Genomic DNA, 243,793 nt, shown 5'->3' with positions numbered 1-243,793 from the left:
ACAACATAACCCCTATACCTATAGCTTAAGGGGCACTGTAAGAGAGGGAGGTGGAAAGATTGTAAGTACCAGAAGACTAGGATGTCTTACTTCTGAGACAGAGCATCTTCTCTATATGACAGGAAAGCTACACCCTTGAAATCCCAACAAAATGGTCACCTAAACAAGACATGCACAACAACACCACCAGTTGACATGCCCATGTGGATGGACTATAATATGGAATCTATGAACTGAAAATATACTGCCTTGAGAATATTCATGAAATTAACAAAGCTCTCAGTATGTCAATGTGAAAAACAGAATGAAGACACAAAATGGCAATATTGGGTATGAGAGGGTCAACATTACTGCGTGTTTGTATTGAGATAATACTGTAAACAATGCTGTGGCAATGAAGACAGCAATAGATAACTAATCCTTTATAAGAATAAAAGCTACCAAACTGTCTTAACGAGAATGAAAGAACCTGAATAACGTTACACTTGTTTTTAGAAGTCAAATTTTTAGTGAAAACTTAATATTTAGGTGGCTTCGCTGGTAAATTCTACCAGATAAGAACAAAATATTAAATTGTATAGGAACTCTAATACGATGTAGACTGAAGGAAATATTTCTCAACTCAGTCTGTGATGAAAGAATCAATTACTGAGAAACTAAAGAAAAGAGTAACAGAACCTTTCCCTTAAGAACATCTACATGAAACTCTCAAACAGAATTTCAGAGAAGTTACTGCAAAAATGCATTACAAACTGCCAAAGAGCATTTATCCCTGGGTTTAAGGTGGGTTCAACATTCAAAATGCATGCACTATAATTCTTCACATTTACAAATTGCCATGGGACCACCACAATGAAGATTGAGAAAATTTATTTTCCCAGAAAAATCCCTGGATGTCCATTTGTAGTCAGCCTCTTTTGAGATTTCAGCCCTTTGGGGTCTCATATAGCCCATGTGGCCTAGAACTTGCTGTGTAGTCAAGGACCTTGGTCCTCCTGCCTCTGACTCTCACATGCTGGGGTTACAGAAGTGTACTGCCACTCCAAGCATGCTTAGGGAAGCACTCTGTCAACTGAGCTACATCCCCAGCCCTAATGTCATGTATATGAATGCTCACATATAAATACACAATGTTTTGAATTTGGTTTCACTTTCAAGATTTGTATATGTTGTGTCAACTAGTGCTGGGTTCATTTTACTGTGAAATAGTGTCTGTGCATTCACTATCTTCTTGAAGAAGATGTGGGGTTGTTTGTACTTTGGGGTGACTATTAATAAAGTTTCCATAAACACTCGAATGCATGTATCTTAAGTGTACAGTTCAGTGGATCTTAATATTTACCTGCCCTTGACCTCCAGCCTAGTGAATCTTGTATTTTCAGAGTTTTCTCTCCTAATGAATCCTTGGATTCCCAGCACCCTAGCCTTTCCATCCTGTTCTAGAGTTACATATAAAAGAAACCTTTTAGCGTATCAGGAATTAGTATTCCTTTTGGTCCTAAAAGAATAGTAAACAGTTATGCTTTCAAGAAGAAAACTGACAATCTAGTTTACGTTTGTTATTAATATTTTTCAGCGTGCGAAGAATAATAATGTTCTTTTTACTCTTGTTTTCTGGACAGGATGAAGGGGGAATTTCTAGATTTCTAAGCGGGCTCCCTCCTGTTGGCAAAACCAGATTGTCACCGCGCAGCAATGGGACCTGCACACGCAGTTCCCAGTTCTCCACAGCAGATGGCCCCAGAGCCCAGCGCCTGACTTCACGGAGTTGCTCAGGTTTTGCATCTTAAAGACCTCAGCAGGTTTAGCAGCTTGAGAATCACTGAAGCGAGTGACGTCCCAGGCTGCTCCAGCATCGAAAATCCTCTCGGAGTGTCACATTCCACTTCGGCTGCACCCTGAGCTGGTTCCGGCTGTGCTGTCGGCTCCAATTCTCAGCAAAGGTGACTTTAACCTGGAGAAGCCGAAGTTCCAGCGGACACTAGAGTGTCCCACAATTATCTTCTCCTTGGTGACATTAGACGAAACCTACGGGGTGGGTCCCCGGTCTCTGCTTAAAGGCTGCTCAGCCAAGAAAGCTGGCTCCAGGAATTCGGAGAGAGGGGAAGAAGAGGGCGCCTCTATGAGGCTTTAGGAAAAGCTAATGGGTAGGACTGAGACTACAGGTTGGATGTCTCGGAACAGAAAGAGCTGCGAGGCTGATCAAGTGCAGCAAGCTGGCTTGTTTGGATGGAGAGTTGCCTAGGCAAGCTGAGTACTTGAGAGCCTCTCCTGCCCTTCTCCAGAGTGCTTTCCAGCGATGAGGTCACAGGCCCTCGGAACCCTCCTCCTCCCTCCAGTCCCTCCCGCTCCCCAGTCTCCTCCAGCTTCAGGCGCTGGGCACTGAGAATGAGGCGACAGTGCGCAACCATGAAGTAGCGCAGGAGGTCCCTTGGAAAATGAGGCCAGGGTACCTGCTGCAGCTTGCGCTCCTGCTTGCCCTGCCCAGGAGCCTGTGGGGCAGAGGGTGTGTGTCTCCACCCTGTGAATGCCACCAGGAGGACAACTTCAGAGTCACCTGCAAGGAACTCCACCGCATCCCCAGCCTACCACCCAGCACCCAGACTCTGTGAGTAGCCAAGGCCAAGGCCCCTAGATAGAAACTCATGGTGTGTGGTGGGGTGCGCCGGTGGCTGGTTAGTCCCGGAACAAACTCAGTTGCACATACTTGGGAAGGTCGTCTGCGCTGCTGACACAGGGAAACAGAACCCTTAACAAAACTTGGGTACAAGATGACATTGAGAGTTGTATTTTCTGAAGAGCTACTATTTTTTTTTGAGTTAAGCAATCATGTAGGGTTTCTTGTCTTGGTTTTATATTTAATAAAGAATATAAAGGGGGTCAGAGAGATGACTCAGTGGGTGAAGGAATGTTTCATACAAACCCAAGGACCTGAGATCCGAACCCGTGTAAGCACACAGTTTTTATACTATGTATGTTCACATTTGTAATCTTAGAGCTCCTAGGAAAAGAGGATATGAGTAGACAGGAGAATTATCCAGAAGCTCTTGAATAGCGAGCCTAGAGTATTCTGGGCAACAAACAACAATAAAGACACTGCCACAACACGGTAGAGGTTGAGAACCAACTTCTGAATATTGTCCTTTGATCTACACAAAGGCACATGCATGTGTGTGCACACATGTATACACACACACACCACAAAAGACAAAAAAATATGAGCAAACTAGCAGTGTAAAATAGCATCAACAATTATAATAGACTTGATGACAAAATTATTTTATGTTAAACTAAGATTGACTTAATCCTGTGTCCATAACAGATTGGCCATAACAGTTTGGCTCAAAGCAGTCACTGCACATTGTGAACTCTATACTAGCTGAGTATGTACATTGAAACCCTCCTTAGGGGCTACTCCATATAACTGAGGAATTGAACTTTAACTAATCATAGCCATTGAATTGGCAGTCAATATGAAGCTGAAAGCTACCAGTATTACAATACACAGTAAACAGTGATGGCTGGTCATTAAGTTGTTTCCAAATGTCACTTGCTTTTCTCTGGCTACAACTACAAGGAACAAAAGTGAATATTGGGTAGTAATGAACCATTGTCAGTCCTCTCTAATTTCAATTATTTTGTTGCTCAAAAATAATTGAAATTTCTGCTCTCTGGGGAGGGTGACACCTTCCATAGGGGATCTTCAAAGTCTGTCATATCATTTGGAGCAGGGCTGTGTGTCTAGGCTGAGAGAGTATCCCTCTATGTGGAGTGGGCTCCCAAAGTCCATTTGTGTGCTAGGGATAAATACTGATCCACTACCAGAGGCCCCATAGATTAACCAGATATTCAAACTGATATCCTCAGGGGGTCTGGAACAGTCCTATGCTGGTTTCCCAGCTATCAGTCTGGAGTCCATGAGGCCCCCTTATTCAGGTCAGCTGTTTCTGTGGGTCTCTCCAGCCTGGTCTTGACCCCTTTGCTCATCACTCCTCCCTCTCTGCAACTGGACTCCAGAATTCAGCTCAGTGTTTAGCTGTGAGTGTCTGCTTCTGCTTCCATCAGCTACTGGATGAAGGCTCTAGGGTGGCAATTAAGGTAGTCATCAATCTCATTATCAGGGAAGGGCATTTAAGGTAGCCTCTCCACTATTGCTTAGATTGTTAGTTGGAGGCAGCCTTGTAGTTCTCTGGTCATTTCCCTAGTGTCAGATTTCTCTCTGTCTATATTTTTACTAACTCCTAGCATCCGTTGAATTTTAGTTTCACTCTAAGTAAAACAACTTAAGATGTAAAACAACTTAAGAACTAACTTTAAAAAATTATCTTAGATAATGAAATTGCTCCTCTCCTTTCAGTCTCCCTAGGTGAGAAATTACCTTAGCCATTTGACTTATCAAATAATAGTTAAAAACTTAATCAGAGATGGGCAGAGTGGCTCTTGCCTTTAACCCCAGCAGTCAGGAGGCAAAGGCAGGTGGATCTCTGTGAATTCTGGGCCAACATGTTCTACAGAGTGAGTTCCAGGACAGCCAGGACAATGTAAAGAGATCCTGTCCCCAAACAAACAAACCAAACAACAACAACAAAAACTTAATCATGAACCCATTTATAAATGTATCTGTGGACATATCGGAATAAAGAAGGATTCCAGAGAAAATTGGAGGACAATAAGAAAAGGGAGTTGGGGAGAAGGGATGAATATATATATATATATATGAATATGTGTGTGTATGCATGTATGTATGCATGTGTGTGTGAAATTATAAAAGAGTAAATTAAATTTCTTTTACAATAATAAAAAGTAGAGTGTACCTTTCATCCAATATGTATAGATCCTAACTGTGAACTGCCCAACCTGTACCACCACTTAGCATATCCAGAATTTCTTTTTAATACACATGAGGAAAGAGATGAGATTCCATAATTTTAATACACATGAGGAAAGAGATGAGATTCCATAAAGCACATTTTCATCTGCGTTATAAATGTTAGGTTCTTAACCAACATTTAAATCAGTGATCAATAAAACGGATTGGTTAAAAATACCTCAGAAAGAATGTTAAGATAAAGGGGCTGCTCACCCCCAGAGGATGTGGAGATAAATTAAAAGCAATCCTACTTTAAGATTTTCTCAAGAATGTTTCTTGTAGGAGCAGTCATCAGATGACTGCTTCACAGGTGCACGTTTCTGTATTCTTCTGCGTCCATTAGTTGAAACTCATCCACCACCTTTGTCTCTTATTTCCCATGGGTGTTACTCCAACAACCTCTGAGTAGCACTTCATTCTCCATACTGTCTGCACAGAATAAAACACATAGTGATGAAACCCTACCATGGGTACAGATAGTTTCAACAATGAAACTCTTGTTCAAACTTCAAAATCCAGAAGATCATCTGTTTGTATGCTTATCCAAGAAGGCTGAATACCTGCAACCTCGAATTCCAAACCAGCCAGCCCACAAAAACAACAACAACAAAAAAAAAAAACCTCAAGTGAATGAGACTGTCAGAAGCAGAAAGACATCCCTTCTTGACAGAGTTATCAGGAATGGGGAGAAACGAGTTTCTGTGAGTGCAAAGGAACTCCCTATCACCCACAAAGTGTTGGGAAAGGGAAATGCTGGAAGTTAGATCATTCATTAACAGGACTCAGTTTTTCTTCTACTTAAAAGAGGCTTCTGATGCTGTGGTGGGTGGGAAGGAAAAAATCACTGACTCACAGGGACTGATTGCACAGAAACAGGTGGATCTGACCTTGAGCGTTGTAGAGGTCAGGTGCTAGACCCTGAAGAGGGAGGACACTCTGAGATGGGGAAGATGCCGCTGATTTTATTTTTAAGTGCGGGTGAATGGCACTGTATGTTTGCTCAATGGCCTGAGCGATGTTCTCTCACAGGATTTAAGCTGTTAGAGTGTATCGCTTCTTCAAACTTTGCTAGTGCTTTTTGTTAGCATATATTGATGATACATAATAATGGAATTCATATGACATGTTTATAATGTATATAAATGATCACATTCAGCCCCGTTACTCTCTCTTTTTCTTCTGAACTGGTCTCCTACCTTCGTGTGTGTGTGTGTGTGTGTGTGTGTGTGTGTGTGTGTGTGTCCCAACAAGTTTAACTACCATTAGTTACAAAACATGAATGAGGAGCGTAGACACCTTGCTGTGATAAGACCCCTAAAGAAAATGTCTCTCCCTTCCCAAGTAAACATCAACCTCCTGTGAGTTCTCAGGTAGGAGTGGGGGCCTCACGAGCCCCTACCCACTTTCATGGTTGGATACTGACAGGCTCAAGTCATGGGCAGGTAATCATAGCTTTTATTAGTTCAACAGTGCTGCAGTCATATCACGCCCAGACAGTGTTCTGCAATATTCCACCCCATCCTCTTCTAGCATCGGTAAGAGCCTTTTGGCTTGTAACGCAAAGCCTTGTGCTCTTGCAGAGCCGTCTGCCTCACTCTGCAACATCCATCAGGATGCTATCCAAGGATGGGTTAGCCGTCTCACGTTCTGCGAAGGTGCTGAGGACATGCGCTACGGCGGTGAGGGTAAAGTGCATCTCCTCTTTCTCCGCTGCCCATACACCTGCACTGTGGTCTTACCGACGGGAAGGGAACAATTACTGCGTGGTTCTGGATCTTCTCCTTACAGGCTTCTCCAGAGGGGAACAGTGAAAGCTATTAGCTATAAGCTGTGACAAGGTTGGGGGAGGGGCTGTTATCCTTGCTTCTCATTTGCATCATTCCACAGTCTTTGATGTGTGAAAGATCTGAACATAACTTTTACTCCCCTTGCTTGAGAATCACGTTAGGAAGCTTAGCAAAAGAATGCGATTCAAGACGTGGGCACACAGGGCCAGTGGGATGGCTCAGCGGGTAACAGAGCTTGCCCCACTGCACAGCAACCTGAGTTTGATCCCTGGAAAGAGAGAACTGACTCTCCCAAAGTTGCCCTCTGACCTCCACTTGAGCAGCAAATAAAGGAGTGAATATGTACCTCTCTGGAGGATTTTGGAAAAAAAAAGTGGAAAGCAAAGCAACAACAACAAGATTTTGGCGCATAATTATGTATAATATTCCCTCCAAACCAAAAATACCAAGCTGGGTCATCACTCTCCTCTATTCAAAAGGTGGCCCTGTGTTGCCTCTCTGCATTAGAAAAGTGCTGGCTCACCTTGCCTTGTCCTTTAACCCAGCAGCATGGTAGAGCAGGATATATTCTCCCCATCAGTTCCATGGTGGCAGTGATGTACCCGCTGGCACTTCCTACATTGTCTTGGGTCTTGGGCTTCAGTGCAGTAAAGAGCTTGTCCATCTCTCAGGAGTGTGTTCAGAAATGCTGTTGAGATTTTAAGGTTCTGCTTTTAACTGTTCACATGCTGCACCAAAGGGTTTACTTAGTGACTATCTTAGTGTTTTCTAAACTAAACGATCTTGTTCCTTCAGGATTTGGGCCACAGCTTCCATTTGTGCTATTTACCCCTCAGTGTGATTAAGTGGGCTCATTTCTTCAATTAAAATAAATTTACTTAGATCATAATGCGTCTAGGGAAGGGAAGTCAGACTTGCTACATAATAGGTGACAACCAGAAAGCAAGACAGAACAAATTAAATACTATAATACATCAAGATGGTGGGGTAGTCCATTGTCTACAAATACCCCCCAATCAAGACTGCTTCTCTGACTGTGGAGGGCACTAGCATTTTCCCTTCAGCTACAGAAGTGACATCTGCTTGTCATTGTTTGACATTTCGTAAAACCATGTCCAAGATACTTTGAATATCACTCTCCTACGACTATCAACTTGAGACGTGCTTCTGAACTCTTCTGATACAGTACTCCTGAGATGGATCAGGGGTTAAGAGCACTAGGTGCTCTTCCAAAGGACCCATGTTCAATTCCCAGCCCTCACAGAGTGGTTCACGATTGCTTGATATAGTATTCCTCTAAGAAAGGAAAAAAGTAGACACTCAAGAATGGAGACTCGCCAAATGTGGGACATTCCTTTGTCAGCTCCGGTTTTTCTCTTTTGTGCCACTACCCCAAACACCACCCTGCACAAGTATTGCGTGGTGCCATGCAATTTCCAGAAGTAATGTCCCTGAACCTGTGTGCTAATACAACTCTACTCAATTATCGAAAAACTTGACTCAAAGAGATGAGTTGAATTTCTAGACTTACAGGCACTGTGGGAGGACAGTGAGGGAGTTTGGGAGGCAGGAGCAGGTTCATTTAACAATGCAGTAGCATCATAGAGCAAGGTGCCTAGCATCCTCCTCTGGCTTCTGCACACATGCAAATGTGGACCAGCACCTACCTGCACATGCATATGCACATACAATACAAACTGGATTCTGAGATGAGTGAAATGCCTCACTGGATCTCTCCATTTATCTGGGTTCTTTTTGTGTATGCATATGCATGTGTACATGTGCTTTGTGTGTACATGTATGTACATGGGTATATGGGAGAAGCCAGTGGAGTATGTCAGGTATCCTTCCTGAGTCCACAGTTTTTAGCTATTTCCATTTCTGCAAACACAAGTGATAGCTATGATGGAGAATAATTCTATTTTCTTGTGCCACTTCTAACCAGACACCAAGCACAGATAAAACTAATACACAATGCTCAAAATACGTCGCTAAATAAGTTACTCTTGTGTGAGTTTTATTGGACAATTTATCATCAAAGTGCTTTGTTTCCCTGTGAAAGACCAGAAACTGACTCTGTGAATCAACCTACTTGATCGTTGTTTTCTGATTGTACAGGGTATGCTATTTTACTTTTCAAATTCAAGCTTATTACTCAAGAGGTTCAGAGGTGTCCTAGAAATCTACCACACTGCTGGAAACCTGCAATTGTATGGATTTTCATATGCATACAAATCAGCAAATTTTTTAGATTTTTTTAAGAAAAGATATCCTTGACCTGCCAAAAAGTTGAGAAATAGCGTATTGAACTAACCTGCCATTTTTGTGGGGCTACAAGTACACATTTGGTGTCTGCTATGACTCCATCTATTATAGAAATAAACAAAACTGCCTGACCTCAGAAGGCTTTTCCTTCTGAATGTATCATGACGATGATAACTTTTCCTACCTGTCTCTTGAAAACACTTTCACACAGTTCACCAAAAGCCCTCAGTCTTTGAAGTCAACGATATAATAACATATTTTGCATATCTGGTGCATTGTATCTCATACTAAATCCTTAACATTGGACTGAAAAGATGGCTCTTCAGGTTAAGGGACAGCCAGAGCTCCATCTCTGGGATCCACATAAAGGCAACAACTCCTGAAAGTTATCTGCAAATTTCCACATATCCACATAAGAGTCATGACACACACACACACACACACACACACACAAACACACACACACACACACACACAGAGAGAGAGAGAGAGAGAGAGAGAGAGAGAGAGAGAGAGAGAGAGAGTTAAATTAAATACAGCAAGATATCCTTATCCCTGAGCATTTCCACATTTACTGAAACAGATCTACGGATTCAATTACTCTTTGACTTTGACTATTGCCATTTAAAAATAAGAGATAAAATTTTAAGAACTGTCAAATAGTCCCATTTGTTCCAAACTATAGGTTGGACTTTAATGTGTGTCATTGAGATGTGAGACTTGAGTGTATGAATTCTTTTTTTTTTTTTTTTTTTGGTTTTACGAGACAGGGTTTCTCTGTATTGTTTTGGAGGCTGTCGGTCCAGCCTGGCCTCGAACTCACAGAGATCTGCCTGCCTCTGCCTCCCGAGTGCTGGGATTAAAGGCGTGCGCCACCACCGCCCGGCTGAGTGTATGAATTCTTTAGAGGACCAGGATATTTCAAAACAAACTCTTGTTAAGATGTAAAGCAGCCTCTTGCGATTTGAAGGCATCCTGTAAGCACTATTCTGGTTCTACATGTATAACTATCCTGGATTTTTCTGATACAGTCTTAATGAAAGTACTTTCCCATCAGAATACACAGGAATCCAAATATTTCTTCATCATCATAAAGTAATCATCTCTCATTGCTTTTTTGCATGGAAAACTCTCCCTAGAGTCCAGCCTTCTCTTTCAGTAGATATGATCTTTCCAGTTATATAATACATTAAGATTTGGGAGTATGGTTTTCAGGCATTAGCTTAGTCTTACCCATTCCTGGTATTACAAATACTCAACTCCAAAGAGAGGATTGAAATAGTCTTTTTTTTATTTCCAGGTGTTGTCACTTTGTATCTTGGTATTTCTATCAGTTTATAAGCTGAGGAACTAGAAGGTCAGTTTTGGGGAGAGTCTTTGCACATTGGGTCTAGGGAACAGGTAAATGAGGGAGTGTCCTGGGAGGACAGCATGAGCATGAAGGACACTTGGGATGTGTTGTCTTCATCTCAGCACCCTTCTCAAGTACTTCTGGGATTACAGACATGGTCTAAAGAATGGAGGAAAACAGAAATTCTACCTTTAAATGAGCACATGTTATTGTAGCTGATTGCCTGCCTCTCTTCCTCTCTTCCCCCGCCCTCCTCTTTCCCTCCCTCCCTCCCTCCCTTCATTCCTCTTGTTTTTTCAGTAAATATTTATGCTAATGCTAGGCTAGCATTGGTGAAACACAATAAATGGCCACCTTGACCTTACATTCAAACAGAGGAAACTTTCAAACTGGGCAGGAGTAGGGCAGAGTAAAATATAAAGAATAGTAGGTGGAGGAAAGAATGTCTTCAGAGGAGAAATTTAAAGAGAGGAGAGAGAGGAGAGAGAGAGAGAGAGAGAGAGAGAGAGAGAGAGAGAGAGAGAGAGAGAGAGAGAGAGAAGGAATGCCTTCAAATGATACCAGCTGTCCTACCCTTGTTGTGTAAGTGGCTGGCCATTTTCTTGTAACTGCATGATAGAGAACTGGGCTCATCAGTACTGTTTCTTATTTTAAGGGCACTGACTTGGTCACAACAGCAAAAGCTTCACCTTCATGACCTAATTACAACCCAAAGAACTCACTTCCTAAAACTGGCACATTGGGGATTTCCATTTCAACCCAGTGAATTTTTTTTGAAAGTGTTCAGATGTTCAGTCCAAAACAGAAGGCCTCATTGAAAAGGTGGCATTCAAATAGAGTGCTAAATGAGTTAAATGGGGGAAAGAGTGAGTAAGCCTCATAGCCAGAGGAATACAATTATGAAGAAATTCAAAATCCAAAAATGGGAGTGATAATGGAGAAAAATGAGCAGGCTGCATTGAGAAACAAAGAAAAAAAAACAAAGCAAGCAAAGTGGCTAAAACAGAGAGAGTAAGGGGAAATTCAGTCCCCAGGGGCACATTGTGCTTTGTAGGTCATTATTACCATCTATAGGGTATGTATAGTGTATGTATGTATATTCACATGCATACATACTAACACATGCATGCATACATAATTATTTCCCAAAGGAGCTAAGATGCTCATAAGAATTTTGAAGAAGCCCCACACCTCCCCCAAAACATGCATGACCTGGCTTACATTTTGCTAGGAATGTCTTGACTGATATACACATCAGCGAGGTACCAGATAATAACACTTTGTACCAGCTCTAAGGGTGATGGAAAATGGTAGGATCCAAGGTTTCCTTTGTGTTTTGTTTTGTTTTGGTTTTTCTTTTCCTTTTATTATTATTTTGTTTTTTTACATTCCAATCCCAGTTTCCTCTCCGTCCCCTCCTCCTGCTGCCCCTACCACCTCCCATCTGCTCCTCAGAGAGGGTAAGACCTAAATCTGTCCCTTCATCTCATTGAGGCAGGACCAAGGCACCTCTCCACCCCCAAACCCCTGTGTCTAGGCTGAGCAAGGTATCTCTCCATATAGAATGGGCTCCACTAAGTCAGTTTGTGCATTAGTGCTAGATCTTGGACCCACAGCCAGTGGCCTCATATATTGTCCCAGTCACACCATTGTCACCTATATGAAGGGGGTCTAGCTCAGCCTTATGCAGGTTCCCCATTTGTCATACCTGAGTCAGTGATCTCTCACTAGCTCTCGTCAGCTGATTCTATGGGTTTCCCCATCATGGTCTTGACTCCTTTGTTCATATTATTGCTCCTCACTCACTTCAATTGTATTCTGGGAGCTTGGCCCTTTGGTTAGTTGTGGATTTCTGCATCTGCTTCCATCTGTTTCTGGAAGAAGGTCCTAGTTTCTCTGGGGTTGTGGATTGTAATCTGGGTATCTTTTGCTTTATGTCTGGTATCCACCTATGAGTAAGTACATACTATGTTTGTCTTTTTGGTTTTGGGTTACCTCACTCAGGATGGTTTTCTTCTGTTCTGTCCATTTGCCTGCAGATTTTAGGATGTCATTGTTTCTTACCACTGAGTAGTACGCCATTGTGTAAATATACCACATTTTCTTTATCCATTCTTCAGTTGAGGGACATATGGGTTGCTTCCAGGTTCCAGCTTTTACGAATATGTTACTATGAACATAGATGAGCAAATGTTCTTGTGGTGTGAGTGTGCTGCCTTTGGGTATATGCCCAGTGGTATTGAGGGATCTTGAGGTAGGTTGATCCCTAACCTTCTGAGAAATCCAGCACAGTCTTTTCTTAAAATAAGCGTAAGTCTAAGTAGTCCAAGGTGCCTTTATAAATGCCTTTCTCCACACTAAGCGTAGGTAGGCATGAATACGGGGGTAAACAGCTTTAAACATCCCAGTTGGTGGGTTTTCTCAAACATATTGGGTATGTTTTTTTAAGTTTCCATTCTTTGTCTCATGTAAGTTGGAATTCTACTCCAGTAGAAGTGGGGAAAAAAATCTGTATGTTCCAATACCAGTCTTCCCCCACGATGTTTCTTGTGCCTAGAGTTCACTGAATCTGTAAAAGTCTCCTATGCACTCATCTTCCATAGATGTTAGTGAAAGACAGGAGCCTCATCTTCATTCCTCCAAAGGCATTGCCATTTTAGATGTGCATCACCCAGGGCTGGCACTGAAGACGTCTGGATAGGGCAGCTGATCCGCAGGGGTTGAATGTTGAGGGTGACCATGATAGTCTCAGTGTTCACCAGAATCTGGCTGCTCAGTGGCTTGGACAAGTAGGCTAAGATAGCACACACAGAGCACTGCTCTATGTTAGTGAGAATTCTTGTTGTGGAGCTTGATTCCATAGAACAGAATGATGGAAAGTGGCAATGTAGTATCCAACCTCCACGATGAAGATGGCAGGGTGAGGAGTTTGCAGCTGTGTGACCCAGTGGTTGCTGTATCCTGTGAGATCACAGGTGCTAAGCATCTTGGGACTCTGTCTGTAGGAAGGAGGGTAAGGAAACACATATGCCCTGGTTCTTGTCCAGTGCAGGGGGGTGGAGGGGGCAACCGACTCTGCCAACCTTCCAGGTTTCTTGTTCACAGATGGTGAGCTACATGCTGGGCTATCCAATTCTTCTGTGTTTGCATTCCTGAAAACTGTCACGATGCTTATCTATGATGAATCATTAACTCAAGTAGGCTCACTCATTTTAACAGCTTTGTGTGAGTGTATGTGTGCACGTGTGTGTGTGTCGGTGTAAGTGTGACTATGTGTGTACACATGTAGAGGAGGCAAGAGGTCATATCACATTGCCTCTTCAGTTACTCTATTTTTTGTTATAGAATCTCTCACTGAGCCTTCAGCTCACCAATTCTATTCAGCTAACAAGACTGGTCAGCAGGCTCCAGTGACTCACCGCCCCACCCCTGCCTCCACCTCCCCAGCAAAGAGACTACAGCTGTATGCCCCTGTGCCCAGCTAGGGATCTGAACGTGTGTTTGAAACCCAAGCTCTTTACCAGCTAAGCCATCACCCCAGCCTCCATTTTTGATCATTTTTAACTACAGCAGGAATTAAATGTCCTTTTCTCTCCTATCTTTAAAGCTTACCACCAGCATGTTTTCTTTTGTTCAATTATGTGTGCTGTGTCAACTCTGTGCACAGACCCACATTGTTTTCATAAACACATATGCCTCACTTATTACTCAGTGTCTCTGTAAGGCTGGTATTTGACTCTAAGTTGCAATTTTTTTTTTGGTTTTTTGAGACAGGGTTTCTCTGTGGCTTTGGAGGCTGTCCTGGAACTAGCTCTTATACACCAGGATGGTCTCGAACTCACAGAGATCAGCCTGCTTCTGCCTTCCAAGTGCTGGGATTAAAAGTGTGTACCACCACCCAGCCTAAGTTACACTTTTAAAATAAAACCTACAAGTAACATCTTTCTTTCATTTTATATCATCACCAGTGAGAAAAATATTAATCCCACTGAACAAGAGTAAGACCCATTACCATAAGTTTTTAGCAAAATTTGAAATAAGATTTATTAAATGCTGGCTAGAATGATAGACACTGGCCAGGTCCCTACCCGGGATTCCCAGAGTGTGACACTGAAATATGCTAGTCAGAGGCTTATAAAGGCAAAATCTACAAGGCTAAGCTATTTCCCACCTTCATCCAGTTAGGATCAAGCATACATCCTGACCATGTGTGCTTCCTGCCTATGTGTGATCAAGCATATCCTGTACAGTTGGGACAACCAAGCTTGTTTACAGAAGCAGAACACGTGGTTTGTTATCTTCCATGAATGCATCCAGCATTCCAGGAAATTATCTGTCCCTGGGCAAGTGGAGCTTACAGGTTAGAAGCATATAGAGCTCTTATGCAGTGTAATTTATACAGAAAACATAACTTTAGCCATCACAAAAGGAAGAATTCAAGCACAGACCTCCTACTATGAACTCAATGCTCTCTCTACTCCACATCTATCATGCCAAATAGAGCTTGTTCTCTCCATTCCTCTCTCTCCCCCCTTTTTTCTCCCCTCCCCCATCCTTCCCTCCTCGCCAGCTCTGTCTTCTTCCTTCGCTCAACTGTGACATGCACACCACAAACACTCTGACATTTGCTAAGTAATAGCACTTGTTACATTGGCAATACAGTCTGATCATCGCTTCTATCTAGTTTCAAACTTTTCCAGCATCGCAAAAGGAGATCCTATGCCATTTAAGCAGGCGTTCAACAGCCCCCGCCCCTCTCAGCCCTTGGCAAGTGCTAACCGGCTGTCTTCTCAAGGGTTTTGCCTCTCCTGGAGACTTTTTATGTAAGCAGATATTAAGGATGTGTGTGTGCCCTCTTTGTGCCTTGCTTCTTTTACCGAGAGTGTCATCGCTCTCATTGTGAGTGATTGGACAAGCGGCCTGATGGAGAACTGGATGTAAGCAGACCAATCTAAAGAGTCTAAGACTTTCTAGGTCCCTTTAATTTTTAACACGCCAGCGTAGAGAGCATCCCCAATCTATGTCTCAGCATCTTACCTTAGATATAAAAATACAAAGACTGAAATATTCACACTTGTTTTCAGAAGCTTGGGCAACAAACTATTTTCCAATGGCAAGGAAGTCTTGAGTGCCATCTTTCGATGGACGGTATTTTTAGCCACTTGGTTGAAAAAGAGTGGACATTTGTTGTTTTTGAGCTTCGTGGTATTGTTAGGCAAGGAGACAATGTAAGAGGAAGGCAAATGTATGGTCTGTAATTCTTTAATGAGTCAATATTCAAGCAAAAGACTTTTTTCTGTTATAGAGAAGCTGATAAATAACATGTGACATACCACTTCTACTGGGTTTTTCTATAATAGTTTTGGCTTCTATACCTCATTTTATATCTCTATTAAATGTTTAGACAATATCCCAAGAAAGAAATTATGCTAAGAATTTTATTTTATGTATATGTGCGTTTTGCTTCATGTATTATGTGCACTATGTGTATGCTGAGTGCTCACATAGGTCAGAAGGGGACTTTGGGACTTTGTGAACTGTTTGTGGATGCTGGGAATTGAACCTTGGTCCTCTGGAAGAGCAACAAGTTCTCTCAATCACTGAGTCATCTCTCAAGCCCCCTCATGAAGAATTTTTTAAAAATTAAACAAGAGAAATATGTTGCTCTTCCTCTTAACCTTATTTTGTCTATTTGTTTCTTTTGTTTTGGTGTTTGGGACAAGATGTCACCATGTTACCCTGGTCAGTCTCAAACTCACTATGTGAACCAAGCTAGTCTTGCTTCTAACCCTGGTGTGGGGATCAAAAGGGTGTGACACCGCATCCGGCCATTATCAGTGCTTTTATCCCAGCTGTTTTTCCCCAAACTCCTTTGCTCTTAGAGGCAGAAGATGTAAGATTAAATTCTCAACTCCCACAGGTCACTTGGTTGTTTACCTCGATGGATAAACTAAGTAGGGAGACCTCTGAGATCTGCCATACCCTCCAGTCAAGAGGTTATAAGGAGTGCAGCAATGGTAGCAAGCATTGTATTACTATTTAAATATGAAATGTCTCACATTTGTTGAATTGCTGGCCCCTAGATGCTAGTACTATTTTGGCACTTTGGGAAACATTGGAAAGTGGGTCCTGCTGGAACAAGCTAGTCATTGGAGGTGTGTCATTAGGGACAGCATCTCGCTCTATTCCCTTCCTATAATCTCTTTTTCTGCTTCCTGTTCACTAGGAGCTAAAAACGTTCCACCATGTTGCATACTCCCCCTGCCATGATGTTCTGCCAGCCCAAGTTGGTGGGAGCAAGCAACCATGGGCTTGCATCTTCTGTAATCATAAGCTGAAATAAATCTTTATTCCCAGACCTTCTCTTGGGTATTTTGTTATGAAAAAAGCAACTTGGTCACCAGCTGGTGATGCTAGTTTGGAAAGTTCTGCAATCTTCAAGAAGTGGCTCCTATTGGAGGAAGGTACTGCAGGCATGCCTCTGAAGGCTATCCCTGCCCCTGGTATATTCCTTTCTCTTTGCTTCCTTTCCAGAAGTAGAACAGTCTTGTCTTCCACAGGATCCTTCTGCCATAATATTCTGCTTCACCACAAACCCACAATCAACAGAGTCAAGGATGGTGGGCTCAACCCATGAACCAAAATATGGCCTTCCTCCACTAGATATGCTACATCAGACATTTTGTTATGTCACTGAGAAAAGAAACTAGATGACCTAGAACATGCCATGGTTACAGTGGCAGGTCTGAGGGACTATGCCACTCAGTCTCATGGTACCTTCATTTTGAATATTTTATCAGTTCGTAGAGAGCAAGCTTCTACTTGGAGACCACTTGGGTATCTGGCATCAGGGCTGTGCCACTTTATTAAGGAAGAATTTGTCCACCTTGAAAAAGAGGTTTTATAAAGATTTACAAGAATAAATCAAAGATAATCCATCCTTAGGACTTGCCATCAGCAGGGGACAGTGATTGAAATGATAGTTGGCGGGTGTCAGTCCTGACAGAGCCCATAAATCTGTAAGAATTTACCAGCTCTGTGTCAGAATTTGGCTAACAAGCCTGGGCCCTCCAGATGCCTGTATTTAATGCTTGGCTGGCCTTCTTATGTAGCATAACCAAATAGGCATTTCACAACCACCCTCGATCCCTTCAATCTAAAACAACACAGCCAGAAGCTCTGAAATGTGCTCCATGAAGCATGAAGGAATTCATTAAGGCTCTGTCTGATTCGGTTCTGTGTAACAACACAAGGTCTGATGTTCTAATAAGGGTTCCTCCTGGCACTTTACAGAGAATCTGTGTCTCAGGACCAAAGCAAACAGGGTAGCTTGGAGGGGCTATGGCTACTATACTTTTCTATTATATCTGACATATTATATATATATTATATATATACATATATATGACACCTTCATTATTAATAGCAACAAAACGGGCAAGGAAAAATAACACACATAAACCTATGTCATCTAGAAGTCATGGTGATGAGCAGATGACGGGCTTCCCACCTAATAGCAAAATCTGTCCTAATATATGAAAATGGTACCAGTGAGGTGGCTAGAGCCAGTCTGCCCTTCCCAGATAGAAATTATGGGCAGATGAGGAAATGTTCTTCCTATGGCTGCAATTATGAGCCCTTGAGTGCCGGTGACCTGGTGACTGAGCTGGGAGACATAAAGGCTTTCTAGCTGCAAATCCCAAGAGTCAGGAGCTGATAGCTGCAGCTTTGGGGAAGTGTAGGAGCACGAGTTGAAGGCTTGACTGCCTGTGTGTCGCCCAGCACACTCACCACCACATTTAGCGGCTAGTGTAAGTGGTTTCCCAGAGCACAGAGCTACAGCAGTGGGCAGCAGCTAGCAGAATCAGGTTATCGCTTGCTTATGTTACAGTTTGCAACAGGCTTCAGGCACTAGGACCCTAAGCCCTAGAGTGGCAGCTCTTGAGATTGGTTTGTGTTACAGTTCTGGGGCCAAGGATATCTGAGCCTCTTAGTCCTTCATGGTTTGTAGCTCACTGGCTCTGTTTCAGTGACCGAGGCCCATGGTGTCTCCTGTCTGCTTCTTCACAGTCCTGTGTTTTGTTTTGCTTTGTTTTTCCTGTAGCCTCAGCTTTCTCCCTCGTATGCTTCCTTTCCACTTCCATATTTCTTGTAGTTCCTGCTACCTCTCCCCTCTTAGCGTCAGAACGTGGGCCTTGGCTACCCTAACAAGATAGACCCACCTACCCACTCAAAATACCCCAACTAAATAGGCCACTAGTAGTGAAGAGTAAAGAGAGGAGATTTATTTGGTGCTACCAGAGTGGAAGAAAAGCAAAGATGTCTGTCTGGTGACCTCTCAAGTCCATTTTGGGGGTTCTACCATATGGGCTGGAGTGATGGCAGATGGCTTTGTGGGTAAGATCACTGGCTGCCCTTCCAAGGACAAGGGTCAATTCCCATCACCCACATGAAAGCTCACAAAAGTTCCAAGGGATCTGATGCCCTCTTCAGGCCTTGGCAGGCACTACACACACGAGCAGGCAAAACATTCATACACTTATAAATATGTAAATAAATATTTTTAAAAAGAAAGGAAAGAAGGAAGAATGAATGAATGAACGAAAGAATGAGTGAATGATAGAGCAGTCCTGGCCAAGGTATGGTCCCGTCCATCACTAACTCATCATTATCAGTTCCAGCCTCTCATGCAAGGTGTTCGGAAAAGTAGTTAGCGTTGTGAAAAACATTTCCTTGGCAGAGTTTCTCCTCAACTAGTACAAGAGTTTCAGCTTTTTTCTTCTCCCAGCAAGAGATTCCTGGGGAAATTCCATCTCCTTGGAATTTGTTGTTTCAATAGTCTGCTTGTCAAAGAGAAGGGCTCGAGGGGACCCTAAATCTTCATTCCTGTCAGCACGTTTACACTGCCACCGTGGCCACCGCCACTAACCCACTGCCACTTCTATAGTCCTCCGTATTACCTGGTCATCCTGTTTTACTAGTGCCAAGGACCAAGAGTAGCCAAGAAAAGACCAAAACCTTTGCCTAATGTTACAACACCAGGGGGCAGTGCAGGAGGGTGTCTCTCAGCTGACTCCAGCATTTAGCTCAACAGCCTGCTACTGAAGCCAGGAGGGAGTGTGGCAAGGGTGTTTACGCCAACTATAGGAGACCTACGTGTTCCTGAAGGACTGTGCATCAGTCACAGCACAGTCGCTCGTGCAAATGAAGTGGTGTATTTGCAGACACTGAGGTCTTCTGTTGGGTCACCAGGGGAAGTACCCTTCCTCCTCTGCCTGGATGAAAATGATGCCAGTTGTTTGTGTTGACCCTGAAGACTGGTAGAAGATGCTTCAAACAACCATGGCTGCAATATAGCTTCCTTAGGTTATCCACAAAGCTTCCAGAGCAACCAGGTCAGTGTGAGGGAGGGCAGTCCTACCAGCTGCTTGGACATAGGCCTTCAACTCAAGTCATCAGGGACACTGGGGAGGGTATGGCCTAACAGCTGCCAATCATTCCAGCCTCGAACACTACAAGTTATTTATAGGAAACTACACGTTTAAGAGGGTCCTAAGAATAAAGGCTTATTATTAACAGTGATATGTCTATATTTAACACTGCCCTAGCAATGTTTAACTCTTGCCTCATTGCCCCAGAGAGTAGTGGGTGGCCCTTGCAATCTATCTCAAAAGGTAATTTGCATACATTTTAAAAGCAATGGAGGTTATAAATCAAGAAAGTTTTAATAAGTCACAAGCCTTTTACCAAAGCATTTAATCGTGCTGCAGCTGACCTTTGGAATCTATTAAATGAGAACCATAGTGGTTCTGGCCTTCAAAGAACTGCTAGGTAAACCAGGCAAGTCTTCAATGTTCAGGATGCTTTTACTCAACAAAGATGGGAAGTCATCATTGCATAAATATCTGCTTGTCTCCTGGCTGATCAAAAGAGTGACCCAAACAGCCAGCTCTCCTAAAGACTGCGTTTGAGAGATTTTTAGACTATAAAAGGTGAAAAGGACAATGGAAAACCCTGCCTGTTTGATTTAAAAGCCCCCCAGGTTCATCTCCTCCTCCTCTACTGTTATTAGAACAACAAACCCACCATTTTCTCTCTTTGCTTCCCCTTTGCATGCCCACAAGGAAATTTCTTTTTGCAAGTTGCTCTCTTGGTGCTTTTATTTCCCATTCACCCCTTACACAGTGTCATCTGACTCATGTCCCTGTTATCCAATGGTAAAAGTTCTTACTAAAGTCACTGCAATATTTGTTGCAAACCCCAATGATCATTTTTAGATTCTTTCCCAGTTTGAATATTTGGTGGCTTCGTCCTGCTAGTGGCTTTCCTTGGTTTCATTCACATCATTCCTCTTGACTGCCTGGTGCCTCTATGGGGCTTTCTGATCAGCCCAGGAGGCAGAGATGCTGATGTACAACCAAGAACACGTTGAGTTGCTTCAGGGTGCCAACTGCACCCTTGCAGCTACAGTAAGTGAACTCCAGCAGAATGCTCATCTTGAGACTGCCATAGTCCACTACAGATATGTAACTCTTTGCTTACATTTGAGAAAGATTGTCTAGGCTACCAATGGGTTTCTCTTCCCTAGGGCAATCTTAGAAGAGAGTGATGGGGGGGGAGGGGGCTCCAATTTGCTGCTGCAATTAGCTTTAAACTGAAAATTAGTAGTTATCACCTCTTTCACAACACTCATTCTAAACTTCCCTCAGTTTCCACCTTTCCTGGTTGGGAAACCATCTGGTGATATGGTCAAGGCATTCATTGCCAGGAGTTCTGCAGCCACAATTAATATGTGTTATGTAAGCTGGGAACCATTGCAGTTGTTTATTTATAGTTGGGTAGAGTGACGTGCCAAGTGGATCTTCTTCTGAGTTTCAGCATGTCCCTCTCTGCTATAATGGTAAGACAGCAGCCTATTGCTTCTTTTTTAGTGTCTGCTATTTCCCATAGGAAGTCAACTACTTCAGTCTCTGGTCTCTGTATACAGAATGTCTGAATTATCCAGATCACACCCATAATTTGTAATTCCCTGCAGAACCTGGAATAATAGGAATAGAAAGCACAGAGGCCTCCAGTGTACTGTTGGATATAACGGCCAGTGCGAGCACTCCTATTCCTATCCTTGATTCCTATATTCATATTTAGTCTAGTGGAGAAACAACACCCACATCAGAGGCTGTGATTCAGTGGGTAGCCACACAGTGGAACACTACTGCCTACAAATGGGCACGTCAGTGCTACCTTTGATCTTCTGCGTTATATGATTCCTGCTAGAAGCAGAGAAGACTCATGGCTGCAAGATCACTCCTTTATCTTCCGTAAAGTGCATCTCACAGTTGGCTGCTGAGTTTAGGATACTCCATGACTATGGATCAGATTCAGATTCAGAAATCTCTCCAGACACAGATGTTCCATGAGGGTCTACGAGGAAGAGAAACAGTCACCCAGAAGTAAGTGTTTACACCAGGGTGGAAAACACTGTCTCTCAGAAAAAGACTGATCTACTTGGGGGGAAAGCCACGCTGATCTCTGTTGCTAACTGGCTCAATATCCAGTGACTGGTGTAGCTTGACCACCTCTAAGTGGGAGAGCGTACTGTTAGCACACTTGATGCCTTTGCGTCTGTCACTATGTCAATGTATTAGTTAGATTGACTCTGCCAATAAGAAAGATTGGCAAATGCCAGTTTGCTGAGTCATCCTTCATTGGCTGTTCAATGTTTTTCTATAGTGGCTGTTTCTGGATGTTGGTGAAAATTTGATACAAAGGGGCCGGCGGGATGATTCAGTGGTTAAGAGCACTGGCTGCTCTTCCAGAGAACCCCACTTCCATCCCCATAGCTGATGCAACTCTCTCAGAACCTGCATAAAGGTAGAAGAAAGTAACCAAGACCACAAAGTTTCTGCTCTACCAGAGGACCCGAGTTCAGGTCCCAGCACAGGCTCCCAACCATCGGGAACTCTAACTCCAGAGATTCTGATACCTACCTCTCCTGGCCTCTGGGGATACCTGGACACACATGGCATGTACTCACACAGACACACAGAAAACAAAAATAAAACTTAAGCAAACCTCGAATCTCAAGTATAGTTTCTACTGAATGTAATAAAGTCAAAAACTGTAAGTGAAACCATAGTGTCGCCATGTGTAAGGGTTGAACACATTGATTCAGAAGGTGGGCAATACTCTCAGCATTTCCTGAAAGTTCAGTTATCAGTCTGTTAGGTCCCCCATCACTCAGGTACTTCCAGCTTTTCCTTGTTACCGAGTTCTTCCTTCTCTGTGTGTTTTCTCAAGTGTGCTCTATCCTCAAAGCAACACTACCTCCCTTAGCCCTTCTAGTGATGTCACTCAACCTCTTCTTCAATCCAGCAGTTTCCAGTTCCCAATTTCCTCAACTGTAAGTTTTCCTCCAATCAAACAGGCCTTGAAATTGGCTCTGCTGTCTTCTATTAGTTGCATGTTAACTTGGATTCAAGTCTTATGTGACATCTTACATCTTTTCAGAATACAAAATATAATTTGCTTCCTGTCTTTTAATTCGACAGGACTTGGAATTCCTCCACCAGCTTTCTGAACACTGAGAGCTCTGGGAGCTCTCTATTGCCCCCTGCTGGAAAGTGCAGACTAGTGTTTAGATTCTTTTAGATCACTGGGGAGACATTGTTACTTGATGTAACTACCCTGCAGGTTCTCCCTGTACTCTGGCCTCTAGTGGCTACTCTTTCTTCATCTTCTATTCATTTCTCATCTGTGTTTAGAATGACTTCTGAAGATCCCATACTCCCACCCAAACTTGGGATTCCATGGATACTAGGATACTAGGGTTTTTTTGTTTGTTTGTTTGGTTTGGTTTTTATTTTGGGGACAGTGTGTATGAGTGTGTGTGTGTGTGTTCTAGGTTATTCCTGTTATTCAAAAATTCTGTTATTCAAAAATTCTCTTTTTCCTATTCATTTACCTATGGGACAATTATTATAAAGATGAGAAGCTAGTTCAGAATTTACCTGCTCTAAGGGCTTTCGCATCTGTCATTTAAAGATTTTTCTGGAGAATTTATTTGAAATGATGCCTGGTATATACTCTTGAACATTCTCATATTACATATCTGAGATGTGTTATAAAATCTGGGGGCTGGAGAGACAGCACAGACTTAACTGGGGATGCTACTCCTACAGAGGACAAAAGTTCAATTCCCAACACCAACGCTGGGCAGATAACAACTGACTGTTGCTGCAGCTCCACAGACTCCAGCATCTCTGATCTCCCACGTTCATATGCTCACACCATACCCCCAACACACATAATCAAAAATTTAGCATTTTAAAAGAAGCTCTAAATCTATGTTTTAACATATTTCTACAATCAGATAAAACATGCCCTTGGTAAAAATTTAAATAGTACTAAGGGACAAATGCTAAATGTTAGCAATGGGGGCAAAAACAGAGCTCTATAAAGTTATCATTGGCAGCCTGATGTGTCCCCTTAATCTTTTATCAGAATGACTGGGGGAAATCCTGGATCCCCAGCTTTGAAAAGAGTCACGTCTAACAAGTTTGAAGCTGAATTGAAGGTTTTCTTTTCTTTTTTTAAAGATTTATTTATTATGTATACAGTGTTGTGCCTGCATGTATCCCTAAGGCCAGAAGAGGGCACCATATCTCATTACAGATGGTTGTAAACCACCATGTGGGTGCTGGGAATTGAAATCATAACCTCTGGAAGAGCAGCCAGTACTCTTAACCTCTGAGCCATCTCTCCAGCCCTGAAGGTTTCTTAAAGGTCATATAAATAGGCATTAAGCCAGGGCTTAAGAGAAAAAGAGGAATTCAGAAATGAAGACATATCCAAATGTTTCTTTGTGCTTCTCAGGAGTAAGTAGGGGAAAGGTACACTCACCTGTGGCCATGGGCTCCTCAAGGAAAGCCACTTAACTGCTCTGGCATTAGCCATATTCACCATTCTCATGGGTCTCAAGTTACATCTCAAGAAGTGGCTAAGAAACTTTTTTCTTTCTGGAGTGGAAGGATAATGTGGTTCCCGGGATGCCCTGGAGGGAATAATAATCTTATAAGGGGAACCCAGGAGCTGTTAGGGTTGCATACAGATTTAGCATGCATCCTTTCACTATAAAGGGGTTTTGGATAAGATCCCCAGAAAACTGCAGATTGGTAACTGGAAAGGGAGAAGGCATCAAGCAGTTGTAAATTCTGCTGGAATTCTTATTTCACTGCTGGGGAAGAGTCTTTGACCAGACTCAGAGTGAGGCATTCCTTGTCCCCATAACCTTCTCTGTCTTTCTGTCCTGTCTTACTAGGGAGTAAGTCTAGCCCCCTCTGGTTCTCCTGCCTCCCACAAAGCATCCTTTATTCAGATTCTAGGAGATCTAGGCAGACATGAAGTCGATGCTTTTGTAAATCTTTCCTCATAGACCCGGTCCATCAAGAATGTGGTGCCTCTGATCTGATTCATTTTTCTTAAGGTTCTTTCTTTTCTTGACATGGTTTTTGCTCATTGCCCAGCATCCCTGCTAATGGTGACACTTTCTTGTTGCCTCTACCAACATGGACATCACCTAAAGCCATTCCTCTTGACCCTTCTACCTACATTTTCTTCCTTGGCAATTCTCCCAGACCCACAAGATGCTCTTACAATACTCTCAAGCTCTCACAAGATTTCAGTCTAGCTACAGACTTTTTCCACTTGTTAGGTATTTTTAGCTGGGCTGGCTAGGAGTGCCTGAAATTCACTATCCAAAACAAATTGGTTTTTCAATCAATATAAGATGTCCCTACTTATCTGTGTCTCTCTCCTGCTGTTTTTAAGTCTCCCGCCATCAGTTCTACCCATGAAGGATCCCGTTTCCATTTCGTTTTTGGTTTTCCTCACTAAAGTCTCTCACATCTGTATCATTCAGGATTCCCACTCCCTATTTGCTGCTCATAAGCCCCATGTGGGTATCTTGAGAAAAGAGACTGTATCCCTGTCTATGTTCTCAGTACTCACTCTCTCTGTGATACATAGTTAAAAACTCTAGAGTGGTCTGAATCAGTAGATACAGACTGAAGGTTAAACTTTTTTTTAAGCAAGGTGGTCAATGTCTTTCATTCCACTTTGTCAACCTCTTTTATTTAGGCATCTTCGTTTACCTCCTGCTTAGGCCAAACTGAAATATTCATGGCTCTCTTTAGTGTTCATCTACTTTTTTATTAATTTATTTTTTTACATTCCAATTCCAGTTCCTTCTCCCTCCTCTCCTCCCACTCCCTCCACTTCTCCCCCACCCCTCCCTTCTGCTCCTTGGAGAGGTAAGTCTTCTCCTAGGAAGTCTATTAAGTCTGTCCCTTCATCTCATTGAGGCAGGACCAAGGCTCCTCTCCACCCCCACACCCCTGTGTCTAGGCTGAGCAAGGTGTCTCTCCATATAGAATGGGCTCCACTAAGTCAATTTGTGCATTAGTGCTGGATCTTGGACCCACAGCCAGTGGCCTTAGTCACACAATTGTCCCCTATATTAAGGGAGTCTAGTTTAGCTTTATGCAGGTTCCCCATTTGTCAGACCTGAGTCAGTAATCTCTCACTAGCTCTCGTCAGCTGATTCTGTGGGTTTCCCCATCATGCTCTTGACTCCTTTGTTCATATTATCGCTCCTCACTCACTTCGATTGTACTCCAGGAGCTTGGCCCATTGGTTAGTTGTGGATTTCTGCATCTGCTTCCATCTGTTTCTGGAAGAGGATTCAAGCTTCTCAGGGGGTTGTGGATTGTAGTCTGGGTATCTTTTGCTTTATGTCTGGTATCCACTTATGAGTGAGTACATACTATATTTGTCTTTCTGGGTCTGGGTTACCTCACTCAGGATGTTTTTTTCCTTGCTCTGTCCTTTTGCCTGCAAATTTTAGGATATCATTGTTTCTTACCGCAGAACAGTACTCCATTGTGAAAACATACCACATTTTCTTTATCCATTCTTCAGTTGAGGGGCATCTGGGTTGCTTCCAGGTTCTGGCTATTACAAATAATGTTGCTATGAACACAGTTGAGCAAATGCCCTTGTGGTGTGAATGTGCTGCTCAGGACCTGAGGTTCAGGCCTCCCTCTGAAGCTGCTCTGGACCTGAAATTACATCTATTTTTTGTTATTGTTTTTCTTTCTGCTTAAGATTTCCAATAACCCCATACCTGTCCATTTCACCCTTTCAAGTCCTTCCAGACTTGGATCCTGTATCTCATTCTTCACAAAGAACTCTTCCTAAATTCCAAACACTCTGAGTTCCCATAGAATTTGAATAGCACCTCTCGTATGGAGCTGGTTAAAATCTTCTATTGGGCTAAATGTATTAAATAATAGGGTTTGAATGTAGAAGGGATTTAGAATTTATCTAAGACAACTCTGTACCTAATGTCTAAAGACTAAATATCAGTCAAGCTTAGAACCAGATTTTCCCAAATTCCTTTCCAGGAATTTGCAATTATTTTATCTTTTCTTGTAGAGTATAGGGACAGAGGTTGAATTTTACCAAGCTCTGCTTCTTTCACAGTATCCAATGTGATCCCTTTCATATACTATATCCAAGAAATTTGTGGTGTTTTGAATAAGAATGGCCCCCATAAACTCATTGATCTAAATGCTTAGTCATTAGGGTGTGGTGCTACTTGACAGGGGTTAGGAGTTGTGACCTTGTTGAAGGAGGTGTGGCTTTGTTGAAGGAAGTGTTTCCCTGCAGGTGCCCTTTGAGATTTCAGATGCTCAAGCAAAATGTCTCTCCTGACTGCCTTCAGATCTGATGTAGAACTCTCAGTTACTCTTCCAGCGCCATGTCTGCCTGTGCCATCATGCTCCTCCTTCCACCCTCCCCCCCATAGAAGCCCCCAATGAAATGCTTCCCTTTATAAGAGTTGTTGTGATAATGGTGTCTCATCACAGCCACAGAAACCCTATTAAGACGGAACTATACTGGTTAAAAAGGAGTATTTTATGTGCTAGCTAACTGATATTTTCAACCAGTGGTATCCTAAATTCCCTGAAAAGCAGCATGAAGCAGAGATTTCTACATCAGGAGAAAGCACCGAGGCAAGAATAGGAAGCAACAGTATCACCTGTGATGGGGCAAGTCCTTCTGTGTATATATTTGTCTTATTGGTTAGTAAATAAAGCACTTTTGGCCAATAGGGAAGCAAGGTAGGTGGGACTAGGAATCAAGGAGGAGTCTGGGAAATGTAGTCAAAAGAGGAGGAGTTGCCATGTGATCCTGTGAAGAGAGGACACATGAGGCTGGTGTCCTTGGTAAGACAAGACCTTATAGAAAAAAACATATATATATATTTTTTAGTATTATGGGTTAATACTTAAGACAGAACTAGCCAATGAGAAGCCCTGGACATTGGCTGGCAGCACTGTAACTAATAGAGTCTCTGTGCGTTATTTGGGGTTGATGCGACTCTGGGACCAGGTTGGCGGGAAGAATGCTCATTATACACCTCTGCTTCCCAGGAACCATTGGAGACTCTGCAGATAATGTGGAGACAATCTCTGCACAGACCAACTATCTATTGATGGGGTACATGGGAAAGCCATTTCCTGGGTAGCCCCTGCACAAAGGAATTTACTGTCCTTTTTTCTTATCACTGTTTCCAACTGATTATGGCTACACCTCTAGTCACCTGGGTCTGTCCTTTGGCTCTTCAATGGCTACTTGGAAAGACAGCAGAAGAGGCTGCAGGTAGAATGTGTCTTCTTAAACATCCTTGAATTTAAGCTTATTTCTTACACTTTTTACCCAAGATTGTTCCTTTTTGAGTGTGGCGGTGTTGATTTTGGCAACATCAATCCAGTGACATCTGTTTTAAAGAAACAGGCCTGATGAGGGCTGGAGATGGCTCAGCAGCTAAAAGAGCTTGTGGCTCTTGCAGAGGACTGGGTTCATTTCCCAGTACCCATATGGCAGCTCACAACTGTCTATAACTCTAGTCCCAGGGGATCCAGTGCTCTCTTCCCACCTCTGCAAGCACCAGGCACAGGCATGGTGTGCAGACATACATGCAGGCAAAAACACTCATACGCATAAAATAAAAGTAAGTAAATCTTTTCAAAGCACAGACCTACACGGAGGATCCGTTTTAAATGTGCTATGAAAATAAATAGTGAAATTCATGAATGAAATCAAAATACAATTTGAACAAGTCCTAACTTTTTGTCTCTTGATTAATTTGTAATTCCATATATGGTTTTCAAAGGTAACCAATTTCTAGTGCTTCATAATCATATTATGTCATGATTCTACACACAAAACAATAAACTGCTCTCATTGCTCAATACAATGCAAATAAAGCCATTCTTTCCTCTCTGTAATATTTTTATAATATTAATAAGCATGTTTTTGGCAAATTCAGAATGCATATAGCACAGACCACTTATTATAACCCCTGCATCTCTCTCCCACCTCCTAACCCTGCCTTTTAGCCTTTGACTCTGTGCTCTCATAAGTAACTCACTCTTAGTGAAAATTATTCACCAGCAGACACTTAAGCAAGAGAGACAGTTTCCCCTTTCCAAGTAAGTAGTTTCACTACTCACAAAACAGATTTGAGAGCCCTCTTACACTTTGAGACACTCTGAATATTTTTCTTTAGCAAAAATCCTAGAACAGATGTTGAATAACCAGGTCTGGGTCCATTTAGAAAGAGGAAAAGAAGAAACGAACATTGTAGATGGAGAAGAAAGTTTGAAGGTAATTAATAGTGATAGATCAAAAGATTATGCTTTATGCCATTGTTAACACTGCGACTCTTCCCAGATTTTTATTGCCAGACTCTGGAGAGGAGAGGGGAAAGGAAAAGTGGAGGAACTAAGCATAAAATGAGGCATTGAAACCCTGAGTTAGAGCAGAGCAAGAGCAATTAAAGGATAATCTGATTGCTAGGGACACTGTAGAGTTAGCCAATGACTACAGATGATGAATACAAGGCTCAGAGAGATTCTTCTGACAGACTGCAAACTGACAGGTGTTCCATAGACCAGATAGCAGATGACACATGGTAGGGAATTTATACTAAATGAACTGATGCCAATTAGACTACATGGGCTATACCCCGTAGCCCTACAGTGATCCTGTAAGGGTACAGCTATGTGGAATCCTGGGAAATTAATGTGGGACTATGACAAGGGAGCACTATAGCCTAAGAACACAGATTTAGGTTAGGCCAGATTTCACGTTCCAGTGTAGATGTAGTTTCACGAAGTGTGTGTTGGTCTGTTTTGGTTTGGGTTGGGTTTTTTTGTTGGTTGTGTTTTATAAGCAGAGAAAGTCATAAACCAGGCCACTTTTCAAATGCATTTGTGGAAATATTAAGTAGGTGGTTACCACAAAGGGGAGAAAGCCCAGTTGTGGGCCTCAGATGTTGGCTGATGACTCTTAGCATTTTAGTTGGCAGAACCTATGGTTTTGTTAACATATTCCAAAAGGTTTTTTATCTCAGTCACGGGATGCTAGGTCCGCACAGAAGTAGATCAGGATTGGCTATTTAGTGGGTGTGATAGTTTGAATGAGAATGTCCCTCACAGGCTCACGTATTTTTATACTTGGGGAGGAGTAGAAGGTTGGCCTTCCTGGAGGAAGTACGTCGCTGGGGACAGGCTTCAAGGTTTCACCCACCTTAGAAAAGTTTTCAACCTGAAGGTGCCGCTTCGTTCTGGGAGCTTGAGTTCACAAGAACGATGGGTGTTTGCCCATCAAAGGGTTTTACCATATCCACCTCACAAGGCCGGATATTTTGGACCATTCTTGGACTGAGCAGTCTATATATAAATCTGTTTCCTGTTTCCCTTTCCCTATATAGAATGTTTTGCAAAGAAAGGAGCATGATTTTCTGAAATTTCTATACGCTTTATGCAAATCTTAAAACTATTCCAAAAGTCAGTTTCTTGTTGACTCTATTTGATTTGATCCAACTTCTCTATTTTCTGTTTTTTTTTTATTCTTTTGCTCTATTGCATAGCTTTTTTCAAACTTTCTTTTTATTTATTCTTGTGGCTTCCACATCACACGTCTCCTTCCCATCCATGTCCCCGTCCCTTTGTACGTACCCTCTGCCCTTGCAACCTCCCCCAAAAATAAAATAACAAAATAAAATTTAAGAGAAAAAAAGGGAAAAAATCAGTCTCACCATGGAAATTTAGTGTGACACAGCGAGTTGTGCAATAAACCCTTTTATCCATTCTATCTTCTGTTTTAAAAAGCTATGTGTTGTACCCTTACAAACCCTATATTCTGTACAAACAGTTGCAGTGTTCTGTCAGAAGGATAAAGCTACATGAAGGCATCAGCAGGAATTGAACCAACAACTCTTGCTCCTTTCTGTGAAAGTTCAATTAAATCCCAGGGCCCCAACACAAACCCTTATCTAAGTATTCTGATGTTTGCTTCATTTGCTTCGCCAATATATTACCACTTTCCTCTCATATCCGAATCACTTTTAAATGAATTACGGGGCTACACGATGACAGAGAGACCCAGGATTCTTCCTCGCTGTTCATTTTCTACCTCACTATGCCTCCTTACAGTGGTCATGACTTGTCCTTTTGCCAAACAGTCCGAAGAGCTTTGCTCGTCCATGTTGTTTTCAACTCACCAGCAGAGGGAGCGCCAGAAGACTCCCTGCGTCTTCCTAGGGCCTGGGTGCGCTGGAGCCTCTGGGCATCCAGGTGTGTTCTTGCAGGAAGAAGTGCTGTTGACGTGGAATAAGATCAACGATTAGATACTGGTTTACTGCTTTATTTGGTGATTTACTTAAAGCACTGCTCGGGCCGCCTATTCGCCAAGCATGACTTCCCTTGCTACCTGGGACGGAATGACCTGGAGAAACAGCTACACTAACGGCCGTTGCCCTTTACAATCCACGGTCAGCTCCTGTAAAATATTGCTTGCTTGCCTGCCTCACTTTATGGTTTTGTAAAATGAGAATAGAGACTGGTCTCAGCACCAGAAGCTTTCAGGCGCTGTCCTGGCATCGGTCCACTGGCGAGATCCCTTCCTTCCACTGTCACTGGTGTCAGGGAGGAGAAAGTGGGACCTCTGTGTGTGTCACCGTGAGGAATCTATTCTCCTGCCTAAGATCTTTAGCGGAGGGGGAAGTCTCTTTTACACAAGTTTCTCTTTATAGCTCAGTGACTGTTGTTTTTTGAAGCCCTAAATAAAGTGATTCTGTGGCTCCCTGGAGGATTAGTGAAATGGAGCGGAAAAAGAAAATAAGCTCTGACCTAAACTGTTTTTTTTTTTTTTTAGCATATTAAGACAACACTGGTTTGTAGAATCTCAAATTATTAAACTATCGACTCTGCTTCTTCCACCATAAAGAACATGTAATAATGATTGTAATACTGTTCCCTACTATCACTGTCATGGACACTCACCAATCTGTGTGTGTGTGTGTGTGTGTGTGTGTGTGTGTGTGGTGTGTGTGTGGTGGTGGTGGTGTATGTGTGTGTATGTGGTGTGGTGTGTGTGTGTAGTGTGGTGTGTGTATGTGTGTGTGTGTGGTGTGGTGTGTGTGTGTGGTGTATATGTGTGTGTGTGTGGTATGTGTGTATGGTGTGGTGTGTGTGTATAGTGTGTGTGCAGTGTGATGTGTGTATGTGTGTGTGTGTATGGTGTGGTGTGTGTATGTGGTATGTGTGTATGTAGTGTGATGTGTGTATGTGTGTGTGTGGTGTGTGTGGTGTGTGTGGGGGGTGTCTGTGTGTGTGTGTGTGTGTGTGTGTGTGTGTTTAGTCCTCACACTGGCCCTTAGAGACAGGTCTCATTGTTCCCATCTATAGAGAAAGAAATAAATGCATAGTGAAGAATTCATAATCTAGGTCACAAGCTAGAAAGGCCTTTCTGACTCCTAAGCCCAATGTCCTCACCAGTGTTAAGAAAAATGACAACACCCAATGTTGGTGGCACACACCTTTAGTCCCAGCACTCAGGAGGCAGAGGCAGGCAGATCTTTGTGAGTTCAAGGCCAGCCTGGTCTACAGAGGTAGTTTCAGGATAGGCTCCAAAGCTACACAGAGAAACCCTGCCTTGGGGAAAAAAAACTGACAGCATCTCATAGGTATTTTGTACTGCACAGATCACTTTAACCACTACGGTCCCCACTTCTAAATGAGTCTGAAGGTAAACACAAATAGTAACATCCAACCCCCTCAACACCTCTTTACCCCTTTAGCTGCTAATTTTAAAAATTAGGTTGGAACTGAAACCATGGCTCAGTGGCTAAGGGCATTCGCTGCTCTTGCTGAGGACCTGGGTGCAGTTTCTAGATCCCACATGGTGGTAACTCCAGTTGCAGGGGATCTGATGCCTCCTCATCTCTGTGGGTACCAGGCATAAGCAGAGCACACAGACACACATGTGAACAAATCCTCATACACATAATTTTATGAAAAATTAAGGAACTAAAGCTCACAAAATCAAGCACAGTTTCCTATCTTTACATAAATAGTAGAGCTGGGAGTGAGTAGGTGTCATGAGATTGGAGCGACACTCTGCCACCTACAACTAAGGGGACTCAGTTTTGCCCCCAACATCTTAATCCTAACATAACCATTTAAACCTTCAGTTCTGTTAATAGAAACGAAAATGCTATTATGTTATTCACAAATATCAAATGAAATAATGTATGAAATGTTTATCACATAAGTAAACAGTATACAAAGCCTTGTGTTCCCGTTATTAAGATGATCTTGGGTTCGAGTCAGGAACTAAGTTGCGTGTATCTTCTGGCAAAATGGCAAAACAGAGCGAAGCCATCTTTTACTTGCTTCTTCAGGTTCATGTTCAGGGTTACTCACCTTCTGCTCTCTGAATCCCCAGTTAACAACCTTTCCTGCTCGCTCTGTCCTGCCTCCCAGAGAGCAATGTTGCTTGAAAAAGTATTAGAGATATTTAAAGGGCATGTTTATTCTACTTAATTTTTGATGCATCTGCTTGTCTGGATATGCTATGAAGCACTATGATTGTATGTGGGAAGCCATTCATCCTCATTCTGCCCTCCAGGAGCCTTAAAAGCAGTCTCCTTGTACTTTGGAATGACATTCAAAAACCAGGTAAGTTGTCATCACTGAGAATCCCCAACTTCTATTGTAGCTGCATCAATCCATCTACTGCAAGTCAAAAAGATGACAGTGGAAAATGCCCTCCATGTGTTTCCTACCAAACATCACAGCCCCATGACACTGAGCTGTGGTTACTGGGTGTTGCCTCATCATGGCTAGTTGAGAGCTATTGTCTTGCTACTCAGAATTATGAAAAAGAAAAATCAGAGTGTGCAGTAGCCTGGAAAAAAGATAAAAAGCACAGTTTCTGCTGAATAGATGCTGCTTCCTTATTGTCGTAAATATAAAAATTTATAGGTCCAAACTCAGTCTGTCAAAGCCAACCTGTACATCATTAGGAACTTTCCTTATGCCCATGTGTTATACTTAAAACTAAGGAATTAGGCCGGGCAGTGGTGGCACATGCCTTTAATCCCAGCACTTGGGAGGCAGCGGCAGGTGGATCTCTGTGAGTTCACAGAGAAATCCTGTCTGGAAATCAAACAAACTAAACTAAGGAACTATGAAACAACTTAAAGTGAAGAGATGAAACCTTTGCACTGACCTCGGCACAAAGGCATGAGACAGCAGTGCTCTTCTCTGCAGTTTGCAACAAGGAGCAGGCTTCTTTCAGTCTCCTGTGTGCCATGGGCATTGTGACATGGAGATGTAAAAGGCACCGAACAAAAAGCTCCGTGGGAGCAGATGCTCTGGGCTTCGTTTGTTCAGTTCGGTGTTGTTTGAGTGCTAACATTGTTCTCGGTACCAAGAGTGGAACAAGAAAAATAGGTTGTTTACCCTGTTCCTTAACTATGCCCTCCAGACAGCTGATATCGATGAAATAATTACAAATTGGTGGGTGTTGTAGAGGTGAAAAATGACATTCTAGACAGCCAAAATTGATGCAATGATTACAAGTTTGGTAGGTGTTATAAAGGTGAAAAAAATAAGCTTCCAGTGATCCTAAGTTAATATTTTTAAAGATCAGGTGAAAGGTGCTGTGTGAACTCGGAATGATTTACAACATCAAAGACTATTGAATTTTTTTAAATAACAACCCTTACAGAAAGAAACTAGAATGGCTAATGTCAGCTCCATCTTTCCAGTGCTGACAGAAAAAAGAAATGAGGACTCATGAGATGGCTCAGGAGGTAAAGGGGCTGCCGGGCCTGATGACCTAAGTTCAGTTCTCAGGGTCCACACGGAGAGACTCAATTCCCAAAGGTTGTCTTCAGGCCTCCATGTGCGCACTGTTGACACATACCGCCCACCACAACGAGTGCAATGGAATATGTTTTAAAGTAAGAAAGCCCAAATTGCTTTTGAAAAAATGTCAGAAATCAGAGATTCACTGTTGCGATCTCAGAGACAACTAAACAACCAAAAATAAATAAAGAAATAAACAAACCCCTAAAGTGAATGCAATAGCATAAGAATTGAGTCAAAGGGTGTGTTCTACAAGAATAATGACTTCTACTGACTTTTCCTCTTCTTGGCTATAATAATTTTTGCGTCTTTTGTAATCATACCCTGCTGGAAAACCTCATGGCCTGGACAGATTTATGCCTACTACAGATTTTGGTTTCCAACAGTACATGTCCATGACTAAGTAAATAGGCAGTCTCAGGCTGACTGGCTTCATCAAGAACTCTTGTACATTGGCTGCATATCGCATAACCAACTGGGATATCACATGATTTGGGGAAGGAAGAGGTATAGAATAATTCTCATGGACTCACAGGATCTTGGAAGAGGAACTCACTAACTTTAACCTCCTCCTCAATAGAAGAATCTCTGGACCCCACTGAAAACCATTCTTCCTCTGAATGATTGTAATGAAGAGAGGGGGAGCCACGCATGCATGGTACATATGTGAAAGTCAACAAGAAACCTCCAGTAGTGTCCTTGTCTTTCTCCTTTACTGAGACAAGCTTTCTTTGTTCTTCACTGCTCTGAACGGCAGGATAGCTGGATTTCTGGTTCTGTCTCTGCTTCCCATTTCCTATGAGTGCAGAGTTTACAGATGCTTGTGACTGTGCCCAGCTTTTAGTGGATCCTGGTGATTTGAACTCAGGTCCTCATCCTCCACAATGATAATCACTTTACCCACTGGGCCATCTCCCCAGATCCTGGTATGCTTTCTTACAATACAGAAAATGTATAACTATTGGTCTTGAATCTATGAAAGTCCCACAGACAAAATCAGAGGGAATCTCACTTCCTCTTAATGATTTTGCTCCTCTCCACCACTAACAAGTCCCCCTTTACCAATCATTGTAGTTTCCACCACCATTATTTGTAACAAAAATCTCTGGACTGTAACCAGTCTGGGTGCAGGAAATTGAAGAGGTGGAAGGAGATGAAAACATTTGTGTCTGTTTCTTGATGTATTTTTTTTTCTTTCTCTCAGTCTTGTGACATTGTCAGATCTGATCAGCACAGAGTCTGATCTCTTTGTGAATGTTGCCACACAAGGGGGCTCCACGACTCATTCTCTTTGGGTCTAGTAAATTTTAAAGTTGTGTTTATTCTAAAATTAAACCTGGGTTTGAAGATACTGCCATGATGTTGAGTCATGAAGATAAATTATTGTTTTCATTTCTAACATACCATCATTTTAATAATGCTGGCAAAGGGAATATACAAACAAACTGTCCACAACTTACAGGGCTGTGTTCTAGATGTTGTTTACTTAGAATATACTTTACACAGATATTACATTTTCAGAGCAGCTTTCCAAAGTCTTTTAACTCATGAAATACCTGATCATTACAGAAATCAGCCACAAAGCAAATCGTAATCTCAGGTTTCTGTCTAGTTTTGATTTTGGTTAAGCTACACCTTATACATAAATAGAAATATTCTAGCATCCAGCACTCTGTCAAACAATGTTTTTCTGGGTTAATATGGCCAAGCATCTCTCTAGAGGACTCCAGCTGCTTCCTCTCTTCTATCCAACTGGGTTAAAGATGCCCTGGCTGCGTGCTCTGAACAAAAGTCCTAAGCTCCTTACAACCTGATCCCAGGGAGGGTGGGAAGATGAGTGCTGTCCCAGACGCTCCAGATTTTGTATATGAAAGAACCATCGGGTAGACAAGATGGCTCAGTGGGTGAAGGTGCTGGTTCCCAAGTCTGACAAAGCCTGATGACATCTGTTTAATTTCTGAGCCTCAAATGGTGGACAAAGGGAACTGACCCCACAATCTGCCCTCTGAATGTCACACACATGCCCACCCAGGATGTGTGTGCACACACGGATGTGGCATACATACATGCTCTAGTAAAATACATAAATAAATGTAAATTTTACAAAAACATATTGATAGCTGCTTGTCTAGGGCTTCGCTAGCTCCACTATCTTCTTCCTCCAACTTTTATCATAACAGTTTTTGATGTTTTTTTTTTTTCTTTCTTTCTATGCTTTTTTCTAGATAGGGTCCTGTTATGTAGTCCTGGCTGGCCTGGAAATGTGCTAAATAGACAAGGCTGGCCTCTAATGCACAGAGATCCACTTCTCTGCCTTCTGAGCCCTGGAATTAAAGGCACAAGCTACCATGCCTGCCCTTTCCTTCCATGTCAGCCCAAGTCACAGTGTCCTACCCAAGCTCACTCACCTTTCCCCCTGTTTTCCTGACAGCCACATCGCACTTTCAGTTTCATATCTCATGTCCTGTAAGCACTCTCCAAGGCTCTAAAGGGCTTCTAAGATGGTTCCCAAATGATGAAGCCACAAAAACAAAATAATTTAAACACCGCTAGTCACAGAATGCAAATGGAGCCAGAGAGCCTGCCCAGTAGGACCTCTGTGCCTCTTCTCTTGTCATTCTTGGTGCAACCTAAACCTGGCAGAGAGAAGCCACTGGTGGGTGAAGTAAAATGCATTGACTTTTTGAAGGAAAAGCAAGAACAGGCTGGCTCTGGACTGAGGGCGGTGTAGAACCTGGACTTGGATAAAGAAAAAGAACAGGCTCCTTGTGGGACTTGGAGTGAGAAGCTGATGTCACATCTGTTCAGTCTTGCTTTGACTTCTCTGTTCAGGAAGGAACAGTAATTTCAAAGGCCAACACATCATCCAACCCCCTTCTCCATCCAAGAAAGGCTTGACTGCTGTAAGAACACAGATCCTTATCTAACGTTTTAAAGTACTATCAGCTCCAAACAGTTTAAAAAGTGCTATCAGCTCTGAACATGGACGGTTTGTGGCAAGTAGCAGAGTTTGATGCAGGCTGACATGAGATGGCTACCATCTTTTTTCATTCAGACACTGACCACAAACATTTCCCTTATCAATGTGATTGTTTTGAAGTAAAGCCCTAGATCTGGATTGGGTGCTATATTAGTTACTTTCCTGTTGCTGCGATGAGACACCGTGAGCAAGGAAACTTAGAGAATAAAAGCTTTCTGTGGACTTATGGTTCCCAGGGGTTAGAGTTCATTTAGCTGAGGGTAGACAGCAGGCTGCAGGTGTAGTAGCTGGAGTAGATGTCAAGGCTCACATTTTGAACCATAAGCAGGGTGCAGAGAGAACAAGACACTGTCCACTGGCTTGAACCAGTTAATTTGAACTATTTTCTTCCTCCAACTTTTAAACATGATTGGTCACTAAGTCCCAGGAATGCTTTTATAGTGGTAGCACCAAACCTAATCACAGCTTTAGTCAGAGTGTCCATCAAACCTGTAGACTGGCTGCTTGACACTTTTAGCCACAGTACAAAATATATTTTTATCTTATGCCTCATGTTGCTTTATTTTTCTAAGTGATCTTCATGATAGGCTCAGTTGGTTTTATAATCTAGCAATGGGTTACAATTTACTATATAAAAAATTAACCTGGAATAAAGCTACTCCAGCCAGTCTTTCCAATCCTATGCTTCTAACAGTGACTTTAGAAGAATTTATAGGAATTCCCAAGGGCAGTAGCTATAATTTGACAAAATAAATGCTCCCCATGAGGTGATTCTTACACCCTGTACATGTTCTACCAAGTCTTCAAACAATTATGACTATTTAGTTGGCATCTGATGTTCATAATACAGTAAGTATGACTTGCTGACTTAGTATTTACATTAGCAATTAACAAAATCCTCACCACACCTAACACACCTAACACTTCAGGTACATTTACACCTCTATCCATTTACACAAATTATTTCTCCTCCCTTTCATTAGGCAAATATTTACATTAGCAAGTTCATAGAAATCTGTGGTTTTTTCCCTAGGGGTGGTGATATATGCCTTTAATCCCAGCACTCAGGAGACATAGGCAGGCAAATCTCTTGTGTGTTCAAAGTCAGTCTGGTCTATGTAGTGAGTTCCAGGTTAGCCAGGGCTACATAGACAGATCTTATCTTTAAAAGGGGGGGAAAAAGTCTGTGTTTTCATGAGACTGTATTGGCAATAGAGGTATTGTGTCTCATTCTTGGGCCTCTCTAGCTACTCTGTTTTCTGGTCACAGTGATCCTAACTGACAGAAATGGCACCAACCATTTCAGTCAGCTCACCTCAGTGACTTCTGACATAGTAGCCTGAACCTCACTTTTCTCTGATTTGCTTTGACTGAGAGGTTCTTGGAGTCATGATATGGTAGACATGGAGAAATCTGTATCTGCAGCAAACAACCTTTGTAGACACATGACTTTCTGGTAAAGAATGTTTCCATCCTGGGGACTCTTCTTGTTACCCTCTTAAGTGATGAAGCAGCCACTGCAATGACCTCTACCTTAAGGATGAGGGAACTGAGATAGAGAGATGAAGTTACTCACACACATTACTCATAGCAAGGAGAAGAGCCCCAGGGTTTGAAAACAGTCCTTGAAGTAAAATGTGCTCTTGTCTCTGCCTCTATATTAAAGGAGAAAATACTAAGAATCCTTGTTTGCCCACCTGCTATACTCATTTCTCATTAATTCTAGTGACATTATCTCTGAATCATATGTGAATAGTTGAAGTTATCGTACAAAGAAACTAATTTAATCTTGGCATAGCCATGCGTATTTTTTACTTTATTCTCATTCTCTTTCACCCTGCCTCCCACATACCTTTAACCTTTCTCTAGCTGGTTCCTCTCCCAGTTTTTCTTCTTTTCTGCTTTCTCATTATTCCATGGCCCTCTCTATTTCCCACTCCATTAATATCCCATCCTCTCCTCTCATGATTCCCTTTCTAGTTTTGTGATGCCCCCACCCCATATATCTAATTTTAAACCTAGTTTCCATATATAAGGCAAATGTGTTTATATTTCTGAGCCTAGCCCCCCTTTTTGCATAACATAATGATTTTTGGTTGCATCTGTTTTCTTGCAAATGTCATGATTTTATTTTTCTTTCGAGGTGAAGAAAATTCTATTGTGAATTTGCCAGACTTCAGTGGAAATCTTTGCTGGTTTCATTTTGAGTATATACCCAAGAACTGGTAGAGCTGGATCACGTAGGAAGCTCCATTTTCTGGGTTTCAAGGAAGTGATTTTAGAGTAGTTATACAAATTCACATTCCTAACATCAGCGAATAAAGTCTCCTGTTTCCCTACATCCTGGCCACATTTGTTGTCATTTCCGTTCTTGATGGTGGCCATTGCAATGGACTGAGATGGAATCTCAAAATAGTTCTAATTTGCATTTCCCTGGTTTCTAAAGATGTCAAGTACTTATTCAAGTATGTCTTGACCATTTCTATTTCATCCTTTGAAAACATTCTTCTATTCAGCACATTCATTGATTGGATGACTTGTTTCTGGTGGTCTCTATATACTTATTTAAGTTTTGTGGTTCTTTATATATTTTGGTTATTAATCTCCAGTCTGATGTGTATTAGGCAAACATTTTTTTCTATTTTGAAAGCCGTCTCTTCACTCTGGTGTTTGTTCTCCTTGCTGTGTTTCCAGATCTTTTAAAGCTTGTTTCCATTCTAAATCTGAAATTTAGACTGTAAGTCTATATATGCATTTAGTATAGGCACACATTACTAAATGATACTACATGTATTTTGTAAATTATAAACACATAAAACATAAATTCAGAGAGTATAGATTTTCAAAATTATTAGTATATTCTAATATTTTCTATACCTCAGACTATTGCTTTAGACACCATACTCTGGAGACTAACTGGAAGTATTATATTTAACGGGGGAGGGGGGAATAAAAACTGTTTTCTTCTTACACAAGAGTAACCCTGACCCACCATCAATGCTGTGTTGTTTGCGCAGGACTCCACTGATGGCAAGTGCTTGTAGTTTTAAATGGCTCAGCCTGGCTAGGAAAAACAGGTTGCCCCTACAAATAGACTATGACCCCTATGGCCCTGGAACATGGGTTAAAGAAGTCTTTAGTTATGTGGCCAGTAATGAGTGCTAGGCCTGTACTAAGAGATGACAAGAGTTCCTTTTAAAATCTCTACTCTTGCCAGGCGGTGGTGGCGCACGCCTTTAATCCCAGCACTCGGGAGGCAGAGGCAGGCAGATCTCTGTGAGTTCGAGGCCAGGCTGGACCGACAGCCTCCCAAACAATACAGAGAAACCCTGTATCGTAAAACCAAAAAAAAAAAGTCTAAAATCTCTACTCTTTGACAGTTTCATACATTCATGTAATGAATTTGAGTACATATAGCCTCCAATACCCTCTCCTATCTCCTTCTCTCTTTGGTTGAAATCTTTGTTCTTCCCTACAAGTCTCTGCCCACTTTCATGCCTTCGTATGTGATTCATTGAGTTCTGGGTTGTTTGCAAGTGCATGAGTAGGAGATTTAATGCATTATGGGTAATTTATTAGTGGCTATACCACTGAGGAAACTGATATCTACTCTCTCAGCAACCATTAGCGATCAATAATTTCTCACTATGGGGATGTTTCCATGATGAAACTAACATTGGTGGGCTCAATCCTGCACAGGTAAAGATATCTTTATTTTGCCACATGCCTTCTCATCCACTGGCTCTTATATTTTTTCTGTCCCCTCTTCTATAATGTTTCCTGAGCTTTGGAGTAGGTGATATAAGATGGGGCACTCCACCAATAAGGCATGAGTTCTAAATAATTTGACCTGTCTCTGCATAAACTATGGGCCTTGCACAAGCTATTTAATGGTAACAGATACTTTGATTAAATTGCTTTTGCCTGCATTAGTGTCACTAATACATTACTAACCCTGTGAAGTAAGTAGGGCATGTTCATTTTACAAATGAGCAAAAGTTTACACAGGATAAATGGCCAGATAATCAGAGTCCTTGGCTCATATACTGTCCTGTTTAACCTCATTAGATTTCACTTCTTTAAGATAAGTATTTTTTATTTTAGGATGTTTGATTTAAGAGGAAAATTGGGAAGTTAACATAGATATTTCTCACATTTCCTATACTCTAGTTTGTAACGATAACAACTGCACATAGATTAGGAGCCCCAAGCAACAGATGCATATTTTTTTCACTGTGTGGGAGGCTAAAATTCCAAGATCAAGGTATACATAGAGAAGGCTTCTTCTGAAATTTCTTCTTCTCTTCTCTTTCTTTCTTTCTTCCTTCCTTCCTTCCTTCCTTCCTTTATTTTTTTTGAGACAAGGTTTCTCTGTGTAACTTTGTACACCAGGTTGGTCTCAAACTCACAGAGATCTGCCTGCCTCCGCCTCCCCAGTGCTGGGATTAAAGACCTGCGCCACCACCGCCCAGCTCCCAATTTCTTTTTGTCATGTACTCTTTAATGTTAGTGTTGTACATTTGTTATAATCAGTAACCCATGTTGATACATTAATATTGTTCATAGCCTGTACTTAGATTCCTACATTTTTCATCCAGTAACCGTTATCTATTATAAAATACCACCTAAAAAACAATTTTAAATTTTTGTCATTGTTATGGACTGAATGTGTCCTTGCCAAATTTATGTTGAAGACCCAAAAGAAAATATGGTGGCATAGGACTGGAGTGAGTTAAGAGTCTCTACTATTCAAATCTGAGTTTGATTCCTATGACCTGAGTCTGATTACCAGCATCCGTGATGGGTGGTCCACAATTGCCTGTAACCTCAGCTTCATGGGAATCCAATGTCTCTGGCCTCTGAGGGGACCTGTACTCACATGCACATACCCACACACATAATAATTTTTAATGTTACAATATTTAGAGATGAGGTCTTTGGTGGATAATTAGCTTCATATGAGGCCATGAGGGTAAGACCTCCATGAGATTTGTGTTCATACAAGAAGAGAAATAACAAGCAGAACTGGATTTTCCCCAGTACATGAGTGTGGAGGACAGAGGTTACAAGCAAAGATGTGGACCATCTACAAGAAAAAACATCCTTGTATCTGGATTTTAACTTTTTACCTTCCAAATCCATGAGAAAGAACTATTGGTTGGTTAATTCAGCAAGTCTCTGGAGTTTTGTTTTGGCAGCTTGGCAAGGACAGTCAGTCTGGACTCCTCTTGTCTGACAACCTCAGAGTTTTCCAGATTTAATGGCTCTCATCATTTTTAGAATTACTGGTCTGGGATTTTGTAGAAATGTCCCCCAAGTGGGTTATATACAATGTTTCCTCATGATTAGACTAGGAGTATACGGTTGGGGGGGGCAGGAGACATATAAAATGTCACTCATCACATCTTCCTAAGGATGCCTACCATCAGCATGTCTTTTCTCTATTGATGCTCACCTGCATTGCCTGGTTGCAGTGGGGTCATCGAGTTGCTATAGTCACTTCCAGAAGGTTGTCCTTTCCCCTTACTTTCGATATTGTACTCTGTCAGGAAGTCGTCATGCTTGGTCCAAACTTGAGGAGGGAGAGTTTCGAGGCTTCATATTTATTATCTGTAAAACAGTAAGTTGTGTCCAATTTTCCAAGCTGCCCTAGTTTTTCTTTTCCTTGTAATTAGTGAGAAGTACTTTCCTGGCTAAAAATGAAGGCTGGATTCACAGAACAGAGAGAATACGATCAGACAGGTTTTAAGCTTCTTAGCAGCTGCCCTGGGAGAAACTGAGGACAGAAACGTAATGGGAGAACTGCTATAGTTGGTGCTGACAAAATTAATCAGCTTTGGACAGAGCATGAATACCCTGTGTTCATACTCAACTCTGAAACTGCGTGGAAGGGAAGGTGTGTACCTGTTCATACTGGTGACATTGTTGTTCATAATTGGTCTCCAGTAACTATGGGCATCTCTGCTGAATTTCATCTGACAAATGCAAGAAACTCTAAAGATTATTTTCTAAAACAAAAATATGAACTTTACTAGAAATTTTACCTTAGATATGAACTCTATGTAATTTATATGTTTTTAGCAAGTGGCAAGAGTATTGAAATTCTACCAACACGAGAATATAAAATGAAGCAAAACAATGACTCTTGAGTAGAAATGAAGGTCCTTAATCATACATGAATTATTCATGAAATGTGAAGAATTGCTGTGCATTGCATATAACTTCATTGTAATGCCATTGAAACACATAAAGAAACTTTTCCTAGAAGTTTATACAACCAAAAATTATCATTTCAACTCTTTTTATACAGTAAATATGACTTAAAATACTATAGTATTATTTAATAATACTTGACAACTAGCTATAAAAAGTGATACATTGAAACAACTAATGGAATAAATATCTAGTGAAATTGATTGGTAAAATGGGAAAGGTGCAATACAAGTAATAAAACAGACATACATCTAGTAAAATAGATTGATAAAAAGAAAAAAAGCACAAAGTTTATGTACAAGTATGTATGTATAGATACATATAGTAATATATAAATATATATAGATGTATGTACATCTATACATATATCTATATGTAACAATATCTATATGTAACTCAAACTCATGAATTTGAGAATAAGTAAGGGGGAGTGTTTGGACATTCTTAAAGGGAAGGAGGAAATTATGCAATAATATTATACTTTCAAAAGAAGAATTCTAAAAATTGGTGTCTCTAGAAATATCTATAGAAAACATTAATGAAAATAATGATTCCCATTCTCTCCCTGCCCCCTTTTCTCTCCCTCACCCTTAAAAGAGCAATGGACACACTGCAAGATAGGAATTAAGATACCGTCTCCCATGTAAAATTTCTTGCTAAACACTTTTAAAAGATGTACATGGGAGTGTAAACAAATATAGTTATGTCCCCCTCAACAAAAATTTGTTCATCTAAAATTTTTTAGATAGGTGCACTTGTGATAAGCAGTGTTTCTACAAAGAAAAACATATTTGTTTGTTCTCTAGGAGTTTTCAAACTAATAGACATATGTACCCACTCTTTACTGTGCACTAATGTCTGCTGTGAGCTATGGCTTTTTAAAGGGGGTTCTTTTTTTCTCAGTATATGTTTTTATTTAAACTAGAAACATGAATGTTTCACATGTCAATCCCAGTTCCCTCTCCCACCCCTCCTCCCTTGTCCCTCCACCAGCCCCCCAGCCCCCCATCCAATCCCCACATCATTCCCCAGGGAGGGTGAGACCCTCCTTGGGGGATCTCCAAAGTCTGTCATTTCATCCAGGGCAGGACCTAGGCCCTTCCCATGTGTCCAGGCTGAGAGAGCATCCCTCTATTTGGAATGGGCTTCCAAAGATCATTCATACACCATGGTAAACACTGATCTACTACTCAAGGCCCCAGTGATTTCTGTGGCCTCCTCACTGACACTACATTCATGAGTCTGGATCAGTCCCCTGTTGGCCTCTCAGCCATCAGTCTGGGATTCAAGAGCTCCCCTTAAAGGGGGTTCTTATGACACTGAGAAGAGTAACTAACTAGCGAGGATCCATAGCTAGTGAGCATGGGAGCTTGTATTCAAAATCCAAAGATACTTTTCATTTCAGGCCATACACATGCCCAGGGGGAGTGCTGTCCTCTGATTTTTTAGAGTCCAGGGAAATATTGACTAGTGGTCTGGCATTGTGTATAATTACCTAGTCTGAGTTAATCTTATGGAATTAACTCCACCCCTGAATGCTGTGTGTGGGAAATTATATTCTAATCCTTAATTTAACATTAAAGCAGGTAGGATGTAAATCAATAAATTGAGAAAGGAAACAAATAGATACTTCTATAATAACTTGATGACTCAATTGTTTTAGTCCCAAAACCAAATTGAGATCCAATCTTTGTCAAAGGTCCTGGGACCTCCTACGAGAAATATTTTTCATTTGCTTGTAATCTAGAAGAGCAGTGAAAATAATGTCAGTGATGGTCTCTGTGGAGCCTCAAAGAGTCTGCCTGTGAGAGGAATGCTTGTCATCCTGGGAGATATTCAATGAGCTGAGCTTAGAGTTGAACAGAGTGGCTGCAAATGAACAATCAGATCAGTACTATCTTAAGTTGCCCTCACTGGATGACACGATGCCAAATGACAAGATTTCTGTAAATGATAAAATCTAGAAAGATGGAATGTTGTGCCAAGCAGATCTAAAAGAGAATAAGTGCTGTGATTAGAATGAAAAGCCAGGCAGAATACCTGAAAACCTAGCTGGCTTCAGTAGATTCCTTCTCTGCTTTCTTCTTTCCACCTCAACGTTGACATCCCCCCATCTTGTCTGTGAATGTTCGGGATTTGATTCAACAATGGCATCCTACACTCAATGCTATGAGACCAATTTCACTGGGTGGGAGCAAGGTGGCCACCAAGCTGAGGTGATTGTGTGTCTTAGAGTCCCCAGACCAAGTAGGAGGCAGAGAGTGACTTGGAGCCTGAGTCATATTTCCTGTCATTGTTAGTCATGGTGCTTTAGCAGAACACAGTTGCAGAACACTATTTCCTAAAAGCTTTCCGAATGCTTGGCTCTTTGCACAGTTTTAGCCAACTGTAATGACAGTACAAAACCAAAGAGAGTCCAACTGAACAGAACTCATCCTTGAGTTTAACTTCGTGTTTGGATTGACTCTTCCTGCAAAATAAACCTTCAATTGACACATTACCTTGCTTTCAATCTCATCATGGAATGGTGATCTGAGTGTTGGGGATGGCGTCCTCTGACTGTTTAATGTGATAGGAATGCAGAGATGGTCTGCTTTTGAGAATGTGGATCATGTTCAGAGGTTGGATACAAAATTTCAAACTTCTTTGTGTCGTGTATAAGTTTTTGAAGCATCAAAGTTGAACTTTTCAGACAACCTAAATCCCTTTGTCTGAGAAAATTTAAATAATCAAGTTTTCAAACCATGAAATTCTGCACTATATCAAGTTCTGAAAACCTAAGGCTGGCCAAGAAGTTGGCTAGCAGAAGGAGGAAATGACCGAGAGATGTAGTTTGTGGTAAGCAAGGATGAAAAGAGAAGTGAGAAATTCTTGTCAACTTAAAATTTTGCTAAACTTCTAGTACATAGTTGTCAAGACCAACAAGAGTTTTCTTTTACCCAAATACAGTTTCAGCCATGTTAGATGTGTGTTAAAACTCCAGCATGTGAATTTTTAACTATTTTAAATGACAGGTAAGAGTGATTATATTCTTGGTCCACAACACGGAGCTTTAAAATATGTATACATTTTGGTATAGCCAAATTGAGTTAACGTATGCCTCGTCTCAACATGTTTATTATGTTTCCTGATTAGTATGCTTAAAACTCTACTGTCAATAACTTCTAAGTGCATAATATATTGTTATTAACTGTAATCACCACTTTGTGTCCTAGATCTCCTGAACTCTTATTTAAGTGAAACTCTGTATCCTTTGTACTTCTCCCCAAAATTCTCCCTGCCCTGTCTCTTCCCCCCAACCAATGGTAGACACCACTCCATGTCCTGCTTCTGAGAGTTCACTTATCATGTTAGGTCTTTCTTTGCCTAGGCTATTTCACTTAAAATACCATCACAGGTTCATCTGTATTGTCACAGCCAGCAGAGTTGTATACTATTTTTAAAAAGCAGAATACTATTCCCTTGTGTAGTCGCAGCACATCTGCTTTATCCGCTCTTCTTTTGGTAGCTATCAGGTTGTTTCCGTGTCTTACTCATCAAGATTTTTACTGCGTGCTCATTCTTTTGGTTCCAGTCCAGAAGCGGGATCCATAGGCCATACGGTCGCTCTGTGTCTTTATCTTTCCTTTAGGGACTTCTGTATTTTTCCACACTGGAGGAGGTTTCCCTCTCCCTTTCATTTCTCCACGTTTGTCAGCTCTATCTTCTTCCTACAGGCCATGCTGACAGTGTGGCTTTGGTTTGCATTTGCTTGATAATTCATGACACAGTGCGCTGTCACTTACCTCTTGGCTTCTTTATATATCTGGTCTTGAGGAATGTTTGTTTTTGTGTTCTGCCCAGTCTTAGTAGGGCTTGCATGCTGTTGAGTTCTCGAATTCCTTATATACTTTGAATATTAGCCTATCAGATATGTGGTCAGCAAATATCATCTTCCAGCTTATAGGCTGAATTGTCATTCTGTTCATTATTTCTTTTTTTGTACAGAAGCTTTTCCATTTGATTAGTTCTATTTTCTCCCACTTGGTTTTCTTTTCTTGTCTGCCTTCTGAGGTTATGTCCAAAAACTCATTGATAAGACCAGTTATCAAGAAGCTTTCTACAGTGTTTTCTTCCAGGGGTTATGCTTAAAGTCTTAGCTTTGGATATTTATCTACTTTGAGTTGGCTTCTGCATTTGCTATAAGAAAAGGACATTTTATTCTATCTGAATATGGAGATTCAGTTTTCCCAAAACTATTTACTGAAAATTCTGTCTGTTTGCTTAAGAAAAGTTTGCCTATGTCCTACGAAGATGTGGTCACAACATTAGATATATGTCAGAAATCTAAAGTGTGGATATCTTCAGATTGAAATAACTGAGGGGAAGGGACTAGCAAAGGGTTAATGAAATAATCAGGGGATAACATTTTGCAGTCGATAAAACATGGAGTATTAGTTAGGTAATGTAGGAAAAGAACTGGACTGGGGCCATGTCTCCCCTTTACCTCTCTTTATCTCTCTGATTAACACAGACCTAAACATTCTTTGGCAAATATCTTAATGTCTTTCTTCTTGTCCAAAATATATTGCTTTGTTTTTAAAGATTTTTTTTAATTTCATGTGTTTGTGTGAGTGCCTGTCTGTATGTGTGTGCACTGCGTGTATTCTTGGCACACTCAGGGGCCAGAAGAGGGTGTTAAATCCCCTGGAATAGAGTTAGAGGGGTTTGTGAACTGTCATGTGGGTGCTAAGAACTGAACTTGCAGGTTCTCTTAATGAATGATCCATCTCTCCAGACCCCCCAACATATGTACTAATCTACCTAAATAATTTAACTGCACCTTAAGATTCTACTTGGTGTGATTGAAATTTTTAGTTCCACTATTAAGTCGGACTGGAGAGAGAGCACAGTAGGTAAAAGTGCTTGCTGCATAAACACGAGGGCCTGAGTGTGAATCCCCAGAGCCAGCCAGGTAGAGCAAGTGTCTGCAATCCCAGCATTCCTAAGGGGAGATAGGAGGCAGAAACAGGAGAACTCCCAGAGGCTCATGGGCCACATAACTGGTGTAAATGGTGGAAAAACAACAGAGAGATCCTATCTTAGACGAAGTGGAAGGTAAGGGCCAACCTCTGAGAGTGTCCTATGACTTACATCCATGTGCTCTGGCAAGCACACACACATGTTCACATACCTAAATGCACACACACACCAAATCAAAATCAATCAATCAATCAAATGAAATCAGGAACCCTAGCCCTGTGTTCCAGCTCTATGACAACGTGCTTATTTAGTATGCATAATAACCTTAGTTCGATCCCAGTACAGGAAATAATTGATTAATTAAAATAAAATGTGAAGTCAGCTCATATCGTGAATAATCTTCACCTATGATTTGCACAGATCAGAGTGGACATGCACGCAGGGAATGGGGGTGATGTAATTGTATATATCAGCATCTCAGCTAAATTTCTAAACAGAACAGATTACATGATGTAATAATGAAGGCAGAAAAGAGAGAGGGGAAATGGGGAAGGAAAGATTAAAAACAGAAAGATGTTCTTATTTGTATTGTTACAGATCAATATCCCCTCTTTATTGTCTAGGTACAGCCTTCAAACACAGTAGTCATAGATATTATTAAGCAGAATATCTTCAGAGAGGCAATATGTCAAATTATTAATATTTGTGTCTTAATGAGTATGCATACTTACTTGTGTATATAATCCTATAATCCTAAGTAAGGCCCTTAAGGCGCTTCTTAACCTTTTTAGTTCTCAGTTTCTTAGTTCAAAAGATATACAATGCCATGGCAGCTACTTCATATTATCATGGGAATAATTAAATAAGAAAATGCATATAATATTATTAGCTCAGAATCTGGGTCACAAAGGAACATTGACTAGTACAAGTATGATGGAGAGAAAAATGAAAATATGTATAAATTGGTTTTAGGTTTTAAAATGTGTCGGTGAAGAAAAATCTCAAATTATTCTAAGATCCTCTATGTATATTTTGTGGAAATATACTATCTCTAGGGGTTGGGAAATTGCACAGTGGTAGACTAGTCTATCATACACAAAGCCCTGACTTTATTTCCTAACATTGGTAGGAATGAGTATGAATCATTCTTAAGTTGGGAAACTATTCTTAAAGTGGGGGTACCCGATCACTGGCGAATTGATCAAGGTATTTTACATTTTCCTAAAGAAAAGAGGATGGAATGACAATTTGGCCCTTTTTACAAGAATACACTGAGAGACTCTGCATTCTTGACAGTTTATCTGTTATGTAACTTATAGAGACCCCCAAGCACTAGATGGAATCCCCAAGCCTTGAATGTATAAAAATAAGTCACTAGAACTGCCTCCAAATATGTTTTTACTGTGGCCCAAAGTAGAAAATAGATGTTTTAGGAATTAATGGGATGAGCAGAAGTCGGGCAGAACACTGATGCTGCCATGAGCAGCAGCCCTTGCTGACAGAAACTTGGTACCTACTATGAGGGGGGCATGTTTACTGCAACATGGAGGGCAGCTAAGGGTGGTAGGCACACGTTCCTGGAAAAAACAAACAAGCAAACAAAACCCAAAGTACTGACACTCCAATTCCAGTATGAACCCTTAAGAGCCCTTGAGGAGAAAAAGAAAAAAGAAATCACTTTCGCGGGGACTGTCCCACAGGCTGCTGTCTGATACCCACACAGCATACTCTATGTCCCTTTTGTTTCTTGACCAAGAAACCATAGAACACTGATCCTTCACTTAGTTTTTTTTAAAGTGATGCACAATGCATTACTTTTCATAGTAGGTTCACTATTTTTCTCAAGTATAGAACTTAAGGTTGCCACATTAAAATATATTTGCTTTAAAAGTCTGAAGTTTTGCTTTGCATCTGAATACTAAAAGTGAATTTTATTTGAACTGTGATACAATATGAAATATGTTGTTACTCATCTTTTCTATCTTTCTCAATGAATTAGGGCAAATGTAAGCTCCACGGAAAAATCGTGCAGAGATAAGTGTGAATTAAATTCACTTTATCAATGATTTCCCCCTTTATTCTTATTTTATGTATGTTGGCATTTTCCTGCATGTATGTCTCTGTGAGAGACATGTCAGATCTTGGAGTTACAGACAGTTGTTAGCTGCCATGTGGGTGCTGAGAATTGAACCAAGGTCTCCTGGAAGGACAGTTAGTACTCTTAACCACTGAACCATCTCTCCAGCCCAATTTTCCCCATTTGTGAAACCAGATTGTCTAACCCTAATGCTGTCACTCAGAGAAGGACTTTATAAGATGTAACAGTGCTCCTGAATGGAACCAACAGTAGCATTCCAGGTGGAGATGAATCTAAACTTTCCACCCATTTAGATTATTCCATTCAAATGGAAAATCATATGGTTTCCTTATTCAATGAGAGGGCTGTAGTTCTGGATTTCATGCTGTGAAGAGACACGGTGACCATGGCAACTCTCATAAAGGAAAACCTTTAACTGGGGCCTGGCTTACAGTCTAGTAGTTTAGCCCATTATCATCATGGCAGGAAGCATAGCAGAGCACAGGCAGATGTGATGCTGGAGAGGGGCTGAGAGCTCTACATCTGGATCCTCAGGCATCAGGAAGTAAGAGTGAGGCACTAGGCCTGGCTTGGGTTTCAGAAACAAATAAATGAACCCAAGCACACGGAACAAATAAATGAACACTTTGCTGATGGTACTTTCCCATTATGATAGTGGGGTATTTCCAGGGGAACACACCCATTTGCAGCCTTTTTTGTATAAAATTGCAGCATCGTAAGTTCTTTGACCTGTCTGTGAAAGCTGAAGTGTTTGGAGAAGCAGGGAGTACTGACTACTTGCATGAATGAAAAAAGTGGTCAGGAAATGCTGCATGTTTCCGACTACAGCATGGAGAGTCCCAGGTTTCCCTGTGTAAGTCTCCATCCTTGCAACCTGTCTGTCCTTTTTCTCCGGGGGTGAAGGAGATGGAGAGCTAACCTGTATAGGTAACTAAGCATCATCTAGCTTGTGATCCCACAGTTATGCCTCAGGAGGAATTATATGGCTGATGTTTTCTCAGATGTCTTTTAGAGAAACTTTAATGGCAGAATACTATTTCCCTGAGTGGATGTGACACCATTTATTTGCATTCCTTGTCTGGATATGTCAATCCTCTCTCCCTCCCCTCCTCTCTCCCTTCTTTTGTTTTGCTTAGCTATCAAGAATGAACAATGGTCGTTTTGCTCATGTTTGCAGTGTCAAGGCAAGAATTTTAAGAGATGCTACAAAGAATAGGAAAACTGCAAATTACAGGCATCTAGATAACATTCAGTTGGCTAACTCTGTGGGATGCTTTCAAGTGTTTGATTAAACATACACAAAAGGTTTACAAGAAAAATCAGAAAAAGTATGTACATTATATCTGGAGACAATATATTCTAAATACTTCTTAATCTAATGAAAGAAAACAGTAATATTTACTGTCTCTTCCTTTCTTCCAAGTAGATATTCTAAAAGTAAACCTCTTCTGCCATCACAGACTGGTGATGAAAATACAAGTAAAATACAAGGAAAACAAACTCAATGAATTTCACGTTTTCTGAATGGCTCAGAAAGCTCAAAGTCCAATGAGCGATTTCATAAATACAAACTGTCTGTGTAAATAATGTTGGATAAAGGACATTTTTGTTATGTATTACCATATAAGAATTTGCCCCAAATGTAGAGATTTGAAATGAGAACTCCTTCATTACAATTACTTCTGTACTATGAAGGACAGTTGGATTGTTCTCACAGTATTAATAGTGTTCTCTTAGTGGCATTCATGTGACAAGTGGACTTGGCTGGAGAGCCCATGATGGCTTCATTTACACATTGGCAGCCTTGGTGACACTCATCTGAATGCCAGTCTTGGAGTCTTGGGTGGCACTTGGCAGCTCCTCTGTAGTTTCTCTGCATGGCAGTCTCTGGGTAGTTATACTAACAGAGGAGAACCAAGCTCTCAAAAGAAATTCCCCAAGGGACTCTCACAGAAGCAGCTCGGCTTCTTATCAAACCTCAAAATACCAGAACTTCACTTCTAAAATATCCTGCAGCCAAACAAAAATCAGAGCAATTCCAATTCAAAGAGAGATGAATTTGTGTCCATATGACTCAGAAAGCCCCCTCCCAATGGCATTTATCATACTGTCTTACTTCTCTATAAAGTAGGAGTGAAAATTAAAAAAAAAAAGTCTGATCCATAAGTAAGAGAAAAGGCCACTGCATCTATCTCAACAGGCCCAGATGATGGTGACAACTTCACAAACCATGGCATTAATACATCTGTTAAGTCTTTCAAACCATAATAAAATAATGACTATAATAAGAAAAAAAAAACTGGAAACTCCAAAGAAGACTCGAATGAACTAGTTAAGGTTAGTAATACATAAAATCAAAACATAGACAGGATTTACATAGCTAAACACTACAGAGAGAAAATGAATCAAAAGTTGGAAAGTAATCTAAAGTTAAACATAAAGAGGGAAAAGGTTGAAAACTATAAGAAGAACCTATAAGATGGCACAGCAGCTCAAAGAACTTGTGGCCAAGCCTCACTGCACCAGTTCTATCCCTGGGACCCACATAAGGAAAGAGAGAAGCAACTCCTACAGGTTGTCCTGTAACTTCCACACACATGCTGTGGCATGTGTATGCATGCATGTATACACATCCATATACATGAATACGTGTGATTAAAAACATTTTTAATGAGTAGTCTATATTCTAACATGGAGGGGGAAGGGCTCCTGAGCTCCCACCTTTAACTCGGGAACTATGAAGCATTGATGGCACCTGGAGAGGAAGAGTCCACTGTTCTCTAAGGTTTGGCTACTGGCAGGTGAACCACACTCCAGTGGAAGTTCTCACATGCATGATTATGTTGGTAGCACAAGTTGGACTCTTCACTTTTGTAAGCAGGTTTTATGTGGGATGATAGACAGATGAGGTTGAAACTGGGAGGAGCTGAAGAAGTGGAGGGTATGTATGAGCAAACATTGTTTGAAATTCTCAAAGAATTAATAAATATATTGTATCTTTTTTAAAAATTAAAGATGCACTAGTGATTAGGGTGATGGTATCTATCTAGTGACCTAACTTACACATAACTAGATCTTTTTGTTTGATTGTTTGTTTGTTTCTGAGACAGAGGCTTTCTGTGTATCTCTGGCTGTCCTAGAACTCACTCTGTAGACCAGCATGGCCTCAAATTCAGGGATCTTCCTGCCTCTGCTTCCTGAGTGCTGGCATTAAAGATGTGAGCCACCACCCCAGGTCCACATAACTAGATCTGAAGAAGATGAGAAGGAAACAAAATGAAGGAAAAAGTCTAGCGTGATCACAAACCAAATTTTTCAAATCTTGAAATTCTAAATTCACACATTCAAAAATTCTATAAAATCCAAAAAGAATAAATGAGAAGAAAACTATATACAGTTGAGTTGCTATAAATCAATATAAAGTGGCCTCAATAGGAACCAGGAAGGACTATGTCTACCAAGAGTAAAAGCACATGCTGTCAAAAAGCCACGTGAACTAAAATGTAATAGAATTAAAGCACTGAAAGGAAATAAGCAAGTCTTCCTAGACTGCCATATGCCCAGTGACGATCTTTCTACATTGAAGCCGAAGAGAAACTCCTTCATTCGAGCAAAGACTTAGCAAAGTCATTGCCAGTAGATTGTGTTTAAAAGGAAAAAGAGAAAGGGAGGGAGGGAGGGAGTGGGGAGAGAATTAAACCACATTAAAGGAAGTTCTTCTGCCAGAAAGAAAACAGAAACTTAAATTTGTATGCATGACTTGAAGAGCAATAGGAAATGTGGGTAAGATGAACATGTGGTTTGAGATTCATGCCAAACAATTGAAACACATGAACAGTAATGGAAATTAATTTATACAGACCTGTTAACACTTGAAATGCAAATTAAGAATAAGAACGTTCTTCTTTGCCATTTAAAAAAATATTTTCCCCCCAAATAATAACAGTGACAAGAACCAACACCCACACACACACACCCGCACACACAATTACTACTACTACTACCCACTTGCTCAACTTCTTGCCTCTGAGTAACACGTATAGGTGATAAATACATCCATGTTCTCTTAAATAATATCTAGCTAACTGTGTTGATGGGTTTGAAAGGTCCTCAAGTCATGTCTCTTCTCCCTGGATATAATTCCCACGTAATTCTTCTAAATTTTAACAAGAGGCGGTAAACTTTCAAACTGCTAAGACATGTGAGAACCAGGGGAAAAAAGTCACAAGCCTGTGCCAAAGCTAACACGGTCATTTTTCTTGAAGAAAACAGAACGGCAGCTGTGTCTATGAAGAGTGCTGTTGTTGTTACTGCTGGTATGAAGATCAAATCCAGGATCTTGTGAGAGCTAGACAAGTGCTCGCCACTAAACTACATCTTCAGCCCTTGATTTTCTTTGGAGAAAGGAAGTTGTTATTTAGTGCAGACTAGCCAATGGAGATGAGATTGACTTTCAACTTGCAATCCTGCTGTCTCTACTTTTAGAGACTGAGATTTCAGGCATGTGCCCAGATAGATGTCATTTTAGATAAGATCCCTTGCATTATAATTACTGATCATCATCAGGGCTTTGTACAGTTTAATTCACCTTCATGTCTACTTAGCCATCTCAAGAATATCTAACTGAGGGGAAAGAAAATCACAACTACACAGTTAGTTTCAGTTTAGAAAGCCTAGGCCTCCAACTCATGACCTTGCCCCCTCAACCACCATTTCTGGACCCTTCAGAGCCTTCCAATAAGTAGAAGCCCTCAGATCTTACCTGAAATCATTTCTTGGAGATTTATTCTTTTATTGGATGTTTTTTAATATATTTTGATCATGTTTTTCCCTCCCCCAATTACTGTAAGATCTGACCACCTCCCTACCCACCCAACTTTCTGTTCTTTTTCTTTCTTTCTCTTAAAAAAAAGACAAACAAACAAACCACAAACTGGGTAGTGGGGGCAAATGTCTTTAATCCCAGTACTCAAGAGGCAGAGGCAGGCAGATATCTGAGTTGGAGGCCATCCTGGTCTTCAGAGCAAATTCCAGGGCTACACAGAGAAACTCTTGTCTTGAAAGCAAACAAACAAACACAAACAAAAAAAACAAAAACAAACAACAGAGAAATAAAAAAAATGAAAATCAAACCAAACAAAAGAAAGACCAATAAGACAAAAAAAAGTGACAAAACAAAGCAAAATGAAACAAAAAGTCTACAGAAATAGCATCAAGTTTGTTTTGTGTCAGCCAAGTACTCGTGGGCATGGGACCTGCCCTAGAGTATGGTTGATACACTCAGTGACACTCCATTGAAGAAAATTGATTTTCCCCTTGTCAGTGGGTATCAGTTACAAATAGTTTCTTGGGATCCCAAGTTCACTTCCCCTTCTTCGTGCTGGTACCCTATCTGACTTGGACCTGTGCAGGTTGTGAGTGTTGCCGCAGTCTCTGTAAGTTCAAGTGTGAATCACTCCCGTTGTATCTGGCAGATACTGTTTTCTTTGAGTCACCCATCGCCTCTGTCCTTTACAATCCTTCTGCCTCCTCTTTCCCATTGCCTTGAGGGGAAGAGTCTGATGAAGACGGTCTGATGAGTGCTCCAAAATCTTAGTCTCTGCATGTGGGTTTCTGTGTTCATTCCCACCTACTGCTGGAAGAAGAGTCTCTGGTGTGGACTGAACAAGGCACAGAGCAATGGGTATTAACAGTATGTCACAAGAAATCATTTCATCGCTATATTCCTTTATCCGAGTAGCAATGTAGTCTCAGGTTCTTGGCCACTTTGCCAGTGTCGGGTATCAGTTCTGCCTCATGGAGGGGGCTTTAAATGCATTTTTAAAGCCGTTGGTTAACCCCATAATGTTTGTGCCACTATTGCACCAGGATATCTCGCAGACAATGCACTGTTTCAGAGTTTGTAGCTGAGTGATATTGATGATTGTCTCTCTCCTCCAGTAGTATGCAGAATACAACCCAGTACCAGGGACGGCAATCAGCAGGAGTGGAGCTTCCACTCAAACACCAGCATAACTTCTTCCCTGGAGAAGACTTACACCACAAAACACCCTAACGGATTCCGTCTATGTGTTCTGGGAAGCTATGCAGGAGAACCTAGCTAGTGTCACTCAAGGTCAACCATGCCGTCATGTGAGGCCGAATCTGTAAACCCTGAAGCATGCACATTCAAATTTGCACACCTTAATGTAAATAATGAAGTAAAGCCATCTTAGTAAAAAAGTTATACTTAATAATTAAATAAAATTTGATATTTTCAGCATCCTGGAGACATAAGCCGCATGTTGTGAAAGAACAGCTCCTCCCCTGATGGCCCTAAATTTGAGATTTTCCACAAGTCAAATCTATAGAACTATTGCTTTGTTTTCTAAGGGTCAAATAAATCCGAAATTGAAACTATGTCTGTCCCAAAATCATGACTCACAGGCACATTTGAATTCTGAGTGGTCTATAGCTCCATTTAAGTTACAGTGTTATACTTTACACTGTAGCTATCTCCTGCAGTTCTTATATAACTGACAAATAATTCAACCACAGCATGGAAATTCTGCTCTCCTACCAGCATCAAAAAAAAAGTTTAACAAAATACAGATTTGAAATTTGTTCCTATTTTAAAGCAATCTATATGCAAATCATCCCAGGTGTTCACATGCATGATCTATATTGGTCTGCAGTCTCTATCCGAAACCCCATGACTGGTACACAGCTTGCCACAGCATACCAAAATTGCACATTAAAACATATTCACCATTAAGAATTCAGCTCACAAAATAAACCCCAGGCAAATGATAAATGTCACACTGAGATTACACTAACATTGTCGAATCCAACTTTATAATACCTATATGAACTATTTGTACCAATTCCCTCTCTCTCTATTGCCAATACTTAGAGTGTTCATGCAGACTGATTTAACCCTGGTTGATAGATTGGCACAGTCCTGAATACACAGGAAGGCCTTTGGGATGCAGAACTTGCTATTAAACAAATAAATCTGATATTGAATCACAGAAAATATTCTCAGCTTCTTTGCCAAGAGATAAAGATATGCCATGTGAATGAGAAATTTGCTGTGACCAGACTATGTATGCTTAGCCATTCCAGAGACATCCTTAGACTCAGTTATGTACATCCACTTGTATGTCAGATTCTTTATCATGCAATGGGTGACATGGAGCACTGGTCAGCTCAAATCCCCCACAGGTGCACACACACACACACACAAACACACACACACACACTATGCAATCGAAATTGTAGACATTGTTGGATGGTTCATGAATATATATTTATCTGGCTTAGTCTGAGACAGCTATTCTGAAAAAGCACAGACACAAGGTTGCCTTTGAAAAACTGTCTTCAGACAAGGGAGACAGTTCAGTTGACAGTATGCTTTGGAAACATGAGCTCCTGAGTTCGATTCCCAGAACCCACATAAAAAAAAAAAAGCAGTGTGTGGCGGCATGTACTTGTAATCCCAGCTCTGGGGAGGAGGAGAAGAGAGGTGGGTCCATGGCGCTCTATCCTAGTCTACTGTCCAGTTCCAGACCAGTGAGAAACCCTGTGGTTGTCTTCTAACACACACACACACACACACACACACACACACACACACAAACACACACGAAGGGCTGTTCATTTGTAAAAGAAATTTACTTCTATCTACATTAGTGGAGCAAGGCTTGAATTAACTGCCTAGCAATTCACAGAAAGATTGTTAAAGGTCACAACTGGTCCAAAGACAGATCATCGCCCACTGCCAGGCACTGTGTGAGCTGCTATTTAAGACTTCATCTATTTTAGGAGACACCATCCCTTACCCCACCATAGTCCCTGACCTTGCCTCTTCAAGAGCCCCATAACCAGCTAGCCGTCCTTTGAGTCCTGTACTTCATCTATGGCCTCCATATTTCTGCATGTTTGTAAATCTGTATGATTTTCCCATGTCTTCCTCCTGCCAATTTATCCCAGGATGAGAACTTCTCCACCTTCAGAAAGAACACATGAACTTCATGGCTTTTGTATGTGAGAAGCATGAACTATGCATCCTTCCTGTAAAATACTATAAAGGTTCAGTTTAAGACAAGTGTCTTGGTTACTGTTCCACTCCTGTGATAAAACACGATGTTCAAAGCAATTTGGGGCTTAGAGTTTCAGAGGGTTAATGTCCATGGCCAGGAGGACTGACAGCTCACATCTTGAGACACAACTACCAGGCAGGCAGTCAGTCAACTGGGAATGGCACAAATCTTTTTTCTGTTTAATATTTTACCATTATTATTATTATATATTTCTTTTCTTTTTGGGGGGGGTTTGTTTCCCGAGACAGGGTTTCTCTGTTTAACTACCCTGACTGTTGTGGAACTTATCTATGGACTGGGCTGGCCTCGAACTCACAAAGATCTGCCTGCCTCTACCTCCTGAGAGCTGGGATTAAAGGCATGTATCACCACACCTGGTGGCACAACTCTTTTAAAACCTCAAAGCCTTCCCCCAGTGACACACTTCCTCCAACATGGTCCCACATCCTAACCCATCTGAAATGACACCAACTGGGGACCAATTATTCAGACATATGGACTGTGTGGCCCTTATTATCATTCAAACCTCCACAACAAGGGATTCAAATCTTTTTTAATCTCTCTCAATTCATAACTTTATGCAAATGTTTCATCCTCCCCCACTTCCTCACCCCTGTAAAAATCTTTGTTTTTACAAAGGCCCTGCTGTGTTCTGGGCATAAAGTGATTTGGTCCCTCCCCCCCCTTCATTTTCTTTGCACGAATTCTTTTAAAACTGACCGATTTCGAAAGAATGCATGAAGTCAGATCCCAGCCAAGTGGGGGAAAGACTCAGTCACCACCTTCACTGGAAGAAAAATCTAAGGTTCACTTCCTACCTCTGTCTGCTTGATCCTCCGTGTGTGTGTGTGTGTGTGTGTGTGTGTGTGTGAGAGAGAGAGAGAGAGAGAGAGAGAGAGAGAGAGAGACTCCAAACTTACTTCTAAACACCTATCCTCTGTAAGCAACAAGACGTTAAAATTTTTGATTGTACTCATATGCTAATGAAATTTCAGTGAAATGATTCCATGAGAAAGATGGCTATGAACTGTCTAACTGCACACACCTTTCTTATTTGGAAATTAGGGACAAGTCTGCTGCCTCTATAGCATTGACAGGATTTTCTTTCCCTATTGCTGCTGCAAAACAACAAGACCATTTTAAACTGTACCCTATTCTGTGAAACCTACAGGTCAAGCCATGACATCTTCCATTGATTTCTGTTCTGTGCAGACATTTGAGAAATACAAACCATTTCTCCCCCATTCCCAGGGACTGTCAGTTTAAACTCAGAAACACAAAGGTTAAGTGTTTGTCACCTTTAGGAATTACGACCCAGGACTCGTTTAGATGGTTCTGAATCTGTGTTCTCAATAAGGCAGGGAAGACAGGAAATTAAAGGGCAATTGGACTATCAAGAGAAGTAGATAAACCGAACATCTGTAAGACAAGAGACCCAAAATCTCTTGATAGACATTTCGAGCCTCTGGGTACAACATAGTTGTAGTTCTGGTCACTTCAAATATTTGTGACCAGAGGGCTATCTATGACTAAAGTTCAAACTCCAAGTAGCAGTGGATCAAAAGTCTTGCCTCTGGGAGTTCAATAAGCTAGGCTTGGCCGGCTGTCTCCAGCACACCAAGTCAAGAACAGTAATGGAGAAAAGAGATTTAGTCAACTCAGTTACATTGGGAAGAGGAGCCTATAAAGGGGTTCAGTGACCCTCCAACCCATCTTTGAGGCACTAAGATGTGCCTCATGAAGAACTGGTTGGACGGGGACGAGGTAACGGTATGCATTCTTGATGAGGTATGGTCTAGTGCATTGTCTGCTTTTGGTTCAGCAAGATGGGTTGAAGAACATTTACTCTCTGAGGGGTTCAGTCTGGTTCCCATGGGTGATTAGCTTAAGAGTGCAGCCTCATTGTGACAGGTAACTATCCTCCTTTATGAGGGTAAGTTGTTTTGTGAAGCTAGCAGTGGCTCCAGTAGTTTCTGCCCTTGTCATGAAGACGCTTATCCATCAGCCCTGAAAGGGTGACTCAAAGAAAAGGTACCAGAGACAACAACAGAGCCAGAGATGACAACGTGACAATTAGGCTAGTGACTAGTTTTGTCCTTCACAGGCAGTGACGGGAATGGTACGAGTGATGCAAAACAGACACCTGACTCCATTTTGAAAACTTGTATAGCGTTGTTTTCATTGTAATTTTGATTCATGAAAGAAGGCCCCAAGGAGACACTTGACTCTGTCACATGCTTAATGGCCATCCATTGTTAAGTATATGACAGAAAAACTAAATTAAAATTGTATCATCAGCTTATATTTTTCACACTTGTAATTTCTATGTATCATTGCCAAATTAACTATGAAATTGCAAAATTCACTGAGGATATGAAATTGTAGCTATGAAGTCTTTCCAAGTGAGTTTATATATGATGCTAATGTTGAATCATTAATAGTAAATGCAAACACTGTTAGCATCAAGTTTTTTTAATTATATTTCAGAAGAAACTGTTATTATTTTTGCTGACTTTTTTATTGAATTTATTCTGAATCATCCAAGGCAAATCAAAAGCAGTATAAATTCTTCAGCATCTGCATACTTCCATTTTAAAAAATGGCTTGCCGTTGATTCTTTATATAATACAAAAATATCCAGAAGTTTACCAACACATTTGGCATAAAGTACTTCTATTTCCATAAATACTCAAAATGTTTTCTTAAATTAAGATAAAACATTTTGGTGAATCACTAATCATTCTCAGGCTTTTGCTGTTGCTTGTTTTTTAAAATATTGTTTTGTTTTATCTTACCTTTAAACTGTAACCACAGCATCTGAAGATTCTTTAAATAAAAGTTAGTGGTAAGAAATGTAGGCAATGGAGAGACAGTCTAGCCACGGAGCTCTAGCTGTGACCTGAGGCACTCAATGCAGCTACAAAACTTCCCTGGGGACACTGCTCAGGCTTGGGAACAATTGGGTGTCACCGAGGAATCCTTGTGTTTCAGTACTTTGTTCTCCTTTGCTCTGTAGACTTAAAATCCACAGTTCTCATCTTGAAAAGAATAAGAGACAGTTTATTCTGAAGTCATTATGAGCAACCATGGTCCAGGAACACAGATTTACCTAAATTCCTGTTACCCTAATTCCATGTTTTAAAGAACAAACAAAGTCATAAATGAAAGCAAGTTTAAAATTCATTGGTGAATACACCAGAGAGCTAGATGCAATGAGATAAGGGAACTGCCTAAGATTCTAACTAATAGCTAAATTAATAGCTTCTAAAAGGCTTTTATTTACTACCATGAGGCATTAGTTCAGATACAGAGTGGGACAAGGAATGGCTGTTGCAGAAGTTAAAACTATGCCCAAGATAAGTAATTAGCCTCCGAACCTACAAAATTCCAATCTCTTCACAGTGCTTAAAATCCAACTGGTCCACCAGTCTCTGCAGACACAGAAACTCCTTCCGGGAGGTTTTTGTTCACAGTCAACCACAGTTTCATCTCAGGAATCTTCAACCACACTCACACGGTGAAATGTGTCATTTCACAGATGTAGATGGGTACATTGACCTCTCCATGGTGTCAGAATTTATACATTCATGAACTAGATCCATTTTGTCAGTCATCATTCAGTGATTAGACCTGATTTCAGTTGATAATGTGGCTGCTACAGATCAAGGTTGCTTTTTTTTGTTTGTTTTGTTTTGTTTTTTTGTTTTGTTTTTTCGAGATAGGGTTTCTCTGTATTATTTTGGAGGTTGCTTTATTACAATCTAAACTACTGATAGTCTCTCTCAGAGTATGCATACTGTCAAAGAACGGCTACAAAGGGGTTAAAGCGTTTTCATGGTCCACAGAAGCTCTGTGAACTTCAGAGCAGACTCAGAGCTACTGAAGACAGAGTTATCCAGTGCAGTTCCTGGTCAAAAAGACCTTTGGAGGCTTAGTTTGTAGTGGGCTGTGATTTGGGGGCAGGGCAAGCAGCGGATGGAGGCAGCAAGCCATCATCGTGGTAACTGCCCTGGATAAGGCTCACAAGTGACCAGGTGACAAGTCAGTGTCTCCTATGACTCAGTCTTAGGCACTCCTTTTAGAGCCACAAGAGAGGGATTTTTTCTGGTATGTTCAGTCAATCCACGGGCCTGGCTTTTCTGAGAGTGATCACGCGTTCCCAGTGTACTGCCACGTGTGCGAGGGGGTAATTTTTTTTACTTGTGTGAATAAGTTAGTACCTTGTGCCTTGTGGTGCATTATGGACATGCGGCGATCATTGATTTACACAATGGGGATGTAGAGTCACCCTACCTCTGCATTTGCATTCAAAGTGGAACCAGGGCAAGGCACAGACCAAGGCTACTGTCACACAATATGGAACTTAGGACAAGATGGCAACTTAGAACAGGAAGTAGCTTGGTCGCTAGGCTTGTCTTATTAAAAGAAAAAGCAGGATATGAGATCTGTACGTAGACATCGTGTCTTCATTATTTCATTAATTAGATGCCATAGTTTCACCTATCTTTTTATTTTTATCTGAAAAATACATATGTCTGGGTAAGCACGGGGAAGCTACCTTTTAAAGTGTTTGTTGGAGTTCATCAAACTAACCACATTTTTCAAAGTAGAAAAGAAAGCAAAGCATGTGGGAATATGAAGTGAATTTTAGAGGGGTAACCAAGACTATTTAGACTAAAAGTAAAAATGATGAAGTAAAAGTTGCAGAGGTTTTTGTATTCCATCTATACATTACTATGGATATGCACAGCAAAAATCTTGTAAGTTAGATTGTTGTTGAATTTGAATTTATGTGATCACTTTTCACTGTGAAACTTCATTTAATGTTACTGAAATCAGTCTGTTTTATGATTATCACTGCTTTAAATTCACTCAACAAATAGGCTATTTATCTTCTGTTAAGGTGGCTGGTACCACTATCATTACTCTCCTGGAAGATTTATTGGGCATATTTTATTGTTACTAAGACAGATGCTTTTAAGTATGTAATTTGTGTTGGTCTGTTATATACATGATGTATATGAGTAAAAGCGACAGATAAATAGACAGAAACAGACACAGGCAGACAAACAGCAACACAAACAATAACTTGTTCCAATTTAAGTGTATATAAGGTCTTGTATTTGAGACAGGAAATACTTTAAGAAACAGCTATGAGTGGGCTGGAGAGATGGATCAGTGGTTAATAAGAACATTGACTGCAAAGGACCCAGGTTCAGTTCCCAACACCCACATGGTGGCTCAAAACCACCTGTAAGTCTAGTTCCAGGTGATCCATTACCCCCTTCTGGCCTCCACAGGCTCCTGCATGCACATGGTACACATAAACTCACAGTTACATACATATAATATACTCTCTCTTCAGCAAAATATACAAAATATGTAAATACAATTTGAGTTTTAATTGAAAAGATTAAATTTCATTTATATGCTGTTCCCATTCCTCATCAAACTGCTAGAAACCACTTCAACTTTATTGTAATTTCCAATTTAATTTGACATGTTATTTATGGTTAATATTATTATTTATTATCATTATTATTATTATTTTGAACAGTTCTCAATATGTACCCCCAGCTGGCCTGAAGTCCACAATTGTCCAGCCCCATCATCCTGGATACCAGAATTATAAATTTACACCAGCAAACCTGACTTATTTCTCTCCTTTGGATAAGGCTAAGTGCCCTAATTTTTAGTCAGTGAAGGTTGCAGTTTAGACCCACATTACCTGCAAGCAATGTGAGATCTTATAAAAGCACACCCTCAGAATAGCTGCTGTAGGGCAGCTCCTTAAGACCACCTCTGGACTCAAGAAACGCAACCTCTTTTCATAATACCCAACAGGTGTGCATATTATCCTTTGTTTTCCTTCTGCATGGCCCAATTTTTACACAGAGATTTTAATAGAACGAGTTGGTCTCATATCTTTTTAGCTCCAGAATCCTAGATCTGTATCAGTAAGCTTTTAATCACCCCCAGGTAATGGGATGTAACTTCATGTGAAGGTAACTTATCTGTTCTGAGTTTCTTTCCTATTTTTTTCTTTAATAATAAAAGTTGCATTATTGTAAGGACACAAATGAAAACACCACACAGCTAGATTAAGGTGCCACTCAAACACTGAATTTATCCTGCCCCCACAGCCCCTCATCTCTTTGGGGGTGGGTGTTGAGGCAGGGTTTCTCTGTGTCACCCTGGCCATCCTGGAACTCACTCTATAGGTCATGCCAGCCTCAAACTCAGGATTCATCTGCCTCTAGAGTGTTGGGATTAAAGGCATGTACCACAACCACCCAGCTTGAATGTCTTAATACTAGCAACATTGAACTTCATAGTCAAATACAGGTTGAGAAGGGGTTAAAAAAATCTGCCTCGCTGGGTGGTGGTGGCACATGCCTTTAATCCCAGCACAGAGATCCGCAGGGGCATATACATATGCCTCTTTCATTGACCTACCCTCTGTTTCACTAAATACCTACATCCTTTTACAAACCAAATTGGCCTGCTGGTGTTTTGATCAAGCATCTTTCAGATATTTTTCAAGTACTGCCGAAGGAAGCAGTTCAAAGAAAAGATGGATGGAAGGAAGAAAGAAAAGAGAGGGAAGGGAAGAAATAAAGATCAGAGAGAAATAACTTGGTAATCTGGAGAGAAAGGTGCACTGTGGTAGTCTATTATCGTAAGTCAGTAAGTGACTGAGGTGTGATTTCCAGTGCTCAAGGGCAAAGCCAGGCATGAACAGAGATGATTAATGGGACACATCATTGTCATTTTGCAAAGTGGGTTGGGACACTGGGCACACCTTTTCCATACATGATTCTATCCAAATAATCACGGTGTAAAGAGGGGAAGTGAAAACTGGAACAACTGGATGAAGAATCGTCCTGGAATATTTGAAGATGCGTCCTTATTTATGAGCAGTTCTGGAAAGGAAAGCTGGGGGATGTCAGACCTTCAATTTGCAGGTCCAACCAAGATGAATTAGGGTTGGCTAATTATTAGCATTGGCTGGCTATCAGTTATCAGCATACTGCAGTAGACTTGGCATTCTCACGAGCATCCTACAGGGACACACTATGCCCCTTGTCAGTGAGCAAATGCAGTGTGATCTTGGACAAAGTATATTACTCTACTGCCGATCCATTGATGAAGCTTGAGGATTCATTTTCTGCATCTGAATCACATTCTCCGCTCTTGTTTTACTGGAGGAGAAATCACAATGGTTTTGTCGATTTTGTTTGTGTTGTAAAGGTCACCATGCTTCTGATAAGGTATTCTTTGTAATGAGGTGAGTGGTTAGAAAAGACCAATGATGAGATCTCTAATCATATGACTGTCGTTTCCTTAGGAAGCTCATTGAGACTCACCTGAAGACCATCCCCAGTCTGGCGTTTTCAAATCTGCCCAATATTTCCAGGATGTAAGTAATTATTTTAATATACAGAGAACTTTGCTGTTGTGAAATACTTTCTAAATATCCTCTGTAAAAAAAAAGCAATTTCTATTGTACTTCCATAAGTCAATGACATCTGTATTTTTAATGTATTTGAAATTTTTATTTATATACTATTTACCTGCTTAGTTACATCTCTATTTTTGATCCATGCAGGCCCTTTTAAATCTAATGCAAATGTCAATTCATTTGGTCACATCAAATTCACCACTTTTATGTATTTTACTATATCCTAGGATGTGACTTTAGCAGAGAATCCTCAGACATTTATATGTCTCTCTCTTACCCATCCATCCTAGATTTTTGTTGATTCCCTTCCACCACTAGTACAATGCCAACATTTACATTTTGTCCCAAATGCAGCCAGTCATTTCAGACTTCTCTCACTTAAAAATGAATTAAAAATAATTCTACATCTTAAAAACAGAGATGTGGTCTGCAGAAGGATAAGAAAAGGAACATGCACAGTAGGCTGACAATCACTATGTGTGCAGATTTATACCCATTAATGATTAACTCTGAGTCACCAAGAATCCCCGGTATGCATTAGGGGAAGAAATAAAAGTGCTTTCTCCTTAAAATCATTTAACTAAGAACAAGTCCACATTTGAATTTTCTCCTTCACACCCCATGTCTGCCATCCTATGTTGTCTGTTGCTTGGATCTGAATCTGTGCCTGCTTGGAGGCTACTTTAATCTGTCCCTGTGTCTTTGTCTTCCATCTGTGTGCATCTGTGTGTTCTGTTGTGTGGCTGTGTATATCTGTCTGTGTGTCCGTGTGTCTCTCTCCTCTCACAAAGCAGTCTGCTCTGTATTTATTGAACAGAATAGAAATCATCAACAGGAATGGAGCACTCTACAGAAATCTTGAATGTGGTTTTATAAGGGTCAACACTAACTCAACCGATCCTAGCTGACCCAAACAACAGTTAAAAACACATTGCTTATCAGCCAATATCCACAAATGGATGCTTTGGACTTCTAGGGTAGATTTTAGGAAGTTGCTTTCAACTTTGGTAATCTGCTATTTTCAGCAAATAATGCACATGTGTAATTCTGGGTTGGGGCATAGAGAAGGCCATAATTTAAGATTACTTCTATGGATTATCTTGGGTTGCAAAAGTTAACTACTTGGAAAATCCAAGGCAAGGTAAGGTTGGTTGTTGCATTGTTCTCTAAAAGCAGGTGTAACAGGCTGAAGACACAGTACGCTAGCGGTCTGTGATCTCAAGTTGTATTATCACCTTTGGCTGTGATGTCCAACAACAGTTCCAGTGTCTTAAGATGTAGGAGATACTTTTGGAATTTTGCATTGCTATAATCTGCACATGAAATGAGTGAGGGATTTGTCCCAGTTAGTGGCAGTTCAAGTTAACTCAAGCACACCCAATAACACCAGGAGCGACCTAGACAGTTCATAGACCAATGTATTTCATGTATGGCATGTGTTGGACATCTGTTGCATCATTTCAGTGATTTTCAGCCAGGATCAACTCTGACATTTGACTTTGCCAAACTGCAGAGGAGAATGCTACTGGCCTCTAGAAGGTGGAGGTAAAGGATGTGGGAGCCATCTTCCCCTGCCCTGTAAGGTCATAGTAAAGAGTTATTGAGGACAAAATGTCAATGGCCCTGAGGCCAAGAGGCCGTTATAATTGAATATGTGGGTAGGTGCTACTCAGTCTTTCTTTTTTGTAGTCTTGCTACACAAATCAAATTAAAACGAGGTTGTACAGATAGCTCAGGTGCTAAGAGCATTCGCTGTTCTTACAGAGTACCCAGGTTCAGTTCCCAGCACCCACGTGGCACTTTGCAACTGCCTATACAGTTCTATGCTATTGGGTGACCACTGTAGGCAAAGGCACATACATACATGCGAACAAACATCATGTACATAAGATAAAAATAAATATTTTAAAATATTTAAAACCAAAGCAATATGATTAATCCTTCCTTAACCCTCTTCTTTTCATACCCTGACTACTGTGCCTCAGTTTCCTTTCCTGGAGTCCCATTTTGTTTTATTTTTGACATGGCTAGTTCTTCTGCATGTATTGTTTTTTTGCTTTGCTCTCTTCTACTGCAGCTATTCAGAAACAAATATTGAAGGTCTTGACTCCCTCCTACAATTCAAGCCCGCATCGAGAATGTCACTCCAAATATTGCCACTCTGATGTCCCATGAGTACTTCAAATTCAGTCATCTAAACTAAGCAGGCTGGCCATCTCCATGTCTTCTCTTTCTAATAGCATTGTCATTCAGTATCTTGTGAGCTGTAAGCCTCAAATTCCCACTTAGTTTCTTCATTTGCCCTCACACTCCACAAACAACTGTGTATTTGGTGTCTCCACTTTGGTACCCCAATAGCTTGTCTAATATTTTGTTCACACCTTCACCCCATGTCTATGGAGGCCTGCTCCAGCCTCAAACTTTCCAGAATGCCCTGAAAGCAGCAGTGGACAATAGTCAGGGAGTCTTCAGTTTCATTCCCACTAAAGTGATAAGTACCGTGATGGGGCCAGTTTCTGAAAACTGTAGGAACTCACTCAAGAGACACATTCCCGAGTAGGAAGAAGGGGCTGAGGAAAGCTAGACAAACAGCACCTCACCTATGCTTCATACTAGCTAGCCAAATGTAGAAGGGAATATCATTATGAAACAGGGGGACGGCTGAGCCTTCTGAGGAATTAAAGTTCACTAGGACTGGAATTTTGGCTGCAGGGGAGACCAACAAATAAACCAAAAAAATAGAAACACAGTTTAAGAAGAAAAAAAAACACCAGAAATGGCCAAGCACAGCATCTTTTGCTCTTGCTGTGTGAAGGAATATCAAGACTTCCATAGAACAAAGCCATTGGATGATGTTAAGCAGTCAAGCAAAGCGCCCACATGTTTACTTCCGTGCTGTGGACACGGGTTAGAACTAGAGTCACAGTGGGAACAGAAGGCTAGTGAAGAGGTTGCTGGAGAGTCCTGGGGGGAGGGGAAGGCAAACTGAGTAGCAGCGATTCACTGGGATTAAACAAATAAATGAGGGAGAGTTTAAAACACAAAAGCGATTGATTTAGAGGTGAGGGAAGTAAGGAAGGATGGTATCTGATTTCTGAGTGGGAGATCTTAATGAGCACATTCATTGAGTTAGAAAAGAAAAATTTTGCTCATTTGCAGTGGAGTGGTAAGTTAGGATTTCTGTTTGGGGAATGTGATATTTGAGGTGTGTGTATATTCTCCAGACATATGACATATACTTTTTTAATTCAGTCAACAAGTATTCACTTTGGCCATGTGCCCTTACTGTTGTAAAATAATATTCAACTGGGAGGAAACTAGTAATGAGCCAAAAACATAATAAAGTAAGATATATACTTATTCAGACAGAAAGAGTGCATACAAGCAGGGGAAAATTCAAGGTATAATAAGGAATATTAGATGTTCTGGGCACATGCAAGCTCAGGGGAGTCTTGTGAGTAGAGACTGAGATTTTTTTTGGAAGTCATAAAAATAGTCTCAAACTGGGTGGTGGTGGTACTTGCCTTTAATCACAGCACTAGGGAGGCAGAGGCAGGTGAATCTCTATGAGTTACAGGCCAGCCTGGAACAGAGCATGTTCCAGGACAGCCAGGGCAACACCAAAAAAAAAAATCCTGTCTCTAAATACAGTCCCAGGTACAAGAGGAACGCTGTCGAATGACAGACGCTAAAGGGTGAAGCAAGAACAATCGTAAGAGCTTGTGGTCCCTGAGGGGGTGGAAGACGATGCCAGCCAAACAGAATTAGGTGATGTAAGAAAAGCCACCTTTTCCACTGTCACGGGAAAGTCACTGGTGGGCAATTCAAGGCATTCCTTTCTCTAGTTTCAACCTTCTCTATAAGAAGTTTATCTACTAAGATTGGTGATAAACAGAATTCGATCTATCCTATAATAATATCTACTAAGATTGGTGATAAACAGAATTCGATCTATTCTATAATAAAGAATAGGCAGTGGGAGGAGGGATGACTGAGAAGTACTCAGTACTCGTGAGGATTTGAAAGTCTCACTAAGGCTTCCCCCAGGGAGCCAGCACTAAGTGTGCTGGTCTAAGATCCCCTGTGCCTTTTAGAGCTCTTAATACTCACACATGGACCCCACTTGATAGTCTACATCCCCAAGCTCTGTGAGTTCCTTGAAGCTAAGGAACAAGTCTGTTTCATCAATGTCCAGAAAGATACCTGGTATAAAGTAAATAGATATCCGCCGGGCGGTGGTGGCACATGCCTTTAATCCCAGCACTCAGGAGGCAGAGGCAGGAGGATCTCTGTGAGTTCGAGGCCAGGCTGGACCAACAGCCTCCAAAACAATACAGAGAAACCCTGTCTCGTAAATATGAAAAAAAAGTAAATAGATATCTGCTGGATGTCTATACACACAGTAATAATAGTTAAAGATCCGTTGTATCACAGAGAAGCAAGTGGAGATCACCAGGATGACCCTAGAGTTGCTCAGTAAATTAAAAATCTCCACCAGTTATTCTGGCAAATGTTCCAGCAGGAAAAAGTAACCTAGTTTGCATAATAGGTTATCTAGTCATCATAGTAATTGAGTAATGCAATGAAAAGTTGATGTCCTATTTTTGAAAAATAAAAATGGGATGAAGTAAGCAGTCATTGCTTCAATCCTATATTTAAACTATTGCAAGCCCTGAGGTTAGGGAAACCAGAACCTCAGTTCAGTGTGGTAGACAGAACGAACTTTCCCTCTGAAAATTCAGCAGGAAATGTGGGGCAAAGGCTGTGAGGCACACACAGGAAGTGAGTTGCCAGCCCTAAGGAGGAATCTTGCTCCACCTTCACCCAAGAAAAATTCTCTGGGATCCTTCAACAGTAAATGGATGCTGTGAAAAGTGTTCTGAGATGATACTTGGATCAAAACAATTTACACATTGTTGCTTAGCCACAAAGGACAAAGGGCTGGGAAACCCAGTAAGTCAAAGACTGTTTGTTTATAGAATAAAAAATTCCAAATAAGAAACACAGAGTAGCAACAACAACCCTACTGAAAAGGAGACCCAAAGTCTAACAATTATTGCCCATCTTGTGAAGACTGTCATTCAATTACAATTATCAAGGAATCTTTTGGAAGAAAAAAAAAAGATAAGTGCTTGGCCCAGTCCCCATAACCCTGAATCAATGATCCTGGGATGGGTCTTGAACATCTGTGTCCAGGTTGTTCAATTCTATGTTCAGGGCTGGGAATCTCTGTCATGACTATGTTAATGATTCATTTTCCCAAAGGTCACAGAAGAGCCTCTCAGTAGATGGTGGCCATTGAATCTGTGTGCAACATTCTCGTTACAAGCAAGACTTGGATGAAACTATCTAAAACAACATAGCTTACATACAGATTTTAAATTGCTCATGTAAAGGGGCATCTCTCTTTTTCCCTCTTTCGGTACCTACAATGTTTATTTGTGTGATATTTTCCTTAATAATTTTAAGATAAATCCTAGTTTTTCAGTCTCATTCAAAAATCAAGAAGATGGGTCTTGAGAGAATGTAGTCTATAGGGATTAAATGCATTAGTGATGAACTCGGATTACCAGTAATGCATTGTGGTGCATTCAGGAAAGAAATAAGGGCTCTTCCCCTTTGAGCCATTTAATCAAAGGGAGTTCAGATTTGAATTCTCTACTTCATGCTCTCTGTCTTCTGTCTTCTGTCCTCTGTCCTCTGTCTGACTGTTGTATGAGTCTTAATCTGCACCTGCCTGACCACTGTCTGCACTGTCTGGTGAATCTGTGTGTGTGTGTGTGTGTGTGTGTGTGTGTGTGTGTGTGTGTGTTTCTGTGTGTGTGTGTGTCTGTCTGTCTGTCTGTCTGTCTGTCCCACACAAAAGGCTTCACTCTGTCTTTATTGAACAGTACAGAAAGTATCACATGGGAAGGAATGGGACGTTACAAAAGTGTTTGAGTTTTACAAGGTATTCTCACTGATCCCAACTGACCCAAATAATAAACATTGTTTATCAACTAATATTCATAAATGGATACATTCAACCTTTACGGAAGAGTGTAGAAAATTGCTTTCAATTTCTGTATCTACTGCTTTCAACAAATAAGGACAAGAAAAGCACTTAATATTTTTGTTGTTGATATATGTTTGCTTTTTGCTTTTCAAGACAGGGTTTTCTGTGTAACAGCTGTGGCTGTCCTGGAATTCACTTTGTAGACCACACTGGCCTTGAACTCGCAGATTTCCACCTGCCTCTGCCTTCTGAGTGCTGGGACTAGAGACAAGTACCAACACACCCTCCTAAAAAAAGCACACAATTCAAGGTTATAGCTGTGTATTAGCTTAGGTTGTAAAAGTTAATTGCATGGGAAATCCAAGGCAAGTTAGGTTGGTCGTTACATTGTTCTCTTAAAAGCAGGTTAAACAAACACACAGCAGGCTAACAGTTTTAAGTCTTAATTGACTTCCAGGTGTGTTGTTAACTTTGGCTGTGAGGTCCAGCAAAAGTTCCAGTCTCTTAGCATGTAAGAGACATTTTCAGAACAGTGCATCATCTCAGTAGTCAATATCCTCTGGAATGTCCCTCTAGGGGAGTACGATGTCTCTCTTTAATTCGTTGGAAATTTCATCTCTATTTCCATGCTGTTAAACCCTCTGTTAAAAATGCTTCCTATTCACCTCAGTGTTCTTTTTTGAGACTTTCTGGTTTTGCTATCTTGAGTAAGGCATTTACTCATATACTTATTTACGTATTTGCTGAGCATATGTTTACTGAGTCTGCTTAATGCTAAGACCTATAAGGGGATCATAATTCAGTGGTGAAAAGCAGACACAAACCTCCGCATCAAATAACTTACAGTTAAATAATAAGACATAAGTCAAAGGTACCCAGATAATGAGGGAGACGAGCTGTGATTATCCACGAAAGATACGCTCATAGTGCTGTGAAAGTATACAGTAGTAACTTTAGCCTCTTCTGGAAGCTGGTAGAAAGTTTCTGCAGAAAGTGACATTTGAGGCCTGCAGGGGAATGGAACATAAAGTATTGGGACACTTTAGACATGCTGGGATTTGGGGGAAAATGTTGTTAGAGACTACACATGTGGTTTGTGTATGGTCCATGATTTGGAAAAGGCCTTAACAAAGAAATTATTTATTAAAAAAAAGTATGCTTGAAATCCAGGTGTGGTGGCACATGTTTATGAATCCCAGCACCCTGGAGGTAGAAATGTATGGATATCTGGGTACAGCTGACCAGCCGGCTTAGTCTGCTTAGGCGTCCTATCCCAATGAGAGACCCTGTCTGTGAAAACAATGTAGATGGCATCCTGAGTTATCACACATGCACGCACACGCATGCACACACGCACGCACACACACACACACTCGTTCACCTGCATACACATGCACCTACACACACATGAACACATGCCTAGATGCACATAAAAATAGTGTGCTTATGTCACAGACACTTACTGTAGCACCTCTCACGATACTGAAATTGTGGAACCAACCTGGGTGTCCATCAATAGGAACAGGTAAGATGATGTGGCTTGTAGATGCAGTGGAATTTGTTTCTGCCAAGAATGCAAGGTTAAGGCAACTGAAGACCACCTTGCTAAGTGAATTAAGGCAGCCTCAGGAAGATACATATTGCGAGTGTTCTTTCATTTATAGGTTCTAGACTTTCTAGTTACATGAAGTCACATATACACAGGTGACATGAAAGCAGGAGCAATGCTGTCCAGGGGGACAGACAAACGGATGGGAAAGGGGTGGAGTGAGAGGAGAGAGAGCCATGGAATACAGGAGGATATGCTGAGAGCACATTACATACTTGAATTGTGATGGCCTGTGTACAACAATATGATAAAATAAAAACAGAATGCTTGGGGTCCATTGCTAACTTTCTACTTTGTCTTATTTTTTATAATGTACAGCTATTTATCTATAGATGCAACTCTGCAGCGGCTGGAACCACACTCTTTCTACAATTTGAGTAAAATGACTCACATGTAAGTACAAGGAAAAGTCAGAATAGCACCAAACCACAGCCACCATTAAAAATATTCTTTTACATTTGTTCATTTTATTTTTGCGGTGTCTGGTTGCCAAAATATGCATGCATAGGTCAGAAGACAACTTGCAGATGTCCGTTCTTTCCTTTCACCACGTGGGTTTGGGGGAATAGAACTCAGGTCATCAGACTTGGTAGCAAGTGCCCTTATAGGCTGAGCTATCTCACCAAACCCACAAAGAAAGTTCTTGAGAATTTGTCAGCATTAGACTCAAAGTAAAAGCACTGCTACAGGGAATGATTAGGAAAAAGAAAGACAACCCCATACAGTCATATATTCTGTACAGAAGAAAATGAACAGCAGCAAATGGGGTAGATATAGATAGATTTTGACTATACTAAGTAAAACATAGTGGAATTGAAAATACAGACAACCCATGCTCCATGCAGTAGCCTGGAATCCTAAAAATGTGCTAACTGGAACTGGGAAAAAAAAAACAACTCAGCTATTAATGAGAAAAGCCTGAGTATTTTGTGACATTTAAAATGTTTGTCAAAACATTAAAATTTGTCGTACTATTGCAAACAGAAGAAAAGATAGTAAATCTAATATTTCTTTAATGCACAATTTCAAGTATCATAAATATTTAGAATTACAGTATTTTGTTGGGTTGTAAAAGCTTATTAAGAAGTTAATCTGAGCCAGGCGTTGATGGTGCACGCCTTTAATCCCAGCACTCGGGAGGCAGAGGTAGGCAGATCTCTGAAGGCTAGGCTAGACAGACAGCCTCCAAAATAATACAGAGAAACCCTGTCTCATAAAAACAAAACAAAACAAAAAGAAGTTTAAACTGTCCTTGTCCATTTCTGCCTTTGTTACACGAGTTACAAGAAGGCATCTTTCTAATGTCTTGGCAAATTCTAGATCCGGATGTGAACATTCTTTCTTTTGATGTAATAAACTATCTCCAAGAATGTCTTTAATGTGGTTTGGTTTGGTTTTTGAGGAGATTGGTAGAGGTTGGAAGGTTTTCGATGGTTGTTATAGTTTGGTTCGGTTTGGTTTGGCTTAGGGTTTTGAGACCAAGTTTCATTTTGTAACCCAACCTAACCTCAAATTTATAACAGTCCTCCTACCTCACTCTCCTAAATGTTGAGATTACAGGCATAAACCACCATGCCTTGCTTTTTGAGGTAGCATGGAGGGTTGAAATAGGGTTTCACTATGTAATCCAGGTTGGTTGAGAACTATGTACTGCAGGCTGGCCTTGAACATATGTTCCTCCTATATTAGCCTGGGATTACAGCCATGTACCACAGCTAGGCCCTGTATTTTCATCTTGTTCATCAATTCTCTCTTTCAATTAACTAATGTCATACCAATCTGTTACTAAGAAACTCATAGGCAACACACTGTATTCTTTTTTGTGAGTAAACTGAATTGTGATGACAATTACCAGTGACTGAAACAGGGAAGTGATTGGTCACCTACTATGATTTCCGTCTGTTATCTCCTCAGTGATGGGCGTGGTGAAGATCTGGTAGCAAAGCTTGTACTTATTTCTGTTATTCAGCTACCATCCTGTGACAACTACATTTGAACTGTTACTAGGGCTAGTTGTTGAACTATGTCACAGTAGCCCATCCTTATCCATACAAGCCCAATGCAAAACAAGGAATGCCTCTATACATAGAAATAGAATACACAGTATCAAAAAAAAAAGAACAGGGATGTTATGAATGGTGTTAAAGTGTTCTAGAGTCTTCAGATTATCTGAGAAGTGTCTACCCTAGTTGCTTCTCTGTTGCTGTGATAAAACACTAGCCAAAATCAGCTCAGGAGAGGATAGGGTTTATTTGTCTTACAGGTACATCACTGAAGGATACTAAGGCAGGATCCTGGAGGCAGGAACAGGAACCACAGATGGATACTGCTTTCTAGCTCATTCTCCATGGCTTGCTCACCTACCTTTCCTACACAGCCCAGGTCCACCTGCAGAGGGATGGCCCTGTTTACAGGGCAGGGACCCTCCAGTTAAGAAAATGCCCCAAACACACCCACAGGCAAATCTGATGGAGGCCATTCCTCAGTCAAGATTCCCTCTTCCCAAATATGTCTAGGTTTGTGTCAGGTTGACAAAAACTAGCCAGCATAATTACAAAAGTTCCAATTTTGTATCGGACTTTTATAAACCGTGAATAAAGTTAGAATCCATGGGAAAGAGACTCAAGCAATTGTAGAAGACTGGATAACCAACAAGCTGATAGTTGGAGGCATGAAAGAGTTAACTGATGAATGTTTTAAAAGGCAAGAAATGCAAAGAGTTATCTGAGCAAATATTAATTCAATACCAAATAATCATCGTGTTACATGTAAAATAATAGGAATAACAATACCAACTCAAGTCTAATTAAAAGACAAAGATTTCCATACTGTGCAACTTTAAAATTCTGTGTATACTGCTTTCAAGAGGCATATTTAAATGCAATATAAAGGGGTTGAAAGTTGATCTACATCCCTGAATGACTAAGGTGGGAAAAACGTAGAACAATAAAGGCAATCGGTAACTAGGAGTGGCTTAATAGCACAGGGGTCTATGCCTTCATTTCTCCACCTTTGGCTCCTCTGTCCCCTCCTTAGCCTTTCTCTCCTCTGCTGCTGTCCCATAGTGTTCATTCAGTTCTCGAGGACACATGTCTGCCAACTTGTCTTAAGCAAGCAAGCCACTTTCTCTGTGCCTGGTCTCACTAAGATTACCAAGAATTCTCCAGAACACTCTAGAACCTAGACTAGATGCATTTAGCACATGCTTAATTATTGATCTAAACACTAACGTTAATGTTACACTTTCATCTAAGCGTGTGTTTTATTTGAAATGAAGGGGAAACAGGCAATGATTTCTTAGTTTAGGTATCTTTTGTTCTGGTGATGATTTTCCTGAAATATTATCCAGAGGAGGAGGAACAATGGTGGGAGGAGGAAGAAGGAGGAAGAAGAAAGAGAAAAGGAGATGGAGAAGCAAGAGGAGAGAGTGGATGAACCAGAGGCCAGCATGGACTCCATGCAGTCCCTTGGGCATCCAGGCCACTGAAAGCAAGGCCATGCCCAGATGTCCTCCAAACTCAACCTGCAGGGCTTGTCCACTCCACCCTGCTGTGCTGGACCCAGTTGTATGTCTTCTTTAGCGTCCTGGCTTTCTTGAAGTATAGGTAGTTTCCTGCATTCTTGGACTGTAATCGCTAGCTTCCAAATTGTTTGATTCAAATCCACCCTCACAGGCATGCTGGGATCTCATCCCAATCTGGACTTTCACTGTATCCGGTGAGAGGCTCTTAGTGCTTACCGTCTGCTCTCCTTCCCTTCTGTCTGTCAAGGGCTGTGCTGGTTGTACTTTACAGTAGCATTTGTTTAACCTCTTTTGTGTTTCCCCTTACGCCTCGCAGCCCCCTCCCTGACTCCTCTCTTCTCTAGACTGTCACTTGGCAACCTTACTTCCCTGAATGGCCCATTGCCCTTTTGTGCACTGCTGCTGATGCTTGCTCACATGGGTTGTACTACCTTTCATTGTGACACTCTCTGGTGCCATTCATTCAATGTCATGTTTTCAAATAATTGCCTTTTATAAAGCAACTTTCTAGGCTACAAACCATACCTGGACAATTTTCAAACTTTCCCGTTTCCCATTTGTTTGTCTTTGGTAACAACACAAGCCCTCCTCCCCAAAAGCTAAACTATGGCAAGTCTGCCACTTGTCTTAGAAAAAGAAAGAGAAAACTACCTTGTCTAAGGCAGGATTGTCATTGGAAGGTGGAACAGAGTGGCAAAGACACATGTCTTTTAGTTTTAAAACTATGATAAATATGAAGGCTAGTAGGGTCGTGATTGGGTAGGAATCATAATTTATTATATCTTTGTTTTTGTTTTTTTAAGACAGGGTTTCTTTGTGTTAACAGTCCTAACTGGAACTAGATCTGTAGACCAGGTTGGCCTTGAACTCACAGAGATCCCCCTGCTTCTATCTCCCAAGTGCTCTAATTAAAAACATGTACCGCCACCACCCGGATTAATTTAATACTAGGTTAGTGGACACAGCTAAGACCTTTGGAATATAAATGGTTAGCACTTACACTTTAAATGTTTATTGGCCTTTTTTTGCAGAATATCCCAGTAGAGACTATTAAATTATTTGCCTAAAACAATGAATATAATAGACCAATAAGGCCATGTTCTTACAAACAATAAGATATACATTGTGGAGAGTTTCTGTTCTCAAGCTCCTTGCTCTTCCTTTCAAGGTGTGTGTGTTTCTCAGTCATTGTCTTTACAACACAATTTTCAAATGTTGTTTGTAAGGACATTGCAAAACCTTTGTCCCTAAGACTACCTGTGAAAATAACCATAATAAAAAACATTATTTTTAGACAGCTTTCAACTGTAGGAGACATCCAATACCTCACAAGAGCCTGTTGAAAAAGGAAGTGCTCTTGTCTTCCCTATAGGAAACTATGACTCAAAGAGACCAAGGACCTTATATCCAAAGTTACACGGCCAGAAATGGCAGAGTCAAGATTCTACCACAAGTCTGGCTATTCAACAATAAGAGGAGCACACTGCAGATCTGTTTTACAATGTGTATGAACCTCATCTTATAGACATCAGGCTAAGTGAGAGAAGTAAAACACAACAAGTCCCTTTTGCATCCTTTTATAGGAAAAGTCTACAGAAGACAAAGTTGTAGCAATATTTTAGAGCAGGGTCTGAGATGTAACTCGGTGGTCTTGCAAGTACTTAGCAGGCACAGAGCTTGGGTTTGATCCCAAGCACTAAGAAAGGTGGGGAAGGAGGGGAGGAGACGGAAGGAGAGGGAAAGGAGATCCGGCAGAAAGGAGGAAGTTGAGATAAACTAAAAAATATTCCACATGATATTTTTGTCATTGATGGTAATGTGTGTTCTAAAACACTTGACCCTTTTTGCAAAGTTGTCAGGTGTCATGATTTACTAACTTCCCACTCTAGTGCTCATTGCCATGGCAACATCACTGGCTCTTGTATTAAATAAAGATGTCTGTCCTCAGCTGCTTGTCAAACCACTGGAGGGGTTTTCTTTTCTACCAAAATCTAAAAAGAAAGTGGAGAAGATAAGAAACATAAACAACTAACAAACAAAGCTTTGAGACTACAGTGAAGAGAAAGGTAATCTATACATCCAAATTGACTGGGACCAAGCCCATGAGGGCACTCAAGTCCAGGGAGGAACCAGGAATCTGCGGCTGATGACATATATAGTTCCCTGTCCCACCATATAAATCTATCCTCGGTTTTTCAGAATCTTTTGTTAAACTTGATTTATCTTTAACAAAAACAGGAAGGGATGCATTTTACTAACAGTGCTCTTGTAACTCTTGTAGAGAAATCCGGAACACCAGAAGTCTAACCTATATAGACCCTGATGCCCTAACAGAGCTCCCCTTGCTCAAGTTCCTGTAAGTGTTGACTCATTCCTTATCATTGTATGTGGGTGGGAGGTGGATGGGGATGGGGGTATAGGGATGTGGGGGTGTGGGTATGTTTTAGAGCTGTAATGCTGTTGCCTGTCAAGAACCTCCCTAAGATGATATTATCTAACATCAGTTTAATGGTGTATGGCACAGTTAGATCATTTCTTGTGACTTTTCATCCTTCCCCCTTGGGCAAAGTACCAGGTGAAACAGCTCACGTGTTTAAAGCCTATCTCAAAAAATCAGCACACAGTTCTGGGACCAGAGACCTGCTGGACCAGAGACACGAGAAAGAAACCAATAAACTATATGCATAGTCTTTAAGTGTGGATAAAACAAACCAAAATACCAAGAGCCAACTGGTCAATTTTGTTTAGAAGCAACAATTTTATATTTACTGACAAAAGCAATATTAGAAATTTCAAAAAGCAGAACCTCAGTACAGAAGTGACACACTTCTGCTTGGCTTTGGCTTTGGCAATGACAATGACTTATGAGCTGGCTATAAACTTCATCAGGGCAGGGGGCATTTTGGTTCTCTTTAATCCTTGCTGCCTATCACACAGTGGGTACTCAAGAAAAATATCTTAAATGGATGTGAGGATTTGACCCAAGGCCCTCAAGATGCTAGCTGGAAGGACCTTCTTTCCTATTTAAAGGAAATTTTAAAAATTAGAAAACATAAGAGTATAATGAAAATAAAAATCAACCTTAATCCCTGTGTCTAGAAATAATCACTATTTCATTAATTCATTCAAATCCAGACTTGTAAAATAAAAGTATGTCTCACAGATATTTCAGGAGGTAAGTCTTTAAGGATGGATAGAAGTTATTCAGGAAATATAGGGACAGTATTAGGAGGGGCATGAGAGGGTAGGGTACCATGATAAAGACCGAAGCATGAAACCACATGGTGTACTTGGGAGAACTGGAAACAGTCCCAGGTTGAAGGAATGGGAGTGGGAGATCCCAGGAGTAATGGTATGTGTGACTTAAAGGTATCTTGTGGGACAAAGCAGTCAATCCTTTTATGGACTTGCTTTCAACTAAGTGGATGGTCAATCAGATAATTAGGGAAGACATCGAAGAAGAAAAGGACTCTGTTTAGTGGGTTTTGGAGAGCAGAGAGGTCATGGTTCAAGTCTCACTAATCTTACATTTATGGCCTCTACTGAACTCTCTGGCCTTTTTGTCCTACTCTTTTTCATGAACCCCCAACTACCATTGATCTATTGCCATATTTCATACACACCAATGGAATAGCGTTTCTCCTTCTGGATTATCTCATTTATTCATTTATTAGTTCTCTGGCTCGGACTGCCTCTTCAATCCAATGTGCTTCTCTCTAGAAGGAGTCAAGACTGAATTGCCTTTAACATGTATCAGAACTTGAGTTGTTTTGCACTAGAAGAGCTGGGTAGGGTCTAGATCTCCCCTTCTCCATACCAAGCCTTTCAAAACATACCCTGTCTCCACTAAATATGTTCTAGTGGCTGAGAAAAGTGTCACAGGAATTAAATCCTGGAGGATTTTGCACATCTCTTAATCTTGACACATTTTTCCTTTGATGGCATGAATTTTGGAAGGAGAAGCTATTGTCTTTCAAATTAGTCTTCCTGTCTGAGCACGTTTAAAAGATACTACTGTATACTCACAAGTCACTACTGCAAAAAAAAAAGTAATTCTTAGCAAAACAATAATGTAAAAGGATGTTGATTTGGGGCATATGTAGAGGACAGGGTCTCTCTACTTAATCCTGGCTGTCCTGGAACTCACTATGTAGACCAGGCTGGCCTCAAATTCATGGAAAGCCTTCTGCCTCTGCCTCCTGGATACTGGGATTAAGGCATGGACCACCATACCACAGTGTCGAATTGAAAACAGGAAAGTTGACTTGCAGTCATGTGTTCTTCCTCCATTGGCCTTTTACAGCCCATCCCCCAACATACTCACCCAATGTCTTCCAATTAAAACAGGGAAATCTCTCCCGCCCCTCCCCTCCCTCTCCTTCTCTGTCTCCTCTTCTCTTCTCTTCTCCCTTATCCTTCCCTCTATTTCTAGGAATCTCACTGGGATCAAATAATGCACAGAGAATTCTAAGCAGGGCATAGGTATCACTACTATTAACTGGATTAAATTATCATGCTTTGAAGAAATATCATTGCGGGACTAACACCACAGTCATGAGGTATTGGAAGACTTGGGATTTACCTCATAAACTCATGATTTTGGCCATTACTGTATACTTCCTAGGTGTTGGTTTTCTTGCCTAAACTTTCATTTCTTCTTGTTTTAATATAGAGGCATTTTCAATACTGGACTTAGAATATTCCCTGACCTGACAAAAATTTATTCCACTGATGTATTCTTTATACTGTAAGTACACTCAACATGCATATTTGGTATATTTTGTTTGCCCCTGACAACTGGGGTGCAGTTATGGGAACTGGTAGGAGCCAGGAAAAGCAATGGATTCCAAGAGAAAGCAGAAAGCAGAGTAACTATGCTTAAGGATGGAGTGAGACACGAGAGGGGAATGGCTACTGAGTTTACAAACTGTGGGCCGCTGGTGACTCTGATAAAAATGTCTTTGGTAGGACGATGGGGGTAGGAAGCTGGGTTCGAATGGGTTTGTGCTGGTTAACTTCATGTCAGCTTGACACAAACTAAAGTCATCCTCCAGGAGAGAACCTCAATTAAGAAAATGCCTCGATAAGATTGGCCTGTAGGCAGGCTTGTGAGGCATTGTTAAAATTAGTGATTGTGGGGAGGGCCCAGACCACTGTGGGTGGTACCATCTCTGGGCTGGTGATTCCAGGTTGTATAAGAAAGCAGGTTGAGCAAGCCATGAGGAGCAAGCCAGTAAGCAGCACCACCCCATGGCCTCTGCATCAGCTCCTGCCTCCAGGGTACTGCCCTGTTGGAGTTCCTATCCTGACTTCCTTTGACGATGAACTGTGACATGGAAGCATGAGCTGAATAAACCTTTTCCTCCCCAAGTTACTTTGGTCATGGTGGTTCATGACAACAGTAGTAACCCTAACTAAGACAGAGTTCAAGAGAGACTTTTGGGAGAGAATTGCAGAGAGGAAAGAAAGCCAACTCTTCAGGTTTACACTGGTTCTAATTTCATGTCTCTTGTCAAAAGACAACTGTGGTGAGGGGGCCAGAGAGATGGCTCTGAGGTTAAGAGCTCAAGTCCTCTTTTAGAGGACCTGGCTTCAATCCTCAGCACCCACATGGCAGCTCACAGCGGTTTGTAACTCCAGTTCCAGGGAATTCTATACCGTTTTCTGACTTCCATGGGTGCAAGGCACACATACTGGGGAGGAGACTGTTAGTTTGCCTACAGTTCCGAGTTACTAGCCATAATTTCAGTCAAGCAGCTGACCACCTCCCACCCATAGTCAAGAGCAAAGAGACAATAAATACTCCCTGGCCTCCTTGCGACCCAGTGAGCTTCCTCTACTCCTATAGGATTGGGAATTCAGTCCACGAAACGGTACCACCTGCGTTCAGTGAGGGTCTTCCAGCCTCAGTTAAGCAGGATAATCCCTAGCCTTTCTTTTTCATGTTTTACACTTTTGCGTTCAGTGTGTATGTGTCTTGATGCGATGTGGGGTTAGAAGACAACAGAAGGAGTTGGTTCTCTCCTACAGTGTAGGTTCTCAGAGTCACACCACAGCAGCGAGTGCCTTTACCCACAGAGCTGTCTCAAGGCCCCCCACCCACATCCAATTGTTTTAGTGGGAAAAAATGATCAAAATTTCCAAGGGGAATGGCTGAATGAGGGAGGGGCTTACTGATAACAGTGGATACCTTATTTTTCATATTTCCTGACAGCTTTTCACTTTCCCATGCTAATGTTATAATTGCTTCAGTCAAGGTATAAGGGGAAGTTTCGGTTTTTCTTTCAACAATGAAGCAGAGGACTAGAAAATCCAAATGAGTGTGTGATCTGAGGCCCACAGAGCAGTCAGGCATGCTTTTGATTGGCTGTTTTGCTTTTTTGTTTTGGTTTGGTTTTTTTCCCAAAAGCTGGGACATAAACCAGCTGTCTTACCTAATCATGCAAATGAAAAAGGATGTATGCAGGAGAACTGTGAAGGTTGAATTTGCACTGAATAGTCAGCAAAGTATAGAATGATTAGCTGCACTCTCTCTCCCAGTTTTTCTTCAAGATAAGGTTTTTCTGTGTAGCTCTGGTCATCCTAGGCTCACTCTGTTGAGCAGGCTGGCCTCTAACTCAGAGATTCACCTGCCTCTGCCTCTTAGAGGCTGTGAGTAAAGGTGTGTGCCACCACAGCCTGGCAGGCTGCAAACTCTCAATATTTTTTCCAGGAAAACTAAATGAGCCATGTTTCTTGACTACAGATAAACTCTGTTTAAACATAAGCAGTCCTCTGGGAGCACCTGCCCGGCAGCATTTTGCAAATAGAGGACATTCTAAAGATACTCGTGAAATGAAATCCATTGAGCCCTTCCCTTTCCCCTGATCCTTGTATTGACATAGAGAATTCTAGTTGCTATGGACACCGTGTTAGAGATTCAGAAGTCTCCAGCCTCCATCTGCTCCGAGATAACGAGTAAGGCAGAGACTTCAGCTCACACCAGAACTTGTTTGTTTGGTGCACACTTGACTCCAGATGGGTATCCACTTAGAGCAGCTCTCATCACTGACTGGAAGTCAGTCAAAGAAACGGCTGAAACAGATGCATTGTGGCCAGTTGTCATAGTATGCACACATGCAACAAGAACCCATTCCCAGCGTTCTTCTCTCAACCGTTTGCATCCTTTTCTCTTGCAGCGAAATCACAGACAACCCTTATATGACTTCAGTCCCTGAAAATGCATTTCAGGGACTGTGCAATGAAACCTTGACCCTGTGAGTATTTCCAGTTTCACTCTTACCAGCTGTTTTATCTGAGGCTATTGTCATGGTTTGCCCAGCTAAAAATGTGTCTGAGGTTCACAGAAGAATGCCACCTTATGATGTATGCTCTGTGTCTGGAAAGGTTTAGTGTAATTGAGTGTTGCCTTGTGGTGAAATATTCCGCAGACCACAGAGTGAGATAATAAGAACTGCATATTCTCTATGGCAGGGGGTTGGTCATTTGTTCCAAGAAGGGTCAGGTAAGCTGTACACCTTGCACTGCGTCGTAGCAACTGTCACTGCAAAGCAAAAGCAGCCAAACACATGCCTAAGTCAGGGGGCAAGTCCGTGTCACAATTAAGTCCCTTTATAGTAACAGAATGTGGATCAGATTTGGTCTGTAGGCTTTATGGTACATTATCCTATATGTAAATATCCCCATTCTATACAGGAGTAAATGTGACTTTCATAGAGTCACTGAATAGAGAGTAGTGTCACTGCGGGCTTTTTGTGTTCAGTACTTATACTGTCACTCAGAGATCACCAACTATGACGTAGCTCCTGTAACTGCTTGTTCAATAGAAAACAGTGCTTGTGTTCAGAACGTGACCTGCTCTTTGGTTGTCCTTAAGTAGATACTGAAGGATGGGGATGTAGCTCTGTTAGAATAGTGTTGGCCTGGTATGCACAAAGCCCTGGGTTCCATCATCAGTACCCTATAAACTGGGCATGGTGGCACATGCCTGAAATCCTAGCACCTGGGAAGTGGAGGCAGGAGAACCTGAGGTTCAAGATCATCCTTGACTGTATGACAAGTTCCAGACCCTGCTTCAAAACACAGAAATAAACCGAAGTAGATGCTAAATCAAGGATAGCAATAAAACATTCTGATGGGAAAGATCTGCTGAGAGAAGACAAGTTAATTCTTAGAAATCTCTCCTGTCATAGTGTTAGCCACAAGGTAGCTAGGGCCATGCCTGTAGACCCCTCTCCCTGTTTTACTACCTACCCCACTCGATGCTACTGGTTTATGTTTGTGTGGCTGGTCTTGTGTTTACCTACACGGCCCCCTGAATTCCCTACTGTGTTCACACTAAAATCTGGAGTCTTCGTTGGATGTGTATCTGATCTGCTTACTCCCTAGCCATATTGATCCAAGCTTCCACTTGGCTTTTCGCAGGGACCCTCCTTTCCAAACCTCTAGAAAACAGGGATGGTAACATTTCACACCAGTTCCTGGGAACAGAGGCTAAAAAAAATAGCTGCAGAAGCATAGCATGTTAAAATATTCGAAGTATTACCACAAAAGGGCATGATCTATCTACATCTATGCGGCTCAATTTAATTCCACCTATAACCATTAAGCATTTGGTTTGCCATAAGCTCTGAGGACAAATAGGGGGTTTTTGTTGTTTGTTTGTTTTAGAGAGAGAAGGCAAAATACCCTTTAATTTACAAATAACCATCTAGGCCAGGCGTTGGTGGCGCATGTCTTTAATCCCAGCACTTGGGAGGCAGAGGCAGGAAGATCTCTGTGAGTTCGAGGCCAGCCTGGTCTACAGAGCGAGTTCCAGGACAGCCTCCAAAAAAATACAGAGAAACTCTGTCTTGAAAAACCAAGAAAATAAATAAATAAATAAATAAATAAATAAATAAATATGTATTCAGATGAATCTTTTCTCAAGCAACCATCTTAAGAAATGGCTATCACTCCTCCAGTGCTGATGTGAGCTTAGCTGTCATCTGAAACCCTTCCCCTTAATATGTCCACATATTTTTTTTTAAATCCTATGGTCTGGAGAGATGGCTCAGCAATTAACAGTGCTTCCTGATCACAGAGGACCTGAGTTTGATTCCCAGCACCCACATAAGACAGCTCACAACTACCTGTAACTCAGCTCCAAGACATCCAGCACCCTCTTCTGGCCTGCATGAACACCTGCACACACATACACACACACACACACACACACACACACACACACACACACACACACGCACGCACACACACACGCACACGCACACACACACACCTCCCTAAAAAATGAAAAAAGATAAACCTTAAAAAAGAACTCCTTTGTTAACCTTTGTTTATGACTTTGCCTCAGCTTCTGAGGCAAGGCTGACTCACTGGCACCTCAGTCTGGAGAATGGAGTTTCAAACGCAGAAACATCCTATGTCCCAGACAAGGCCTACTGTGGGGCTTTTGTTGAGCAATGCATTCAGATGATGAGTGAAATTTTATGTACATTTCTGATACTAAAGATGTGAAGCCCAGCTGTTTGAAAAAGGAACAACACATATCCCACAGGCCATCTGCTTTATTTACTCATTTCTTGGGCTCTAGGGCTCCAATGACCCAGGGGCTTTCATATGGTAGGCAAGTACTCTTCCACTGAGCTACATGGCCTTTGATTTTCCTCTCTTTCTCTCTCTCTTTCCCCTGATTTTAGGAAACTGTACAACAATGGATTTACTTCAATTCAAGGACATGCTTTCAATGGAACAAAGCTGGATGCTGTGTAAGTTTAGGGTAACCTTGGAAACTGCCACCACTCCCCACATCTCACTCCCAGAGGGACCATTCCGAGGGTCTGAATTCTGTTGAGATCTATTTTAAGTATCTCAAGCTTTGAAAGTAATGCCAAAGGAACTTGACAAGGGCCATCTGAAGTGGACACTTAATGTTGGCCCCAGTTCTAAATCCCAAAGCTCTCATTCTCAATAAAATGGAGATACATGCTGTCACCATCAGTTATCTTGAGGTGTGTATGTGTGTATGTGTGTGTGTGTGTGTCCAAATATTCATCTGCTATTACCTGAAGTGAAAGAGTATTGTTGCATCCAAAGATGTTTTGAAAAAAACTACTCAATCTGTTTTGACATGCTTTTTCCTTTTTAAAAGATAAATGATACCCAAAACAAAACAACAACAAAATAAAAAAAACAGATTTACATTTTATTTGTCTTGCAACACCTTTTGTTTCTTTTTTTCTTTTTCTTTTTCTTTTTTTAATGTTTTTTGTTTTGTTTTATTTTGAGGCAGGATCTTATTACGTAACCCTGGCTGTCATGGAACTAGCTATGTAGACAAGACTAGCTTGAACTTATGGAGATCTGCTTGCATCTGTCACCCAAGTTCTGCAACTAAAGACATGCATCACTTGACATTGCAACACTTCATTTCTTTAGCAGATATATGTACACACACACACACACACACACACACACACACACACACAGAGTTTCTTTAGACAGGGTTTCTCTGTGTAACTACCATGGCTATGGTGGAATTCATTCATGTAGACCAGGCAGGCCTGGAACTCACTGAGATCCACCTGCCTCTGCCTCCCAAGAGCTGGCGTTATAGGTGTGTACCACCAACACCACATGGTGCAGTTACATGTTTTTCTTTTTTTTTTCTTTTTTGTTTGAGACAGGGTTTCTCTGTAGAGCCCTGGCTGTCACGGAACTATCTCAGATCATACTAGCATTGAACTCACAGAGATTCACCTTCCTCTGACTCCAGAGTGCTGGGGTTTAAGGCATGCACCACTACCACCTGGTTATATTTTTTAATTTCAAATTATCTAGTATTTCCTCCTGGAACTTAACTGCTCATTTCTTACAGTGATGTGTTACTTACTACTTTTTGTGACTCTATACTCCCCTTCCTTAAAACATTCCTACACAGTTGATCGTTGCAAAATCTGAAGGCCTTATGAGTCAAATGTGGGGTTTACTGCATTGCCTCTCAAATGTTATTTGACATGCAAACCATCTAAGGATCTTGTGAGATACATATTCTCATTCAGTAGACTTGGGCTGGGCTGTGGTATTGTGTATTTCTAACATACTGTCTCACAATATCAGTGCTGTAGCCCACAGACTACATTTTAGGTAAACTACCTGCACAACTACGTGTAGAGGGCCTGGGTGGAAAAGAGCACACATGGTGATTGAGTGTTTTGGGCTGTTATTTTGCAGGTTAAGCACTCGGTTCTGTGATGATTCCAATTTTACAAAATAAATAGTAACAAGTTCTGGATTTCTTCTGGTTAGGCAAGATTCTCTACATATTATTGGGGTGGAGTTTATTGGTTAATGGAAGCTTGTTTTTTTCCTACATGTAAGCGCTCGAGGTAAAAGATGCCATGTAAATCCAATGTGTAAATCCAATGTGTAAATCAAATGTGTATTCAATTGATGGTCATTATCAGGATCCTGGGAATTATCAGGATCCTTTGCTCCTTAGATGAAGGGAAACTAAGTCAAATTTTCGTAGTTAATATATTCATTTGTAGATTTTAATGAATGAATGAGGTGTGTGTGTGTGTGTGAGTGTGTGTGTGACCTTTGCTCCAGGCTTTTATTTGGATTCCAGAAATCAAACTCAGGTAGTCAAACTTGTATGAAAAGTGCTCTTAGCCTAGGCCATCCCTCTAGACTCTCACACCACATTTTTAACCTAGCTCAACCTTTACTGTGTTTTCAAACTAAGGAAAACATATTAATCTTCTATAACAATTATCCTAATAGGGTTCAGAGATTGAAATAGCACAATCTCTCTAGAACTATGTTTACATATCTCCAGGTTGTAGTTTAAATAATTTGTTATCCAAAAGAGCAATCACCTACTTCTTGCCAATGTACTGAAATTGTCAGGTCTGACCTCAATTACACCCATTGTTTTAGTGTAACTGAGTAATGTTATTGTAGCCAAATTGGACCAATCCCACACTGAGGACAAGCACTGAAGCCAAGCAGCAGTTCTGTCCTTAGATAGAAGTTTATGAGAATCATGGCAAGTGGGTGAAAGCTCATCACTCCGTGGTTTCACTGAGTGCCAAGCACATTGTCATCACTCAGATGACAGATCACTGACTATGAGTGTCCTTGCTCAAGAGAAGTTGAACTGCTCTCAATCCTAAATCCCATATTCTTTCTCTGGACCTGTCTGTTCTCTCTTTATCTGGTCTTCTAAAACTGAGTTGCATCCACACAGTATCTGGTTCTCTGAGATGAGTTCTCTATTGTTGGATCCTAATTATTCAGTTTCTATCTATCCGTAAATATTCAGACCAAAAACAAATACAACTTGGATGTGCTAAGGACTTACAGAGACAGTAATTATTATGAGCAGAAAAGTCAACACAAACAATGTGCTAATTAGCATCACACATGAGCTGATTAGAAGTAATTCACCACAACTTGGAGCCACTGGGGAAAAAAATGACGAAAGTAGAGAAGATTATGGGATTAAGGAGGCTGCTGTTTCTCATGGGGTAAGTATTTGAACAGCTTGGAGGATATGCTCCAGGGTTGGCTGTCCCTTTGTCTCCTACAGTCTTGAACTCTTTCACACCTGTTATGACTGTCGGTAAACAAGTGTCTCAATCTCTGCAACCAACAAGATTTCCACAGAGCAATCCAGCTTCAATTTAGACTAATGTAAGAGCTAGGCAGTGGGTTCTATCATTTTTTGAATAACAAGAGCCGTGTTAAAAAAAAATACGACTCCCCACAGAAGCGATCCCATGTGAAAGGCATAACATAACCAGGCACCAATTATGCAGGAATGAGCTGAAATCCAATCTTGGAACTGAAATGGATCCTTCAACAACTCAGAGAACAAAGTCCATGAGCAACAGTAAATTCACTCAGTACATCATACTCCTCTCTTTGACACTGACCACTTCTGTCCCTGAATACAACCTGTCCTATCTGTGAGTTATCCAGAGACAGGGCTTTCATTTCTTGTCAGACAAGTTTTTGCTGAATGGCTGCTGTGTTTCAAGAATGAATCCAGGCTCAGTGCTTAAGAGCACCAACTGCTCTTAATTGAACCCAGGTTCAATTCCCAGCATCTACATAAAAGCTCACAATTGGGCTGGAGAGATGGCTCAGTGGTTAAGAGCACTGGCTGTTCTTCCAGAGGACCCAAGTTCAATTCCCAACACCTACATGGCAACTCACAGCTGTCTGTAACTCCAGTTCCAGCAGATCTGGCATCCTCACAGAGACATATATGCAGGCAAAACATCAATGTGCATAAAGTAAAAATAAATAAAATAATTTTTTTAAAAGAAGCTTACAACTGTCTGTAATGCCAGATCCAGGGGAATCTGAATCCCTCTTTTGAACTCTGCAGGCACTACATACAAATAGTACAGAGACACACATGCAGGAAAAAAAAACCATTCAAACATATAAAATAAAAATAAATCTCAAAAAAGAAATTTTTAAAAAGTGAGTTCAAGCCAGATGATGGTGGTGTACACCTTTAATCCCAGCAGAGTCAGGCAGATCTCTGTGAGTTTGAGGCCAGCCTGGTCTACATAGTGAGTTCCAGGACAGCCAGAGCTACAGAGAAAAACAAACAAAAAAGTGAATCCAAGAACACACACATACAGACAGACACAGACACAGACACAGACACACACACACACACAGACACACACACACACACAGACACACACACACACACACACACACACACACACACACCAAGGCTGTCAATTAGATACTTTTCCCCAGCTCATCGTTCTCTTCATTTTCCTGACCTCGCTGTTCAGAGTAGAGATTCTCAAGTATTGAAATATGGAAAATTTGACAACTCTTTTCTAGGAAAAACTTAATTTCTTCACCAGGTTCAAAGAGGCAGAATCCGTGTAAACAATGAGGCGTCATTGCCCAGGCAGAATCTGCAGCATCTGTTTTACTTTGGAGGGAACTACCAAGGCTTTTTCTAGAAGTCCTTCACAGTATCACATTAGCAATGCTCACTTTTAGGACGACTCTCCTTTCGCCCTTCTGACAAGTCCTCCTAAATTTTGAACCTTCTTTGAGTTCATCTTCTATTATCAATCCGCACACAAGATAGTCATTGTCTGAAATAGGTTCCCATCTGGCTTACCAGGATTTGTGACTGCTTTTATCCAAGTCAGTGTATACAGCACAGACATGGGCTAAGCTGTTATCAAGGAACCAGTTTGAGGGGACTGACATACCCATATACACTAGCACGTGGCTAATGAGGTTAATGGAAGTACTTCCTTCCTGGATATTAAAGTTTCTGAATCTGTAAAACCTCACCCTTAGCTTCCGGTGAGAGCTGGAAGGAGAAATCAGAACCCAGAACTCAAAGCTAAAAGAGGCAGCCCAGAAAACGACCAGAAACTCTCAAGATGCGAGAGTAGGAGGACTCATGAGCCTGTCAGCCTGGGCTTTATAGGGAGACCCTGTCTCAAAATACCGACAGACTACTACAGGAAGAGTGGCACACTCATTTTTTAAGCATCTTATCATCTTCAGAGGTTAAGTAGCCAAACAACCATACTGTCTTTTGAGAACGGGGCCTCTGTCAGGCTGGTTCATCTCCGTTCACATTGGCTGCACCTCTGGCTGCATTCTTTCTCCCATTCTGGACTCTGGCTGCCTTCCCCGGTTTGAAACCGTCTGCAACATTTCTGGTAAAGTGCACTGCTTATCGACCAGTCTCCCTGTCCTCAGGGGTGTATTAAGTATCAGATGAAAACACTACAAAATTGGACAAGTGATAATTTAGCTTTACAATGATGTCTGATGATTAGAGCAAGCCCATTTTTTGCTCCCAATCATTGGAAATGAAGAGGAGGAAACAGAGGAGCTCAGTGGAGCTTACTTGATTTGGGGCAGCCTGGGAACAACATGTGACCTATAGCTACACTGGCCCGAGAATAAGGAAAGTGTTACAAGCTGGTATGACCACTATGCTCATCACAGTTGTTATAACGTGCTCATCAAGAGCTTCTCGAAAGTTGTTGTTTTCCCAAGGTGGGTCTTACTCACTCCAGCTACTACCAAACAAAAGATCATCATAAACATAATGGGTTTCTGACAGGATCAATGTGTGAACATTAGAGTTCTGTGACCCAAGCCTTATATGGCATTAACCTATTGGGAACATGAACCAATGCTTTGGCATCTTACTCAGGTAAGATACAGAAGACTGGTTTTTTTCTATGAGACTTCATAACACCCTCTGCTATAGATGGTATCTGGAATGCCCCCATCCCTGGCCTATGATTTAAAGTCTTGATATTCTCAACTTGGTGTTTGTGGGAAACAGTAGAACTTTTAAGAAGATTAGTAGGAGAAAGTTGGCTTACTGGAGACATTCCTTTGAATGGAATATGATACCAAGCCCTTCCTTTTCCTGTGTTATTGACTTCTCAGCCACCGTATCAAAAGCAGCCTCCTCTGCCTGGTGCTCCTGCCATGGTGAGCCATGGTGCTACCACAGACTCGAAAATAGTGGAATCAACTCATCTCCATGACTGTGAACGGAAGTGATCCATTTCTCTTTCAACACTGATTGTATCCATCCTTTTGTTATAGCAGAGAGCTACCTAACATAGTCTGGAGGCTGGATGCTCAGCCACCACTTACAGAGGCCATTTGTAAACAAGCTGCCTCAGCATTCGCTGCCATGAGGAAGGTTCATTTCCCCAAAGCTACCATATCATATGCCAAGTCTTCTCTTATTTTTCATTATTTTTTTCCTTTAAGCAGTCACATGTGTCACCCTCAAAGTTTGAAAGTATCAATGTCACTCTCTTGAAGGAAAGATTACTTATTTGTTTGTGCATTCACAATTCTCACCCAATAAGTATTCATGGAGCACTGAACTCAGTAGTGGGTATACAGCAATGGATAAGGCACAGAACTTCCATTCTGGTTGAAAAGACATATTTTCCAGTAAGAAAATAACTAGGCTGGGAGGTGGTAGCACACGCCTTTAATCTGAGCACTCAAGAGGCAGAAGCAGGTGGATCTCTGTGAGTTCGAGGCCAGCCTAGTCTACAGAGTGAGTTCCAGGACAGTCAGGGCTACACGGAGAAAGCCTGTCTCGAAAAAGAAAAAAAAAAAAAGGAAGAAAGAAAGAGTAAATAAACGAGTTAATTCCAGGAGGAAGTGGAGACTATAGAGCAAAGTTGTACTATTTAGATGAAGAGTCCCTGTCCTCTATTTTAAAAAATAGTCGACAGAGCATCTCTCCATGTGAAGACTCTACGCCATATTCAAATGCATCAAATGCGGAAGGCCTGAACTCATTGCTAGTGCCTGTTTACTCCCTTAGCATGCCCAGAGCAAGGAGGATGACAAACTCTTGGGCACTGGTGGTCAATTGTTCTATTTTTACCCAGGCCTCTTCGGTAAAGACACACCTGGATCCAATTAACTACAGGGGCCTTTCTTTATGAATGCTCTGGAGAAGGAATTCTAATGGAAAGTCTTCATCGCTCTACTATTATTAGCCATCATCCTTAGGCTCTTCCGTCCTGTAGCTCAAAGCTCACTGATCCAATGCACGAAGCACTATCTATAATTAAGCAGACCTCCCAACAGTCCCCACAGAATTTATTTTGCATCAAGCCATGGTCACTCACTAGTGTAAATTGCCTACACTATGCTTCGAGTTCATGTAAATGTGTAAATTGGGGTCATTTATGACGAAGATGAATATGCTTAATTTCATTTTTAGATAATTTTATTCTCTATAAAAGCTATGGGGGTGGGAGGGAAGACCCACTTTCAAAAACCCTGGGTATTTTTGTTCATTTGTGAAAATTTTTATTTCAAAGTACTTTGTAACTTAAATTGCCTAAGAAATATTATCCTTTCAAATGGCCAATGTGTTGCAAAAAGGGGAAGATCAATATAGCCATCCCTTTTCACAAAAGGCACATGCTCTAATTTTATTTACCCAAATACCCCTACGCCAAAACTGGTGTTGTTGGATTAAAATGCATACCTTTCAATTAAATTTGAATTTCAGATAAGCAACAGATAAATTTGCATGGGAAATATTTACACTTGGAAATTATTCAGTGTGCTTATGTGTAATTTGAATTAAACTGACATCATGTATTTTAGTTTGCTAAATCTTGCAACTCCAGTCAAAGAAAAGAACTGGGTCTCTGGCCACCTCTACCACCCCCCACCACCCTTGCCATCTACATCCCAAGCCTTAGTTAAGTCCTAGCTTCAAAGATATATGGGAATAATGGTCAATTTTTGAAAAGCAAAATTTGAGTCAAAGCAGAAAAAACGATTGCCAGGAAATAGGAAATCTGGGTAACTTTGGTAAAAATGTAGATATGAAAACTAGACCCTAAACATAATTAATCTTCAAAGATTCCTGCCACAATGAAAGTTTGCTTTCCTGACACACAGAGTTGTGCTTAAGTCAGGAGAATGCAAAGTGTCTTTGAAATTAATGTGACCTTGGTTAGATTTTGACCTTCTTTAGATTTTATTTTGGTATTTATTCTAATGTTATGTGATGATTTGTTTGTCAAGTTCATATTCTCTCTCTCTCTCTCTCTCTCTCTCTCTCTCTCTCTCTCTCTCTCTCTCTCTCTCTCTCTCTCTCTCTCTCTCTCTCTCTCCCTCTAGTTACCTAAACAAGAATAAATTCCTGACAGCTATTGACAAAGATGCCTTTGGAGGAGTGTACAGTGGACCAACCTTGCTGTGAGTAAAACCCATGAATGACTAGTAGCTTTTTATCCATTTTTCTCTTTTACTTTTCTGGAATGAAAGAGGTGTGAAAAGAGGAGATGCCAACTGTCTTAGTTAGGGTTTCCACTGCTGTGAAGAGACCCTGTGACCACAGCAACTCTTATAAAGGGAAACACTTTGTTTGCAGCCGGCTAAAAGTTCAGAGGTTTAGTCCAGTATCATCTTCGAGGGAAGCATGGTAGAATACAGGCAAACATGGTGTTGACGAGTTCTATATGGATCTGAAGGCATCAGGCAGAGGGGGAAGGAGAGAGAGAGAGAGAGAGAGAGAGAGAGAGAGAGAGAGAGAGAGAGAGAGAGAGAGAGAGAGAGAGAGAGAGAGAGAGAGGATGAGAAGATGAGAGGATAAGTGGGTAGGGGTTTGTCCTTTAAAGGGGTCCTTGCACCTGTGTGCAGACTCGTTCTCGTGGAACTCTGGGCTGGCCAGAGTGCTGCCTGAATTAATCCTGCCTATTAGTGCCACTCCCTGTGAGCTTACAGGTGTAGTCGCTTTTGGGTTTTTTTGTTTTTGTTTTTATCTTTGCTCTTTGGGGGCCTGCCACCCAACTCCCAACTAAACACATGGAAACTTATTCTTATTTATGAACGCCTGGACTTAGCATGGCTTGTTTCTTGTCAGCTTTTCTAACTTAAATTATCCTGTTTCTCTTTAACTACATTTTGCCTCAAGGTTTTTTTTTTATCTGTATTGATTCTATATGTCTTTCTTCCCTTCTTACTCTGTGGCTGGTTGTGTGACTGAGTGACTAGCCCCTGGCATCCTCCTCTCCTCTACTCTCCTCTCCTCTCCTCCCCCTCCTCCTCCTCCTCCTCCTCTTCCTTTTCTCACTCCTCATTCTTCCTCTCTTGAGCCTAGATTTCTCCTCCCATTTATTCTCTCTGCCTGCCAGCCCCGCCTACCCCTCTCTATCCCTCTCTAGCTATTGGCTGCTCAGCTCTTTATTAGACCAATCAGGTGCTTTAGATAAGCAAAGTAACACAGCTTCATGGGGTTAAACAAACACAACATAAAAGAATGCAACACATCTTTACATCATTAAGCTAATATTCTGCAGTATAAACAAATGTAACACATCATAAGCTAATATTCCACAACATAGAGGGGCCATTTTCATTCAGACCACTACACCAACATTCAAGACAAGAGAAAGCTGTTATCTTGGGTTACAGCTTATGCCACTAAAAATCCACAAGGCAATTCACTAGAAGCAAGAGGAAACTATTTATGAAAATAGAAAAATTAAATTGTATTAACACGTATACAGATGACCATGAAAACAGGTAGACAGCAGCTATATCCCAAGAGGAGAGTGAATGATTGGCAGTCCTGAGCTCCTGGTACCTCCACTCGTTTGCCTCCAACGATTTTACTTCACCTTGGGAGTAAATGCACCCAGTTAAGCAAGCAGGTTGGTGGCCCAGTTTTCTTAAAATCTGCCCAACTCTATGGGAGTTTCTCCTAACTCATAGTGAAGCATAGACAGAAGAACATGCAAGAGATAACTGTTGCAGTCATGAACTCACACCAGTTATGGCTATCTGCGCTAAGTCTGCACCACAGTGGCCCAACAGTGGTCAAGATGGATACGGGAGGGGCTCAGGAGCTCAGCCCTCAGAGCGGAAAACAGGTTAGAGGCAGATTCCAAAGGACAGGGAATTATTTACTTTAGTTTTCTACACATTGGTGAGCCCACTATATTCCAGTAGATATCTCCAAACCCATGACTGGGTAGAAGCACAGTGTGTCACAAAATCAATAGAAGAGACATAAATCTGAAAAAGGGAAATGTAGGGAGGATAGGGAGGTTGGTAGGGATGGGAGGGAATAAAGGAAAATAAATAGAAAGCATTATGTTCATGTATGACATTGTCTTCGAATAGGCTTAATAAAAAATAATAATAAAACGAGGAGCAGTGCTGGTCTAGTTTGGGAGCACATAGAACTTTGGAGCACTCAGGAGACTAGCAAGAGGTCCATTTAATCCAAGATAAGTAAATAAGAAAGAGACAAAGACAGAAACAGCTCAGTTCCAAACAAAAAGCTATAGTTGGAGAACGATGAAATTCTAATAGACAGAGTAAACAGTCCAAATGCTAGATATGGCTTTGATTAAATAGGTCCTGAACCTACTAGGCAAGTAGAGCTATATGAGGAGGAACAGTGTGTGTGTGGTTAAAGGGTAATGGAAGGGTGTTACATTCATATTCTATAGAACAAAACCAGTCAATGAAATCTAAAACAAATACATGGAGAAATGTAGACAGTCATGGAAGAAAATAGCCAAAGTTGAAAGTGATCAACTTAGAGGTCTTAGAAACTAGACCCAAGATAGGGATTAGAGAGAAATCTGATGTTCAGGTTATAAAGTTTCCAGTGTTTTCATTTTCTTCTCAGGCAACAGGAGCACTGGAGAGATTTCTCTGGAGTTAGGAGTGCTTGCTGCACCAACATGGGAACCAGAGTTCAGACCACAGCTCTCATATAACTACTATAAGCAATGGCACAGTAATCACCAAGAGGTTTGCTCCATGATTTGATGGAAAGGTTTTTATTGTAGGTATGACAGAGAGGATGTCCAAATGCATCTGCCAAGAGTCCATAGTAGAGAGGAAAAGAAGCAAACTGGACAGGGCCAAGACTATCTATGAGAGAAGTGAGAATAGCAGAGGAGAGGGGGGAGGGGAAACCTTATTTTAAAGAGAGCAGGAAGTGAGCTATAATCTAGAAGGATAGTTTAGTGGTGAAGGAGAGGGGGTCAGGAGGCCAGCAGGGGCTTTGAGACGTATAACAAGTACAAGTGAATACAGACTGGAGCAGTCTGGACGTTACCATTGGCTTTAGAATGTGTTTGCCAGAGGAAGGAGACATAGGAAAATGGCTCTTCCTGGTGTTGGGGTACCCCAAATTAAAGAGGGGTCCCCAAACTGGATTCGTCACCCCAAGAATCTCCATGCGCCAATTGATGCAACAGGCAAGAGGCTGTAATTAGGCATCTGCAGATGGGCCTCTCGGTCAGCTTTTAGACCGATTGGCCCCGAGGTTCAGTTACAATCAGCTTTTAAAGACAAAAACCACAAGCTTTTGGGAGGGGTCCCTATCTTGTGACGGGGGGGGTATGTGACTACTGACCAGGGGAAGTAGATGTCTTCCTGACCTACACGTTGTAAATTCCTCAAACCTTGGTATAAGTTAATCATCTCTCCCTAAGTAAATGGTGGTTCCCACAAATCTTGTTTGCCCATCTCTGACGCCCTGGTCAGTTCTTCACAGGTGGTCAGCAGCCCGAAATTGGCCTTTTGTGGGTTTACAGCCCTTCTGCAATTAAGGTTGCTAAAACATACATTCCATTCTGTGGTTTGGCCAGTTCCTGGGATGGGGTCCTTTGTTCATTTCCCAAGTTCTCTAGTGTGGTGCCCTCCCTGTTTAAGCTTATATTTTATTTCTATAAATTCGGGGTCTTTCACTGGCAGAGAGAAACCCTCTTCACAGGTTCCTGAGGAATGCTGAGAGTATCCACCAGCAATCCTGTAGCCCAGTGTGGGCTGAGCCAAGACCACCATTTCTAGACATATGTGCTGCACTTTAGATTTTGATACCTAACAATAACCAGACAGGTGTGGTTCTATGCAGGCCTATAAACTGAGGGACGTAAGGACAAGAGCGTCACTTCCTCTTACCAGTTTTCAGTATAGATGAAAACAAACAAACAAACAAACAAAAACCTGTGAGCTCTAGATTCTGGGAGGGACCCTGCCTCAAAGGAACAAGGCAGAGAATAAAAGAGGAAGACACATGAAGGCATCCTCTAGTCTCTTGGAATACAGAGCTACATGCACCCATGTATCCCACACATAGATAAACACACATGCACGCACGTAAACTGCACTTACACAAATGTTCCCATTTGGTGGTTCAAGACAATTTATAACTCCACTTCCAGGGAGTCTGATGCTCTCTTCTAACTTCTGAGGGTACCAAGCACACACATGGTGCGCATACGTGCAGGCAGGCAAAACACCCATACACATAAAACAAAATAAATATTTTTTTAAATTTAAAGAAATAGCACTGAATGAAAACATGGAATAAAAGGAAGAGAAGTACTGTGAATTACTCTTTATGTATGCTGTGAAGACTTACCACTCGGATTGGTTGACTAAAAAGCTGAATGGCCAATGGCTACGCAGGATTTGGGGGGGGGGACAGAGAGGATGCTGGAAAGAAGGGCAGAGACGCGTAGAGTCACCAGTCAAATGGAGAGGAAGCAAATGGGCAGTGTAGAGTAAAGGTGATAAAGCCACGAGACAAAAGGTAGATTGGTAGACATGGGTCAACTTAAGATGGAAGAGCTGGCTAGAAACTTCCGTAATTAATAGTAAGCTTCTGTGTTGTGATTTGGGAGCTAGCAGGTGGGACAGTGGAAGACTAGCTACAAAGTATGGAGAAGAGTGTTATTGTAGATATAAAGGAGAAAGCAGGCAGAGGCAAGAGTCCAGGCTAACATGGCCAGCAGACTAAACCAGACCACGAGACGAGAGACAGGGAGGGAGAGCAAGAGAGGAGCCACCAACCGAGAGAGGTGGCCTGGGCCACAACAGCAGAGTAGCCAAAGTGGCTGAGTTACATAGGTATGAGGCTGAAGTTAGGGAGCAGAAGCCCATCGCCTGGGAAGGAGAGATTTGTGGTTGGGGGCAGAATGTGAGGAGTGCTGGGAGGAACCAAGGGTACTGAGTGAGACTTGTCCTGGCTTTGAGACCTAACAAATGCCATGCATTATATTAACAAAAATTTTTTTTTGTTTTTTCGAGACAGGGTTTCTCTGTGGCTATGGAGGCTGTCCTGGAACTAGCTCTTGTAGACTAGGCTGGCCTCGAACTTACAGAGATCTGCATGCCTCTGCCTCCTGAGTGCTGGGATTAAAGGTGTGTGCCACCACCACCCGGCCTTTTTTTGTTTTTGTTTTTCTTTGCAAAAATTCAAGTTGAATCAAATGAAACGTAAGAAGAAAGTTAATGAAGTGTCAGCACTTGAAGGTTTGGTAGGAGCAAAAACAAGAAATAAACACTATCGTTCTCAAATGCCAAGCACAGACGTTCCCTTACAATTGTGCACATGGCCTGGGGCATCTCTTTAAACCCACATCAAAACCTGCACTTTCTTTCCCACAGTCTTCCCCTAATTAGTGTGCAGGTCCTTTTCCCACAAGGAAAGACTATGCTTCACAGTTTTGTAATGCCCTCACCAAAACAGAAATTAGCAAACAGTCAGATACATTGGAGTGTCAAATAGCCGTGGTGTGATGGCTCCCCGTTTGGTGTACACGCTAAACTTGAAAAATCCAAAGCGCCATCTAAAGCAAAGGGAATAGTGTGTTGTGTATATCTCTGCCTCATAAAGTATCTTGGTAAAGAGTAGCCATCCCCACAGTCAACAAAAATCATTAAACTCACCTATGCACTGCCTTGTTTTTCAAGGTCATTTCTCCAAGAGGAATCTGATTTCTATCAGGCACAAATCTGAGATATCATCTATTCTGCAGTCCTTACTATTTTCTTTTTCTAAGAAGGCCTTTTAATTTAGCTTGGGGATTTAATAACATTTTTATTGACTGGTTTTTGTCACAAAGACAGTCAATCCCCCTTTCCATTTTTATACTTTCTATTTTTTGAATGCCTTGCTACCTTCCCACTTTGTTTTGAAAGAGAAGCTCTTTGTGTTTGTAGTAGCAGAGAAAACAACATGGTGAAATGCAACTCTTTCCATAGCCATCAGGGCTCTCCAGATTTGAAATTATGTAACTGGCCTTAACAGCGAGTGTTCAGCACGCTCATGATAATTACCAGAATAGTCCCAAATGCTCTTATAAGTACTTCTTAAGAAGAGACAATCTTTGTGTTGATATCCTTGAGTTTGTATTATATTTATCAACAAAAATAAGCATTGTTGCTGTCAGCTGTTTTCAAGTTAGCTATCTGAAAAAACCCAGGCATGGCACTGCCAACTTTCTTGGTTTACATAGAGTAAGTTTTTGTTTTGTTTTGTTCCTTATGACCATCCCAGGGTTACAGTTTCAGCAGACATTTTATGGTGAAGTTCTTTCTAGAATGCCTGAAGCCCTCTGGTGTGTCAAGTGCACAATTTTCTAGGTAGATCCTTTTTAAAAATTCTTCTTTATTGAGATATAATTATATGCAACAACAAACCATTTTTAATTGTACAGTTTAATTACTCTACCCTGGGTAAGCCTGGGAAATTTTTCAACCCCTAGGACCTTCTCTCTTATAGACACCCATGGATCTTTTGAATTTTCTAGCATAGAAATCTAAGAACAAAATTGCCAGGTGACAGGGTAGATGTAGGTTTAACTTTATTGGATATACTGCCAAACTTCTTTCTAAAATGGTTGTTTAATTTTTTAAAAAAGATTTTGTATGTGCATTGGTGTTTTGCCTGCATGTCTGTATGAGGGTTCCAGATCCCCTGGAGTCACAGACAGTTGTGAGAGGCCATGAAGGTGCTGGGAATTAAGCCCAGGTCCTCTGGAAGAACAATCAGTGCTCTTAACTACAGAGCCATCTCGCCAGCCCTGGTTATCTGTTTTCTATTCCCCATCAATAATATATGAGAGCCTCATCCCAGCCAACCTCCTTTTTTACATTGTAATCAATCGTGTGTGTGTGTGTGTGTGTGTGTGTGTGTGTGTGTGTGTGTGTGTGTGTGTGTGTGTACTGATGGAGATTGATCCCAGATCTTGCATATGCTAGACAAACATTCTACACTGAGCTACATCCCAAGGCCTTAGGTTTTTGTTTGTTTGTTTGTTTTTGAGACAGTTTTACTGAGTAGCTTAGGCTGGCCTCAAACTCAAGCTTCGGCTGCCAGGTCCCAAGTGCTGGGATTTCAAGCATACTGTTAATTTGTTTGAGTCTAGTCATTGCAGAGCATATAAATGGTATCTTATTGTGGTCTCAGTTTGTGTTTTCCTAATATTAATGATGCAGATCATCTTTTAATATATTTACAAGCATTGGTACATTTTCTTTTGAAAAGTGTCTGTTCAAATCTTGTGTCCATTTTTTTTTCTACTGGGGCCTCTGTTTTCTTCTATTGACTTGTGATTCTGAGTAACATTTGGCCCTGAAAGAAGTCAGTTTTAGTTCTAACCACAATCCCTCTGCCATCACTGGTTTATACTCTTTTGTTGTCTTCCTTGCCTGAGCATAGCTGCCTTATCTAAGACTAGGCGGGGGTAGATGTTCATTCACTCACTTTTGTCTTGGGGATTCTGTTGAATGAAGAGACAAAACTCTTACAGTGATTAAAACAAAATTTAAGAGAAATTTAAATAAGTGACTGTGACATAAATTTAATGTAGGAAGTGCGATAAAGAGGTATTTAGGCCTGGGAGGTGGTGGCGCACGCCTTTAATCCCAGCACTAGGGAGGCAGAGGCAGGCGGATCTCTGTGAGTTCGAGGCCAGCCTGGTCTACAGAGTGAGTTCTAGGACAGCTTCCAAAAGCTACACGGAGAAACCCTTTCTAAAAAAATTGGAGAGAGAGAGAGAGAGAGAGAGAGAGAGAGAGAGAGAGAGAGGGAGGAGAGAGAGAGAGGAGAGAGAGAGGAGAGAGAGAGAGAGGAGAGAGAGAGAGAGAGAGAGAGAGAGAGAGAGAGAGAGAGAGAGAGAGAGAGAGAGAGAGAGAGAGAGAGAGAGAGAGAAGATACTCTCTGTGGTTAGTGTGATTTAGCAAAGACCCTATAAAAGGAAGGAGCTGTGCTTCAGAAGGGGGCGGAGTTAGGTGAGAAAGGGCAAGTGCAGACTACAAAGTCAATAAAATCTAGCTTCAAAACAGCCTTTAAAAGATTCATGGAGATCACATGATGGAGAACCTGATTGGATGAGGAAGAGGGGCTGACTGTAGGGTGGCGGTGAGAACGTTAGTAGTAGCCAAAGAACTCTTTCCAGGGTGTGGCCCTCTTCAATTCTCCTACAAGCCTTCTTTTCTTTGCCTCTAACCGTGGCTTTGTTAGTCCTGGGTACTTGGTTCTAGCTCTTCTGGATCTCCCAGCTTCTTATAAGGAATTGTACCTCTGTCAAAGGAGAGTGGAACCTAGCTCTGAAAGCCACATCAGCACGGATCCTAGCTTTCTTCCTGGGCTGCTCAGAGAAGCTCCTGTAGCAGCTGTCTTGGAAAGGGGAACCTCCTAGGGAATCCAAGTTAGAAGACGATAATCTGATAGACCGCTCTGCTTACTGACTGTGAAAGCTTTGCAAACCCAAGACAAACAGATCCATTGCAATGCCTGGCGCAGGAGCCAAGTTGCTGAGGAAACAGCTCAAATGCCTCAAGTGCCTTAAGGCACAGCCCCACCTACACGGTCACAGCAAAGGCACTGAAAGAGGCTCACAGAACTCTTTGCGGAGCAAATATAGACAGTTAAATCTCCTGCACCGTGTACAGTTTCTCCTGGGCAAGATTATAGGATGGGCAGCTTCAGCCCTAGGACTCTTCATATCAAAGGAGTGGTACTAGAAACTAAGGATGCTCGAGTCCCCCCAAATCCTCATTTATTAATGAGATTCTTACTACAATAGTTACTAACATGGAGGGAAAAAAACCCAGCACTTGAAATCACAGCAGCCTGTAATGCTAGCATTACTTTTAATGACTATTGAGATATCTTCACAGAGTGGACACCAGAGAGGTGACAGAGTTAGTGTGAAGATCCTCAGAGTCAAACAAATATTATTTGGTTTTCTTTAATCAGCTAAAACTACATTATCATTATCATACTTCCAAGGGAATTCTTGTTTGTTTTTATTTTAAATAAAGAAAAAAATTCACTAAAATCCTGGGACTCACTGTCCTGAATCTAGAGATTCATTCAGAATAAATGCTTTCATATACGCTAAATGCTAGGAGAAAAATGTTTCATCTCTAAGAAAATAATTCAAAAATCCAGAAGCTTTCTTGTAGCACAATTTTACCACAGTTAATTGTTCAAGGGTGGCTTTGTGTTTGTCTTTTAGCATGATAAAAAAAACAATGAAACATAAGAAGTTTTGTTGAATGGACCCCAGGAAAACAACACTGGCAAAAGGTCCCAAATGTCAAAGTGTCATGTAAATTCATGGTTTATTAATTAGTCAACATTAGTTAACCACGGTCCCTCCAAGCGATGAACCTGAAGAACAAACAATACAGTTATGTCTTTTCTTTCCCTGTTTCACATCTTTAAAGACAAAGAAATCTACTTTTTGTGAATGTCTATCAAACTCTGCTAAACATGTTCACAAAAATTCTATCTTGTACTTTCAATTTCAAAAAATTTTGGCTTTTCCGTCACCTTTCATTTCTTTCTGATTAAAAGAATTGAGAATGCATAGGACTTTGTAGTAAAGGTTTAAAAAATCAAGTGTGTTATATTCTGTAACAACTTTTACTCATGATACTATAATTAACTAGACAATACTGGCTGCTGGCTAACTGATGAGAAAGATTGGTCTACCTGGGATTATTTTGTTTTTCAACAAATAAGTCACAAACGTAAGTACAATATGGAAGTTTTAGTTCATAGAATTATGCATACAATTTGTCCCATGCAAACATGGGTGATTACCAACTTCTTTGTCTCTCTTAGAGTTCTGATCCTACAAGACTAGAAGGAAAGAGGAAGCTGTGGGCTTTCTTGTGGGTACACTTTCTCTCTGACAGGACATAGAAATCCATCTTGTTAATTAAATTCTGTCTCAGAGTCCCTTTGTTCCCATCTCCTTCGGTAGAGTTCTTCTCTTGAATGATCCCAGTTTGTGAGAAAGTTTTCCTTGGAAGATCCATAATGCAACAAGAAACTCCATGAACTCTCATGACATACATTATGGAACCTGTAGGCTTTAACCATCTACTGTATGTCTGATTATTGTAGGTAAGAAATTGCACTAAGAAAATCCAGGATGCGAAGTGATCAAATTTTAAAAATTGGAGTAAATAAGAAAAGATACAGACTCAGTACATTAAAAGGACCCTAAGTTGTTCAGTTAGGGGATTTTCTTCAGATCAACATTCTTTCTCCATCAATGCCATAGATGGGAGACTGTCTGCTCCAGCTCAGTATTTGGCAGCATTTGCCTAAGCTGTTGCACAGTTCACATGCTCAGCAGAGTGCTAACTAAAAGTAAAAGATGATAGGTTGAGCCTATGCACCGAAGCTGGATAAGGGCATATCCACTGTCTGGAGACTCATGACCGAGAAAGGCTGGGGAGAAGGAATGCAAAGTGTGTACATCTCACAGGGACAGCCAGCCAGAGACAACTGTCTCTCTCCGCACAGAACCTTTGTAGTACAGGATGTAGAGGTGCTATGTGTGGCCTGTGTCAAGAGAGAACATGGAACTAAATGAAGAAGGATGAATGTAACATTGACCCTCTGTGTTAGTTACTTCCCCTGTTGCTGAGATAAAATTCCCTGACGAGCAAGTTAAGGGAGCAAGGGTTACCTGTGTTTGCTTACAGTTCTAGGATACGGTCCGTCATGGCAGGGAAGGCATGGTGGCAGGCTGGTCACACTGCATCTGTTGTCAGGAAGCAGACAGAGATGGCTGTGTCCTCAGCTAGCTTGCTCCTTTTTATTTAGTCCAGGATCCCATCCCATGGAGTGGTAGGTTTTCTCACTTCATTTAATCCCCACTCAATAATCCCTCAGTTCCTGGGTGATTTTAGATTCTGTCATGTTAACAATCAATATTGACCATCACACTCCCTAACCTACTCATGCAAAATGCTAGCATTATAATATCTCCTATTAGGATTTCAGGACTTTAGCTCTCAAGTCTCCTTGTGAAGAAGTTAGAAAACACGGAAACAAAAAAGACACTATAACCTGACATTCTATAAATACTATAATTTTATTAATTCTTTGGGAATTTACTATGCACATACAATACATTTTGAATATATTCATTCCCCACTTCTCTCCCCACCAACTCTTCCCAGAAACACTCCCTACTCCCTGCCTCCCTCCCAACTTCCAGTCCTTTTGTTTTTTAAAATAATCCAGTGAGTCCAATTTGTGCTGCCAAAATATTCATGCATGTGGGCCATTTGCTGGAGCGTGGAGATCTACCAGAGGCCACACCCTGAAAGAGAAGTGATTCTCCCTCACCCAAAATCCACCAAGTATCCATAGGTCAAGAGCCCCTCTCCCCTCCCTGTTGGAATGTAACCTGACATTTTAGAGTCCAATAATATAATGGTCACCTTTCTTTACAATTGCCCTTAAAAAAAATCAGCCAGCAGCAACTTTCACTCTTAAGTGTTAATAAGTAACCAAAGGTCACCAGGCTAAAAAAAATACTTCCAACATGAGAGATCAAAAGCCAGGTAAACAATGGGAATGTGAGCCTGAAGAATCAGACATTGCAGAGGACAGCAAGAAACTTTCCACAAAGCAGTAATTAATGACCTGGTAAAACTGATAAGACATTTCATCCCAACAACTGTAACAGTAATGACAGTTAGTATTTATTGAGGACACACTGGCAACAGCTGCTAGTGACCATTAGTGGATGAAGAAGCCAGGATTCAGACCTGAATTTCAAACTCATCCTCTACATTTGTTCGTTTGCCTTGCTAAAATCCAGTGTGGTTATATCCACATTCATGAGCATTGTGCTGGGTTTCCCAGTTTATCCTGTTAACAGAAGATCAAAAGAACAAGAAAAGTTCAAAAATGACTCTCTCTCTCTCTCTCTCTCTCTCTCTCTCTCTCTCTCTCTCTCTCTCTGTCTGTCTCTGTTTCTCTCTCTCTCTCTCCCTCCCTCCCTGTCTCTGTTTCTCTCTCTCTCTCTCTCTCTCTCTCTCTCTCTCACACACACACACACACACACACACACACACACACACACACACATGGGGGAAATCAAGAAGAGACAGAGAAAGTGACACAGAGAGACAGAGAAAGAAAGAGGGAAGGCGGGAGACAGAGAGTCAGAGACAGACACACACAGAGAGTTAAAACTAGCCCAAACAATAGGAACTTGAGTGGCATCCTATTTACGAAAAGCAACAATGGGTATTAGGTTATAATAAGACAAATAAATTTTGAAAGAATCATTTTTAATAAAAGTTTGCAATGCCCAATACTATAGCCAGGCAAACCACTAATCTAAGGTAAGACTGGAACATGCAAGCATGTTGAAGATCTCTTTGTATATGGCCTGTCTAAGAAGTTGTTTCAAAGTGTAGTCTAAAGAATGAGGGAGAAGATCACGCTAGAGGACACAGAACTTAGGGGTAGTCGCCCTTGGAGAGAAGGGAGAATATTCTCCTGAGCAACTTAAATTTCCTTAAAGGAACTGTGACCTCCATGCTGCTGGGGCAATCTGGTGAGATTATGCCTTAGGCAGAACATACTACTCTAAGTGTTAAGGTAGGACCATTAGATTTCTGGGAGATCTTTGTGACAGTTTTGCAAAAGTCAGATGACATGAAATTAAGACCGAAACTATGGTGGTAGGAAAGATCTCAAGTAGGTGGACACATGGACAGCTGAGCTGGTATCTGATGGCTGGGGGAGCACACTTTCATTTCACTACAGACATGTGTGGGATGCACATAGAACAAGGGCAAACGAGACCACGTGAAAGAACATTGAAGGTGTAGACCCTGGAAGCTGGTTTATAAAAGGCAGGAAAGATTTTCTCGGACACCAGTAGGAATGACAGACACATTCGTTGCGGTTGTACTTTTCAAGTGGAGATCACTTGAGGTGTCACCTGGGAAACAGAAAGGAACTGCTACCTTCATTTCTGATAACATTCTAAGTGTCTGTTGAGATGTGTGGATCAGGGTCAATTTAGAATACAGATGAAGAAAACCACAAAGTCCATTTGGCTCTTGTTACTCGACCCTGTAAGAGTGAAGCAGCCTGGGTGAAACAGCCTGCTTCTGGAGAGTCACACCAGGACACCCGGAGCACAGCAGGTGCATGGATGCTTAGAGCTACATTAAGAGGTCTTACACCCCTGAGACCAAAGAGGTCGTCAAGGCCCAGATCTGCAAGGCCTTGGAGGACAAGACAAAGAGTGGATAGGACACTGAGGACACAGGGAAGTTGGGCAGGAGAGTGACATTCCTTGATTCTCGAGACAATTCTAGGTGGTGTCTGAAAAACAGATCAGAAGGGGAAAAGAGTAAACGAAAAAGCTATTGCAGCAAAAGATGCTGCTAGCTGGAGTGAGAAAACCTAAACTAAAACAGGCATTGTTGGGCTGGAGAGATGGCTCAGAGGTTAAGAGCACTGGCTATTCTTCCAAAGGTCCTGAGCTCAATTCCCAGCAACCACATGGTAGCTCCCAATCATCTGTAATGAGATCTGGTGCCTCTTCTGGTCTGTGGGCATACATGCAGGCAGAACACTGTATACATAATAAACAATAAATCTTTATTAAAAATTATTCCTGTTTTAAAAAAAACAGGCATTGTTGACATATGAGAGGAATTGACTATAGGAGCCAATAAGAATATCAAAACTCAGACTGGTCAAATTCCTTATAAAAGTAGCAGTGTATTTGCATATAGCCCAGGTATGTCCTCCCTTATATTTTAAATAATCTCTAAATTGCTTATGATACCTTAGGCAAAGTAAATGCTATGCTAATATCACCATATTTTATTGGGGGGGAATGATGAGAAAAACTCTGTGTGTGTGTGTGTGTGTATTCAGTGTAGATACAACTTATCTTTTTAAAACTTTTCAAAGTAAAGTTGGTAAAATGCGCAGATTTAGAGCACAGAGGTACAAATTGCCTGACGTGGGTGGATTTGATATCTTTGAAGTTTAACTCATAGCTCTTTGCTATGTTAAATGTTGAAGTTCAGCATACTGGAGTTACTCCAAGTTTGAGTAACTGAACTATAGGATTACTGATTGCTATGACAGGGGAAAATAGAGGATAAAGAGGAGGGGTGGCAGTAGGTAACCGCAAACTCCTGCCACGCCTCAGTTTTGACTCTGATTAACTGGAGATGTCTGCAGACAGGTAAAGATGTCCAAAGAGCAGTTACTCAGACTAGTTACGCAGGCTGGAGTTGTATTGACTGGATCCTTTGCTTTGGCCTTGAGTTCAGATAAACTCAAAGTTGAAGAAGGGGGGGCAAATGAAGATTTATTGAGCTCCACTGAATTCCAAGTACACATCATGCTCCAGATGTTGCTCAGTTGTGTATTCATGATCCAACCCTGACTTTGTCCATGCCTGTTGTTTGAGTTTCTGCATGCTATGATGAAATGTCATGACCAAAAGCAACCTTGGAGGAAAGGATTTCTTTGGCTTATGTGCCCATATCACTGTTCATCACTGAAGACAGTCAGGACAGGAACTCAAACAGGACAGGAAACTGGAGGCAGGAGCCGATGCAGAGGTCGTGGAGGCGTGCTGCTTACTGGCATGCTTCCCGTGGCTTGCTCAACCTGCTTTCTCATAAAAGCCAGGACCACCAGCCCAGACATGGCGTCACCCACAATGCAAACCCAAGTTGTAAAAACGACAACAACAACAAATCACACATACACATCTCATCATATTCTAAGCAAGTTCACAATTTTTATGTGGGGTCATTGCACATGCTATGCCTGGAAGAGAGCAAAGCAGGTGAAATGAGCTAAAAGATGCTATCCTCCTTCGATACCACAGACAGACGGACAAACCACGGGGTAGAGATAGCTAAGTTGCTTCAAGAGAAACTGGAGTTGAAAGATGGCCTGACCTTGAAGATGGGGGAGGGAATCCCTGGGGGAGCGGGGAGTGAGTGAGGGCCATCCAAAGGACAGGAGAGGCCACACTTCACAGCTGCGCTGAAGTTCAGCGATTTCTCCTCCCTCTGCTCTTTCCCCAGCTGCAGAGTTATTTGTGCCAATTTCCCAAACTTCCTTCTCTGGTGCTAATCACCTGGAGAACACTCAGTGACAAGTGCCAAAGTTCATTCTCGTTAACGGGCAAGGTTGGAAAACACAGAACCGCAGAATTTTAAATAAAACACAAACCAAGATAACAAATATGACACCTCCTCCCACAAGGATCATAGTTCTATGGTAACAACAAGGATAATATATGAGCTTTATATTTGTTTTTTTAAAAAAGGAGGAGGAGGAAAATAAGAGGAGGAGGAGGCTGGAACCTTGGTAGTGTAATCCCAGTTAAATCCGGTTGTAATGGAAGAAGTTAACAACACTACATTTCACTTGCTAAGTAGATGCTGCTAATTGTTTTTTCTTTTCAGTTGGTTATTGATTTTTTTGAGATTATAATATAGTTACATCATCCCCCTTCCCTTTCCTCCCTGCAGCGCCCCCCCCAACAATTGCTCTTCATTGTTTTTTCAAATCCATGGCCTCGTTTTTAATTATTGTTACATGCATGTATGCGCATGTATATACCTACATATTTCTAAATACATTAGATGCAGCCTGCTCAGGCTGTATAATTTTACTCATATGCACGTTTTTATGGCTGGCCATTTGGGATGAGATAACTAGCTGGCGTGTGCTTCCCTGGGGAAGACTATTTCTACTCTCAGCATTCCCTAATTGCCTGTAATTCTTTGTGTAGGGTGGAAGACTTCTGGGCTTCCCCCATCAACGTTGGCATGTCTATAGTTGTTGTCCTTGTTCAGCTGTTTAGGAAGTCATGTCAGTGAGACATTATGGGTGACATTCTTAGGAGACACAAACTTCCTGTTCCTCTCATTTACAATCTTCCTGCCCCTTCTTCTACAATGATCCCTGAGCCTTGGGTTTAGGAATTGTTCTATAGATGTCCACATTGGGACTGGGCTCCCCAACTCTGCACTTGGATTGCTTGTGATTTTCTGTGCTGGTCCCCATCTGTTGCAAAGAGAGGATTCCTTCATGAGGAGTGAGGTCTACACTCATCTGTGAGTATAAGACAAATATTTCAAATGTAGTTAGGGATACGCTGGCTTAGTAAAGTGGCAGCTGTAGGCTCTCCTCCAAGGTCCAGGACTTTACTAGCCCTGCTAGTTGGCTAGGTTTCCAGTAGCAAGCATGATTTCCCTCTTGCTAAGTCAGACTTAAGTTCTATTAGAGAGCGATTGGTTATGTGAACAGGGTTTCTCTTATAGTCCAGGCTAGTTTGAACCCACTGTGTAGCCAAGGATGATGGCCTTGAACTCCTGATTCACCAGCCTCCACATTCCAAGTGCTGAGATTACAGGCATATGCCATCATGCAAGGCTTATATTAATTTGTTTAAATTGGTTTCCCCCCCCCCTTTTTTTTGAGACAAGGTCTCACTGTGTAGTCGGGGATGTCCTGAAACCTGCTATGTAAACCGGGCTGGGCTAGCCCTCTTACAGACCCACCTGCTTCTGCCTCCCTGTGCTAAGGTTAAAGGCATCTACCACCATAACCAGCTTATAGTAAATATCGTAAATATAAATATGAAAGCCTTAGACAGGGAATGCATAGTGACTATTTTAAGTGATGAAATAAAAAGAAGAGAGATGACAGGTTAAATATTCATGACCTTATTCAAGCTATTTTTCAGTGCAAGAAAAATCATCAACAAGACATACAGTCTATACTCTTTGGGACTAGAGAAGAGAGAATTGCTACTTAAAAGCCAAAAACCATTCTACTTTAATAATTAATATTAATATACAACTCCTAGCCCCACTACATCTCCCTCCCACAGTTTGCAGAAGTAATTTTTAGATTATTAATAAAACAATTAGCTTTTTAAAAATAGGAATATTATTTGCAGTCTTCTAAAAAGGAACTGTGTTGGGGAGGGTTCTCAGTCATGACTCACTATGTAGCTATTGAATCCTTAAATTCTGCATGTAATGGAGAGTATTTTCATAATATTGATGCTAATCCCAACAAGGGAGTAGTTTATGTGTCTCCAGACCCAAGCCCCCACCCCCAGAAAGGTTTAGGTGCCATTGACCTTGTCTGATTTTTTTGGAGATCTTTTAATAGTTTTATGATATCATTTTAAAAATAATGTTCATAGCCCTCTCTGATCCCAAGGGTTTACCACAAGAATGAAATGTTTATGTATTTGTGTTGATTAAATGCAAGACTTCTGTGCAATGAATACAGTAGTTCTAGGCTGGTAAGATGGCTCATCAGGTAAAAAGCACTTGCCATGTAAGCCTGAAGATCAGAGTTCAATCCTCAGAACCGACATAAAGATGAAAGGAGAGAGAGAACTCCACCAATCTGCCCTCTGACTTCCATATGCATACCATGGTATGTGTGTACTGGGATGGATGCGTGCACACACACACACACATACACACATACACACATACACTATATATATACACACACGTACACACTATATATATGCACACTCTATATATACACACACTATATATATACATACACTATATATATACACACACATACACATTATATATATACACACACTATATATATACACACACATACACACATTATATATATGTACACACACTATATATATATATACACACACGCACACATTTTATTTATACATATATATACATACTATATATATACACACAGTATATATATACACACACACATATATATGCACACACACAAACACACCAAACAGTGACTTATTAAAACTTTAAAAAAAAAAACAGCAGTTCTTTGTAACCTTGGCTTAGAAACTCCTATCTGCTATGGACCAGTGGATATAGGTAAAGAACTCAGGCTGCACAGTCAGTAGCAGAAAGGAACTTGTCATCTCCCCGTTAGTCTCAGGACTGTTTGATTTGGGGGACCAGGGGGAGCGAAGACCGGAAGGCCCTGGCTGCTCACTGCCTGTCTGTGTTGTTTTGTCCTCTGAACCCCCCAGAGACGTGTCTTCCACCAGTGTCACTGCCCTCCCCTCCAAAGGCCTGGAGCACCTGAAAGAACTGATCGCAAAAGACACTTGGACTCTCAAGAAGCTTCCACTGTCCCTGAGTTTCCTCCACCTCACCAGGGCTGACCTGTCTTACCCGAGCCACTGCTGTGCCTTTAAGAACCAGAAGAAAATCAGGGGGTGAGTAGCAGGGGCCCGGAATAAGCAACGAGAGGCCATGATGGGAGTTGGATTCATTTTTAGATTTGGGAAAGAATGTGATTGATCTAAAACCCAGAACTGGAAGCATCCACATAATCAGGAAAGTCCTGGGAGCAAAGCGGTTGCCGACGAGAAATAAGGCCCACATCGTTGGACTTCATGGGGAAAGGGAGACAATAAGATATGATGTCATGGAGACAGGGCTCACTGTGGAGCTAACTTGTGCGGCGTGCACAGACAGGGAAGAAGGTTTGGCTTGCATCCCAACCCTATCAGCGACTAGCTGTGTTATCACAGCCCTACTTACTCAACTACTCTGAGCTTCTAAGAATTGAGATCGTTACATCGTGACATCACGTTGTCATCATTAGGGGTTTTGAGAAGATAAAAGTTGTTTACCGGAAAACACCTGAAATTGACTATCTGCAATGTAATAAGTAAAAAGTACTTTCCGGGTGGTGGTAGCCCATGCCTTTAATCCCAGCACCTGGGAGGCAGAGGCAGGCGGATCTCAATGAGTTTGAGGCCAGCCTGGTCTACAGCATGAGTTCCAGGGCAACCAGGACTGTTGTTACACGGAGAAACCCTGTCTCAATTTGTATATAGACTATGACAAATATTATTTCAATATCTGTGTCTTAGGGTTTTCATTGTTGCAACAAAACACCATGACCAAAAGGCAAAAGGCAAGTTGGGGAGGAAAGGGTTTTTTTTGGCTTACACTCCAGCATTGCTGTTCATCACTGAAGGCAGTCAGGACAGGAACTCAGACAGAGCAGGATCCCCAAGGCAGGAACTGACACAGAGGCCTTGGAGGGCAGCTACTTGCTGGCTTGCTTCCCGTAGCCAGCTCATGTCACCTTCTTATAGAACCCAGGACCACCTGCTCAGTGGTGGCACCACCCACCATGGGCGGGGCCCTCCCTGCATGATCACTAAATGAGAAAATACCTTACAGCTGGATTTCATCAAGCCATTTCTCCCACTGAGGCTCCTTCCTCTCTGATGACTCTAGCTTGTGTCAAGTTGACACACAAAACCAGCCAGTACAATCTGACCGCTCACAGGAGTGCCAAGGAGAGAGACTCCTTCATTACACGCCAAGCTGTGTCTGATTCTTGTTCTGACCTATCTCCTATTTTGTGTCCTGTGCCACCTTCTGTTCTAACTCCAACTTGGTTTAACTATTTCTGTCTCCTTTAGTTTCTACACAAGCATCTACTTGGTGACTTTCTACATTCACAATTTTAACCAGGAAAAAAAAAAAAAAACAGGACCTAGTCACAGAGGCAAAAAAAGAAAGTTGAAGAGCCAGGCAAAGAGGGCCACTGTGGCCATAATAACTGCATGGGCACAGGGTGTTGATATCAGTTGCTATACTATCACCACAGGACACTAAGGGAAAAGGATCAGAGATGAAGTCATGGTTAGAGTGAACCTCCATGGCAGATGCAGCTCTGGCAATGTAGTATAAATGTAAATCCTTCAAGTCCCAACTGGACTACAGCATAACTCCCGCACCCAAGGCCTAGGAAGGGAGGAATAAGGGATGAAAAGCTTGCAAGAGACAGGAACAGAGAGTCTGCCAGGCGAGTGTGTCTCCTAGGAATGTCAGAAGCTACACCCATGGAGTTGAGCCAACACAGCTACATGGGAACTGAACAAGGACATCAATGGTAGATACATGGATGCTGCTGCAGGAAAGGTCCATAGGCTTCAACCCTACACAAAGAACAGCAGACAACAAGGAAGCTGAGAGTAGGAGAAACAGTCTTCCCAGGGAAGGGCACACTGATGGATTGTCTAATACCAAATGGTCAGCCCTAAAGCCATATGCACACAAATAACACTATACTGGCTGAACATGTTGTATTTATGCGTACACACACACAATAACAACAATAACTACAACTAATGAAAAAAGGGTCATGAATTTGAAAGAGAGCAAAGAAGGGTATACGAGGGTCCCCAAGGGGAAATGACATGATTCTACCATAATCTCAAAAAAAAATTGAAAAAGTAAGTCGTATTATTATGAGTATACTTGTATGCTGTGGCCCTTTATTCATTTGTTAGCAAATATTTAGTGAGCATCTCCTACGTGCCTGGCATTGTCCTAGCCAGCAGAGTACATGGAGGCTTCTTGAACATAGTTAGAATCTACTGAAGGAAGTCAACAGAGAAAGAAGGAAATGTCAGTCAGGGCTGTGAAGGGATGAAGCACGGGGTGGGGTGGTTTATTTAAAGAGATCAGGAAAGAGCCTATGAAGAAAGCAGCATATGTTTAAAACTGAAGAGTGAGTAGAGGTGGCCATCAGTTTCTAGGCAAAGGGAGTGTGGAGCTCTGAACTCGGAACAGGAATAGTGTTAACAAACACGTAGATGCCACAGTCCATGCCCCCAGTGCTGGTGTAACAGCTTGGAAAGGATACTCATCTGTTCATTCAATGCGTTCATTCCATTCACACATGAACAAGTTTCACAGACCTAGCCACCATGGCCCTGCTAGTAACTGAAGGAGCTATGTTCTAAGTGGGCTCCAATGCCCATGCTCTTTAATCATGACTCTTCTTCAAGTAGTTCAAGATGATGGAAAATAGGGTCAATGTTGATGTAGTAGAGGGTGGGAAAGGCGGCTCAGGGGGTGCTTGCTGTCAAGTCTAGTGACCTCTGAGTCCCATCCCCAGCACCCACACACAAGTAGAATGTATTTGAAGTATTGCCTCTGACACAACTCTAAGACAAATAGCATACTTGGCCCCTTAATACACCTTAGAAGGTGTAAGATAGGGAAGGCAGAGTTTTACTGGTAAAATAAATTAGGACATGTTTCTTTAAAACTCGCTCATGGAGAGCCCCTCTTCTCCTCAGTAAAAGCAAGGAGAAAATGGTCTAGGATACCAGCTGTTCAGACAGCAAAGTTGGTTTGTTTAACAGAGAGCTGTATCTATGCTGCTCAGTATAATCTAAAGATAACCAAAAACTGCTCCTTCTTTTGTTTCTGTGAAACCCGCCTCATTGCTCAGAAAACACAGCTTTGGATGGGTGCTTAAAAAGCCACCTACAGATAAAAGCAGATGTAAGGTTACCATGTTATAGCTCAAGCCTCCAGGCTGGAGAGGATTTCTGTCCGTGGCTGGGATCCCCTAGGGTTAGCCAGAATCTAGATGCATGCTTTTATTAAAGTGTTCTCGTTAATCTTTGAAGAGCTTGGAGTGATTTCTGACTAGGAAGGTTTAGTTCTGTCATTACACTTTGAACTCCATACTGCCCTGTGGTGCATGCACACATCATAAATTAAGTAAATGTTTTCAACGATGTAACAGAAGCAGGCCTGATCAGGCCATGCAGAATTGGTAGCACCATGAACACCAAATGAAATAACTTGCGTATCTTCCCAGGGCCTGAGGGGGTTAAAGGTGTACTTTAAGTAAGAGGTGACTCGTATCTGTTGCCTTACAGAATCCTAGAGTCTTTGATGTGTAATGAGAGCAGTTTCCGGAATCTGCGTCAAAGAAAATCGGTGAATGTCCTGAGAGGTCCCATCTACCAGGAATATGAGGAAGATCTTGGTGACAACAGTGTCAGGTACAAACAAAACTCAAAGTTCCAGGAGAGCCCCAGCGACTCCCATTATTACGTATTCTTTGAAGAACAAGAAGAGGAGATCATTGGTTTTGGCCAGGAGCTCAAAAATCCTCAGGAAGAGACTCTGCAAGCGTTTGACAGCCACTATGACTACACTGTGTGTGGGGACAATGAAGACATGGTGTGTACCCCCAAGTCAGATGAGTTTAACCCCTGTGAAGACATCATGGGCTACAAGTTCCTGAGAATCGTGGTATGGTTTGTCAGTCTGCTGGCTCTCCTGGGCAATATCTTTGTCCTACTTATTCTCCTTACTAGCCACTACAAACTGACTGTGCCACGCTTTCTTATGTGCAACCTGGCCTTTGCGGATTTCTGCATGGGTGTATACCTGCTTCTCATTGCCTCTGTAGACCTGTATACACACTCTGAGTACTACAACCACGCCATTGACTGGCAGACAGGCCCTGGGTGCAACACGGCGGGTTTCTTCACTGTTTTTGCCAGTGAGCTCTCAGTGTACACACTAACAGTCATCACCCTGGAGCGATGGTATGCCATCACCTTCGCCATGCGCCTGGATAGGAAGATCCGCCTGAGGCACGCATACACCATCATGGCTGGTGGCTGGGTTGCCTGCTTCCTGCTTGCCCTGCTCCCCATGGTGGGAATAAGCAGCTATGCCAAGGTCAGCATCTGCCTGCCAATGGACACCGACACGCCTCTTGCTCTAGCGTACATTGTCCTTGTTCTGCTGCTCAATGTCGTCGCCTTTGTCATTGTCTGTTCCTGCTATGTGAAGATCTATATCACAGTCCGAAATCCCCAGTACAACCCTCGAGATAAAGACACCAAGGTTGCCAAGAGGATGGCTGTGTTGATCTTCACCGACTTCATGTGCATGGCCCCCATCTCCTTCTATGCCCTGTCAGCACTTATGAACAAGCCCCTTATCACCGTTACTAACTCCAAGATCTTGCTGGTTCTTTTCTACCCCCTCAACTCCTGTGCCAACCCATTCCTCTATGCGATTTTCACCAAAGCCTTCCAGAGGGACGTGTTCATCCTGCTCAGCAAGTTTGGCATCTGCAAGCGCCAGGCCCAGGCATATCAGGGTCAGAGAATCTGTCCAAACAACAGCACTGGTATTCAGATTCCAAAGGTTCCCCAGGACATGAGGCAGAGTCTCCCCAACACACAAGATGCCTATGAACTCCTTGGAAATGTCCACCTAACTCCAAAAACACAGGGACAATTTTCAGAAGAATATAAGCAAACGGCCTTGTAAAATGATGCTCCATTATTCACAGTGGGACTTTAAAAGGCTGCTTTCTTGAACACACGTTCTGATATATGACATATGGGTGTATAGCTTCATGCAGGTGATGTTTCATAGGGACACAGTTAATCTCTAGAGAGTATCTTCAAGAAGGGAGAGAAGCTATCAGCATATCTGAGTCCCAGGTGATATAAAATAGTCTACATTCTCCAGGGGACTCTGTGACACTGTGCAACATGTCCCACAGATACCACTTGAACTATTCCCGCATCTGTCTTCTCTGGTTTATGTAGTGTTGTCATATAGCGAAGAATCAACAAATGGCCAGCGTTCATTTTCTTATGCAACTCCTCAATAGCTCTCCTCATATAACCAAAGAAAGGTTTGTTCCTTAAAACTAAAATGCCACACTTGGCAGGTGGAGGCAGAGGAATCCAAACTTCGTCCTTAGCTATATAGTGAATTCTAAGCCTGGGCTACATGAGACTCCCATCACAGGAGATCAAAAGAATCCTGGAAACCGAAACACAATTAGATGTCACATAATTGCTTCCATTGAGTATGAAATAGGGGGAAGTTTAGCTTTGAGACATTTTTTTTCTTTAGACTGTCAAACAAGTTTCTCTTCACAAGAATCTACATACATTGATGGAGAAACTGCTGAGATTTCATCTTTTGTGGCTGAGCAATCTACGAATTAGCTTCTTGTGGAAGATGGGAGCTCTGGAAGGTCTTTTCAGCAACACGTGGGGAATGAGGACAGAGAACACGTAGCTACCTGTTGAATAATATTACTAGACACCAGCTGACTATTGAGCAAGTCCCTGGAACTCCAAGTACTGTAGAAATGGAGGCATACGATGGCCTCTTCCATTTTAAAAACTCTAGATGCATTTTCATGACAGAGGAAAAAAAGGTACTACTTAAGTAGAATCTGAATTTTCTGTCTTGTGGAGCTACTGTCTATTTCTTTTTGGAATCATGATATGACCCAAGAAGATTTTTCTTTATTTCATTTTAATCATCATGTCTGAACCAAAAAATTCTACTGAGTGAGTATGTGGAGACAGATCCTAATTATTCACCTAATGATTATATCTATATAAATCCAAAACAGACTGGAATTTATGTACTAGACTAATAATACAGCCTGGCATGGTGGCACACTCCTTTAATCCCAGCACTCCGGAGACAGAGGCAGGTGAATCTCTGAGTTCGAGGTCAGCCTGGTCTACAAGGCAAGTTCCAAGACAGTCAGAGATACACAGAGAAACCCTGTCTCAAAAACAAAACAACAAGAGATAGACTAATAATAGCGTTACTGTGGGACTGTGTTGACTCACTTCAAAACATTTACCTCATCGTCACAGATTGGTTTCATGCCCTCAGCAGCTCATACCACACTAACACTGTCAAGAGAGAAATCTTTTCATCTGACACTGGCAGTGTCCTTCTCTAACCCTGCCAGTCACTGACATGAAACATTTGTGTCCCAATAGTAACCTTGCTTCAAACAGCCAGGAACTGTGTCTACAGGTGTACCTTCCAGATTGCCTGTCTGGAGAACTCCTTACTACATTTGTTCTAGTGTCCCCACCCCACCCCACCCCACCCCAAGCAGATCCGGCATTTGCCTCTCAGTGCTCACGAACCAAAGCAGGAAATAAAAGGCTGTGTCACTTTAAGTCTGTGGAGTAGGGTTTGTGGTTCATCTGACATGGCTCTTACTTGACTGGCCTGGTGCTTTGTCATAGTCACACAAGCACTGGCTTTCCCAACAGGTCACTTGTAACTACTGAAATTGACCTAACGTGTTATCTTGTGGCATGTGTTTCTCTCTTGTGACATTTTGAAATATCACATCTGGACAGAGGATGTGTTTCATCTTGAGTAGCTGACCTAGTGCTTTGAAGACAAAGTCCTAGAAGAGGACATTGACAAAATGAAATAAATTTTCTTCCTATACTAAGGTATATAGTATTTTTTAATCTGTCTATTTCTTTTGAGGTTAACATTATATGTGAATGTTAAAAGCAAAGAGGGGGAAACACTGTACACCATTGCTAAGAAATCCGTTTGTTATGCTCAAGTTGCAAAGTCCCCAGAGACCACCAGGAAGACAGACCCACCAAAATGCAAAAGCAAGGATTAATGATTGTTCATCCAACCATGACAGGGACCCCGTCTGACTAGCTGTCGCAGCAGCCCCCAGAGGGAGTGAGTTCCCTGTCTACTGTTAGGTTTTATAGACAAAAGTTAAAGGATTGCATCAGTAGGTACGGGTTGGTTTCTGATTGGTTGACATTTGGGGCAATTAGGAGAATTTCTCAAAGTCATACTTTGGCATGAAATACCCGTGTACCAATTATTTTCATTGGTCAGTGTTGAGAGGGAACATTCTGTGGTTTCTATGGCATTGCCTTGTTACTTGCAGGTGGCCTGTTGTACATAGATACCAGTAGATTTTAGAACTAAATCCTGAAGACAACAGGGGAGGTTTTGGTCTCCCCTGGAGTTTCTTTTGTGGCCCAACAGTTCCTAGGAACCAAGCATCTAGGAGGCTGGGGGCAAGGGGTTTGGAGTTTATGTTCAGTTTTGGCCCTAGGCTCTGGGAAGCCAGAGGATCTGGAGTTTTCCTTGTGTCAGAGGCCCACGTGTCTTTTCTGTAGCCTATAATGGCTAATAAAACAGGGGGCTGAGTGAGGGTCTTGTCCCTTTATTTTTAAAAGTGAAGTCTTTGAGTTTAGTTTACCCCTTTTACATATTGGTTGAAACTGATTGATTAGTAACTTCTAGAATGTTTGTTGATGAGGATTCATTAGGAGGCATCTATGGATAAGAACAGGAAGAGAGTAAAACAACACATATCAAATGAATGATCAGTACTGATCCTGGAACTTCAATAGCATTCTAGGGGCTGAAGAAGTAGCTCAGCAGATACAGAGCTCTTGCTGCTCTTGCGAAAGACTAGAATTTGGTCTGCAGCAACCATATCATACAGGGTTCCATTTCCTATCATGGGCAGTCCCAAGGGACTTGACACTTATTCTGGCATCTGAGCATGCCTGTACATATGTGGGCATGCAAACAGAGAGAAATACACACACAAATAAAAGTAAACGTTATTGTGATGAAAGAATGAATCTGTAAGTCCTCTTAAGCATTCACTGTAACTGGCATCTTTTAATTATCTGAAGACTGACTGACATTAGTGAGGAGAAGTTCCAGGCTAAGAACAGGGAAATGACCCAGTCAGTAAGGACTTACTATACAAACATGAGGACCTGAGTCTGAGCTCCAGCAACTGTGCAAAAACCAAATGTGAAAGGTATACACTATAATCCCAGCACCAGGGGAGACAGAATGGTCTGGGCCCTGGGACTTGCTGGCCAGCCAGCCTCACCAAATGGGTGACGTTCAGTTCACTGAGACACTGTCCCTCAAAAACAATGTGGAGAACATAGAGGAAGACACCAATATCTACCTCTGACCTACACACACACACACACACACACACACACACACACACACACAGAGCACACCAAAATTAAATAAATAAAACTACCCATAGACTAAGTTTCATAAAGTCTGTGCCCTAAGCTGGGTGGTGGTGGTGCACGCCTTTAGTCCCAGCACTTGGGAGGCAGGTAGATTTCTGAGCTCGAAGTCTATTCAGGACAGCCAGAGCTACACAGAGAAACCATGTCTCAGAAAAAAAAATTCATGTCCTAAAAGTTCATGTATATAGGGCAGTACCATGAGACTGGCAAAGAGAAAAAAGGAGATAGACAGACACACACAGAGAGAGAGAGAGAGAGAGAGAGAGAGAGAGAGAGAGAGAGAGAGAGAGAGAGACAGACAGACAGACAGACAGACAGACAGACAGACAGATAGATAGACAGACATAGATGTATAGACATATAGATATGTTTGAGAACAACCATTTTGTTCTGCTGAAGTTTGGTGTGGAGGAGACTGTTCATCCTAAATAACTAAAGAGATAAGAACGGAATGAAGCAAGCTGGGTGGTGATAGTACACACCTTTAATCCCAGCACCCAGGAGGCAGAAGCAGATAGATCTCTGTGAGTTGGAGGCCAGCCTGGACTTCAAAGCCACACAGAGAAACCCTGTGTCAAAAAAAAAACAAAAAAAAAAACAAGGGAGGGAGTGATGCATTCTCAGGGGCTAGGGGGTTGTTTGTTTTAGTGTGTGTAAAGTAAGTATGTAATGCATGCATATGTGTGAGCAGATACACATGTCTCTGCCCACAGGGAGACCAGAAGACAGGGGATGTTTTGTTCTCTCATTGTCTGATCACTCACTGGGCCTGGAATGAGTCCTGTGTTCAGTAAGCATTAGCAATCCTCTTGTCTCCTGTACCCCACGGCACTGGGGCTACAGATTATCTAGTTACTTTTCTATTGCTGTGACAAGACAACGTGTCTAAGGCAATTTACAGAAGAATGAGTTTATTTGGGTCTTACGGTTTTAAAGGGTTAGGGTCCGTGACTTCCATGGTAGGGAGTGTGGCAGCAGGCAGGTAGGAACGGTGTTGTGGCAGTAGCTAAGAGTTTACATCTTGATCCAGAGAGAGCAAGAGACTTGAAATGGCACAGGTCTACTGCAACCTCAAAGCTCATCCTTAGTCACACAACTCCTCTAACAAGGCCACACCTCCTAATCCTTTTCAAACAGTTCCACCAACTGAAGACCAAGTATTCAAACATATGAGCCTAGGAGGGCTATTCTTTTTTTCCCTCAATATATGTTTTTATTTAAATTAGAAACATGAATACTTCACATGTCAATCCCAGCTCCCTTTCCTACTCCTCCTCCCTTGTTAGGAGGGCTATTCTTATTCAAACCACCACAGAGGTATGTATTTGGTCAAGCCTAGGTTTTTATGTGGATGCTGGAGATTTGAACTCAGGTCCTCATGCTTTTCTGGCAAGCAATCTTACCCATGACCCCATATCTTTAACCCTGCATTCTGGTTTAGAAGTTACACACATTGCAGCTTGAGGTGACAGAATGAGGTCCCGCACCTAGCAGCCTCCCTCTTTCATTTAGACTGAAATGACATAAGGAAGAATAGTGGGAGCAGCTGAAACGGTGTGGCTTCAACCATCAGCAAACCAGAGACTTTGGTGACCTTCTGGGAGGTGGAAAGCCTGTGGGATGATAGCCAGTTCCGTGGAGAGGCTGCCATCTCAAATACATTCATGGGATAAGATGTGACTACAGAAGGCAACAGACTTTCCTTCAGAGTCCCAGAGATACCTCAGAGTCTGGAGGATGCAGAGCAGAAGAGATATCACCAGCAATTAGTTGAAAGTCTGTTATCATTTGGTCCTTTGAACCCATCACCTCTGTGGTCAGCTGGAAGAACAGTACATTCAATGTTTATCCCCCACTGAAATCAAGATCTTAAAGAAAAGCCAAGCATAGTGGCTCAAACCTATAACCCCAGAACATAGGAGCCTAAGGTAGAAAATTTGTTTACTGTGAGTTCAAGGCTAGTCTGGGCTATAGAGAAAGACACCACAAAAACAAAGATCCAAGAAAGAAGATGACCAGTGTAAGCATGGAACCTGGTTTCATTGCTCACTTCCTGCTTTGGCAACACAACGTGAAGCCTGGTTTAAGCATCATAATCAGAGTGTCTCCATCCCTCAGTCTATGAAAGGCATCTGGGGGAAAACCATTTCACACTGTTTGAAGATATTAACCATCTTCATCCTTCTTTCAAACACAGAAATGGGCAAAAGGATTGTCACACACTTGAAAAATATTAACTTCACATTAACAAATGGACAAAAAGAACATTTTGTCAAAGGGGGGAAAACAGATTAATTTAAGACCAGAATATTAGCATTAAATCTTTAAAAAGAAAAAAAAGTAATCCAAAGTTAGGAATTCTGGAAATTTAAAAATCAGATTGCCAAATCAAAAGCTTTAGCAGAAGGAAAAAAAGGTAAAGCTGGGGAATCTCCTACAAGATTTATTTACACAAAGATGTGAGCTATGAAGTAAAAGTTGGGGAGGTGCTTGCTGCTGAAGCATAAGGACCTGAATTTGGAACCCCAAAACTCTGGAGAGGGAAGCAAGTACAGGCGGATCCCTGGAGTTCACTGGCCAGCCAGTCTAGCCAAACTGATGAGCTCCGCGTTCCGTAAGAGATCTGTCTCAGAACAATAAGGTAGAGGGTAACAGAGGTAAGTGCCCGACAGTGCTCTGTATGTGAACATACATGGATACAAAAAGTTGAAAGATACCCGCTTCCAAACCCAGCATCCTCCAGATCAGTCTAGAGCCGTGGTTTTCAACCTTCTTAATGCTGCGACCCTTTAAGTTCCTCGTGTTGTGGTGACCCCAACCATAAAATTATTTTTGTTGCTACTTAACTGTATTTTTCTACTATTGTGAATTGTAATATCAATATCTGCGTCTTCTGATGATCTTAGGCCACCTCTGTGAAAGGGTTGTTGCTAGTCTAGAGGAAGCATAGAAGACACAGTAGGAAGAGAAGCAGAAAGAGAATTTCTTCCACTTGTAAAGATAGGTAATCTGCACTCAGTATGTTAAGACAGATGAGTGGGACTCATATGCAGGACAGCACTTTTAAGATGTCAGGACTTTCAAAGTAAAGGAGACATCTTAGGAGAGAACTGAGAGAGAAGTCGGGCCTGAGAAAGAATTAGCAATCAGACTGGTGTCAGAAACAGCACATCGATGCCTTCAATGCCTTCACAAAAAAAAAAAAAAAAAAACATTTGAAATCTAGGATCCAAAAACCATCCAAATTACTGCTCACATGTGAAGGTAACAGGGCGGCGTTTATGCCATTATCATGCAAGCACTGAGAAAACCTCCTGTTGATGGAAATGGAAACTAATACAGTTTTCATGAAGGACAGTATGGAAGGTCCTCAAAAAAGAAAAGGAAGGAAGGGAGGAGGGAGGGAGGGAGGGAGGGAGGGAGGGAGGGAGGGAGGGAGGGAGGGAGGGAGGGAGGGAGGGAGGGAGGGAGGGGAAAACCTGGAGTCATGTGTAATAGAACACACCTATACTCCCAGCAAGACTACTACTATTCCTGTTTTGTTCTGTTTTGTTTTTTGTAGCAAATCAAAGTTAAAATTTACTACACTGTATCTCAGTTCCCCTAACAGCAGGTAGAAAGGGTTTTGGAATAATAAAGGTTATAATTAGAAACTCAAAGTCGGCATTGGCAAATGGTCCACAGAGCTGTGGAAGCATGGGACTCACACGATTACATTCCGTTTGCTGAGATGCTTTTCTGCTTTCTCGGAGTGCCTTGAGCACTGACAGAAGAGGCACTAGGGCAGGTATTAATAGCTTCAACAAATGTCAGAGAAAAGGGATACCTTGCCCATCAACACCATGATCTGGGAGAAAGAGGAGACGGCTGACATCATACCTGTTTTCACCATCTCAAAGCCAACTGTAGTGAAAAGGAAAAACTGAGCATGTCTGTGACACACATAACTCTTCCCAGACATGCACACTGCCCCTTGGCCTCATTTTCACTCGCACAGGGGGGCCACTAGTGGGAGCAATACTTGAAATCCGAGCATTTCCTTCTGTTTCTTTTACTGTTTGCCCATCCGATCTAGAGAGCAGCCTACTAACCCTAAGGCCATATCCTGTGTTACACATGGAAAATGTGCATACTACACTAATCCTCCCAAAGTTCATGTCTGAATAATCCCCTCCAACCTATTCCATTATGTCCCTGTCCATGTGTCTCTCTAAGTGGGTGCGTTGGGACTTCTTGCCCTAATACCACCATCAAAACTGGAAAAGGACCCACAGTGGTCAACGCTGTATCTAGAATACACTGCGAAACTTCCCAAGAGTCATTCTAGATGCCAATGGAAGAAGATAGAAAGTGTGTATAATAATCATTCAGTAGGAATGGTTCAGCATTGGAGATTGGAGACCTTAATTATACATTTTAACTGTCAACTTGACATAGCCTAGAAACACCTAGAAAAAGAGTTTTAATGCGGAATTATCTATACTGGGTTGGCCTGAAGACAAGCGTACAAGGAAATGTCTTGTTAATTGATGTAAGAATGTGGGGGTGCCAGCCCACATTGGATGGCACCATTGCCTAGGTGGATGGGATGGGATGTTTGTAGTGGTGGCAGCGGTGGCAGAGGTATCCTAAATAGGGTAAGAGAGGAGAAGCAATCTCTGAAGCCTCTCTCTGCTTTTGACAATGGATATGTTTTCGTTCCTGCCTTGACGTCCCTCTAATAAAGTGCAATCTAGAAGCGTAAGCCACATAAACTCTTTCCTCCGCAAGTTGCCTTTGTCGGTGTGCTTGTCACGGCAGCTGAAGTGGTGAAGAACACACACCACAGAGAAGCTGCGGCTGTCGTGCCATATCACCTGCCCTGGGTAGAGGAAAGTGGAACGCAGGGCTAGGAAGTTCAGATATATGTGGCTGACTGCTATAGCTGTTGTCTGCTATTACCCATTTCCAGAGAAAAATTTCTTAACTTTTTAGTAAGCTAACAATCAAACCAGTGGTGGGAAGAAATGCCCAGGAACATGCAGCCCATTTATTTCCAGAAGCAGTTCCCAATTTGTCCTTTACAAAGTGAGGCAGGATAAAAATGTTGGGGGGGATTAATTATGTAAATAAAAAGGGAGAGGAACTCTCCCTCTAGAGTCTGGTTGAGGCCTCTTGCCAGCCAAGAATCAAGAATTTCAACGCATTTAAGGACATTGGTTAAAAGCTTTCCTCCCTTCACAGCTACAAGCCTTTAAGTTTCTAGAATTCTCACCAGGAACCCCATACATACTACAAGAAGATGCTTCATGCCCCATGGGCAATGAGAATCCTGGAAAGTCTATCTTTCTCTACTGAGATATCTTTTTCTGTGAGAAGCCATTTGGTCCTTGAGGCCAACCTCTCTTCCTCATTTGTATCATTTCAGAATATCACATCTCTGGTCAATTTCAATAACTACCTATTCTTTGGGACTTGGCTTTATAGCAAAGACATCATATATCTGCTTATATATCTCCCATCAGTTACAGGCTCCAAATCTTTCGATGTCTTGTAAGTTATTCAAATACATGCCTAGTACCTGAGAAGGCCAGAAGAATAAGTTGCAGAGTGTTGTGAGCCACTGTGTGGGTGTTGGGAATTGAACCAGGGTGCCCTGGAAAACAGCCAGTGCTCTTTACCACACATCCCTCCACCTTATTTTAACAGGGTCTCTCACTGAACCAATTAGGGTAGTCAGTCCCACCGATCCACCTGTCAGTGTTTCCCCAGCGCTGGCCATACCCTGCTTTTTGCATGGGTTTGGGTATCTGGATTCTGGTTCTATTGCTTGCTCAGCGGGTACTTTATCCACTTAGCCATCTTCCCATTTCCAATTTAGGATTTTAGGAGACTATAGGAGACACACCCACCCAAAGGTATCTAACCCATGACCTGCGTTAACAGACCAACACAGAGTGGTCAAGAAAAAAACCAGTTGAGTCTCACACAGGGCTTTGCTGTCATTTCTGTTCTCTAGTCTGTGAATCAACAGCAGAGAAATTAGTCATTAGTCACAGTGTGCTGGCTGAGACCGTGATATCCAAAGGTAAGGGATCCAGGAGACAAGTCAACTGCACACAGGACGACAAGGAGAGACGCTTTTCTGTGCTTCTGTGCTGTCGTAACAGGAAGAGGCATTCTATCCAGGCAAGAACTTTGTGGGTAACATCAGTCAACTGTGAATAACCCTAAGGCACTTAATTCTTTGGCAAGAGGAATATGGAGAAAGAGATATTTCCCAGCAGTTCTGAGAAGGCTGTGCCTTGCCTTTCAGGTTAGAACTACTTAAACTTCTGCCTCCTTCTCCTCTTTCTGTTCCATTGGTTTGACAAGGATCCTTCAGTATGACTTAGTTCTTGACCTCGTTCATTGACCGGACAGGCTGCTGAGTAAGTGCCTTTGCTAAGCACCTGGTGGCGTGGATGAACCTCATTAAGGCTCTCTTCCGGAGTTCTCTGCTGTCTTAGGGAGGGTTTCTATTGCTGTGAAAAGACACCATGAGGACAGCAACTCCTGCAAAGGAAAACATTTAAGCGGGGTGGCTCACAGTTCAGACATTCAATCCATTACCATCATGGTGGGACATGGCAGAGTGCAGGCAGACGTGGTGCTGGAGAAGTAGTTGAGAGTCCTACATCTTGAAGGCAACAGGAAGTGGTCTAAGATCCTAGGTAGTATCTCGAGGGTATATGAGACCTCAAAGCCCACTTCCACAGTGATGTACTTCCTCCAAGACCACGCCTTCTCCAAAAGGCCACACCTGCTAATAGTGCCACTCCCTTTAGGGGCCATTTTCTTTCAAACCACCACATCTGCACAGGTCCTATGCAGAATACCCATTTATATTTGGCATAGAACAAAGGCGTTAATACTTAAAACCATGTTAGCCTTGTCCAAGTATGGAGAAAGGTTCATCCCTGGCCACATTTTGACTTTGAAGTTGAGACCTTGGTGTCCTTTTGGGATGTCATGGCAGGGCTCAGTTTTCCTACAACTGATTCACACATAATCTGTGACAAACTGGGGAGTTCACCAATGTCCTGTGAAAACACATTCTTAACTAATGGAGGCCCCCTCATGCTTGCTTTTCATGTGGGAGAAAGTAGATTTTTCTATTGATTGCCAAGAGAAGACCGTTCAGATTGAACTTGGCCAAGAAGCATGACAAAGAGAGACACTGAACTTTAAAGTTGTGACCTCTGGGGTAAACAACTGTAGCTATTTGTCTCTGAATTAAATAGACAGTCTATGCTATTATAGTTTGTGCATGGGTAGGTGCAGAGGCACATGCATGTGTCATTCCTCAAATTTCATCTACCTTTCTTATTTCTCTCATTGCCTGAAACTTGCCTAGAAGACTAGACTGGCTGACCAGTGATCCTCAGGATCCTTCAGTCTCTCCCTCCTCAGTACTGCGATCACAAACACACACTGGCTGACATAACATGGGTTCTGGAGGTTGAATTCAGTACTTCATGCTTACAAGTTAACCACTTTACCAACTGGGGTAGTGCCCTCATCCCTAATAGTTTTCTATTGTCTGATTTTGAAGGCAAGGGATGGATGGTTTGTGTGTTACAGTGAGTAGTATTACTAGAAGTAGTCTAGTTTTTGGTAGCTAAGTTATAGAACTTAAAAAGTACATGCCTCATGAAAATAGGTCATCAAGAGTGGTCAAACGTTCATGAGATCTTTGTTATCACTAAAGTAGATCCTAAGGCTCTATCACATCATTGGACACTGGAAATGAATCACAGGAGCAGATAGGGTTTTCACAGGATAAACTATGTGGTAAGGACCATCCAACAGTACTGGACAGTGAACATGGCAACTAAAGAGCTCAAGGACGGGGTATCTACAAGAAAGCTACATAGGTGCCCAGCTAGAGAAGGAGGCAGCCTTCTTGGGGATGAAGAAAGAGAGGAATCAAAAGCTCTAATCAGTTCTTTATTACATGTCGATGACCCAATCTTTGTGCTTTCTAGAGGGAATGTGTGACTGAATTTTTTGGGAGCTTAGGAGGTTTTCAGTTTGAAATCATATGCTTCCTAACTCTTAGATTGATGACTCAGTAGACAGGTCCCCCCAACCCCCTGAGGAAATGGTACAGGGCAAAATGGTTTCTCATAGGCTTTGGGAATTTATATAAGACCAACTGGAATGTTTAACTACAAAAGATACCCAACTATGTCATAAGGCAGATAATGGCCAAACATTCTTCTGTGTATTTGCTTGTTTGTTTGATGTGTTTTGCCTTGCAAGAAGGCCAGAGGAGTGCTTTAGATCCCTTATAGTTACAGACAGCTGAGAACCACCATGTGGGTGTTCGGAAATTGAACCCCACCCACTCCTCTGAAAGAGCAGCCAGTGCTCTTGACCATTGAGCTATCTCTTCAGTTCATGCTCAAACATTTCTATTGCGCCAGAAATAGTTGGGAGGTGTTTTTAAGTGCTCACCATCAATTAAACATATTATGAACACAGAGGTATACTAGATATTCAATTCAAATCAAACAAATATTTTTGAGCATCTGCTATGGGCTGGAGGCAGGGTCACTGTAGGCTCTTGGATATGGCAGTAAATAAAGCCAACCCAAATATCTGCTCTTGTGGGGCTTGTATTTGGTGCAAAGCCTGTTAGATGGCAATGGTGTAGTAGAAAAAATATAGAGTATGATAAAGAGATGGGGAGGTCAGGGCAGGCCTTGCTAACCCTTGCTATTTGGGCCAGTATTTGATGGAAGGGAGAGACTTGCTCAGCTAAAGGGAGAAAGCATTCTAGACAGCAATGAACAAATGGCAGCATTCTGGGTAGGCGTATGATGTGGGACCAGGAAGTCAGAGCAGCAAGAATGAAGCCAGCAAGGATCTGGAAGGGATAAAAACCAAGAGGCAATTGATAGCATCCTACAGGCCTTATTTAAGAGTCCTTTGCTGTCAGAGAACTGAAGAGCCATTCAGGGGCTTTGGGTGGAAGACTTGAGTGTTGACAGAAACACCCCACTTCAGCTGTGGAGAATGCGCTGGTGGAAAACCTGTTCTGAAAAGAGAGTAGCCATGTCAGGCACTGCGGGCTGCACCCTTCGGCCACAGCTGTCTACCTCAGCTGTTCCAGCACAAGACTAGCTGCACACAGAAAATGAGCAACTGGCTGGCTTCCCTTGGAACTATTCAAGAGTGCTAGCATTGAATGCCATGGTTCGCATGCTTCAAAATAGTCTGTCTCTCTTTGTTTTCCCAACCATTTAAAAACATGAAGCTATGGGGCTGGGGAGCAGCTCTGTTGATAAAGTGACTATGCACTACAGTCTGAGTTTAGAGTCCCAGGACCCATGCAAAAAGCCAAAAAGCCAGGGGTGGTACCCTGTTTCTACAGCCCTAGCACTGGAGGTTGGGGGAGACATAACAAATTCCTGAACCTCATTGACCCAGCCAGGAGAAAGAGAGAGAGGAGAGAGGAGAGAGAGAGAGAGAGAGAGAGAGGAGAGAGAGGAGAGAGAGGAGAGAGAGGAGAGAGAGAGGAGAGAGAGAGAGAGAGAGAGAGAGAGAGAGAGAGAGAGAGAGAGAGAGAGAGAGAGAGAGAGAGAGAGAGAGAGAGAGAGAGAGAGAGAACAAATTGGAAAGGAAGTGATTAAGGAGACAACATCTGGCATCCTGATGTTGACCTCATACCACACACAGTCATACCCATACACACATGTACACACACACACACACACACCCCACATGTCAAAAAAAAAAAAAAGCTATTCTTAGCTAGCTTTTAGGAAATAGAAAAGTAACGAGTGGCCCAGCTTGGTCACTGGGAAAGGGTAGTTTGTCAACCCTGGGACAGGCTGTGATAAGGCAAGAGGAGAAAAACAGATCACCCATCAATACTGAAGAGGAGCAGTGATAACAAGCTAGACCAGGGCAACAACATTGCAAGGATAAGAAGGAAATCTGGCAGGTGAAGCCACAGAGATTTTGGTGGTGGTTTGAATTATATGTTTTTAAGCATTTCAAATGTTTTTAGTTGTGTTTCCTTGTATGTGTCTGTTTCTGTGTTTGGGTATATATATGCACATGAATATGGGCGCCCACAGAGGCCAAAAGACGGTGTCAGATTCACTGGAACTGGAGTTACCAGCTGCCCAACTTAGGTGCTAGGAACCAAACCTGGGTCCTCTGAAAGAGCAGTAAACAGTCGTAGCCATCTCCCCAGCCCCAATGTGTTTTGAGAGGAGAATCAAAAAGACATCTTGGGTCTTAGCATATTAGAGGCTATATTGCCTTTGAGAATGCTAAATGCAGCTCTCACTTAAAAGGAAATAATGGTTTCTTCTTGAGCCAAATATGAGTGACCATGACCCAGGGATAGGGATTTAGGTAGTCCCAAGGAACATGAAATTTTGTAGTTAGAGAACAGAAGAAATCCATAAACAAAGCACTTTCCAAATACATCAGTGGGAATATAGGGTGGACATGGTAGGTGCCAGCAAAGAGGGGAAATCTCTGGTACAGGTTTCAGATGCCACCGATAACATTCTTAGCTTTTGGTTATCAGAAGCTAGTGGTCTGTTAGTATATTCCAAAAGGTTTTACCTGTACTTATAGGGATGCTAGCCCAGTCAGACACAGAGGTAGGAAATACTTGGCTATTAAAGGACTGAAGATATAAAATCGTAGGCAAAGGGCCAGGGATATGCTATGAGTAAGGCAATAGCTGTAAGCCTGAAGAGTTGGGTTCCATCTGGGACATAAGGAAAGGATGGAACTAACATCTGTAAATTGTCTTCTGCTAAAGGAATGCTGTTGGTGTGTGCACGCGTGTGCCTGTGTATACACACACACACACACACACACACACACACACACACACACACACACACACGAAGTAGTTCTGGAAGGATGACTCAGTGATTCACAGCACTTGCTCCTCTTGCAGAGGTCCTGGGTTTGGTTGCCAGCATCCACATTACAGCTCATAACCCCCTAACTCCAGTTTCAGGGCATTCAGAACCCTCTTCTGGCCTTTAGAGGCACTGCACACACATGGTGCACAGACAATCGTGCAGGCAAAACACGCACATGAAAAGTAAAAAAAGAAAATAAACTTTAGGATGGTTTTATTACTCTCTTAATTTTAAGTGTGCTGTCCAGTATTTACATATATTCATATGGTTGTAAAACCACCTGCAGAATTTTTCATTTTGCAAAGCTGAAACTATACACCCACTAAGCATTTCTTCACTTCCCAGCTCTTGGTATCTACCAGGCTACTACTTCCAGGAACTTCACTATAATAGATGCCTCATTCAAGCAGATTCATACACTACCCCTCTTATTGGGATTGCCTTAATCATTTTTATAAAACTTAAGAAAAATCACAGACTGGAATGTAAAAAACTAAAGAAAATCACAGGCAATATAAACAGGATTAAAATTCATCATTAATGTATTTAACACCACTGAGTTGTGTTTACAAAAATGGTTAGGATAAGTTTTGTGTGGACTCAACACATTAAAAAAAAATGCTAAGCCTTCTTAGGCCCTGAGCACTCTTGCAACAGGGAATTAGAAGGGGCACTGCTGAAAACCACCAACTCCACTTGCACCCAGGAGGTAACTAAAAAGCAGCATGAGGGGCCAGAGAAGCTCAGTGGGTAGCACGTCCGTCCAGCATGCACCAGGCCCTAGCACCACACGAAGCAATGCACATCTGTAAGCCCAGCACTTAAGAGGTAGAAGCCAGAGGATCAGAAATTAAGGGTCATTCTTGACTACCCAGTGAGTTTGAGGCCAGCTTGAATCCTCATCTCAAAAATGTAATTAAGCGAATTAAAAATCAAATAAAGGCAAGCTGAAGGCTGGGCAGCTCTGTGTTGTTCTTTGGGTCAGATTCCTGTTCACTGTGTTGCCATGATCATCTGTAAGGACTGTCTATCAACCTAACCCATCCCTTCCCCAGTCAAAGCTGACATGCACAAAGATAGGTCTGCCCTCCATCTGCAGACACCTTGGATTCCAGGAACAGAAACCCTGCAGGACTAACCACCTCAAAGCTGAGAACAGTATCTGTGGCAAAGAGGCCATACCCTGGAGCAGGGGTATCACCGCAATGGAACCAGATTGATCCAGTCTAGTAAAGAGAGCACCGAGTTTCAAGTCACCTGGAAGAACAAATGCCAAGACAATCAGCCAGACCGCACCTTGACCAGATTGCCAAATTATGCCCAACTGCTGCCCCTTGCCTTGGTTCTTTCCCTATCTCAATACAGAGTTCATGCCAGTACCATATGAAGGACTTGACAATCACTGGATCCCCACATCCATTGTCCCAATGCACCCAAGCAATGCTTTCCGCCGCTGCTTGTCTTTTACTGGTTTACTGGGACGGGTGTTGAGTATAGCCTGTTGAGGCTGGTTTTTTGCCCTAAAGCTGTTACACTGTGACAACTAAACCAGTTGGAACAAATTTCTTATGAAGAGTTTTTCATAGGTGTAATTTAGGAGCTTCATAATAACAAAAAGCACACTGACACCAATCAGCATTTTAATTGTTTATTTGTACGTGCTCCCAACAATCTGTCTCTCCTTGCCTGCTCCCAGGACAGACCACACCCTCACCCCAGCACACCTCTGGCACTAAACATGCCAAGTGAGGTAGGATTTCACAGCTTTCCTTGGCAGCGATTCAGGTAGCAGGTTTGAAGACAGGAGTGTGCATCTTGCTTGGTTAGGGCTATCTAATCACAAGATACTATGAATTGGGAAACTTACAAACAAGCATTAACTTCTCACTGTCCTAGAGGCTAGGAAACCCATGGTCAAGATTCTGGTGCACCTAGCATCCTCCAAGAGACCATTCTTTGCTGAACTCTCACACGAGAGGTTAGCTAACTCTCTGGGCTATCATATAAGGAGTGATCTGTTATCTTCCTAAGTGGAGCGGCCTCATGACAATTCACTTCTCAGAGGCCCAGCTTCAAATATGATTAGTTTGAGAATTAAGAATTCAATATAGGAATTTGAGAGAAACACAAGATCAAATTCAGATCATAGTAACAACCTAAAAAAACGTGCTACACACTGCTTTAGAAGCAAGACCACTTATTACACTGGGAAATTCTCAAACATGAGAGGGGTGTAGACAAATCTCCTTTGGGCAAACAAAAATAACTATGTACCCATCCCATGTCAAAAAAAAAAAAAACCAAACCTCCTTCCTTTGATTCATTTTACTATTATGTGAGGTGTAAACACTTCAACTGCACACTTCGTTGACTCCCATGTAAGCAGCAGTGACTCTACTACCCTCATGCCTCCAGATGTTTGACTTGATTTAGGAACGCAAAGTTAGAGGAGCTGTTGGGGGAGGAGGGGTGAGACAGCGTTTCTCTGTGAAGCTTTGAAGCCTGTCCTGGAACTCACTCCATAGACCAGGCTGGCCTTGAACTCACAGAAATGCACGTGCCTCTGCCTCCAGAGTGCTGAGATTAAAGCTGTGTGCCACCAACATCTGGATCTCTAAGTCACCATGGCAGTTCAGGTTTCGGTAACAGACATGTAAAGCAAACAGTTACGCTGTACACTGGGAGATGTGTTTATTTACTCCCTGTCTGTTGAAAGACACAGAGACAGTGAAGATTGCAGCAAAGGCCCAGCACCTACAGGCCACAGCCTCTTCCTAACAGGTCTAGCAAGCTGAATCAAAGGGCTATCCCCTCTTTACTAACTGCATCTTGGCTATGGCATCTTTACTATTCCTTCACAATTTCACACAAATACACTGAATGTACACTGATCATACTCTCTTCCTATTACTCTCTCTTATCCCTCTTAACCACCCTCCCACACACACAACTGAATTTTCTTGTAAACTCTCAGTTTAAAAAAAAAAATCCTAGTATCAGATATAGGCTAGGTGACTTGGGTCAGAGGGCTCCAGCCCACCAAAACACAGGTTACAGCATTGTTCTTGGTTGCCCACAAGAACTAGCTGTGGTATTAGCATGGAAGTCCCATGGACTAGATAAAATCCATGGGCTCTTTGTCAAAAGGAGAGATTACCAGTCACACTCGTGGACCAGAGCTTGGCACCTCCGTGCCTTCTCTTCACACCAACTGCGCATGACCCACATATACTTGGGAATTTTCAAGTAGTATAGGTTCCCAGGCTGATGAGATGGCTCAGCAATTACAAGTACTGGCTGCTCTTCCAGAGGACCTGGGTTTGATTCCCAGCACCCACATGGTAGTGCCCAACCATCCATAACTGCAGTTCCAGGAGATCCAACACCCTCTTCTGACCTCTGGGCATTGAATGCTCATAGTGCATGTATATACATGCAGGGGGAAAAAAATCATACACGCAAAGTAAAAAAAAAAAAAAGTATAGTTCTACCGATTTCAGTTTTGAAAAACACAACTCTATTTCAGATACGTGGTTCAGAGCATGAAGTTGGCCCACCCTGAGGCCTTTCCCACCTCTGCCTTGGCCTGCACCTTAGCCGCACAAGTCCACCAACTCTCCCTTCTAGGCTGCTTTGTGAACAAGCATTTTGGTCACTTTCTATTTTGATGATTTACTCTTTTTTTGTTTCAGTCATTTTAAATTATCCAAACTAGTTCATACTCAAAACCTTACCATTGTTATTTCACAGACAGGAACTCAGGTTACAAGGATTAAGATCATAAAGTAGGAGCTTAAATTAAATTGCAAAATACAAGAAATGCTGGCAATAAATAAAATATCTTTATTATGATTATTTAATAGTTAAAATCTGCATGTTTCCTTAGATAAAGTAGTTTATAACAGGATAAAAAATTACAAAAAGGCAAGCTCTTAATGATTCATTTGAATTAACTATAAAATCAAAATACTGCTAGTAATTTAATATCTTCTAAAGTAACACAAAATATATTCAATATGTAATACAAACCTCAATAATCCAAATCTCCTAATAAGCAATTATTTACAAATTCTGAACTGAGAGAAAACAGTTTAGCCAGACAAAGAAATGAAATGATGTTCTTAATAACTTCATCCTATGTAATCTAAGCTTTTGAGTAGAAATAATCATTCAATACAATGTTAATTAACCTTAATTTACATTTAGTTGGTATGAATTTATCCAACATAAATGTCTCTGTGCCTGGAAAATACAACTTTTAAAAGCGCTTAAGATTTCTAAGGCAATTTAACAATTCAGTCTGGCATCCCAAACCCACTACCTTAAAAGTACAGAATTTAACTAGGGGTACAGAATTTAACAACATCCCTATTTTAGTGGGCTTTTCCTGTCTAAACTGTATGGTTTTATTCATTTGTCCATATGCCAATGGCATAGACTAGTAAGCAAAGCAAGCAACATTACTTTTTTAAATAACATCTTTAATTAAAGTTTTTGCAAGGTAAAATATTAAACTTAAAATAGGTCTTAGTACAACAGAATACTAAGCTCCTTAATTGTATTCCAAGATGGTCTTTAAAACCTAATACCTCATATATCACAGAAGAGCAACCTTGATCTGCAAGTGTACAGAATGAATTTTACAAACATAATAAATATATTTACGCCCTTACACATAACAGTATGTACAACAGCAGTCGACAATAGTAGCTCCAAAAAGCTAGGGATTAATCCCTCCCCAACCCGATGCATTCGGGACTGATTTAAGGAAGCTTGACTGAATGAGTAATTATTTATTCAATGTTGTATTGTTCTCCCATCAAAACGGAGTAAGTTTTTGTTCCTCAAAATAAGCAAAAAAATTAAATTTGATGTGTTCTTCCTTAAATCATGCATGCAACAAAAATGACAAAAGAAAGACAAAGGCAGGCCTCCAGGGGGAAGAATATAAACCAGAATAATTTCCATAGGGTAACAGGTCAAAATCCAAACCTAACGATAAACACATGAGAAAACACACAAAACAACCATATTTAAACCAAAAAAACTCAGAATCTGCTATAGCGAATTCAGACAGGCAGGAAACATGAAACGAAAATGTACAAAGATCAATAAAATAGCACATTGCACAAAAGCTCAAAAGTTCAAGATGAAGTAATCTGAACTTTCTCAAGTGGAAGAATATGTTATTGTTTATAGAGGGAAAGCTGCTAAGGAGATATGTCTGTTTTCTTACACAAGGAATACTTACCCTCTAATATGGTGACATTATTGCTATAAGATAATAATAATAATAAAAAATTCTCAGAGAGAGACCACTCTGCATTCGTCCACACAAGCCACCAAAAGAAAACTCCTCGATTTTCAATACAGCACAGAAGGCCTTTATATAAAAACTTGTATATTTTACATTGTTTTCTAAAGCCAGATTCTATTATGCTTGTCAAGAACACGTCAATCACTGCACACGCTGCATGAATCTTGATGCCAGTGCGACTTTTAAAAAGGCAACAGTGTAAATGGTGCGTACTTAACAGAAATGTGAACATCTCAAATAAAAAAGCCCAATATAAAGATCCCCTCCTATCATGTTTGACTCTAGAAACTGCACGTGACCAAGTTGGGTATTACTCTAAGAAATCTCACGTGCTCTCAGGCGTCCAGTGGTCTGAGAATACAAAGGGCCACCAGGCTAGAATTCATACACTGAAAGGCATACATTTCCACTTTACTCATCCTGTGTGAATTTACCTTAGCACTACTGGCATCGTGTTATATAAAAGGTGTCATCACTATTGGTACAAATCTAAACAGATCGCCTTCTGAAAGCACCGCTTTCCAAATCGGAACTATTTCCACCTTTTGGGTAAACGTACTACTTTCATCTTGAAATTCTGCAAGTGGAATCCCTTGCCTTTCCAAAGGAATGACATTTTAATAGAACCTAATGACATCATCTATTAAAAGTAATGGCAAAAGCATGATTAACAATTTAAAGCAAGTGACATATATATAGCAAAAGCTAGTATAATAAAAAATACAACATGCTGCTTGATTTAAAAAGGAACACAATATAACAGCATAAAAGAGCGCAATCTGGTGTGCAGGGTTGTTTAAATCAGCTGTCAAGAGTTTTCACAGATAAAAGCATTCATCCAGGAGGCCATCGTTAACAGGCAATACAGAGATAGCCCTCCATATGTCACTCTGAAAGAAGCGGTTGTTCATGTTTGAAAAAAACAGGCCCGTGTACAATGCTCACCTTCAATATTTTTGACTACATAGAGGGCCCAGGACCTGTGCTGAATTAGCCATCACATGGTAATCAAAGTTTCAGCAGCATAACAGCTACTGAGGAGCCCAAGAGTTTCAGTGAAGCAACACTGCTGCACGGCCATAGGTAGTTCAGGCTTCACTGAGTCAACACAAACCTAGACACTGTACAGAGGGACAACTCAACAACACAATTCAAGGGATTTCACTCCCTCCGTTCTCCAAGTGTTATAAACAGAACTGCATGTGCTTGAGAATAGGAGAATAAACAAACTTCCCCCAAAAGGCTACATTAATAATAAAACAAGAAATTGTATTACCAGTTATGGCATACAAAATCTGTAACTACTATCATGTTAAGATAGCACCACTTCTACCAAATTCTACAACAGTTGGTTCAGTGGGGTGGTAAGTGGGGAAAAATCAATTGCATTAAGAAATGTAAAAATATGTGCTAAAAAAGCACTATATAACTCACAGTTTTTCTTGTGTAATATAATATATTTTATCTGTTACTTCTGGAACTACATAAAGTCAAATTAAAGGAAGACAAGAATGGAAGACAAAATAAAATCAGTGGGCAAGTTAACTTGAATGCTAATGTTGCTGGCCACTGGGACGGAGATGAAGGTGAGCGAACATCCCACAGTTCCCAGGAAGCTGGCTCACTGCAGCGCCACATGGTATAGAGCCCTGACAGATGCGAACCAGAGCTACACGTTCCCACCACACACAGTAGATGTCTAGAGAGTTTAATATACAAGTCAATCTCTGTATTTTCTTCCCAATGTGCAAACTGGAGCCCAAGTCTAGATCATCAATGGCCTGGAAGGGCTACCCAATGAAAGAGAGGTAAATTTGTTTTTAGTGGCCCACCTCCCTCCACCCCCTCCACCCCCAAACTTTCCCCTCAAATTACAAAGTTTTTTAAAAAAATTTGTTCAATTAAAATAATAACTTCTAAAATTCTTTACTAGTAAACACAAGAAACTTTTATAATTACTAAATTGTTTAATAAAAATCCAGTCCTCACCACCTGCCCTTATGCTTCTTAGGTCAATGTACAGAATGCCATCTCAGTGTTACAAAAAGACTAAATGCACAGCTAAGCACACGCTGTAGCCCAACAAGAAAAACCTTCACATATCAAGTGCACTATACAATTTAGCTCAGTGGTACCTTTGTGAATAAAAACATATTCCTGAGGAGCCAATTGGGGTTTCTTCTTAAAGTATGGGACTGGGTACAGTTTTTCCATATGGAAATCAAGCTGTCACTTTAATTCTACTCAACACAGGTAAGACCCAAGTCTTTTTAAGTTACACTTAACAAGTATGAAAACCTAATTAAAACAAGCATCCATTCCTGGGTCAACTTTGTCTCCAAACTGTGACCATTGATCCTTTCTTTAAATCTAAAGTAGATGTTTCATACAGCAGGGAAGCAAGAGGTATGTATTACTGAGGGAGAGTAACAAGTAAAAATGTTTAAGACCTATTATGAGTTTTAAATTCTCTTATACAAGTGAATTAAATATCAACACCATAATTCTTGCCCTTCTGTAAAAAGCTCACACGCAATTTGTACCAAATATAAGCACATACAATAAACAGATTCAGTCCAATCTATCAAAATGGAAATTTCTTCAGGTCATTCCAACAAGTATCTTCTGACTGAGCCCAACTTGGAGAAAAGAATATAGACAAACTTTACATGCTAATTACCAATGGCAGATTCCTGTATTTAAAATTGACAATTACAGTATCCTACACAAACCCTCCCCCCACCCAACAACCCCAGGTGCTACAGTTCCATGGCTTGCCAGTTAGAAGTAGTGTCTATGTTGTCAAGGGCTAGCTTTGTTTTGTTCCAGTAGCTTTGCTTCTACTGCGCTTTTCTGACATGCAGAAGTGAAGTTTTGGTTGATATATGTCCCAAGTTTCAAACCGTCCATTTTAACTTTTTAAGTTTCTTTTGTCTTACTTATAAAAGGAAAGAAGCAATTCTTCACCACTCTGCATCTCCAATTGCTTTGGAAAATATATAATCTCTTCCGTTAAGATTCATAATGCCATCCTTGAGGTGAAATTTCCATTTATTTTTACTTCTGTGTATCTAAACAAAAATTGAGAATGCAAAAGATATAATAGGAAAACACAACAAAACTCCATTTATAATAAAACCAAAAGCTTGTCTTGCACAATTACTAGATTTTAAAACTGTTATCTTAGTGTTTAGCAAGAAAAAAACTATGTAGATTTAAATTTTTCTTTAATTCATTAATAGTTCTCAGTAACTTGTATTCACTAAAATAGTTACAAGTTATCTGCAAGCAATACAAATGGGACCTTATTTCTTTCAGTAAAATAAACTTAGTGTTCTCAAAACCTAGCATGGACCTTTCAAACAATGTAGCTAACTGTTAAGTAGATACATATCTCTGAGCTCTGGATCCTAAAATCCTACACTCTTAGCGCAGACACCCTCTGACATATTTAGGACAAATGGCTGTTCAATGCTTATCTGATTATAATTAGGAGTTTGTTAAGACTTTACCCTGTCCTGAAATCTGTTTCCTCTAACTTTCACTTACTGATCCTAATGCTACTTTTTGATATAAAAATAGCGTTTTGTGCATCTGGAAATCACTCGATGTTCCTGCTCTAGATTCCAACTTTTCTCATTAAAATAATACAGAGAACAATAATCTTAGCATGAAGAGTTTCTCACATTCAGAAAGAAATCCAGAACTTCAATACTTAGGTCATGTTGAGTAGTAAATGATAAATATTTTTATGTATACTAAAGTATAAAACACAACCTTAAAAGCACTCCTTTCCTGGCCTAAGCCCTTAATGAATGTACTGAAAGCCAACAGAAAGGCCTCTTTAATGTCCAATGAAAATATATTAAAGTAAAATTTCTTATAAATAGGTTGAAACCTCACACCATGCCATTTTCCCCAATACCCCAATACTCCAAATTACCTAAAACCTGTCATCCTGTTAGCATTTAACTAAGACCATGGCTTGTCTGGCAATATAAACACCATTATTCCTCCTGTGCTTTTCTTAAAATCAAGTCACTACTGAAATTAAAGCTTAGGCTTCAAAGCAAACTTCCTAAAACTCAAGTTGGCTCAAACCACATTTATCCTTATCTTAACTAACCAGACTACCTCACTGTTTATACTTTGCTAAAACACTTGACCATTCTTTCCGTCTTTCTAATTCTTGAAATACAGTTCTAAAAACTCTGAAATTGTTTTTCACTAGGTTATGTAAACCAAGTCTGTTAGTTTAAAATATAAATGTTCCTGAAAGCAAAGCAAACCAACTTCATTAACATTTAAAACACTATATATAGCTTATCAAGGTGAATATTCTCTTACAACAGGAAATTACTCTAAGAAAAAAAATTTTTTGGAGACAGATTTTCTCTGTGTTACAGCCCTGGTTGTTCTGGAACTTGCTTTGTAGACCAGGTTTGCCTCAAAGTCAGAGATCTAACTGCCTCTGCCTCCCGAGTGCTGGGATTAAAGGCATGTGCCGCCGCCACCACCCGGCAAGAAATGTTCTTTGCTTGCTTATCATGAAATTATGTACTGGGTATTTGGCTGCAAACAGGTTACTTAGGCCTTCTTGCTGTTTTAACGTCATTTGCTGTACTATGTGCAGTAAGGGTAAGTCAAAATGCACAAAAGCAAATGTCATCAAATTATCAATAATGTATTGGACTTTAAGTTACTGGTATGAAACTGGCCTGGTTTTACCTTATACTAAGATTCATTCTACTTGATATAAGCAGTACTTATCATATTCATTAAACAACAAAAACATAAAACTTAAGATTTCTTTAAAATACAAGGAAATTTCTTGCAAATACACAAATAATGCACACTTAGTTCTCCCTGCTACTCAATAAACATTTAGAAAACACAGTTATGAAGAAAAGCCAATGTAATGTTAAAGTATTATAAATTTTATGATTGCCAAAAGAGCTTATAACTTAATGACTTAATTATAAAATTCCCAACAAAAAAACTAATACAACAGTTCTCAACATGGGGAGTTGCAAACCCTTAGGAGGTCAACAACCCTTTCACAGAAAGTCGCCTAAGACCGTTAAAAAACAGTATTTAAACAATCTCTTAAAGCTCAGCTGCCTATTAGTTTTTGTTACTGCTTATTTTCCTGGTCCTCTTAATAATAAGATACTCAATTATGTCTTTTCAGACTCAAGAAGAGCTCAAATTTATGAAGACAAAATTCTCTTACGACTTTGTGTCATTGAAAGGAAAAGGGGCTGTTTACAAGCTGATGTCGAAGGAATAGAAACACGACCATCTTGGGGCTGGAGAGATGGCTCAGCAGTTAAGAGCGCTGCTTTCTCTTCCAGAGAACCCTGCTTCAATTCCCAGCACCTACAACGGCAGCTCACAACTGTCTGTAGCCAGTTCCAGGGGATCTAACATCCTCACACAAACACACATGCTGGCAAAACACCAATGCACATAAACTAAAAATATTTTTTTTAAAAAAAGAAAAATGATCATCTCTCGCCGTTTTACTCATCACTTACTTTTCAAAAGTAAGCTAAGAAATTAGTATACTCAGACAATCTGTGAAACAGTAACAATGCTTTCTTTCAGTGTCTATAAAAAGTAAAGAAGGAGAGTGCACCTATAATCCTAGGCTGAGGCAGGAGTACAGCTAAATATGAAGACACCCTGAGCTAGCTACCAGGGTTCCAAGCCATCCTAGATTGGATCTCAGAAGTAAAATTAAATACGGACAGTCATCATCTCCCTAAATCTTTCAGTAAGGCTAAAAAGATGGTTTAGAGGAGAACCTACAAAAAGAGTCCGTAACTGAAAATGAAGTCCTTCATGCTCCAAAGCTACACCGACAAACCCTGTCTCAAAGAAACAAACAGTCCTTACCTTATCATATTGGCATACAACAACATTTTCTGTGTCAAAGAGTTCCTGTCCTTCCTCGTCACTCACATCATCTTCACTGTTGAGGGGCTCCTGAAAATAGAAAGGTAAGTTATACGCAGACCTCCTGTACTGCTGTAAAAGTTTGCTGTACCATTTAGTAGAAGAAGTGCAGGGACCACGAAGCTCTCTGAGAACTACATATCAGGTGTGTCTGCACACACTGAGAGGGTAGAGAGCTATCAACACCGAAGGTCTGCCGTTGGTATTTCAGCAAGAAACGCAATAGAAGTGAAGCTAGCAGACTCCTAAGAATCAAAAGGGGTTAAAATGTATTTCCTTGGGGGCTAAAGGGACGGTTCATCTGTTAAGAGCATTGTCTGCTCACGTAGAAGACCTGGATTCGATTCCCAGCACCCACACTGCAGCTCACAACCACGTCTAGATCTAATGCAGGGAACCAGGTGCCCTCTTCTGGACTCCCTGGTTACCGGGCCCTCACCTGATGAACAGGCATACATGCAGACAAAACAGACACACATCAAGTAATTTTAAGATTTTTCTTTAGCCTCTAGTAAATGCACAAGATAAATTCTCACCAATAAATGTTTCAGATACCTAGAAATAAGACTGAGAAAATATGAAGGTTGTGTTGTGAGGTCATGATATTATGCACCAGCAACAGCAGCAGAAAGCAAAACAGACCATCAGTAACACTGGAGAAGAAAGCAAAGAATACAATTGGTTTGCAGTGTGGCCTTAGGGCTGTACTAAAGACCAAGATTCTGAATGCCAATCAGTACTGTTTGTCATTATGATGGATGACATTATGGTGGCGATACAATGAACAATTAAATTTTAAATTACTTAAATGCAGGACAAAATAAAACCCAAGGAGGGGATAAAATAAAGTAGAAATTCATTTGTGCTAGAAGACTTTAACTCAGATTTCCAATAAATGAAGGAAGGAAAACGCATGGCAAAACAGAGGTAGAAAGGAAAATAATCAAGAATGACAAAAGTCTAGGTGTATTAGGTGTATGTCACTCAAACATAGGTGTGTCTGTACACACCCTCTTTAAATAAAAATGTCTATGTTAAATGGGAAAAGATGACACAACCCTTTCGGAATGTGCACTTCAGTTACACTGCGCACATTCCTGATGGAATCATCTCTGCTACACAGCTCCAGAGCACTTCACGAATCTTAAGAACCCATAAGCAATCACTCTATACAGTCCCTTCTGTCCCCTGGCAACCACCAATCTGCTTTGCCTCTCCTGGATATAAAAACGGAGCAGTACAAGGTGTGGGCGTTTGTGCTGCTTTCAGGTCTTCGGTGTGTACTCATGTAGTAGCATGCACCAGTACTCCATACTTCTTTACAGCTAAATGCCATTGTGTCGTATGGATATGACACCATTTATTTGCCACTCACAAGATACTAACAGGATGCTAATACTCTTTGGAAGTCAGGAGTGTTGCCATGAGCACTCATGTGCATGTATTTGTCTCAACACCTGTTTTCAATTCTTCCCTACATGCACTTGTAGGTGAAACTTGGCAGCACAGGGCTAACTCTCTGCTTAACTCTGAAAAACCACCACCACCACCTCACTGTTTTCATAAAAGCTGTCTACTACGCATTCACACCAGAAACACACAAGCCTTCAGATTTTCCCAAATCCCCACCAATGCATATACACTTTCTTTCCAAATTCTACACCCTAGACTGGAGAGATGGCTCCAGCTATTAAAAATACTGACTGCTTTTCCAGAGGACCTGACTCCAATTCCAGGCAGCTCATAACCATCTATAGCTTCAGTTCCAATTGTCTGATCCCCTCTGCTGGCCTCTGTAGGCACTGCATGTGTGTGGTATACGAAAATACAAAACTACATAAACATAATTTTTTTTAACTTTAGTTTTCCTAGTAGCTGTGACAAGCCCCCTAGCTGTGGTTTATATGTGCATTTCCCTACTGACTAAAAATGCTGAGGAAAACCACATCTGCTATTACAGTTTCCAACTATCAAAGGTGCAAGCATAGCACAACATAGCCAAGTTCCCCTGTTCAGTCTCACAACGACTACAATTCACAGTATCCCAAGATATATTTCATCTTTGGGTCCTTTCCCCAAGCTCATTCACGTTGTCAGCAGAACTGAACTGTTTCAAGTTTTAAGAATGCGACCTTTAGCCAGGCGTTGGTGGCGCACGCCTTTAATCCCAGCACTCGGGAGGCAGAGGCAGGCAGATCTCTGTGAGTTTGAGACCAGCTTGGTCTACAATAGCTAGTTCCAGGACAGCCACCAAAGCCACAGAGGAACCCTGCCTCGAAAAACCAAAAAAAAAAAAAAAAAAAAAAAAAGAATGAGACCTTTCTTTAGTAGATGTTCTCATGAGCTGAGCCATAGATAGTTCAACGGCAGAATAGAGTGAGAAGCTTTAACAAGACCCACAGACGCTGCAAACTGTGACCCACCCATGTTTAATTTCAGCAGCACTTGGGGAGCAGAGGCAGGCAAATCTTGGTGAGTTACAGATCAGCCTCATCTACATAACTGAGTCCAAGACAGCCAGAGCTACATAATAAGACCCTGCCTTAAAAAAAAAAAAAAAGATAACAACAATAAAACCCCCAAATTTAGCCAGGCGTGGACAGTGGTACACAACTTTAATCCCAACACTTAGGAGGTGCAGAGCTCCAGGCTAGCAAGGGCTACATAAGACTGTCTTATAAATAACACTAAATTTAAAAATTAAACAAAAACAAATACAGAAGGGATTAGTATAATGTTTAAACAAGAAGTCCGAATTCGCTCATAAGGATCCTATTAACATGAGAGCCCTGAGAGGAGTATGGAAACAGGTGACAGAAACACGCACACTGATGCAAACTGTGTCACTGAGCCCGGCAGTTACAGAGGACAATGCACAGTGACTAAGCTGTGTCCTATCAGGAACTCAAGACTGGTTTGTATATTAAGACCAATCAATGAAATTCATAAATTTCATAAAATTAGATAGTCTGTGACTATCTAATGGTTGCAGAAAAACATTTAATAAAATACATTTCCTTATAGTTTAAAAAGAAAAAGCAAAGAACTTTGCTAATTATAAAGACAGTGAATTCTTCCAAACCTAAAAGACATCCACAAAAAAACAACAAATCTACTTAATAACAGACCATTAAAAGAAAATCCATCTATATAGAAAACAAAAGAATCAAAGGCATCAATACAAAAGGCATCAGGCTGGCTCAATGGTGAATATTAAAAGCTCTATGCTATACATTATCTAACACCAGCAAGCAGGAGAAAAAGCAATGTAAATGTCACTTGGAGAAGGATCAAAAATGTAGGAAAGGGCTAAAGGCAATGCTAAATAAGTACTTCCACATAATAAAAAAAAATGTAAGTACAAATAACAAGTAGATACATGAAAAGGGGCCGAAGATCCTAAGCATCCGAAACTCAAACTAAAACCAAACCAAGACACAATTTTCTACAGACTGGAAAAATTCAACAGTCTGCCAATATTAACAAGCGATGACATGCTGACATCTACAAATTATAGACAAAAATGGCAGAATAGAGTCAGTACAGTAAGTTGGCAAATCCATGTTCATGTATAATACTGAAGAGAAATACACAAGAGTTCCCAAACACATAAGAATATTTTAGAATACAGAAAAGAACTAGAAGTCGCCCAAATGTTCAATGGATCCAAAACAGGATAATCAAATAAGGGTACAGTCAACAGCAAAAATAATTACAGCTATATGCAACAACCTGGCTGAACATCAGGACTGTCATTGTAAGAAAAATAAACAGAAACTACATTTAAAAAATTGCACTTATACTATTCAAGCAGGATCCTTCGGAAATAAAAACATACTGAAATACAAAGACACGTTAATGATACAGTCTAGCACAGATGCTTTGAAAGCAGAAGGGAGAGGATGAGATAGAGGAAGAAACACCAGATCATTTTAAGTGACGGAAACCAACCACACCTCATTGGTGCACACCAGGATAGTCAATAAAATAGTTTAGTCACTTTGATTCCTCAGGTATTTAATAAACTATCTTTAAACTATTTAGAATAAAATTTTTAGGCCCAAACAATGGCTCGCACCTATAATCCTTGGGAGGATTATACTTGGGAGGCTGAACAAGGAGGCTTGCCACAAGCTCAAGTCCAATCTGGGCTATATAGAGTTCTAGACAAGTAGCCTAGGCTACAGTGTGACACTGTCTCAAAAAATAAAAAATAAAAAAAAATAAACCACCTAAATAATAATAAATGAATACATTTAGTGAGGCCCATTCTATATGAAGAGAAACCATGCCAGCCTAGGCACAGGGGTGAAGGGGGTGGAGAGGTACCTTGGTCCTGCTTCAACTAGATGATGGGACAAACTCAGTAGACTTCTTCTAGGAGGCCTTACCCTCTCCATGGAGCAGACGGGAGGGGGGGAGTGGAAGGAGTGGGAGGAAAGAGGGAGGGGGAACTGGAATTGGAATGTAAAAAGTGAAATAAAAAAAGAAACCTTAAAATAATAATAAATGAATACAAATCAGTAAAATGAAACACAATTTTGTATTAACATTTGCAAGAAAGATGATTCCATTTTATGCCAAAGCAATTAATCATGAAAATTACGGTGGGCCAAACCATCGCCTCAGACATGGTAACTATACTGAAACCTGGTGACACAATGTTCATAGGCGTCAAGAAAAAGGCACGAAGACCAGATTACTGAGGACCTGGCATGGAATAGAACAAAAAAAGACTGAAAGATGCTCTGGGCTTGAGCTGCCACATTCAGTTATCCCCGTTTCCTCTCCCCAAATACTGCCATGGCTTTTCAATTACTAAAACCGAAGGTGAATCATGTCCATCTGTTCTACCAATATCTTATGCTTAAGCCACATTATGAATAACAAAGTGCAAAAAATCTGATTTATATTAATATAATTTCCAATTGATATACAGACCTTTAAAAAAAACCGAGCCTGAGGCCAGGTGTGGGTGGCGCATGCCTTTAATCCCAGCACTTAGGAGGCAGAGGCAGGAGGATCTCTGTTAAGTTTGAGGCCAGCCTGGTGTACAGAGCAAGTTCCAGGACAACTTCTAAAGCAATACAGACAAAACCGGGTCTCGAAAGACAAAACAAAAAACAAACAAAAAAAGAGCCTGTAGTGGTTGCTCTTAATATCAACCCAACAGGACCTAAAATGGCCTAGGAGACAACCCTCCAGGCACATGTATGAGGGATGGATAATCTAGCTCCTGAGGATGCCTATGATGGAATCTGACGGCGTGGTTAATTGAGGTAGAAGAACCACACTCAGAGAGGGTGACACACTCCCTGGGTTTGGGGAAGAGAAAGCTAGCTGAGTCCAAGCAGCCACCTCTCTGCCTCTGAAGAAACAGCACATAATCTGTCTAGTTAGCACTGAATTAACAATAATAATGAGTGGCTTCCTTTTCAAGTCTCCTTTGTACTAGAAACTTACTTCTTCCACCTGCCTATCTTCAGCTCCATCTTTCTCCTTATCTTCCTCCTCATCGTCATCATAGTCCTCTTCCTCATCTTCATCTTCCTCAGATGATGTATCCCCTGTTCCATCAACTTGCAGCACCAATGGGGCTTGCTGTTGAGCAGGCTGGGCCTGTGGCTGCTGCTGGCCAGCTGCAGGAATCTGGGCTTGCGCTGGTGTGGGTGCCGCCACTGTAGTAGGGATGACCTGAGTCTTATTTCCTGTAAATAAGATTTGCTGTGGCTGGATGATGACACCTGTCTGTGGTGAAATCCCTCCAGGAAGTGGAGCCAGGACCTAGGGCAAACAAAGCCACCTATTATTAGGAACTAGTAAGAGAGATCAAGAAACCAGAACCAAACAATAATTCAGTTTTAAATATGAGAAATGCTAATTAGGCTTGGAGGCCTAACGATGATGACGATGATTATAATTATAATAGTAAAAATAACAACAGTTCAGAGTAAGATTATTTTGGCTACTTTATCTGGAAACTTGTTGGAGAAAAGAGTAGGGGCCACACGATAAATTCATACAGCTACAGCTGCAGCTGCAGCAGCTGGATCCCAGGGGATGGGAACATTGCTTTACCTGCTGGATTACAGGACCCTGTACTCCACCAGGCTGCATCTGTGGTATAACTTGTTGTTGTAGAACAACTGACTGCTGAGGTTGAAAGATATACTGGGCACCATTGGCTGCTCGGACCACCTGAAGAAGCTGACCTAAGGCAAAAAAAGAAAGCGATAAAAACACAAAGAAATGAGTTTATATTGCTTTCAAGCCAAAGAACCAAAAATTACCAAATTAGAAGACTATTTTACTAAGGGCTATCAACTATACATGATAAACTACAACCACTATTGTTCACAATTTCCCTCTATGTCCACATGCTTTCCCGTATTTATTATCTTCATTAGCTTTTCTTTTTGTACATGCCTTTATTTCTTTTGCTTAAATGGTAGCAATCAAGAAAGAGTAGTAAATAGTATTAGACTTTTTTTTTTTTTTTTGATTTTTCGAGACAGGGTTTCTCTGTTTTGTTTTGGAGGCTGTCCTGGCACTCGCTCTGTAGACCAGGCTGGCCTCGAGTTCACAGAGATCCGCCTGCCTCTGCCTCCCGAGTGCTGGGATTAAAGGTGTGCACCACCAACGCCCAGCAGTATTAGACATTTTAAACTGTAAAGACACAAAGGTTTATACCTTAAACCAAAGTACAGGGCTTACCTTCAAATTTTCGACAAGCAATGATAATTTGCTAAGACAATTAGAACTGCTGTAATTATGACTAAATAATACATAATACATGGAATAGCCTCATATACTCCTTAGGAGTGAACAAATGTCTTGATGCATTATCAAGACAAAGCCCTCTCCATGAGTTTGAGGCCAGCCTGGTCTACAGACTGAGTTCCAGGACAGCCTCCAAAGTTGCATAGAAACCCTGCCTCGAAAAACCAAAAAAAAAAAGAAAGAAAGAAAGAAAGAAAAAGCCCTAATTGGCTCTGCACAAATTTAGACATCACAAACAATCAATCAATAAATGATATAAAGATCAGGCCATATACCAGGCTATGTAAGTCTTCCAAAAGATAAGATGAAAATATTAATTTGACATAACTACAGAGACAGTATTATCTAAAAGTACAGAATGAATCAGCTCTTCAGGTCCTGTGGAATTTAATTTGATCATCACAAATTAATTCAAATATTTCATTTAGCAAAACAGATGCTTAGATAAAAAAGATAAATCTCAGTAAATAACCATTTATCTGTAATCCCACTTGGGCAGGGTTCTCATTCACAGAACAAAAGATCCATTTGTTGTTTTTTTTTTTTTAATTCCCATTTTAATTTTTTTCTTTTTTGAATCAGGGTTTCAGTTGGGCTTGAACTCACTATGCAACCAAGGATGACATTGAACTTCTGATCCCCTGCCTCCAAATCCCAAATGCTGGGATTATGTGTGCTACCACACCTAGCTACCATTTTCATTTTTTCAATTGTATCCTCAACAAAGACTACAATTCTATAACCTATAGCCCTCGAATTACTTTAGCAAGTGTCAGTATTGCCTCCCTTCAGTGACAATAAAACATGAAGAGCTACTTGGTGTGAATTTCTGAACAATATTTAAACTGCGTTCCTGGTTCTAATTACCTGAATTTGTTAGTATCTGTTGAACAGGAGTCACGCCTGCAGGGAGTGCCAAGGTAGCGGCTGTAGCAGCAGCACTCTGGAAGAGTAAAACAAAGGGAAGAGTCATATCTGCACACGCACTAACCAGTGTGCTTTGCAGTGCATGAAGAGCTGACTGAAAGGGCGCTTCAACAGCAGGACGACGCTCAACTATTTCAAGAATTGTAAGTCAGTCTATTTGTCTGCTCCCCTAAAGAGCTTACTCTAGGCAACCTCCTGATTCAAGTCTCACAGACTCGGTCTAACCTGTATGTTTTTAGAAATACATGCACTCACATCCATGTTGCACCACGAGACCACCATTCCACGACTACCATCCTTCCACTCTTTGGTTCCCTACACCCAATTTATCTCGTATATGTGAACCCAAAGGTCTATCGATATTTTTCCTCCATACACTTATGCATATCCTGGATATGATTTCACATTTTAGTTGCCTATGGGCTTTCTCCTTTTCTTTTTCTGAGTGTAGTCTTGTATATAATCCTCTCTAGCCTATAACTCACTGTATAAGCAGACTGGTCTTCAACATTAAGGGAGTCTCCTGCTTTTCTTTGATTCCCAAGTACTGGGATCACAAGTGCACACCAACATGCTTAGTCTTGTTTTACTTTGTTTTTTGAGACAGGGTCTTTTTTTTTTTTTTTTTTACATTTTATGTGCATTGGTGTTTTGCCTATACGTATGTCTGTGAGAGGGTGTTGGGTCACCTAGGTGCTGAGAACTGAACTGTATCTTCTGGAAAAGCAGTCAGTGCTCTTAACCACTGAGCCATCTCTCCAGACTCTTAGTCTTGTTTTTTTTAAGACAGAGTTTCACTACATAGTCCAGGCTGGCCTCAAACTGGTGATCCTCCTGACATTGCCTCCTGAGGGATAGGATTACAAAAGCACCTTATGATGGTCCCAGTTGAGACTTGAGTTTGACTGCAACAGGCAAAATCACCCCATTTATTTCTTTGAAAGGTGTCATTTCTCCTCTTGCTTGCTCCAAAAGGTTCCCAACACTCTGTTAACTTCATTTTGTACTTTTAAGTTTTTTTGTTTTTTTTTGTTTGTTTGTTTGTTTGGTTTTTTTTGGTTTTTTGAGACAGGGTTTCTCTGTATTGTCTTGGAAGCTGTCCTGGAACTCGCTTTGTAGACCAGGCTGGCCTCGAACTCACAGAGATCCACCTGCCTCTGCCTCCCGAGTGCTGGGATTAAAGGCATGCGCCACCAACGCCTGGCCACTTTTAAGTATTTTTATGCGTCTCACTGTAACTACATTCAGGTAGGGTTTTATTCCCATGTGCCTACAGATTCCTTAAAACACCAAACTGTTATATATCCTGGTTAACCTATAAACTTTTAGAAAACCCACATCTGGATTAATTTTAGCGAATTAAGTATGAAAATGCTGTGGAAAAACTAATACCAAAATGACTTCGTACAATAAGGAGCAGGAGAAATGGCTCAGTGGTTAAGAGTACTCACTGCCCTTGCAGAGGACCCAAGTTCTATTCCCAGCACACATATGGTAGCTCACAACTATCCGTAACTCCAGTTCCTGGGGATCTGACAACCTCTTTTGGGCTCTATAGGCTTCCAGACATGCATGTGGTACACAAATACACATAGAATTAAAGAAAATACAAGTAAGAATAAAACTGGAATTGCTAGTATTGTGCAACAATGTATAAAGCTGCCTAAGTATGAATTACCAATACTGGCAATACACAGGAAGAAGTCATGTGACTAGTAGGTGACCTGCTTCTCATGTGTTTACGAATCACATGTTACCACTCAGAAAGTTAAACTGTTTGTAAAAATATTGTTCTTTATTTAAAACAAAAACCTCAATGCTAGCAATACTTATACAGACTATGAGACAATTTCAGAAATGATTTTTGTTCTTAAGTAATAATTCTGGTTGAATTTTAAGAATGAAATTCCACCAGGCAATGGTGGTGCACCCCTTTAATCCCAGCACTTGGGAGACAGAGGCAGGCAGATCTCTGTGAGTTTAAGCCCAGCCTGGTCTACAAAGGACAGCCAGGGCTATACAGAGAAACCCTGTCTTAAAAGAGAGAAAAGAAAGAGAGAGGAGGGAGGGAGGGCGGGCGGGAGAGATGCCACAACTGAGAAACTACCTTTCAATATAGCTTACATATTTTAAGAAAAAAAATCCATTTGTGATAAAGTACTAAATAACTGGTCAGACTGTGCTTCCATGTTTCTTTTCAACATTTAAGATCCCAGTGAAAACATTCCAAAAGCCTCAAGGGCTTCTTTCAGCTCACAGTTACACACACACTGCTGCATCTGATAAGGTAGATTCCATGCCCTGCCCTAAGTGTGGAGAGTTTAAGAACTTGTAATACTCAGTCCACCTGAAATGTCAAATAAAGTGCATTTTATGGTATGAATTTAGAGATTACAGGAAAACAAATTGTGCATTTTTTTTAAGTCAAAGATTCTTTAAACACGAGACTTTAGAAACAGTGTCCTTGATCTCTGTGAGTTCTAGGCCAGCCTGGTCTACAGATGAAGTTCCAGGACAGCTCCAAAACAATACAGAAAAACCCTATCTCCAAAACCACCCCCCAAAAAAAGCCACATGCTGAACTCCCATGGGCAGCACAATGGGATTTGATGGATTAGAGAAACAAAACAAAACAGAAGACATAAACTTGGGTGGGTAGGTAAAAAATAAAGGATGAATCTGGGAAGAGTTGGAGTAGGGAGTGAATATGAATAAAATACATATGAAATTTTCAAATAACTAACAAAATCAAATAAAAAACTAGCTTTCCTGGATTGCTAACATTCCTGTCTTTACACCTAACTGACTTTCTGAAACACAACTCCCAGGTGTCAGCATATGCTTGGCTGATTCCCTGAAGCTATAAAATATCAACCACAAGGAGTATTTGGTACTTTTATAAGGAGAAAATTATATAATTTTATGAACTTTAATGTTTAAGATTAAGCTACACTTTAGATTTGTGGCTAACAGCTATTTTGTTCAAATCTTCCATAATCCTCAAATTGTTCAATACAATATACATAGGAATAATTGCAATTCTAAGTTAAATAGTTAAAGTCAATGTAAGTGTCATGTTCAAGTCTTACCGTAATACTTGATGCATTCATATGCTGTATCAACTTAGAATCAGGGACAATAACTTGTGGTGCTGTAGCTACAAGTAGACAAAGGAAAAAAAGACATTTGTAAACAAGGAACCATGAGAGGACACATCACAGTCATAGTAATGCTATAAAATGCTAAATACTTTTTTTTTCATGCTTCTGTTGTGTTTTCTACATTAAAATACTCTCAAACTATTTCCTATTTCAGAAGTTTTTAAATTTTCCTATGGAAATCAACAGCTGAGATATATTCATTTTATATTGACAAACATTAAAATGACTATACCTCGGCCAGGCATGGTAGTACATGCCTTTAATTCTAACACACTCAGGAAACAGGCAGGTAGATCTCTGAGTTCATCCTTTGACCAACTTGACAGCTACCACAATCATGGCATTTTAATTAGCTATTTAAAAACATACAAACCAATGGGTGTAAGCGCTTGCTGTACAAGCATGAGAACTTGGGTCTGAGTCTCCAGAATACAGGTAAAAGGCAGCCACACAGCCAGGGCACTATAGAACCACTGCTCTGGGCAGCAGATGGGAGCTACAAGGGCAATGAGACACGCGCGCGCATGTGCATACACGCATGCACAGACACGCTCGCGTGCGCACGTGCACACACACACACACACACACACAATTCAAAAAATAGAATTGTTTGATCCCGCAAATTTCAGAGAATACACAGATAATCCCATTACCTTGATATTCTCTGAGTGAAAAAAATCAATTTTAATTTATGATGACCTAAAATCCTAGTGCCATGCCTAAAGACAATAGGAGGAACAGTCATCAAGGATGCCATTATACGGTACAGACTTAACATGGGTATTAAGAGCTGGTGAGAAGGCTCGGCTCGGCTCAGCAGGCAAAGGCACCTGCCCCCAAGCCTGAAGACAGAGGTCCACACTTGGAACCCGCACAGGAGAAGGAGAGAACAGACTCCTGCAAGTTGTCCTCTCCTCGTGCACCATGGTCAACCACTCCTCCACAAAGACTAAACTAAATAAATCTTTAAAAAACAAAGATATTCAAATCAATTAGGCATAAACATTAAGTCAAATCATACAGGCTTTTCTCTTACATATTACTTTTGCATTTCATATATGGAGATGAAACAAATCAGTCACTGAACCGTGAACACCTTAAACTAAGCTTTCGTTTATCCTATTTCCTTTCTAGTCAAGATTCATCTAACTAAAATATTGACAAAATTTTGTAACTGAGTAGATTTTTGTCATATAAAAAAAGCTATGTATGATGGATCAAGATTCTTTGTTTCTCCCTCTGGGTTTTTCAAGACAGTTTCTCCATATAGCCCTGACTGTCCTGGAACTTATTCCATAGACCACACTGGCCTCGAACTCTCAAGTGCTGGGATTAAAGGCATATCCACCACCACCTGGCAAGATTCTTAAATCTTTCCAGGGCCCAGGTTTTCTTCAATTATGAAATGTAGCTAGTGGCTATTCTGTAACACTCCAATAAAAGATTAACAAAATAGGACCTATAACATAATTTGCATTAAAATTAAGCTAAATTGTATATCCATTTTCTACTTAAATTAAGACTAACTTTTCAGACTATCAAAGTTACAAAATTTTTCTAGTATACATGGATAAAACAAAACAAACATGTCATTGAAAGAACATGTCTCATAAAGAAAATTGCCTTGCCTAAAATAATAAAACCCTTCATATAGAAGCCTCTATCAATATGGGTCCCCATTTTTTCTTCTTAAATATCCATAAGCACAAACTCAGCCAATAGAGGGAAAGAAAAAGAGCAATAGGTATAGATTTTCCCCCCACCAAGTATCTATTTAAAAGGATAATCCAAGAAACTCAAGAGTTAAAAGAATACTTTCCAAAGACAAGAGTAATCTGTAAGCATAAAAGGGAATCATCTATCCCTCCTCACCTTGCTGGGATGCAGGAATAAGAACCTGCTGGGTCTGTGCTTGCTGAGGTACTGTTTGCTGCGGTTGAGCTTGCTGGTGGTGGTGGTGGTGGTGATGTTGCTGCTGCTGAGGTTGATGCTGCTGCTGAACTTGCAACAAAAGCTGCTGCTCTTCTGAATGAAATCCATCTACTGCCCTAGACTGCATTAACTTATTCTCCCACAACTAAGACAAAGAACAATAAAGACTTCTCAGTGAGGTAAAGGAAACTCTGCACATATGGGCAAAACATTCATTAGGTGTTTATAAGTTTCTTCCATTTTAAGAAATGATACAAGCACAAAAATTAGCCTTTAATTCTTATCCAAGTTTTATATAAGGAAAATGTCATCTTTATTACTTTAAAGTACTGAAGAATTTTTTTTACATTCTAGGAAACTTTCTATAATAATTCCTTAATTGGAAGGAATTATTTAACAAAAAGTTCCCAGAGTCAATACCTTAGGAAAAAAACATATACACAGCTTATCTTTTCATTTCAAAACCATTATTAAATTACTTTTATAGAACTTTGCGCAATACAAATTTTCTATTTCACCAGGTAATGGTGGCACATGACTTTAATCCCAGCACTCAGGAGGCAGAGGCAGGCAGAGATCTCTGGGGGGGGTGGGGGGGGATTCAAGGCCAGCCTGGTCTACAGAGCAAGTTCCAGAATAGATTCCAAGGCTACACAGAGAAATCCTATCTTGAAAAAAATCAAAAACAAACAAACAAAAATTTTTCTCTTAGATAGCAAGTCAACAGAACAAATATTCATCTCTCCTTCTGTAGAATGAGAAATAGGAATTTCTCTTCTTCCCATAAGACTGGCAATCACTTTCTGCTTAGTCATTTCTATAGGCAGAATATCTCTAACATAAAAATTCAAAATCTGCAATGTTCCAAAATCTGTGCTGTCTTGACTCTTGACAGTAGAAAAATTCTACCTAAAGAAATTTTATTCTATGCACAAAATTATTTAAAATAGTATGTAAAATTAGCTTCTAGCAATGTATACAAGGTATATATAAAACATAGGTGAACTCATTGCATATTATATGCAAGTTTTCCAAAATCTGAAAAAAATGCAAAAAGGAAATAAATATTCCTAGTTAGTGACACCTTTCAGATTAGACATACCCAATCTGTATTTACTCATTTCACCATAGGGTAAATTCTATAATGGAAGGAGAAAGAAGAAATGAAAACATTTCCAACTATTTCCTTAACATATTTGCTGTTTTGTCTAATGTTTAATTCGAGTCTCACTCTCATAAGAAATTATCCAGGAAAATAAAGCTGTGTTTCTCAAATGCAGATGCAACAGTCTGGTCATTTTCACACTTGCAGATCCCACTGCTTCTGACTCCAGGACCCTTGGGATACTGCTAATTTAGAGGTTTCACCAAGATCCTCTCTCAGAGGACTACATGCTAGTAACATAACAACCCCAGTGCCGGGCGTTGGTGGCGCACGCCTTTAATCCCAGCACTCGGGAGGCAGAGGCAGGCGGATCTCTGTGAGTTCGAGACCAGCCTGGTCTACAGAGCGAGTTCCAGGACAGCCTCCAAAGCCACAGAGAAACCCTGTCTCAAAAAACAAAAAAAAAAACAAAAACAAAAACAAAAAAAAACAAACAACCCCAGCATCTTTCCAACAGTGTGTGTACTAAAAGAATCAAGTAAGTCAGGTTCACAGTAAAACTATTTCCCTAGCAAGCCCAATCCTTAAGTGCCTGAAATCCACACTTAAAAAGATACCAAACTCTATTCACAGTTATCAGAGTTGAAAGCCAGTCACCATTGAACGACAGCTGCTATTACTACTGCAGTGGTGGCTTTAATTACATAACAGCATTACAGCAGAGGCTGGGGAACCAGTTAATCCTGGTTTGTCTATTAATGTGACTCAATCATGTAACATTCTTAGACATTTTCCTCACCTAAAAATTAAAGGAAATTTTGATTTACATTACTCCTAACTTCTAGACAATAATAGAGGCTTCTACAAACCCCACACTAAAAACAACTGTGTTTCTTTCTTCCTATAGCAACAAAGTACTACTTCCTACAGTCCAAACTATGTCTGGCTGGTCTCTGCAAAGTGGGCTAAAAGCAGGCCAAAACAGGTACTTGACAAGTAAGACATATTATGACTAGTGTATTATAAATGGTAAGTTTCTCAGATATGCTATTCACCTGAACCTCTCTTCCTCTTCCCTCTTTCAAACCCAAAATAAAACGTAGTTTCTTGTGAGTCAAAAATCCGGGTGAGTCAAAAATCAGGGTGTAGGGCACCTGTCACCAAGATTTATGATAATGGATTTGATTCCCCAGGACCCACACGGTATAAAGAGAACCAACTCACATAAGTTATCCTCTGACCTCCATATGCACATAGTGGGTCACATGTATATACATATATGTGCGTACAAGCACACGAACACACATTTTTTTCTAAGAGAACTATTAGTGTTCAAGAAATTGGCTTTTATGCCAGGTGTAGTGGCACATGTCTTTAATCACAGGATTCTTGTGAGTTCGAGGCCAGCCTGGTCCACATAATAAGTTCCAGGACAGCTAGAGTTACATAGTGAGATCCTGCCTCAAGGTATGTGGGGGGGGGCAGTTACTTGCTGATCCACAATCCACTTAAATACAAGTTTATCAACTACATCTTATATCTTCCCTACCTCCCATAGTTCACACACCTAAGTGAGCTCTTAACAATTCGGAAATGATCCCAATAACTGGGTTGGGGTTTTTTTTGTTTTGTTTTGTTTTAAATCATGACATCATCTGTAGTATTTAGTTAACTTGTAAGTTACAGGCATTCTCACCATGCATCTCAGTTCATAATCTAATTTACCACTGTATCTGATTGCCTTAGCAACCGCCTGATAATCTGTTAAACAGTTAAAAAAGGAGAAGGGCAAGCATTAAATCAAAGTCCATTATAAATCATAAAACATACAATGGATATTAACCTTGTTAACAAGAAAGTCTGTGTATCTCAATGTGGTAATCACTAGTTACATGTAGTGATTTAAATTTAAATTAAGCAAAATTAATAAAAAATGTATTCCTTGGTTCCTCTAATCACATTCCAAATGCCTACCAGCCACATGTGGCTAATGACTATGATGCGGCAGACACAGAAATTTCCATCACTGTAGAATGCTGTCCCTGGACAGGGCCAGTGTCCAACTGTTAAATCTAGGGCACCTTCTGAAAATTCTAATGAGGGCCTGAAGAAATTCAGTGCAGAGAATTAAGTTCATTCTGGCCCAACAGCTTTAACTCTTATGACAACCCAAGACATAAGAATATGCCCCACTTAACAGCAACAAAAATAGCATTGTTAAGATTCTGGAGACACATCTGCTATTAAGCAGTTCAGCTAAATACTTAACAGAGTGCCAGTCGCACAGGCCAGGTATTACGGTAGAAACTGAAGATTAAAAACTGAGTGAGTCACTTTCAAATGTAAGAAACATGCAAACGGAATTACTTAATTTTTCCAAGACAACTCAGCTTCTCTGAGCAGAATATCTTACAGATATGGGAACCAGTCAAAACACTGAATTCTCCGGACTGTAATTTACAAAACCAGAGCAAATAATCAATTGAAGTCTTTAGGGCTCATTTCCACACCTATAGAAATTTTATCTTCTATATAAAGCCACAGAAGTGTAAGAACAACCAGTCGTTGCAGCAAAGTGTAAAACACTCCCCAGTAAACTAAGGATCATGCTATTTATCTACTCTTCGTGCAATTTAGTACTTTATACTGTTCCATGCTGTTCCAACTCCTGCTTCAGAGGAGGTATTCTAACAACTGCACCCTTAAGCATTAATAAACTTACATTTCTCTCCAGCTAGTATCACTCATCTCACTGAAACTTACTTTTTTTCCCTTTCTTAAATTGTCAAATTCTTATTGAATACTCTACAAGTTGTCCATAGGTGCTTAAACATATTAAGACCTATTTCATCTCCACAATAAACTTCAGATTTGTTTTACTTCAAATGAGTGCTAAATTCTAGCTTCCACATCTGAATGGCAAAGACCACAGCTAATGTCCCTAGCCATTTATTTAGCTGTGATGATTTCAACACAGCTCAAAAGGAATTGCTCCCAATTTCTACCCCAGACGTTCTAGTATCTTCTGACCTCAGGTTCATCATCTCAAATTTATTAGTTTGGATGGGGGGGAGTGCGCACAGACCACGGTACATGTCGAACTACTTTCTGGAATCAGTTTCTGCTCCACTCATCTCTTTTCAAAAATTACGAAGGACTTCAAAAACTTTTTACGTATTTTTAGTGTTATAAAGATTTTTAAATGAAATAAAGGTCTATGAAATGACACCAATTTTTCCAGAATTAAACAAGCAAAAAAAAAAAAAAAACTGGCAGAAAGGACTAAAAGAAAAGAAATGGGATCTACATCTGCATTTTACTATTGTTTTGGTTCAAAGGTAGAAAGGAAAATTTCCCTTACAGTTAACACAGTTGAAAAAGCAAAAAGTATTTTAAAATATTTCTTAATAGTCCAGAAATCTATGTCAAACTATACACCAATGAATTTTTCATACTTAAAGTGAAATCTACTACTATATCTTGTACTTTGAATGGATCTTCCAACATGCACTGAAAATGTACCATGCAGATGTTTCAAATGCTAACTTATTTCCCTATACAAGGAGTATGCCACCTTTTTAAAATAGTCATGGGTATAGTAAACATCCCTAAAGCAAGCCTGCTGCTCTAAGGAAAGACACAGTAGGTACTGTGCACACGGGTGTGAGTTAACGCTGGCCTCTCACTGAACAACGTTTGTATGCGTGCATGTGGAGTCTACAGAAGGATGTGAAGTTTTCCTACCATCACTTTCCACCTTTGCCTAGGGACAGGCCTCTCACTAAAACCTGGAGCTCCAATATTCAGGCCAGCCAACGAGCTCCTGGGATCCCAATGTCTCCATCCCCCAAACAGTGGGTGACAGGCACATGTGGCCATGCCTGTCTTTTATGTGGTGCTGAAGATCTGAACCCAGGTCCTCTTAATTTCAAGAGCAACCACTCTTACTCAGTGAGTCATTTTTCTCCAATCACACTGCATACAACTTTTAAATTAAAGAATAACTGAAATTTTTAAACTTGGGTACAAAAATACTCCAGTTTCATGTCATTCTATCAGCAGGAAAACACAAATGCTATCTTTTCAAGTGTTTCGCCTGTATGGATGTCTGTGCACCACTTGTGCCCTGACGCCTGTGAAGGCCAGAAGGGGGCATCTCCTGGAACTTAGTTGCACACTATTGTGAGCCACCATGTGACCTGAACCCAGGTCCTCTGGGAAGAGCATCCAGAGACTGGGCCATCTCTTCAGTCCCCACACAAATGTCACTTTAAAAATCTAGGTATTTCTGCATCAATTTAAGAGAAAAACTAGCTCTCAGTGTTTAATAAACAAATGAGCCATTTAGTACACAAAAGACTTGACTGTAGTACCTAACTTCTTTTATCAAGCATTTATTCAATCCCTCTAACATAAATAAATTGTAGCATACAAATATAGTTAAGACTACAAAAAAATTTAAAAAACTTATTGACATGTCAAGTAACTGGACCATAAAACACTTCATGTGAATAAGTAAAGCTATTATTAGGCATTTTGGTAGGTATTCTCTGTATTTATTACATTTAATCCCGAGAACAACTATCTAAGAAGTCTGTACTATCAATTCCTAACTTAGAAGGAAAGAAGCTGAAATGCAATTTCTCTGCCCACAGTCAGAGGAAGAGGAAGAATGTACAGCACAGCTGGGGTTTTAAATCAGTACTATACACTAATGACTACAGCGTCTCTCCTTAACATCATACAGTCATCCTACAGAAAAGTGACTTACGGTGACTACGGAAAATGGTTTTTCTTGAGGGAGATATTCTTTAAAAAGAGACAAACAGAACTCACAGTTTTTAGTTCCATCAGGACTTGCTCATCCACTCCATCATCCAGAAAGATGTCTCGTACATCATTAATAACATCTTCAATCACAGATCTATACAATTTAGGCTTTAAAAGAAAAATAAGATTCAATAAAAGACTGGTTTTGAAAGTTTAACAGGCTTTAAGAAATCCTTAAATTAAATATCTGATCCTTAAACACAGGTCATTTGGTCAACTATCTAAAATTAATTTTAAATTGTGCCTTTAAAGATAATGGCAATCCTTGGGGCTGGAGAAATGGCTCAGTAGTTAGTTAAAAGCACTGGCTGCTCTGCCAGAGAATCCTGAGTTCAATTCCTAGCACCCACATGGTGGCTCACAACCACCTCTAATGAGATTTGGTGCCCTCTTCTGGCCTGTAGTCATATAGAATACTACATATAATAAATAAATCTTTAAAAAAAAGGATAATGGCAATCCTATATTGGCATCAGGTGTATAGTGTATCAGTTGGGAGGCAGAGACAGGAGGATTTCAGAGTTTCAGGCCAGTCTAGTCTACATAGAGAGACCTTATCTCAAAAACCAAAATAAACAAAAAATAAATAAATAAAAAACCATAAAACATATTTGGCCTCATTAAACTAGATAACTACATATTTTATAGAAATATAAAGGTATGCAATGTAGTTCATAAACCAAAATTCTTTATGCACAGGCAGTCCATACAGATTCTAGTAATAACTTCCTTAATTGTGAGCAAAATAGGGAACATCGTAATTAATATTCATGATCATGTCTGGTTCCTACTACCTATGCTTGGTTTAATCCCTATCCAATCCCATAACCTTTCCAATTTCATACATTGGGAAGCTTTTTGTTCACTAGTCAGCTCCTGGCCATACCTAGAACCCTCATCAGTTTTTAATGATACAAAATGACCTGTTTATCCCCCCACCAACGGCCCTTCAAGTCACTCCACTAAACTGTACACTGTGTAATTTTAAGTCGGTAGGACATTTTTCAGGAAAACAGACATTTTCATGTTTCAGAAATCAGTTCCCCCAATAGCTTCTCCTTAGAGATTCAAACACTTAGGAACAAACGTGGTTTCGCTACGGTTGAAAGAAAAAAGGGAAACGCTTAAATTCCAAAATTGAGCCAGTTTTCGTCTTTATTGCAAACAAGGTCATTTAGTCTGTCCTTTCAAAGCACAGTATCCCAAACTTTGAAACCAGCAAAACAGAGGCCACATGTGGTATCATCAGTGATTCGTTGCAGGGTTCCTTTTAGAAAATATTAATTTTCTGGCACAATATTAAGTAAACGGGGTGGATTTTTATACCGAACCCCATGTTAACTGCTGATATAATTAAAACCACCACCTGATCTTTAGTTGTTAAAATCCAATTTAGGGTACGCCTCTTCAATGTATTGTGGGCATGAGATCTCACAAGCCACAAAAAAGCCTCTGTCACTATTTCTTTGAAAAGTTTCGTGCCTTGGGTATTTGTACTAAGAAAACACGATGAAATGTTAGAAGCTGTTATTTCTAACATTTCCTGGACACCTGATGAACAAAACATTGCCAGACCCAAGTCCTCTGTGGGAGAAACATTTAATGCAATGTATTTTTTTAAGCCGAGAACGTTGAAGGCAGGCACCTCTTTAAGGGGGTTAAAAAAAATCATCCTATGTCATCTAAAATGATTTATAATTAAACTCTCTATATAAAGGGTTAAAAAAAAATAAAAGCCAAAACGCTGCAGCAATTCTGACCTACTTCCCACTACAAACAAAGGCGGCATATCCTAGCTGTTGCGGTAAAAACACACCCGGAGCCGAGAAGGCAGCCTCCCGGCTTGGAAGCGAAATTTCGGCGTGAAGGGAACCTAGAAATAAACTGAGCTCCGCACGCGGGCGCCTCTCGCCTCGGGAGCACGCACCTCCCAGCCCCGCGCTCAGCAGCTCTCACTATTTAAAGCCGGATCTGGTGTTTAAATGGAGAGGCGGTGACGTAGGCCTGAAAAGCACCTTCCCATCCTGGCAGAGTCTATATTAGAGAGCGGCAATGGCTCTATATAAACAGGGCAGCCAAAGGGAGGAGGACCACAAGGCGCAGGCAGTGAAAAGCAGGGTAAGCGGCCGCAGCCATGATGGATCTACCCGAGTCGCCAACGGTACGGGGCCGGGCAGCAGCGGGCTGCTCGCTCTGCGGCGTTTGGGACCGGGCAAAAAATAGAACAAAACAAAAAACCAACAACAAAACGAAAAATAAAAAACACGTGTTTTATTTTCATAATTAAAAAAAAATCAAGTTGGGGGTGGCCTAGTGATCACATTGCGTTGGTGACTATTGAAAAGGTTATTTTTTTATGTGACTGCTTTTTGCAAACCTACGTGATCGCAAGTAACCAAAAAAGGGAGCAGCGGGAAGTAGGCAAATTTCACGGCGAATGCGGGGACACTTGGGCCACTCACTGTAAGGCTTTGTTTGTTCTGGTGCTTTTGCTAGTCGAAGGTACCACAGGGGTTTTGCTTCCCCTTCGCCATTTTACCCACTGGGGAGGAACCGAGATAAGTGCTTTCCAACCTTTTTTTTTTTTCTTGTATTTTTTTTTTGAGGATTAGCAAAATCGGCCCCAGCGCAGGCTTTCCAAAGCACCACCTCCAGAGAGCCCCCGAAGGCACGCCGAACTTGGCAGCGTCTGAGCGGCTGGCTTCCCCAGGCGCGGGGCTCGACCCACGGCCGCTCGGGGGCTGGCCGGGTCCGGGCCCCGCGTGGGGGGTTGGGGGAGGTCGCCGCCCGCCTGTCCTCGCCCCGGGGTCGGCAGCCAGGGCCCAACGGCCTGCGTGGCCCGCCCCGCGGCGCTCCCGACCCCGCCGCCCTCCGCCCGCCAGCCCTCGGCGCCCCCCCGCCCGGCCAGGCCCGCGGCGGGCAGCGGCGGAGGACGGAGGGGAACCGGGTCGGGAGCGCCGCCTCGCCCGGGCCCGCCCCCGCCCGCCCCGGCCGTTGCCTGCCGCCGGAACCTTCGCAGCCCCCGCCGGCCACCGCACCACGTCCTTACCACGGTGTTTGTGTTTGCCGAGTTCGCCATTTCCACACACAACACAAACAAGAGGGAACGAGATTTAAAAAAAAAAAAATCAAGAAAATTAAAAAAAAAACTTAAAAAGACCCGGAGGGTGACCCAAGTCACCCGCAAGAGTGGGGCGAAATTTGTTCAACAAAACCGATCCCGAAGGAGTAAGAGGCGGGAGACCAGGAGGAGGGGGGGCACTCCTCCCGCAGCTAAAAGCCTCGAGGATCGCCTTAAGGAGAAAAAAAAAAAATCAAGCCACGACCCCTCGGGGAGTTAGGGGGCGTCGCCCGCTCCCCACTCGGCGCCGCGGAGGGGGAACCAACACCGGCCACCGCTCCCAGCGCCGCCGCTGCCGCCACCGGCTGCAGCTCCAGCCGTCCGGTCCGCCTGCTTCTCCCCTTTATATAGCGAGCCAACAAGCTGCGCGAGCCGCCGCCGCCGCTGCCGCCGAGACTCAGGGCGGAGGGAGGGAGGGGCGGAAAGGGCGGGGGCAGCGGGGGGCGGGGCCGAGCGCGAGACACCGCGAGAAGCCGCGTGCGCACGCGCGCCGGGGCGTCACTCGCCCTCCTCCCCCACTCACACACGCGGGGAATGGGGCCGGGTGGGCGGGGCCGCGGGGACTGGAGTAAAAGAAGGCGCGCCGCCGCCTTTCCCCCCGCCCCCCCAAGTCTCGCGCGATCACGTGGTTGGCACACTGGCGGAAGCGGCCGGGAGGAGTTGGCCGGGCGATGGGACTGGAGGAGGCCGGTTGTGTTTAGCGGCCGCCGCCCCTCGTCTGGAGTTGGAAGGGTACCTAGCACGGCTGCGGATGGAGGGAAGGGGGCCGACACCGCTGGTGGAGATGAGGCACCGAGTAGCCTTGGGGGCGCCCGGCTCTCTTGAGGATGGCTGCGGAGGGAGGGCACGTCACGTGGTCCAGCTTCCGCTCCCCCGCCCCCCTCCGCGCGCGCGGGGGCTTGGGACACTTAAATGCGGAGTCATCTTTTGATTCGTGAGCTTGGGTCGAACGGGGAGGAAGTTGGCGCCTCTTGCGAAGGGATAGACCGTAGAGCTGGGTAGAAGTGTAAAGGAAATGAAAGCGTTTGTGCTCACGCTATCTGCGTTCCAGAATTAGGAACTCCTGAAGGCGTTTTGAGCTGTTTGTCTCTATAAGTTTAGACTAACAAAGTGGTTTGGCTTACCGTAAGTAACCCCCCAAAGATTCAGTCTCTACCATCTCAGGGACCTTAAATGACTTCTTAGCGTGGCAGGAAGGACGAAAAGGGAGACCGAAATCGAATACAGCCACTAGATTGTGTGGACTACCCGGCAAGCTTACTGCTTTTGTTTGGTAATGTTACCAAAGTAATGCGATCTGAACATTGGCCAGCACGTAGTGACTAACCACATCTGAACCCCATGCCCCTGACTCACCAACTTGCCTGGCCTGTCACTTACAAGAAGAGATCAGGAAGATTCTGTTTGTATCTTAGCGTGCAATTATCGCCAGTTTGACCCTTGACATCCAATCAAATCCTGCCTTTGTACTAATGTTTCACAGAACAGACTCCTGTTCGGCAGGCGGGATTTAAGTGCCACTTTTCCTGATTCCAGGGACTTGAGAACAAATAAAATTTGTAATGTGGAAGTGTAAAGTTTATATTCAAAAAGCAAATCCAGTCGAGCAGTGTCATTCTATTCCGTGAAGCCAGATATGTGGACTATCAAAAGACTAGCAGAGCTAGGAACGTGTACAGCCTGCTGTGACTTCGGGGAAGGGATTAGAAAAGGCAAGACCGTGACATGAATACTGGGAAATTGAATATAATAAGGTCTCTCTAGATATTTCTGTGGAATTTGTTTGATCTTTAGGTTTTGGATTTGTTTATTGGTTTTTGTTTTGTTTTTCTTTTTGAGACAAAGTTTCTCTGTGGAACCCTGGCTATTCTGAAACTCACTTTGTAGATCAGGCTGGCCTCTGCTGGGACTAAATACGTATGCCGCCACACCCAGCTCTATTCTCTGCTTTAACCTTTTTTTTTTTTCAGTCAGGGTCAAGTTTCAAGACCACCTGGATTGCATAGAGAGCTTGTAGACCAGGCTGGCCTTGAACTCAGAGATCCTCCTTCCCTTTGCCTCCTTAGTGCTGGGGATTAAAGGTGTGTACCACTTCATTCGACCACTGAATACAGTGACTCATTTAAAATAATTAACAGGACATAAGTGTTCTTGGCATATGAAAATATGAAACTGAGCCAATCAACATTCTGAAAGTATTTCACATTTAGGTAACAATTAGCCTGAAAAGTGAGTCTCCCTGTTACTTTGAGAGAACCTGTAGGCAGACACACTAGGTACTTTTTACACCTACTTTTTCTTCCTGCCACTTGGTATTTGTAACTAAATGATGAGGTGTTTTTACCATCCGTTAACAGTTAAGACCACCAAAGACAGAACTTGGAAGTGAACCCATAATTCTCTGCAGAATTAATCTTCATACTGGATTGATGGATCTACGCTGTTAGGTCTGATTTGTGAAATCAGTGTTAATCTGATGTCTTCTTAAGGGTTGCTTTAAGGTCTTGACAGGTGGCTCATCAGTTAAGAGTACTTGCTGCTCTTCCAGACAACTGAGTTTGTTTCCCAGAACCCACATCAGGAGACTCACGACCACCGCTGCTCTTTTAGTACCCGCACACAAGGGGTACACAGGGATATACATAAATGAAAACGAATGGTCTTTTAGAAAAAGACACCACCATCAGACGACGGGAGGCTATCAGTCTCCCTGTCTGTACAATCATAGATGGCAACAATGCCCAGCACTTGATTAATTTCCCCAAAAGACTTGTCCCTTCTCCAGTGCCCATGTATCTGGCTTCTGAACAGCCACCATGGATTCTGTCGTAGTGTATTGTCTCTAATTCTTCATTCAGCTGTAATTAATACCCCTGCAGTCACAATGTGTGTGTGTCAGCAAGTTTCCAAGATTTTCTGATCTTGTATCAAAATCCTAGAACTTGGGCTGGGCAGCAGTGTCATGCGCCTTTAATCCCAGCACTCAGGAGGCAAAGGCAGACAGACCTCTGAGATCTGAGGCCAGCCTCCTCTACAGAGCAAGTAGAACCCCTATCTCAAAAAATAATAAATAAAAAATCTGGAACGTAATGTTTGGAACCTCTAACCCTTTAATGTATAAAGCAAAGACTAGCCAGAAAACACTCAAGCAAAACTACTTCATGTTTAATTTAAATTTTTACCTGGCCCTCCCCTTTTTTTGTCTAAAGCTTGAAAACTCCTCTAATAACTTTGTATAAACATACTGGATTTCCTTTTTTTTTTTTTTTTTTTGGTTTTTCGAGACAGGGTTTCTCTGTGTTGCTTTGGAGGCAGTCCTGAAACTCTGTAGACCAAGCTGGCCTGGAACTCACAGAGATCCGCCTGCCTCTGCCTCCCTAGTGTTGGGATTAAAGGCGTGAGCCACCAATGCCTGGCTTTGGAGTTCCAATTTTTGAGTTCATATTATTAAGTTATGCAGACATATAATAGTGCCTTTTTTTTTTGTAATGAGTATCTTCCATACTGTCGTCAGTTAGAAACCTGGTGCAAGGGAAACTCCCAGGACTCTACAAGGATGACCCCAGCTAAGACTTTTTTTTTTTTTAATATGGAACACTTCACAAATTTGTGTGTCATCCTTTTGCAGGGGCCATGCTAATCTTCTCTGTATCATTCCAATTTTAGTATATGTGCTGCCGAATCGAGCACCCAGCTAAGACTTAACAATGGTAAATGAGTAGCCTGAACTGCCCATCTCGACTGGGCGGGTCTTCCAGTACAGGGATTGGGACACTAGCCCAACCACACAATCTTTGCACGAGGGTGGCTTGGAGATTGTGGGAGTGGCCAACCAATGACTAGTCCAGCCTCAGAGCCATACCAGGAGAGTGAGCACACACAAGACCTGGAGTGCCAGAATGCAGAGACTGGATGGACGGGAGACTTATGATAGAACCAAACACAAATGGGTGGGGGGAGTCTCAATGTAATGATGCCTAATGGTACTCTGCTATACCTAATAGATTGGTGACTACACTAGTTGTCATAAAATAGCCTTCATCCAAGCCGGGCATTGGTGGCTCACGCCTTTAATCCCAACACTAGGGAGCAGAGGCAGGCAGATCTCTGTGAGTTCCAGGCCAGCCTCCAAAACAATACAGAGAAACCCTATCTCGGGAAAAAAAAAAAAAGATAGCCTTCATCCAGTAACTGATAGAAACAGATGTGGAGACCCACAGCCAAGCAATGGGCAGAGCTCAGGAAATCCTGCTGAAGAAAGGATTGTACGAGCCAGGAAGGTCAAGAACAACGCAAGGGAAGCCATAGATATAACTAACATAGGCTCATAGGAGTTCGCAGAGTCTGAACTGACAACCTGGAGACTGTATAGGATCAATGCAGGCCCTCTACAGAGCAGTGACAGTTGTGTAGCTTGATCTACTGTGGACTCCCAGCAGTGGGAGCAGGTATTGTCCCTAATGCTTTAGCTGTCGTTTGAGAAACTATTCCTCATATTGGGGAGCTTAGTCCTACCTTAAATTGATAATGTCATGCATAGGAGGCCAGCCCCTTACTGAACAGAAACAGGAGAAATGGATTGGTGGGGAGAGAAAATGGGAGGCGAGGAGAGAGGGGAAAACAGTCAGGATATAAAATAAATGAATAAATTAAAATGGAAAAAAAAAAGAAAGTTCAAGGATAAAAAGAAACACCTGCATAACCAAGTATGGTAAGCACGCCTTTAATCTGAGGAAGAGGTAAGATCCCCATGAGTTCCAGGACAACTAGGACTACATAGAAAACCCTGTCTCAAACAAAAAACAACTATATTCTGGAGAACCAGGGCCTCCATGATGATGCCCAAAATGGTGAAAATCATCCTTACCTAGTCTAACAGATTGAAATGTAAATCTGGAAGGGTGGTGGCAGCCCACACCTTTAATCCCAGCACTCTGGTGGCAGAGGCTAGCCAATCTCAGTGAGTGAGTTTGAGGCTAGCCTGATCTACAGATCAAGTCCCAGGACTGTTACACAGAGAAACCCAGTCTCGAAAAACAAACAAAAAGGAACGAAGAAAGATGGCACAGAGCATAAACAAAGTTCTTTAGCACTAAGTCTTAAGAATCATGATGAGCCGGGCATTGGTGGCTCACGCCTTTAATCCCAGCACTCACTCGGGAGGCAGAGGCAGGTGGATCTCTGTGAGTTTGAGGCCAGCCTGGTCTACAAAGCGAGTTCCAGGACAGCCTCCAAGACAATACAGAGAAACCCTGTCTCGAAAAACAAAAAAAAAAAAAAAAAAAAAGAATCATGATGAATTTTCTTCCTCTGTCTTTGAAGAGAGCTAGCTAGAAGTCAGCCCAGTGGCAACAAGTTCACTTAGTACATAGCCTCTGTGTGCTATTTCAAGGCCGGTGCTTTTGAGAAATTTCTAATTCTAAGCCAACAGCCCCGAGTGCCTTTTTTTTGTTTGTTTGTTTGTTTGTTTTTTGAGACAGGGTTTTTGTTTGTTTGTTTGTTTGTTTGTTTGTTTTTTGAGACAGGGTTTTTCTGTATTGTTTTGGAGACTGTCCTGCTGGAACTCACTCTGTAGACCAGGCTGGCCTCGAACTCACAGAAATCCGCCTGCCTCTGCCTCCCGAGTGCTGGGATTAAAGGCGTGTGCCACCAACACCTGACCCGAGTGCCTTTCTTAAAACAAGAACAAAACCTCTCACTTTATTTCATAAAATATGTATCTCAAAGAGCTTCAAAACAGTGGCCAGTCCAGCGGCTGAGTAACACATGTTTCTGGGTTATGATCTTGAACTGTTTTTCACTAAGAGGAATCAAGGTTGCTTGGAGATAGTAGGGACATTTTCAGGCCATAAAACTCAGCGCATAAACAGTATCACCAGCAAAAATAAAAGCAAAGACCTAATCCATCAAAGTCCACAGTTCTGAGGAAATCTCTAAAGTACTAACCTTGTCTTTTGGCTTCTGTAGTCCACGTCTAGTTAACTTCTTGTTAACTGAAGTATGTCAAACCAGGATATGGTTTTTGTGCTTAAAAGCTCACCTTGCGTGTTTATGCCTCATGGACTGATTATGGACAGGACTGAAAGACTTGCTCCAGATGTCATGAAAGAGATGGGAAGCCATCACATTGTGGCCCTCTGTGTGCTGAAGGGGGGTTATAAATTCTTTGCTGACCTGCTGGATTACATTAAAGCACTGAGTAGAAATAGTGATAGATCCATTCCCATGACTGCAGATTTTGTCAGACTGAAGAGCTACTGTCATGATCAGTCAACAGGGGACATAAAAGTTATTGGTGGAGATGATCTCTCAACTTTAACTGGAAAGAATGTCTTGATTGTTGAAGATATAGTTGACACTGGTAAAACAATCAGACTTTGCTTTCCTTGGTCAAGTGGTACAACCCCAAAATGGTTAAGGTTGCAAGCGTGCTGGTGAAAAGGACCTCTCGAAGTGTTGGATATAGGCCAGACTTTGTTGGATTTGAAATTCCAGACAAGTTTGTTGTTGGATATGCCCTTGACTATAATGAGTACTTCAGGGATTTGAATCATATTTGTGTTATTAGTGAAACTGGAAAAGCCAAATACAAAGGCCAAGACAAGAGTTCAAGTTGAATCTGCAAACATGAGGAGTCCCATTGATGTTGGCAATAAAATTAGCAATCATTCTAGTTCTGCAGCCATTTGCTTAGTACAGCTTTTTGCATGAACCTTCTAAGAATTTTATGTTTTTTTTATTTTTAGAAATGTCAGTTGCTACATTCTTGAACTTTTTATTTGCACTATGAGCCTATAGGTCAACTATTGGTTCCCTTTGGTAGATTGTTGCTTATCTTGTAAGCAAAATAAACCTCTTAAGTTACCACTATTAAAAATGCTGAGATTACACAGAGAAACCCTGTCTTGAAAAACCAAAAAAAAAAAATGCTGAGATTGTATCTGTAAGAAGCATTTAAAGCCGGGTGGTGGTGGTGCACACCTTTAATCCCAGCACTAGGGAGGCAGAGACAGGCAGATCTTTGTGAGTTCGAGGCTGGGCTGGACCGACAGCCTCCAAAACAATACAGAGAAACCTTGTCTCGTAAAAACCAAAAAAAAAAAAAAAAAGCATTTAAAGAGGAGATATATTAGTTTTTTTAATTGGTATTTTAATTTTTATGTATTCAGGAAAGAAAGATGTAATTGAATATTGTTAATTTTACCATGTGTTTAGAACAGTTTGAAACACTCAGTTTCATGTCAGTAACCATTTAAGAAGTTTTGCTCAATGGAATAAACATATGTTTCAGCAGTGTTGGCTATATTTTCCCACTTGGATTATTTCAGTGAGTCATTGTTAACAGTTCCTTTTAAATGCAAATAAATAAATTCTAAAAATTTAAAAGAAAAAAAAGCTCACCTTGCGAAAGACTCTAGGATCCTAAACACCCAGTGTAATCACCAGTCAGCTAATAAGGACTTTCTATAAACCGTGTCCAAGTAGTCTTCTTTGGTGGATAACCTACAACAACTCCATAAGGGTACAAGAAAAATATTTCTTTAGGAACAGACCATGTAATTTAGTTGGTAGAGTGCTATTATACATGAAGCTCTGGCTTTCATCCCCAGCACTGCCAAAAACTGGTCATAGTGCTGTGAGCCTATAATCTCAATAACTGAGGTGGTAAAGTATCAAAAGCTCAAAATCATTCCTGACTATGTAAATTCAAGTCCAGCCTAGGCTAGATGAAACCTTGTCTCAAAACAAAAAGAAGCCGGACAGTGGTGTCGGTAGCATACACCTTTAATCCCAGCACTCAGGAAGCAGAGGCAGACAAATCTTTGTGACTTCGAGGCCAGCCTGGTCTACAGAGCAAGTTCCAGGACAGCCAGAACTGTTACACAGAGAAACCTGGTCTTGAAAAACAAATAAAAAAATTAAACCAAACCAAATGTGGAATGTCTTTGCCTCTAGGTAACCAAAAGGAAGAATTCAATTCCTATTGTAACAAAACACCATTCACTACATAGTTCAAACAAGATTTTTTTTTTCATGGCTTTGGAAACTAGCATTCTGAAACTTAAGTGTTGGCAGATCTATACAGTCATGGACGCTGGATAGAATCCTGTAATGGTTAATTGTCCTGTGTTAACTTTCCTGGGCTAGTGAATATCCAGATAAGTAATAAAACATTATACACAAGTGTGTCTGTGAAGATGTATTGTGGTTTGGATATACACTAGATGCTTGGCTGCCAATGGATGGAGTTTTAGTAAGGGACTGGATTCTCAAGGCTCTGGTCTAGTGACTACATTATTCTCTTGGTGAGGTAGTAATATAATGGTATTGGATTATTGGGGTTGATGAAAGTAGGAAATGGGACCTATTTTGGAAATGGGTCACTGCAGGCATTCCTTTGGGGTTATATCTTGCCCTGAGCCCTTTGTGTAATCCTATTTTCTCTGCTTCTGTCCCACTACGATGTGAGCCAGTCTGTTGTAACTTACCCTCTCTGCCATGAGAGTCTGAAACTGAATTAAATCTTTCCTCCCCTTTAAGTTGTTCTCTTGGGTATTTTGATCACAAATATACAAAGATCACTAATACAAGTATTTTCAGTAGGGATTAGCGTTTTCGGCAGTAAACTAAATACTGAAGATTACCATTCTGAAAGTGAATTCATATCCTCCTATTTGTTGATGGCCAAGTATGAAGATGAATTCACTCTGTGCTTGAACTGAAATACCTGTCTTCTTCAATAGAATTCAGCATTTCTGGTTTTTCGGGGCTTTGAGGGAAAACTGGCAACACTGAACACAATGCCCTTCACTTCTGTCTCTCACTCTAGTTCTCTGTCCTACAAATTTGGACGTGCTCTTATCCCATTGGCTCCTGAGATTTTCCAGGCCTTTGGAATTACCCTGGATTACACCAATGGACTCACTGAAAACTGGAGTTATGGGTGGTTGTAAACCATCATGTGGGTGCCAGGAATTGGACCTGGATCCTCTATAGGAGCAACAAATGCTCCTAACTGCTGAGCCATCTCAACAGCCCCATTTTAAGAACTTTAATCTTATACCATCTCCTTTAGTTGAGAATGAGTAGCTCTCCAAAGGGTATTTAATGGGTTGAGTACTTGGTCCCCAGCTGATGTGCTATGGAGAGATGAGTGGTTGGTGTGATCATTAACTTCATCATTGGACCAATCCACAGTTGAGTCCATAGCTGAACAGCCTAGTTGGCAAAGGTAGGTCCCTGCTTTCGTAGGGTCTACTGTCCTGAACCCTAGCCATTCTCACTCTCCTCTGCTTCCTGTACATTATGAGGGATGCAGCCTCCCAACCCTAAATTATCACCACTGTGAAGTCCTATTTCATCTCAGGCACAAAGTGAAGGAAATAGCCCACGATGGATAAAACATAAAAAACTTGAACCAAAATAAATGTTCTATTTTATTCACTTATTCGTTTATTTATTATATATATACAATGTTCTGTCTGCATGTATGCCTGATGACCAGCAGAGGGCACCAGATCTCATTATGGATGGTTGTGAGCCACCATGTGGTTGCTGGGAATTGAACTCAGGACTTCTGGAAGAGCAGCCAGTGCTCTTAACCGCTGAGCCATCTCTCCACCCCCAAATATTGTATTTTTTTTTCAAGTTGTTTTTCCCAGGTGTCTTCATCCCAGCAGCAGAAAGGTAACACACATAGTTCAATGAGGTAGTAAATGAGGCTACTCCCATATTGTGGACAGGAAACTGAAACTCAGATTAAGCGATAAATTCATCCAAGGTCATCATTATTTGAGAAATTTTACAGGTAAAAGTTCAAGGCTCTTTAGGAATTGCCCAGGAGCATTTGCATTGGAATGTCTTGTTTTCCAAAATACTTTTATAAATTACTGCACCCCAATTATACATAGTTGTCCTAGTCATCAAAAATATTTGTTATTGCTGAGCATGATGGTACACACCTTTAAACTCAGCAATTGGATCTCCAAGTTCCAAGCCAACCCAGGCTAAATAGCAAACAAGCAAAGTTATTTGAATAACTGATTTTCTCTGCTTCCATATCAGTCAAAAGCCTTCCCTTTCCTGTTTTGAAAAAAATAATTTCTCAATTACTGAATTTGGCAAAAAAAAAAGTAGTCATGCTCTAAATTAGATTCTGTCTAATGGAAAACATTGCCATCTAGTTCCACTATAAATTGTTGATGCTTCCATAAAACAGGAAAAATGAAGGATGGTCGTATTTAGTCGTAGAAAATTGGGAAAGAGAATTCTTTTTATTTTACTTAATGGGCCAATGGCGTACCTCCCAGTGTGGAAACAGAAAAATTGTGCCTGTGCCAATGCTGCAGCTCGGTAATTAGAAGAGAAAGCGTGTGTGGAAAAGATCCTGCTATCTCAAGCTTCCGGAAGCGGGGGTCTCCAGAGTCAAACGGGCTCAAGCACTGTCCTTCCTAAGGGTAAATTACTTCGTTTATAAAATGGCATTCACCACTACCCGGGCCCCCCATCCCGACCCCTCGCCGCCTGTGACAGGTGGGAGAGCTGGCCCTGAGGTCGTAAGAGCAGGAGAGCTGTCCCTGCTCCCCATCAGCTGCAGAACTTGGGAGAATGGCCCCTACCCCCTGCCTGGGCAGCACAGTAGACTGGCCCCTGATGGTATAGGTGTGGAAGGGCCAACCCGGAAGATGTGAAAGCAGAACTGGCCCCGCCCCTTGCTCATGGTTGCTAGGGGTGAATAGCCAGGGCAATGTTGAAGAGCTCACCCTGGTGGTAAGGATGGGAAAGAGCTAGAGGCTGACCAACCCTGCAATCACCCAGACCCAAAATCAGGGTTATGAGTTGGTCCACCCCAAAACCCACCCCATCTACGAGCTGCTGGAACATGCGAAGGGGCTGATCTTACAGACCCAAAGCTGTAGGGTCTCCTCAACACAGGGCAACAACAGGATATCCAAGAGGAGTCCCACTGAGGGTCCAGCATGGATGCTGTGGTAGGACCAGAGGCCTCGAACCAGACCAATGACTCTTTGCAATGAACACTTGTAAGTAAAGTGGATAAAAGGGTTTACTGCGTGACTCATTAGACTCACTATGTCACACTACAACTTCCATGATGAGATTTTTCCTTTTTTTTATCTTAAACTTTATTTTGTTTTATTTGTTGGTTGGGGGTGGTACATGGGCAGAGGGTGGATACAAAGGGACTGGGAATGAGTGGGATAGAGATGCACGATGTCAAAGACACAGAAATAAATAAATAAATAAATAAATAAAAGGAAGTTAAAAATAAACGGCATTCACTAGTATTACTGTAGAGAAAATCCTGCTTAGTGTTTGGTACACAGTAGATCTTCAGTAAATGTCAGAAACATTGACTCTTGATAGCATAGAGGATTAAACCTTTCCTAGGTCTTATTTTTTTTAAATTTCATGTACATTTGTGTTTTGCCTGCATGAACGCCTGTGTGAAGGTGTTGGGTCCCCTGAAATTGGAGTTACAGACAGGTGTGAGCTGCCATGTGGATCCTGGGAATTGAACCCTGGTCCTCTGGAAGAGCAGCCACTGCCCTTAACCACTGAGCCAACTCTCCAGCCCCTTCTTGCCTAGGTCTTCTTATTGAGTGATGGAGCTAGACCAGGCATTGGGAAATTAGGGCATGGTTGTGAACCCAGGCTACCGTGAGGCACACGTGTCTATCGTACAAACACGTGCACTTTTCCATCTGTAAAATAAGAATCACGAAATAAAGTGATTGCAAGTTTGAAATTAAACACACATCTCACTCTATGTAAATATACATATATATGTTCCACTGGCTATTTTGAGCTAAATCATTTGAGTAACTAATCTCTGTTTCTCTATCAGCTGAAAACTATCACTTGGTTTTCTGGGATGATTCAACTTGTTTAAAACTAGATTCTTTATATCAACGTCTAGACAAAATATATCAGTGCTCATTTCTCAAGTGTAATAGGTATTACTCTTTCTCAATAACTGTTAGATTAAAATGGCAGGTGTCAGCTGGACATTGATCCCAGCACTCAGGAAGCAGAAGCAGGCAGATCTCTGTGAGTTTGAAGCTGGCCTGGTATACAGAGCGAGTTCCAGAACAGGCTCCAAAGCAATACAGAGAAACCCTGTCTTGAAAAACCACCCAAAAAAGTGTTTTTTTGTTTATTTCTTTTTCTAGCCTTCGGGTATATTGTATTATAATATGTGAGGTAAATGATATCCACTACTGTCAGTTGGCCATGGGATGACAAAAATTTACCTGAACCCAGAAACACACTAGGCCCTGAGAGTGCAACGTTTGGAAACATTTCACCTTTCTAGTCTCCGTGGTGAAATGTGTGGATAACAATGGGCTCATTTTCAAACATGGAATTCCACACATATTTCCTTCTAAAGTCTCTCTAATTGCAGCCAAAGATGGTCAGGTCTAAATCCCTTCTTTCTAACCCTCCTGTCTTTCCCCTCCACTGGCTTCCCCCTTGCCTCCCTCCTTTATCTCCTACCCCTGTCTTCCTGGTTTTAAACATTTGGAAAGTGATAGTGTTTGGCATAATTGTTGTATGTTTTGCTGAGACATATATATATTCAAAGGAAAATCAAAGTGAATGTTCTTACAGTATTTTTTTCCTTTTGTCCCAAGAGAAAACTAAAATTGTCTCTACTTCAAAAATATCTGAAAATACCCCCTTTTCTAAACTTTGTATGTATTCCTGTTTTAAGACACATCTTGTGACTATAATTTATGTCTAATTATCATTATTTTTATATTCATTCAATAAAACACAACATACTCTAATTTTTTTTGTTGTTGTTTTGGTTTTTTTGTGGTGGAGTTTCTCTGTATAACAATCCTAGCAGTCCTGAAACTCACTCTGTAGATCAGGCTGGCCTTGACCTCACAGAAATCCACCTGCTTCTGCCGGGATTAAAGGTGTGCACCATTACCAGCCAACCAAAACATACATTTTTAGATAGGTCCTGTGGGTCACAAGCTGACTTTGAACTCACTGTGTAGCCATGGGTGGCCTTGAACTCTGATCCTTTTACCTCTGCATCTTCAGAGTACTAGGAATCCAAGAACGGTGTCTCGTTTTTTTTCATTCAACAAATGTTTATTGAGCATCAGTCTGTGTTCTAGGCCATGGCATCTTAAACTGTGAGCTGTGGACCTATTTGGGGTTGCTTAACTGAAGGTGGGTATCATGAAACATTTGGCAAAAAGAAAAAGGTTCTGAGTGCACATTGACCAAAATCTAACTTAAAATTAAATGGATAAGAACTCGGAGGAGTCTCTAGGAGTGTTTGCTTGTGTTAGTTGCATGGTGTGATTTCCCCCCAGGCTTAGTTCTGAGCACACAGTATGTACTTTGCATCGTGCATGCTGTCACAGCATGCACAGTCAAGCCATGCTGCCTGAAACACTTCAGCTCAAGGCTGCCCTTGAACTCACTGTATAGTTGAGGGTGGCTTCTGATTCTTCTACCTCCACCTCAGATGCTTGCAATATGTAGATGCTGCTAGGCCAGTACATGTGATGCCTGGATGCTAACCCAAGACTTTGCACATGCTAGGCAAGCACTCTACTGCCAGAGCTACATGCCCAGCCTGCTGTATCTATTTTATATGCCTATATACCGGGGGATACATAAAAAAATGTTTAGGTATGGGACTAGAGAGGTAGTTCAGCAGTTAAGAGTATTTGCAGGTCTTCCAAAGGACCAGAGTTCAATTTCCAACACCCACATCGGCAGCTTCCAACTGCAACTATAGTTCCAGAGGATTGATGCCCTCTTCCGCCCTCCATGGAGCCTGAAATCACATGCATAAACATGAACATAATTAAATAAAAATAAAATATATTAAAAAATTCTTGCTGGGTGTGGTGCCACACATCTTTAATCCCAGCACTTGGGAGGCAGAGGCAACTGCTGGTTCCTTGTAAACTGGGACTACATAGCAAGTTCCAGCCCGAGCTACACAATGAGAACTTGTCTCAAAAAAAAGAAAGAAAAGAAAAACCACAAAATTCCACACACACACACACACACGTGCCCCCACCTACTCAGGTGAGAGGGGACAAAGTGGAACACAAGTTTTGAAAATCCTATTTATTTAAGGCACAATGTGACCAGAATTTCAGGTGCCTTGATCTCTACTGAAAACCAGGAGAAGAGGAGCCAGTGAAAGGAACAGACTTATTTACAGTTTTGTCTAGAACCGAGGAAGTAAAATTCTCAGCTTCTCTGCCTTGCAGCAGTGTTAGAATTCACAGAAAAGACGGGACAAATGCCAGGACATTCGAATGTGTTGGTTTAGCTATGAGATAAGCCATCAAAACTGTGAGAGGAATCTTCTTGGGAGCCAGGGTTTAGGCCTATCCTGACCCCCAAGCAGGATTTCCTGAAGAAATTCTAATTATGACTCCCATTACTGAGGTAGTACAGAGAGCCAGGGGAATTATGGAGGCTTGAGTAGGGAAAGGAACCCCCTAACTCCGGAATCTGGTTAAAGCCAGATTCTGGAGCACAATTACTACTTGTGTAAGAACCTTTTCTCTTCCCAGGCATAAACCTGCAATTTCTGGTAAACTAACCAGAAAACACATTTCTAAGGACAGGACATGTACTAACTAACCCCTTCAACAGCTCTAGTGGCTTCTAGTTTTACCTCGTAAGATCATAATTATTCTGTTCAAGGCAGGGAGAGGTCATAGTGACCTTCAGATGTACCTCAGAGCCACCATGCTAATACTAAGAAAATTAATGGCTCCCTCTCCCTTGAGGAGCCCATACCTTTGTCTTACTTGGGAACTGCATGTCCCCATCTGAGTTTGCCTTACCTTCCTCTGACAGCATCTCTTTCTCTTAACCTTGTTCTCCATCCTGAAGTAAAAAGATCTTTAATACAGTTTCTAAATCTGCTTAACTATATTCTCTGAAATTCCATATATACTAAGTAACTGAATTCACTGTTATTCTAAGTATGTTATATATTCTAAATAGCTGAAATTCTCCTCAGCATTGAAGCCTCAAATCCTGGCTTGGCCTAAATCAAAGTCCCAGAAAACATCAGAAAACATCGAGGACCTCCTCAGACTAGGGAGGGTAGCCGCTAGACAGATAAAAGTAGACCGTAAAAGGTGTTCGTTCATAAGTGCGCATTCCCTTAAAGTGGGGTACAGTGGCACCCATCATTCCCCTTACAGTATGATACAGTGGCACCCATTTGTAGTTCAATTCCAGTCCCTCCTGTGGCACGGTCTGACACGTTGTCAGAACTGTGTGATTTCACACAGGCTCTTCCTCTGTCTGGTGTCTAGAATCTGACCTTTTCTTTCTCCCAGCAAGAGTCTCCTAGGGAAATTCCAATTCCTTGGAGACTGTTATCTCACTAGTCCGATAGCCAGAGGGAGGAGCAGGAGCGTCTTTAGAAGATCTTCATTGCAGTCGAAGGTTGACACGATCGCTGGAGGAGTTGTGGGGAGAAAGAGGCGGCTTTCTCATACTGAGATTATGAGTCCCAGAGCAGAAAGGGCTCCCTCAAATGGGAAGGCAGGGAAGCAACCGTGAAGGCGCATGTCAGTCAGGAGGAGGCTGGGAGGAGAGGTGAGACAACAAAGAGAGAGAAGCGTGTTGGGAAGAGAAGCGTGAAATGTGTCAAATGCCGCTGAGAGCGATGACAGATAGGACCTTAGATCTGTCAAGTTAGAAGACTATGACAAAAGTGAACCTTAGCGTAATAGTGGAGAGGGTTGGCAAATTGTTCTTTTACGCAGCCACTGACATTTGCACACAAACCCCAAATTCTCCACATCTTTGCCAACCTATGTTTTCTTTTTTTTTAATTTAAATTAGAAACAAGGTTGCTTCACATGACAGTCCCAGCTCCCTCTCCCTCCCCTCCTCCCATGCCCTCCCACCAACTCCATCTCCCATCCCCCTCCCCCAATCCCCATACCTTTCCCCAGGGAGGGTGAGGCCTCCATGGGGGGTATCCATAATCTGTCATGTCATCCAGGGCAGGGCCTAGGCCCTCCCCCAAGAGTCCAGGCTGAGAGAGCATCCCTCATTGTGGGATGGGCACCCAAAGTCCATTTGTATGCCAGGGATACTGATCTACTACCCAAGGCCCCATCGATTGCCTAGGTCTCCTCACTGACACCCATATTCAGGGAGTCTGGATCAGTTTCATGCTGGATTCCCAGCCATCAGACTGGGGTTCAAGAGCTCCCCCTTGTTCAGGTCAGCTGTTTCTATGGGTTAAACAAGCCCAGTATTGACCCCTATGCTCATCAGTCCTCCCTCTCGGTCACTGGGTTCCTTAAGTTCAGCTCAGTGTTTGGCTGTCTGCCTCTCCTTCCATCAGTCATTGGTTAAAGGTTCTGTTCCCCAGACTCTCTGGCAGTGGAATTGTAGGCTGGCACTCCCCTGATACATATCTAAAATCTATATATGAGTGAGTACATACCATGTTTGTCTTTTTGTGTCTGGGTTACCTCACTCAGGATGGTTTCTTCTAGTGCCATCCATTTGCCTGCAAATTTCTTTCTTTTTTTTTTTTTTTTGGTTTTTCGAGACAGGGTTTCTCTGTGGCTTTGGAGGCTGTCCTGGAACTCGCTCTTGTAGACCAGGCTGGTCTCGAACTCACAGAGATCCTCCTGCCTCTGCCTCCCGAGTGCTGGGATTAAAGGCGTGCGCCACCAACGCCCGGCTTGCCTGCAAATTTCAAGATTCTATTGTTTTCTTCTGCTGAGTAGTACTCCATTGCCTAAATGTACCACATTTTCTCTATCCACTCTTCAGTTGAAGGACATCTAGGTTGCTTCCAGGTTCTGGCTATTACAAATAATGCTGCTATGAATACAGTGGAACAGACTTTCTTGTTGTATGAATATGCATCTTTTGGGTATATGCCTAAGAGTGGAATTGCTGGGTCTTGTGGTAGGCTGATTTTCATTTTCCTGAGGAATTTCCATACTGATTTCCAAAATGACTGTACGAGTTAGCACTCCCTCCAGCAGGGGAGGAGTGTTATTTTCTGGATTTTTCTTAAGCACCTAATGGCTATAAAGTGATATCTTATGTTTCCAGTCTATACCTTCCTAGTTATGTTGGCCATTTCCTATTCATTATTGGCCATTGGTGTCTTTGGAAAAACCTCTACTCCAGTTCTTTGTTCCTGTTTGAATTGGGTTGTTTTGTTGAAATTTAAGTGTTCTCCCTATGTTGTGGGTATTAAAGTCCTGTCAAACACATGATTTACAAATTTGTTTCCCATTATATGGGTTGCCATTTTATTCTTTATTTTCCAACAGTGGTTTCTCCATACACCTTTTTTGGGGGGTGGGTGGAGGGTGCTAGGAATTGAACCTGGGTTCCCAGGCATGCTAAAATTGCATTCAACCATATTTAAGTTTATATTCCATTAAGTCCAATTTGTCTGCTTTTTTTTCTTTTGTTGCCTTACTTTTGGAAACATAGAAATCATCACTAAATCTAACTGCAAAGTTTTTGTTCTGTACTTTCTTCTAAGAGCTTTAGATATTTAGGCATTTGGTTTATTTGGAACTAGTTTGAAATATTTATTTTATGTGTATGAGTGTTTTGCCTGATTGTGTGTCTGTGCATTACTAACATGCGTGGTACCAGTAGAGACCAGAAGGGGACATTGGTCCCCAGCCCCCTGAAACTGAAATTGTAGATGGTTGTGAATTTCTGTGTGGGTGCTGGAAATCAATCAAGCCTCAGTCCCCTGCAAGAGCAGCCAACTTTTTTTAAAAATCTCTTTGTCTATATTAATTCCTTAATATTTTATTAGTTTCTTGCTATCGTAAATTGATGTTAGTATAAACAAGTTCTGACTAGTTGTTGTGTGTTGATTTGATGCCAACTTTATTCTTTTTAGATTTATTTATTTAATTTTGTTTTTTTGAGATAGGCTTTCTCTGTGTAATAGCCCTAGTTGTCCGGGAAGTTGCTCTGCAGACCATGCTGACCTAGAATTCACAGAGATCCGCCTGCCTTTGCCTCCTGAGTGCTGGGGTTAAAGGTGTGCACCACCACCAGCCAGATACTTTAATTTTTAATTGTGTGTGTGTGTTGTCCAAAAGGGGGTATGAGCATGTGTGTACAGGTGCCCACCACAGTCAAAGGTGTCCAATACGTCCACACTTTTTGAATACTGAAAACTGAATTAGGGTCCTCTGCAAGAGCAGTATGTACTCTAAACCTCTGGGCTGTCTCTGCAGAGCTTAATTTGCTTTCTTAATTTTGATGAATTTTTACAGACTCTTCAGGGTTTTACACATACATGATTATACCATCTGGGCAACAGGTCATTTTACATTATTTTTTTCTTTCCCAATTGGGATGTCTTTTAATTTCTTTTCCTCTTCTAATTGCCTCTGGTGAAGCTTCCAGCAGTATGATGGGCAGAAACAGTGAAAGCGGGCAGCTCTGCCTTGTCCCTCATCTTGAAGTGGGAGCCTTCAGCCTTTCACTACTGAACATAATGCTGATGCTTGTGTGGAGATCGTATGGGAAATCTCCAGCTGCCTAAAACCGTTCTAAAAATATAATCTGTCTGAACTGCCATCAGCCACTGAGCCACAGATCCAAATACTTAGAGGCCAGTGTCCTTTGTACCCACTGCGGCTCCCACAAGCTGTATGAGAGCTGTTCCTGGAATGAGTGCCTGGCTGTCTGCCAAAAGGTTGAGTGTAGTTGGGTAACTGTTAACGTGCCAAGAGCTGAAAACGACCAACATTAACAGCCATTTGCCATCTAAGGCTTCCCCTGTGCAAGTTGCAAGCCTTCGTTGTGTTGAAGGCCATTTTCTATGAATGCTATTGCTTAAAGATGGGCTTGTGCATAAAGGAGGTATTTATTCACCTGTGCTCCTCGCCCTGGCCCCCGTGGTGAGGGCTCTTCATACTGTAAAAGGAGAATGAGAAACAGAGTTGAAGTGGAGTCTCTGTAGCTAGCGTGGTAGATTTGGTGGTGGGTGCTTTCGGGTTTTTGTTTTGTCTTTGCTTTGATGAAACAGACAGTTATAATATGAAAAGTCCATTGTAAAGAGTGGTAAGGGATTGCTGGAGGTATAATTATGACGGCTATGCAGACTTGATCACTGTGTTTAAGGCAATCATCCTATCTGTATGCTTCTCGCCACTTTGGGCTGCCTGTGGATGACTCTGAGCATGTGAGCATATGGGCTTAACAAATACGGCACACAGAACTGACTTACTTCAAATATTTGTATTTCCTTGTGTTAATAGGATGTCTGGAGTTTGAACTAGCTGCTTTAGTTCATTTGTGGTATTACCCTAAGGCTGGGTAATTTATAAAGAATATACATTTATGGAGATGGCTCCGTGATTAAGAGCACTTGTTGCTTTCATAGAAGACCTGGTTTGATTCCCAGAACACACATGATGGCTGCGTGGTTTAAATGAGAATGCTCCCCACCCCAACTAGCTGCATATATTTGCAGGCTCAGTCCTCTGCTGAAAAACTGTTTGGGAAGGATTAGGGGGTGTGGCCTTGGAGGAGGTGTATGCTGGGGGTGGGGCTTTGAGGTTTCAAAAACCCAAACCAGGCCCAGTCTCTCTCTGTCTCTGTCTCTCTGTCTCTGTCTCTCTCTCTGTGTCTCTGTCTCTCTCTGTCTCTGTCTCTGTCTCTGTCTCTCTCTCTGCTTATGGATCAGGACATAAAGCTCTCAGGTACTGCTCCAGCATCTTGACATGGGTAGGCCTTCCTGTATACTGTCATGCTCCCTGCCATGAAGATAATGGACTGACTAACCCTTTGAAGCTATAAGCAAGCCCCCAGTTAAACGCTTTCTTTTGTAAGAGTTGCCTTGTGGCGAGTCTCTTCACAGCCATAGAGCAGTGACCAAGGCAGCGGCTCAAGGCACCTGTATCTCCAGTTCCAGGGGATCTAATACCCTCTCCTGACTTCTGTGGGCACCAGGCATGCATGGAGTACACATACATAGATGCAGGCCAAACACTCATAGACATAAAATAAATGCTTTTAGATGACAATACATGCATATCTTACAGGGCTGTTGGCTACCAGCCCATGAGCAGGGCACCAGCAGGTTCCCCACTGGGGCCAGGCTCCACTTCCAAGATGGGCTCTTGCTTCTTCATTCTCCTGAAGGGAAGCTGTGTACAAGAAACAGATAAGGATAAAAGGGGCAAACTCTGTTGGTCAGGGGGGCCCAGAGATGTTCAGAACAAGACAGGCTATCGTCATCAATTTTCATTGTTTTTCATTGACTGCCAGCATGTGGTAGCGAAAACACCATGCCTTATGGGAGAACTGACTACTGTTATTTTGCTAAATGGACATAGCATTAAACTATCTCTCAATGCTTACCTTTTAAATAATAAAAAAAAACATACAGTCTGGGGGGGGTGGCACAGGGTTTTTAATCCTAGCTCTCTAGACACAGGCAGATCTCTGAATTCAAGTCCAGCCTAGTCTACAGAGTGAGTTCCAGGACAGCCAGGGCAGTTACACAGAGAAACCCTGTCTCAAAAAAAAAAAAAAGGAGGAGGAGGAGGAGGAGGAAGAGGAGGAGGAAGAGGAGGAGGAGGAGGAGGAGGAGGAGGAGGAGGAGGAGGAGGAGAAGAAGAAGAAGAAGAAGAAGAAGAAGAAGAAGAAGAAGAAGAAGAAGAAGAAGAAGAAGAAGAAGAAGAAGAAGAAGAAGAAAAAACAAAGAAAAAAGAAAGAAAAGAATTACTAGAAAGGAGGCATGTGATTAGAGGACAGGTTGCAGGAGTCCATTCTCTTTTTGTCCCAGCAATCAAACCGAGGTCATCAGGCATGGCTTAAAACTGCCATTTTGACTTTGGACTCCATTTTACCTGTAGTATGAAATGAAGTTCAGGTTCCCAAGCCCTGGGGAAACTGAGAACTTCCCAAGGGCTGATCAGCCTCCTCCCTTCACCATAGAAATAGTCAGTATGCCTCTTTAGCTCTCTAGAAACATTGTAGCTGTTCCTAACAACAGAAGGAACAAATGAATCTGATTGGTTGGACTAAAAGGCTTGCATTGTATGTAAGTTGACAATGATGGAACGTCAAGAAAAGTCCCTAATCTTTGATTTCTGATTGGTGAACATTGTAACTGTAACTTGGCAACAAGTGCTGGTGAATTTTAACGAGGAGAAACAAGGTTCCCGAGTCCTTGTCCTGCAGCCCTGACCGATCAATGACCCACTTATGCGGTGAATTAAAATCTTTGAAACTGCATAACGGGCTCGGTGTAACATACCCTTATATCCATGGATCAGTAAAGTCCTCAGGCCTCATTGGAGAGTATTTTTTGCAGTGGATTGTTACTCACACAGAGACTCACAGCTGGCTAGTGGGTGGAGAGTAAGTTGACAGGGGAATACTCACCCTTAAATGAATAAGTATATGACCCACCCCACCCCCCCACAAGGCCCAGGGAACATTTTAGAAGAGATGGAGAAAAGTTTGTTAAGAGCCAGAGGCAAGGAGAGCTGCTGAAAAAAAAAATCACTGTTTTCTGGATGTGTCAGGACCATCACACCCACAAACTCACAGACGTGGGTCCTAGAAAGACACCTGCAAGGTCAAATCGGTGGCTTTCTAGCAAGGATGGGGAATGCTGGCAGGAGTGGGACACACTCCTCCTCGCTGAGAAGTGATTAGTAGTTGACAGCTTCTGGGAAGGAGAAGCTTTTTTTTTTTTTTTTTTTTGATGTGGCTCCTGGTGGGTGGCTCATGACCTTACTTTTGTAGGTATGTGGGCAGCACTAGTTGGATTTAGTGGATTGAAAAAACAAAAAAGAACTTGTCAATTAGAATGTCTGGGCGGTGTTAGGGGTGGGGATTGGGGGAAGGATATGTTCAAATATGTTATATATACTCATGATATTCTCAAAGAATAAGTTTAAAATTATATACATATGCATATATTATGTATGTATTATGTGTGTGTGTGTATCTTCTATTAAATCCTTTTGTAAAGGGAGCAATCTGTTTGTATTAAGCCCTCATAACCTAAACACCCCCAAAGCCTGCCTTCCCAGCATTGTGACTATGGTGATTGATTTTTTTTTCCTTTTTTTTTCTTCTTTTTTGTTTTTGAAACAGGGTCTCTCTGTGTGGCCTTGGCTGTCCTGGAACTAGCTCTGTAGACCAGACTGGCCTCTAATTCACAGAGATCCTCCTGCCTCTGCCTCCCAAGTGCTGGGGATTAAAGGTGTGGGCCACTACTGCCCAGAAGTGATTGAATTTCAATACACAAATTTTAAAGGATACATTTTTCAGATCACAGTGCTGGTCTTCCAAGTAAGAAAGTGTTTTGGGGATTCTTGGGTTTTGTTTTGTGTGTTTGTTTTGAGATGGGGGAGATCTCATCATGTAGCTTAGATTTGCCTCAAACCCTGTCCTCCTACCTTAGCCTCCCAAGTGTTGGGATTACAAGTGTTTACCACCACACCCAGTTTAAGAGGCTATTTGTGAACATCCCTTGCCCTTGTGATTAAGCTTCATCCGTGGAACATGAGCTGTGAAGTTGGCAACTCCTGAGTCATTCTCCTAAAGAAGGTACCTGCCTGACCTCAGTAATTATGATAATGAACTATTTAGCCTCAGGGGAGGGATGGGAAGTTTTTAATTCTCCCAGATGGATGGGGAATAAAATAATAGTCTCACTGAGTTGTAAATTTAACCAAATAAAAAATATTTTGAAAGGAGATCTTTTGAAAGATAAGGATGATGATGAGAGAGTGGTACCTGGATGAGGGCTAGCACTTATGCCAGGCATGACGGCTCACACCAGCTAGCAAATTGTAGGTCAATTTGGGCTATCAAGTGAGCTCCTGTCTCAAAACACACACACACACACACACACACACACACACACACACACACACACACACACACGTAATATGTCAAGAATGAGCATCTGAAGTAAAGAAGAAAACAAAAAAAATCATGACAAGAATATCAAGCAATCAATCAGCTTCTGCAGAAGTTTGGCTGATATCAAGAATAGAGGATGAGGCGCTGGAGCAATGGCTCAGGGCTCAACTGCACTCGTTGCCCTTGCAGAGGGCCAGGGTTTGGTTCCCAATACCCACAAGGCGGCTCAGAACCATGCAGTTCTAAGAGATCCAGTGGCCTCTTTTGACCTCTGGGGGGCACTGAATGCAAATGCTGACCATTCATTGTACCTGGAGGCAAAATACTCATAAACATAAAATAATCCCCAAAAATATGGGTGGGCAAAACGGCTCATCAGCAAATGCACATTTACCAGCAAGGCTGACAACCTGAGTTTGGTCCCTGGACTCCACATGGTAAGAGGGGGAGAAGTGACGCCTGCAGGTTGCCTTCCAAACTCCACGTGCACACAGGCAGATATGGTGCTGGAGGAGGAGAGTCCTACCTCAGAATTGGCAGGCGGCAGGAAGAACGAGAGAGATGGTGGGCCTGTCTTGAGCATTTGAAATCTCAAAGCCCACCTGCAGTGACACACTTCTTCAACAAGGCCACGTGCCGGAATCCTTTCAGATAGTGCCACTCCCCATGAGCCCATGGGGGGGGGGCATTTTCATTCAAGCCACCACACTAATAGACAGTTTTCACAAGGAGAAATAAAATGATCCATAAATACTCGAAAATGTGGTCAACAACCTAAGCCATCAAAGAAATCCAAATTAAAGGTGAGGGGATAGAAGACCGCACATAGACCTCTGGGAATGGGAGTTGGTATAGTCACTGTGAGAATGACTATGGAGGTTCCTCGAAGACTGAAGACAACAACGAAGTCTAAAACTACTGTATGACTTACCTATACCTGTTCTGGGAATCGACCCAAAGAACTCTGAGGCTGTGCACCACACAGACAACAGCATCATACTGGGGAGGGGACACCCGGAAGAAATCAGTGGGGAAGTTGAAGCAGTAAGCTACAATCCCCAGTGTTCCAGATGAGCACATGGTGCTGTATTTCCTCTGCAGGGTTTATTATATCATGAGATAAAGAATGGTAACGTGTGTTAGAAGTAGCTTACATTCTAGCAGCTCTCAAGGCCGAAGTGTTTTTAACACCCTTATCTCCCTGTTACAGACTTCAGTGGCCAGTCTGCCCCAGGACAGGGAGTGTGGGAGGGCAATTAAGACAAACATGCCTGGATCTGAAGAGGGGGTGGGAGAACGGCCCCACTTCCAGAGCCAGCTTCTAGGTGACCCTGGACAGCACGTGAAAATTACCTGTATAGCTTACATGGTGGTGGGTATGCTGACTCTGAGAGCCAGTTAGAGCAAGGTCAGGGATCAGATAGGGAGACTCTGTGTCCCATTGTGCTGGTTGTCCACTGTCGTCTGGAAAAAAAAGAAGATCAAAGAATGAACAAAAACATTTTCTTGGAGTTTGGGTTGGTTTCTTAGGTAGTTTTCAGTGAATGCAGGCGAGGAAAGTCCCAAGAATGACATCATTCAAAAGTCTATCCCCAAACTTCAGTAAGCTCATGTGTCTAAAGATACTGGCTCATCAATGACATGGATGAAATTGGAATATGATACTGACTTGATGATTATGAAGAATAAATGTGCGATAGACTAAACTACGGACTCCAGCCTGTTGCCACTTCATGTGGGTATATTTCTTGCTTAACATTTTGCAGTTCACTAAATAGGTAAAGTATGTTTTCTTACCTCTTTAATTTAGGTCTGGCCGCCGCATGACTTGGTTTGGCCTCTAGAAGGTCGCAGAAGCAGTGCTGGGCCGTTTCTCAGCAGAGGTGTCAAGAAGCCCTTTGGGTTTCTAGCCTCATTCTTGTGCTTCTGCCTTCCCACAAAAACAACGTATTCCACACAGATCACTGGCTCCAAGAAGAGTCATACCAAGTTTGACTATTTTAGTTAAGATGCCCAGCCAAACCCAGCCTACAGCAGAATTCCCCGTCAACTTAGACACACGAGGGAGACCAATCAATCCCTGGCAGACCACAGACATATGAACTACAAGGAAGGAAGGAAGGAAGGAAGGAAGGAAGGAAGGAAGGAAGGAAGGAAGGAAGGAAGGTCTTTCTAAAGCTTGTCTTAGTTGAGGTTACTCAAAGGGGTAAACTAAACTCAAACTTCACTTCTAATAATTTAGAAATAAAAGGATTAGACCCTCTCACTCGTCCCCTGCTTTAGCAGCCGTGACAAGCTACAGAAAAGACATGTAGGCCCCTGACACAAGGAGACTCCAGATCCTCTGGCCTCCTGGAGTCTAAGGCCAAAACTGAACACAGAGAAACTCCAGACCACCCCCACCACACCCCCCACCCCACCTCCTAGACGCTTGTTTCCTGGGAACTGTTTGGCCACAAAAGAAACTCTAAGGGGACCAAAACCTCCCGTGTAGTTTCCAGGATATAGTTCTGAAAACTACTGATGTAATCCTGTAACTTCTGTCTTTAAAACCTAGCAGTAGACAGGGAACTTCACTCCCTCTGGAGGCTGCTGAGCCAGCTTGCTAGACCGGGTCTCTTGTCATGGTTGGATGAGCAATCAATACAACTAAAACCTTGCTTTTGCAGTTTAGTGGGTCTGTCTTCCTGGTGGTCTTTGGGGATCTTTGCAACTTGGGCACAACAGTTACTCTTGCTGTGGTGAAATAAGACCAAAGCAATATGAGGAGGAAATGGTTTATTTGGTTAACACTTCTACTTTGTAGTCCATCACTGAAGGAAATCAAGACAGAAAGTGAAACAGGCAGGAGCCCGGAGGCAGGAGCTGATGCTGAGGTCACGGCAGGGTGCTGCTTACTGGCTTGCTCAGCAGGCTTTTTCATAGAACCCAGGAACACCAGTCCAAATATGGCACTACCCACACTGGGCTGGGTCCTCCGCCATCAATCACTAACTAGGAAGATGCCCCAGAGTCAGATCTTCTGGAGGCATGTCCTAAACTGAGGTTACCTCCTTTCAGATCACTAACTTGTATCAAGTTGACATAAAACCAGCTTACAAAAAGCTATTGATATTTAGGGTTAATTACTACTCAGAAATAATTTACTGATATAAGGTAAAAAGAATGAAACAATATCATATAATAATATCAATGCTCTGTTTACTATGTGAGTGAAATAAATGAAGCTTGTGAATAATACTTTCTAATTATTTTTGTTTTATTTTGTTTGGCTTTTTGAGACAGGGTTTCTCTGAGTAGCTTTGGAGTTTGTCCTAGAACTCGTTTTGTAGACCAGGCTGGCCTCAAACTCACAGAGATCCGCCTGCCTCTGCCTCCTTAGTGTTGGGATTAAAGGCGTGGGCCACCAACGCCCAGCCTGAGCATTTCATTTTTACTATGATTTCCTAGTACACTTAAGTAGGTGAAGTATGTTTGCTTACCTCTTAGGTTTGAGTGTGGCCATAGGACTTGGTTTCGCCTCTAGAGGGTGGCATAAATGGTGGGTTGGGAGTTTGGGACGGTGTAATGGCTATAGACGGGTTCTTTTGGTTTTGTGACATCTGGTACCTTGGCTGGAAGACTCAAAGTCAGAGGCCTGCTATCATCTGAAGGCTCATGTATTGATACGCATTGGTGGGGTCTTCTGTTGGCCGAGACTCTTGCTGGGCTGTCAATTGGAGCAACTACATGTGACCTATCGGTGTGCCTTGGGATCTCTGAGACATGGCAACAGGGTTCCAAAGAGGAATGTCAGAGAGAGAGAGAGAAAGACAGAGAGAAGAAGGAGGAGGAGGAGGAGGAAGAGGAAGAGGAAGAATCTTTTTATGGCTTTGTCTTAGAAGTCACTTAGCAGCCCTTTCTCTATTCACTTGACTGGAGCAGTCATGAACCACTCAGACTGAAAAGAGATGTCATCATTTGATGTCGTGTAGGAGGTTCTGGAAGAGTGTGGCCCGGAAATATCGCTGCTTATTGTATGTGTTTTGGGGAAATACAGTTTGCCATTTATATTATCTAGTGTCCTGAAATAAACGGTTTTTCTTTAGATCCACTACTCACACCTCATCCTGCCTATGTCACTCTCATCATGGTGTCCTCCAGATTTAGGGGCCTTAGAGTGTACTTGCTCCCCTCACTCTGTTGGGCTCTACTTTGTGAAATGTCTCTTCTTTTGCAGGCCGGCTCAAAACACTCTTTTTCAAAATCTTTCCTTTCATTATAATAGGTCATCTGGCTTTCTCCTTGAATCTCTGAAATCCACACCCCAGTGTAATACAAATGATGTAAAGCTTGCCTTATCTTAGTTTTTGTTGTTTTATTTATTTTTTATGTATATGGGTGTTTTTAAAATATATTTATTACATTAATGTATTTACAGTATTTTATCTGTGTATATGCTTGTATGCCAGGAGAAGGCATCAGATCTCATTATAGATGGTTGTGGGCCACCTTGTGGTTGCTGGGAATTGAACTCAGGACCTCTGGAAGAACAAGTAGTACTCTTAACCTCTGAGCCATCTCTCCAGCCCCCGTATATGGGTGTTTTGGCTGTATATTTATGCATTGCATGCATGCAGTGAGCACGGAGAGAGGGCACCAGATCCCCTTGGAACTGGAGTTACAGATAACTGTTAGCCACCATTTAGGTACTAGGAATCGAACCCAGATCTTTTGAAAGAACAGTCAGTGTTCTTAACTGCAGAGCCATCTCTCCAGTCCAGCCCCATACATTATTTTCTTAAGAACAACTCATTTTGAAAGCAATAATGATCACATTTTCAAGATTTAGCATATTTTAAAATTAAGACAAATTATTTTGGCCTGGAAATACAGCTCAGTGGTAGAGCATTTGCCTCAGGTATGCAAGCCCTAGGTTTGATTTAAAAGATAAAATTTAAAAAAGACTATTTTTCTGCTCTTCAGATTACCTGATTAAAAATAGTTGACATTGCCAGGTGGCGGTGGCACATGCCTTTAATCCCAGCACTCAGGAGGCAGAGGCAGTCGGATCTCTGAGTTGGAGGCCAGCCTGTTCTACTAGAGCTAGTTCCAGGACAGCCTCCAAAGAGAAATCCTGTCTCAAAAAACAAAAAAACAAAAAAAGTTGACATTTTTCTTAGCCACTAACACTCAAGATAACCTCTCCCTGAAAACTTGCTGACCATGACAACCTGGGAGTCAGGTAGGTGACTTCACACTCCTTCTCATCCTCCAATTCCAATGCCCCAGTCTCAACCCCAGCCTTGTAGCAGACCAGCTGCAGGGACCCACCTTCCCTCTGTTTCACCTGCCCTTCATTCCCTGGGGACTCCACAGACCCAGCTGACTCCTGTGGACCCTGTCAGCCCCCCACCCTTCTAGTACATCCCCATTCCTTTGTGTCAGCTCCTACAAACAAGTTCTATCCAGGACCTCCAGTGGCTACACCCTGCAGGGACTCAATCCTATCCAGGCAACCCACAGCCATCATACCCTCCTAAAATCCAGAGATGGCAACAGAAACCAAAGAAGGGGAAACCCACACGACAAAGACAAGGCCAGAGCCAGGCATGGTGGGGTACGTCTTTAGTCTCAGCACTCAGGAGGCTGAGGCAGGCAGATCTCTGTGAATTTGAAGCCATCCTGACCTACATAGTGAGTTCTAGGACATCAGCAGTTACATAGTGAGACCCTGTTTTAAAACAAACAAACAAAACAGAAGGGGAGAAGTCAAAGTATCTTTACTTGCAAATGAGATGATTGTATAATAAAGTTTAAAATTTAAAATCCAAAACTGATAAACACTTTCAGCAAAGAAACAGGACACAAAATTAATACACAAAACTCAGTAGCCTTCTGATAGATAAATAATCAATTGTCTGAAAATGAAATAAAAATACCTCAAAAAAACAAGCAAGTGAAAGACTTGTATAATAAAAAGAAATTAAAGTCAGTAAAGAAAGTAATTGAAGCTATCAGAAGATGCACCTGTAGGATTGATATGGTAATACAGTAAATGGTCATCCTGTCAGAAGCAACCTACAGATTCAGTGTAATCCCCATCAAAATTCCAACACAATTACTCACAGAATTGAAAGGCCAATTTTCTGTCACATATGGAAACACATAAACCCCATCACAAAACACAAAAGACAAAACAAACACAACAAGCAAACAAAAAGAAAAAAACCAAAACAAAAGCCAGCATGACATTGGCATTAAAAATAAGACTCATTGATCAATGTACTCAAATTGAAGACCCAAACATAAGTCTACACATCTATTGACACTTGATTATTGGTTAAGGAAGGAAGGAAGGAAGGCAGGCAGGCAGGCAGACAGAAACACACACACACACACACACACACTGGAAAACAGGACATCTTCAACAAATGGTGCTGATCAAACTCAATGGTTGCGGGTAGGAGAATCCAGATAGATCCATACTTTTCTTTTCTTTTTTTTTTTTTCCGAGACAGGGTTTCTTTAGAGGCTGTCCTGGCACTAGCTCTTGTAGACCAGGCTGGCCTCGAACTCACAGAGATCCACCTGCCTCTGCTTCCCGAGTGCTGGGATTAAAGGCGTGCGCCCCTCTGCCAGGCTTAGATCCATACTTTTCCCCTTGAACAAAATTCAACTCCAAGTGAATGGAGTCGTCAACATAAGGCAAGATACACTGAATCTGATAGAAGAGAAAGTGGGAATAGTCTTGAATTCACTGACACAGGAAAAGCCTTTCTAAACTGAACACCCACGGCATAGGCACTAAGAAAGCAATCATGAAACTTGAAAGCTTTGTCTATGTTAGAAAGGACACCATCATTTGGACAAAGTAGCATGCCACAGAGTGGGAAAAGATGTTCATCAGCTGCACATTCAGTAGAGGGATAATGTCTAAAGTGCATAAAGAACTAAAAAGTGGACATCGAGAAAACAAGCAGTGCAATTTAAAAATGGGGTACAGATCTACACAGTATTCTCCAAAGAGGAAACACAAATCATTGAGATGCAAAGAAACGTTCAACAGCCTTAGTCATAGGGCAATGCAAGTCAAAACTACTTTGATACTTCATCTTACACCTGTCAGAATGGCCAAGATCAATACAACAAATGACAGCTCATGCTGGAGAGGATGTGGAGTAAGAGGAACACTCATCCATTGCTGGCGGGAGTGAGAACTGGTACAGCCACTATGGAAACCAGTGTGGCAGTTCCACAGGAAGCTGGGACTAGATCTACCCCAAGATTCAGCTGTACCACTCTTGGGCGTATACCCAAAGGACTCTACATCCTACTACAGAGACACTTGCTCAACCGTGTTCATTGTTGCTCTATTCATAACAACCCGGAAATTGGAAACAGGCTAGACGTTCATCAGCAGATAAAGAAAATGAGGTACACGTACACCATGGAATATTATTCAGATGTTAAAAAAATAAAATCACGAAATTCAAAGGTAAATGGGTCAAGCTAGAAAAAAAAAATCATCCTGAGTAAGGTAAACCAGACTCAAAAGGACTAATATGCTATGTAGTATTTGCTTATATGCAGACGTTAGCTGTTAAGTCTTCCCTAAGAGGGCTACAATCCAGATAATCACAGGGGTTGGTATAAGTGAGTAGAGGTGAGGGTTGGATCTACTGGGAAAGAGGAATAGAATAAATAGTTATGGATGGACAAGGCGAGGAGTGGAGACTGGAATGGCAGAATCAAACAGGGAGGGGGAGGGAAGGAGTTGAGGAAGGAAATACAGAGGAGGGGGCTGGGACATCTAAAACTAAGGGCTATTTGAGGGTCATATGGAAACCGAATACGGTAGAAGCTTTCTAAAATGCATACATATATGAAGGTGTCTTAGTTAGGGTTTTTATTGCTATGAAGAGACTCCATGACTATGGCAAGAAAACATTTAATTGGAGTGGCTCACTTACAGTTTCAGAGGCTGAGTCCATTATCATGCTGAGGAACCTGGAGGTGTGCAGGTACACGTGATGCTGCCTCCGAGAATGCTACATCTTTCATGCAACCGGAAGTTGGCTGAGACACTTGGTGATATCCTGATCATTGGACACATTAAAGCCCACCTTCACAGTGACATACTTCCTGCAACAATGCCATACTTCCTCAAACAAGTTACACCTCCTAATAGTACCACTCCCTATGAGATTATGAGGGCCAATTACATTCAAACTACCACAGAAGGAGATCTAAATGCAATTGCCAAATAGTGGGGCAGATGGTGACCCAGCTGGATTTCTTTTGTCACCAAATGAAACCTCCAGTTCCAGGAATGGGTTACATCTCATTGAGTTGTTGGCCTAAGGGGTGCCATGGGAACCCTCCAACAACCAAAGATATTGCCAAAAATATTGGTTGCTCCCCACAAACAGATGGTAAGGCACTATTGCTGAAGACGACACCTATGCAACTCACTGAATATGGAGAAGTGGAGTTGGTGCTTACACAGAGCCTTCACACCTACAGACTAGTGTTCAGGGTGCTGGAAGTTATTCTGCATGCTTCCAAAGGAGAAAGGTAAACGCCAGTCCTAGCGACAAACTCTTAAATCTTAACTAGTGACCTGCCTGCAAGGTGTGCTAGTACAATAGTGACACAAAGCTTTTGGGAGTAACAAACCAATAGCTGGTTGGATTTACGATCTACTCCATTTAAGGAACCCACCCCCAACTTCGCTGGGTGGCCAAGGACCTGAGACCAGATAGACCAGAGACCTAGGGATGTAGCAATATAGCAATAAAATGATTCCCAACAACACTCTGCCATGCTTATAGATCCATGTCTTGCACAGCCACCCTCAGAGAAGTTTCCTCCTGTAATAGAACAATACAGTAGGAATAAATACCCACAGCTGAACGACGTGCAGAGCGTGAGAAACCTTGGAATACTCAGTCCTCGATTGGATATCTCCATTAAATCCCTCCTCTCAAGCTTAGGGAACTTCATGGAAGAGGGGGTGAAATGATTGTAAGAGTCAGTAGGGATAGAGGACGCCAAGGAAAGCTGGTTTGTTTGTTTTATTTTACATTTATCATCATCACCATCATTACTCCTATATGCCTGTTTGTATTCTAATGAACTAGAGAAAGGAAGAGCGTGGATTAGGGTGGTGGGGAAACGAGGAGGATTGGGGAAGAAGAAACTATAATGAGAATATACCGTAAGGTAAAAACTATTTTGAATAAAGAAAATTATTTCTTGAGTGAACGGTATATTGGTTAGCAAGTGTTTGGTTTTGTTTTTTGTTTTTTCCTGCGAGCACAGAATGAAGAACCTGGAACAGGGCAACCCACTCGCGACTGTCCTGCAGGTGGCAGACTAACACAGAAGGGATTTCAACCTCTGAGACAGACTCTGCCACTTTTTACTTTTTACTACTCCTGGGAAAATCAGTTAACTTGTCTGTGGCTCTGTGAAATAAGGGCATCAACAATGCCTGCTCCATAGGCTTGTGAGAGCCAAGTATTGCATGTAAATAGAGCAACGTGCCAGAAGCTACATGACTTTTGAGATTCTTTGTTGGCAGTCTTGTATATGTATACAACTTATTTGATTAAATACATACACTGTCATTAGCCTCCCTTATCTCACTCCCAGTGACCCCTCTTTTCTTCCCAACAAGTCCCCCTCCCACTTCCATTTCTGTGTGTACATCTGTGTGTGCATCTGTGTGTATGAATGTATGAGTGAATATTTGTGTCTGTATGTTTGCATGTGTAAGTGTATGTGTATGTGTGTGTGTATGTGAATATCTGTGTGTATGTATGTAAATGAGTGGATGTTCGTGTTTGTGTCTGGATGTTTGTATATGTGTGTCTGTGTGTGTGTATGTATATATATATCTATATATATACATATATCTTTGTGTGTGTGTGTGTGTGTGTACCCCATTGATTTTGATTTTGTGAGTATATGTGGGGTTATTTACTGGAACATGGACAACTAAACCAGTGACCACACCACTTGAAGAAAATGGCTCTGCCTCCTCTAGGTAGTCATTAATTACATAGGTTTTCCTGGAGACTTCCAAGCCCCTCCCACATTATAATTTTTTTTAATGATTCAGAGAGAAGCACACTGGGTTAGCAAAGGACTGTAGAGATTAAATGTTAAGTAAAATTGGTAAAGGTTTGTAATAGAAAGCATGTACTTCATATTTTGTGTTTCTTTAGTAGAAGCAAGGGAGAAGAAAGGTTAAAAAATTACTTTAATGATAATAACAATGCTTGCTACTGTTGCCAGGGTCAATTTACAGAGCTATTATCTGCACATTTCTTGGGGTCCACAAAAATACTAATGCTCAGAAAGAAGTACCTTAAATTTTGTAACCAAAATCTAGGATTGTTTATGCCATCCTTAATTCTCTCTTCTTTTAGATGGGGGTACACTGTATTAGGAAGCTAGATTAGCTATGGCATCATTGGAGCACCCAATTAAAAAATCTCTCTCTCTCTCTCTCTCTCTCTCTCTCTCTCTCTCTCTCTCTCTCGTGTGTGTGTGTGTGTGTGTGTGTGTGTGAGAGAGAGAGAGAGAGAGAGAGAGAGAGAGAGAGAGAGAGAGAGAGAGAGAGAGAGAGAGAGAGCAGTGTCAGCCAAAGGATAACTTGTGGGAGTCAGTTCTACGTGGGGACCGTGTTCTAGAATCTGGTTAGAGGGTGAAAGATCATCGGATTTGCTTGCATTTGAGCTTGCCCTTTTGCACAGAACAGTCTTCAGCGACAGCATTGTCTACCTGCACTTAAGGGCCCCGTCACCAGAATTATGAAGAAGGGGTCAAAGACCTTGGGTTGAAAGAAGGTTATTTCATTCAATAAGAAGTTGAGTGTTCACCATTATGGAACTTCCGAGACCCAGTACTGATTTTTCCCCCTTGGTTACACAGCTTTTAATTATCTTTGTGTTGTTCTTGGCAAATCATACTTTGCTGGCTCATTTCCAAAGACCATGAACTGAAACTTTGGATACAAGTTAAGCTAATAATTTCAAAATCTCAGGAAAGAAGAATAGCTTTTTATTTGGCATTTTGGCAGCAAAAGAAATGAAAGCTTATTTTTGGTCAATCTTTGGGTTATGCAAACATAACCAGGTTCTGTCAGTTTTGAGGAACTTGCTTTTTTTTTTTTGTCAATACAAAATTGACTTCTTTTGTTTAGAAAGATCCTTCACTGGATACAGGGCAGGATGAGACAAAGTGGAACCAAACCCACTTTGTATCATAAAATAGAAAGCGATGTTATTTTTACTTGTATTCAGGTCATTTGGTCAGCTATCCTGTTTGCTGGTGTGCCTTTGGGTCAGACAAAAGTTGCTGTCAAGTCTGGAACAGTCCATTCCTGTCAGCAGATTTCAGGGAATAAGTGTGTGACTCATTTTAATGACTTCCTCCCACTGTTCATAATCTTGGTTAGTGATGAGTATTGGTATCCATAAGGGAGAGACTAAAAAGTGAAGGCCATAGAGCAACTGCCATTAAACAACACTATCCCTCATCTGCTCTTTGGCCTCCTCTGTGAGCATGTATATGAGGTTTGAGAATATTCACTTAAGAATGCAATCCCTCAGGTTGGAGAGAACACCGGCTGTTCTTCAAGAGTCCCGAGTTCAATTTGCAGCAACCACATGGTGGCTCACAACCATCATGTAATGAGATCTGGTGCCCTCTTCTGGCCTGCAGGCATACATACAGACAGAACATTGTACATAATAAATAAATCTTAAAGAGAAAAAAGAAGATTACAAGCCCCAGCTGGGTGGTAGCGGTGCACGCCTTTAATCCCAGCACTCTGGAAGCAGAGGCAGGTGAATATCTCTGAATTTGAGGCCACCCTGGTCTACAGAGTGAGTTCCAGGACAGCCAGGACTGTTATACAGAGAAACCACGTCTCAGAAAAATGAAAAGGAAGGAAGAAAGAATGAGTGAAAGAAAATCATTTTCACGGTGACAGGATCTTAAGTTTTTAGTCTTCATTGGCAGAGAATGGCTTGGGGATAGAGGAACTGATCTGCTTAGGTTAGGGCTTAAGAAGAAATTGTTTCATCGGGAACTCCCTCAGTAGGGTACGGTCAGTAACCTATAGGAGCAGGAGTGGCTGTTTTTGTGCTACAGCTGCTACTCGTTTTAGTTCCTTTCCTATTGCTGTGAAGAGGCACCATGAGCAAGGCAACTTATAAATGAAAGCATTTAATTGAGGGCTTGCCTCCAGTTGCTGAGGGTGGGGCTGTGAGGACCACAACGGGGCATGGCTCCGCAGCAACAGCTGAGAACACATTTGTGGAGAACAGGCGCAGGACAGAGATCCAGTGAGCTAAGTGGGAATGGCGAGGGGTTCTTAAACCTCAAAGCCCACCTCCAGTGACACACCTCCGCCAACAAGGCCACACCTCTTAGTCCTTCCTGGACAGTTCCACCAACTGCAGAAAGAGGCAAACATGTCAGCCTATATGGGCCATTCTCATTCAAACCACCATACCATCAGTTCCTAACTTTTGGTAAAGTTTGTTATATCCACCAACCTGGAGACAGAAAGGTGATGACTTACATTAAGTGAGAAAACACATAGCAAGTCTTTGTACTGGTGGTCACAGCTGAGTATAGTCCCTACATAATTGTGTGTAAATATTATGGTTTGTTTGTTTGGTTTTGAGTCAGGGTCTCACTGAGTAGCTCTGGCTGTGGGGATCTATGAAGATCCACCTGCCTCTGCTTCCTAAGTGCTGGAATTATGGGTTAAAATATTAATATTATTTTTTAAGGATTAAAAATGTGTTATTTGGGTATGCCTGTCTGTGTGTGGGTATGTATAAGTGTGAATGCAGGGACCCACAGAAGCCAGAGTATTGGTTCCCCTGGAGTAGCAGTTACAGGATGCTTTTGTTGCGTGTCCTTTGGAAGAGCTGTAAGCACTCTTAACTGTTAAACCATCTTTCTAGCCCTGAACTCTATGTTTGGAGAAGAAAGCCACCCCAGCCTGGAGTAGAAGACAGCTGGAAGTGACCATGTAGCGGACAGGCGCCTAGAACAGATGACAAATGGCACTGAAGACATTTTAACTTTCATCATTCTCTCATCCTCAATTCCCCTACTCAGATCCTGTAGAACAAGAGGCTGGCGTGTTGGCCTCAGTTACTTTTCTACTGGGGAGAACCTAAAAGGAGAAATCTGTAACAATGTGGAACCTACAGCTATGTCTCCAAATTTATTAAAGGGATGGGAGAACAGTGGAAAGGAGAGAATTTTCCGGAGTCCCCAACTTAAGGAAATGCTATGTTCTCACTTAGCTATTCTCTCTTTTATACCACTCCCTAGCCTCAGCTTTGTTTGGGATTCTATGTTCAGTTCAGGACAGACATCTCCTGACAGCAGGGACCTCCGAACTAAGTTGTCCCACACTACATGCTTGTGTTTTGTAATAAAATGAGCTTCCTTGGCCGATGTGAACTAAACAAAACACAATGCTGTTTATTTGTGCTTTGTTTACTTCAAAATCAACCAACCAAACCGTGACATCATTGTCTTTGCTTTTAATTTTTCCCATGGTCTAAAACATTCAATGTGTTTGACAAATGAGTCTTTTTTTTTTAAACAAGCAGTAGACATCTCCCAAAGCTATCTTTTCTGGGAAAACTTCCTAAATATTCTAGTCTACACTGATTTTTTTTCTAACTGGGTTTATGTTGCTATCAGTAATTAGTATGTTCCATTTGTTTTCTCATAGCATTCGGCCTTAAAATGCAATGTGATTAATATACTTAGAACTGACTTAAATTGTATAAATGATAAATTTATCTAAAATAATTTAAGCAAATTGCTTGTTAGCTTATGACAAAGAACCACATCTTCTGGGTAATGAACCTCATTCATTAGCAAGCGTGTACTCTTGTTCTTTTTATTAAAGACACGCCACCATACTGGTCAAACATGTACTCTTCATGGTACCTATATTCATCAAACACCACAGTGACACTTTGCTTACAGTTTTTATTAATACTTCCTTTTCATAGCTCAAAAAAGATATTACACGTTATTCAGCAAAACATTAAAAAACGAAACATCGCCTCCACAGAAATAGCCAGTGTGTAGACTTTATTACATAGGCACATTGTTTTTAAAGTTAACCAGTTTTGCACAGAATTAGCCACAATAGTGCAAGAAGTTACACTGAGTGAGGATAGATGACAAATGAAGGCAAATACAAGCCTTGGATCCAAGTCATTCACTGGGCCTTGAGTTCAAGCCCCGACACACTGAAATTCATATGGACATCACAAGGATGGGGTGGGGAGGGATGATCCTCTCTTTTCTCTTCTCAAGCCTCCATCCTGATTAGCCTCTGAACATGGCAAAGGGCTCTCCAGCTTCTGTTGGCAAGTGAGCATAAAAGATAAACGGAGGCTGGCTGAAGGGGCAAGGGACTCACGCCGCTCTTCTCGCATGCCATTCTTGAACACCCTTAGATCCAATAGAGAGGGCTAAGTGTACGTCTGATCCACAGAACTGCTGCTGTGGACTCTCACTGGGATGGCCTGTCCGACAGATAGCACGAGCAGGTGGTGAGCAATGGTGGCACTTAAGACTCCAGTCCCAGTGTGGCCAGTGTCCACAGTGAGAACTGGCGTTTCATCTGAGGCAGAACATGGGAGTGAAGGAGGAGGGGGATGCTGGGATTCTATCCGACCAGCTAGAACCGACCCATTATGTCTGACCAAGTATAACCAGAGGAGGAACTAATGTCATACTCAAATACACCCCACAGAGAAGCCATTTTATAACGATCCATATTTTAAAAAATTTAAGTACATTTTAATGCGTGGTTTTCTTTCATTTGACTTTGTTATAATTACAGTTTCTGTTTTCCCCTCTCTTCTATAGTCATCCACATGAAAGGCTGTATCTGTAAACCATAGATCATTTTAACATCTTACATCCCCACATCTTCAGTAACCTGGGGGGGAGTGCTAGACCTACTTATGTCTTACCTGGTATTCATATCCCCATATCCACTTGGGAGACTGCCCTTTTGACCTTCATATTTAACTGGTATTTGAAGCCAACTGCAGAACAGCGAATTGGGGGGGGGCTTTCCTGCATTTCTGTCATCTAAGCAGATGGGCCTGGGAAGGAGTTCAAGCAGGAAAAATAGCTGGTCTCTCCAACTTAGATATTTTAAACTTCTTGGTTCTGAAGCATATATATATATAAATATATATATATAAAATCACACGGACACTGAATATCAACAAAATGTGAAGGAAAGGATATTTTGCACCCATAAAACCATGGCTGGGGGGAACCAAAAAAAAAAAACAACAACAAAAAAACAAAACCCAACAACAACAAATGAAAGTCCAGCCCTCTCTTTTGTCTCTGGAAACTGAAGTTAGGTTGGGAAAAATAACAGATAAGTAAGCAATAGTGATTGTCTCCACACTTCTGAACAACCACAAGAAGCCCAACTTTTCCCTCCATAAAGCCATCACAGTGTGGCTGTCAACAACAATCTTCAGAATACTACTGGGTGGCCTCTCCTCCACTCAGGGAAGCTGGCTGCAAATATGGTACCTTTTTGTGTGTGTGTGTGGTTTTTTGAGACAGGGTTCCTCTGTGACTTTGAAGGCTGTTCTGGAACTAGCTCTTGTAGACCAGGCTGGTCTCAAACTCACAGAGATCCGCTTGCCTCTGCCTCCTGAGTGCTGGGATTAAAGGCGTGCGCCACCACCGCCTGGCTCGCAAACATGGTACCTTAACCAGAGCACTTGACATAATCCGAGCAGAGCTGAAGAGCTCTGCTGTCTAGTCCCGCTGAAGAGCTCTGCTGTCTAGTCCCGCTATGCCCCCTTCTTTCCTATAGCTTCTTACTCTAAGAGATGACCTCCAGTTCTGGTTGAGTCTTGGTGCCCCATGCTGTATATGCTCCAACTCTTTTCATACTGAAATTATTTTCTTTAGTCTGTTCTTTAGTAGCTTTTCATTATATCCAGTTTTTATTTGCATTGTTCCAGGTTCTGCAGAATGCAGTACTTTTGAAACTTTCTGTCTTCTTGGGCTTGGAACTGCAATTCTTAGAGTATAGGACTGGACTTTCATTAGCATATTGTTTAAGGCATACTAGACGAAAATATAAAACTTCCATGTTCTTGCTTAGGTGGCCATGGGAACATTACTAATACATGCATTTGTTCCTACACTTGAGATTGTCTTCTCTATTTCTGGCATTATACTTCCTTTAATACACAACTGTGAATGATAATATCCAAAGCCAATCTCCTTTGCAAAGAGCATAATTAAATGTAGTGATGTGTAGGGACTTGGTAAATTGACATTGGTTATGTTTAGAAACATCCATTAGAGCCAAAGTGAGAATATACTGATTAATTTTACATAAAATGCTGTCATAGTTTGGTAGTGAAGTATTAACACAAAATGGCATATTTTTATTTAACTTGTTGTTAGTTCTGTTTGAATTCTCTATCAAATTCTATTTTAATCACAGTCTCAACTTTAGACATGCTAGGATTAATTTAAATCATACATTTAGAAGAGTTAAATTTGTGATGGTGGAACAGGCCTTTAATTCCAGCAGTTGGGAGGCAGAGGCAGGCAGAATTCTGTGAATTGGAGGCCAGCCTAGTCTACAGAGTTCCAGGAAAGCCAGAGTTACCCATAGAAACACTGCCTTGAAATACGGGGGGGGGGGGGGGATGTTAAATTTACCACTTTTTACCAGGAGAATTTATAAAAGTAGGGTGAGCGGCCACACTCCCTGCTTATAACAATTAATTCCTAGGGCTTTTAAGGAAAAAGACAAAAAAAAAAAAAAAAAAAAAAAGGAAGCTCCATCTTGATGATAAAATAGAAATGACTGATAAAATAAGTTGATGATAAAATAAAAATCATGATTTCATCTGGCGAGCCGCAGCCTTCCTGTCTCAGACCCCCATCTCATGCAGGGGCATGACGCGCACAGCAGCACTGGTTAGTGGTGACAGTTGGGAGGACAAAGACCTGACCCCGCAGGACACTCCATCAGCCGCGTGCGTCTTCCACTCTCACGGGCAAGGCAGAAGCCCACAGGTCTGTTTGAGTGGCAGCAATCAGACCGGATCAATAGCCCAACCGTGGATAGCACCTGCGCCCCTCCACCTCTGAGGATAGAAAGGGTCCTCAACATGAATAGGGGACACTGGGGATCAGATTCGGCCACACGTTAAGTGCCTCTGTCCTGACACTTCGTTGACACAAGCAGCAGGAACAAAAGCAAAGCAAAATTATTTAAGTCCTCTGGAAAATAAATGCTGGCTAAGTCGCCTCGGAGTCAAAGTGCTGATGATTTCCATTCACTTAGTGAGTCCATTTAGAAGTAAGGAATTAAGGTGGCTGGGCCCTATTGTAGCTCACACTTTGCGACAGGCATTTGAAACACAAGGACAGGCTCTTTGTCTTCGTGTGCCACGTTTCTCAGGAATCGAGTTTCTAGGGACACACATTCCTGATCCCACCCATGTTTCTAAAGAGAAACTAGTCTCATTTCATATAAGAACTCTCTTAAATGAAGGAATATTCTTGAGGATAAGTCCAGATATTAAATGTAGGAAGGTAGTGAGCAGATGAGGAAGCAATAGAAAACAAAACAAAGCAACAACAACAACAACAGCAAAAGCAATCTGGAAAGTCTAACAAGAGCAAAGGACTAGCTTTTGATTCGGAATAACTAACTAGCACTCTGTCTAGAAGGGGTGTCGGTGATCGCTCCTCAAACTCCCTCCCGCTCTCTGTCTTTGATTTTTATGCAGTACTGGGACCTTGTGCATGCTGGGAAAGGTCTCTATCACTGAGCGTCATTGCCAGTCCTCTTGTCTGATACAGTAGAACGAGTTTTTCCTAAATCCTGTTTCATTGTGAAGTTGAAAAAACAGGTCCTGAACTCAAAAATAAATAGCTTTTGATACCATGTGACACCAAGCATGTTCTAACTGTACTGGTAAAATCCAACCCCTTTTTATAGTTTTACATTATTGATAACACAGACTAGGATTTTTTTCTTTTTGCTAACCACAGGAAAAATAAAAACTGAGGTCCAACATGGCAAGTGCACACACATTCTACATATCAAAAGGGTGATTTGCTCAACTATAGTTTTTATGTGGGTTTTTAAAAAGTTTATTTATTTATTTATTATGTATACGGTGTTCTGTCTGCACGTTTGCCTGCAGGCCAGAAGAGGGCACCAGATCTCATTACAGAAGGTTGTGAGCCACCATGTGGTTGCTGGGAATTGAACTCAAGACTTCTGGAAGAGCAGTCAGTGCTCTTTGATTCTGAGCCATCTCTCCAGCCCCTTTGTGTAGGTTATCAGTAAGCCCTAAAATATATTTCATTATACGTCTCAGCTCCTTACATGTTATCCATAATGACCCTAAGCACGGTAGAGGCAAAACAGATTTGATGGAACCAAGGTAGTAGATTTTTTAAAATTAGTGATAATTTGTTTGCTAAAAATAATAAATAGCACAGGGGAGATTTTTCTCCACAAGTTTTGATTAATGGCAAAATAACAACAAAACTCCAAATAGTCCAGAAGAAGCACCAAGGTGAGGAGAATTAGCCAAGGGGGTGGAAGAGAAGACAGGCACTGTGTACACTTTGCTACCAGTGAGGCAGGGCCCCTGCCAGTTCTGAGCTAGGGATGACCTTTATTCATCTTGCCAACTCTCCAAGCCCTTGGATTTCTGGGAACTCTCAAGGCCTTTAGCCTAGCAGCAGAAATGACATGGAATTCTTCGACAATGTTCTTTTCAAGGATCCCACTCTCCTCCAACAGCATGGAAACACAGAGGGAAGACTATCTGGAACTAGAGAGAATCATTCCTACGGAGTCTATTTGGAAAAGATCTTTCCTGCCACCTTGCCCAAATCCAACATGACGTCCCTTCCATAGCACCTGGGATAGGTGCCTTCGTTAACCTCTGGGGTTTGCTACAGCAGGAAATTTTATTCGACCTTTTTCTTCTTCAGAACACATCTTACTAGAAGATTCTTACATTGAGCAAACATCTGTCATCTGTAAAGTTCTCTTCTGTTTCTATTTTTTTTTGCCTTTGAAGTTATGCAAAACAAGTTTAACTCCTCTTCCTTTTTATAGCTTAGCAGAAACTTTGGGACAGATTTTACATCATTCCCCAGCTTCTCAGAACTCCATTCCCAGCTATACCACTCCAACCCCATTCCTTACATAATCATGATTGAGCTTCACAACCTTGGTCACCTGCCTGTGGACACATTCGCCATATTAATGTCTCCCTTAAAATATAGTAGCTATAATTGAATGTAACCCTCCATTCAGGCGTGTGCTGGCCAATGCACCATGCAGAGCTGTTTAAACACCTACCGCCACAGATGGAATGCATTAGCTTTGTGAATAACCATGATATATTCCTGATTCAAAAATGAACTCCCATTTCCTCAAGAAAACATTTCTATATGCACTGCTATAAAACCAGTCCCCCTGAATTCTAGACACACACACACACACACACACACACACACACACACACACACACACACAAGCTCTGTACTATAAGGGTTGCATTTTAAAAACTCAAAATACAGGTTTTCTCCTCTACGCCTATACAGCTTGTCCTTTCTGTTTTAATCTAATGTTTAGTTACAAACATAGTTCAAGCTGGAAAGTGGTGATTCGCGCCTTTAATTCCCCTCACTCCTGAGGCAGAGGCAGGCAAATCTCTGAGTTCGAGGCCAGTCTTATCTACAGAGAGAGTTCCAGGACAGCCAATGCTACACAGAGAAACTGTCTTGAAAACAAACAACAAAAAAAAGTAGCTCAAAACACTGCAATGATTTCTAATGCCTGATGGCAGAACATAGCTCGATCTCACTAAATATGAGCTGAATATATAAATCTTGAATCAGTCAGTCCCAAACTGCAGGCATTTTATATTTTCATATATTCCCAAGTATGATAAAATAAGCATTCTGTCCCCTAGCTTTATTCTTCATGAGAGAAAACACCAAGTTACAAATGTACAGGGAGTGTGGGGGAAACAGTGGGGGGGCTAGGAATACCTGAGGGAAAAGGCGGCCGTTCTGATTCTTGGAATCAGGATTTCATGTCCATGATACTGGTAAACTGGCTTTTCCCCAGGTCTACCCTTTTTGAACTTTCACAACACTGAGACTACCAGTCTCTGGATTTGGGGCAAAGCTCATTCCAATTAAGCTTGTACAACAATCTCAGTTTCCTTTAAATTTCGAGTTAAAGGGACATGTAACAGTCATTGCCTATGAGGTATAAAAAGAAATGCCAACTCAGCCAGTCTCTCTCTCTCTCTCTCTCTCTCTCTCTCTCTCTCTCTCTCTCTCTCTCTCTCTCTCTCTCTCTCTCTCTCTCTCTCTCTCTCCCCCTCACAGCCATGCCAATATTTCAGGAATTAGAAGTGATCGGTGAGAATTTGGCAACTCGTTATGATTGAAGCTGCCCTCTGAACTAAATATAAACTTACACTTAACGTCCCTTTTCCTTCAAGTGAAGAAAAATAAGTTCAGCTTTCCTTTCTCTTGGGTTGGATTGTGAATCCAATCCAGTCCATTTGTAGAATTAAGCTCCAGTCCCTGAATTTGAAAAGAAAATCTGATTGGCTTCTGCCACTGGGCATCATGACTTAGGATAGCAAATGGAAAAGTAGAGGTTGAGAAAGTATTTTGATTTTGAACAATCCAGAACTAGACGGGAAACATCTGGAAAACCTCTGTAGAGTAAAACCAGCATTTAAAGAATGGTGATTTCTAGAAAAGGCCTAGTAGACCCAAAGAGGAAATGGTTTTGAAACTCCTCTGACTCTTTCACAGAGGGACCACTGGTGATGGATTCTTGAATAACTTTCCAGGCTGCTGTTTCCAGAAACTGACGAGTAACAGATGGATACTGGGAGCAAATTGTGCCAATGCTGATGTTGGCCATTCTTTTCCGGTCTCTAACAGTCACCACAAACCACACACCAGTGCCATGATAGAAGCAGAAAAGGGACAAGAAGGCTCAATATACAATAAACTCCAAAAGCTGGGTGCACCACGTGTTCAGGCATGCTCAGCATCAAGGAGTCGATTGAAAGCAGCCCCTCAGGATTTCCTGTCACTCACAGGTAACTAACCGCACACAGGAAACTGTGGTCGACTGCCCCACAGCAGGTGTTGACTTAAGCTTGGGTTATTCAGGAAGACACCCGATCGTGACTCAGCGTTCCTCAGGTCCTTATGCAGTAGCTACTGTCACTGTACCCCACACTCCTTTGGGTTGTCCAAATCCTCTCCCTCAACGTCTGGCTTCAAACTCTTTTTTTGTTCAATTTCCACCTGCCAAAATAAAAGATGGAGAACACATCGGGAGTAAGAGGAAAGGAGAGAGGAGAAACACAAAAACAAATGAGCCAAAAGAGCCTCAGAAGGCTCCTGGGATTGCCTGGAATTCTGTGGCTGTTTCTGAGCTGCTGCCGTAATGGAACCACTAGTCCTGAGTATACCATGATCCCTTTAAGGTGTGGAAATCCTTCTTTCTGGTCCCGGGAAACTCTTATTCTTTCAGAATTGCTCAGAGGTTATCTTTGCTCCTCACTCAGTAGGGAGACTGGGTTTCCTCTGAGTCCTTCTGGTGTCCCTGGCTCCACTATTCCATAGGCTCCATGGGATAGGAGCAAGATCTAAGTAATTTTACCCAATGGTGTAGAAATCCAGTAGGCAACTGATGAGTTTACAGAATGAATAAAGCCTTTTGTAACTGACCACCATTTCTTTTAAATCTTTAAGCTAGTAAGTATTGGAGCATTTATTAGCTTAGCCGATCTTCTGCAAAACATTGTCAAGAAGTTGCCCTTGGGGGGAGAGTCGGCTCAGTGGTTAATACTGGATGCTCTTCCGGAGGGCCTGGGCTCACTTCCCAGCACCTACACAGTGGCTCACCAGTGTCTGTGACTCCAGTCCCAGGGCCTCCTCAGGCACTGCAAGCACAGGCATGCATGTAGACGAGACACCCCCACACATCAAATAAAGAAATAATCAAATCTTTTTAAAGCGTAGCTCGCCTTAAGTAAAACCTCTGATAAGTCAGGAAGGGACTGTGTGAACTGAGGAATTCGTCATTCCGGTTGCTCCTCAGCCATACACTGAAGATTAGGCTTCTCCACGTGGAGGCAACAACTGAAGGAAAACTACAGTTTATGGTTGGGCTGGGGGGTGGGGGGTAGTGCTAGTTTTTTCCTGGCCACAAGATGGGGCATTTGTTCTTTTTGATAGTTAAGAGGCTTTAGATGACACAACTAAGAAAATATTTAAAGGGATAATACATTGCATAAATCTGCAAGAATGGTTACACATAGGAAATTATCAAACAACTTTGCAAAATCTTAATGCCTCTTTCTCTTCCCTCCTTGGAAGTTGATCTTCTACTGAAGTCTACAAGTGTTAAAAGTCCTTGTTTTTACAGTGATTTACCTATAATCTGAGCACTCAGAGGCAGGAAAACAGAACTTGAACCAGACTGAACTACAGAGGGAGACCCTATCTGCAACGCCCCCCCCCCACCCCTCCCTCCCCAAGAAAAGCAGCTCCCCATAGTTAATTGCAGACATCTCATCCTATTAACACTGTGAAAGGGTTTGGCTTTTAAGCCTTCCTCTTCCTGCCCTGTGCCTGCTTCTGTTGTGCTCTGATATACAATTCCTGTAGACGAATGTTCCCAATACTCCCCTCCATTTCCAAGTTCACTCCACAACATGGGTTATGCCACAGATGAGTAACAGCTATTGATTGGTCCCAGTGCTCTTTTTGTTATTACTCATGATGTCAGACATTATATTCTTCTCTGTCGTCAGCCCCTTAATTCTTTCTTTCCAAACCTTTCTCTTACCCAGGAGAGATTATTTCATTAAGGTAAGAGCTGATTCATCCACAGCTATTAATGGAAAGTTCCTTGATATGAGAATCACTTGCTAAAGGAAGAAGGGGGAGGGGCTGAATGAACAAATGGACTCGCAAACATCAGCCCGGAGCCCCCTGAGCCTACCTTGTAGCTGTAGTGTGCGGAGTAATTGACCCACTTCCTGACGCCAGGCTTGTCTTCCACAGAGATGGATCTCACAGCTGCTTTGGAGGCAGAAGTCGTGGGCATGCTGAACTCGACGTTTACGTAATTGGCAAATCTGGAAGGCACTTCCCGGTCAGAGCCAAGTTCGAGGTGGCAAAAGAAACAGTGTGGGTGACCGGAAGCTAGAACAGAAAGAAAGAATGCAGAGGTCAAGGTCTTCGAGGATGAAATTAAAAAGAAAAAGAAGCCAAAGAACCACTTTGGTAACCCGGGCAGCCTGCAGGCTGTGCACCTGGCACGTTTGGTGCGTCCAATGCTGAGAATGAGGGCTTCCGTAGGCAGACATCAGGCTCCGTGTGCCTGAGACTCTCGGATCCAATGCCTCTTGATTTCTGCAGCCTGGAATACTAGCATAAAAGCCACTGTTGGAGGCGGGCCAGAGAGATGGCTCAGAGGTTAAGAGGACCCAGGTTCAATTCTCAGCACCCACATAGCAGTTCAAAACTGTATGTAACTCCAGTTCCAGGGGGGTGTGACACCCCCACCCAGACATACATGCAGGCAAAACACCAACACACACAAAACAAACAAACAAACAAATATCAAAGTGATTAAACATCATTTATAAACAAAAATCAAACCCCACAGTCTGAGAAACTGGGGCCTTTATGCTTGTTTCGGGCAGAGCCATGCAGACACAGCAGGGGCACTAAGGCAGAGGGGTCTAAGAGTGGAAAGAATGAAGAAATGAGATTAGCACTTGACACCTAATAAAACATCAGTGACAGCCAAGCCGCTTTCCTCTACAAGATGAATCTTCTTAATAGCATTTTGTATTTTCAGAGATGCCTCAGGCCTGTTTCTGGGTGGGTGATACATGAAAGTGACAGACTTAGAGAAACGCATGAAATCGGGGAACACAGTGCTACGGACAGACGATCTGATCTGTAGTCGTAATGCCTTAGTTGACTTGCGGTTCCCCCCGAAGTGGAAAGGCCTTTGTTCTCTTCTGCCCTGAATTCCCCATCTGGAAAGTGGTTAGGAGGCGTATGAACAGGTAGGCCGTACAATAAATACAGACTTAAATAGCAGTGGGGTGCTATGGAGGTTAACTCTATCTACGGGCCAACTGTTCTTACAGGTAAAATGAGTTAGATTTGAGGGGGGAAAGAGAGTTTAGTTCTGCAACTATGACATTCGCGCATCACCGTCCTTCATCAGACACAGTGGGACATGACTGGGTGCTCTGTGCCTGGTATGATGCTAGGCGGTCCACACAGACTCTGTTGCTGAGCCTCACCACAAACCCTCAAAGTAGCAGCCCTCAACCTGTGGGTCTCAACCCCTTTGGGGTCACCATCAGATACCCTGCATCTCACATATTTACGTTACGATTTGTAACAGTACAGTTTTGACGTAGGAATAAAATAATTTTATGGTTGCAGGGCAGGGGGGGGAGGGGAGAGGGAAGGGTTGCACCACAACATGAGGAACTGTATTGTATTAAATGGTTGCAGCGTTAGGAAGGTTGACAACCACTGCCTTAAGGCCACTGAGGTTTCTGGAGGCAAAGCAAGCTGCCACAGACTACAGCTAGAAACTGTCTATGACTGTGGGCTGTCACTTCTTTGTCTGAGTCGTGAGTTCATGGTCCCCAAACACGGAGGCCAGATTGTGGGACAACAGTGTGGAGATGGAGAGCGGCGACAGATGGGCAGAGTGACATGGCTCCGACTGATTGTGCTTCTCCAACTAAGCAGCTCCAATTTTCTTTATTGCTCGTGGATGGGATCTTTCAATCCCGGAGAGTCAGGAGACACACACCCTCTCTCCAAGGAGAATGTTACAGACTGAAGTACTTGTTTTTCTCTAGTTCACAAATGCAGAACGCTTTAATGGTTATTTATAAAGAGTAAGGCTAGGAAATGGAACTGAAAAATTTGCACTGGCTTCTGGGAAAGGAATTGACATAAGATACATAGACTAATAAGAAAACATGATGGTATCTGAAAATGAAGCTGTTCAATCTAGCGCCGTGTGCCACAGACTAATTATAGGGCCATCATTTATCAGCACTATTAACACGCTGCTTCACACTTAAAAGCACCATCCAATCTCAATCTGAATGAGCTAGCTATTAATAATCCTACTTCATAGATGAGAAAAATTAGATTTCTCCAAAGGGGTTAAGTAAATTGCCCCAGGTCACACTGCCATTAAGCAGCAGAGTTGACAATAAAGATCAGATCTCACTGAATTCTAAATACTTGGGATACTGCTATGGAATTTGCTCACTACAGTGCACAAAGCCTCTTAACTCCAATAGGAATTGAACACTTGTTTTGATCTAATTAGCTTTAACTGACATTGCTGGAATACTGAGAACTCATTCCTCTTTTTAAAAGATGACTCCCTTGCAGATTGTCTCTAAACGTATTCATTCACAGGAAACTCTGCAAGCCACATCTTGTCCTGGATTCCTAGTCTCAACTCACTTTGTAGACAGGCTGGCCTCGAACTCACAGGGGTATAAAGGTGGTGGATAGGTGGGGCAAAACAGTTTGAGAGCTGGTATAGTTTAATTCATGATAACACAAATAGTAAGTCTCTCTCTATATATGTTAACTTGTCTTTCTTGATGAAATTTAGCATTAAAATTCAGATTGACTTTTTCTTTTATGTGTTTTCTCTTTACCTAGAGCAATAAGAACCAGAATCCCAGAAAAAATAAGTTACTTATGCAGGACCGAATGTTTCATCTCTTAATGTGTTCTGCAGACTATGCGTGTCCCCATGTAGGACCAGGGGACAGTGTATACGGAGGGACTAGTCTGTTGTGCCTTTGATGGGATCCAGACTCTTTCACGATAATGAAAAAACAATCTGTAAAAAGCAATTTACTAGCCAGGTAATGATGATGCATACCTTTAATCCTAGCATTTGGGAGGCATAGGTTAGCAGATTTCTGTGAGTTCAAGGCCAGCCTGGTCTACAAAGTGAGTTCCAGGACAGCCAGAGCTATATAGAAACCCTGTCTTGAAAATAAACCAAACACCACCCGCCCCCCAAAATGGCATTTTACCAAGAGTAAGACCTATACAACCAACTCAGAAAATGGATTGTAATCTATAGTTCATCACCAGCTCTTTGGTTTGTGAATAGGAAGGAGAAGCTGGGCAAGGATTGCCAGCTGTACTGTTTAGTTTTATGACAACTTGACACAAGCTAGAGTCACCAGAGAGGAAGGAGCCTCAATTGGGAAGATGCCTCTATAAGACTGGACTGTGGGCAAGCCTATAGGGCATATTCTTAATTAGTGATTGATGGGGAAGGACCCTGCCCATTGTGGATGATGCCATTCCTAGGATAGTGGTCCTGGGCTCTATGAGAAAGTAGGCTGAGTAAGCCATGAGGAGCAAGCCAGTAAGCAGCACACTTCATGGTCTCTGCATCTTGATTGCTCTGGTCACCTGTCAACTTGAGCCAAGTGGTCCAAGGACCAAAAATGATGATAAAAAATTGCCTCCGTGGCTATACCGAGGAGACAACTATTGGTTTCTGTGACTAGCGCTGCTCCAGAGCTCTCTTTTCTGATGTGTGGTGTTTAACCTTCCCTTAGTTCAACAACCTGCTTGAAGACCCGCCCCCTCCCTTCCATTTAAGGTCAGCCCTTGTTGCATATAACTAAAATCCATCACACAGTACTTGCAAATATTTCAAGTCACTTTGAGATTATCTGTATACCTTGGGAAACTACAAATCTTGTTCCCATGGTGGAGATTATTTGAGGGATGCATCTACTTGGCTTTATTGATGAAGGAGACCTGTGGTACTGAGAAGAGACCCCTGTCTGTGTTTTTGTGACTTCAGGATGAGTAACGCCATCTCTTAGATTTTACTCTTTCATCTAAGATCCCAGTTTGGAAGCCTGGTACTTGTGCCAAAGGAGAACTCAGGGCTTCTTGTTTCCACTGTTGGGTGAGGTGGGCCCTGATGGTTGGTCGGCCAAGGCAGCCGGCACAGGAGCACCAGGAGAACACAGTACTGAGCAATGGGTAGGCAAGCTCAGTGAGGAAGCCTGCTTTAAAAACCCTGTCAGTGTGGAAGCACAGAGATCTGATTGTCTCTTTGGCTCGCACTGCTACACCCAGTGTCAGACACAGAGTGCCCGGTGTTTGCCTACTCCCCGGGCAGCCTGAGAGTTGATTAGACTGCATGGCCTCTTGCTATCTCATCAAATTCCATTTGAGATATGATAATGTAGCCATTCCACACTTGTAGCAGAACACCCCGAACACAGTGTAATAATTCAGCAGTGGTAATACAAGCAAGCATGGGCATGGCGTTTCAACCAGGATTTCAAGTCAGTGGTTCTTTTTTTCCTTCTTCCTTTCGCCTGACTAGCTAATCCGCTTTTCCTTAACAGATGGGCACAGTATGTTACAGACAAGACAAGTGGCTTAAAGGCTTGTGGGACCACAGGCTCTTCGCAGGTCACTGAGGTCACGTAGACACAATCCAGAAAATAAACCATGATAGCTGGTTATTGCTGTCCTGTTTTGTCACTCCTAAAGTCTTGCTAGTGAGCGCCTTCTGGACTCCCTCAGACACGGCAGCACAGTCGCCAGCTGTGGGCAGGACAGTTAGTCTGGGAAGTTTGCTTGTTTAAACCAAACACTTCTTTCTCTGCTTTTTGTCTGGTGGAACTCTGGCCCTTTGGACCTTGATACCCTGGATGTTTAGTCTCTTTTCCACCAAGAGTCCCAAACCCAACCCTGGGTCTGGAGATACTATGACTGACAGTAGCTAACTGCAGAGGCTCACTTCTCGCATACACGTGTGTGTGATTGGATAGGAACTGGCTCTTTCACCTTCGTGAAGGAGATAACGTTTCCTCTTCAGAACCCACACTCGTTCATCTGGGAATGAACTGCTTCTAGCTAACACGGCTAACACTTAACGAGTTCCAGAAGAACAGAACTTGAAGGTGCTGGAGAGATGGCTCGATGAGTAACGCGTTAATAGAAGTCCTGCATTTGATCCCGGGAACTAATGTAAAAGAGTGAGGTGTGGTGGTGCCGGCATAGGATCCCAAAGCTGGCGGTGGGCTGGAGGGATGCCTCAGAGCTTAAGAGCACTGGCTGTTCTTGCAGAGGACCTGGGTTCTATTCCCGCTACCCACAAGGTGAGTTACAATCCACCGGATCTCCAGTTCTGTGGGGTCTGAAACACTCTTCCTACTTCTGTGAACACACGGTGCACAGATGCGCATGCAGCCCAAACAGCCACACACAAAGTAGTCAAAGAACTAAAACGACAACAAAACAAACCACAACTGGGGAAACAAAGATAGATGGGTCACTAGGGCTCACGGACCAGCCAATTAAATTCCAGGTCAGTGAGAGACCCTTTCTCACAAACAAGGTGGCTAGTACCCTAGCAGTGACATCTGATGACGTTTTCTGGCCTCTACACATGCGTGCGTTCACATACACGTGCCTTTGCACACACACACTCATGCATATGCGCACCCACAATTCAGAATTGGCCCTGGAGAGCTGCTCAGCTGAGTCGTATAATACATTTTATGGGAGATGAGGAATGGTAAGTTGGGGAACAGCTGACACACACATATGAGGTCACTGTGGTTGTTACTACATGCAGATTTTCTAGTCTCCTATTCTCCTTTCCCTGATGCCACCATTTCCATCACACGACATAATGAAATGCTGCCCAGGCATAGATAAGACTGACCCCTGCTCTTAAGCAGCCTTAGGGGTTGTCTTCCAGGGAATCCCTACCTACCTGAGTTCTTGTCAGGCAGCCGGTTTATCCTCCACACAATGGCGTTGAAGGCATGCTCATACTTGGCAGTTCCCAGAGTTACTCTCATGACAGGCTCAGAGCCAGAGACACCAGCCGAGCCAAAACTTGCCCCCCGGTTCACTTTGGCTTTCAAAGACTTCTCCCCAAGAACACTTTCCCTGCGGAAATTTTTCACCCACTCACTGGGCACCGGGTAGCGAACCATCACATTCTCACAGGGAACCTGAGTGAGAGGGTCCCGGTTAGAAGAGAAGCCAGGAGACATCCTCAGCCAACTCTGTACCTCTACCTCTGCCCCATTGATGCTCGCCGCCGTCCTGAGTGTGAAGGGCAAGGTCTTCTCAGCAAACACTGTCCTAAACCTCATTAGCTCAAACCGGCACGCGTCCAAAGGGTTGAACAGAATAACCCGGGAACTGTTAAACACGTCCTCATCCACGCACCCGTGGAAACGGCACTCGTGGAGCTTGACCCATTTTGTGGTGGTGGTGGGCATGATGTCCTGACGAGAAACGATTTCGTTGCCTTTGATAAGGATGTCGTTGAGGCCCAGGCGGCACTCGGCGAGCCCAGAGAGGAAACTCAGGATGTGGATTCGCGTCAAGACGCGGTGCTGCAGGATCTGGTTGTCTCCTTTGCTTACCGTGCCAGAGAATTCGTCTCTCACATCCACCGTGATCTCCTCTTCGAGGTAGTTTAAGCCAACCGTGCTCAAGTCCATGGACAGCACGGGTAAATCCATGAGACAGTCCTGAACCGCACGGATGAAACTCAGGAAGTCATCGTAGTTGGTGGTGCCCAGTTTAATCACCTGCTCCCTCTCTGCTGTGTGGGCCACGGCCGGTTTGGGCTGGTATTTCTTCTTCTCCTTGTAAGTCACGCGGTCTATCCTTAGGCTGTGGATCCTCCCATTCTCATCAAAGTTTTGGAGCCGGGGTTCTGAAACCTCGTGGCAGATCTCCAGCTTGAACTCACGGAAAGGTTTTTCTAGGCCCTGCTCGTAATACAGCTGAAGGTAACCGCTGTCTGTCAGTTTGACGTAGATTGGCCCCCAGTGCCTAGAGGACATGATGTTTTTCTTCTCGGGGATTCTCAGCATCATTGGCCATCCATCCCTGGGCTGAGACAGAGCTGAGGCGGGAGAGTGAGCATCTAGTTCAACCCAGGCTATGGGGTCATCATCAGGCAGGGTGGTACTGCCAACACGATCAGGATCGTCAATTTGGAGTTGTTTGAGCTTTTCAATAGCATCAGGGTGGGGCTGGCTTTTGCCTGAATCATCAAAACTGATGGCGTCCTGGTAAATGACGATGAGAGAATCTCTTTGGCTTTTGCCTGTGGTGCTGGAAACTGAACTGTTTTGGGAGCGCCGCTCCTGCTCTTCAAAGAAAGCACTGAACGGGTTGATAGGGGAGGGCTGTACATCCTGGAGGGTCTCATTCAGGAAAGGATTGGTGGCCCTCCAGGGCGGTGCCTCGATTACAGAAGGTGGGCGGTTCAAGGGGGAGATGTCCAGCTTCTGAACTTTGGAGAAGTTCATCAATGTGCTCTTGGGACGGTCCCTCTTAAATGACCCAGTCGAGTTGTAAGGTACGTCTGGGACGGCAGTTGTAACAGGGGGCATGTTGGAAGGCTTCAAGGGAGAGGTGACTGGTGGTGGCAAAGAGCAGCTGACTTCATTGTCATCGAAAGTGACCCAGCTGGGGAAACGAGCAGTGGTCACTGGTGGAGCAGCGGGGTGCCCATTCATGGCTGGACTGCCAGCCCGCCAACTGATAGCCTCCGTCTCTACTTCTTCATCTTCCTGGAGGGAGGAGGAATTGTCTGAAAGGAAAAGGAAAAGACCCGAATGAGGAGCTGCCACGCAGGACCTTAAAGGAAACTGAAGCAAGGGGGCGGCAAAGGTTACTAGAATGTTCTCTAGAACCCAGAGAATCCCCAAGCAGCTTATTACGTGTCTCAAGTGCATAAAGCGAATACTCAGAGCGCAAGTCTCATGATCTTGCAGTGGCATGTGGGAGGTGCTGCCACATTAAATGCAGTAAGAATGTGACGGCTTTGTCAGAGCAGATGCGCTAATGAGTGTAACAGATGTTTTCTGCACTTGGTTCTGAGTGTGGTACTAATTTATAAACATTGAAATGACTCTCCTATGTAAAGTGATACAAACTGATGTTTTAAAAACAAACTATATTCTGTCAGTCTTAATGACAGTGCATAGCCTTAAAATAATTATGGCACAAATATGATCAATAAGAGTGAATGACAAAATGTGAGCACCCTCAATGTGCATGTAATAAATTCATACTGGTGAACAATTTGGTCACTGGCCAGAACACGGTCCAAAAAATGGACTTCCATGAGGGGGATTCTTAGTGCTTGTGAGAAAGCTTCAAGAATACAAGACAAGAATCTTGTGACTTCAGTTTCTCTAAAAATGTGGAGTTGTTCTTGGACTGTGTTTCCAGGTGGATAAAGGAGCGAGTTTATTTCAGCTGTTGTCAATTCATATTGCCTCTATGAAAGACAATGTTTTCTCTATGTGTGGCTTGTCCTTGTGACGGCACACGCCTTGACCTCACGAGGACTTTACTCATTTGACCAGGCTTAATCCTCAGAGCATAATTGTCTGATGCTCTGAATAAAGTTGGTTATTGCATGAGACTTTAGTCTGCTTCAGTTTTAGGTTCCAGTCTCCCAGGTTCCACTGCCTTTAGAGCGGTAAACAGGCGACTGTTAAGAAATTTAAGTGTAAAGTGGAATAATTCCTAACCATGCCAATGTTTGCAAGTTTGTAGTAATCCAAGGAAATGATCATAGGATAATCTCTCTCTTTTTTCTCTAAAATTTCCATCTCCAGGTCTATGTTCTTTATAGTTTAAAAGGTTATTACAAATAAAATTCTGCCCTAACAGGGCCTTCAAGGAAGGAAATAACAGATTTGGGTTTTAATAAGCCAATGGTCCAAACTTGCTGTGTAGCATACGTCCCTAAGTGTATGAGGAAGCTGTGGGGAAGGGACCACAGGCTTTTAGCAGGAATGGATTTAGATGCATAACAGATACAACACATCAGGCACATAGTAGATACTCAGAGGTTTACTGCCTGGACGAGGAAGAAGTTTTGGGCATGGCACAGATCAACGTTTCTGTGTGTGTGTGTGCGTGTATGTGAGTGTGTGTGTGAGTGAGTGATGCCACTCACTCTGGGTCAACTGGAAAGACACTTGAGTTTTATGACTGTCTCACTAATCCTTCATGCATTTCACATAAAACTACACTGAACACCAACGCTACACACAATTGCACACGTAATTACACATGGACGGGGTGGCTGACTTGTTATCCATTCTGCCAAGAAATCCATTCAAACAGATGGCAATTTCCTTAATTAAAAGGATCATTTTGAAAGCCAGGCATGGTGACATACACCTGGAACTGCAGTACTCTGGAGACTGAGGCAGGAGGAGTGACATAAATTTGAGGTTTGCCTTGGCTATAAAGAATCAGACCAGCCAGGCTTACACAGCAAAGTTTTGTCTCAAAGGGGAGAATAAAAAAGGATGTTTGGAGGACAAAGAAGGTCTCAGTGACATGTTTGCTTTGTAAGCTCAAGGATCTGACTTCAAATCCCAGGACTTACACCAAAACTGTAGGGAAATTCTTGATAGACAACAGTATAACAACTCTAACACACACACACACACACACACACACACACACACACACACCATACACACTCCCATTTTGAAAAGACAGATAAACAGTCTGAATACATACCTATCTAGAGCCACCCCAGAATACAATGAGCAAAAAGAGCTCTCTGTATTTGTAGCCTTGCAGAAATGAGTCTTAAGATGTGCTTTCTTAGATGCAGAATTGATTTATTTCTTATTTACTGAAGGAAAAAGGAAAGTGGGAAGAAAACAACCTAAGCTTATAGTATTTATACCTTATACATTTATTAAACATTATTGTGTTTGTACCGAAAGCTAAGGAGAACATTGTGGTCCATGTAAAATACAGTGAGCAGTCACACAGTTCATGGAATCTCAATGCAGTGGCTCCCTGTAATACAGTGCCTCCACCCATACAGTCCCTTGCTGGCCATTGCTGTTCCCAGTGACATCCTTCTGCCTTGAACTCATCCTCACTCACTGGCTTAAGACAAGCTGAGCCCTGTCCCTTTGGAGGGTGGCTTTCTGCCAAAGCTGTTTATACTCTTGCCAAGGGATTCCCTTCTGTTGGAAACCTTGTCCACAAAATAGGCCCCTTCATCTTCTCTTGAGACAAAAATTTTTTAAAAAAATTTTAAAAAAGGAAGAAAGGGCTGTCTCTAGTAAAGATCATTTTCTTAGAATAAATTCCTTTCAAAACCAAGTTATTTAAAGTTCTAGACATTAGAACTATATCCACAGCCATCAAAACACACACACACACACACACACACACACACACACACACACACACACACACTTTCCTTTTAAAAGTCACTCAAGAATTCTTGAATGCATTTACCTGAGAACATAACCAGCTTATCACAATGTACAGAGGGGATGTTTATCATAGCAATGTTTAGATCACTGAAAAGCTCAGTGGCCACAGTCTAGTCAAATCAGTGAGCTCCAGGGTCAGTGCGTGACCTTGTCTCAAAACAACAGGATAGAAGGGGGCTGGAGAGATGATGGCTCAGTGAGGACCCAGGGTAAGTTCCCAGCATCTATATGCCAGTAACACCAGTTTGGGTGGAAGGAGTGAGGGGGGGCAGAGGGACAGGGAGGAGCAAGCACCTGGCCCAAAGTCAATAAATGTTATTGTAATAGGAGATGTATATAATTACTTCAGAAATGTTAAAGAAGGGAAAAAGGAAAGAAAGTATGTTGTAAATTACATTATTATTAATCTAATAAAAGAAAAGCAAAGAGAATGGAAGGAAGGAAAGAGAGATAGGTAAAGATCCTATAAGCCTAAATCTTTCCATAATTATTAAAAATAAACCCTCAAAAGTGATGAGCATTATGAAGTGCACAAATGTCTGCATTTCATATATGCAGACGCCAACACCTACGAGGCCACTGTTAACAAAGAACGACAAGAATCTATGGCATGATGCACTGTTCAGTCACACACACACACACACTTTAGACAAGGCAAAGGCCCCAAGTTTCCATTATCCCCAAGGTACTAGGAGGCTGCAAAGGTGTAAGGACAGTGGTCCAGATGAGAAGTCCCTAAACTAGATGAAGAAACTGCTGCATGACTCCCTGTGGGACGGAAGACATTTCAAAACTTGCATTTTGCTAATTTTCCTTTAGATATCTGCTTCTTTAATGCTGTAAAAGATTAACTAAGACATCTACTAAGCTTGGCACTTCTAGAAAAATGCAGTCTATTTGTCAACAAATTGGATATTAGAAACACATAATGGAGCTTTTGAAGAAACAGGATCAAACATGTGGGGGAAGCTAACTTGGAGCACTAGGCATGCGTGGCTCACATACTTGGCACGGGTTCAAATGGACACATACAGAAAGCGCCTCCTCCCGTCCTTTTGTAAGAGATGGCCATGATAGTCAGAAAAATGGCCTTGGCTGTCAGTCCAGAAGGAAAAGTACTCGTCGCAAATAAGATCTATTATTCCCTTAAATGCCTCTACTTACTTGGGCAATAATTCATTCAGTCAAATGCCTTCATTCCCTGGTGACAAGGCTAACACCCTGTTAGAGCTTTCTCTGATGCCTGGGATCTAACAAAGCTGGCTTCACCATTCCCTTCTTTGCTTCCCATAAGGTCAGAAAACTAGCCCTCCAGTTCTGTGGAAACTATGAAAGTGACCCAAATAAATAGTTGCTATAGTTGCAGCCAGGGTCATGGGTTATGTAACCTGACAGAACACTTGTTTTTTCTTGGCTAGTTACCTAGTGCCTAATGAACACACAGCAATGGCAAGAAGGGGAAACCGATGTGGCTATAGCCCGTGTTGCAACATCACTAGCTTTCCTGCAAGTGTGTTTTGAGTTAAATGTTTACATCTGATGTTCAACAAACAGGCTTCTACTGTTGCTTTCAGTAAAGTCCTACGGTTCCCGAAAGGTCCAGAGAAAGACCACATTAGCATAACGAGCAATGCAGTGAGTGTGTCGGGGGCACCGCTTTGCATGCTCTGCACCTCTCTCCTATTCCTTTGGATTACAGCTTCATAACTGCTCATTAGGACTAGAGAATGCAGAGCAAGGGCCTCCATCCACAAATATAATATATGTATATGACTCCAACAGAGGTTCCTTTGGAAATCTTGAATGACCTTACTCAAAGACATGCAAATGCTCCAGTCTAAGCTAGGACACTGCCTTGAGATGGAGTGTGGTAGCACACACTTGGAACACTGGCTCTTGGAACACATGGAGGGTTCAATTGAGGTAAACTGTGAGAACCCGTCTCATAAAACCAAAGGCAGGGGAGTAGTTCAGTGGTAGAGTGCTTGCTAACCTGCTTGCACAGGAACCTGGATTTAATGCCAAACACCACAAAATAAATAATAAAAATAAAATAACAAACTGACAAGATTCTCGACCATACCTCATATATATGGTCTGCCTCCATGTATGCCTGCACACCAGAAGAGGGCGCCAGATCTCCTTACAGATGGTTGTGAGCCACAGTGTGGTTGCTGGGAATTGAACTCAAGATCCCTGGAATTGCAGCCAGTGCTCTTAACCTCTGAGCCATCTCTCCAGGCCCAGGCTGCTTTCTTATAGAACCCAGAACCACCAGCCCAGAAGCACTCACAACTGGCTGGGCCCTCTCCCATTGATAACTAATTAAGAAAATGCCTTACAGCTGGATCTTATGAAGGCCTTTTTCTCAATTAAGTTTCCCTCTTCTGGATAACTCTAGTTTGTGTGTCAAGTTGGCCTAAGATCAGTCAACACACTATAAAATATTTGGGAGCTGCAGCATCACAAACAGATAATGACAAACACCCAAATCTTGCTGCTGTTTGAGATGATCAACATCACCATCACAGCATGCTATATTCAAGCTGTAGTTTTTAAATACAAACACCCATAAGCACATGTGTGGGTGTTATTCTGCAAATGCAGTTTTAGAGTCTGCTTGCCAGGCATGGTGACAACATACCTATTACCCCACTATTTAGGAAGCAACATGCAGCAGTTTAAGGCTAGCTTTAGTTACAGGGCCAGGGCCAGCCTGGGCTACATGAGAGCCTATATCAAATATCAAAATGAAATAAACATTGGATGAGAATTTCCATGGGACAACACTCAAAAACAAGCAGTGCAAAGACAGAAAAAGAAGAGGCGCTGTTGGCAGTGCCCGATCAGGCTATTAACAGACACATCAGCTACACTCAGCGGGGGTGGACCATTAAAGTATCAGCTGTGGTATGTATGTGCAGTATTTGGCCAGCTCTGTGGGATCTATAGGATATGAAAAGTAATCCAGTATGATACTGGATAAAGGGAAGGTGCTATTGCTGGGCTGGTTTAATGAAGTAAATGTGATCCCAGTTGACATTTAGAGACAGGGGCTTGAGTAGACCGAGACGAGGTAATGTGACCGGGCCGCTATTTTCAAACCTAAGGCGTCTTGCCCAGCTGTGACACACTGTGACATGTTGACAAACAGACTGCCATCTACTCTTCAAAACAGTAGCCTTGTGCCCTATACTTGGGGCATTTCCTAGGGATCAGCTGGAATCTCTTTCGCAGCTAAACACATAGCAGAGTGGTAGGTGGGTACCTGTCACCTCACCTTTGCACATGTGACAGGAGAAATCAACCTAATCCTCACTAAACACGTGCTACTGCATGCTAGGTATTCCGTCCCGTGACGAACCCAAATGGTTTGGTTTAACCCTGAGAGACACCTACTGCAGGCCCTACTGCAACCATATTTTAGGGATGGGAGACACTAAAGCATAGAGTTTCAGTGATCAGAGAAAGTCACACAAGTAGGGAAGCTGAAATCTGAGCCACAGAAGTGAATTTACAGGCAGCCTCTGGTCAGAGTACTCTCCTATACACAGCATGCAGGCTACAGCCTAGTGTTACCAGGAGTAGGCAATCTCATGCAACTTCCTTGTTTTCTTTTGTGGGGGGAGGGGTAAAGCGGGATGAGACAGGCTGTCATGTAGTCCAGGTTAGCCTTGAACTCCCTTGGTAGGTGAGGTGGTGAACTCTGATTTTCCTATCTCTACTTGTTGAGAACTGGGATTACAGGTGTGCACCACCACAGCTGGCACCTTTCTTGATATCTGAGGCTCAGTCTGCTCCTTTAAAAGATAATAATAACTTATCTAATACACTGAAAAATGGATGTGAGACCCGAATAGGACACAGGGATACATTTTAATGTTGTTTTTTAAAATCTCATGCTACATAACAGGTTTTTTTAAAAAAAGATTTATTTATTTTATGTGCATTGGTGTTTTGTCTGTGTGAAGGTGTTGGATCCTCTGGAACGAGATTTACAGACAGCTGTGAGCTGCCATGTAGTGCTGGGAATTGAACCTAGGGCCTCTGGAAGAGCAGCCATTGCTCTTAACCACTGAGCCATCTCTTCAGCCCCAGGATTTTTTTGTTTGTTTGTTTTTAAAGATTCATTTTATGTGCAGTAGTGTTTTGGTTGCATGTGTGTATGGATGCTGCCCACATGCCTAGTACCCACAGAGGTCAGGTATCTGATCCCCTGGAACTAGAGTTATGGGCAACCAGTGCTCTTAACCATTGAGCCATCTCTCCAATGTTCCCTGACCCCTTGAGACAAGAGTCTATTACTACCTTAGTCTTCCAAGTGCTGGGAGGACAGGTGCACACCCTGACAGGAAGCTGGATGGTCTTTCAGTTCAAGAGTATGTTTCTAAGCAGGGCAGTGGTGGTGATACCTTTAATCTCAGCAACTCAGGAGGCAGAGGCAGGTGGGTATCTGTGAGGCCAGCCTGGTTTACAGAGTGAGTTCTAAAACATCCAGGGCTACACAGAAAAACTCTGCCTCGAACCCCCCCACTCCCCCCAGTGTTTCTAACCTTCATAATCAATATAAGATGATAAAAATTGTGATGTTTATTGCCATGTATATTAAATATTGAAACAGTTCCAATATATGCAGAAAGTGATCCATCTCTCCAGGAACCTGTCATTAGAAAATAAAAAACAATGTTTATTTGGACAAGACAGTGACTTTGAATGGGCCCTTGGTGGGGACACGAGAGCCATGGACAAAACCCACTGGAACCTCTAGCAAGCACGAGACACATCTGTCCCTTTGGGAAAGAGGAAATGAACAATAAAGGATTTGTGACTCTCCAGAAGAATGACTTCCTAGTCTACAAAAACAAAGCACCCAGCTGGAAATAAGAGCTTAACTCCAGTCTCCGTTCCTCATACCAGCGTCAGAGACATGTCTACTCTAGACCACAACTTTCAACTGCATCGGCTTACACTGCTGGAATCTGAAAGGCAGCCTTAGAAAGTTACTACTGGGAAAGTCACCGTGAACTCCATAGCCTGCCTATTAGAGTTGTTAACCCTGCAAGCAGAGTTAAATGATGACCTATATGCCTTGGTCACACTACACACGGCTTGCTTGCCATGCTCTTCATTTCCCACCCTGGCTAGCGAGTTGTCAGAGAGGAGAAGTCAGAGAAAAGCCCGTTGTAATTCACTGTTAGGGGAGAATCATCCAGGAAACCAACAGTGACTTGCTAGTTTCCAGCCTCCCTGCTCATTTGACACAACTTGAGCCCTAACCTATGACATGGTCCTGTGGTCCCAACAGAGGCTGTGCCAGTCTGAGAGGTTTATGAGACAGTTAGAGAGCAGAATAGGACATGAGAGAATGCAGCAGATGCCTCCTGAAGTATCCATGAAGAGCATTGACTTGTGAGTTGCCGGCTTTGTGCCCAGCTCATAGCAATACCCATCTTAACCAGCATGGGATGCCCGTCAGCAAGCATTGAGAACAGAAGCTATCGACAGGTATTCAGACAGAGCCGGCCTAGTGAGGTAGGCCCCAAATAGCACAGCTTCCTCAGAGGGCTCTTCCTGCAGAGATTAGAAGGCTCAGGTGCAGCTAAGATTTTAATATAGATAGAAGCATGGGTGTGGTGCCCCTATGATGGCATAGCAGGCTACTACTGTTGAATACTGTTTCTAAAATATAAGCTGAGAATCTGTATGCAAGGCTCACCTGCCTCTTTACTGACATCCCAGTCAAACTAGACCCAGGAAAGGAAGTACACACCCATGATGCCAAAGACCACAGTGCCAACCTCACTTCGGCCAACTGTGTAGCTTTGCACATGTACACCTGACAAACTGATGGCAGATGGGTGTTGGCATGATTGAATCCTCGGAGCAAACACCTCACACAGCTCTGGGAGGCACATGAGACATGGAACAGGATGGGGGCTGCTATTGTGCCGTGCACGGGCTGTGGGTGAGGGAAGTTGGTGCCACTTGCCAAACTCCAGGCCCTCACTTATGAAAGGACGCCTTGTAAGCCATGTGGTAACAGCTAGAGATAATGTGGACCAGGGCCTAGCATAGAATGGACATCTAATAAGTAGCTCTTTCTGAAATTATAGTTAACAAAAGGCACTGCCAGCAATGGCCACAAGTGGTGGGAAGAAGAGGAAGATACAGGTTATAAACGGATGGTTTCTGTTGGGGAGATACTGGGTCAAATGGCTTTTAGCCTGCTTTGTATGGAATGCTCTTCTGAGAGGAGGTATAAATGGGATGAGAATGTGAAATGATATGAACTGAGTAGGGGAAATACAAGATACTTTATTCCCTGACCACAAACAACTTGAAGGCAAAGGCTTTGGCATGCAATTCTATCTTTTGTGCTGTTTTTCCTCATTAAATGCTCTATTAGAGTCTAAGCTAATATATACTGGATCAGGTTCTGGGCTGACTTGCAGGTGTGCCTGTGAGTAAACACAGGAAAAGGAAGCCACCAGAGCGGTATGGGGACAAGCAGCAAGCCATAGCACTGATAAGCAGAAGTGCCCTTTGCCCCAATGGTTGAGTCATTGCACCTCCAAGCTAACACACCGTGACAGGTCCATTCACAACGGCACGAGGTCATTCCACGAACAAAGTGAAGCCTCAGGAGAGGCTTCAAATCTCAACACAGGAAGAATCTGTCCCAATTTGTCACTGTCCCCAGTGAGCTGATGAGGTAACATGAAACACTATAGGGCTCTGACTTAACTCATCCTCAAGACAAGAAGGAGAGCTTTCATGGTCTATGGGTGAAGAATAAATTAGCTTAGGCAACTCGTCTTCGAGCAAAAGTTTCCAGTCAGTTTCAAAATCATCCTCTTCATGAAGCTGAAGTAGAAGACAGAGAGATGCATATAGATATTCACAGCTGTACACAGTCATGTCCTCAGAATCTTTGTGAGAAACAAGAGGCCTTGTACGTCCTTTCAATCAGTCCCCTGAGGGTGACACTAACCTACTTCTATAACCACCCCAGGAGTTCTATTCAGGGCAGTGGTGATCACTCCTTATGTTGAATTTGTATTTTTTTTCCTTCCTTCCTTCCTTCCTTCCTTCCTTCCTTCCTTCCTTCCTTTTTTGAAGTTAGTTTCTTTTGTTTTTTTCCTAATTATTTATTTATTATGTGTACAGTGTTCTGCCTATATGTCTGCCTCTGTGCCAGAAGAGGGCACCAGATCTCATTGTAGATGGTTGTGAGCCACCATGTGGTTGCTGGGAATTGAACTCAGAACCTCTGGAAGAACAACCAGTGCTCTTAACCTCTGAGCCATCTCTCCAGCCCCACTTCCTTGTTTTTTTTGAGAAAGGGTTCCTTTGGTAGCCTTGGCTTTCCTAGAACTAGCTCTGTAGTCCAGGCTAGCTTTGAACTCACAGAGATACATCTGCCTCTGCCTCCCAAGTGGTGGAACCACCACCTCTCTGCTTCTATTTTGTTTTTAAAAGATTTGATTACTGGGCTGGAGAGATGGCTCAGCGGTTAAGAGCACTGGCTGATCTGCCAGAGGTCCTGAGTTCAATTCCCAGCAAGCACATGATGGCTCACAACCATCTGTAATGAGATCTGGTGCCTTCTTCTGGCATGCAGGCAGAACACTGTATACATAATAAATTAAATCTTAAAAAAAGATTTGCTTACTTATTCATGTGTGTGTGTGTATGTATGCCTGCCTTCAAGAGTTTCTGCCCCTCAAGGCTAGAGGGCATTTTAATCCCCTGGAGTTGGAGTTAGAGGTGATTGTGAGCCTCTTAAGCTTGGGTGCTGGGAACCAAACTCAAGTCCTCTACAAGAATAGCAAATGCCCTTAACTGTTGCACCATCTCTCCAGCTCCAAATTCATATTTTCCTTATCAGTATGATTAATCTGGAGGTCCTAGTGTTTTCTTTTTTTTTTCAAGACAGGGTTTCTCTGTATTGTTTTGGAGCTTGTCCTGGAACTTGCTCGGTAGACCAGGCTTGGTCTCGAACTCACGGACATCCACCTGCCTTTGCCTCCCGAGTGCTGGGATTAAAGGCATGCGCCACCACCGCCCATGTTTTCTTATGGAGGCAACTGTTTGTTTGCTATTTGACTCCTCACTACTGATGATGATTCTAACCTCACCCCAGGGCCAGGCTTCTTTACAGGTTAAAATAAAACACTTGAGCCAAGAAATGTTCATTCTGAAATATTGGTAAATACACAGAGATAGCTTAGAAATTAGACCCAAGTTTTAACACAAAATTCATTGCTATTTCACATGCCCCAATGCAGTCTTATATATTTTTAAATATCTTGAGCATGTGTCAGGTCAACTGTCTACTCCTAAAGAGATGTCTGAAAAAGCTTTGGATTTTAGAATATTCCAGAGTTTCAGAATATTCTTTTTTTTTTTTTTTTTTTTTTTTTTTTGGTTTTTCGAGACAGGGTTTCTCTGTATTGTTTTGGAGACTGTCCTGGAACTCGCTTTGTAGACCAGGCTGGCCTCGAACTCAGAGATCCGCCTGCCTCTGCCTCCCGAGTGCTGGGATTAAAGGCGTGTGCCACCAACGCCCAGCTGGAATATTCTTAATAGGAATGCCTGGCCCTTAGTTACTTAGCCCACCAGCACATCTCATTGGGGCAAGTCATTACACGATTACGTATTATATTTGTTCACTTTTTAATGCACTGTTTTAAGTACTATGTGTGGATTATGTTACTGAATCCATCTAATAACCCTGCTCCTTTAACAAATAACCCACAGAATTTAGGACTCAAACCCAGACACTGTCAGTTTGGCCTTTCTCTTCAAGTCCCTGCCTCCCCCCCTCCCTTTTTTTTGTTCCTTTTTTAAAAAGACACATTCTCACCGTTTAGCTTAGGTAGGCCTGGAACTTACCACATAGCCCTGGCTAGTCTCAAATTAATAGAGTTCCTCCTGATGTCACCTCCCAAGTGCTGGGATTATGGACCTATAGCACCATGCCCAGCTTTTCCTTTTCTTTTTGCAAACAGTTTACTAAAACATTAAGCACAGAGAAAAAAGAACATAAATTCCACCTGTGTTTAAGGCTTAATGCATTTCGTGAAGACATCAATGGACCCAGAGCCAGAACAAAGGCATCACTCACGAAGGCTTCACTTTGTCCCACTCCTTCCATCAACTGCCCCCTTCTCACATGACTATAAACATCATACAGCGGCTTGTGTGATTTTGAACTTTATGTAAGTAAAACCAGACTGATGGGAGATGCCATTCTGTAAATCTGTCTCTTATTGATTGTTGAATAAAGCATTGTTGGCCAATAGGGACGCAAGATAGGTGGGACTAGGAGTTGAGGAGGACTCTGGGAAGGAGAAACACAGGGAGCCACGATGTAGCCGCCATAGGGGTAAGAAGTCCGGACCCTTTCTTCGGTAAGAGAAATACTTAGATTAACAATTATGGAGTAAATACTTAAGTCAGAGATAGCCAGTAAGAAACCAAACAAACTGCCAACAGCTTCATAATTAATATAGCCTCCTGTGTGTTCATTTGAGACTGATGCGGCTCTGTCACCAGGCTGGCAGGAAGGCTTTACCCAACACCAGACAGCATACTGTCCTTATGTTCATGAAATTCATTCACACCGTTGCATGTGATATGTGACCATTTCTGAATTGTATTCAAATGCGTGGATACGGCAGTTTATCCCTCCCTCGGAGTGTTTATAGAGATTTGATAGTTTCTATACTCTCATGAGTATAGCTGGTGCCCCAGTGCATGTTCTTGTACATACTCTGGTACACAGGAAGATGTATTATTTAAGTATGCTAAACAGGATTGGTCTGTCATCCAGCATGCAAAGTCACTGCATCAAATTATTATAGTTCCACCCACAGGGTCTAAGTGTTCTGTTGGTCTGTATCTTTGCTAACATTTGATATTGCTGCCATTTTCACGTTTGCTATGAGGATACCTACGCAGTACATTATATTGTAGATGTATTTGGCTTTCCCTGATAGCTAACAAGGGTTACATAGCACCCAGTTGCATGTTCTATTCTCTTTTATGAAGTGCCTCTTGAAATACTATTTATTATTAAGAGAGTGTGATTGTGGCACAGGCACACCACAGCATGTATGTGGAGGACAATTCCATGGCACTGGCTCTCTCCTTCCACCTTTAGGTAGGATCTGGGAATTGAACTCAGGACCTTTGGAAGAACAGCCAGTGCTCTTAACCACTGAGCCTTCTCTCCAGCCCCCATGACATTATCTTTACAAGGCTTTTGTTTGTTTGCTGTGTTCCTGCTGGTTCACAGAAGTTTACTTATGTTCTACACGTGAGCTGCTTGTCGGATACACCTATTGGCAACATTTCCTCCTACACGCTGGTTCGCTTTTAACGTTCTTAATAGGATGGCTTTCAGTTAACAGGCCCTTTCAATTCAAATGTGATCTAATGTACTGGTTATTTTCTTTTGTGGTTAGTGCTTTCTGGGTCTTACTTAAGACTCATTTGGAAAAGATGTCTTAGGATGACTGACTGGTGGCCGCTGTCTACCACCAGTCACTGCAAAGCTCCTTTCCTGGGAATTGGCTCTGTTCATTCTCTATGACGGTGGTGCTTAGAAGCTGCAAGCTCCAAGCAGGGCTGTTCAGTCTCTTTCTGAGACTGGCTGCTTGATCCGTCACCCTGCCCTTCAGCCCACCAGACCTCCCCCACAAACTCTCCTTTTCAAACGTTTTGTTGCTCAACATCTACTTTTGTTGCCTGTCACTAAAGTGGCCTGCTGGTCCCTTAGGTCATATCTTCTTCTTTGATGGTCTCCATGTTTACCCACCACTGTGTCGGCCATTTTTCTAATTGCTGGGATCTGATGGACAGCAATAAGGGAAAAGGGGTTTATTTTGGTTTAGAGTTTAGGAAGGGATATAGAGCCTCGTAGCAGGAAAGGTATTATGGCAGAGAGTGAGGTCACATTGCCGTGGGAGTCAGGAAGCAGAAAGCTGACAGGAGGCAGGACGGAGGGATAAAACCTGAAAGCTTGAACCTCACCCTCAGCACCCATCTCCTCCAGCACAGCTCCCCACCGCTTAATGGTTCCCCATCAACAGGTGATGAAGGGCTTCAAAACATGAACCTTACAGGGGACATTTTACACTCTAACTACAATGCTACCAAGCACAGCCTGAACAATCACTTTATATATGAACGAAAGTTCACCTTCAAGTAACTCCCTTGGTCCTCGTCCGTCCATGATTACAGCAGGATGACTTTAAAGAGCAGGTTTCGGATATGCCCAGGAGGAACAGTAGCATGCTCATCTCAAAGATGAAAGGGAAAACCCATCTAACACTGGGCATCAGTACAGCACAACAGAACACTCACCCTCCAATAAGGAGCAGGAAAGACAGCCCTGTAGCTATGCCCAAGGATTATAGTTATTATCTTTTCAGCTGGTGGCTGTCATAACAAACACTGATTTATTGGATGGAAAGGCAAACAGTAATTAGGTAGTATAAGGGAGCCTTGCTAAGTGTCAGCTAGCAGGCACGGGGAAGCACACACCTAAGAAATGCCATCATGACTAGAAAGGTGTTTGGGGACTCATCGCAGTGAACACTCGCTCCAATCCTCTTGGGCTAACACTAACATGGGACCGACAAACAGCACAAGTCAAGCCTCCAATGGCATCTAAGCTAGTGAACCATGCAAGCACTGACAGGGTATGAGGCATGCCTTGACTGCATCTCTCTGGAAGTGGGCTCAGAACACCAGTGTTGTCTTCAGCCTGCCCAAGTGGTGGCAAAGTCTCATCTCTTACTAAGTGTAGTAAAAACAGTCAGCACTAAAGCTAGTGAGTAAACTTCTGTTTTTAACATGGTACCCTAGCACAGTATAGAAATCTGTATCTGACTGTCTGTTGCATGGTGTCTGACAGTGAAGGGTGACTTCAATTTCCTAATGCATCACAGAGGATTAATACTGTATAGCAAGGGTGCGGTTGATAAATCGGATAATACATCTAGAGCTATTATATCTTCTATTTTATTATTGTAAGGAAGAAAAATGGCTTTTGTCTTTTGAATATAAATTGGTTTGGGAGAGATTTCCCTAACAGAATTTTATGAGTTTTAACCATTATTATGGCCATTAGTCACTGTCAAGACTAATATTTTCTCTGGGTTTGTGCAACCAAGCTCAGATCCAGCATTATTTTTAGTGCTCTCAGCTGACAAAAACGTAACCCCAGGAACCATGTGCTAACATAACAGTAGGGCACTCAGAGTCACACAGACTCTTCTCAGTGTCTAACAGCTTCCAAGCCTGTATCACACGGGCTGTAGAGGGAGCCAGAAAAAAGGGCAGGATTTCAGACCAGGAAAAAAAAGGATGAGTGGGGGAAACAGACACTCTCAAAGAATAGATGTGCCCAGAAGACATGGTTCTCTACAGAGACGTAGAGGAGTTGTCAGGGAGAGTAGGGACAGGTGCCTTCCTTAACCTAGTAAGCTTTAGTGGGCTGTGTCTTCAAAATTCCAGCCAGCTGCCTGCTTCGAAGTGCTGGCCAGGTAGAACCTGCTGACCTAATAGAAGAACCAGTTGTACAACCTCTCCCTGCTTTCATGAAGCTTGAAATAGATTGTCAAATGCCCCCCAAGGTCAAGTAACTTCGATTCTGAGTCTCAGTATCTTTATCAAGAAAATGAGAGAAATCATATTTACTTTGCAAATACTATGAAAATTAAATGAGATCTCAGGAGAAAATATTTGTCTTGCTATCTGGCATATATTGCTGCCTGACTGAGATGTTGCTGCAGTGATTATTATTGGTTTTAAACAAAGAAGGAAATACCAAATATTGCATCTAAATTACAGATTGGGAAACATTTAGTCTAGTGTGGAACATTCTAGAATTTGCTGAATCTTGATCAATTACTATATTTGGAAGGATGGTGTTTCCTCAAATGCTTTTTTATGCCTTTTTATTTATTTTTAAACTTTTATGTGTATGGGTGTTTGGCCTCCTGTGTGTTTATTTGGGACTGATGCGGCTCTAGAACCAGGCTGGCGGGAAGGCTTCTTGCAAGGAAAAAGTTTCTCTTTACATGCATGTATGTCTGTGTATTGTGTGCATACTGGTGCCCATGGAGGCCAGGATGTGTGGGTTCCCCTGGAACTAACTGCAGTTACAGTCACTTGTAGATGCTGGGACTTGAACCCAGGTCCTCTAGAAGAGCAACCGTGCTCTTAATTTCTGAGCCATCTCTCTAGCCCTTGACTTTCTCTTTAAAATTCACACAGGATTTGGAACTTGATTTAGTTAAGAGAATCTTTTTAAGTTGCTTAGTAGATTACCCAGGTTTTGTGCTCTCAGAGCTGACCCTTGGAGCTGGTGAGGTAAATGAGGAATATCTTTATGTAGCAGTATTACAAGGCCATTCTTTGGACCATAAAGGAGATCAAGAATCAAACCACTGTAATCATGGCTACACATGTGCTCCATGCAGGAGCACACAGTCTGTGGGAATCCCTCAGAGGGGAAAAACAGGAACTATTAATTTTCTCATTACTGACTCTTTTGGAAACAGACAGAGGTAAGTGCCAAAGACAGGAAGAGACTCAGCTAGAGGTGGTGTTATCTGAGAATCCTCCACACAGATCATTTCCTTACATTTCAAAAACAATGGCTCTATAATTGTTTTATGCCCTGGTAATGATGGGGAAGTAATAGGTCAAGAGACTGTGTCTACAGGTCTCTAAAATCCTGCCCTTTGGATACAGAATTCATTTAATACCTTAAACTCTCAACTCTACTTTTTAAAGTAAGGGAGATGGTGCAAATGATCTTGTATACATGACAGGATGAATTCATACCCATATTTCCATGACCCGTATTCACTCTTCTTTTCATAATTAAATGCAACCATGCAGCAAAGCAAGACTTTTATCAGAAAACTTTTTTTTCAGAAAGCATTTTTAAAATTTCACACAGCTTTGATGAGGCATCAACGATGAACAAATAATAATAACATACAAGCCCATGCTAGCATGTCTAAATGGTGCTGCCCTGCAGTCACTACAAAGACAGTGGCCTGCCCATCATCACTCCGGCCTGCTTGCCACGTTTCATCTCTTTTACCATCTGTGGCAATGACCGACACGCACCCATGGACTCTCACGATGGGTCATTTAGAGAGGTGACAACATCAGCAACAGCAGGAAAGCTTGAGTTACAGAGAGCCGAGGAGTCTCACTGGCCTCCAGGAGGTGTGCATAAGTTAATCATGGCTAATGCCATCTACCTTGGACTTATTGTATGCCAGACCCTTAGGTCACGTGCTTTGTATACAGCACTGTATTAATGCTCCATTCACACTCCTGTTTTGTGGGTTAGAGAACTAGTGATGGATGGAGAAGGTTCCCGACCACCAGCAACGTGCTGTCAGCACTTTCACAGCAGAGACAACAGGAAAGCTCGGGCTTCCTCTCCCCTGTGTCCTCTTTCCAGGTCCTGTGGTTCACATCCCTTTCTCACAAGCCCAAAAGTCCTTCGAGGTCAGATGCCTGCGACAGTTCGATTCTGGATCTGCCCTTTGACCTTTTTCAAACAGCATTTCCTCTAAGTGCCAAGTGGTGGTATGCTGCCTAGCTGCTGCTAGCATGACGTCCTCTGGCAACAGTGATCTGCCTTCCTTCTTGATCTTTGCTAAGCACGTCATCAAGGTGGCAGGCCTGGGCTAGTAGGATCTGAGCTAAAGGGCAAGCACATGAGGACTTGGGAAAGGGAAGGTATGTTAGAACCTAGAGTCACTTCCTGGGAGATAGAGTAGAATTCAGATTCCCTTTTGCACCTTGTATAGAAGGCCATATCGGATAATCAAGCCATATTGCATAATGTAAGGGCAACGACATAGGAGGGAGGATACGGGGTGTGAGTTTCCAACACCCCCATTCCTGCCTGACCACCTCTGCTCTGCTTGGCTCCCCTCTTCCTTTTGCCATGTTCCAGTACAACCTGAACACTAAGAAATGTCAAGTATGAAGAGATGTTTCCAATTGGAAACGGCCAAAAGAGAAAAGGCTCTCTCTCAGAAATAGCTGTTAAAAAATTAACAGCTGGCCTAGGTCGATCCCATGGAGGCTCCCCAACTGGTGGTCCAGAGTTCATGAACTCCCATGAGCTCAGGTCGGCTTTGTCTGTGGGTTCCTCCTTCATGATGCCCCTGGCTCATACAACTCCTCCTGCTTTTCTTTAGCAAGACTCCTGCCCGGAGCTCAGTCCAGCACTTGGCTGTGGGTCTCAGTATCTGTTTCCATCAGTTACTGGACAGAGTATCTCTGATGACAGTGAGGGTAGTCACCAATCTGGTTATTCTGCATGCATGACAGTTGTGTGGCTTGGTCTCTTTGTACGGCTCCTACAGTGAAATCAGGACCTGTCCCAGGCACTTAGCTGGCTTTTGGGAAGCAGTTCCCCATGCTGGATTACCTTGCCTAGCCTTGGCACCTGGGGAGGAGCTTGTTTCTGCCTTAACTTGATGTGCCAAGCTTTGTTCAAGCCCATGGGAGGAGGCCTGCCCCTTTCTGAGTGGAGAACTGGGGTAATGGAAGGGGATAGGAATAGATGGGAAGTGGGGGTGGGGGGAAACGACCATGATGATGACAACACACATGCAGTCAGTACGTAAATGAAAAAATGTTATTTAAATAAATTTTTTAAAAAATGAACAGTTGGGTGTGGAGGGCACATCTTTAATCCCAGCACTCCAGAGGCAGAGGCAGGTGGACCCCTGAGTTTAAGAACAGCCTGGTCTATTTCCAGGACAGCCAGGGCCACACAGAGAAACCCTGTCTTGAAAAACCAACCAAACAAACAAACAAAAAAGTTGACACAATGGGCCAGTTACTGTGGAAAAAAAAGTTGTTAGATATTTGTTTCTCCTAATAAGTCTATGAAAGAGATATTGCTAATAAGAGAAATATGCTAATAAGAGAAATATGATGAGGTGCAGAGAAGTTAAACGACACAGCTGCTAGGTGTACAGTTAGGAAGTGGTACAGCTGCGCTGTAAATGGGTTTTCCATTGAAAGAACCAACAGACAGATTGCTAGGAAAGTCAGAATGTTGCTAGCAGACCTTCCCTGGAACTAGCCAAGGGGCATCGAAAGGAAGGCACTGTGACCTCCCGTATTACTTGGTGTGCTTTTGTAAAGGAGCAGCCAGCCACACTGCTTGCGGAGACATATGTGCCTTATGACCTGGCTGCTTGTCAACTCAATTATTTCCTGGTCTCTGGCCAGTGTGACACACCATTACCACCTCTACCCAAGTAGATAAGCTGTGTGCATGCGTGGAGCGAGCATCTGTGCAGCTGGGTATAAAGGCCACCAGGCACACCTTGCATTCTTGGCTAAAATCCCTTCCTGCCTATGAGGAAGAGAGATTATGTGTTTGTTTTAGTCATTCTTCCCTTCCTGAAGTGGCTCTGGAAAGAAGACCAGAACCCGGCTAGGGTTTATCTGTTTGGAGCAGGCGGGACCAAGCTTAAAGGTAGACAGGCTATGGACATTTTTGTGCCAGTAGGTGCTGAAGAAAAGGATACCAGCAATATCCATTCAGACCAAATCTGCCCTTAGAACTCTTTAGGGAGAGGGCCACAGAGAAACACCCAGTCTGACCTGCCCTAACTCTTATCGTGGCTTGTTCTTAAGATAAATGGAGGATGCCTGGGCTTTATGAGCCTAGAGATTTCAGCCTTTTGAATGAAACCTGATTTGCTTAGGCAACACCCCTCCCCCTCAGGCTACTTCCTCTGAAATGAAGGCTCACTGCGACCAAAGGAGTTGCAGCCTCTAAAGAGAGGAAGCTTACTCTTCCCAGGTGATAACAGTCCATCACACCTCAAACCTCAGGAATTCTCACCCCTCCCTTCAGGCAGCTAAATAAACCCTGGAGCTCAGAAACAAAATGGTCCCTTGGTGTTTTGTATCATTTTTTGGGACAAGACTAGCTATGATTTCGTGAATTACTGGTCTGTATTTACCATAACTTCACTAAGTTACAGAAACTTGCCAATCCTTTTGAAAACAGAAAAACCTTTCTGGTTCTGTCTACTTTTTTGGTTCCCTTGGCTTGTTTCAAATATAATCATACTTTGGTAGTTTTGTCTTACATATAATCATCCTTTGGTAGCAAACTCAGCACTTCCCTTAAGAATTCTGGTTCATTAAAAAGAAGGACTCTAGCGGCACATAATTATCAAGGTTGAGTCCCAAGTCCACCTCTCTCTCTCTCTCTCTCTCTCTCTCTCTCTCTCTCTCTCTCTCTCTCTCTCTCTCTCTCTCTCTCTCTCTCTCTCTCTCTCTCTCTCTCTCTCTCTCTCTCTCTCTCTCTCTCTCTCTCTCTCTCTCTCTCTCTCTCTCTCTCTCTCTCTCTCTCTCTCTCTCTCTCTCTCTCTCCTGATACTCCTGTGTGCTCTTCCAAGGCCTCCCTTTATGTCATAGATTCCATCCCCAAAGGCCTTTTGGTCCAGTCAAAGAAAATGAAAACCTGCCTAACAAGCTGATCAGTGATGAGAATCCAGAGGCTGGAAAGTAGATGAAGTGAATCACCAGACCCTTGAGGACTGTGGCTGATAGAGTCATATGGGTTTCCATAAAGTCAGGCGTGCAGGGCAATCAATCCATTTCACTTTCACAGAGAGGCTCTACTAGGGTACACAACAGTGAGCAAGTCAGATGGGTACACTCCTTGAGTCCCCAGTCATATGGAATTAAAAAAAAACAAACATTGCAAGATGCTGTCCTATAGACCAAGTTGGTCTCAAACTCAGAGAGTCACCTGCCTCTGCCTTCCAAGTGCTGAGATTAAAGGCATGGGCCACCACTGCTCAGCCTAGAAATCACTTTCAAGTCACTACTGATTAGGATAAGCATTGTTTTCTGCTCTGAGGCACAGTGCCTTCAAAATCCTAAGGTCCATGAACAGCAGTTTAAGGGATATCAGGGAATCCAAGGCTGCAATGATGAGACCTGGAAACTTACAAAAGGTGAAGAGTTTGGACTACGTTGAATGGTGTGTTATGGTTTACGTATAAAAAAACAACTCAATTGAAATTTTTGGTGGTGAGGGGTTCTGGGAGTTAAACCCAGGGCCTTGCTCATGCTGTGCAAATGATCTATCACGAAGGTAGGGTATCCTCCCCCAAAAGTGCATTTTTAATACTAAAACCCAGTGTGCCCCCTGAAGAAAGGCTCAATATGCTGTTTTGTTTTTTAAATCAGCATGCATTTGTAAATTATTTGAACCAGGCAGATTTCTCTGTGTATATGTCTGCCACTGAAATGAAAACTGGGTTGTGTAAGTGATAATAGTGCTGTGTAGTAAGATCAGTCAATCCAAAATGATTGTCAAAGTCCATACTTTCCTGCTCTTCCAAAGGACAAGGAAATGCCCACTTCTGGCCTCCACGGGCCCCAGGCACACACGTGGTGGTACCCAGACATACATAAAGGCAAATCACAAATACACATAACACTTCTTTTAGATTAAGGTTTACTAATGTTATTCATTATCTCAGAAGAAACTACAATTAACTCCAAACTCTGATTACTCATACACCTAAGAATTCCTTACCACAACAGAGACCCTAAACTACAGCCCTGAGTAACAGGCTGGGCACTTTTGTTTGTGATACCTCCCCAGAAGTCAACACCATTCCCTGGCTTTCATCCCCAAAGTTACCATTACAACACTCCCCATCCAGAAAAAAGAACTCCTTTTTTTTTCTGTTGAGCTCAGTAAACAGCACAGGCAGCATATTACTCTGAAGACCTGATAACTACAGAGGGATAGCCCATACCCTGGCCCACTCTGGCATCTACAAACTCAACAGTAATTCAGAAGCTTTGCCTCTCTCTATGTTAGCAAAAAGAATAAAAGAAGGCTGGGAGGTGGTGGTGCACGCCTTTAATCCCAGCACTCGGAGGCAGAGGCAAGTGGATCTCTGTGAGTTCGAAGCCAGTCTGGTCTACAAAGCAAGTTCCAGGACAGCCAGGGCTACACAGAGAAAGCCTGTCCTGAAAAATCAACAAATAAATGAAGTGACCAGTCCCCCCCCCCCCCCACACACACACAATAAAAGACTCTTTGCTTTTGCATCGAAATGGGCCTCTTGGTGATTTGGGGGTTCAGAATTTGGGCACAACAGTCAATAAGTCAATCATTCAAGTGCCCCAAATATGCGATATCTCTCAAAAGAAATACCTCATTAAAAATGGAAGAAAAGATTCTACTGACTACATATTTAACCTCCCCTCCTCCCCTACCTCGCACCTCTTCAAAGGGACAAAAGATTGGAAATGTCCCTCCAATCAGAATCAGATGTCTCTCTGCCTCCTGCCCATGATTGTAGCTCTAGATTTGCATTAATGGTTTTGCTTCTTCCAAGGGTTGCTTCATTGACGCACACAGAAAGCAGCTGTCCCCCAGACAATGAAGCTGCCCACTGCTCAGGCATTTCCAGTAGGCAGGCAGGCAGGCCACAATGCTGGCAGAATTTCTCAACCTGTTGCTATAGTAGCAGAAAGAATGTGATTCAGGCAGCTCTGCTGAGATCCAAATCGAAATCCCTCCAGCTCCAGAGAGAACATTAACCCTTCCCTGCCTCTTCCCAGGGGCAGAAATACCTGGGAAGAACCCTGTCTTCCTTGGTGCCATCCACCGAATTTCATGGAAAACAAGCCAGGCATGGATGGCCCTTTGTGTTAAACACTAAGGAGAAGGTGGATATTAAGTTATTGCTAAAAACCACAGCACACTATGTAGTATCAGCATATTTGAGAGTAAACTTTCAGCAAAGACACAACCAGAAAACAATCTCTCCAAGACCATTAGAGCACTTTGTACTCACAGTAGACTCTGTATGCTCTGGGCCAGGGCAATGATTTGAGAATTTGTGGGTGCTAATTTGACAAACAGTATCACTTCAAATGCCTGCCCCAGGGGCTGGAGAGATGGCTCAGCGATTTCGAATACTGGCTGCTCTTACAGAGGTCCTGGGTTCAATTCTCAGCAATCACATGGTGGCTCACAACCATCTATAGTGGGATCTGATGCCTCTTCTGGCATAAAAGTGTACATGCAGATAGAGCACTCATATACGTAAAATAAATAAATAAGTCTTAAGGAAAAAAAAGAAATGCTTGCCCCAATGCTCTCATGTCTCCCACAAATTGCAAGTTTTTTTTTCCCCTCTGCATAAAATAGAAATAGCATAATCTGTTAGGGAATCATGGCACACGATTGCTGAACATGAGGCCATGGTCCCTAATTCACAGTCACCTGGCAACAGAAAGGCCAGGTACTACCTAGAAAAACACAAAGAAGCAGTGTCCAGCCCTCGAAAATAGTTTCCATCCCCCATTCACTTCTGTGGTCAAGATGCCAATGAAAATGCTTTGGGAAATACACTGAGAAATGACCCATGTCTAATCCAGACTTCTTTCCTTACACTGTGGAGTGGAAATCTCATGGTGTCAAACACATCTCCTTGCTCAACTTCCTTATTTCCCACGGAGCACAGGCAGAAGGAAGTCGGAACTTCTCAGGAGGCTAACTGCGGTAAGCAGGTAAGTAGGTAATATTATCCTGTAAGCTTTTGGTGAAACAGGGCGGTAGCAATGTTGTTAAGCAAAAGCTAAGAGGGACTTGGGGAAGAGTGCTCTGTGGGTAACACTGCTTGCTGGACAAGCAAAAGGACCTGAGTTTGAATCCTCAGCAAACACACACACACACACACACACACACACACACACACACACACACACACACACACCATCACACTCACATGGAGGGGGTGGGATAGGGAACATTCTAATTTCTGAAGCCCCCTGACCAGTCAGCCTAGCCCAAATGGGAGAGCTTTAGTTTCACTGAGAGATCTTGTCTCAATAGAGGCTGGGTCTAGTGGCACAAGCCAGCGCTTGGGAGGCAGAGGCAGGCAGATCTCTGTTCCTTCAATACCAGCCTATATAGTGAGACCCTGTCTCAAAACAAAAGAAAATCTCCTCGAGCTGGTCACTAGAAGTGATCCTATGCATTTCAGTTGTACTGAGCTATGAGGTCAATCCGATGCAACAATAGATGCGAGAGAGAGAGAGAGAGAGAGAGAGAGAGAGAGAGAGAGAGAGAGAGAGAGAGAGACTGATCAACAGCAAAGCCTGTCAACCAGTGGCCTCAAATAAAACACTCTGCTAGTGTTCTTAGTAACCCTGTGCAATAATGTGGTTTCTACCCTGGAGAATATCTGAGAACCACAATCTATATTAAAACACTGAAGGCCTATCTCAACAGGAGGCTCAGGCTACAGTTAAAGAAGGGAGGATGAGCTCTCAGAAATGGACATTCACTGGAACACCTTAACCACAGCAACACTGGGTTAGGAGTGGGATAAGACCCCAACAACAGGACTAGATAGAAACGGGCCACACCCCCTCTCTCTTATGTATTCTTCTCTCATACAATGCATCCTGTCCAGTTTCCCCTCCCTCATTCTGCCTAGTCCCGCCCTAACCACTCCTCTCCTCTAGATCCACTCC

The 243,793-nt window shown here is 42.1% G+C and overlaps 3 protein-coding genes, 2 long non-coding RNA genes, 2 other non-coding genes and 1 pseudogene across 9 annotated transcripts in view; 2 read left to right on the top strand and 6 right to left on the bottom strand.

Moving 5' to 3' along the window:
* Nucleotides 1-1,860: 1,860 nt before the first annotated feature.
* On the top strand, nt 1,861-120,197 carry Tshr (thyroid stimulating hormone receptor). Its single transcript, XM_040742669.1, has 10 exons — nt 1,861-2,608; nt 66,237-66,308; nt 74,273-74,347; nt 79,759-79,833; nt 82,150-82,224; nt 84,656-84,733; nt 87,176-87,244; nt 95,163-95,240; nt 113,156-113,344; nt 116,828-120,197. The coding sequence occupies exons 1-10, from the start codon at nt 2,439-2,441 to the stop codon at nt 118,239-118,241; spliced, it is 2,295 nt and encodes a 764-aa protein (XP_040598603.1). The 5' UTR covers nt 1,861-2,438; the 3' UTR covers nt 118,242-120,197.
* On the bottom strand, nt 4,585-43,138 carry LOC110340627. Its single transcript, XR_002382428.2, has 4 exons — nt 42,990-43,138; nt 30,903-30,998; nt 7,181-7,345; nt 4,585-5,299 (listed from the first exon to the last, which is right to left on the bottom strand). It is a non-coding gene; the product is annotated as an uncharacterized LOC110340627 (long non-coding RNA).
* Nucleotides 120,198-137,168: 16,971 nt separating the features above from the next.
* Gtf2a1 (general transcription factor IIA subunit 1) lies at nt 137,169-166,229 on the bottom strand. Its single transcript, XM_040742668.1, has 9 exons — nt 165,768-166,229; nt 162,725-162,826; nt 156,724-156,928; nt 154,780-154,847; nt 151,631-151,706; nt 150,062-150,195; nt 149,447-149,767; nt 143,924-144,013; nt 137,169-141,096 (listed from the first exon to the last, which is right to left on the bottom strand). The coding sequence occupies exons 1-9, from the start codon at nt 165,795-165,797 to the stop codon at nt 140,989-140,991; spliced, it is 1,134 nt and encodes a 377-aa protein (XP_040598602.1). The 5' UTR covers nt 165,798-166,229; the 3' UTR covers nt 137,169-140,988.
* LOC121139623 lies at nt 155,456-155,598 on the bottom strand. The gene has a single exon (XR_005876533.1). It is a non-coding gene; the product is annotated as a small nucleolar RNA SNORA79 (small nucleolar RNA).
* A 3,193-nt stretch (nt 166,230-169,422) lies between the features above and the next one.
* LOC121139652 lies at nt 169,423-169,529 on the bottom strand. Its single transcript, XR_005876554.1, has one exon. It is a non-coding gene; the product is annotated as a U6 spliceosomal RNA (small nuclear RNA).
* Nucleotides 169,530-171,500: 1,971 nt separating this feature from the next.
* LOC106020992 lies at nt 171,501-175,283 on the top strand (annotated as a pseudogene).
* Nucleotides 175,284-179,691: 4,408 nt separating this feature from the next.
* Nucleotides 179,692-187,243, bottom strand: LOC121139284. The gene is made up of 3 exons (XR_005876197.1): nt 186,725-187,243; nt 185,913-186,019; nt 179,692-181,445 (listed from the first exon to the last, which is right to left on the bottom strand). It is a non-coding gene; the product is annotated as an uncharacterized LOC121139284 (long non-coding RNA).
* A 15,515-nt stretch (nt 187,244-202,758) lies between these two features.
* Ston2 (stonin 2) overlaps nt 202,759-243,793 on the bottom strand; it is a 151,083-nt gene continuing 110,048 nt past the window's right edge. For all 3 annotated transcript variants that reach the window (XM_005068435.4, XM_021226226.2, XM_021226224.2), the window contains 3 exons: nt 217,693-219,537; nt 211,867-212,069; nt 202,759-210,161 (listed from right to left, as the gene is read on the bottom strand). In XM_005068435.4, coding sequence (XP_005068492.1) covers nt 210,078-210,161; nt 211,867-212,069; nt 217,693-219,537 — 2,132 coding nt within the window. In that variant the 3' untranslated portion in view covers nt 202,759-210,077. The remainder of the gene's footprint in view (nt 210,162-211,866; nt 212,070-217,692; nt 219,538-243,793) is intronic.

The sequence above is a fragment of the Mesocricetus auratus genome, unplaced genomic scaffold (assembly GCF_017639785.1).
Source record: "Mesocricetus auratus isolate SY011 unplaced genomic scaffold, BCM_Maur_2.0 Super-Scaffold_15014, whole genome shotgun sequence".
Classification (NCBI taxonomy): domain Eukaryota; kingdom Metazoa; phylum Chordata; class Mammalia; order Rodentia; family Cricetidae; genus Mesocricetus; species Mesocricetus auratus.
This window is presented reverse-complemented; position numbering and strand designations above follow the sequence as displayed.

Bases quoted from the DNA above. Each gene is read 5' to 3' on its own strand.
- Tshr (XM_040742669.1), top strand. From the start codon at position 2,439: ATGAGGCCAGGGTACCTGCTGCAGCTTGCGCTCCTGCTTGCCCTGCCC. The intron at 84,734-87,175 runs GTGAGTATTTCC...CCCTGATTTTAG, and splicing joins TGCAATGAAACCTTGACCCT to GAAACTGTACAACAATGGAT. The intron at 87,245-95,162 runs GTAAGTTTAGGG...CTCTCCCTCTAG, and splicing joins GGAACAAAGCTGGATGCTGT to TTACCTAAACAAGAATAAAT.
- Gtf2a1 (XM_040742668.1), bottom strand. From the start codon at position 165,797: ATGGCGAACTCGGCAAACACAAACACCGTG. The intron at 154,848-156,723 runs GTGAGGAGGGAT...GTCTACTTGTAG, and splicing joins TATTCCTGCATCCCAGCAAG to CTACAGCACCACAAGTTATT. The intron at 141,097-143,923 runs GTAAGGACTGTT...ATTTTTGTTTAG, and splicing joins TTGTATGCCAATATGATAAG to ATACACAGAAGTAAAAATAA.